General features: G+C 44.7%; 1 protein-coding gene and 1 long non-coding RNA gene across 4 annotated transcripts; one reads left to right on the forward strand and one right to left on the reverse strand.

Moving 5' to 3' along the window:
* Positions 1 to 13,854: 13,854 nt before the first annotated feature.
* LOC137535700 (uncharacterized) lies at positions 13,855 to 133,320 on the reverse strand. Of its 2 annotated transcripts, none has more exons than XR_011024452.1 (5): positions 133,285 to 133,320; positions 91,572 to 91,727; positions 85,599 to 85,712; positions 56,847 to 57,085; positions 13,855 to 14,063 (listed from the first exon to the last, which is right to left on the reverse strand). It is a non-coding gene; the product is annotated as an uncharacterized lncRNA (long non-coding RNA). The 2 variants fall into 2 exon arrangements; XR_011024453.1 differs by lacking the exon at positions 13,855 to 14,063 and adding an exon at positions 30,894 to 30,978.
* PIK3AP1 (phosphoinositide-3-kinase adaptor protein 1) lies at positions 26,249 to 195,635 on the forward strand. 2 transcript variants are annotated; one of them, XM_068257563.1, is made up of 17 exons: positions 26,250 to 26,563; positions 76,055 to 76,462; positions 91,590 to 91,705; positions 94,768 to 94,912; positions 98,184 to 98,326; positions 103,423 to 103,555; positions 118,010 to 118,206; positions 123,498 to 123,690; positions 147,791 to 147,883; positions 148,676 to 148,873; positions 166,797 to 166,862; positions 171,257 to 171,462; positions 175,195 to 175,267; positions 184,734 to 184,868; positions 189,040 to 189,110; positions 190,654 to 190,754; positions 194,433 to 195,635. In XM_068257563.1, exons 1-17 carry the CDS (start codon positions 26,545 to 26,547, stop codon positions 194,497 to 194,499), a joined length of 2,364 nt encoding a protein of 787 aa, XP_068113664.1. In that variant the 5' UTR covers positions 26,250 to 26,544; the 3' UTR covers positions 194,500 to 195,635. The 2 variants fall into 2 exon arrangements, with proteins under 2 accessions (XP_068113665.1, XP_068113664.1); XM_068257564.1 differs by lacking the exon at positions 166,797 to 166,862 and having other exon boundaries at positions 26,249 to 26,563.
* The last annotated feature ends 27,226 nt before the right edge of the window (positions 195,636 to 222,861 follow it).

A 222,861-nucleotide genomic window follows, 5' to 3' on the forward strand; every position in this document is an offset into this window, starting at 1 on the left:
CCAGTACTTAGGCCAGAACATCCCCATCTCCCCAGAGCATGTCCTATGACTGTAGTTGTAGAGATACTGTTTGACGGCTTTCTCCTGTTGTAGCAGGCGGTTGAACATCAGGAGCGTTGAATTCCACCGAGTCGGGCTATCGCAAATCAACCATCTCACCGGCAAGTTGTATCGGCAAAGCGTGCCATGGCCATGTAAGACCGCCTGAAATGCCCACGCACCTTCCTGGACTGCTTTAGGACGTCCTGTGAGCCTGGGTACTTAGATACAAATCTCTGAACTATGAGATTCAGCCCATGTGCCATGCAGGGTACATGTGTCAACTTTCCCAAATTCAAAGCCGAAATGAGATTGCCGCCGTTGTTGTCACACACCACGTTGCCGATCTCCAGTTGGTGCAGGGTCAGCCACTAATCCACCTTTTTGTTCAGAGCAGCCAGGAGAGCTGCTCCAGTGTGACTCTGCTTTGAGGCAAGACATGTTTAAGATGGCGTGACACCGTCGTACCTGGCATGCAGCATAGGCCCTGGGGAGCTGGGGCTGTGTAGTTGGAGAGGAGATTGCAGCACCAGTAGAGTTGTAGTGCCACTCAACCAAGGAGGAGGAGGTGGACGACAGCGAAGAGGATGTAGCAGGAGGAGAAGCAGAGGAGGTGGCAGGAGGCCTTCCTGCAAGCCGTGGAGGTGTCACAACTAGGTCCACTGCACAGCCACGTACTCCCTGCTTGCCAGCGGTCACCAGGTTGACCCAATGGGCTGTGTAAGTAATGTACCTGCCCTGACCGTGCTTGGCAGACTAGGCATCCATGGTCAGATGGACCCTTGACCCAATGCTGTGTGCCAGAGATGAAACCACTTGCCTTTTAACTTCAAGGTACAGTTTGGGTATCGCCTTTTTTGAGAAATAATCGCGGCCTGGTATCTTCCACTACAGTGTCCCAATGGCCACAAATTTTCGGAAGGCCTCAGAGTCCACCAGCTGGTATGGTAACAGCTGGCGAGCTAACAGTTCCGCCAAGCCAGCTGTCAGACGCCGGGCAATGGGGTGACTGGCAGACATTGGCTTCTTCCGCTCAAAGATTTCCCTCACGGACACCTGGCTGCTGCTGTGTGCAGAGGAGCAGGAACCGCTCAAGTTGAGAGGCGGAGTGGAGGAGGGTGGCTGTGATTGTGATTGTGAAGGTGCAAGGGAGAAAGCGAGGCGGAGTGGAGGAGGGTGGCTGTGATTGTGATTGTGAAGGTGCAAGGGAGAAAGCGGCTGAAGATGATGCATCTGAAGGAGTAAGAGGAAAAGGAGGGTGGCTTTGCTTTTGTGTGCTGCTTTTCCTCAGGTGGTCTTCCCATTGCAGTTTGTGACTTTTCTCCATGTGCCTTCGCAAGGCAGTTGTTCCTACGTGGGTGTTGGCCTTTCTACGGCTCAATTGTTGGCGGCAGAGAGAACAGATGGCATTGCTCTGATATGAGGCAGACACACCAAAAAATTTCCACACTGCTGAGCCCAGGGGTGTGGGCACTATGGTGGCGTCAGCAGTTGACGTTGAAGGGCATGTTGGCTGGCTGTCCATAGGTGGCGATACATGGTGCCGGACACTGCCACCAGCTGTTTCTGACGATGAGCACCCTCTGCTTCTTTCAGCAACTCGTCTCCTCCTACTCCTCTCTGACTCCCCTCCTCTGAACTGCCCCCTTGGTCATCTTGTCTATTAGGATCCCACGTGGCATCCATGGCAGTATCATTATCATCATCATCATCATCATAATCATCCTCGCCAGCTTCGCTTGCCTCAGACATCTCATAAACTGCACCAACAACAGGTACTTCATCCTCCTCCATCTCACACCTTACGTCCATAGTGTCGCCTAACTCAGACATATGAGGTGGTGTAACTTACTTAGCGCCTTCATCTTGTTGTAACAATAATGGCTGTGAATCAGTTATTTTCCCACCAAATAACTCCTGCGAAGTGTCTAATGCAGTGGATGTGGTGCTTGTAGTAGTGCTGGTGGCTGCAGAAGATGAGGTGTTCTGTGTTAAATAGTCAACCATGTCCTGACAATCTTGGGAGATAGGATCTGCCTTCTTCAGAGCACTATACTTTGGGCCCGGGCTGCACAAAATCACGTCAGCACGACCTCGAACAGACCTGCCGGGTGGCATGCCTCTGGCTCTGCCTCTGCCTGTTGTTTTGTCCATGCGTGCGGTCACACCGATACTGTGAACAATTTGCAATGACTAGTATTACAAATGTGCAGCTGTCACACACACAGGTACCGTGAACAGGTGCAGTGACTGGTATATAACACTGCTTGCGGTCATGTAGGTAGGTAGGTAGGTGCACTGAACAGGTAGGTATGCAGTGATTGGTGTTACAAATGTGCAGCTGTCACACACACAGGTACCGTGAACAGGTGCAGTGACTTGTATATAACACTGCTTGCGGTCACGTAGGTAGGTAGGTAGGTGCACTGAACAGGTAGGTATGCAGTGATTGGTATTACAAATGTGAAACTGTCACACACACAGATACTGTGAACAGGTGCAGTGACTGGTGCTATGTAACACTGCGTGCGCTCACGTACGTCGGTGCACTGAACAGGTAGGTATGCAGTGATTGGTATTACAAATGTGCAGCTGTCACACACACAGGTACCGTGAACAGGTGCAGCGACTGACTGGTATATAATATAACACTGCTTGCGGTCACGTAGGTAGGTGCACTACTGAACAGGTATGCAGGGATTGGTATTACAAATGTGCAGCTGTCACAGACACATGTACCGTGAACAGGTGCAGCGACTGACTGGTATATAACACTGTGTGCGCTCACGTACGTAGGTGCACTACTGAACAGGTATGCAGGGATTGGTATTACAAATGTGCAGCTGTCACAAACACAGGTAGTCACTGAATGTGCTGGGCCTGGCAGGGCACAGTAGGAATTACCAAGGGGCCAAGGTCCAGCAGCTGCGACTGACTGACAGGGCTGTATATGCAACACAAGTGTCTGTGGGACACACACACACACACAAAAAAAATACATCACAAGAACAACATTAGCTCTCAAAAGAGCTGTTGAGGATGAGGAGTGCTTTTTAGCAATAAGTATCAGCAAGAAGGAGCAAGCTAACAAAGACAAACACTTATATAGCGCTTTTCTCCTGGTGGACTCAAAGCACCAGAGCTGCAGCCACTAGGACGCACTCTATAGGCAGTAGCAGTGAGCAGGGAGACTTGCCTAAGGTCTCTTGCTGAATAGGTGCTGGCTTACTGAACAGGCAGAGCCGAGATTCAAACCCTGGTCTCTCGTGTCAGAGGCAGAGCCCTTAACCATTACACTTTCCAGCCAACAAGCCTAACACAAAAGCCTAACACAAAAGCCTAACACAAGAGCCTAACACAAGAGCCTAACTAAGCTTTCCCTATGTCAGCAGGTTCTCTCCCTTCTCTAATTACTGCAGTCACACGAGTGAGTGAAAAGGCAGAGGCTGCCTGCGTTTTATAAGGCAGGGGGCTCTCCAGGAGGGAGTGTAGCCTGATTGGCTACCCTGTGTCTGCTGACTGTGATGTAGAGGGTCAAACTTGACCCTAATGATGTAGTATAGGGGGCGGGTCGAACTCGCATATAGTTCGAGGTTCACCGTGAACGCGAACCACCGAAGTTTGCGCAAATCTGTTCGCACTCGAGCCGCTCGGGCCATCGCTAAATAACAGTTGCTTGGCAGTCCTGCTCAGCTCTTTAAGTTTTTTTTTGAAATAACAGATTTACACATACATTGTAGTTTCATACCCACGTAGGGGTTCCCATCACATGTTAAATGGGGAAAATGCAAGTTGTGATGTCATAGAACAGTAACATATGTTGTGTCAAACAAAAGTCTTGATGCACTGAAATACATAACTTTTAAGTAACAAATAATACAATAAAAAGCAAATAAAATAACTAAGATCACTGCCAACTCTGGAATAATTTCAGAGAAACGTAGAAAAAAAACCAAAAAAAAGATATAAACTTACTCTTATCAGTAAGATGAGTTCCATGAAGTCCTCCACAACAGGGACCAAGAGACTGCTCCTCCTATCTAAGGGACAGGAAGCACATGACAGATTAAAAAGTCACCTCCCACTTCCACCCCTCAGTGTTTACATATTACTTGGAGATAAGAAGTGGACTTACCATACCAGGGTGGGTCCTTGGCCTGTCATGGAGGACTTTGTGCAACTCATCTTACCACTTATATTTCCTCTAGTATAAGCTTATATTTCCACAAGTCCTCCACGACAGGGACCAGGAGATGTTCCATATTACTCCCCTCTCAGGGCGGGACTACAGAAGAGTGAACTTTGCATCCGAAAGCCGGATCGTGATGATTTGGAAGGCGCAACCTATAGTGTTTAAAAAGTGTGTTGTAATTGGACCAAGTGGCTGCATTACAGATCTGAGAAACAGACGCAGAGGCTCTCTCCTCCCAAGAGGAGAGTGGGATGTGCTTTAATGGTGTAGGAATGGGGTGAGGCCATAGGGGGATGTGCTTTAATGTGTAATTGTAGGGCATAAAATAAAAAATCAATTCTTTATTTTTATCTGGTAAACAAGTTATAAGGATTCTAACCAGGTAATCAAAAAGTTAAAAAAACATGATTACTTTTCTTGTATGATAAAGGATCATTCCCCAGTTTGCCTAACTCTTATTTGGTACATTGCCGTGCAAAGGAAGTTGCAGGGCATGCTGGGTTGTCTTTTTTTGCTTCTTTACTTCCCCCTCAGACTTAACTAATGCAGCCTGATTGGCTGAAGTCTCTTTCCCTCCTGTTTTCCCCTCCCACACCTCTGTTCCTCCCTGATTGGCCCATATTTCTCATGCTGAGACAATGCACTTTCTATTGATGAGCTGGTTGGGAGTGCCTGAAGACTGGTAGGAGGGCGTGCGATGCATACACAATCAGGCAGAGGAGAGTAAGGGAGGAAATTACATCAGGATTGGCTTCAAGATAGACACAGTTAAAATGGAGAATCCTAAGAAGGATTTTCTCTTTTTTTACTATAGAAAAATCACTAAAGTCAAAACGTGGACAGTGCAATACATATGTTATGTAAATAGAGCAAGTATTTATCCACTTATATATGTTTTTTTCTGAGATAGTATGGCTGACAGCTCCTCTTTGATGGTGCAGGAATATTAGATAGTTGATATGTTTTGGCTATACATAGTTTTAGCCAATCACAGAAAGTATTTTTGGAGGCATTGTAATCCTTTCTTTTTTTCTGCAGAAACAGATTATCATCCAATCTCCATTCATTTGTTTTCTCTAAATAAAGTAAATCCATCTTCCCAACGTCTAATTAACTCAATTTTTTCTCCTTGTCTCTTGTTCTTTATGGAAAGAAAACACTACTTTAGGAATAAAAGAAGGTGGTAACTTAAAGTGTACCAGAGCTGATCAAAGCTAAAAGTTTAATACATACATGGATCTTCCTCCAGCTCCATGTGCTCGGATCACTCCCACGCCGCTGTCCTCAGCCTTCTGCAGCTCCGGTAACGGGTCCCGTAATTTCAGCCAATTGCGGCCAGTCTGTGTAAGAGAAGTGCACCCTCTACGTATCTCTCCAGTGGCTGCTGGAGAGATACGTAAAGAGTGCCCTTCTTACGTCAAACTGGATATGACTGACTGAAGTTACGTGACCCGGTACCGGAGCTGCAGAAGGCTGAGGGCGGCATGGAGCGATCCATGCACATGGGGCTGGAGGAAGCGCCACGTATGTATAAAGCTTTTAGCTTTGATCAGCTCTGGTTTCCTTTAAAGGGAATATCCAGGCAGATTTAAAAAATTAAATTTACTTACTTGGAGCTTTCTCCAGCCCCTTGAAGCCAGCATGTCCTTCGCAGCAGCTCCGCTCCCTGCTGACGGCCCCTGGGCTCTCCACTGGTGCAGAGGCCGACCTTGTGCGGCCGTCCTCTACCGCACCTGTGTTTCACTCGAACGTAGTGTGGAGTGTACTGTGCAGGAGCAGTAGTTCTTTTCCTGAGCAGTACACTACACACTACGTGCGAGCGATTGACAGCAGCTCTTGCACAGGCGCAGTAGAGGACGGCGTTGCGAGGTCAGCCTCTGCACCGGCGGGGACCCCAGGTCAGCAGCTGGGAGCGGAGCTGCTGCAAAGGACATGCCGGCTGCAAAGGGCTTGAGGAAACCCCAGGTAGGTAAATGTCATTTTTTTTAACCTGCCTGGACATTCCCTTTAAAAAGGAACTGTAGCGAGAAGGGGGGGGGGAAGAATAAAACATTAAGATCAGATACATCAGTCTAATTGTTTCCAGTACAGGAAGAGTTGAGAAACTCCAGTTGTTATCTCTATGCAAAAAAGCTATTAAGCTCTCCGACTAACTTAGTCCTGGAGAGGGCTGTTATCTGACTTTTATTATCTCAACTGTAATTGAACTGTTTACTTTTTCTCTGCTAGAGGAGAGTTCATTACTTCACAGACTGCTCTGAAAGACTCATTTTGAATGCTGAGTGTTGTGTAATCTGCACATATTATAGAGTGATGCAATGTTAGAAAAAACACTATATACCTGAAAATAAAAATATGAGAATATTTTCTTTGCTGCTAATCTTCTAGTAATTATTCATAGTACACAACCAATTCATTATATCATATATTTTTTTTCGCTTCAGTGTCTCTTTAAGGTGGCCATACACTGGTCGATTTGCCATCAGATCGAACAACAGATAGATCCCTCTCTGATCGAATCTGATCAGAGAGGGATCATATGGCTGCCTTTACTTCAAACAGATTGTGAATCTATTTCAGCATGAAATTTATTCACCATCTGTGAAGCTGCGGCTGTCAAAGCCCCCCCCCCCCCCCCCGCCTCCCTGCATACATTACCTGATTCAGTCAGTCGCGAGTCCCCCGGTCTCCGCTGTCTTTTTCTCCGCGCTCGGCTCCAGCTTCACTTCACTTCCTGTTCAGGGAAGTTTAAACAGTAGAGGGCACTCTACCGTTTAAACTTCCTGTCGGGACAGGCAGAAGTGAAGCCTGACGGAACCCAGCGGAGAAGGAGCAGCGGTGACAGTGGGGTTACGCACCGGCCGGATCAGGTAATGTATTGCTGCTAGCGTCGGTCGTCGGACATTCGAACGCCGCGATCGAGCGAAATCTTCCGCACAGACAGATCGACGGGAACGTTCGATTTCGTATGGAAATCGATCGTTTGGTCGGCGTTTGCGCAACGATTTCACAGCAGATTCGATCACAGTGATCGAATCTGCTGTATATCGGCGGAAAATAGTATACGTATATGGGCCCCTGTAATAGGCTAAAAGGTGTTTTTTTTATATATATATATACATATGCACAGTTGGAGATACTGGTTGCTTAGTAGTTGGAAACAGATGTTATTTCCCACAATGCAACAAGGCTCACAGACAGTAAACTGACAGGACCTAGATGCTGACATCACACTGAGGGAGGGGTTTTACCACAATAACAGCCATACAGACCCCCATGATGGTCTAATGAAGAAAAGGAAAACATTTCTTATGGGAAATGGGGTATCAGCTACTGATTGGGATGAAGTTCAATCCTTGGTTACAGTTCCCCTTTAAAATATATCCTATCCTCCATTATCATCATGAAGAGAGATCTGACGCTAAGCGCTTGGATCTCCCCAATCCTACGTGCAATAGTTATAGCTATCAAGAATAAAGTTTTAAAGGTTAATGGAAACCAGAGGCGTCAATGTAAAAATACTTGATACTTCCTCCAGCCCCATGAGCACTGATGCGTCCCACACTGTCCTCCCAAGTGCCTCCATTCAGCCGCAATCACTTCCGGTAAACTGGCTCAGTCTCGCCAGTCAGCTCTTCTGTGCAGGCGTGGCGGGGCCGTCTGGAGCGACTGAGACAGATTCTCATATGTGCTTCGGCTCTAGTATATTTTAAGGGCTCATTTCCACTAGACATACTATGATGTGATTTCTGAAGTGCTCCTGTTTTGCTAATTACAAGGACACTTTTTATTTTAATAATTTAAATTGTGGCGCTTTGTTCCCACTAGGGCACAGGTGTGGAACTCCAGGCCTGGAGGGCCAGATCCATGCCAGTGTTTAGGATGGACCGAGAAAGAGAGGAATGTGTTCTACCTGATGGACCCCACCTTTCCTGATTCAGACCCATTAATTAATTTGAGCTGTGTCAAAAATGTGTGAGGACCTCTGCCCTCGAAGGACCGGTTTGACATCCCTGCACTAGGGCATGCGATTCTTGTGGAATTACAAATGCATTTCATGTTTCTCTTTTGGTGCAATTGCGTTTCTGTCCCATTAAATACAACTCGATGGGACTTTGTAATTGCACTAAAACTGTTTTTGTGATCCTAAAGTGGATTTAAAAAACAAACAAACTGTAGAAACAATGCTGACTAGTTCAGTGCTGCGATTCTTATTGTTCCCACTGCCTTCTTCCTTAGTGCAGAAGTATGTGCTGCCTCCTACCTCTTGTGGGGGGCCATCACAATATAAACAGCTGACAGGGATAGCATGTTTTTTTCTTTTAAAGGGATCCTGAAGTGAAGGGGATATGACCGCTGACATAGCTACATTTTAAACAATACCAATTGCCTGGCTGTCCATGCATGCAATTTTGCTAAGTGTACTCACAGCCTTTGACAAGACACAGGGCATTTATATTGCGTGCCAGAGCTGCAGCCACTAGGGCGTTCTATAAGCAGTAACAGTGTTAGGGAGTCTTGCCAAAGGTCTCCTCACGGAATAGGTGCAGCTTACAGAACAAGAACAGCTGAGTTTCGAACCCTAGTCTCCTGTGTCAGAGGTAGAGCCCTTACCAGTACACTATATTTCACTGGCAAGATAAGCTGCCTGCTTGTTTCAGGTGTGTAATTCAGATACTGCCAGAATGGTCAGCAGGACTGATATTGTTAAAAAAGGAAATCAATATAGTAGCCTCCATATACCTCTTACTTCAAAGATGTGTTTGTTGCTCTAGTTGCTGTATACTAAACAGCCACCAGATGGTAGTATACTATTAGAATTTGTCTGGTGAAGGTTTCAGGTCAACTGCCTTTTTTTTATGCAGCTCAAAAGGACATACTGTACAATACAATTCTGTACTGTGATTTTACAGTGAAACCCCTAAAGCAACCAGAAAACAATCTGGTCTTCCAGGATGCATAAATCTACTTTTACACTTCTCTATATAGTAATAAACCTCAGTTACATGATTAAAGGACTTCCGAGGCGAGAATGGTAAAAAAGTGAAATACCTGGCTGGATGCTTTATGCTCGGGGACGCCATCTGCACCCTCCGTTTCTTTCTGCCGTGTTTTTTTTTTTTTTTTATTTACAGCCTCCAGTCGGGTCCCAACTCCTTCCCTTTGGTCGTTTTCCTTTGCCCCAATTAAGTTGGCTGCCGGTCTTGCCACGCCTGAGCAGTTCGCATAGCCGTGAGTGCAGGTGCGCAGCTCTAAGTCCTCCTCTAGCCCCCTCCTTGCTCACGGCGGTCTTGTGGATGTAGAGGGCACTCTATGTCCTCTACGTCCATGTGCTCTACATCCACGAGAGCGATGACGGGGCTGGAGGAGGACTTAGTGCTGAGCAGCTGCACTCGCGGCTATGCAAATTGTGCAGGCGTGGCAAAACTGGCAGCCATCTTAATTGGGGCAAATGCAAATGACGTGAGGGATGGGGTTGGGACCCGACTGGAGGCTGTAAATAAAAGAAAAAAAAATGGAGGAAAGAAACGGAGGGTGAGGATGGCGTCCCCTGAGCATAAAGCATCCAGCCAGGTATTTCACTTTTTCTACCATTTTCGCCTCTGAAGCCCTTTATGTAAAGTCTGGCCTTTGTCTTAATTTGTTTTTAATTACTTTCATTTAACATAAATACAGAGTTTACAGTATGGGGTATAGTACTGTTTTTTTTTTTTTTATAGCTAGGCCTATTTTTAACATTGACGCTCAAGCAACTAGATACTACACTTATCTGGCATCAGCCAATTACCATTGGTACCGGATACGGGTTTTACTGCATACTGTATTTATTGTGTCATTTACATAAAGCTGGTACCTTTTTCAAGGTTTCACTAGGGAGTATTAAACCACAGGTCCCTGCCCCAAAGCAACTTATAATGTAATGCCTTTAGCGCAGTCAAACAAGCATGCACATACAGTAGGGCCAGTTTAGAGTAATATCTATAAAACCTATTGCAAAGCTTGCAATTATGGAAACAAAATCTCCTCCCTCTTTCCTCCTCTGACATCCCTCTTTTTGGCCCGGTGTACATGCCAGGGGTGTAACTATAAGGGAATGGGGGGGGGGGGGGCGCGCTGTAGAGGGCCACCTTTTACTAACCTTTCCATCCAGATCAGGTGCTTCGTGACTACACTTGTAATGGTTGTGAAGCTGTTGATGGCCACACTTGTTTTATCCAAACTTGTGGCCATCTGGGATGGGATGCCCAATCTGGCGTAGTATCATTAAGTCACCAGGGAATTGGTATAACAAATGCTGTGTGTACTCACAAAACAGGGTTGCTATGAGAAGCAACCACTCGTGAGAGCATGTGGGGAAGTACCATCCATCCCCCCCCCCCCCCCCCACGGCCTTGTTGCTGGAAGTGTGATGGTCGCAGATCCAAAAACTTTTTTCACTCTGTGAAACCTTCTTAGAGCATATTGCCCTGGGTAGGGTAAAATGGGAGAACTAGAGATAGTTGGAGGCGTCTGGAAAAAGAAAAATGTGCATACATGCGTAATCTATATATACTAAGGTAGATTGAGGTTAAGAGTCTTAAGTAGGAGAATCAAAGGCTAGGTTCACAATACCTTGTTAACGTTGCAACACGAAATTACGATGCAACGCAACCGAAAAGTCATAGCACACATTAACGCCGAGTTAACATCGCATACAGTAGATACAGTGATGCATAAAGGCAATGAAAAGTATGCATCCCTGTATCTGTTAATGTGTGTGTTTAAAGGTAATGCACTGCAACATCACATTGTGAACGTCACATAGCCTTAAAGAGACTCTGAAGTCTCATAAAATTCAACTTTTTATTTAAAAAATTTCTTTTACATCACTGCCCTAACTAAAACGCCGCTTTCCCGTGACTGAACACTTAGTAAATCCCCCCAAACTCCCCCCTAACTCTCCCCCGCAAAATCCACGACTTTCTTGGTCGTGGATTTTGCTGCTGGAGGAGGCAGAGCTTTCAGCTGCAGCTCTGCCTCCATGCGCATCAATCCGTGCGTATCTCCGCCTCTCCCCCGCCCCTCTCAGTGAAGGGAGACCGAGAGGGGCGGGCGGAGGCAAACATATGCGCTGATAGACGCGTGGAGAGGCAGAGCTGCAGCTGAAAGCTCTGCCTCTTACGGAGGCGCTCCCCGCAGTGTGCCCCAGGCAGTTTGGAAGGATTTAGTTAGTGTTCAGCCGCAGGGATGCTGCGTTTTAGTTAGGGCAATGATGTGAAATAGATTTTAAAATCAAAACCTGAATTTTATGAGACTTCAGAGTCTCTTTAACATTGCAGTGTGGTAAACAGCATTACATGACTTTGTTATGCAGGATCATAACATCCCACTGTGAACCTTGCCTTAACCTCAATCTAAAATAGTATATATACTTTTTACACGTACACACATTTTTCTTTTTGCGGGCTCCTCCAGCTAGCTCTAGTTTTCACACTTGTTTTATGACCCTTGTGAGATGGGCTTCCAGGCCTTGAAGGTCACCAAGGGGGAGTGTGAACATTGAAGGGGGGGGGGGGGGGGAGTCTATAAATATTACAGTTACACCACTGGTACACACCTGTATTTGGTAACTTCCCAGATATCAGCAGTATAAATATTCTTTGTGAATCCCCGGATATAGTTTTCCTATCATTACTGACATCGCCTTATTATTGGAGAGAGTCTTAAGCCTCATACACACGCTCAACAAAAGTCTTTTAAAAACACAATTATCAAGCAACTTTTGTTGTTGAAACAAACCAAAAAAGTTGTTTGCTATTGTTCAAACAACTGATAAGACACAGCTCAAGTCAATCCAACTGTTGGACTGACTTGAGCTGCGTTTTATCAGTTGTTTGAACAATAGCAAAAAACTTTTTGGGTTTATTTCAACAACAAAAGTTGCTTGATAATTGGGCATTTAAAAGACTTTTGTTGAAATTTGTATTCATTGAAATGTTCCCAGCATTAAACTATGACCAGCTTTGCATTTCATTAATTTCTTATATTGGGCCTGCTAAAAAATGTATACATACCTAGGGCTTCCTCCAGCCCCCTCTGGTGTTATCGATCCCTCGTTTTGCTCAGCCGCCTTCTCCTTCACCCGCAATTGGTCCAGAATAATCCTCCAGTCGGCACATGCGCAGTATGGCCAGGCGTGCTCCCCATCTTGCTCCCGTAACGTTTTGCACCTGCACACTACTACTGCGCAGGCACTGAACACTTCAGCAATTAGAATACAGCAGAAGCGTGCGTGAGGCAAGGTCCGCATGTGCAGTTGGATCTGGACTGGAGGACATTCAGGGGCCAATTGTGGAGGAACGGGGAGTCGGAAGAGGATGACGTGGAGGCATTCAGTCCGGAAGGGGCTGGAGGAAGCCGCAGGTGTGTATATTTTATTGCTGTGGCCCCATCTCACGTCACTTTAAGGTCTAATAAAATTATTTTGACTTCTGAATTTAATATTGGGAATTTGGCATATTTGAAATACATTTGTAAGGCAGTTTATGAAGCAGTCTGTCCAGGCCTGGATTTACCTCAGAGGAGCCTATAGGCACACATGTCCTGGCACCTTAGACTTTGCACTCTAGGAATCCACAAACCCCCGCCGAACCGCACCGCAAGTGTGCTGGCTGTCCCAGCTGTCACTTCTCCTTTACTTCCCTTGCCCATCATATCTACAGGTGCCCCTTAGTATTAGGTAGCCGGACGTACCCTCAACATTAAGTAGCTAGTGTTGCCCCCAGGTATTAAGTAGCTAAAGGAACCTCAATGTTAAGTAGCTAGAGGTGTCCCCAAGTATTAGATAGCTTGGAGTGTCTCTGACTGAAGGGAGATCTCGTCAGTTGAATGCCGAGGGCTAGCTCTTATTTACTATCTCATCAGGACTCTGCATAGGGAAGAGACACTTGGGGAGGGGAGTGGGCCACCTTTCCATCATCAGGCACCTGTGGGCACGTGCCTACACGTGCCTTATGGTAAATCTGGCCCTGAGTCTATCACAGGAAACTAGCTTCCCTAAGTTTCGTATACCAGCCCAGCAAAGAACAATTTTGCAGTGTTGGCACAGGTTCAGTATCTCAGTGCTAGCTGTTGGCTTCAAGGAATGTTTGAGGTTTAATAAAAGATTAACAAGTTCATGTTGTAGGCAACCTGCAGAGCTTTTTAGAAACAAGGAAGTAAAAGGTAAAATTATACTGACTTAACACATTGTTTTCCATGCAATCTTTACTTGCTGACAGTGTATCAGTATATCTGTCACTGTGGTTACTGAAGGTACTGCTGTGTAATAAATAACTAAATAAATAACTAACTTAGGGCCGGTCCACACAGCCGGCTGCAGTCGGCTTCTTTTACTGATGTCAAACACGTTTTTGCTACCGAGCAGAAAAGCGCTTGGCATCGTTTCCCATTGGTTCACCGACACATTGGCCTAAGGGTATTTCAGTTAAATAATTTAGAACAGTGAAATACCGCATTGGGTATTTTACACTTTTTTTCTGTATTCACTAAGATTTCTCACATGCGGTAAAAGTTCAGTAATTTACCAAACAAACATGCTTCAATTCACTGTGCCTTGCTTGGTAAGTCTCACTTACCGGCTGTGGAGCAGGTCAGCAGTCAGGCAGGAAGCTGTCTGTATGAGTCAGAGTTTTCTGTCCAGTGCATTCCTAGTATCCTTTTAGATGTGCTGCAGCCACCAGGGGGGAGCTCTTCTGTATAAGAGTATACAGATTTTTGCTAACCAGGGTATCAGATCGAATCAGGAGAGAAGCAGGCATGTGTGGCTCTTCCTATTGGCTGTCTGCTACATCTGTCAATATGATATCGCATGGAAAGTGTGAGTTATCAGCTGGTCATAGCTGGAGGTAAATACTGAACACTTAATTTATTGAATGCTATAATCTTTGTGAATTGCAATTTCTTGACTTTTTGTTGACGTATTTATCGCGCAAGTTGGTAATTTACCTCACTAGTTGGTAATACTGCGGTAATGCTTAGTGAATTGAGGCCATTGCATTGATTTCCGCGTTAAACAACATGCACGGATGCTGGTAGCTGTCCATTCTAACTGGCCCTTACTACACATTTTACCGCTTATCATTTCCTTCAGGGTCTCTCTTGCTCTAGTTTAGTATTCGACTGCCCGTGCAGTTAACTACTATTGGCCTGAAGCACTGATGGCCATACATGTTCGCATAGACGCAGGGCATGTGCGAGTTTCCTTCCATTGGGCATGCATGAATTTAGAACTGAACTACCATTGGGCATGCATGGTTTGGGTCTCATGCATGTACAGTGGAAGGAAGTGCTCACACCCACTGTCTGTCCATTGGGCACAAGGACTTTCTTTTACTGGGCATCCGTGGCTCAGAACTCGGGCACACCCAGTGTCTAAGCACTCATGCATGGCCATGCAGGGCCGGGCCGAGGCATAGGCTGGAGAGGCTCCAGCCTCAGGGCGCAGTGTAAGAGGGGGCGCAGAATTCATTCAGCTGTCATTCCTAATTGTGTATGAAGCAGAAAGAAATAAGAGAAGGGGATACATAGCAGTGACTGCAAGCCAGATAACTAGTTATTAAGGTGTTGAGGAGGTTGTGGGCCCTGTGGCGCCTCTTAGTCTAATAGCAATCAGTGTGTGACGGCCGGGGTGGGAGGGATGGAGGGGCGCACTTTGGTGTCTCAGCCTTGCGTGCTGGAGGACCTTGTCCCGGCTCTGTGGCCATGAATGCTTCAGGTCAATAATATTCGACTGCCCATGCAGTTGAATGCTAAAATAGAGCATTGAAGGGATCGGGAGAGATCCCAAACGCAATGAGCAAAGTTAAGAAATGTAATAACTAGTTTAACAAGCCACTGAAAGATATCTACCAACATGGAGAGAGAGCTAATGGGGTGGGGTTGAGAGAAGGGGGAGGGGGTTCTCTTTAAGTTGGAACCAATGTGTTTCTTAGTCAGGCATATATACCACTGATTCTTCTAAGTATGTATTCTTTTATTTGGATAGAAATTGGAAAATAAAATAAAACATTTATTAAAAAAAAGAAATGTAGTATGAAGTTATTTATCGTTATACATTTTAGATGTTTTTTAAATAAACATTGAGACAACTTATTCTACAATCACTCATTTAGGAGTTTTTTTTCCTTTTTGAAGAGATAGCAAATGGTGTACTTAGGCTGGGTCCATACTAGGCACGGTTGCAGTACGGAGCCTGCGGTCCGTGATGCTGGTGGTCCATGATCCTGGCAAACCTGAACACAAACGGATCCATACATCATGGAAGGATTTATGACCAAAAAGGAGCACCACAAACGTATGTAAACAAAAATAACCACAATTTTATTAAGTACATATTGCACACTATATATAAAAAACATTAAAAACACATCTGCTAGTACCTATGGGTGACGTCAGCGGATATCACGTGAGGCGCATCCTGCGCTCACGTGACCGCTCCCTCTGCACTATATAATATGGCGTTTTCCGCCTATTTGTTGCTGGATCCCCCTCTCTTGACAAAGCGGCGTAACTGCCGCGATACTGGTAGAGCAGTCAGCCGGGGCCATCCCTTCCTTTCTGCTAGTTACCTCGATCCTCTCCATCTCGGGTCACGTAAGCGCTCCCTCTCTGCACATTGCACCTTTGCAGTTCAGCATCATAATATGCAGGGCATACAGCATTCAACTCTGCTCTGTTTGCACTAGTGGCATTTGTATTTACATGTGCCCTTGTTGTATGGTTATGCACTTTATTTATTCATGTGGATATTTATGCACTTTCTTGTATTATTACACATTGTTTGCACTATTTATTTAGCTCACATGAGCACTTTCTGAACCCGGGTTCTTCCCTGTGGGAACTCTTATCTGAGCACCATAAGGTGAAAATATTTGTCTGATATATATCTATGCCATCTATTATAGGTGTCATATTGATCACATTTTTATATGAGGTTTACCAGCAGATGTGTTTTTAATGGTTTTTATATATAGTGTGCAATATGTACTTAATAAAATTGTGGTTATTTTTGTTTACATACGTTTGTGGTGCTGCTTTTTGATCATAAATCCTTCCATGACGTATGTTTATTCATGACCTAGCACACATTGATTGACACAGTTGTGCAGAAATCTTTTCCCGTTTACAAACGGATCCATGCTGCCCTTTTGCAGCATATGTTTTTGATCCGTTTGTGGGGTTTTTTTGGGGCCAAAAAAAACGGATGGAGGGGGTAGCAGGCAGGACGCCTGTGGAAGATGACCCCCGGCTAGATGGGTCACAAACGCCTCTGGGATATTTTCAGGCAATCCCCTGCCTGGCTCCTTTAGGACAGTATTGTATACGACAGTGTATCCACAGCATTCACCTCAAATAAAGCACATATTCCTTTCCATAGCGTAAAACCATATAGGATAATTTATTTATATTAAAAATGCACACTCACATTCCAGTAGGTTGTTTTTTGAGCATAGAGTTTTATAGGGCTCTACCCCTTCACGTTGGCCGCCTGGCTGGCTCTCCGTGTCTGCATAGAGGACCCTTCCTCGGTCTCCCCGCACGCCACGCCGGCTTACTTCCGCTTCTGCCATCACGCCCTACTAGTTTCGTCCTATTGGACTCATCAGGAGCATGCACAGAAGTATCCGTATTGCGTATTTGTAGCCAATCAAGGAGGTGGGCGGAACGGGGCGGGTACGCGGCTACAAATACGCAATACGGATACTTCTGCGCATGCTCCTGATGAGTCCAATAGGACGAAACTAGTAGAGCGTGACGGCAGAAGCGGAAGTAAGCCGGCGTGGCGTGCGGGGAGACCGAGGAAGGGTCCTCTATGCAGACACGGAGAGCCAGCCAGGCGGCCAACGTGAAGGGGTAGTGCCCTATAAAACTCTATGCTCAAAAAACAACCTACTGGAATGTGAGTGTGCATTTTTAATATAAATAAATTATCCTATATGGTTTTACGCTATGGAAAGGAATATGTGCTTTATTTGAGGTGAATGCTGTGGATACACTGTCGTATACAATACTGTCCTAAAGGATCCAGTATAGGCAGGGGATTGCCTGAAAATATCCCAGAAGCGTTTGTGACCCATCTAGCCCGGGGTCATCTTCTAAGGGTGAGTGCCCATTTCTGAGGGTGAGGTGGTGGTGGTCATTCCATATGCTTCTGGAAGTCAAGTCTGACACGGACGTGGATTTATGGGACATTATACTTAACAGAATTTAGGACTGTGAACGCAGCAGGAGCGCTTATGCTTTTATAAATAATTTTAAATGAATCTAATCTATCAATGTAGCAAGCAGCGAGTTAATGCAGCAAGCGGCGGCGAGCAGGGAACTTACTTCCTTGCGTCCCACCGCTGCCGCGTCACTTCCTTTAATGCCACCCTCTGTTGTTCATTGGACGGCATTACAGGAAGTGACGTGGCAGCAGTGGGATGCAAGGTAGTAAGTTCCCCGCTGCTTGCTACATTAGCTCACCGCTTGCTACATTGACAAATTAGATTCATTTTAAATTATTGAAATTATTGAAACTAGCTGGAGGGTGAGCGGGGACGGGGGACCCAGGGGAGGGAGGGGGGTCCCCACTAAGGGAGGGGGGTCCCCACTCCCCCCGTCCTGGCTGCTATCACTCTCCAGCATGGTGGCCCCCTCTCTCCCCTCCCCACAGGCTGGGACACAGAAAACTGATTCGTTTCTGTGTTCAAAACTGCCTGTGTATAGGGGGATCCATTTTCCTATTGCCTGCCACTACCCCTGCGTGTATCAGGATGCATATGCGTTGAGGGAAAATGAAGCAAATCCGGACCTTCCGCTCAGGTTTCGAAAATGGGTCCCCGCAAATGCATACCGATCTGTTTTTTGTTTGGGTGAAGACTGCTGCTATTTTTAACATTTCTATCCGTGGCTCCGGTTTTCATCAGGTTTTAAAAACGGAGCCACGTCCTTGACCTATGTTCTGTATTTCATATTTCAAGTATCCTGTACAAAATGCTGTTATATCTGTAGTACCGCTATGTATGTGTTTATGACATATTATGTTTAATCCAGAAACCTGCCCCACTAGGGGCGCTATCTCAAGGCTGTAAGATGTTTTTATTATTCTTTTCAAAATAAAAAGTTTGAAACTAAAAACGGAGCCACGGATACGTTTCTGGACCTAGTGTGAACGAGCCCTTATTCTTTTATTTGGATACAAAATTGGAAAATAAAATAAAACATTGACTGCACAAAAAGAAATGTAGTAAGAAGTGATTTATCTTAATACTTTTTGGATGTTTTTTAAATAAACTTTGAGAGAACTTATTCCACTTGTTTTCCTATTCAAGGTATAGCGCTAAACAAAAACGTTCTTTGAGATTTTGACTGAAAATTGCTCATGTAGACATAGTATTAGTATCTAAATTCAATTTCAACACACTGCGCTGACCAATATGAGAGTCCGCTTTTAAGTATATGGTGGTGCGCTCCTTAAACAAATAAAAAAAAATTTTTACACATAAAAAGGAGTTAGCGCTCCTGCTGTGTCCGCAGTCCAAAAGATCAATATGTAAAGTCCTGTATATCCAGTTCTGTGTCGAACTTTATCTCCAGAGAGCAAATGGAATGACCATCACCACCTCACCCTCAGAAGTGGGCACTCACCCTTAGACGGTGACCCTCGGATAGATGGGTCTCAAGCGCCTCTGGGATATTTTCAGGCAATCCCTTGCCTATATTGGCTCCTGGGACAGTACTTTATCCGACAGCAAGTCCACAGCATTCACCTCAAATAAAACACATATTCCTTCCCATAGCGTAAAACCATACGAAAAGTTTAATTCATATTAAAAATGCACACTCACATTCCAGTAGTATTTTGCAGAGCATGGAGTTTTATAGGGCTCTACCCCTTTACGTTGGCCACCTGGCTGGCTCTCTGTGTCCGCATGGATAACCGTACTTTGGTCTCCCCGCACACCACGCCGGCTAACTTCCGCTTCTGCAGGCCACGCCCTACTAGTTTCGTCCTATTGGACTCATCAGGAGCATGCACAGAAGTTTCCGTAACGCGTATTTATAGCCGCATACCCGCCCCGTTCCTCCCCCAAAACCTAATTGGCTTTACCGCTGCTTCCGCGTTCTAGCCACCTTGGAGCGCAGGCTGCCAATTAGATGTATTATACGTACCCTCCCACTGAGGGGACGTATGTTCAAATCCCTCCCTCCCACTAAGAATGGAAATTTGTTTTCTCAAAAAACGCATGAGACGCTTAAAAGACGCTTAAAAAGACGCATAAGACGCCTGCAAAATGCTTAAAAAAGTTTGAAGAATTAAATTATTGCTACAGCAAATCCTGGAGGCAGCCAATCTGGCCCTAATGAAATGCATCAAGGTTACAATATATTTATACAATCCACATCGTTTCCCATCTTCAGCCCACCCAGTTCTAGAAATACATACACAATCAAGATCTACCGATATCTCAAATTTACATGATCCAAAAATATTAGCAATGCCCAGTAATTCTAGTATGCAAAATTATAGTGGAAAGAGACACTCATACATCAAAACTGAATCCCCAACATTGAAAATCTCATAAACCTTAACAACTTAATAAATATTAAACCCCTCCAATTAGTGTTTATATTATGGGGTACACGACCCTTTGTATCTAAATTCGTGTTCAAACGTAAATCAAAATATATGCTCATCCACTCTATTCTGCACACCATTATCACCTGGCTAAGATGTGTTTATACGTTCCCCATCAATCATTACTAAGAAAACATATGAGGTCAATCTCTGCATTTAGCCCTTTTGGCTTTAGAGAATTCATGTGATGTATCCACCATGTTTCCCTTCTAGAGACCTCTCTAGTCATATTCCCACCCCTCCAAAATCAGTAATGTCTTTTTGTGGTTTGGAGAAGGTGAATGCACATTGGAGGGGTGGGAATATGACTAGAGAGGTCTCTAGAAGGGAAACATGGTGGATACATCACATGAATTCTCTAAAGCCAAAAGGGCTAAATGCAGAGATTGACCTCATATGTTTTCTTAGTAATGATTGATGGGGAACGTATAAACACATCTTAGCCAGGTGATAATGGTGTGCAGAATAGAGTGGATGAGCATATATTTTGATTTACGTTTGAACACGAATTTAGATACAAAGAGTCGTGTAACCCATAATATAAACACTAATTGGAGGGGTTTAATATTTATTAAGTTGTTAAGGTTTATCAGATTTTCAATGTTGGGGATTCAGTTTTGATGTATGAGTGTCTCTTTCCACTATAATTTTGCATACTAGAATTACTGGGCATTGCTAATATTTTTGGATCATGTAAATTTGAGATATCGGTAGATCTTGATTGTGTATGTATTTCTAGAAGTGGGTGGGCTGAAGATGGGAAACGATGTGGATTGTATAAATATATTGTAACCTTGATGCATTTCATTAGGGCCAGATTGGCTGGCTCCAGGATTTGCTGTAGCAATAATTTAATTCTGCAAACTTTTTTAAGTTTAAGCGTTTTGCAGGCGTCTTATGCGTCTTTTTAAGCGTCTTTTAAGCGTCTCATGCGTTTTTTGAGAAAACAAATTTCCATTCTTAGTGGGAGGGAGGGATTTGAACATACGTCCCCTCAGTGGGAGGGTACGTATAATACATCTAATTGGCAGCCTGCGCTCCAAGGTGGCTAGAACGTGGAAGCAGCAGTAAAGCCAATTAGGTTTTGGGGGAGGAACGGGGCGGGTATGCGGCTATAAATACGCATTACAGAAACTTCTGCGCATGCTCCTGATGAGTCCAATAGGACGAAACTAGTAGGGCGTGGCCTGCAGAAGCGGAAGTTAGCCGGCGTGGCGTGAGGGGAGACCAAAGTACGGTTATCCATGCGGACACAGAGAGCCAGCCAGGTGGCCAACGTAAAGGGGTAGAGCCCTATAAAACTCCATGCTCTTCAAAATACTACTGGAATGTGAGTGTGCATTTTTAATATGAATTAAACTTTTCGTATGGTTTTACGCTATGGGAAGGAATATGTGTTTTATTTGAGGTGAATGCTGTGGACTTGCTGTCGGATAAAGTACTGTCCCAGGATCCAATATAGGCAAGGGATTGCCTGAAAATATCCCAGAGGCGCTTGAGACCCATCTATCCGAGGGTCACCGTCTAAGGGTGAGTGCCCACTTCTGAGGGTGAGGTGGTGGTGGTCATTCCATTTGCTCTCTGGAGATAAAGTTTGGCACAGAACTGGATATACAGGACTTTACATATTGATCTTTTGGACTGCGGACACAGCAGGAGCGCTAACTCCTTTTTATGTGTAAAAAAATAGTATTAGTATCTGTCTATGCTGGCTGCTTGCTTACTAAAATAATTTTGCTGTTAGTTCTCCAATGAATTGAAAGTGGTACGTCTCGGCCAACTGTGTGACCACATTCTGAATGCAGGTTTTTTTTTTTTAAACCAAAAGTAAAGGTTTATTGAAAGAATTCTTCATATACAAGGTAATAGCAAAATACAGGATTCAAGCATACAGGCATTATTGCAACGACAATATATATCCATATATGTTGGCAGCTGAGATCTTCATGGATGAACCTACTACATAGATAAGCCAAGTGTTATGCAAACATTATTATCTTAACATATTCAGAAATGAACTGTGGACTCAAAGTGTTTATATTAATACAGGTGAGGAAAAGTGTACATACATAACATTTTCCCCCACTCTAAAGGTTACTGGTTTTTCCATCTGTCCCATATCAAATTAAATTTTTTTTGTACTCCCCTATGAATATATACGAATTTTTTGTATGGTAAAGCAGTGCTAATACATTTAATCCAGTTATCATAGGAGGGTGGCATGGGCGCAAGCCCTGAATGCAGTTTTTAATCAATGCCTAGTTCACAATTTAAGTACAATTTAACAGTGGATTAGACATTATGGAAAAGGGAGTAATGTTTACATGGAAAAGTGGTTGATAAAGGTTGAGGCTGGTCCAGGAGGATAATATATGACAGCGATCTGGTGGTGAGGAGAATAGACAGGGACAGCATAAACCTCAGAAGAAGAAGCCAATAATTGTACGGGTGTAAATGGTGTACAGGAGCAATGTTCTGAGAGGAGAATACCCACCCCGCCCCATGTTTGCCACCAGATCTAGGAGTGTGGCTAAATTTAATCCTTCTTATGAGAGGGCAGCTAGAGGCACTGTATCATTTGGAGTGAGCCATGTCTCAGTGAACCCCAAAAAGGTGAAGGCGTTAGTGACGAACAGATCATGGATATGGGCCAGCTTGTTAAAAGGAACATGAAGTGAAAAGTATATGGATGCTGCCATATTTATTTCCTTTTAAACACTACCCGTTGCCTGGCAGCCTTGCTGATCTATTTAACTGCAGTGGTATCTGAATAACACAGAAACAAGCATACAGCCAAATTTGTCAGATGTGACAATAATGTCAGAAACGCCTGATCTGCTGCATGCTTGTTCATATTAGATGCAGAGAATCAGCAGCACTGCCAGGGAACTGGTATTGTTTAAAAGGAAATAAATATGGCAGCCTCCATATCCCTCTTATTTCAGGTATCCTTTAACTACAGCGTGTACATTTCAGAGGGCAACAAATATTGAAGGGGAGAGCTGGGAAGACGAGGAATGTTGATCAGGTTACTCAGGTTAGTGTGTAAGGAAGATTGAAGATTAGTTAGTGCAGAGTGTAGTGTTTACCAGAGTGCAGTAAGGACTGGGAGAAGGCTCTGGATTGGGCCATATGTCCCATGCAGTAAGGAGAGGTAGTAGACAGAGATGAGAAACATGAGGATATGATTTGTTTGTGACAGACTGCTGGTTAAAGTGAACCTTAAACCTGGGGGGAAAAGAAGTTTCACTTACCTGGGGCTATCATAAGCCCCTGCAGCTGTCCTGTGCCCTCGCAGTTCCTCGAGTGTTCTCCGGTTCCCCGCTGCAGCTTATTTCGTTTTCGGCCGACTAACAGTCATCCCCCAGCAACGCGTCCTCTTCTTCACCTTCCCCGCCGTCATGCGCAGGCGCAAGCGTAATGCACCTGCGCATGACGCATTTGACGGCGGGGAAGGTGAAGAACACAAAGACGCATTGCTGGGGGGGCGACTGTCAGTTGGCCAAAAATGAAACTAAGCCACGGTGGGGGACCATAGACACTCGAGGAGCTGCAGGGCACAGGACAGCTGCAGGGGGCTTAGGGAAGTCCCAGGTAAGTGAAACTTTTTTCCCCCAGGTTAAGGTTCACTTTGAGGGAAGTGGAGGGTATGTGCGACCTGAGAAATAAAAATAATTAATGGCTAGAGAGAAGACGGTAGGACAAAGGGAGTAATGTAAATGGTATTGTTAACATTAAATGGTTAAATACCAACACAACTATTGCTGGTTAAAGCAAAACAGAAGTGTTTTTAAAATAAAAATACAGATACTTACCTAAGGAGAGGGAAGGCTCTGAGTCCTATAGAGCCTTCCTGTTCCTCTCACAGTTCCCTCGTTCTAGCGCTGTCTCCCCTGTTCAAATCTCATGCTGCACGAGGCTTCAGTAGTCTTCTGGAGCCTGAGTGCTTCTCAAGATGGGAGGTCCATACTGTGCATGCGCGAGTACGTGAGAGAGTGCTCTCATGCATGCACAGCATGGTGCTGCCCATTTTTGGGAGTACTCAGGCTTCCAAAGACTTCCGAAGCCTTCTGCAGAGGAAGAGAGCAGTCTCCAACCTATCGGTCGCTGCTAAACAGGGTGATGGTGCTGGAACTAGGGGACCAGGAGAGGAACGGGAAAGCTCTATAGGACCCAGAGACTTCCCCCTCCTTAGGTAAGTATCTGTTTGTTTTTTCATTTTAAAAACATGCAAGGTTCACTATAACCACTTTGTCCTCCTTGACATAGTTCTACGTGAGTGCTTCCGGCCACGGATCGTTAGGCCAGGAATCAATGAATCGGGCCATGGTGCCCGATCACTGATTCCTCTCCCCCGTAGAAAAAGCGACAGCTTCTCTCTTCGCTTTTTCTGACTCCTATGTCCCTCTAAGCATACATGTTACGCTTAGAGTGACGTCATGTAAACAAACTCAAGGTTGCCATCTTGTGGCCAAAAAGTAAAACTACATCTAAATGTAAAAAAAAATACAAATACACATATATTTACCCCAAATAAATACTATTTACATCCCGAAAAATCAAGGAACGCAGCGCTGGGTGTAGAAGAATAATATTAGGCTGCAGAGAGAAAACGGGCTAGTGTTCATTCACCCATCACACATCAGTTAAAAAATTAATAAAAAGAACTCTCTTGCGCCTGAGCAAATTTAATATACATTAACCAGTAAAATGACCGTAATGCATACAATGAAGGCTCATAGACAATAAAAAACCCCTTAAACATACAATGCTAATCAGACCAACATTGGAATCCCTAGTACAAATAGGCCCGTCTGAATGACCCAAAACGGCCGTCCCTAGTACCCAGTTGGTAACTTAGTTAAACACTGAAGTGAATGAGGTTCATAGCAAAAACACTAAAGTTCATCACCTGAAATGGAGAGCTCTAGAAAATATATATAAAGATGATAAAAAAATGATGAAAAATGATAAAAACTGCTACATTCCACAGTTAATAAGTTTTGCGTACAATCAATCCTCAGCAGATTCTCAATGGATATCCTTAGAATAACGTAGCCTATAGATCCGTAGAAAACTGCAAAAGCTTCTATTGCAGCATGCCAATGCAACCAAGCAAAGCTCACGACTTTAGCGTGCAGCGTCCTCAATGGATGTTAGTGCAGTTAATAGCAATATGATCTCAATAGATGGCCATCTCATGTACTCATGCTACCGTAGCGTAATCCCTCAAGTAGCCAATAAGGTAGTCCATTATGACCAGAGTGGAGAGGGAGGAGGAGGGTTTGGAGTCCAGTAACTTGCTCAATCCTGTGTAGCTGCGGCCGCTAGCTTGTCACAGGAGAGTCCGAAAGGATGGTAGATGTCGCTGCGGGGAAGTGACCCCGTGAACAGGAAGTACTGCTGAGTGACGTCACGTACAGATTCCACCAATCGGAAATACTGCTGAGTGACGTCACGTACAGATTCCACCAACTATTTACATCCCACCCTCCCAAAAATACCCACATAAAATGTTTAATAATAAAAAAAAAAAAAAACATTACAATAAAAAAACACATAAATATTTACCTAAGGGTCTAAACTTTTTAAATATCTATGTAAAGATTAATTTTTTTTTTTTTTTTTTTATAAGCTTGTAAATAGTGATGAATGCAAAACGGAAAAAATGCTCTTTTATTTCCAAATAAAATTTTGTCGCTATACATTGTGATAGGGACATCATTTAAACGGTGTTATACCCGGGACAAATGGGCAAATACAATACGTGGGTCTTAATTATGGAGGCATGTATTATTTTAAAACTATAATGGCCGAAAACTGAGAAATAATGAATTTTTTCAGTTTTTTTCTTATTCTTACTGTTAATATGCATTTACAGTAAAGTGGCTCTTAGCAAAATGTACCATCCAAATAAAGCCTAATTGGTGGCGGAAAAAACAAGATATAGATCAGTTCATTGTGATAAGTAGTGATAAAGTTATAGGCTAATGAATGGGAGGTGAACATTGCTCGGATGCATAAAGTGAAAATGACCGAGGGCTTAAGTGGTTAAGTACCAACACAACTTTTCCACTTCACTTAGCAGATAACGGATTTATTCTCTGGTCTAATTATTTTTGTCTCAGAAGATCTTTATTATTAGCTGAATTTCACTCTCTCTAAATTCCTTTTGTCTTAATGAGTGTCAGTAAGAGTTTGGAGGTGCACCTGGCCATCTGCTGCTAACATTTCCACTAATACTGGACCAGCTTGTCAAGCTTGAAGAAACCTTTCAGTTTTACACAGCTCTGGTGATGAGTGGGTTGTGCTGTAACTGTTTTGTCACTAGTGCTTTTACAGGAAGTATAAGACAGGCTGAAATCAGGAAGTGGAGCATATACAATGCTACTGTAAAACTTGAACAGAGCTCAGGCACAGGTGTCTGCCTCAACTCACATATCCCAACAACAGGTCCTCTGGAGTCGGCACTGGGTCCCTCGTAACTGGATATCATAGGATTATCGCTTCACCACAACCTGCACAACATGGGGAAACACAACTATTTGGTCTCATAAGGAATACAAGAAGAAAATGAAGAAACCTGGCCACATGACAAGGATACGGTTTTTACTTTAACACTTAAGTAGACGGAAAGCTTTTACTTGTCAAAATGGCAATGGCAGCTAAAGGTACGTATGTATTTTTATATCACATTTAAATTACATAACACATTTAGACACGTAATAAATCCAAACCTGAAGTTGTAAAGAAGGTGAAACCTTTTTGTCATTATGTTTTAAATCAAAGCATGAATGACAGCAGCTTTACAAATGTCATTCTGGATTCAAAACCTTACTTGATTAGATCTGCTGTATTGAGTATCCTGCAACCTCTCTCTATACACTGCAGGAGTTTGGTTTTTTTTTATCTATTGAGTATCCTGCAACCTCTCTCTATACATTGCAGGAGTTTTAGGGTTTTTGATCTATTGAGTATCCTGCAACCTCTCTCTATACATTGCAGGAGTTTTAGGGTTTTTGATCAATTGAGTATCCTGCAACCTCTCTCTATACACTGCAGGATTTTTTATTTTTGATGTGTTGAGTATCTTGTCACCTCTCTTTCTACACTGCAGGAGTTTTGGGGTTTCTGAAATCTGCTCGTATTACCACTGTTGTTGTTTGCTTTGGGAAGAGATTATTGTGTGTGTTTGTGTGTTTTGGGGAGAGGTGTGTGTGTGTGTGTGTGTGTACACGTGTGTGTGTGTGTGCGCGTGTGTGTGTGCACGTGTGTGCGTGCGTGTGTGTGTGCGTGCGTGTGTACGTGCGTGTGTGTGTGTGTGTACGTGTGTGTGTACTGTGTGTGTACTGTGTGTGTGTGTACGTGTGTGTGTACGTGTGTGTGTGTGTGTACATGTGTGTGTGTGTGTGTGTGTGTGTGTGTGTGTGTGTGTACGTGTGTGTGTGTGTGTGTGTGTACGTGTGTGTGTTTTGCGTGTGAGTGTGTGTGTGTGCGTGTGTGTGTGTGTGCGTGTGTGTGTACTGTGTGTGTGTGTACGTGTGTGTGTGTACGTGTGTGTGTGTACTGTGTGTGTGTGTACGTGTGTGTGTGTACTGTGTGTGTGTGTACGTGTGTGTGTACTGTGTGTGTGTACCACTATCACGAAAAAAATTAAAATTTTCTTCCAGAGTAAAATGAGTCATCAATTACTTTTCTCCTATGCTGTGACTTACAGTATTTAGTAGAGATCTGACAGGTTTTGGACTAGTCCATCTCCTCATTTGGGATTTTTAGTATTTTGTGTAATTTCTAAAAAGCGATCCCTGGAAGGTATCTATACAAATATGCCTTCTGCCCCTCCTACCGGTTTTCACACTATTCTGGCAGTTGGACTAAGCAACCGGCATTCACTAAGTGCTTTTAAAATAAAGATAACACTGAGAATCCCTAATGAATAAATGGGCTAGTCCAAAAACCTATCAGTTCTGTCAGATTTCTACTACCTATTGTAAGTGACAGTAACCTAGGAGAAAAGTAATGTACTTCTTAGTTGTATGTGTTTACATATACTGTATATACTCCAGTATAAGTCTTGAAATTTAGGTCTGATTCACTTCATAAAAGTATAGGGGTTGACTTATACAAAAGTCACGAGCAACACTGAGCACACTGAGTTATGTGTGTACTAATAGTGACATTCCCATTTACAGCAACCGATACTATGAGGAAAAGAAAAGCCAAGAAAACACAGGTCTGAAAGTCCTGACCACAACAATTAACAAAGAAAGCGGCAGGGGGAAATACTTGGCTGCATAAAAGGGAGTAAATAATTGCAGCACTTGGTGGCCTGGAGGAGGTATTGGCGGCACTTAAGAAACAGAAGGAGTTATCGCCTGCAATACTGTATGCAGTACAGTCATTAACCTCTCCTGAGCCATTAACTTTGCTGGGTAGACTTATACTTGAGTCAATAAAAAAAATCCAGCTTAAGAGGGTTGAATATTGGAGTCCACTTATACATGAGGTCGACTTGTATTGGAGTATATATAGTATTTGAAATGTTACAATTTTCGTGATAGTGGTCCTTTAAATAGACATTTCCCCATTTTGTAAGTTCCTCTTTCAGCTCCCTATTATACTGCACTTTCTGTTTCATGGCAACAATCTTTATGCAGAATAAACATTGAACAAATCTTTTTGTAAAGTCTTATTGGTGTTTATGGTAACATTACCTCACAGGAGTAGATCTGCGCTATGAATACAATAGCATGCGCTCACTGAAAGCACATATAAGAGAACAGTATCATAGTGCAAAGGATGTGGCATCAGTTTTGTTGTAATTCTCAGGTTTCCCTTTGGTGATAGTGTGAAAGTGTGCATATTTGTTGGACCTCTGTTCATTTTTTATTTTTCTGTAGAAAATGCAATTTAGGTGGATGAACCCACTGATTAACTTGGGCTGTCAGTTTTTTTTACATACAGTCAAATACCAATAATAGCAAGAAAACAGTGAATTATTTGTCAAAACATTGTTGCATCATAACAAGCACAATAAAAAAAGCGATATGCCGTTCATTGGGTATTTCTGAGGTATCGGGAATAACTAGGCTCCTAAGCCTACATAGTGCATACCAATGCATATTCAACCAAATAATCTATGCAAAACTCAAATGGTACCCAAAGTCCAAGGGCTGCAGTTCTATTGTACTCCTGTACCCAGTGTGAAGAAGGACATGCACTTGAAGGTGTCTCTCTTTTCCATCCTTAAATGCCTGGATGTATACAGGGCCGGAGCTACCATAGGAAAAAATGGGCAATTGCCCCAGGGCCCCAGAGCCTGTAGGGGCCCCCAAGGTGTCCCTCCCTATCTTAGCTGTTGCTCCCCAGGGACTCTGCAGAGTCTGTTAAGTTGGGAGTTGATTGGGGGGAGGGTCAGTAGCCAGCTCAGGGGCCCAGGAGGGAAATTTGGCTGCAACAAAGGGCCTCTAATGACTCTTTTTGGTCGGGGGTGTCTGTTTGGGGGGCCCCAGGCTAATTTTGCCCTGGGGCCCAATTGTTACTTGAACCGGCCCTGGCTGTATATGGTCATATTTAAGGCTGAACACAGATAGATGCACACAGATAGTTTCTTTAAAGGACCTCTGTTGCGAAAATCTTAAAATTTAAAATACATGTAAACACATACAAATAAGAAGTACGTTTCTTCCAGAGTAAAATGAGCCATATATTACTTTTCTCCTATATTGCTATCACTTACAGTACGTAGTAGAAATCTGACAGAAGCGACAGATTTTGGACTAGCCCATCTCCTCATGCTGGTTCTCAGGGTTTTCTTTATTTTTAAAAGCACTTAGTGAATAGCAGTTGCTCTGTCCAACTGCCAAAAAAGTGTGCAGCAAGCAGGGAGGATGGCCAGCATCTTTGTATAAATCTTTTTCAGTGAATGTCTTTATAAATAATAAAGGCCATGCTGAGAATCCCCCATGAAGAGATGGACTAAACCTGTCGGTAATGTCAGATTTCTACTACTTACTGTAAGTGACAGCAACATAGGAGAAAAGTCATTTATAGCTCATTTTACTTCTTATTTGTATGTGTTTTAAATTTTAAGATTTTTGCGACAGTTCCTCTTTAAACGTAGACATTGCATATGTGGTTCTCTGGAAGCAAATCTCGCTTTAATGGATACTGGAGCCGAAGCACATATGAGAAACGGGGGAGCAGACATTTATGGTGAGCCATCCTGATGCCCTCCCCCCTCCCTGTTCTCCTTTCTGCCCCTCTGCTGCTACTAAATGCCCTATGGCATTTCCGGGTCCCGGAGTTGGGCATCACTGTGCCTGCACTGACCCGTCCCACAGTGCGCAGCTGGGAGAACCATGCACATGCACATAATGTCATAATGACATCATATGTATTTGCAGAGCGCTCCCGGCCGCAGTCACATGCCATAGGACATGCACAGCAGGGCCAGCGCAGGCGCAGTGATGCCCAACTCCGGCGACCTGGAAGAGGGTGCCGGTGGGGATTTAAAAGCATCGGAGGGGCAGAAAGGAGTACGGGGGGAGCTGAAGCCTTGAGGACTGCCCACCATACACGCCTGCTCCCCCCGTTTCTCATAGGTGCTTTGGCTCTGGTATACTTTAAAGGTGCGTACACACGCACTACGGAAGCCAACGACGGGTCCGTCAGACCCTCCCGCTGGGCTGACTTTCAGCTGACAGTAGTACGTGTGTAGGCACTGTCGGCGGACTGATAAGGCTGTTCCTGAACGGCTCAGCGGATTGTTCAGGAACAGCCTTATCAGTCCGCCGACAGTGCGCACTACTGTCGGCTGAAAGTCCAACCAGTGGGAGGGCCTGACGGACCCGTCGTTTGCTTCCGTAGTGCGTGTGTACGCACCTTTAAGTGAATCTAAAGTAAACATGATTAGATAGACAAAAACAAGGAACACCAAGAGCCCCAATAGTGTAATATGTACTTGTAAATGGTTACTAGATAGAGTAAATATTAATACTCACAAACCAGGGTTACCATTAGGCAACCACTGTAAAAGCAGGTGGGGAGATTTTCCTTAACCCACTCAGGAATAAGAAGTTGCTCTCTGTAGATGAGAAAAAGGGGGTTCAACCCTCCACCCAGGGTGGACTATTATGCAAGAGAACAGAGGCGCCAAAAGGATAAAAGGAAGCTAAATAAGCTTAAAAAACTAAATTCTTGGTAAATAGAGGAGGCAGTGGTGGACTTACCTCCTCCAAGTAGACACACAACGACTGTAGTAAAGACAGTCAATATATTTTATTTATGAACTCCAAATATGCAACGCGTTTTGCAGGTTTGATCCCGCTTCATCAGGCAATAACAACGGAGCAATAGCATATGTGGTCAGTAGAAGAGCCAGGCACCTCTAGAGTTCATAAATAAAATATATTGACTGTCTTTACTACAGTCGTTGTGTGTCTACTTGGAGGAGGTAAGTCCACCACTACCTCCTCTATTTACCAAGAATTTGGTTTTTTAAGCTCATTTAGCTTCCTTTTATCCATTTGGCGCCTCTGTTCTCCTGCATAATGATTAGATAGACACTTTTATCAACATAACAAATCTTACAGGGTACCTTAAAGAGAATCTGTATTGTTAAAATTGCACAAAAGTAAACATACCAGTGCGTTAGGGGACATCTCCTATTACCCTCTGACACAATTTTGCCGCTCCTCGCCGCATTAAAAGTGGTTAAAAACAGTTTTAAAAAGTTTGTTTATAAACAAACAAAATGGCCACCAAAACAGGAAGTAGGTTGATGTACAGTATGTCCACACATAGAAAATACATCCATACACAAGCAGGCTGTATACAGCCTTCCTTTTGAATCTCAAGAGATAATTTGTGTGTTTCTTTTCCCCTGTTCTCATGCACTGAAGTTTCAGGCTGCTTGTTTCTTCCTGCAAACAGCTTTGCCCTTGTCTGTAATTCTTCAGTATGCGAAAGCCCAGCCAGCTCAGAGGACGATTTATCCAGCTTGTAAAAGATAAGAGAGAAGCTGCTCTAATCCTAAATAACACACAGGCAGTGTGCATAGAGGGGCCTGGAAGGGGGAGTTCATAGCAGAACCACAACACTGAAGAACTTGGCAGCCTTCCAGACACAGGCCGACAAGTCTGACAGGGGAAAGATACATTGATTTATTACAGAGACAGTGATAGTATAAAGCGCTGCAGTAAGCCAGAACACATTAGAATAGCTTTTTGAACTTGTAGGATGATAAAAAAGAGGATGCAATTTTTGTTACGGAGTCTCTTTAAGTGACATGGGGCATGATGAGATAAACATCTGTATGCACAGTTCCAAGCTTACATAGAACTAGGCTGTGCTCTTTTTGATCTTCTTACTTTAAGGGTTAAGATTCCAGGGCTGTAAATAATGATTTATCTGGTGTATAAATTGAGTCTGAGAACAGCATAACTCTCACTGATAACTCATTACAGGCCATAAAAGTTTTACATGGCAAAAAAAAAACCAGAAACACTTCTAAAGCATTAAAGAGGAACTGTAACGGCAAAACGTCCCCTGGGGGGTACTCACCTCGGGTGGGGGAAGCCTCCGGATCCTAATGAGGCTTCCCACGCCGTCCTCCGTCCCTCGGGGGTCTCGCTGCAGCCCTCCGTACAGCCGTGACGTAATATTTACCTTCCTGGCTCCTGCGCAGGCGCTCTGACGGCTGTCGGCTCCAAAGTAGGCGGAAATACCCGATCGCCGTCGGGTCCGCTGTACTGCGCAGGCGTAAGTCTCCGGCGCCTGCGCAGTAGAGTGGACCCGACGGAGATCGGGTATTTCCGTCTATTTCCGAGCCGAAAGCAGCCACAACGCCCCCGCTGGAGCCTGCAAAGGTAAATATTGAAATTACAGTCGGGCCTGTCGCCGGCTGTTCAGAGGGCTGCAGCGAGACCCCCGTGGGACAGAGGACGGCGTGGGAAGCCTCATTAGGATCCAGAGGCTTCCCCCACCCAAGGTGAGTACCCCCCAGGGGATCTTTTTGAAGTTACAGAGTCTCTTTAAAGAGACTCTGTAACAAATTGTTTATCTTTATTTCTTCTATGCTATAAGTTCCTATGCCTTTTCTAATGTGGTCTGGCTTACTGCAGCTTTTCCTAATTGCACAGTAGCTGTGTTATCTCTGTTATATGATCTAATCTTCTCTCTATAGTCGGCACAGTCAGGCTGAGGCAGTCAGACTGGAATGTGCAGGGCTGCTTGTGATTAGCTAGAAGCTGTACACACCCCCTGCAGGCTCTGTGTGACTAACACACTCTGCTTAGCTGAGCCTATTAGAAGCTGGTTAGTTTGTTTGTAAACACTGCCTAAAACTGGCAATTACAAGCCAGGTTTGCAGCAGAGAATGGCAGAAACAGCACAGAGGGGACCAGGAGCACATAATGAATAGAATGGTATGCTTTTTATTGTAAGAATTTCAGAGTACAGATTCTCTTTAAGGTCCATACACACGGCATACAAATGGGCAGCACGGTGGTGTAGTGGTTAGCTCTCTCGCCTTGCAGCGCTGGGCCCCTGGTTCGTATCCCAGTCAGGGCACTATCTGCAAAGAGTTTGTATGTTCTCTCCGTGTCTGCGTGGGTTTCCTCCGGGCACTCCGGTTTCCTCCCACATTCCAAAAACATACAGATAAGTTAATTGGCTCCCCCTAAAAAAAAAATTGGCCCTAGACTACAGTACTTACACTACATAATATAGACATATGGTAATGGTAGGGATTAGATTGTGAGCTCCTTTGAGGGACAGTTAGTGACAAGATATATATATATATATATACTGTACAGCGCTGCGTAATATGTCGGCGCTATATAAATACTAAATAATAATAATAATAATGCAGTGTGTCTGTACCCCTTAAGGTACAGACACACGGCATACAAATGTCTTAAGCTGCGAGGCAGGAGCTAAAGACAGACGATTGCAGTGTGCGGTTCTAAGCGACAATTCTCACCAGCAACAATTGTACACACGCGACAACATACTGAGTGATCTCACAACGGAAGCAGTCTGCCACAGACTTGTAAAGTGATCATCGTTGTCTGCTGGGGAGGGGAGGATGGGTGAATGCGCAGCGCACAATGGAGCACCTTCTGACTGGTGGGGTAAGAAGGGAAAGAATTGGCCATTGCAGTCACTTAACCCTCCTGGCGGTATGAAAAATTCCGCCAGGAGGTAGTGTTGGGCGTACACCTAGATGTTCGGGTTCGCCGAACATCGCCGCGATGTTCGGGTGTTCGCGCCGAACTCCGAACATAATGGAAGTCAATGGGGACCCGAACTTTCGTGCTTTGTAAAGCTTCCTTACATGCTACATACCCCAAATTAGCAGGGTATGTGCACCTTGGGAGTGGGTACAAGAGGAAAAAAAAATATTTGAAAAAGAGCTTATAGTTTTTGAGAAAATTGATTGTAAAGTTTCAAAGGAAAAACTGTCTTTTAAATGTGGAAAATGTCATGTTTCTTTGCACAGGTAACATGCTTTTTGTCGCCATGCAGTCATAAATGTAATACAGAGAAGAGGTTCCAGGAAAAGGGACCGGTAACGCTAACCCAGCACCAGCAGCAGCACACGTGATGGAACAGGAGCAGGCGCAGGAGGAGAAGGACATGCTTTTTGAGACACAACAACCCAGGCCTTGCATGAGGACAAGAAGCGTGCGGATAGCATGCTTTTTACCGCCATGCAGTCATAAATGTAATAAAGATAAGAGGTTCAATAAACAGGGACCGGGCGTCAACGCTAACCCAGCAGCAGCAGACGTGATGGAACAGGAGGAGGCGCAGGAGGAGAAGGCCACGCTTTCAGGTGCAACTCAGGCCTTGCATGAGGACAAAAAAATGTGTGCGCAAAGCAATGCAATGAGTAGTTTTCAGGACACAATGGGCTATTCGGAGGAGCTATTCCCACCCCCACAATCTTCTACCTGTGAAAGGTCAATGGAACAGCCACAAATGTTGTGCCCGGATTCACAACCTTTTTCTGTGGAAAATGCACCTCGCACTGAAATGCAAGGCGAGGCCGAGGATGAACATGACGTCAACAACTCAACATGGCGCAAAATCGGGGCGGAACAGAAAGCTGCTTTCAATGTTTTGAAGGCCTTAATTGCCTCCGGTGGCCAGTTAGATGCATCATTCATCACACCCAAATCCCAGAGCAATGTGTGCAGGAATTTGAATCGCAGGAGGTGTACCGAGATCATCTGGACAAGTGACCAAGTGACCAAGTTACAAGTGACCAAGTGAAAAGTGACAAAGTGACCAGTGACAAAGTGACAAAATGACAAAGTGACAAGTGACAAAGTGACAAGTGACAAAGTGACAAAATGACAAAGTGACAAGTGACAAAGTGACAAGTGACAAAATGACAAAGTGACCAGTGACAAAGTGACAACTGAGAGGTTGTTCTGGGGAGCTCCACTGCACTCAGTCGCATATGAGGAGAGGTCTCGTCGGGACTGCTGATCCTCCTCAGCTTGCTCAAAGCCTTGAGGGTTCCTGAAGATCCTCTGCTTGGAGTTCGCCGGGGTTCAGCTTGGTGTCGGGGTCAGCGGCGTCCTCCTCACTCCAACGTGGCAGATCTTCTGTTGAAGGAAAAAAAAAAAAACATTGTTAAAAGTCCAGTACCGCTTCTGAAGGACTCACCAAGAGATGCAGGAGCGCTTTAATCTAGCGCACCATCGCTCGCTGGGTGATGTCCCTCCCTACGCGCTGGAATTCTACGCTGCACATGCTAGCACGCTTTTGCGCAGTGCCGAGGCGCATTCCAGCAGCTAGCTACCAAGCTTCTGTGGATCTGATTGGGCCACCATGTTGGATCTCTGCCAAGTCCTCCAAAATTTGGAGCAATCCACGTTGCGTGACTGAGCAGTGACAACTCTACAGTCAGCATTACAATACCACTGCTGTGTTTACTGAAGAAATCAATGTTGAAGATGGAAACCGCTGGCATGATGCAAGTGGGGGATTCTGAAGATGAAAACGATCAGCGTGATGATACCAACATCAGGCAACCTGCCTCAGGAAACGCTGGTCCCAGCTATGACAAAGAACAGGACGAGGAACAGCTGGAGTTGGAGCAGGAATTGGATGCCCCCACTGCCGAGGGACAGAGCGGTGCACGTTGGATGCTGGTGACGAATATGGTGCATCACAACAATCACAACGCTCACAAGAACATGAAGACAGAGGAGTCTGGCAGGACTCTATGGCTCAATTCATGCTAGACTGCATTGAACGCAGCCCGCGCATTATTCACTATTCATTATTATTCATTATTCTGGAATCTGGACAACACCAATTACTGGGTTTATACCCAGTTTATACAAACACAATGTTAAAAAACTGATTGAAGAAAGTGTCAGACAGGTCAAAAATGGAACAATTCCAGCAGGCCCTTGAGGATGGAGACTTTAGAGAGGTGATTGACATCCTCCTCCTTCTCTAGCCAGTTGTACGCCGACAGACTGACTTCAGCAAACCCAGGAGGACCAGGAGGGCAGCAAAGAACACAAGCTGCTGCTAGTGCCGAAAAGGGAATGGTATTGGCAGTGTCCTTGGAGTGGGAACATTTTCTGACACCCATGCAGCAGCCCACAGAACAGCAATCGGGCAGTTCCACGTCCTCCAACACCAATCGCCTGGAGAAGATGGTCAAGGTCCAGGACTACATGTCAGATGGCGTAGCTGTGTTGAACAATCCATCTGCAGACAGACGGTGAGTGTGACAGGCAGCACAGAAGGACCATGGCAACTCACTCATAGTACCACAGTTTGATAGTGCTGCCCAAAAAATTATATGGATCCGTGGACCCGGGCACTGCGGGCAGTACTGGGAAGTGGGAACGCAGATTTTAGTACCTAAACACACGATACAACATGTTTTCCGGGGTCGGACTCTGAGGCACATACAGATGGTCCCGATCATCATCCTCATCATACAACTCTTATCCTGAGTCTGACCCACCCACCACCTCTGCCACCCCAACATCCCCAGACACAGACCCCTCATCGTCCTCAACATTAACTTGGGATGCTGGCCTGAGCCAGACCTCCTCCTCCACATCAGGCCCCATCATCTCCTCAATGGCAGCCCTCATTAATCGCTCTGGCGACGGACCGATGGACACAACGTTCTCCTCCGGGGAGGGCTGCTGCTGACCACTGGCTGCTGGGGTGGATGTTATAGCTTGCGTGGGGCGTTGGCTGTTGCTGTTGTTGGGAGTGCTGCTCACAGCGGAGGTCTCTGAGGAACTCATGGTGAGCTCATATAGTGGTTGGCGGTGAGTGGAGTATTACTGATCCCAGCAATATACACACTGACTGGCAGAGTACGCAATGCTATATAGTCTGGCTGAGCGGTGTACACAGAGTGGCAGTACACACAATGCTATATAGTCTGGCTGAGCGGTGTACACAGAGTGGCAGTAAACAATGCTATATAGTCTGGCTGAGCCGTGTACACAGAGTGGCAGTAAACAATGCTATATAGTCTGGCTTAGCGGTGTACACAGAGTGGCAGTACACACAATGCTATATAGTCTGGCTGAGCCGTGTACACAGAGTGGCAGTACACACAATGCTATATAGTCTGGCTGAGCGGTGTACACAGAGTGGCAGTACACACAATGCTATATAGTCTGGCTGAGCCGTGTACACAGAGTGGCAGTACACACAATGCTATATAGTCTGGCTGAGCGGTGTACACAGAGTGGCAGTAAACACAATGCTATATATAGCGTGGCTGAGCGAGGTACACAGTGGCAGTACACACAATGCTATATAGTCTGGCTGAGCCGTGTACACAGAGTGGCAGTAAACACAATGCTATATATAGTGTGGCTGAGCGAGGTACACAGTGGCAGTAAACAATGCTATATATAGTGTGGCTGAGCGAGCGGTGTACTACTGTTCCCAGCAGCGACACACAATGACTGGGGGGGACCCTGGCTAGCGTGGCTGAAGAGCGAACTACCCTGCCTGCCTACCCAAAGCTAAACCCACAGAGAAATGGCGTAGATATGACGTGGTTCGGGTATTTATTTACCCGAACCACGTGACCGTTCGGCCAATCAGAGCGCGTTCGGGTCCGAACCACGTGACCCGTTCGGCCAATCACAGCGCTAGCCGAACGTTCGGGGAACGTTCGGCCATGCGCTCTTAGTTCGGCCATGCGGCCGAACGGTTTGGCCGAGCACCATCAGGTGTTCGGCCGAACTCGAACATCACCCGAACAGGGTGATGTTCTGCAGAACCCGAACAGTGGCGAACACTGTTCGCCCAACACTACCAGGAGGCAGCGCGGCAGTTTTTTTTTTCTTCTTATATCATGTAGCGAGCTCAGGGCTCGCTACATGATAGCCGCTGCTCAGCGGCATCCCCCCGCCCTCTTCGATCGCCTTCGGCGATCTCCGATCACGAAATCCCGTTCAAAGAACGGGATTTCTGGAGGGCTTCCCCCGTCGCCATGGCGACGAGGTGGGATGACGTCAGCGACGTCGTGACGTCATTGGGAGTCCCGATCCACCCCTCGGTGCTGCCTGGCACTGATTGGCCAGGCAGCGCACGGGGTCTGGGGGGGGGCACGCACCGCAATGTATAGCGGCGATCGGGCGCGGGGCGGCGGCGATCAGTGTGCTGGCGCAGCTAGCAAAGTGCTAGCTGCATCCAGCAAAAAAAAAATTAAGAAAATCGGCCCAGCAGGGCCGGAGAAAACCTCCTGCGCGGCTTACCCCGAACTATGTTCGGGGTTACCGCCAGGAAGGTTAAAGGTCCAACATGCTGGATAATTAGGCAACCGCGCGGAAGACCTGTACATATGCTAGATTCTTGGCAGCCACAAATTACCACCTTGGCCAAGTTCAGTGTAGCATGTTTAGGCAGCTTAACCCATTAGCAGCTTCAAAAGAATTATGTGCTAAAATAAATTGGCCTGAAGCACTTGCAAGCCTCTAGATAGTGGAAATAGGCCATAACAAGACTTAATTTGATGAAAAAAGGATGTACAGTATATACCACCAATGTACATGCTTTTTCTGTAGTTTGAAGGTGGAATTACCCAGGCAAGGGTTAAAGCAGAAGAGAAACAATTAACTGGAAAGTGAAGGGAAATGAGATGCAATATGATATGGGAAAGGCAGACTAGTCTTTTGCAACAATGATTTTACTTGCTGAATGGGTATAGCTATTGTGATGTAAGCTGTGTTGTATTTTGGTGTTCACAGGGGAGCTGTATTCTGTGTCCTCAGACTCAGCTCTCTGTCTTCATGGTGAATAGGAAATGTGATGTGCTGGTGCTGTGGGAACTGTGGGTTGATATACACTCTATACTGCTCCTCCATCATAGCTGTAAGGTGGCTGTGAGGAAATAGAAAGGCAGAGGAGTGTTCTAATAGTGTAATAAAGTCTTATTAAAGTTCTGTTACTATTAAAAGATGCACTTACTAGAACTAAGCAAAAAATCACTTAACAATGCTCAGGCATCTGACGAAGGTGTGGAATGTGAAACCCGTAACATCATCACTGGCATACGGAGGTCTGCAGCTGGAGCCTTGTCATTAATATCTGGGACTATAAGTGCTGCTGGCCACATTGCTGCAGAAGCAATGGCGGCACTACGCTGGGACACTACTCCCCCCCTTCGGGGAACCACTCTACCCCTCTGAGTGCTCCCCCTGCTCCAGGACATACAGTTAACTGTTTCCAGGCTCTTGCAGCTTACACTTGATGTGATAGGGTCTGTGCCATGTCAGCCTGAGTCTATGTAAGCGTTAAGTAAACCACGGGTCTTATCTATTTGCTATAAATACCTCACAATCCTTACAAGATCCCTTGTAATTAATGTACCTGGAAAACACTTGTATTTGCAACAACAACAAAAATATCTCTATCTCCCTAATTGTATGATCTAACATTGTAAGTCAACAGAAATAGAATCTAAAGAAGGCTCACTAGCTGAAAGCTTATGCTCGGAATACATCATACATTTTTACCCCCGATAGATGGGTTCGATAGATAGTTCCCGACATGTCAGATATTCCTTCTGATCGTTTTTTGGCTCAATTTCTCATAGAAGTGAATGGGAAAAGATAAGAAAAACGAGCGGAAGATAAGATAATCGAGCGCAGAATCAAGCAGAAAATTGAGCGGAAAAAAACAATCGGGTAGAAAATCGAGCGGAAAAACTTATCGTGTGTACCCAGCATTACTGTTTTCCTTTAAATTAGCCAATAAATGGTATAATCCTTATTCATTGTCTCCAGCAATGCTTAGTAACTAAGATAAGGAATTACACACACAGTGTTTCTCTCCCTCCTGCCTTTCCCCCCTCCTCTTACTTGTAGAGTTGTGAGACACAGAATGGGGGCTGGAATGATTTGTCTGTGATCTGTCCACACAGGAGCAGCTTGCTAGCAAGTAAGGATTAAAGCATGCCAGCCAACTAGCCAAGTACATCTGTATTTAGCTTTTCTTCAATAACAGCACCATCATTTAGACAATCTGTTCCGCTCAAAAGCCTCCGAGTTCTGTCTGTGATGGTTAACTGCGGTTACCATCATTGCTAAACTAGATAGCCTTAATCTTGTCGCCCGAGTTAGACAAAAATATCTAAACCTCACGTTACAAACATTGATTTTGATCTACTGCCTCCCCCCCTCCCCCCCAAACCCCCGCTAATTTTAAGATGAAGCCTCCATTGTGCAGAAGTCGACTCAGTTGTTGAGCAATCGCCCTTGTTAAGAGATTTTTCCCTTACTTCTAGTAAGTGTAACTTTTAATTGTAACAGAACTACAATAAAGCTTTATTACACTATTGGAGCGCTCCTCCGTTTTTCTGTTTGCCTTTTCTTTATGTCTGTTGTGCTAGCAGTTATCCTTTTCCCATATAACAGTCTCAGTACTTCTTAGAAGCATAAGTGTAAAGCGCGGGTCGAGTAGATAGCTTGTAAATACTAAGTCCTGGTAATATTGCCATGTGCTGTCTTTGCATGGCAACATTACTATTAGTTAGTGCATCAGGTCCTTAGTGTAATATTTAATTGCTGTTTAAAAAGTACCATACAAATTCTTATTTATACATTAGAATGTCTCTGAGGGCTGGTTCAGACAAATGGTAGGTGGGACTTTTTTGGCCGATATGTACACTTATCTGCTACCACACAGAACATAATTTTCTGGTGCTGGATTTGTGTTATGTTTTAAGTCCCAAGGCAGAGGTGTCACTAGAATCGGTTTCACCCGGTATGGAAAGTCATGGTGTCACCCCTCTCTTACCCTGTGAACCTCTAACCTCACCAGGCTAAATAAAACTGATGCACCTTGCTGCGGTAATATTACCGTTAGTAACGTGCATTACCGTAGCAACGGTCACACTACTCAAGTACCACGGATCGTAAAATTAGCATAACACTGCTGGGTAATATTGTGACGATCTGTGCATGGCAATATTACTGCAGTTACGTGCATAAGCCTCATTGCTTGTAAATTACATTTATTGAGACTGGGGTTGGGATAGGGTTGGGAAAGAATGAATAGTAGAATGTTAGGGTGATCGCCATGTGCCGCTGGTGGTCTCTGAACTCTGTTATTAGCTCAGAATAGAGCAGCCAGATAGGAGAAGAGCGAAGGGAGGAGAGTACATCAGGGGCACTAGCCTGGTCTATATTTACATAGCCTACTCCACTCTCCGTTAGTTTGGAGCTTGGTGTCACCCACTCTGCTGGTGACACCTGATGCTGTCCGCACCTACTGCACCCCCTAGTGACGCCACTGCCCTTCAGGGGACATGGAACCGCATTCAATGTTGGACGTTACTTGTAGTGTCTAATGCTAGGCATACACGAGTCGACCCGGCGGCTCGATTAGCCGCTGGATCAACTCCCGCTGCGTCCCCGCTCATCCCCACAGGCGGCCGGATCGATTCCCACTCGTCCCCGCGGGCGCTCCTTATCTTCCGCTCAATTCCCCGCTATTGTCCGCCCGCGGGGATCGAGCAGGGTATCGATCCGCCGGGACATCGGACCTGTCAGAAATTATCAATCGAGCCATCAGCGGTTTGATTGATAAGGACGCATTGGCCCGTGTATGCCCAGCATAAGACAAGACAACTGGATCTACTGCAATGTTAATACGAATTACGCCAACTGCTGTCGCCACCTATAACAACATTTCCATCCTTTTGAATAGAATGGCGGTAAATTCCTTTTAAACAATGCTTTCATCCTCCAGCAGAAATGTCACGTTCACTTCCCGTGTGAACCAGCCCTCAAGTGTGTTTTACGACATTTATTTATTGGAATTTCTTCTGTCAGTGTTGCTATGCAATGATTTGGAACACTGACTTCTCTACAGCAGAACTGTATCAGAACAGAATCTGCAATAATAACAGTTCTGGTTCAGATCGTTGTGGTTATGAAGATACTACGTTCAGATATGTTGCATAGAAACCTGTTTTTGTAACCCCAGGCCTTAGTTTGTGATTCTTTCAGATGGCTTAATCTAGCATGACTACAAGCCCTGTACTGAATAGGAGGCTGCCAATGTAGGGTGGTCACAGTACAGTATAAGTATATAAAGAGAGTTATATTGTTTTAGTAAACTTGCTTGTAACCATGGCAACAGTAAATAGCTGGGTGTAAAAGATATTCAGAATTCTCCTCTCTGTGTCATTGGTTCATCAATCTGCCCGAAGCAGGAAGAATAATTTACATCTTCCCTTTGCACTACTTCTACTTTGCTGAGTCCACTGCAACACAATTATTTCACCGGGGGAGGGGTCTTACACTTGTGCAGGGATGCTGGGATTACTTCCATCTCAGGAGCAGCTGAGAGCAAACCAAGTCAGCTTTCCCTGTAGCTTCCATTCCAGCATCCTAATGGGTTTGATTCCGCCTCCAAACCCCATTGGACAGAGTAACTATAAGAGTTTTTGCCCCAGTAGTCCTCGGTAATTCTTTTTTTTTTCCTCCCTCCATTGGACTTTGCTCATATTCTGCTTTCCCTGGCTGCTTTTTTACACCCTGCTCATGTCCAGGGTTTACCCTTTCCCTGAACGTTAAATGCTTTTCTTGTGGTTATGGCGGTATCATGCGGTTAAATACCTCTATTTTGTTTGCTGTATCGCGCATGGTGGCTTCCCAGCATTAGGTACAATCTCGTAGTTGGTTTGCGTTTCTCTCTCTCTCCCTCCAGGTCTTTTCCTGCTTCTTCTTAGGGTGAGCACTGGCGATCTTAGCGTTTTTTCTACTCACGCTCAGCCATGCCTCCTTTTACTTGGTCTTGGTGTGGCCATCTTACTTGTGGGCATGTCGATGCGTGCATGCGTCGGCAATTAGCCTTCGAGGCTATTTAAGGGGTTCAGGGCTAGTGGGTGGCAGTGGTTTTTCCTTGCTCCGCAACCTTACTGCCTATTGCCTGTTTGCTGGTCTCTTGCAACTCATTCTTATCTTAAGGATTTAGGGACTCCTCCGGTGGGGGCGAGACTAAAATCTTTTGTGGGAGTCTGAGCAGAAAGGATAAAGAATAAAGGAAACTAAAGAAAGGTCACAACTAGAAATTCACGAAGACTCCTCCTGAAATGTATATTCCAACAAAGATTCCGTCTTCAAAGGAGAAAAGAGAATGCCTGATGCAGTACATAAAGAAATGAATGGTCCAACATGCAGTGGTAGAGGTTCCAGTAGCTCAAAGATTTCATGTTGTATATTCCCAAGTGTTTCTTATCTTGGAAAAAAAAGGAAGTTGGAGGCCTATTATTGACTTAAAGCGCCTGAACAAATTTATCTTATTAGAAATTTTCAAGAATGAATCGCTGAATTCAATAATACAGCTGGTACAGCCAGGAGATTTTCTCCTATCTTGGACTTTCTTTCAAAGCCTCCGTTTGTGCCTTCTGATTCAGCTACCTTGTGGAGCCTTACTCTAAAGGCAGTTTTTCTGGTAGCTATTACCTCTTTAAGCAGAGTGTCTGAATTACACGCTTTAGGATACAAAAAGCCATTCTTAGTATTCTATCAGGATAGAGTGACCCTAACCAAAAGAGTGACCCTTCCAACAGTTGTTTTGCAATATCACCCAGTGAAGGCTCTCTTCCAACCTTACCTGCGGATTCATTGTCATCATCTACTTCAGTTCACTCACTGGCTGTGGGTTCTGTCTTTAAAGCTTATTTATCGGCTACAAAGGATCTTCGCCAATCTGATCATCCCTTAATTTTCCCATCACGATACAGGAGAGGTAAGCCAGCCACAACTCGTACTATAGCTTCATGGATTTGCAAGGCTATCCAACAAACATACAGGGCTAATGGGCTGGATTCTCCTGATAAACCTACAGCGCATTCCACAAGAAGCATATCATCTTCTTGGGCAGCTTACACAGGAATGTTAGCAGCAACTATCTGTAAAGCAGCGGGATGGTTGTGGTTTCACACTGTAGGTTTGATCCCTCTTCTCTTTCTTGTGTGTAGTAGAGGAAAGCAGTAATTAACGGTGCAACTTCCTTTTATAAATAAAATTTTTTTTCGTGTGGAAGCATACCTGCCCTTGTCTACTTGAGTCCCATTAGTATGCTGGAATGGAAGCTCCAGGGAAAACAGAAAATGAACACATACCTATCGGAATTTTCATTTCCTGGTGCATCCATTTTAGCATACATTCCCTCCCATTGTGGTGGACGATAGTTACTTTAATTACTGAGGACTACTGGGGCAAAAACTCTCATAGTTACTCTGTCCAATGGGGTTTGGAGGCGGAACCAAACCCATTAGTATGCTGGAATGGATGCTCCAGGAAAAGAAAATTCCGATAGCTAAGTATTATTTTTCTGTTTTTGCAGTAAAGCATATGCAGAGCTCTGAAGTACTAATCTGGGAAAACAGCAGTGTTATGCAGCTATTTAAAATACTTACATTATTCCGAGATGATTTCAAAAGGATTGTTTTTTTCTTTGGGAAAGTTGACATACACTTTGAGCTTATATAAACTATCTGTTTGTGTGTGCCTACTGCCTAGCACACTGTATAATGCTTCATAAAAATACAAATTCCCTTATATAGCAAAAATTATGGAAATTTATTGAAAAATCCTTAAAAATACATGCTATCACTTGCAATGGTTATGCAGCGCCCACCCCTAACTGTGCTACCCCCATAAAACGGGTCCTCCTGGTGGTCTCACTACCTGATCTGGCATGCGCATAGTCAGGAAAATGAACCACTACACATTCACCCCCTGGCTTTACCTTAAAGTACACTCTTTATACAGGCCTGTTCATAGTCCTTATTGTCCTCCATATATCATGGGGAATTCCCTTATAATACCGGTACGGCCTATGGGGATTATCAGTGATCTTATTGTCCAGTTGTCAAGTTCTTCTTATCTTATTATATTAAGCTCACCCCTCGCCCTCCTGGGCGCTCACTGTAGAAATGTCCACTCACGTGCCCTTGTATCATATTAGGCTCGTCGCCTTATGTCTTCCTCCGCTCCTATTGCGGTGGGACTTGGCCGCCCATGCTGTTACGATGCGAATGCCTCTGTACCGTTTTAACAGGGACGTCTCCCTGAACACGGATTCTCTTATGTTGTGCCGCCTGCGGGGGATGGTTGCTCCTTAGCCGCCACTCTGTGTGGACCTTCCTGACTATGCGCATGCCAGATTAGGTAGTGATACCACCACAAGGACCCATTTTACGGGGGTAGAACAGTTCGGAGTGGGTGCTGCATAACCATTGCAACTGATAGCATGTATTTTTAAGGATTTTTCAATACATTTTCATAACTTTTGCTACATAAGAGAATTTGTATTTTTATTAAGCAAGACACTTTGAGCTTATCATACATTTTTTACCTGGCCTAACACTAGCCTTACCTGATTAATAGGCCCTAACAAAAGTCTAACCTAACCCCAACTCTCTCACTAAGGCTACCTGCACACTACGGATGGTCAATGAGATTCAAATAATTCTGAGTAGAATTATGCACATTTTGTATGCAAATGTATGCAGCTTGAAAATGGACTGAAGTGAATCAAATGATGCCAAGGAAGGAATCAATGGGTCTATTTTCAAGATGCGTGAATTTGCATACAAAAATGTACATAATTCAGAATTCTCCTACAATTATTTGCATCTCATTGACTATCCCTACTTCCCACAAATGCCAGCTTTATAAGTTAACCCAGTAAACTCCTTATACTGGCACTGGATATACCGAGGTTACTTTTGCTGAGATGTAAAGGCACAAAGATCATTAAAATAGGCTCTGTTCCAGCTGGGCTAAGGAAATGATACCAGACTACCACATATATGCCAGCTACTTTGACATATACCAGAGGTTTTGTGGTTTACATAATTACACTGCTTCTGTAAATCAGGATGGACTGGTAGCTATTTAGGCGCTTGATGGGGTTTAGCCACTATTTATTCGTTCCATGTTTCAGATTGTGAATACTTCCTCTATTATGTTTGCAGATTAAAGTGGTCTGGCATTTCTTCCTTGCTCTAAAACAGGGGTCCCCAAACATTTTGGATCAAGGGCCGGGTCAACATACTTCAGACTGCAGGGGGGGGCCGGAGTATACATCAAATTATGTCTTTGCGGGCCAGACAGTGAAGCATACCCAGGTGACAACCTGAAGTCCAAATGGACAGCAGTGTTACATGATGTGGAATTTGATTGGAAACCAGTAAAAATGACTGCTTTCTGGCTTCCAAGTGGATGGGTGGTGCCAGCAGAGCCGGCCTTAGAGTACACGGACACTGGGGCGAGTGTCATATGCGGGGCCTAGAGGCATAAGTGAAGGCCATGTACCGTACCACCACAGTCACGGGCTTGTCCACCTCTAAAGCAGTATGCCTTATTATTGTTTAAAAACTTGTTAAAGGCCCCTAAGCCAACCAATACAGGAACAATTACAATACGTAATGAAATCAAATTGTACCTATCCCTAGCTCCCCAGCCAGACTCTACCATTCCCTAGCTCCCCATGAAACCTAGCACCAATCCCCAGCCAGTCTAGTAGCTCCAGCCTGAGCCCCCTCTAGCTCCAGTCCATGCTTGACTGACCTAAATCCCCCTGGGGCCCTCAGGCTGAGGCTCTTGCATGTTACCTTAATCTGACATTTGGCAAGCTTCATGTCAGTGCAGAAATTCATTACAAAAATGCAAACGGCATAGTACAGTAAAGCATGCTGAAGATGAAAACCTAAGCAATAAAAGGGGGGGGGGGGGCAAAATATAAGGTGTGTAGAACAAAATAGGAAAATCTGAGTAAATGCAAATGACACACTGCTCAGAACACAAACAGCTAGACTTCTTTAGACCTTTCCTTCTCCACCACCAAAATGAGCATGGTATGGCGGGCATGACATGCGGGGCCCTCTTCATGTGCGGGGCCTCGCCCCACTTGCCACCCCCAAAGGCCGCCTCTGGGTGCCAGCACTGCTATTCTATATGTGGACCACCAATATTTGAAGATGTAGCTGACCAGGTCTATAAGTTATACATTTTGTGTGTGGAGGGCCGGTAAAAAAGCCTCAGGGGGCCTTAGTTTGAGGACCACTGCTCTAAAAGATCCCTTATGCTGGGTACACGCGATGCAATTTCCCGCCCGATTGACATGTAATTGGACGGGAAGTTGCATTGTGTGTACATGTCCAAAACGCACTCCATTGATAAAGGGTGAGTACAGGTGTCAGGAATAGGGATGATCAATGAGATGCAAATACTTCCAAAATTATGCACATTTTTATGCAAATATATGCAGTTTGAAAATGGACCAATCAATTTAAATCTGGGTTTACAAACTGCATATATTTGCATAAAAATGTTTGCATACATTTGCATAAACTTGGAAGAACTTGCATCTCTTTGATCATCTCTAGTCAGGAATGAATAGGGAGTACATAGGAGCTTTCACAACATCTGAAAATCATTTCAACTTTTCTTATATATCAACATACAGTACTGTATATTTAGCATGTACAGTAGACTGCAGAGGCGTTGTACCTCGGGAATAAATAGACTGCGTGGAACTTAATTATAGAACAAATGAAAACAGAACATTGAGGTTGAGGAAAACAGGTGCTGTATTTACTGAAATATATTGTAATCAATAATAAACTATTGTATATTAGTCTAACCACACTGATAAGCAGTATTGTCCCATATCTACGGGAGAATCACACTATAAGAATTTTTATGCTAAACAAATTGTTCTGTCATGTTCAATGCTAAATAACTGCTGGGCTTATCACTTTTATCACAGCTCAATTTGTCCTCTAATCAGTAACTTCAGAAATCAGCTTATCAGAATCTTATTATATATAGCGCCAACTTCTTCCACAGTGCTGTGCAAAGTACCAAACAGACAATAGTGGAGAGTGATCAGTGCAAACCAATGCTGGCTCTGCTGAATGACAATGTGTACACAGCAAAGGACAGAAATGGATTCAGAGATATTTGAAGCTCAGAGAAACTCAGGAAGTAGATCCTATTGTTAAAAATAGGGCAAAAAAAACCTGATCCATTCGCCACATTCCAGCAAACAGAAAGCAGAGGCCAACCTGCTCCGTTTTTCCGAGCGAGAGGATGCGTTATAGTGCGTTATAACTAGAGTTGGGCCGAACCTCCGATTTTAGGTTCGCGAACCGGGTTCGCGAACTTCCGCGGAAGGTTCGGTTCGCGTTAAAGTTCGCGAACCGCAATAGACTTCAATGGGGAGGCGAACTTTGAAAAAAAAAATTTATGCTGGCCACAAAAGTGATGGAAAAGATGTTTCAAGGGGTCTAACACCTGGAGGGGGGCATGGCGGAGTGGGATACACGCCAAAAGTCCCCGGGAAAAATCTGGATTTGACGCAAAGCAGCGTTTTAAGGGCAGAAATCACATTGAATGCTAAATGACAGGCCTAAAGTGCTTTAAAACATCTTGCATGTGTATACATCAATCAGGGAGTGTAATTAGAGTACTGCTTCACACTGACCCACCAAACTGTTCACTGAACAGAACAGGTATGCAGTGGCGGGTTCACTGAACAGAACAGGTATGCAGTGGCGGGTTCACTGAACAGAACAGGTATGTAGTGGCGGGTTCACTGAACAGAACAGGTATGCAGTGGCGGGTTCACTGAACAGTACAGGTATGCAGTGGCGGGTTCACTGAACAGAACAGGTATGCAGTGGCGGGTTCACTGAACAGAACAGGTATGCAGTGGCGGGTTCACTGAACAGTACAGGTATGCAGTGGCGGGTTCACTGAACAGAACAGGTATGCAGTGGCGGGTTCACTGAACAGTACAGGTATGCAGTGGCGGGTTCACTGAACAGAACAGGTATGCAGTGGCGGGTTCACTGAACAGTACAGGTATGCAGTGGCGGGTTCACTGAACAGAACAGGTATGCAGTGGCGGGTTCACTGAACAGAACAGGTATGCAGTGGCGGGTTCACTGAACAGAACAGGTATGCAGTGGCAGGTTCACTGAACAGTACAGGTATGCAGTGGCGGGTTCACTGAACAGAACAGGTATGCAGTGGCGGGTTCACTGAACAGAACAGGTATGCAGTGGCGGGTTCACTGAACAGTACAGGTATGCAGTGGCGGGTTCACTGAACAGAACAGGTATGCAGTGGCGGGTTCACTGAACAGTACAGGTATGCAGTGGCGGGTTCACTGAACAGTACAGGTATGCAGTGGCGGGTTCACTGAACAGAACAGGTATGCAGTGGTGGGTTCACTGAACAGAACAGGTATACAGTGGCGGGTTCACAGTACAGGTATGCAGTGGTGGGTTCACAGAACAGGTATGCAGTGGTGGGTTCACAGAACAGGTATGCAGTGGTGGGTTCACAGAACAGGTATGCAGTGGTGGGTTCACAGAACAGGTATGCAGTGGTGGGTTCACAGTACAGGTATGCAGTGGTGGGTTCACAGTACAGGTATGCAGTGGTGGGTTCACAGAACAGGTATGCAGTGGTGGGTTCACTGAACAGGTATGCAGTGGTGGGTTCACAGAACAGGTATGCAGTGGTGGGTTCACAGAACAGGTATGCAGTGGTGGGTTCACAGAACAGGTATGCAGTGGTGGGTTCACAGTACAGGTATGCAGTGGTGGGTTCACAGAACAGGTATGCAGCCAGGGACAAGCTAAGCCTAACTAATCTTTCCCTATGAGAGAGAGTGTGCAGCAGCTCGCCCTACTCTCACTAATGCAGGCACACGAGTGACCGTAATGGTCGCCGCTGCCTGCCTTTTAGTAGGGGGGAGTGGCTCCAGGGACTAGTGTAGCCTAATTGGCTACACTGGGCCTGCTGACTGTGATGTAGAGGGTCAAAGTTGACCCTCCATGGTGCATTATGGGGCGAACCGAGCTTCCACAAAGGTTCGCCTGCGGGACGCGAATGCGAACCACGGAAGTTTGCATGGAACCGTTCGCAGGCGAACCGTTCGGCCCAACTCTAGTTATAACGCTTCTGCCCCAGATGTGACAAGAAAAGGAGGGGCAGAAAGGTTATAAATTTGGCCTTGCATGCTACAGAGGGATGTGCAAATGACCTGGAAAGAGCACATTTGAAGCAAATTTGAAACAAACATAAACTTATGATGTAATGAATTGTATGGGTAGTACAGATAACAAATAGAACATTAGTAGCAAAGAAAAATGTCTCATGTTTTTTCCAGTACAGGAAGAGTTAAACACTTCAGCTGTTACCTATGCATAAGAGCTGACCTGAGCTCTTCGACCAACTTGATTAAACTCGGCCCTGTTTTCTAAATAGCTGAAACAGCCAAGAGACAGCTTGAGATAAGGTTTTACTGCAGACAAGTTCAAGTTCTGCTTTGTCTTACAGCTTGAAATACAGAGTGGGATATCTAAACTGCAAAAATGTCAGAATGATGCAATGTTATAAATAAAGCTATATAATTGAAATTTAAAATATGAGACTCTTTTCTTTGTTACTAATGTTCTGTTATTTATCTGTACTTCACATTTAATTCATTATCTCATACGTTTATTTTCGCTTCAGTGTCACTTTCAAGGCCCTACATCAGTTACAGACAATCTAATTGCAGACAGAGCATGCAGCTCATGCAGTTAATATTCAGTCAGAGGAAAGGGTCTATAAATTCCAGATTTAGCCTTTGTGTTTTGTTTAAAGGGGCAGTACAGCGAAAAACTGTAAAATTTAAAATATGTGCAAACATATACAAATAAGAAGTACATTTTTTCCAGAGTAAAATGAGCCATAAATTACTTTTCTCCTATGTTGCTGTCACTTTACAGTAGGTAGTAGAAATCTGACAGAAGTGACAGGCTTTGGACTAGTCCATCTCTTTATAGGGGATTCTCAGGCCTGGAACCCACTACAAAATGCTATCGCTAATCGCAATCACTAGCGTTTTGTATGAGCAGTTTGTAAGCGATTTCATGAGCGTTTTAGGGAGCGATTTTAGAAAGTCTAATCAATTTGCCTGCGGTTGTGTATCGATTAGCGATTAGCGGTTTAAAGTCGGATTGGTCCTTTCAATGATTTTTAATGTTGTTACAGTGTACATCCGTGCAAGTTTTGATGAGCGATTACGCCAGTGATTACCGTATTTTTCGGACTATAAGACGCACCTAAGTTTAGAGGGCAACAATCAGGGGGGAAAAAAAACTAAACTTGGTGCGTCTATGGTGCAGGGGCATCTTATGGGCCTTTCCCCCCTACCTTTCTCTAGCTAGGTTTCACTGACTGCCCAGCTACACTAACCCCTGCTGCTCCAGTAACTACCCTACATTAACTCTTGTTGCACCACCAGCTACACTAAGTACTCTACACTACTGATGCTCCACTAAGTACATCACACTAACCCATACTGCCCCCAAAACCTACACTAAGCCACTATACCCCCACTACCTACACTAAGCTACAATGCCCCCACTACCTACCCTAAGCTACAATACCCCCACTACCTACACTAAGCTACAATACCCCCACTACCTACACTAAGCTACAATGCCCCCACTACCTACCCTAAGCTACAATACTCCACTACCTACACTAAGCTACAATGCCCCCACTACCTACCCTAAGCTACAATACTCCACTACCTACACTAAGCTACAATGCCCCCACTACCTACCCTAAGCTACAATACTCCACTACCTACACTAAGCTACAATACCCCCACTACCTACACTAAGCTACAATGCCCCCACTACCTACCCTAAGCTACAATACTCCACTACCTACACTAAGCTACAATGCCCCCACTACCTACCCTAAGCTACAATACTCCACTACCTACACTAAGCTACAATGCCCCCACTACCTACCCTAAGCTACAATACTCCACTACCTACACTAAGCTCCAATGCCACTACTACCTACACTAAGCTACAATACCCCCTACTACCTACACTAAGCTACAATGCCCTCACTAGTTACACTGAGCTTACATGCATGTTTCATACTTACAGAACTGGGAGATGTGTGCTGCTGGGCTGCTGTTGGGCAACTGGTGATGGCATCCTGGGTCCCCTGCAGTCCAGTTCAGAGACTGTCAGGGTTGCGTTGGTGCTTTGCTGAGATCTGGTTTGCCTCCCAGAGCCGGTTATTTAGTCGGAACACCGGCGCTGCTGCAAGAACAGAAGTCACGTGGGCAGCTCCAGCTGATGGCCCACGTGACTCCACCGATGTCCTCCATCCTTCAGTCCGGTCCCTTGCAGTCCGATCCAGAGAGTGTCAGGGTTGCGCTGGTGCTGTACCTCCCGGAACTTGTTTGCCTCCCGGAGCCGGCGCTGCTGCAAGAACAGGAGTCACGTGGGCAGTTCCAGCTGATGGCCCACGTGACTTCACCGATGTCCTCCGCCGCTGATGCCCTCCATCTTTCCGCCGACGGTGAGAAGCAGGGCAACCGTGGTACCAGATGTCGGCCGCTGATGTCCTACACAGCCATCCATCCTCCTGCGTATGCTATTGGAAGACGCGTGTTCATGCCGCTCCTCAGCCGCGCACGCCAGAAAGCCATGCACATGGGGAGTCACGCAGTAAGCAACTCAGGAGATGGAGAACACAGCACTTCGGATGGATGGGTGAGTGCTTTTACTGCACGTTGACCTCTCCCGTTGCGGCGCAGGGACCACCAGCATAGATGAGGGGCGGGGTTGCTAGTGCGGTGAAGGCATGGGTTACGGGCAGCGGCGGGGACCACCAGCATAGACAGGGGGCCTGGGCTGCTTCTAGTGCGGGCGGGGACCACCAGCATAGACGGAGGATATGGGTTGCAAGTGCGGGAGTCCTGGGCCACAAGCAGCGGCAGGGAACACAGACCTGGATTGGCGCAGGCATTACTTGAATGGGCCCTGGTGTAACCTTCATACTATAGGACGCACCTACTTTTCCCCCCCACTTTAGAGGGAGAAAAAGTGCGTCTTATAGTCCGAAAAATACGGTATATGCTTTACATTGAAGCGCAAACACTAACCAAATGCTGCATGTCCTGCGTTTGCGATTTTGCTAATCGCAATCATTTCTGTGGAATTTGCACCATCCATTTACATTGGCAGAGCGTTTAGGGAAATCGCCAGCGATTTCTCACGCTCCCTAAACGCTCAAAAAAATCGCTCTAGTGGGTTCCAGCCCTGAGGGATATATTTATTTTCAAAAGCACTTAGTGAATGGCAGTTGCTCTGTCCAACTGCCAAAAAACTGTGTAGCGAGCAGGGAAACTGGCCAGCATCATTGTTAAAATCCTTTTTTCGGAATATCTTTATAAAGAATAAAAGCCTTGCTGAGAATTCCCTATGAAGAGATGGACTAGTCCAAAGCTTGTCACTTCTGTCAGATTTCTACTGCCTACTGTAAGTGATAGCATTATAGGAGAAAAGTAATTTATGGCTCATTTTACTCTGAAAAAAATGTACTTCTTATTTGTATATGTTTGCACATATTTTAAATTTTACAGTTTTTTCGCTGTAGTGCCCCTTTAACTATTTTCTGTTCACATGAAAACTACAAATTAGAACAAATAATTGCTGAAAATCTGGCTGTAAAACCTAGAAAATATATGGCAGAATATGGTGACAAAAATGTAAATTATGCCATTTGTCTTGGTTTTAATATAATCTAATTATGACAGAGGTGAACTTGTGCAAAATGCCTTTATTATGTTAAGCAAATCTGAACTTGAAATAGACTGATAATATAAACAATTCTATTTAGCCTCTTGCTTCTAAAAATGTTTTTTAAAAAATGTGTTTAAAAGTAAAAAAAAATAGGTTTAATTTTTTATTGCCTTAGCTGAATGACACAGTCTTTCACACAGTGTGACACAGTTGAGACATAAAATCTATGAACTATTGACCTTATTTATCTATCCCCTGCACTGAGAAGCGGTTCTCTGCCAAACAAGAGTTTTATGGATGTAATTAATGATTAGTGAGGGTTAGGCTAGAGTCCAATTAGAGAGAAACTACGATTTGCATACCTGAAAGTTTTTAAGGAAGAAATGAAAACAGCCTAGTTATATACATGAATGAAACTGTACATACACATGCTTATCTTATCATGTCACATGTCAGCTCAGGTACCCTTTAAACATTATAGTTAATAGATAGGTTAGTGTTTATTTCCAAGAATCTCTGATTGTGGGCTCTGTACTATGACTAGGGAGGGGTTAGGACCTCTCATCCCCCTCATGCAAGTTTTTGGGGCTTTGACCAACTTGAATTTCTTTGTTCTATAGCACCACTTGGTGGAACACCTTCCAGGAAACCAAGTTCAGCAGGCCACCAGCCTCTGTAGAAGTGTTCACATGTGAAGTGGCAATTAGGCCTGTATGTTTATGCCACCCACCAGCTATGTAACTTATTACTGCTGTGATTGATTTATTGCAGGGATCAGGAAACTTTTTGCCTGAGAGAGAGCCATAAATGCCACATATTTTGAACTGTAATTCCGTGAGAGCCATACAATATGTTTCAAACTTGGACAGTAGGTTTCACGTCCCTGTTGCCATAGTGATGTGTATACAGTTGATCCGCCGGGCAGCGGAAGTGTCAGACACGTCTTCAGCTTCTCTTGGGTTTCAGCAACATCAGCAATTTCCCTGAGAGACAGACAGGAGAAATACTGACTAACAGCTTGTACAATTAGCTAGCTGACTTGGGGTTTGATTCACTTTGTATGACGAGATCCCCGCACTTAAGCCCAATAGGCTTCCTGTCAAGTGACAGGCAGCCTATTGGGGCAATCAAAGTGCGGGGATCTCGTCCTACAAAGTCACTGGACCTGACAGGGTCCAGAGTGGGAGAATTGGAGCAGCCGTTCGTTTTGGGGTAGCACGAGTAAGTGAGTAGTGCATGCTACAGCAGTAGCGTGCCTACTTCGAAAATGTTACTTGTGCTGCCACACTAAGCTGCGCTGCTTGAGCAGTGTAGCTTAGTGAATCAACCCCTACTGATTTGTATGTGTTCCAGATGTAGCCATCAAAAGAGCCACATCTGGCTCCTGAGCCATAGGTTCCCTATCCCTGATTTATTGCATTGAAGATTAAAACAAAGGCTAGTGATTTTATGAGCAGTGCCTAGTCCTTTTCTCTGTTTTGCATATGGGAACCACCATTCACTTACTACAAACGTGCAAATGAACTATTGTTTCTGACAAGATTTCTGACTCACGTTCGTTTCTCACTTTCTATGATGGTCCCTGACAAATATATAAGTGCTTTTTGCTCTGCCCCTTTCCACATGAAAGAACAACTGAAGTGAGAGGACTATGGAGGCTGTCATATGTATTTCCTTTTAAACAATACCAGTTGCCTGGCAGCCCAGTTGATCTATTTGGCTGCAGTAGTGTGTGAATTACACCAGAAACAAGCATGACGCTAATCTTGTCAAATCTGACAATAATGTTAGAAACACCTGATATACCTATGCTTGTTCAGGGCCTATGGCTAAAAGTATTAGAGGCAGGGGATAAGAAGGACAGCCAGGCAACTGGTATTGCTTAAAGGGAAGGTTCAGGGAGGGAGTAAAAAAAATAAAAATCAATATCCACTTACCTGGGGCTTCCTCCAGCCCGTGGCAGACAGGAGGTGCCCTCGCCGCCGCTCCGCAGGCTTTCGGTGGTCTCCGGTGGCCGACCTGACCTGGCCAGGCCCGGCTGCCAGGTCGGGCTCTTCTGCGCTCCAACGACGGGCTCTTCTGCGTCCCACGGGAGCGCACTGACGTCATCGGACATCCTTCGGGCTGTACTGCACAGGAGCAGAACTACTGCGCCTGCGCAGTACAGCCCGGAGGACGTCCGATGACGTCAGCGCGCTCCCGTGAGGCGCAGATTGGAGTGCAGAAGAACCTGACCTGGCAGCCGGGCCTGGTCAAGTCGGGTCGGCCACCGGAAGCCTGCGGAGTGGCGGTGAGGGCACCTCCTGGCTCCTGCCTGCCACGGGCTGGAGGAAACCCCAGGTAAGTGGATACGGATTTTTAATTTTTTTTTACCCCCTCCCTGAACCTTCCCTTTAAAAAGAAACAAATATGGCAGCCTCCATTTCCCTCTCACTTCAGTTGTCCTTTAAATTGAGATATCCATTATAATGTTAACTGTCATCCTTTTCATACTTTTTTTTCTCTCTCTAAGACCAGTGAAACCTGTGCAATTCTGAAACAGTAACAAACATTTTAAAACCCATGGACGCTAGGGTACATTTATTATTACTTTTATTGGAATCACTTGAGCAGTGTTTCCCTAGCTTCTTATACGCTTTCTCATCATGTGCCCAAGGACCGACTGCACAATACAAATGACCACATGCACCAAAATCACAATGAAATAGTTACGCCAAAAGTATGGATTTTCTCTATGTTGTAATTAAAGTGAACATGTTTTTCCGCAAAAAACAAAAATCTAAATGTAATTACTGATCCTGGCTTTGTCTTACCTTGAGTAGATGACACTTCCGCCTGTAGTACTATCTCCCCTCTTTGAAAAAGCGCTAAGTTATAAGTTCTCAAGCTATAGAATATGTCGTTCATGGTTATAGCTGCATAAATCACTATATGTCCAGTCAGTGGTGGCTCCTACACAGCTGGGCCTCTCAACAGCTGAACGGTCTGTTATGGCAGTAGGTAGGCCATTGAGTTATATAGTACTACATACAAAGAATCTAATATTTCAAATCTGAAGAAAAATAAAAAAGAAAAGATACTGAGCTGTGAAAATGTACAAATAAGATTGAAAAATACAACATAGTATAAGTTAAGAACAGTCACCAACACACATTTCAAAGCAACAGCAGTCTGCAGCACATCTGGTATTTCAGAATTCTGTGAAATTTTAAGTGTCAAACATAAAATGATGTAGCATTGTCAGTATTGAAGATGGCAAAGAACCACTGTGCAGTACAAGCTTATTAGCAAAAGACAAGTCATACTGAGTGCCTCATAGTTATCAGCTGTAAAATGAATGTACTCAGGATATCTGGATTCCAGAAACTTGGTCCTAATTTTTACTTAGACTACAGTTAGACTGGCAACAACTTACTAATAATATGCTGGGGAGTTTTAATTTATCTATATCATAGGTTTTCAACGTGTGGTACGCCTACCCCAGGGGGTACTTCTGATGGTTCCAGGGGGTACTCAGGCTTGATATAATTACCCAAGAATAACACATTTAGAGTTTTAGAAAATTATAAATCTTATTTAAACAACACCAAATTAGTGTTTTAGCTAATTAAAAGCAATAGTAAATGCTTGGAAATTGTTTATAACCAATTATCATGTACTACGGTTAAATATCTATTTGTCAAGGGGTACTTGTGATAATGTTTATTATGCTAGGGGGTACTTGTTAAGTACAGGATTTTAAAAGGGGTACATCCCAATAAAATGTTGAGAAACACTGATCTATATGACCGAACTTTGATATGAGAAAAAGGGTTGTTTTTTTTAAATAAAAATATTCAGAAAAAGACACATCATATACTAACAAAAACCCACTCTAATCACCAGCCAAAGACATGTTTTGGTGTATTTACAAATGAAAATAATTGTCAGCTTCAGCAAAAGAATAGTAAATAAATAAAAATAAAAAAGAAAGTCATGTCAAAAGTACCGAACACTTAAAACAGATCTCTCTTTATTTGTTGTTAAAGAGAGGAACTGTACTGAAAGTAGCACAATTAATAAAATTGCTTATTTTTTGCAATAGTCACTTCATCTTTCCTCTCCCTGATTTACATTCTGAAATTTATCTCTGGTGGTGACATCATTAGTTCTGCCAGGTGAACTCTGCAGAATGTTGTTTTCTGAGAGTTATATGTGCAGAGGGAGATGTTGTTTGCTTGGCAGTTGGAAAAAGCTGTTATTTCCCACAATGCAACAAGGTTCACAGACAGCAAACTGTCAGGCCCATGGTCATGACATCACAATGTGGGAGGAGTTTCACCACAATATCAGCCATACAGATCCCCCTGATGATTGAAGAAGAAAGGTAAAGATTTCTCATGGGAAAGGGGGTATCCTCTACTGATTGATTTGAAGTTCAATCCTCAGTTATAGTTCTTCTTTAACTTTCGACTTGAGTGGAATATGCAGCGATTATTCAGGATACTCAGCTTTACGTTAACTATTCTGGTTTGAGCATCACAAACACTTCCTATATCTATATCTTGCTGTATATACATCACTCTCCCAGTGATGTTTAGCCAAGGCTATGATGTCCCAAAGCCCTCTCCTCCTGGGGCGCTCTGGGAGACCAGATGTTGTTTCTGCTCACTTTGGAACACAACACAAACAAACCTTCTGCAGTTATGCACCTTGCCAGCAGTAAAAAAAATCGCCATTTGTTATACATTTTAGAATGTAAATCAGGGTGAGGAAAGGTTTTTCAATGGGCAAACTGAATAAGTAATTTACAATGTAATTTGTAAAAAAAAAAAAAAAAAAAAGCCATTTTATTTACAAATTTATATTCAGTAAACTGTCTCTTTAAATCAGATTTTAAGCACTTTATCCACCACTACAGTATATCTACTCCCTCTGTGACTTAATCTAATCCATGAGGACGTAGATACAGTATACAGAACGTCTTGTAGCAGAAGCAGTGCTGTGCAGGATTGGGCTTGCTCCTGTGCACACTTCTGGCACATCTGATGCAGCTCTACTTGGTGAAAGGGAATATATGTTCCCTGAGCTAATTAGATTGATGTTTACCATTAAAAATACTATAATCAAATGACTTCACCATAAATTTTGACAGGAACATAATCTCAGTTTTGTGATAAACGGTGAGAATAGCTAAACAATATTTGTGTTTTTTATCTACAGTAGCACTTTTTATTTTTAAACTGGAATTGGTACAACTGAGAAATAATGTGTTTTTTTTAATTTTTTTCCTTTTTTCACATTAAAATGCATAGAAAACAAAATAGTTTGAGGGAAAAAATACCATACAATGAAAGCCTAGTTTGTCTTGAAAAAAATATATATTTCATTTATGTGTCATAAGTAGGAATAACGTTATTGCTGATTAAATAGGCCACACGTTTTATGAGCCCTGTAAGATGGGCCCCAGGCTGTGAGGTTCACCAAGAAGGGGCAAAGGAAGGGTTGTGAACATTAAGGGGCACCATGAAAGTTTTGCTGGGGGGCCCCGGGACTTATAGCTATGCCCCGCAAGTTGAACCCCATCTTATTTAACTGTGGGTTTAAGATTTTCTGTACATCTGGGACTCCTGCACTAACACATCAACTTCTTGTTTGTCACATTTTCAATAGATTTTAAGAAAAAAGAGGTACATCTGTAAAGCTACCTAAACAATTCAGTTTTTCTGCGACTCAACCAATCTTTCATGTTTATTTTAAATGATTGCTTGCAGAGTATGTCCTGGAGATGGTTTGCCCAGGAGGCAGAGTAGCATATAATGTCCTATGGAGAGGTGAGGAGGGAGGATGAGCACAAGGTATACTGCCCCTGCAGCGGGAACCTAGCAACTGTCCAAAATGATTTAAGGTGGCAGATTTGAAAAGACAAAAGCAGGGACACCGAGAGCCCAATATGGTGTAGTATGTAATGGTGATGATGGAAAATGTAGGGTAAGTAGAGTAATACTCACAAACCAGGGTTACTCCTTAGGCAACCTATGTAAAAGCAGGTGGGGAGAACAAGCCTGTACCTACTCAGGATTAAGAAGTCGCTCTCTGTAGGTAGGAAGAAATATGAGAATTTCCTCCCTTCCACCAAAGGTGTACTGGTGCAGTATCAGAGTAAACTGAGGCGCCAAAAGGATAAAAGGATATAACATTTTTAAAACATGGAAGTGGTGGAGGTGGACTCTTAACGACTCCAAAGGACATGACAAAAGGAACGTGTTAAAGTATAGCACAAGGTTTATTTATACACTCCACAATTTTTGCAATGCGTTTCACGGGCATGACCCCGCTTCATCAGGCAGTAAGACAGGAGTATTCAGCTAAAGCCGTCCAGGTCTATACTTCACAGAGGTGCTCAGTATAGCCCTGGACGGCTTTAGCTGAATACTCCTGTCTTACTGCCTGATGAAGCAGGGTCACGCCCATGAAACGCTTTGCAAAAACTGTGGAGTGTATAAATAAACCTTGTGTTATACTTTAACACGTTCCTTTTGTCGTGTCCTTAAGTCCACCTCCATGTTTTAAAAATGTTATATCCTTTTATCCTTTTGGCGCCTCTGTTTACTCTGATAAGGTGGCAGATTGGCTGTAGAAGAGCCTGTGTACAAAGAGCCTGTGTACAAAGTATACCATCAACCAAAATGATCATGAATGATTACAGTATTTCAATTAACAAAATTGTACCATGTTTATATAACTTGAGATGTATTTTTGGTAAGACTGTTCCGTTACTGAGCAACAAAGGAAGGAGTTTTCGCTTCAGTGCCTCAGGACTAAAGTGAACCTGCCTCACACTGTGCCTGTTGTGTTTTGTGCAACAGGACTGATAAAAATCCCCCACTGTGTGTACAAAGTAACTAAGTCCACTTACCATCCTGTCACATGGAGATGAGGACGGTGAGCTGTAGCCAAAATAGTTATACAAACTAATTTTGGAAATTATATTTTTATTTATAAACTATAAATAAGCACATCTGGTGGGGCACATACTGCTCTACCCTCTTTTAAAGAGCACCTGTGGTCTAGGAAAATAATACGCTGCAAAGGAAGTTGTTTCTTTCCATTTTCAATAACAGCAGAAGAAAGACAGGTGAATGCTTTTTTAGCAGAAAACCGCAGCACTAAGCATAAAACATAGCAGCTCACTGCAGTCCATAAATAACAGTGTGATTGAGGTTCATGTATAAAGTCTGTGGGTTTATGTCTCTCAAGTGTGCTACCCAAGCCCCTCATAACTTCCTCTTGTGAACACCTCGTTACACCCCCACTCTTCCTCCAGAAACAGATACACTCTCAACGCTGTATAGAATAATACACCCCCACTCTTCCTCTAAATAAACTTATACATCCTCACACCTCATCCTTCTACACTGATACACCCCCTCCTTGTACACTGATACACCCCCACCTTGTACACTGATACACTCCCACCTTGTACACTGATACACCCCACCTTGTACACTGATACACCCCCACCTTGTACACTGATACACCCCCTCCTTGTACACTGATACACCCCACCTTGTACACTGATACACCCCCACCTTGTACACGGATACACTCCATATACCATGATATACCCCCACTCTATTGCCATATACTATTATATACCACCACTCTATCTCCACATACAATAATACACCCCAACTCTATCTCCATATACCATGATACACCCCAACTCTATCTCCATATACCATGATACACCCCAACTCTATCTCCATATACCATGATGCACCCTCACTGTATTGCCTGATACAATGATACACCCACTCTATCTCCATATAGCATGATTCTCCCCCATTCTATCTCCATATACAATGATAGTCCACAACTCTATCTCCATATACAATGATACAGCCCCACTCTAATGCCATATACAATGATACACCCCGACTCTATCTCCATATACCATGATACACCCCCATTCTTTCTCCATATACCCTGATATACCCCCACTCTATCTTCATATATCATGAAACAACCTCAATTTATCTCCATTTACCATAACATACCCCCACTCTTCCTCCATATACAACGGTATGTCCTCACACATCTGTCATATACACTCCTACTCTATCTCCATATACACTGATACACCACAGCTCTATCACCATATACACTTATAAAGTACACTGCCACTCTATCTCCACCTACACTGACACCCCCTCCCCCCCACTCCATCTCCATATACACTGACATACCCCACACTCTATCTCCATGTACACTGATACATCCCCACTCTATCACCATATACACTTATACAGCTCCGCTCTTCCTCCATGTACACTGAAACACCCTAACCCTATCTCCGTATACACTGATACACCACCACTCTTCCTTTATACACATTGATACACCCCTGAACCTCCGCTATATAAGCTGATACACCACCACTCCGTTTCCAAATATACTGATACAATCTCACTATTCCTTCATATACACTGATATACAGTGGGGATATGCCCCATTCTATCTCCATATAGAATGACACAACCCCACTCTTCCTCTATATACACTGATATACCCCCACTCTATCTCCATATACACTGACCCCCCCCCCCCCCTCTTCCTCAATATACACTGATACCCCTCCGCTCTTCCTCCATATATAGTGATATCCTTACCCACTCACTCTTCCTCTGTATACATTGATAACCCCCCTCACCCTTCATCCATACACACTGATACACACCTCATATACGCATTGTAATGATCTGCTCAGCTGCCTGTGCAACCAGGCAGCTTTTTGACCATTGTTTAGGTTTGCATGCTGCAGGACTCTGGAAAGAAGAGCTTCTGTCAGCTTTGCAGCTTGTGCTTGCTGAGGAATTTGCATACGTTGTCATGCAAATTGCCTGGCCACATTCATTGGAGGCGTGTACTATAAGTACTATGTGTTTCCCACAATGCTTGGCTGGTCATAAGGATTCCTTCCTGTAAAACACTCCTGGAGGAGTGTCAGCCTTACTCTCTGTTTGAAGATCAGCTTAGAGTAATTTCTGAAACTGCGCTAGGCAGGTTCCCCTAGTGCAGTTAGGATTGCTTATCTGTTTTGTTTGTTCTGTTGCGATTGTCCTGTCCCAGCGGTGGTCGGCAGGAAATAGTTCTGATCTCTGTTCTTGGAGTATAGCTGGTGCAGCGGTTGCTACCAGCTATCTCTTCTGATCTGTCTCACTTGTGTCGCACTAGCATCTTGCGCTAGCGCTGTGGATCCTTCTGTTCTGTCTCCTTGGATCGCGCTAGCCACTTTCCGCTAGTGCTGTGGATCCTTCTGTTCTGCCTTCCTGGATCGCACTAGCATCCTGCGCTAGTGCTGTGGATCCTTCTGTTCTGCTACTCTGTCTGCCTGGATCGCACTCGCCTAGCGCTAGTGCTGTGGATCCTTCTGTTCTGCTACTCTGTACCTGGATCGCACTAGCATCCTGCGCTAGTACTGTGGATCCTTCTGTTCTGTCTTCCTGGATCGCGCTAGCCACTTTCGCTAGTGCTGTGGATCCTATCTCTCGCTTGTCCCTGTTTTCGCGTGTCTGTCTTGTCTGCTACGAACGCTTGCTGGAGGCTCGGTGAGGTAACCGTTAAGCAATCGCTCGCATCCTCTGTTGCATGTTTGTCTGTCGATGGTTAGTTAGGCGTGCTTGTCTCTGTTGTGCTTATCACGTGGAGACTGCGCATGAACGCGTGCACTGTTGCGAATGAGTGCGGTGTTCGCGTTCAGTTAGCGTTTGTTATTTTCCGTATCTCCTCATTGTATGATTTGCTGTGCCTTTGCTATCCTCGTATTCTGTTCTGATCTGCCTTGTGTCACTTTTGGCAATCGCCTTTCTTGCGGTTGCGTTTCTGTTTCGTATCTGCTGTTGTGTGTGCGCTGTCGCGGGGTGGCGACTAGATTGGCGCACACACATACAACCTGTCCCTTTGCTCGTTCTCATTCGCAATCGCTTCTCTTGCGATTGCGTTCTGCGCTTCGTACAATTCCTCTTCCTCCATTATAAATGATGGCTGTTGGTGCTGTCTGATTTTTTTCATGTCTGCCAGTAGTATAGATGATTCCATGCTGGCTGATTGTGGATCAAATAATATTAACAAATTACATGGCAAATATAAAACATTTCTTGATTTTTACTTGCTGCTATGGGCAGACTTTAGAACCAATGACACAAATAAAGAGGGAGGAACTCTAGGAAGTCTCTTACACTAATTTGTATTCTGCTGCCATGCCTCCCAGTGATTTTATTACAAAGTTTTAGAGGCTGAAAACCAAAGTTAAGGGAAGCCGAGGTGAAAGGATATGGAGGTTGATTTGTTTTCTTCTTTTTAAACAGTGCACATTGCCTGGCTATCCTGTTGTTCCTCTGCCTCTAATAATTTAAGCCATATACCCTGAACAAGCATGCAGATTAGATGCCCATGACAAATTTGACAAGATTAGCTGCATGGTTGTTTCAGGTGTGCGATTTAGACCCAATTGACCAGAAAGATCAGCAGGACTGCCAGGCATCTGGTATTGTTTAAAATAAAATAAGTATGGCAGCTTCCATAGCTCTCACACCTCGGGTTCCTTTTAAAAGATATTATTTGGAGGCTTTCAATAACAAAATGATGATTTTTGCTCTATAATCACACTCACATATTTCTAAAAGCAGAGTATGCTGACAGGTGTGCTTTAAAGGGGCATTATGGGGAAAAATTTGTAAAACTTAAAAACTTCCTGTGTAGCCATCACTTACCATAGTTATTGTAATCTGCAAGCTCTGAATCTCTTACTGTCAGGTTTTGGATTAGTCTCCTCATGGAGGATTCTCAAAGTTTCTTTTAATTGTTTTTCGAAAACACTCTCTGGAAAGAAGCTATACAAATATGCCAGGCAGGCTCACTACTCACGTGCACACTATTTTGGCAGTTGAACTGTACCCCTGCCAGTCAAGAAATGCCTTTGAAAATAAATTAAATCCCAAGAATCCCCTATGAGAAGATGGACTAGTCCAAAACCTGTCTGTAAGAGGTTCTGTAACAATCGGTGTAACACAGAGAGGGTCTGATTACCGGTGATCTGCAGTTATCACCGAGAATACAGATATATACCCGATTATAGATGATGTGCAGTATCACCGATAATCAGATATATCTCTAACCTCTGGACACCTGAGTAATATCTGAGTGTTTGGTGCAACAGTAGTACTTTGAGGTGAGCACCCGTACAGAGGGTGCAAGGCAGTAGGAGGTACTGCCTAAAGAACAGATTCCTTCCAATGGCCTGAGGCTCCCCAAGGGGAGGAGCCAGGCTGAGAGTGGGAAGGACCAGAGTGTGAGTGACACCAGGGGTGAAGTGTCACTGACAGGTCTGTGAACTATCTCCCAACAGGGGAAATAGTTCTCGAGGTCGGACAGGCCAGGTCGGCAATAGACAGACAGATCAGGTACAAAGACAGGAGACAGAATCGGAATCCAAGGACAAGCAGAGTTCGGCAACAGAGTATCAGATATAGCGAAGTACCAATTCAGAGATCAAGAGAGTGGTCAGGAAAGCAGGAAGTCATAACAGATAATAACAATGCCTAATCTTTAGGTGTGAGCTCCGTGATCATCAACACCCTGGAACTAGTCTGATATATAACAGAGTGGTAATACAGTTCCCTAGTCTTGGGTGTGAGTTCCTTGATCATCAACACCCTGGAACTAGTCTGAAGTATAACAGAATGATAATACAGTTCCCTAGTCTTGGGTGTGAGTTCCTTGATCATCAACACCCTGGAACTAGTCTGAAGTATAACAGAATGATAATACAGTTCCCTAGTCTTGGGTGTGAGTTCCTTGATCATCAACACCATGGAACTAGTCTGAGGTATAACAGAGAAATAACAACACAGATTCTAGCAAAAGGTCTGAGTGCTACCACATGGTGATCGCAACGGCAGACACCAGAGAAATGACCAGCACCTAGTATATATACCCTAGCGCTCTCCAGCGCCTCCCTTAAGTGCTGGACCAATAGGAAGTAGTAAAATTGTCAGCTGACCGGCTTGGTCAGCTGACACCCGTCTGGCTGTCATAAAGGCTCTGCCTCTCAACGCGCGCGCGTCCTTCTGAACCTGTGTGGACTATCAGTCCCAGCCACACCAGACCTGTTTTGCAATGTATCCGCTGTGCAGGACGCGGAGCCAGCCGCACCGCTATCCGAGCACGCGACGGTTTCTCCGCGTTCCGCCATGCGGACAGATGTAGGCCTATGCGTGCAATCCGCCGCGTCGGACGCGGAATCCGCCGCCTTGTTTACTGGGCATGCAGCGGTTTCTCCGCGCTCCGTCAGGCTAGTGGATGCAGGCCCATGTGCGCAAACTGCCATGTTGAACGCGGAATCAGCCGCCTTACCTTGAGTACTCGCGGCGGCTTTTCCGCGTTTTCTCACAGGTTCAGGATTGGTGGATCCTAAGGCCTACTGTCAGTGACAGCTACATAGGAAGTAAAAACTTAATATTGTGTTTACTCTGAAACAAATGTACATCTTATATGAAGGTGTAAATGTGAATTTTAAATTTTACAGTTTTTCACTATAGTGCCCCTTTAACTAAAACCGGCTATCTTCTGTAACCATGATAACTGTGAGGAGAGTCATGGGAATGGGTACTTGAAACATTGAGGAGGTGACAGGAAGTGGCAGGCTTTTTACCTCAGAGGGGAGTAATTCATTGATTAGTAACTTTACACAAATTACATCACTGAAGAATGCACCATCAGACACAAATGTACCCCATGGAAAAAAACACTGGTTCAACTAGTAATCCTTGGAGCTTGGTAGGTGTTTCTCGCTGAATTATGAAGCAGCTATAATCACCAGTGAGCAGCCATGTGACTTTGCAATCCTTTTTTCACTTCCCCAGAGATCAGACTTCATCAACTAGCTATGTTAATCCTTTCAGAACAATACCATTTACTGTATGTGCAGATAATACACAACTGTACCTCTTGGCCCCAGACCTTAACTCCCTACTCACACGTGTTCCTGGCTAATTGTTTGCTATATATCCTCTTTCATGACCCCTCGCTTCTTAAAACTTATCATGAGTAAAAACAGAACTAGTCATTTTTCCACCCAGTGCTGCTCATCAGGATACCGGATATCCGAATAGACTCGGATATCCGAACTTTTTAGGCCTATCCGATCGGATCCGGATTCCGGATAGCTGGACGGAAATCCGGATAGCTCTATGCGGATAGTTGGTCGCATAACCCGGATATCCGCGGATACCGATCGGATATCCGAATCCGGGTACTGTAACCATGGACATGATGTCCATGACGTCATTCAGCCAATCAGAGCGCTCCCAGCCTAAGCCCAAGCACCCAATCACAGAGGGGAACCTTGGCCAGTCCCTCCTGTATATAAGGAGGGGGGCATGTTAAGAATCTCGTCCTTGCTTTGTGACTGCCACTGAGATAGTTTGTCCAGTGTGTTTGGCTGAAGCAAGTACATTATCCCAGTGATAACCCAGCGTTTTAACACTAAAACACCTTCTGGTTTTACTGTTTTACTGTGTTGTAGTTAGCTTAGCTAGTCTGTGTAATTTGTTAGTGTCAGTCAGTCTTGTCAGTCAGTCTTTCAGCTGCAGCAGCTGCCTGTGCCTGCTACTAGGTCCTGTGTCTTTGTGTGTGCTGTGTCTGTGTGCACACACTCCAGGCTCCTTGCTGCTGGCTGGGCTGCTATTACTACTGCTACTGTGGTTTTATATTGTGTAGTTGCAGACAGTGCTAGTACTACAGATTATTGCTGCTGTGCTGCTGCTGAGTGAGCAGTGTCAGTGTGTTTAGTTGTTGTACTCCTGTCTGTCAATCTGCTGATCATTTCCAAGCCCGCCGCCAATAATAAAAGTGCACCAAGTACCCCACACACATCATCTGTGACGTCGACTCATCAGTGACAGTGAGTCTTGTACTATGTCTGGCACTGGCAGTGTGAGACGGGGGAGGGGCAAGGCCAGAAGGAGAGTGAGCAACATTGCGGCCTCTGGCAGCAGTTCTGCCGCATCAGTCATTCCGCCGCTACCCACTGGCAGTCACGCTGCAGAGACGCAGCAGCGTGTTGCGTCAATTTTCAAGCAGGGTCAGCGGCGCAGATTGGAGGAGAAGGACGCCGCGTCTGTGATGCAGCAGATGGCGCATGACGAGGAGCAAGCCAGTGACAGTGAGGCCACCACCACCAGCCCTAGCCCTAGAGAAAATATTCTCAGCAAAATTGGCTTTACAGAAGAGTCTGAGATGCTGACAGTAATTGTTGGGGGGGAGCCCGTCCATGATGTGTCAGCAGAAGAGGAGTTTGAGGCGGGCTCATCATCCCAGCAGTTTTACGAAGGGGAGTTTGATGATGAGGTGAAGGACCCGGACTACCAGCGACCGGAGGGGCATGTCAGCTCTGACTCTGAGGAGGAGGAGTCAGTGTGTATGGCACGCAGGTTGAGCATTGCAGGGATTGGCAGGAGCAGCAGTGGGCATGGAGTACGTGACCCGCAGGCTGCTGCTCCATCTGTCAGTGGCACGACTACCACCAGCCGCACCACTCAACCCCAGGCCCCAACCACCACCGGGAGAAAATCCACAGCAGCATCCCGTTCTGAGCCACGTAAGGGAAAACTCCAATCCCCAATATGGCAGTTTTTCCATCTGCCCTCACTGGATAGCAAATTTGTAACGTGCAAATTATGCCATGTGAAGCTGAGCAGAGGGTCTCACCTCTCCAGTTATGGCACCTCCAGCTTCATCAACCATCTGGGCAATAAGCACAAACCTGAGCATCAGGAATTCAAGCTGCTGAAGGAAGCTGGCGCTGGCCCTTGCAGAGGTCAGAGCACTATAACCAGCTTTGCCACTCCTGCTGACACTGAGGCCTGTTCAGGCAGCCAGTCCTCCTCAGTGGTCTCCTCTGTTCCCTCCTCAGCTTCCCGTGCAAGCCTAAAACGCCCCCACCACCAGACCCTGCTGAGTGACTCTTTTGTGGTCAGGGCTCAGCCTCCCGGCAGCCGTCGCATACGCCAGCTGAACGGCTTGCTTACACGGGCCATGTCCTCCCAGCTCCTCCCGTACTCGTTTGTGCAGGAGGGGAGCCGGATGCGTGCGCTCCTGCAGTGCGCAGCGCCGGATTGGCCAATCCCCAGCCGGCACTACTTCGCACGCAAGGCCATCCCAGCACTGCACTGCTTTGTAAAGGCCAACGTGGAGCGTGGGCTGGATCATGCGCTTGGTGCGCGCGTCCATGTGACAATGGACTCATGGAGCAGCCGGTTCGGGACAGGCCGCTATTTGTCCTTCACCGCGCACTGGGTCAGTTTGGTGGAAGGGGGTGAAGAGGAGACAGCAGCATCATCACCACGGTGGGTGGTGCCACCCCGCAGCAGGGTCAGGGGAAGTGCAGCAGCTTCCAGCTCTGATCCGGTTCCATCCGCCGCCAAACAACCCCGCCTCAGCAGCAGCGTGAAGGCCCACCACTGCCAAGCGCTGCTGCAGATGGTCACGGTGGGCAAGAACAAGCTGACGGCAGACCACGTCTTGGCCAAGCTCCGAGAGCAAGAGAGGAGTTGGCTGACCCCCAGAGGCCTCAGAGTCGGAGAGGTGGTGGCCGACAATGGTGCAAACTTGGTTGCCGCCATCCAGCGGGGAAACCTCACCCACATCCCCTGTCTGGCCCACGTCCTGAACCTAGTGGTGCAGAAATTCCTGCACACCTACCAGGGGATGGACACTCTTTTGGGAGCGGCAAGGAAAACGGTGGGTCATTTTCGCCGCTCGGGTGGTGCCACAGCGACCCTTACAGCCGTGCAGATGGAGCTGAACCTCCCACAGCACTGCCTCATTATAGACGTTCCAACACGCTGGAATTCCACCCTGGCGATGTTGGAACGTCTGGTTGAACAGAGGCGGGCTGTCAACCTGTACCTGGCCAGAGCCACCATGGATGCCAACTTGTTGGGGACCGGCACCACCCACCTCCCAGACATCATCCGCCCTGCTGAGTGGGGAAAAATGCAGCTGGTGTGCTTTGTGCTGGCACCCTTCCTGGAGGCCACCAACATGGTCAGCCGGGACCATGCGTCGCTGTGTGAGTGGTTGACCATTGTGTGCATGCTGGACAAGGCCCTCGATGCTCTGCTGGAAGTGGGAGAGGAAGCCTTGATCCAGCAGCAGGAGCAGCAGCAGCACACTTCACAGTCCACCTCTGTGCAGCAGGAGGAGGATTCGGAGGAGTTGGAGGAGGACTTGGAGGAGTTGGAGGTCCCTGACCTTGAAGAGGAGGGGGCACAGCGGAGTGCAGCTGCAGTAGTGCGGGGGTGGAGAGAGCAAGATGAGGCTCCGGAATCAGAGGAGGACGACAGCACTGTCAGCGGTGCAGAAGATGATAGGTCAGCAGAGATGGCAGCCCTCTTCCCCATGGCAGTGCACATGCTGCAGTGCCTGCGCAAAGACCCAAGGGTGAAGGAGATGAGTGCTCGGGAGGACATCTGGATCACCCTGATGCTGGACCCACGGCTGAAGGGGAAGCTGGCTCAGTTCCTGCCTGTAGGAGGAGACCCTGTGCGCCGAATCAGGGACTTGCAGCGGATTCTGGTTCGGCGCTTGGAGGAAGCCTTCCCCCGGACTCCCACCCCCCCTGCTGTCTCAGTCCAGCCAGCACAGCAGCAGGTGCCTGCATCCAGCATCAGCAGGCGCCCAACAAACCTGCTGTCTCTGACAAAGGCGCTCTATGCCACACCAGTACCGCTGCCTACTTCTCTGTAGGCAAGGTGCCTGCAGCAGCATCCGGCTCTCAAAGCCAGAACCAGCACCTGACCCAGATGGTGGCCGACTATATGGGGTCCTATAGCGGGCTTGACACCGACACCCCTGTGGACCCCTTGGAGTACTGGGTGAAGCACCTGGATATCTGGGGCGAGCTGGCGCAATACGCCCTGGAAGTGCTGTCCTGCCCGCCTTCCAGCGTTATGTCGGAAAGGTGCTTCAGTGCGGCCGGTGGCGTGGTCACTGAGAAGCGCTCTTGTCTGTCAGGCCAGTCTGTGGACAGACTGACTTTTTTAAAGATGAATGAGGCTTGGGCAATTGGTGAGTTCCTGGCCCCTGTTGTTGGCAAGAGGGGGAAATGAAGTGGCTGAGTGGTTATCACTATGCCTGCTTGCTGCTTAACCACCCTTTACCACCACAACCTCCTGACTCCATCTTCATGAAGCCAGGTTCTTATTTTTTGAACTGTGCCGTGGTACCTGCCATGGTCAACTATGTAAACACAATAGCTGTGTAATTTTTTTGGAGGTGTCTGTGCTGTGCGAGTTGTGGGGAGGCCCCAACTGCGTCAGTACGACCGCTTCCTGGAACCTCTCCTAATTTTTTACTGTGCCGTGGTACCTACAACAGTGCCATGGTCAACTATGTAAACACAATAGCTGTGTAATTTTTTTGGAGGTGTCTGTGCTGTCCGAGTTGTGGGGCCCCAACTGCGGCAGTACGACCGACCGCTTCCTGGAACCTCTCCTAATTTTTTACTGTGCCGTGGTACCTACAACAGTGCCATGGTCAACTATGTAAACACAATAGCTGTGTAATTTTTTTGGAGGTGTCTGTGCTGTCCGAGTTGTGGGGCCCCAACTGCGGCAGTACGACCGACTGCTTCCTGGAACCTCTCCTAATTTTTTACTGTGCCGTGGTACCTACAACAGTGCCATGGTCAACTATGTAAACACAATAGCTGTGTAATTTTTTTGGAGGTGTCTGTGCTGTCCGAGTTGTGGGGCCCCAACTGCGGCAGTACGACCGACCGCTTCCTGGAACCTCTCCTAATTTTTTACTGTGCCGTGGTACCTACAACAGTGCCATGGTCAACTATCTAAACACAATAGCTGTGTAATTTTTTTTGGAGGTGTCTGCTGTCCGAGTTGTGGGGAGGCCCCAACTGCGTCAGTACGACTGCTTCCTGATACCACTCTGATGTTGATTGACAGCCATTTTTTTAGGGGGGGGGGGGATTTTAAGTCCACTCCCCACATCATCAGTGTTTCCATTTTCAAAATTATGATGCTACATGCCTCATATACCCTAAAAAACCTTTTTAAAGCAATTTAAAGGCCACTTCCGGGATTAAACACGGATATCCGAATCCGATCGGATACTAGGGTCGGATATCCGAATCGGATTCGGATCGGAAAATTTTGAATTCGGATATCCGACCCGGATCGGATAGCGGGGTATCCGGATCCGAATCGGATCCGGATTTTGAAAAGGGGTATCCGAGCAGCACTATTTCCACCACCGTCTCTGTTCACCTCTCTGTCTGATATAAAAATAAATGTAATAATAATATTCCCATTAGTTCAATTCCAAAAGCTTGGTGCTTAGGGGTAATATTTGACTCCTTTCTCTCGTTTATTCCTCACATTCAGGGCCGATTCTAGTAACAATGGGGCCCCAGGGAAAATTTAGGCCCAGGGCCCACCAACAGACACCCCTCGACCAAAAAGCAGCATTAGGGGTTCTTTGTTGCATCCAAATTTTCCTCCTGGGCCCCTGAGCTGGCTGTGGACCCTCCCAATCACCTCCTAACTTAACTGGTCCCCCTTGGGGTCCCTGCTGAGTCTTTGGTAGTGTAGTGTCTCACCAGCACAGGTGAGACGCTCAGGGCCGGCCCTAGACTTTTTGCCGCCTGAGGCAAATTTTTTAAAAAAAAATCGCCACCGCCGCCCCTCCCCCCTCGGGGGGGGGGGCCGCTCTGGGGGGCCGCCGAGCTGGAGGGGTAGCTGGCAGGACGGGGGTATTGGGCCAGCGGCGGGGAGGGGGGTCGGACCCCCCCCCTCCCTCGCCTGGGTCCCCCGTCCTCCGCTCCCCTCCAGCCTAAATAGACGCAGCCGTATATGTAAGAGGCACGGGCGGGGAGACACTCACCTCTTCCCAGCATGCGCTCCACTGACATCACTTCCTGCAGCGTTGCAGGAAGTGATGTCAGTGGAGCGCACGCTGGAGCGAGGAGGAGGTGAGTGTCTCCCCGCCCGTGCCTCTTACATATACGGCTGCGTCTATTTAGGCTGGAGGGGAGCGGAGGACGGGGGACCCAGGCGAGGGAGGGGGGGGTCCGACCCCCCTCCCCGCCGCTGGCCCAATACCCCCGTCCTGCCAGCTACCCCTCCAGCTCGGCGGGCCGGCTCCCCGCACCCACGGACGGGCGGGTGCCGCCCCTGGAAATTTGCCGCCTGAGGCAAAAGTTTCACCCCGCCTCATGAGCGGGCCGGCCCTGGAGACGCTGCTCTGCCAAAGACTCTGCAGAGGCGCCGGGGAGCAACAGTTAAGGGGGGGGGGAACACTTTGGGGGCCCCTACATGCTCTGGGGCCCTGGGGCAATTGCCCCCTTTGCCTCTATGGTAGCGCCGGCCCTGCTCACATTCACTCCCTAACCAGCTCCTGTCATCTCCAACTCAAAAAAATATCTCGCATCTGATCTTTTCTCACTCAGGACACTACTAAAATGCTTATACATGTTCTTATATCTTATCTGGACTATTGTAACATACTACTTTGTGGACTACCAACTAACAGACTGGCACCACTCCAATCTGTACTGAACTCAGCTGCTCGTCTCATTCATCTTTCTTCTCGCTCTTCCTCTGCTGCTCTTCTCTGTCAGTTCTTCATTGGCTGCCAATTAACCCCAATTAACAAAAGGATCCAGTTCAAACTCTAAACCTTAACCGACAAAGCTCTTCACAATCTCTCTCTCCTGTACGTCTCATCACTAGTCTTCAGATACGAACATAACTGCAATCTCAGATCTGCACACCACCTTATTTTGTCCTCCTCGCATTTACCTATACAAGATTTCACATGTGCTTCACCCCACCTCCCGAAAAACTCACTTTTTCCGACAAGTATACACTAACTTAAAGAGGAACCTCAACCTAAACAAACATACTGTCATTAACCACTTAACGACCGCCTAACGCCGATAGGTGGCGGCAGGTCGTAAGTGGTATCACATGGAAACGGCCGCTCCGGTGTCTCCGTGAACAGCCTGTGAGCCTCTGATCGCAGTTCGCAGGCTAATTGTACACACGCGGGGAAAAAAATCGCCGCTGTTTACATCATAGCAGCGCCGTAAAGGAGATCGGCGATCCCCGGCCTCTGATTGGCTGGGGATCACCGGCATCTGATAGGCTGAAGCCTATCAGAGGCGGCGCAGGACGCATCGCCGTCCTGTGCCGCCCAGGGGAAAGAGGGGAGGGAGGGAGAGAGAGGGAGGCCCGATATCGCTGCGGAGGGGAGCTCTGAGGAGCCCCCCTGCAACACGCAGGCAGCCAGCGGCGATCAGACCCCCCCCCCCCCCCAGCAGGACATCCCCCTAGTGGGGAAAAAAGGGGGGAAGTCTGGTCGCCCTGCTGCAAATACGATCTGTGCTGTGGGCTGGAGAGCCCACCCAGCACAGATCGTTACAAAATAGCCCGGTCCTTAAGCTTACATTAGTGATGTTAATTAAAATAGATAGGTAATATAATCTCTTACCCACCCTGTTTTAAAAGAACAGACAAATGTTTGATTTCATGATGGCAGCCATCTTTTTGGTTGAAAGGAGTTGACAGGGAGCATGAGACGCAGTTTCAACTGTCCTGTGTCCTGAGCACTTCTCCCAGTTGCTAGGCAACGTTAATAACAACATAGGAAATCCCATCATGCTCTGCACAGCATCTGGGAAAATAGGTCTGGGCTTTTTTTCTTTGATGGGTGGAGCTCAGGTAAAAATGCAGCTAAAAATGATGCTTTGGTAAGAAAAACAAAGTTCTGATGCTGTGAAACTGTTAAAGAAACACCAAGCCTTTTTAGTTCTGCTGAGTAGATTTTTAGTCCAGAGGTTCACTTTAAAGAGGAACTTCAGCCTAAACAAACATACTGTCATTAAGTTACTTTAGTTATGTTAATTAAAATAGATAGGTAATATAATCTCTCACCCACCTTGTTTTAAAATAACAGGCAAATGTTTGTGATTTCATGAGGGCAGCAATCTTTTTGGTTGTAAGGAGGTGACAGGGAGCATGAGACAGTTCCAACTGTCCTGTGTGCTGATCACCACTACCAGTTGCTAGGCAACGTGAATAACAACGTAGGAAATTCCATCATGCTTTGCACAGCATCAGTGAACAAAAGCCCAGGCAGTTTTCTTTGATGGGTGGAGCTTAGCTAAAAATGCAGCTAATAACGATGCTTTGTTAAGAAAAACAAAGTTCTGATGCTGTGAAACTCTTAAAGAAACACCAAGCCTTTTCAGTTCTGCTGAGTAGATTTTTAGTCTGGAGGTTCACTTTAAGCCATTCCACCTTTGAACTCTAGCCAAGTTGTTTTCCTTACTAGATAACCTATAAACACACTGCCTCTAGATATGAATGTTGTATACTACCCCACCTCTAGTCCCCCCCCCCCCCCCCCATTCCTTTAGATTGTAAACTCGCAAGGGCAGGGCTCTCTCACCCTTTTGTGTCTTGGAATTTGTTATACATTTTATTAATCATGTTACTTTTGTCACTGTAATTACCAATCCTGTATTTTGTACCAACTCTGTATTTTGTACCCACTCTGAATTATGTATATTGGTGTACACCATTGTCTGTATTGTTTTGTACCCCATGTTTTTTTCTTACTTTGTACAGCGCCACGAATATGTTGGCGCTTTATAAATCAATAATAATAATTAGATAGTTTGATCTGGTTAAACAAACACAGAACACAGAGAAGTGAATTTCTTCAGCAACTATAGGTGATACAAAGACTTTTCATTATGTGCTGTGCAAGAGTTCAAGCCTGTTTAACAAGTGGCTGAGTTGATGATTCAGTGATTTGCTATCTCCTCTTCTTTTCCTGCGTGAACCTTATTAGAAGGGGATCAATCCATTTTTGACTTATCACTAGCCACTGACAGTGCACTGTGCTTCTGTACTTTAACTGAGATTATCACTTATGCTTCTCTACTGGTGTTTTCCAGGTCACAATGACTTACTGTTACTTTATGGTCCTGATGCAAGAGAATGGTCCCAGTATCTTCTAAGTCTCTTTGAAACACATCATCGAGCCCGAGATCTTACTATCAACACCTATGAACTCCAGGAAGATCAGCCAGTATCTCACAAAGACCTTAAAACCTTCCAGAGAAGCAAATGTATTCTCACGCTTCTCTCTGGAGATCTAGAAGCCAGCTTTGACAATCAGAATGTCTTGCAGAGCCTTAGGACAGTTTTGAGGCCAGCTCACAAGGTGATTATCTTGTTTTGTGGTGTAATGGACAAAGAGGATTTTACAAATTTATTCCAAGACTGGCCAAGGTGGAAACAATTGTCCTCTGATGATGACCCAGATCTTTACGTTACTGCTGTGAAGGAAACATTATTGTATGGTGAGTAGCTTGCTGATGGTTAAAACTATGAATCTATATAGTAATATAGTAAGTAGTAAGTGCGTGCTGCAGTTGAGTTGTTTGGCTATGCTTGTGTGTAAGTGTTGGTTTTAGTAATAAATGAACTGAATATCCTGCTAAAGTTGATTATGAAAACATGAAAGAGCCAGATGCTGCATGATATTGCTTTCTATAAATGAGACCATCATGTACATTTATCCTATGAGCAGTGTGTTAATTTCCTAGGATCCACCAGTCGAAACATGTCACTGATCATGTTGTTATCTCTTACAAAATCAGTTTCTGCTACCTAGTTTCTCCTTTATGGAAAATCAAGGAGAAGATCATGATCAATTTCATCCTGGCATCAATTTTCTTAGGGTTTGTCTGGCATGATCACATGATCAAGTGAAAGAAAGGAAAAAACACAATGGAGAGCCCCCAATAGTGTATTATTGATGATAAAGGAATGCCAAGGTAGCAGCAAACAGAAATATACTCACAAGTATAGGTTGCCGGGTTCAGGCAACCACTTAAAGCACATATGGGGATATTAGGCCTGTCCCCACTCAGGCTAAAATGTTGCTCTCTGTAGAAGGAAAGAAGGGGTGTTCAACCATCCACCAGGTGGATAACAATAGTTGCAATGGGAACAGAGGCGCCAGCAGAGTAAAAATTGATCATAGGTAAAAACAGATAAAAATTGGGGGGCAAGGGTGGACTTACCTCCCCAAAACCAAACGCAACCACTATGTATGGTTTAAACACGATCTAGGAATCTACATTACGCCATCTCTTCCCCTATTATACAAAGAAAATTATGAACCTTGGTATTCCAAATTAAAAACCCAATTAGAAGCCTTATCTAAATTCGAATTCTCCTGGCTGGGACGAACATCTGCTTTTAAAATGATGATATTGCCCCAAATGCTATATTTATTCCGTAACCTCCCAATTAAAGTACCCAAAATATTTTTTACCACATTACAGAGACTACTTAATAAATTTGTTTTGATTAACAAATCTTCAAGATTTTCGAACAAAATATTGTTGCAACATCAATCAGAGATGGGATTTGGTGTTCCAGATCTAGAACTTTATTATAAAGCAACAATACTGGAACAATCCAGAGCTATTTGGACTGGTGATAATTCAAAGCAATGGTTGGTTCTGGAACAAAATCAGACTTCATACAATACTTATAGAAACTTTTTAGAAACAAATCTGGTCTGGAACATTAGAAAACCAACAGCAAATCCAATAATAAAAAATACATTGAACATCTGGAAGGACTTTACTAAGCAGCACAAAAATCATACACTAGCTACTAATTTATCTATTCCTTTAGTAAATATCACAAATGTGGTAAGGAAAATTTCTGTTGATAAATGGATAGAGGTGGGAATTGATACATTGGATAAACTCTTTGAGGAGACGGATCTTAAATCTTTTGAAGAACTGGTTAATACATATCATTTACCTAGTTCAGAAGAATGTACATATATTAAAATAAAAAAATATCTTCAGAAACATATACCAATTCAGGTTCTATATCCACCCCAAATCAAGAAATTACTTACCCCAGAAAAAGATTATATGAAAGGGACGGCTCTCTTTTACAGATCATGGTTATCTGTTAGGGGAGAAGTCCCCAAATGGCAATTAAAGAAATGGCAAGACTTTTTCAAAATGGACATTTTACAGGAAGAATGGGAATCTGCAGTCAGATCTGTGAAGAAATCTTCACATTGTGTATCACATTTGGAAAACTTTATTAAACTGTTGTGGCGGTGGTACTTTACACCAGAAAAAAATTCAAAATTTGACCCTAAGGTTTCACCATTATGTTGGAGAGAGTGTAATCATACAGGCTCTTTGGAACATATATTTTGGACTTGCCCAAAAATCCAACCGCTTTGGAAGGAAATGGAAGATTTTTAAAAAAAACTACCTGTAAGTCTCTCTCATATACCTCCACATATGGCATTATTGCACATCCACACAGTTGAATTACCACCCAAAGAAAGAATTATTTTCAATCATTTATTTATAGCCACTAAATTACAAATTATTGAACATTGGAAGACTACACAGGTTCCAAGGTTTGAAGATGTCTTAAAAAAAGTGGAATTTAACTTCATAGCAGAAAAGTCATGGGCAGTCAAAACAGGAAATTTGCATTCATTTTTAAGGAAGACTGATTTATGGCCCAAATTATATCCTCAGTCTCAATTATCAAATATGTAGTTTTAGAACTCATACCCTCTCACAGATTGTATATAATTCCCCAGGACTCTATTTGAAAGTTAAAATAATATTCAAATGCACTCCAATATACTCTCGGCAACTATATTCACACCCTTTTTTTTTTTCTTTCTTTGCCCCTTTTATTGTTTATTAGTTTAGAGGTTAATCATTTTGATGATACATAGTAGGGGTATAAATACTCCATACATTCTAGATATAAAGACAGACTGTATATTTATTAGAATAGATCATCAAAATCTTTAAATGATGATCTAACTGTAATACAGTTTTATAAAGGCTGGATGCGACTTCCAGTAATTTTGTTGGTTGGATCTTAGTCCACCAGTTACTGGAGGATTCAGCTCCATGGAAAACAACAGACAATGAGCAGTATTATAGTGTTTATTAGCATACATCTTATATTGTATTGTTGAATAGGATTTATGACATACATTGTTCTATAATAGTTTTTATTCTGATCTGTTGAAATTGGTCTAATAGTTCATTGTTTGATGTAATAATCATATTGTTATTCATAAGTCGTTTTATGAAAATGACTGTATTTAAAAATTTGAAAAACCCCAATAAAAATTATTGAAACCTAAACACGATTTAATTCGTACTCCAAAACACATGCAACGCGTTTCGCGGGTCTCTAGCCCGCTTCTTCAAGCAATAATACAGATAGGCGTAACTCTGAGGCGCTGTACCTGGCTACACAACTTCTGAGTTACTCCTATCTGACAGGTTTTGGACATCAATACACTGAGGAGGCAGCAAATACTAAAGACACGTTTGCTACTTATACTGGGGTGCGAATAGTTCGGGGGCGCATTTTGGAATCTCTGCCTCTAGTGCTGGAGAACCTTGTCCCAGCCCTGAGATGGACTAGTCCAAAACCTGTCAGACCTGTCTGATTCTTACTGCTTACTGTAAACAAAAGCAACAGTGTTTACAGTCTTACAAATTTCACAATTTAAAGAAACTTTCTTGCGTGTAGGTGGCAAAAGTTTACAACCTTGACCTGGGTCATAGCAATTTACTACAAAGAATACTAAAAGACTAGTGATATAAGGAATTGCAGTCACATACACACATGTAGTGATTTTGGAATAATTTCAGGGTAGAAATTCCAGTCAGATTTAATTAAAGTGATAGAATCTAGCTGCTGTTGATCACAGTGACAAATGTGTGTATGGTAGCCTTAAAAAGTGGTAGTAGGAAGTCAGGTAGGTAATCTGAGCTCAAGTTGTCAATGACTTGGACATTCACAGCTTTCCATATTTCTGTACTGAGTACCTAGCAAGCTATGAAAAACAAAAGATTGCTTTCTTAACCACTTAAGGACCAGCGGTCTCTGGGCACTTAAGGACCAGAGACCGCTGGTCCAATCCCGCCAGAATCCCGACGAATCGCCACGCATACCTGCTGCAACCGCCGTCACCGCCGCTCGCCGAGCCCCCAGGACATAGACTCTGCCTGTCTCTATGACTTTCATTGGCTCCTGACCCTGTTTTTCAATGTAAGCCAATGGGAGTGGCTTATATTGAAAGACAGGGCCAGGAGCCAATGAAATCGGCTCCTGACCGGCTCACATGGCTCTGCCGTCATAGAGACAGGCAGAGCCTGTGAGATGCGGCGACAATCGTCGGGTTTGAGCGGCGCGATCGGCGGGTAGCGGCGGAGACGGCGGATGCGCGCTGCGGACAGTGATTGAAATCTACGCCCTGCCAGCCAAAAGCCCACCATAACAGGGCATAGATTTCAATCACTGCGGTCCTTAAATGGTTAAAACAGAAAGAATTTGCGATAATTTAGGTAGGCGTGAGCTCCAAGATTTCTCCCAGTGCATCACTGCTGAAATATGCAAAGTACCCATTGTTGTCCCTGTGAGCTAGCCACACCTCTAGATCCGCTGGAATGCAATAATATGTCAGCTTATTAATATTACAGAGCCACAATAATCCAACATGCAAACAGACTGTTTTAGTCTGACTAATCCCAGCGGTGGAGAACGCTGTTGGGAGACTGAAGGAGGTGCGGAACTCTGCCTACGAAGCGGAGAAGTGCGCGCAGCGCAAATGCAAGCCCCAGGACTTTACGCCGATCAGCGTAAGGCGGTCCTGGGGCTGCCATCGCAGCCACGCCCATCGGCGTGACGCGGTCAGCAAGCAGTTAAAATATAAAGAATTCAGGTTGGAGTGAGCTTCAAGTACATCAGTGCATCACTGCTGCAACACTCCTAGGAGTTCTGGTTCACCATTTAGATTTCTGTGATCTGCAGTTACTTTATTTATCACGTGAGCAAAGTGTGTGCATAGAATTATGACATTCATTTTTTATTTTAAAAAGGCACTGCAGTGACATAAAGTAGAATGTAGTAAGTTACTGAGGATACCCACTCTTATGGTAATTTTTCCTGGCTTCAGCATCAAAAACATTCCCTATATCCGTATATTGCTGTATATTGTATGTAACCCTGCCAGGGGCATTCCAGGTTACTGACAGGGAGGGGGGTGTCAAAAAGGCCTCCCACAGAGGCTATGAGCAGAAGGGGGAAGCAGATGAAGAAGGAGGGGCAGTGGGGGCTCAAAGTACTTCCGCTAATCAGGAAGCAAAGTGAGCGGCATTGAAGGCGGAGACCTGTGGCACGTAACGGTGATGCAGCGCTCCAGCACCTGAAATGCAGGGGTTAGATGAGTCATTCCCTGAACCCCCCTCCTCCCGCTGCGCTTGTCGCATATCTGGAGGGGGAGAGTGTGGAAGGAGTGGACCTAGGTGAGAGAGAGGGGGTCTGCCCCTCCCTCCCCACCACTGTCCCCACTGCCCCTCCTTCCAAGCTTCCCATACTGGGGGCAACTATACTAGCTATACTGGGGCAACTATACTACCTACACTGGGGAAACTATACTACCTACACTGAGGGCTAACTATACTGGGGCAATTATACTACCTATACTGGGGCAACTATACTAACTACCTATACTGGGGCAACTATGCTACCTATACTGAGGCAACTATACTAGCTACCTATACTGTGGGGCAACTTTATTAGATATACTGGGGGCAACTATGCTACCTATACTGGGGCAACTATATTACCTATACTGGGGGCACCTATACCTGGCATTACACGCTGTGGCGCACTTAGTATGCTGCACTCGCTACTTTCCTTTTTTGGGGGCGAGGTGGGTGTCTTTTAATACCCAGCAACGGGTGGCAAATGTCCTAGGTACGCCACTGAACCCTGCCATCCCAGTGATGTTTACACTAGGCTGATTAGCTATGTGGAATTCTACCCCCCTCACCCCAAGAGCATTCTGGGAGACCAGGTATATTTTGTGCTGGTTTTGGAACTCTCAGTAAACAAACTTTCAGCAGAGATCACCTGAAAGGACTAAATATGTTGCCACCCGTGATCAACTTCAGAATGTAAATCTGGAAGAGGAAAGATTTTACAATGGGAAAACATTGACTAAATAATTTATGAATGAATATTGTAAAAAAATTAGCAATTTTCATCATTATGTTATTTCCACCACAGTTTCTCTTTAAGGTTTCTTTGTGTTATTTTCTCTGCCCCAAATGCAGTTAAGACCAAAGTTGGTCATATAGACTTGAGTCTGTTTAACTTTACCTATGAAACCAACAATTGCAGAAATAAAAGCATACAAAAGTGGATGTAGGATGTTCTGTGGATGTTCTTAAAGTGAACCTCCAGACTAAAAATCTACTCAGCAGGACTGAAAAGGCTTGGCGTTTCTTTAACAGTCTCACAGCATCAGAACTTAGTTTTTCTTATCCAAGCCTCATTTTTAGCTGCACAGAAGCTAAGCTCCGCCCCATCTGCCTGGGGATTTCCCCCCCGGATGCTGTGCAAAGCATGATGGGGTTTCTGATGTTGTTCTCGTTGCCTAGCGCACGCAGCTGGGAGGGGTGATCAGGACACAGGACAGTTGGAACGGTGTCTCATGCTCCCTGTCGCCTCCTTTAAACCAGAAAGATGGCTGCCCCATGAAATCACAAACATTTGCCTGTTCTTTTAAAACAGGGTGGGTAACAGATTATATTACCTATCTATTTTAATTAACATAACTAATGTAACTTAATGACAGTTTGTTTGTTTAGTTCCTTTTTAAGGATCATAATAGTATTTTTTTTAGTTATGCTATACATGTGTGGCAATATGTTTCAGTCGCACAAATTTAATAGCCCATGCCAAGTATTCAGATATGTGTCCATGGTGTCATTTATTCTGATATTAATCCTTTAATTTGGCCACTAACGGTCCAATTTCTAGCGAAAAATTGTTCAAGTGATCAGATAATTCTGATCGGATGTGATCGGATTGGTTGTAAATATTCTCCTTTGATGGGCACAATTGACTATGAATGTTTATAAAAACAGTCATCCAGTTGGATTTTCGTCGAACCAAAATTTGAATTTTCTTGTTGGTTGTGGTAGAAAGTAAAGATTGGTTTGTTGATGGTGTAGGGAACGATGTAGTATGATATTTCACTTCCACAATTTTTCATTAGAAATTGGATCGTTAGTCGCCACCTTTAGTGTGCCATAATCAGACACATTTTACAGATAGATTCCCTGCTCACTGAGAAGCTAAGTGGATTCTTGCCACCATAGCTATTGTATGTGTTAAACAGAAGAACAGCAAGGCCCATTAATACAGTCTTATTGAAGACTTATTTCTAGCCGAAATTTCCAAGTAATCCTACATAACCACAACAAACACATGCAAAACCATCCCCATTGCTTTACACCCAAATGTAAAACCTTAGTGTATGTGATGTGTAGTGAAGAACCTATATAGATCAAGGACACAGGTGTCAAACTTCAGCCCTCGAGGGCCATATCCATGCCAGTGTTTAGGATGGACTGAGAAATGGAGGAATGTGTTGATAAGCCACACCTTTCCTGTTTCAGTCCCATCAATTAATTTGAGCTGTGCCAAAAAATGTGTGAGTACCTCAGCTCTTGCGGATTGGAGTTCAACATCCCTGGTTTAAACAATATTGTTAACAATGCTTTTACATAAGGGACCTGATGACTGCACTATAAAGTGGGAACCTGGGAGGGCACTAAGGAAACTGGAAAGTAAATTTTATTTTAAGGATGCTGATTTTTTCTTGTGAGTGGTTATAGAATACTGATTTAGGGTCTGATGCATGAACAAGGCCTAAAGTAATTTTGCCATGTGCAGGTAGAGCACTGCAATTTTACTGTTCCTAACACCAGAGGAGTACTGCTTATTACTCTATTAGCGCCATGCTCATTACCACAGTAGCCCGCGCATTGCTTTGGTAGGCTGCGCGTTACCAAAGCAATGTGCACATTATCCTTGTAAATTGCAGGGCGCTATTATAGGCCTTTTGTGCCCTTAGTAAGAGGCCAGTATTTATCTGGTGAAACTGGTGGGTGTATTATTTAAGGAATGCTGTGGGGCGAGAATATAATTTTGGTAACGTGGTAATGAAATTCCCAGAACATCCAAATATCTGCAGTGTCCAAAACATACATTATTTTTCGGAATATAAGACGCTCCGGACCATGAGACGCACATAGGTTTAGTGGACAAAAAGCAGGAAAAAATATACTAATCCTGGTGCATCCATGGTGCAGGGGCGTCTAATGGAGCTTTCCCCCCAAAATTATTGTCTCCATTTTACCTTTTGGATCCCCTGTGTCTCCCTCTGTCCTTCCTGTGTCCCTCTCTGCCCTTCCCGTGTCCCCTCTGTCTGTGCTGCGTCTCCCTCTGTCTATCCTATGTCTCCTTCTGTCCGTCCTGTGTTCCTCTCTGTCCATCCTCTTCAGTCCTTCCTTTACTCCCTCAGTCCATCCAGTGTCCTTCCATGTCCATCCTGTGTCCTCCTCTCTCTGTCCTGTGTGTCCTTCCCTGTCTGTCTGATGTGACGGACTGCCAGTGCCGCACTCTCACAAAGTCTAATGATGACATGGAGGGGCAGGGGAAAGTCGTGTCGCCAAGGTATGTCCCCCCACTGAGCGCCTCCAAGGAGAAGTTGATGGTGACGTGAGCGTTCTCCGCCCACAAGCGAAGGGGCATCTATAGTGTTGGGCATAGATTGGCATGGGTAACCAAGGGAATGCCTTAGCATGCTGGATTATCGGCTGGAGTGGTTGTTATCATCCAATTTTAATCTAGTGTGTGTACGGGGCTTAAGAGGTTTTGAATCAACATTTGTTGGTTTGATGCCGTTATATCTGCTCCATGACTAACATTCAATATACCTAACTTGCGCAAGCTCCTTTGGTAGCATGTTCTACAAGAGAAGAAAAAGCAGAGCTACAGGGGCCCAGTGTAAAATGATACTGGGCAGAGTTGGGACAAGGTCCTCCACCACTCAATGCCAACACTGATTGCTATTAGACTAAGAGGCGCTCCAGGGCCCCCAGCCCCCAACATCTTAATCTCTAGTTATCTGGCTTGCAGTCACTGCCATGTATCCCCTTTTCTTATTTCTCTCTGCTTCAAACACAATAGGGGAATGATAGCTGAGTGAGTTGTGCGCCCCTCCTACACTGCGCCCCAAGGCTGGAGCCTCTCCCGCCTTTGCCTCGGTCTGGCACTGATGCTGGGTAAGAAGTGGGGAATGTGTGTAAAAGGTGTGGCCCATGACTCTGTATTGCACAAACTTATCTCATAATTTATCTCACCTTATTTGTTTCTCACCTTGTTTATAGAATATCTATTCAGTAACCGTCAGGCACAAATAACTTAAAATAAGTTATGCTTCGTTATTTAAAGCTTGATATTTCCACTTATTAGATATTAAAAAGGAAAACAAAATTTTAACTTATGAAAGGATTACGTTTTTGGACTTGTATAACAAAGGTTGCAGACAGTCTTACTTACTCTGGAACTGCAGCTTCTGCGGTTTCACGGTAGTAACTGGAATTTGGCAATGGCACAACTCCTACATTCATAAGGAAGTATTACGTTCATTTTCACTTTGGATGTTAACTGTTGCTGTAAATCCATAGATAACAATCCATTTGAGAATTCAAGGTATGCTTCGTATGGTTCTAAACATTAAAGAGAGCCCAAGGTGGGCTCATAGGTTTAAAAAAAAACTGTAGGCTACCTGATCCGGGGGGCTGAGCGGATCAGGTATCCGTAAAAAACGCTGCTCCCTGCCCCTACCGTGGGCCGCACTGGCCTACTTTCACTTTTGTGACCTCTGGACGCTGAAAGGAGAGACTCTTTGTCTCTCTCGGCATGCAGGGAGGCAGGGGAGTGGCATGGAGCATGGCCAGGGAAAGAGAGCTGTCCAATGGCAGCTCTGGAAACCCTCCAGGAATGCCCCTGGTGGGGGTTTTAAACAGGGAATCCCTCTCCCCTATGTTTACCTCAAACATTGTCGCTAATCTCGTGGTGCTATAGCGAGGCGTTGCTGCCTAAACCTGATGTGGCTCCTGAGCATGGAACACAATAGTACATCCCCACCAACACAGATCTCTGCTGATTCGTGCATTGGTTAGAAGCCGTTTTCAGTGGCTCCTGACCGCCTGATCACTGAGAGCCAATAGCAGGACTGCCAGGCAACTGGTATACAGTGGATTGCAAAAGTATTCGGCCCCCTTGAAGTTTTCCACATTTTGTCATATTACTGCCACAAACATGAATCAATTTTATTTGAATTCCACATGAAAGACCAACACAAAGTGGTGTACACGTGAGAAGTGGAACGAAAATCCTACATGATTCCAAACATTTTTTACAAATAAATAACTGCAAAGTGGTGTGTGCATAATTATTCGACCCCTTTGATCTGAGTGCAGTCAGTTGCCTATAGACATTGCCTGATGAGTGCTAATGACTAAATAGAGTGCACCTGTGTGTAATCTAATGTCAGTACAAATACAGCTGCTCTGTGAGGGCCTCAGAGGTTGTCTAAGAGAATATTGGGAGCAACAACACCGTGAAGTCCAAAGAACACACAGAACAGGTCAGGGATCAAGTTATTGAGAAATTTAAAGCAGGCTTAGGCTATAAAAAGATTTCCAAAGCCTTGAACATCCCACGGAGCACTGTTCAAGCGATCATTCAGAAATGGAAGGAGTATGGTACAACTGTAAACCTACCAAGACAAGGCCATCCACCTAAACTCACAGGCCGAACAAGGAGAGCGCTGATCAGAAGTGCAGTCAAGAGGCCCATGGTGACTCTGGACGAGCTGCAGAGATCTACAGCTCAGGTGGCAGACTCTGTCCATAGAACAACTATTAGTCATGCACTGTACAAAGTTGGCCTTTATGGAAGAGTGGCAAGAAGAAAGGCATTGTTAACAGAAAGCATAAGAAGTCCCGTTTGCATTTTGCCACAAGCCATGTGGGGGACACAGCAACCATGTGGAAGAAGGTGCTCTGGTCAGATGAGACCAAAATGGAACTTTTTGGCCAAAATGCAAAACGCTATGTGTGGCGGAAAACTAACACTGCACATCACTCTGAACACACCATCCCCACTGTCAAATATGGTGGTGGCAGCATCATGCTCTGGGGGTGCTTCTCTTCAGCAGGGACAGGGAAGCTGGTCAGAGTTGATGGGAAGATGGATGGAGCCAAATACAGGGCAATCTTGGAAGAAAACCTCTTGGAGACTGCAAAAGACTTGAGACTGGGGGGAGGTTCACTTTCCAGCAAGACAATGACCCTAAACATAAAGCCAGGGCAACAATGGAATGGTTTAAAACAAAACATATCTATGTGTTAGAATGGCCCAGTCAAAGTCCAGAGCTAAATCCAATCGAGAATCTGTGGCAAGATCTGAAAACTGCTGTTCACAAACGCTGTCCATCTAATTTGACTGAGCTGGAGCTGTTTTGCAAAGAAGAATGGGCAAGGATTTCAGTCTCTAGATGTGCAAAGCTGGTAGAGACATACCCTAAAAGACTGGCAGCTGTAATTGCAGCAAAAGGTGGTTCTACAAAGTATTGACTCAGGGGGCCCACACGTACACCCCACTTTGCAGTTATTTATTTGTAACAAATGTTTGGAATGATGTATGATTTTCGATCCACTTCTCACATATACACCACTTTGTATTGGTCTTTCACGTGGAATTCCAATAAAATTGATGCATGTTTGTGGCAGTAATGTGACAAAATGTGGAAAACTTCAAGGGGGCCGAATACTTTTGCAACCCACTGTAGTTTATAAGGAAATACATTTGGAACCTTATGCTTCTTACTTCAGGTTCCTTTTAAAAGTGTACTTGCCTGACTTATGGACAGTTTCTTGAACATACAACTACATCTATGAAAGTTTTCTAATAGAAATTGTATATTTACAAAATACCAATACATCTCAGAATAATGCTTCAAAGCACAGGAAATACAAACAATGTTCTATGCAATTATTGTAAGATGGAAAAAAATTGGCAAAAATCATCAAGTAATTCCTGCTCTACAGATCTGTTATCTGGTGATGTTAGTTTGTTGCACAGACACATTACTTAGACAAACAAATGTCTGACTTGAAGCCAATGTTAAAGAGGAACTGCAATGAAAATAACATAATGAATACAATTGCTTATTTTTTTTTTTACAATATTCATTAATAGATTATGTAGTCAGTGTTTCCCCATTGTAAAATTTCTCCTCTGTCTGATTTTATATTCTGAAATGTATCTCTGGTTGTGACCCCTTTAGTTCTGCCAAATGATCTGTGCGGAATGTTCGTTACCGAGAGTAGTATGCACAGGGGGAGATATTGCTTGCTTGTCAGTTGGAAAATGGTGTTATTTCCCTCAGTGCAATGAGGTTCACAGACAGCAAACTGTCAGGACCTTGGTCATGACATCACACTGTGAGAGGGGTTTCACCACAATATCAGCCACACAGAACCCCCTGATGATCTATTTGAGAAAAGTTAAAATATTTCTCAAGGGAAAGGGGGAAGGTTCATTCTTAATAATAATATAAGGTTAAAGTTCCTCTTTAAAAAAAAAACCGTAACCAAGAATTGAACTTCATCCCAATCAGTAGCTGATACCCCCTTTCCCATGAGAGATTTTTACCTTTTCTCAAACGGATCATCAGGGGGCTATGTATGGCTGATATTGTGGTGAATTGCATTGTGGGAAATAACAGCTGTTTCCAACTGCCAAAAATGCAAGCAGCATCTCCTTCCAGTGACATAACCTGCCAGCAGTAAAAATGTCACCATGTGATAAATGTCAGAATGTAAATCAGGGAGAGGAAAGATTTTACAATGAGCAAACAATGACCAAATCATTTATACAGAATTACTTTAAGAATTAAGAACTTTTTTATTACATTATTTTCACTTGAGTTCCTCCTTAAGGCTAACCACATATATTGCAATGCGAACGTACAAGCTTCAAGCAGTCTACAAAACACTCAAATGATATGTAGGCTTTCCTGTCAAATCTGTTCAAGGTATTTTTATTTGGTTGCCACTCACTCTAAACAGGTGTCCGTAAGGCGGTAAAAACTCTATAAGAACATATTGCAAGAACAGAAAGGGCAGTGCATAGACACCATAGACACCAATGAATGCTTACTAACTCGTGCTGCTGATATACAATGTGACAACTTCTGCTGCTCAAACCATGAGTCACAACTACGCAATGTGGTGTGATGATCCAATACGTAAAAGAAAAAAACCTAAAGTTAATGTCCTACATTTGTATACTGTACCCATTTTAAGGAAGTGCAAGTTTTTCGCTATTCAGAATGAAAATATTTCACGTGATTTCAGTTTCTGGTAATGTTTCTTAATGGCTCTTTGAGAATCACATGGTCACACAGTACAGTTTCAAGATTTTGGAAAATGTTCACCCTACTGTTGTCTTACCTTGTTATATCTTCTATGCATTTTCTTTGTTTAGTAAGTTACTATAACTAATGCATTGCTTCCAGAGACGTAACTAGAAATGATTAGTCAAATTGTGATGCACTATGCAGGAAATAAGCTATATTGCATATCTCATGACTTTTATAGAAGTCTGATTGGGACTCCTTAAAGGGTCACTATGGCGAAAAATTGTAAAATTTAAAATATGTGCAAACATATACAAAGAGGAAGTACGTTTTTCCACAGTAAAATGTGTCATAAATTACTTTTCTCCTATGTTGCTGCCAATTACAGTAGGTAGTATAAATCTGACAGAAGCAACAGGTTTTAGACTAGTCCATCTCCGCATGGGGGATTCTTGGGGAATTATTTATTTTCAAAAGTACTTAGTGAATGGCAGTTGCTCTATCCAACTGCCAAAAAACTGTGTAGCGAGCAGGGAAGCTGGCCAGCATCATTGTTTAAATCCATTTTAGGGACTATCTTTATAAAGAATAAAAGCCTTGCTGAGAATCCCCTATGAAGAGATGGACTAGTCCAAAACCTGTTACATCTGTACGATTTCTACTATTTACTGTAAATGACGGCAACATAGAAGAAAAGTAATTTATGGCTCATTTTACTCTGGAAAAAACATACTTCTTATTTTCTATGTTTGCACATATTTTAAATTTTACAATTTTTCGGCATAGTGCCCCTTTAATATTCTATATAACTGGTAATGAAAAAGGGCTGTGTACAGGACAGGAACATGCGCTATGTGAAAAGGAACTACACACAGGGTTTGATTTAGTAGGGTTGGAAAACAGTGGTTAACATAAGAATGTGTAAGGCCTGGAACCCACTACAAGTCGCACATTTTTAATTAGCGTTTTGTAAGTGATTTCATGAGCGTTTTCCGGTGATTTTGTGAGCGATTTTAAAAAGTGTATGCTTTTTGCCAGCGACTGTGATAACAATTTGCGATTAGCCGTTTGCAGTAATTCAAAATCACACACAAATTGCTATGTGAGTGATTTCCCACTGCTTCAATACTTTACGTAGGAGTGCAAACACTCCCAAAATGCTGCATGTCCTGGATTTGCCTAATCGCAATCGCTCTAGTGGAATCTGTCCCATCCATTTACATTGGCAGAAAATTTAGGGAAATCGCTAGCGATTGAAAGTGCTCCCTAAATGCTCCAAAAAGCGCTCTAGTGGGTTCCAGGCCTAAGTGCTCCAGCATGGGATTTATTTTTTTTAAATATGTCTGCTATTTGGTCAGGTTCTCATTGCAACAGGTTCTCATTGCAAATACGAGGGTCATCCAGAAAGTAACAGTGATTTGCTGCCACGCAAGATTTTCTTTATGTGTAATGTGACTTGTATCTGTCAGGTAACCTCCTCTCTCCCTGAACCACTTGTCAAGTGACTTAAAGGGAAGGTTCAGGGACAGTTGGTAAAAAATAAAAATCCGAATCCACTTACCTGGGGCTTCCTCCAGCCCGTGGCAGGCAGGAGGTGCCCTCGGCGCCGCTCCGCAGGCTCCCGGTGGTCTCCGGTGGCCGACCCGACCTGGCCAGGCCGGCGGCCAGGTCGGGCCTCTTCTGCGCTCCATTGTGCGTTCCACGCCGGCGCACTGACGTCATCGGACGTCCTCCGGGCTGTACTGTGCAGGCTCAGTAGTTCTGAGCCTGCGCAGTACAGCCCGGAGGACGTCCGATGACGTCAGCGCGCCCCCGTGAGGCGCATTTTCAAACGCAGAAGAGCCCGACCTGGCAGCCGGCCTGGCCAGGTCGGGTCGGCCACCGGAGACCACCGGGAGCCTGCGGAGCGGCGCCGAGGGCACCTCCTGCCTGCCACGGGCTGGAGGAAGCCCCAGGTAAGTGGATTCGGATTTTTATTTTTTATCAACTGTCCCTGAACCTTCCCTTTAAGAATGCCGGTAACTGTTTTGTTAAAAAATCAACTTAATTGTCATTATTTATAAAATATTTGGTGCTAACATCTACATGGCTATATATCTTACCCAGTGACTTTATTGCAGATTCTGGATGTGGTACCATTTCATCCGATACAGAACCTGAGAGTGAGGAAGAAATCCATCTGCCCGTCGCCCAGGGAAACCTTTTGTCCCTCTATCCAGAGAGGATTCGCTGTGGGGTATGTGAAGTTCCTTTCTTTTCTATGTGTAAAAGCATAGTGGTGTCAGGATTGAAACTGAAGTCATTTTATTAAATATTTACCATTCAAAATACATGTATGCTATTGGTCAGAGGTTGGTGGTCATTCTCCCATCAGGTCCTCCTGGAGAGCGCTTTCATGATTGATCATTGGGTCCCTGCGGGGAGTGTTTTTGTACTATAAGTGTGTGTGTTATGTGTTATATGATCACTAGGCAACTTGACAAAGGCCTAAGAAGGCCGAAACAGCGGTCTGTTGTTGCTATCATGCTGTCACTAATAAAACTTTAAAGAGCTATAATTATGCTGTGTGGTGCCATTCCTTTGTGTGGATTAAATATTTACCCGCATCAAGCTGTATATCTCCGCCTCCTCCACCAGTCACATAACCTTTTCCGCACAGAACTGACTGGCTGTAAGATTTCATGGCTTACATTAATGATAGTAGGAATTTTCAGAAACAAACAATGGTTCTTTATTTGTAAACTGTGCAAATTTGGACAGAGGCGCCAAGCAGGTTAAAATGATCTAAAAACAACTAAAAAGGAGGAGTACAGGTGGACTTACCTCCTGAAATGATGGACAATCGAGATTGTTCAAATCACAAATAACAATTTATTTTGGCACTCCGCAACGCGTTACGCAGGTATAACCCGCTTCATTAGGCAAGGAGTGCAAGCTCAAAAAGGTCCAATAGTGGCAATGCGCCTCTGTAACTACTGTTGTTACTCAATTGTCCATCATTTCAGGAGGTAAGTCCACCTGTTCTCCTCCTTTTTAGTTGTTTTTAGATCATTTTAACCTGCCTGGCGCCTCTGTCCAAATTTGCACAGTATATAGTCCACCTTGGGTGGAGGGGACAGTCCCCTTCTTTCTATCTACAGAGAGCGACTTCTTAAAGAGAATCTGTATTGTTAAAATCGCACAAAAGTAAACATACCAGTGCGTTAGGGGACATCTCCTATTACCCTCTGACACAATTTCACCGCTCTTTGCCGCATTAAAAGTGGTTAAAAACCGTTTTAAAAAGTTTGTTTATAAACAAACAAAATGGCCACCAAAACAGGAAGTAGGTTGATGTACAGTATGTCCACACATAGAAAATACATCCATACACAAGCAGGCTGTATACAGCCTTCCTTTTGAATCTCAAGAGATCATTTGTGTGTTTCTTTCCCCCTGTTCTCATGCACTGAAGTTTCAGGCTGCTTGTTTCTTCCTGCAAACAGCTTTGCCCTTGTCTGTAATTCTTCAGTATGTGAAAGCCCAGCCAGCTCAGAGGACGATTTATCCAGCTTGTAAAAGATAAGAGAGAAGAGAGAAGCTGCTCTAATCCTAAATAATACACAGGCAGTGTGCATAGAGGGGCCTGGAAGGGGGAGTTCATAGCAGAACCACAACACTGAAGAACTTGGCAGCCTTCCAGACACAGGCCGACAAGTCTGACAGGGGAAAGATACATTGATTTATTACAGAGACAGTGATAGTATAAAGTGCTGCAGTAAGCCAGAACACATTAGAATAGCTTTTTGAACTTGTAGGATGATAAAAAACAGGATGCAATTTTTGTTACGGAGTCTCTTTAAAGAGAATCTGTATTGAAAAAATCCTATATAAATAAACACACCATCCTGTTGGGTGTCCTCTCCTAGCCCCCACTGTGACATTGGCTTCAATTCATCAAATGCTGTTCGATAACAAAACCCCAGTCATTAAAATACCGCATTCGGTATTTTACACTTCACTGTGCTAATTCATCAATATTTTACCATGTGCGGTAGAGGTTCGTTAAGTTACCGAACTGCTACGGCTTCAGTTCATCAAAAGCGGTTCCATAACAGCAGAGTGGTGCAGAGCAGCTTGGAATGTCTCTGTGTTGTTACAAGCTGCTACAAGCATTTTACAATAGAAGACATCCAGACATCCCTTTAGATGTAAACGTGTTATTTTTACTGTTTTTTATTCTGCCTCTGCTGCTCTGAATTTGTCCATCAGTCTTTCCTAACATTTTACTTAATTGCCATAACGTAGATGAACTTCCTGGAGACATTACAAATGCCATGGCTTTTTTGGTTATCCCGTGGCTTAACGGGGGTCCCTTCACCCCCAAATCCCCTCTGTGCAGCGGGGGAGCGCTTCCGCATTGGGGCAGGGCTAACCGCCGCAGCCCTGCCTCCCGCGCGTCTATCAGACGCGTACCTCTGCCTCTCCCCCGCCCCTCTCAGTCTTCCTTCACTGAGAGGGGCGGGGGAGAGGCGGCGATGCGCGTCTGATAGACGCACTGAGAGGCAGGGCTGCAGCCGTTAGCCCTGCCTGCAGGAATGAGCAAAATTTACGACCAAGTTGGTCGTTGATTTTGCAGGGGGGGGTTTGGGGGTGAAGGGACCCCCGTTTAGCGGGATAGCAGCGTTTTAGCAGGGGCACACATGCCCCTGCTAACTATGAGTTCTGAAGCGAGATTTATTCCCGCTTCAGAGTCTCTTTAAACTTGCTTGTTACGGGAATCCAAAGAGGTGATAACATGATCTTTTGTTTACATTTCTTTGTCAGTTATAATTAGTAAACATTAACAACAGTGAAACTGAGCTGCACACATAGTAGAAGCAGAGAGAAGTGATCACTAGATAGATTTTAATATATAAATACAGCAGCTATGCAATAAAATGCAGCTAAACTGTACTTTGGAATCTTGTAAATTAGTAAACAGACAATATTACTTGTGCACAAAAGCAAATAGAGTAATTGTAAGGTTAATAAAAAGTTAGTGAACGTTATGTCAGAGATTTATCCCACTTTAACAGCACTACTTTGATCTGACTCTCTAGTGTAGAAAAACTCTTGCCAGGAGAGCTTAGAGGCAGAAATATCTCGTTAGTCTCTGAAGCAGCTGTCATATATCATTTAGGTGCATAAGCTCTGCCTATAAGATAATTTCCAGAAATTACAAGGCAAGATAATGAATATGTATACTGTATTTATGTATAGTCTTTCAAGTCTTCCTTCCATGTACTGTGTTTGTCTAACTTGTATTTGTATTTTTAGGTGAAAACAGAAATATATTTAATATTTAAGTGCAAACTTGACAGTCGAATTAAAAATGAAGTTTACTTCAACCCTCTACACGGCTCTCCTGTGAGGATACCTGCTACGCTACATAATGAGTACAGCTTATCAGTGGAAGCCCCTGGTAAGAGATTTGCATTTAAAGTGTGAATCCACATTAATAAAATAAATGAGGCATGCACAAGACATTTTTTTAATAAAAAAAAAGGTAGAAAGTCAGAAATGATCATTCACTTTTACATTATGTGTACAGTTTCCACAACTTCTGCAGACTGTAATTGCTTGTCACTCGTACCTGCTTCTCCTCCCACCCACTCCTTAAAGGGAAACTACAGTGAAAATAATGTAATAAAAAAAGTGCTTCATTTTAAAAATGAATTATGTATAAATGATTTAGTCAGTGTTTGCCCATTGTAAAATCTTTTAAACCCCTGATTTACATTCTGACATTTATTACATGGTGACATTTTTCCTGTTGGCAGGTGATGTAGCTGCTGCATGCTTTTTTGGCAGTTGTAAACAGCTGTAAACAGCTATTTTCCACAATGCAACAAGGTTCACAGACAGGAAACTGCAAGGAGTACGTACTCAGAATTTCTTTGTGGGAGGGGTTTCACCACAATATCAGCCATACAGCGCCCCCTGATGGTCTGTTTGTGAAAAGGAATAGATTTCTCATGTAAAAGGGGGTATCAGCTACTGATTGGGAAAAGTTCAATTCTTGGTCGGAGTTTCTCTTTGAAGGGAAACTGTTGTGAAAATAACATGATGAATAAAATTGCTTATTTTTTTTTTTACAATATTCATTTATAGATTGTTTAGTCAGTGTTTGCCCATTGAAAATCTTTACTTTCCTTGATTTACATTCTGAAATGTATCACTGGTGGTGACTTCTTTAGTTCTGCCAGGTGATCTGTACAGAATGTTCGTTTAGGCCTTGTTCACATTAAAAATCGCCAGTGCTTTTGCAAGCGCTGATCGATTTCTTGAGCATTTTTTTAAAGCGCTTTTCCCTGCGATTTTACTTAGAAAAGCGTTTTTGTAAGCGCTATTCTAAGCACTTTTGCTCAGCGATGATTTTTTTAACTTTCTGACGCAGGTAGCACTTGGCTAGCTACATGTGTTGCCGGATTGCCGCCGCTCCCGCCCCGATCAGGCAGCGTTATACGTACCCCCCCCCCCGAAGCCCGCGCTGGAAAGCCTCTACTATCACCACCAGGTGTCGCTATGGCAAGGATCGGGATTGCGCATGACGTCATACGTCATGTCCGATCATTGCCATAGCAACAACCGAAGCTGAAATAAGTTACGGCTCTCGCGCGATACCGGAGCCGTAAATGTAGCCAGCAGCAATCGGGGGCGGGACACAGCACCGGGGCGATCGGGGGACACATGTAGCTAGCCTAGTGCTAGCTACATGATTTAAAACAAGTTTTTAAAGAAAATAGCCCTCCCGCGGACGAAAGTCCGCAATGGTTGAACGCCAGGGAGGTTAAGTATGCCACAGCTAAAATCTATGAACTATTGACCCTTTTTATTGCTTTTCTGCTCCCAGAAGCTATTTTAAGCTAGGAAAGAGTTTTATAGTTGGAATTTCTTATCAGTGAGGGTCACACTGTAGTCACTTCCTGTCTGAGTCAGGACTGAGTCAGCCACCTACATACCTGATATTTAACTCTTTCAGGCAGAGAAAGAAAAAAAGGAACACAGCCTAGTTATTTGTGTGCTAGGCACTGTACATACCCGTTTCTATCTCATCATGTCACATGTATCCTTTAATGACTAACTTGACAATGATTTTCTTGCAAGCTTTTGAAACTTGATGTTTCATTTCCAGGCATGATGCACAATTGGACCAGACGGTCCAAATTCATTTCTATATCATGCATGAAGAAGAAACTAAGTTTCTTCTTCATGCAAAACAACTATGCATAGTTAGTCATTAATCACCTCTGTCAACATTTGCTGGTTTGATAAAGGTAAATGCAATAAAAAATATAAATTACATTTTAAAATGTAAGTTTTTGCATTGTAAAATTAAGAGTACTTGTTGTGGTAGATTACACCAGAGAGGGTAAATGCAATGCAAATTATTTCCACTTGCATTCAAATTTCATCTTAAAGAGAATCTGTACTCTGAAATTCTTACAATAAAAAGCATACCATTCTATTCATTATGTGCTCCTGGTCCCCTCTGTGCTGTTTCTGCCATTCTCTGCTGCAAACCTGGCTTGTAATTGCCAGTTTTAGGCAGTGTTTACAAACAAACTAACCAGCTTCTAATAGGCTCAGCTAAGCAGAGTGTGTTAGTCACACAGAGCCTGCAGGGGGTGTGTACAGCTTCTAGCTAATCACAAGCAGCCCTGCACATTCCAGTCTGACTGCCTCAGCCTGACTGTGCCGACTATAGAGAGAAGATTAGATCATATAACAGAGATAACACAGCTACTGTGCAATTAGGAAAAGCTGCAGTAAGCCAGACCACATTAGAAAAGGCATAGGAACTTATAGCATAGAAGAAATAAAGATAAACAATTTGTTACAGAGTCTCTTTAACTGTGTGCAACTTGAATTTATACTAATCAGAATAACTTCCTTTCAGTTTTTTATTGGTCCGGTTTCATTAACTTTACATGAAATTTGAATGCAAATCAAAATGATTTGCATCTCATTGACCATCACTGCTCCTCACCACTCCTTGTTTTTTGTTTTATAAAGGTTGGGTCTTAAAGAAGAACTTTAACCAAGGATTGAACTTCATTCCAATCAGTAGCTGATACCCCCTTCCCATGAGAGATCTTTACCTTTTCTCCTATAGATAATCGGGGGGTCTGTTTGGCTGATATTGTGGAGAAACCCCTCCCACAGTGTGATGTCATGATGACCATGGTTCTTACAGTTCGCTGTTTGTGAACCTTGTTACATTGTGGGAATTAATGGCTTTCTCCAACTGCCAAGCTAGCAATATCTCCCTCTGCACAGAACTCCTAGTAACAAAAATTCTGTACAGATCACCTGGCAGACACACACACACACACATGAATGCGCACACACACACACACACACACACACACACACACATGAATGCGCACACACACACACACACACACACACACACACACACACACACACACACACACACACACACACACACATGAATGCGCACACACACACACACACACACACACACACACATGAATGCGCACACACACACACACACACACACACACACACACACATGAATGCGCACACACACACACACACACACACACACACACACACACACACACACACACACACACACACACACACACATGAATGCGCACATACACAAACACTATCTTGCTTGATTTGAACTGATTTTATCAAGTTTTGCTTTTCCTTCCATTGCACAGACCTCCCTTCTGGGCCTGTATCCCTAAAGGTTTTCTCCGGAGACTTAGTAATATGTGAAGCCCAAATCACTTATTTTACTGATATGGAAGAAATCTGCCACTTGCTTGACAGTGCAAGTAATCCTGTAGAATTCATGTGTCAGGTAAGATATAGGTGCATATTTTATCAGCAGTTTCAGACTCTCTCTATGGCTAATCCAATGAGACAGCACAAAGTACAAGGGCAATGTTTGGTAGTAAATCACAGCAAGCTACGAGAGGTCAGGTTACAAGAGTCATCAATCCCTTTACAGGTGAAATCTGACTACCTCGTTGTACAGGTCTGCACATTTACCTTTGTACTTCCTCTTTCATCCAACCTAAATGTGTTTGAGCTTTCTTAAATGGCATTAAAGCAAACCTGAAGGGAAAATAAAGCAACGAGAAAGACAATTATAACTATAACCCTAATCTGAAGTAAGACTTTCTTGGAATTCAATAAGCTAATTTTGAAGTTACATTTTTATTACACAAGGTAAAAGCAAAAACAATCACTACTATAAATATATCTTCATATGAAACAATATCACAATCATAAACAAAGATAAACATAATCATAAACAGAACAGTGTAAGAAATCAGTCGTGAAATGACTAAGCCTTAAGTATATTACCAACCAACCTGTTCTAAACAAGCATGTGACTTGTGTTTTCAAATAATGAACAATTAAATATTACCAGAGCAAAGTTTTATGGCAAAAAAAAGACAGAAACTACATAAAAGCACTGGTGAAAAACAGCAGTATATTTTAACTAACTTAGGGCTCCTAATTCCCTAGGCCTTAGTCATCAGGCCAGCAATCTTTCATGCAGTAAGTTGAAGAAGATAATTACTCTAAAAAGAGAAAGCAAGAGAGGAAGACCATGGAGATGATAATAGACTTTAGGAGAAACCTCCCAGCACCTCTCCCTAATCATAAATGGACCTGCAGAGACCTGAGTAGAGTAATTCAAATGTATTGCGTCCAAAATCAACAACGACTTAAAATGGGGAATGCCATTATCATCAAGAAAGCGCAACAGAGGACGTACCACCTACGGCAGATGAAAAAGTTTGGCCAACTACAAAAAAGAATGGTGCAGTTCTATACTGCGATCATCAAATCCATGATGACATCAACTATGACTATTTGTTTTGCGTCATGCTTCGGACGAGAAAATACTGACTGCTCTTACCCTGCTCACTCCATCCTCCAACTTTTGCCATCAGGAGTGAAATACCAGTCACTCGCAACAAAAACTTCAAGGTACAGGAACAGCTTCTTCCCTCAGGTAGTATCAGAAACACACTAGAGCTGCTAGGACTTGAAAGCATTACAGCACAGACCTAAAAATGATCACTTCTCACCCTGTTTACTACCACTCTAACTTAAATTTATACTGTCCTTGGCGTAATATATCTATACTGTCTGTCTGTATTGTCTGTGTCTGTTAAGGCAACTACCTCTGTGGATTTCCACAAAACATGCACTGTTGGTGGGCCTTGAGGACAGGGATGGGGAACACTGTGTTAAAGAGACACTGAAGCGAAAAAAAAATTATGATATTATGATTTGTATGTGTAGTACAGCTAAGAAATAAAACATTAAGATCAGATACATCAGTCTAATGGTTTCCAGTACAGGAAGAGTTGAGAAACTCCAGTTGTTATCTCTATGCAAACAAGCCATTAAGCTCTCCGACTAGTCCTGGAGAGGGCTGTTATCTGACTTTTATTATCTCAACTGTTTTCTTTTCCTCTGGCAGAGGAGAGGTCATTACTTCACAGACTGCTCTGAAAGAATCATTTTGAATGCTGAGTGTTGTGTAATCTGCACATATTATAGAATGATGCAATGTTAGAAAAAACACTATATACCTGAAAATAAAAGTATGAGAATATTTTCTTTGCTGCTAATCTTCTAGTAATTATTCATAGTACACAACCAATTCATTATATCATATATTTTTTTTCGCTTCAGTGTCTCTTTAACCCATTCAGGTTCCGTGGTTTTCACGTGAGAAATGTTCACCTCCCATTCATTAGCCTATAACTTTATCACTACTTATCACAATGAACTGATCTATATCTTGTTTTTTCCGCCACCAATTAGGCTTTCTTTGGGGGGTACATTTTGCTAAGAGCCACTTTACTGTAAACGCATTTTAACAGGAAGAATAAGAAAAAAATGGAAAAATGCATTATTTCTCAGTTTTCAGCCATTATAGTTTTAAAATAATACATGCCCCTATAATTAAAACTCACGTATTGTATTTGCCCATATGTCCCGGTTATTACACCATTAAAATTATGTCCCTATCACAATGTATGGCGACAATATTTTATTTGGAAATAAAGGTGCATTTTTTCCATTTTGCATCTATCACTATTAACAAGTTTAAAATAAAAAAATATAGAAATATTTCATCTTTACATTGATATTTAAAAAGTTTAGACCCTTAGGTAAATATTTACATGTTTTTTTTTTATTGTAATGTTGTTGTTTTTTATAGTAAACATTTTATTTGGGTAGTTTTGGGAGGGTGGGAGGTAAACAATAGATTTATAATGTAAATGTGTGTTCATTTTAATTTATTTTTATTTTCAGTTGTAGTATTACTTTTTGGCCACAAGATGGCGGCCATGAGTTTGTTTACATGACGTCACTACACGCTTAGAGTGACGCATCGGGGAGGGAACGGCCAGAAAAGGCGCAGCTTCCGAGAGAAGCTGTCGCTTTTTCAGCGGGGGAGAGGAATCAGTGATCGGGCACCATAGCCTGATACATTGATTCCCTGGCTACCAAATCCGCGGCCGGGAGTGCGCATGTACGCGCGCGATCGGCCGCGGGAGCGCGCATGGTTCCTGGACGTAGTTTCTACGTCCAGGAACCAAAATGGGTTAAGCAACTGCCAAGTCAAATTCCTTGAAAGTGCAAGCTTATTTGATCAAATAAAATTAACCACTTCGCATCCAGACCTTGTTTCCCCCTTAGGGACCAGAGAAGTTTTGACAGTTTAGCTATGTCCTTATTTAATCAGAAATAACTTTATCCCTACTTAAGACACAGAAATTAAATATATACTGTTTTTTTAAAGACAAACTAGGCTTTCATTGTATGCCATTTTTCTCCCTCGAACAATTTTGTTTTCTATGAATTTTAATGGGAAAACAAAGAAAACAAATAGAAAAAACATTTATTTCTCAGTTTTACCAATTCCAGTTTAAAAAATAAAATGTGCTACTATAGATAAAAAACACAAATTTTGTTTGGCTATTCTTACTGCTTATCACAAAACTTAGATTATGTTCCGGTCACAATTTATGGTGAAGATATTTCATTCTGAAATAATGCTACAGAGTGTATTTTTCACTATGAACTGAGAAAATAAAAGTATTTTTTAATGGTAAAAATCAATCTCATTAGCTCAGGAAACATATATTCCCATTCACCAATTAGTGCTGCATCAGATAGTGCCAGAAATGTGCACAGGAGCAAACCCAATCCTGCACAGCACTGCTTCTGCTACAAAACGTATTCTACTGACTCGTGGCTTAGATGAAGTCACAGAGGACGTATATCTACTGACTTGTGGTTAATTCTGAAAAAGAAAGAGACAACAGATTCGAAAGAAAGGGAAAAAGAAGTTGAAAAGAGTGGGTAGGAACTAAATAAAATGGAAGTTCACACATCCCATTACAATGCATTGGGGTGACACTGGACACAACCAAATGGTAGGAAAAAGGCGCCCAAGTCTGATAAAATATATTAAAAACAATAAAAAGACAAAAAAGAGGTGGCCTGCCTCAAGAGATCAAATACTGGATGAAATAGGATAACAGTTTATTTGCACCTCGGCAATACATTTCATGTAGAATTGCTCCCACTTCTTCAGGCCAATATACATTGCCAGCTGAGTGTACCTGCCGAGCTCTGAGCACTCAGGTGTAGAGTGGAATTCTTCATGAAATGCGTTTCCAGTGCTTGGCACAAGCCTCAGGAGAATAAATACAACGAAGGGCACAACAGAAACCACAGATTGCTGTATGTGCAGAACTAAGGTACAGGAACATCACACTCTATCTAGCTTTACACTTAGAGCTTCCTACACTATACCCGTTGTGTTTCACACCATGAAAGTTAGGATCGCAATGATGAAAAGTCACATTGCCTATTGCTGTGCGGTGCAATCAATGCAGCATACAGTCCATAGACATATGCTTGCATTTCAACCATCACTGCGTTGATTGGCCAATGACGCATGATGCGCATTATTCAGACAGAAATTACCGCACTGCAAATGCACCAGTGTGGAAGCCCCATTAAAATATAACTGCATCGCGTTGTGATTATATTGTTGCACCACAACACAACGGACGTAGTGCGAAAGGTCCATAAATGTTTGATTCCGGTTTGCTTTAACTTTTTGAGCGTGTAAGAAGTCCCATGAGTGTCCCGGCATAACAAGTTATCTGTAAAGAAGGACAATCAAAAATTCCTGGAAATTCAATGGAAAGGCTCTTAGCTGGATATAAAAGGTGTTTTGTACTGAGATAGGTGCCACAAGCAGCGTCACTAAATATTGCTTTACTAGGGAGGGTATCCTAACTCTGAGCGGTGACAGACATCAGAGGCTGGTCACGTAGTAGGTCATAGGCCATTATACAGATGTAATTATACGTAACTTATACTTAGCCCTACCTGGATGCATAGCTAGTCTATGTTCTGACTGCAGATCAGGGATGAGCAGAAACTACGCCAGTGCGAATTTTCGCATCGTAGTTGGCATCTACGCATCGTAGTTCGTAGGCGAAGTCTCAAAACTACGCGTACGATTTTACGCGTAGCGAAGTACCGTTACGCGTAGTTTACGCCCCTACGTGAAGTTCTCATGTGTATTGCGAAGTAAACTTCAAATGCCTTATTTGCGTCTATTTTTCCACGTATGATTGTATGCATACAAAATTACGCATTGGAAAGGGTGATGTACGCATAGAGTTACTGTTACAAGCATTTGCAGAGGAATTCATGCGTACATTTTTATGCATAATGGCATAAGCGTCCGCATGTACTACGCTAGTAGTTTGGCGAAGCCTAATTGTGTAAAACTACGCGTAGTTCCAGCGTAGCGAAGTTGGCTGACTACGACCATCCCTGCTGCAGATGTTTTGGATCTTTTGTTTAACCAAGGGATTGTATTTCATTCTATATTTTTTACAGGCATTCAAAATAACTCCTTACAACAGAGAGGCGCTTGATAAATTATTGACAGAATCATTAAAAAACAACATTCCAGCAACCGGTTTACACCTCTTTGGAATTAATCAGATTGAAGAGGAAAATTTAAGTGCAAGTAAGTTGAAATTTCTCATTCTCCTAATTCAATAATCTGTCTTATTGTGGAAATCATTTTACCAGCAATAATGTCTCTTCTTGAAATGCAGCACAGAAAACAGAATAAAAGTAGAACAGTAGAACATGATAGTTGTCTTTATTCAGTGAAACACAATTTGGCCTCAATTCACTAAGCAGTTTAGACTAGTCTACAGATGGTTTTAGTCTACTGATGGTTTGGTGTAATGTTTTAGACCTGTTTCTAGACCTGGTCTAAAGCCCCATCTACACGATACGATTCTATTTACGATTCAATTAAATCCGACATGTCCGATCCTGATTCGATTTGATTCAATCAGATTTGCCATTGTTTTGCAATGGCAAATCGAATTGAATCGAATCGAATCAGGATCGGACATGTCGGATTTAATCGAATCGTAAATAGAATCGTAATTGAATCTTAAATAGAATCGTATCGTGTAGATGGGGCTTAACATTCAGTAATTACACAATTCACAAAGGCAAACAAGCAGTAACCACGCCCACTTTTTCTGACGGAGATTAGACCAGCTGATTTCTTGTTGGTAAAGTAATTCTGTGAGGTATTTTAGATGTGAGGATGGAACCTTTTGAATTCATTATGCAGGGGTTTCATTATAAGCAGAGGAGAGCTCATCAAAGGAGAAAGATGTCAGTCATAGCTAATCGTTTGTGAATTAAACCTTTTGGTCATTTCCCCTGCTTTACCCACCTAATTACAAAATGGTTTAGACCAGGTCTAAAAACAGGTCTAAAACATTTGGCAATAGTGAATTCCCCTTCAATGCAACTGACCAAACCATCAGTAGACTAAAAACCATCAGTAGACTAGTCTAAACTGCTTAGTGAATTGAGGCCAATGGCCAGCTTTATCAAACACTTTAATCAAACGTTTGATAATGCAGTGATGAGCGAAAATGCAAATATTCTTTTCGCCGAATTTTCGCGAAAATAAGTACCATTTTCGTTTCGAAAGGCGAAAATGCGCCGAATATTTTCGCATTAATTTTCGCCTAAAGTCCGTTTTTTTCGCGTTGAATTTCTAAGCCCCCTTACAAGCTAGAATCACCAAGTTTGCAGGGTATATGAAGGAGATATGTGGGTACTAGAGGAAAAAGAAATTTTTCAAAAAGACCTTATAGTTTTTGAGAAAATCGACTTTAAAGTGTCAAAGGAAAAAAGTATACATTTAAATGCAGTAAATGACAGTTACTGTAGCAAACCTAGCAGTAGTGTAAATTTACTAATTTCAAAAGAAAGGGCCAAGTGTAAGTGCCATGGGCTAAGTGCCAAGTGCAAACTGCCAAGTGCAAAGGGCCAAGTGCCAAGGGCCAAGTGCCAAGAACAAGTGCAAAGTGCAAATGGCCAAGTGCAAGTGCAAAGGGCCAAGGGTCAAATGAAAAGGGCCAAGTGCAAAGGGCCAAGTGCAAAGAGCCCTTGGCTCTTGGCCCTTTGCCTTTGCACTTGGCCCTTTTCATTTGACACTTGGCCCTTTGCACTTGCACTTGGCCCTTTGCACTTGGCCCTTTGCCTTTGCACTTTGCCTTTGCACTTGGCCCTTTGCACTTGCAATTGGCCCTTTGCCTTTGCACTTGGCCCTTTGCACTTGGCCCTTTGCACTTGGGCCTTTGCCCTTGCACTTGGCCCTTTGCACTTGGCCCTTTGCACTTGGCCCTTTGAACTTGACCCTTGGCCCTTTGCACTTGGCCCTTTGCACTTGGCCCTTTGCACTTGGCACTTGGCCCTTTCTTTTGATATTAGTAATTTTACACTACCTCTAGGTTTGCTTAAAGGGATACTGTAGGGGGGGTCGGGGGAAAATGAGTTGAAGTTACCTGGGGCTTCTAATGGTCCCCCGCAGGCATCCTGTGCCCGCGCAGCCACTCCCCAATGCTCCGGCCCTGCCTCCGGTTCACTTCTGGAATTTCAGACTTTAAAGTCTGAAAACCACTGCGCCTGCGTTGCCGTGTCCTCACTTCCCCTGATGTCACCAGGAGCGCACGGCACAAGCACAGACCATACTGGGCCTGCGCAGTATGCTCCTGGTACCATCAGCGGGAGTGAGGACACGGCAACGCAGGCGCAGTGGTTTTCAGACTTTAAAGTCTGAAATTCCAGGAGTGAACCAGAGGCGGGGCCGGAGCATTGGGGAGTGGCTGCGTGGGCACAGGATGTCTGTGGGGGACCATTAGAACCCCCGGGTAACTTCAACTCATTTTACCCCGACCCCCTCCAACAGTATCCCTTTAAGTAACTGTCATTTACTGCATTTAAATGTATACTTTTTTCCTTTGAAACTTTAAAATCGATTTTCTCAAAAACTATAAGGTATTTTTGAAAAATTTCTTTTTCCTCTTGTACCCACATATCTCTTTAATATACCCTGCAAATTTGGTGATTCTAGCTTTTAAGGGGGCTTAGATATTCAACGCGAAAAAAACGGACTTTAGGCGAAAATTAATGCGAAAATATTAATGCGAAATTTCGCCTTTTGAAGCGAAAATAGTACTTATTTTCGCGAAAATTCGGCGAAATCGAAAATGGGATTTTCGATGCGAAAATGGCTTTGGCGAAAATTCGCAAGCAACACTGTGATAATGTACCTCATGAGTAAAATCTAATTTTGAATTCATTAACGTGTTATAGATTTATTGAACATTTTAGCGATAAAGCATTCGATAATAACACCTTACTGAATTCTAAATTATCAAACGTTCGATAAAGTGTTCGATAAAGCTTAGTGAATTGAGGCCAATATGTAAAGAGGCACTGTTTGCAATCAGCGCATGACACAAGACACAGAACATTTATATTTCTCCTGACAAACTTAACCGGTTCAGCACCGCAGTCGGAAAATCTCATGCATCCGAGCAACGTTCACCTCCCATTCATTCGCCTATAACTTTATTGCTACTTATCACAATGAATTGATCTATATCTTGTTTTTTCCGCCACTAATTAGGCTTTCTTTGGGTAGTACATTTTGCTAAGAATTATAATTATTTTTTTCTAAATCTATTTTAACAGGAAGATTAAGAAAGAAACGAAAAAAAATCATTATTTCTCAGTTTTTGGCCATTATAGTTTGAAATTAATATACACTACCGTAATTAAAACTCATGTATTTTATTTGCCCATTTGTCCCAGTTATTACACCGTTTAAACGATGTCCCTATCACAATTTATGGTGCCGATATTTAATTTAGAAATAAAGGTGCATTTTTTCAATTTGCGTCCATCACTATTTATAAGCTTATAATTTTAACCACTTTACCCCCGCGCGTACGGATTTCTCCGCCCCTTTTTCCATCCTTTCACCCCCAGGGACGGAGAAATCCGTACTTTGCGCACTCCCGCCGCTGTAAACACGCCGCCCGCCGCTAGTAAACACGCCGCCGCCCGCTCGCCCAGAGATCAACGAACGGGAAAATCCATTCCCGTTCGTTGATCTAAGCCCCGCAATGACCTGCTGCCGCTCGGCTGAGCAGCGCGATCATTGTGAAAAAATAACAAAGTCCCAGCCTCTTTCTACTTCCTGCAAGAGTCCGGAAGGACGCTTGCAGGTAGCATGAAACAAATTAGTAATGTTGCCATCTTGTGGCCAAATAGTAAAACTACACCCTAACCATTTTCTACACACAAATAAACTTGTTTTACACAAAAAATTAACTCCTTACCTCCCACACTCCCCAATTTTTTTTTTTTTGTAATTAAAAAAAAAATAAAAAATTTACAATAAAAAAAAAAACATAAATAGTTACCTTAGGGATTGAACTTTTTAAATATTTATGTCAAGAGGGTATAACACTGTTACTTTATAAACTATGGGCTTATAATTAGGGATGGACGCAAAACTGAAAAAAATGCACCTTTATTTCCAACTAAAATATTGGCGGCAAACATTGTGATAGGGACATAATTTAAACGGTTTTATAACCGGGATAAATAGGCATATACATTTAATGGGTTTTAATTACAGTAGCATGCATTATTTAAAAACTATAAAGGGCGAAAACTGAAAAATAATAATTTTTTTCCCACATTTTTTCCTATTTTCCCATTAAAACACATTTAGAATAAAATTATTCTTGGCATAATGTCCCACCTAAAGAAAGCCTAATTGGTGGCGAAAAAAACAAGATATAGTTCATTTCATTGCGATAAGTAATGATAAAATTATAGACGAATGAATGGAAGGAGCGCTGAAAGGTGAAAATTGCTCTGGTGGTCAAGGGGTAAAACCCCTCAGTTGGGAAGTGGTTAAATAATATAATAACATATTCTCTTGACATGCATATTTAAAAAGTTCAGACCCTTGGGTAACTATTTATGTTGTTTTTGTTTTTTTTTAATTGTATTTTTTATTTATTTTTTTAATTAAAAAAAAGTGTATGTGGGTAATTTTTGGTGTGGGAGGGAAAGTGCTAATATTAAATGTAAAATAATATTTTTTTTATTAAAAATGTATGTGGGTGCAGTTTACTATTTGGCCACAAGATGGCCACAGTGAAAAAAGTCCTGGATGCGAACGATGTCGCATCCAGGAACTAAAATGCTTGAGAGAAGTTTCCTGGGGGCAGAAATACCGCGCTCTCTGGAGAGAAAGCGTTGGTATTTCTGCGGGGAAGTTAGATCGGTGAATGGGAATTATATTCCCATTCACTGATCGGGGGGCTAGCAGCGGGCAGCAAGAGCGCGTGCGGGGGCGCGCCCGATCGCGCGCACCAGCCGGCGGCAGCAGCAGTGCCTATCTGGACGAGGAAGTTCGTCCAGATAGGCCGAACTGGTTAAAGCACCAGAGCTGCAGCCACCAGACGCTCTATAGGCAGTTTGGGAGTCTTACCCGAGGTCTTCTCACTGAATAGGTGCCGGCTTACTAAACAGGAAGAGCCAAAATTTGAACCCTGGTTTCCTGTGTCAGAGGCAGACCCCTTAACCAGTACACTATCCAGTCGTTGGTTAAACAGCTGTTCTATTTTAGAACTTTAATGCTTGGTCATCTTTTTTTGTTGAATATTTGGTCTTACAACCCACCCTACATTGTATTGAGTCTTTTGTATTTTACCACAAAGCAAAAGAAAATGTTTATGATACCTGTTCAGCAGATTAACTCGATGAGACACACAAAACTGCACAGCAATGTATCATACACAGTTATTGAGTCTTATATACCATATATTCCGGTGTATAAGATGGCCGGCCGTATAAGACGACCCCCGAACTTTTCCAGTTAAAATACCGTATATACTCGCAAGCAAGCCGACCCGCATATAAGCCAACCCCCCAACTTTTAACCAAAAAATTATTGACCCTCATATAAGCCGGGGTAGGAAATACTGGCCGCGTGATCCCCCCCAGTGTGTCCCAGTATAGTACCCAGTATGGGTAGGTAGTGCCTCAGTATAGCTATTATAGTGCCCAGTACTGCTAGCATAGTGCCAAGTACAGCTAGTATAGTGCTCAGTATAGCTAGTATAGTGCCCAGTATAGGTAGGTAGTGCTCAGTATAGCTAGTAAAGTGCCCAGTATAGCTAGTAAAATGCCCCAGTATAGCTAGTATCGTGCTCAGTATAGCTAGTATAGTGCTCAGTATAGCTAGTATAGTGCTCAGTATAGCACTTAGTATAGCTAGTATAGTGCTCAGTATAGCTAGTATAGTCCTCAGTATAGCTAGTAAAGTGTCCAGTATAGCTAGTAAAGTGTCCAGTATAGCTAGTATAGTGCCCAGTATAGGTAGTATAGTGCCCAGTATAGCTAGTATAGTGCCCAGTATCGCTAGTAAAGTGCCCCAGTATAGCTAGCATAGTGACCCAGTATAGCTAGTATAGTGCCCCAGTATAGGTAGATAGTGCCAAGTATAGTGCTCAGTGTAGGTAGGTAGGTAGGTAGTCCCCCCCCCCCAGCCGCCGCTGCTATGACCTTACCGACGGCTTCCAATATTCCCCTCTCCGTCTCCGTGTAGGGCATGTAAATAGTTCACAGCAGCTCGCCCCACGGCGGCAGCTGTGTGATGACGGAGGAAGTGCAGAGAGCGGCTTCCTGTAACGGCGATATGTATCGCCGTTACTATGGGAACCGCTCTCTCTAGGCTTCCTCCGTCATCACACAGCTACCGCCGTGGGGCGAGCTGCTGTGAACTATTTACATGCCCTGCACGGAGACGGAGAGGGGAATATTGGAAGCTGCCGGTAAGGTCATAGCAGCGGCAGCCAGGGGGGGCGGGGAGCCTACGTGGACATGACTCGCAAGCAAGCCGACCCCCCAACTTTTGGCCCACTTTTGGGGGATCAAAAATTCGGCTTGCTTGCGAGTATATACAGTATACATTTTGGTATATACTTGCCCTATAAGACTACCCCTCTTGATTCTTGGACATTTGTATACTGTACTGTATGTACTGGTGCTATACTGTATAAACAGGTACAAACACTGGTGTTGTACCATATGTGGTACCCAGTATACAACAACCAACCAATCGCGGCAAGCAATGTACCTTACTGGTACCGGTTTTCTTCTACCATACTTGTATAGCACCGCCCTTGATGCTTTCATACAGTCGCTTTCATACAGCGGGGATGCGGCCGCAGACGTTTTTGAGCTCCCTCCACCGTATGCGGCATCCGCAGATTCTCCAGTTCGGCTTGGAAGTCTTAGCACCCGCCCTATAAGATGACACCCAGCGTATAAGACGACCCCTGACTTTTGAGAAGATTTTTCCTTGGTTAAAACGTAGTCTTGTACGCCAGAATATACAGTACATATAAGTAGTAGTTTAGAATACTGTAAACAGTATTTTTGCAATGCTGCAGTTCATCAACTTTTGTATGGTTTGCCTTACTGAAATGCTTGGTATGAGGAATCAGTGCCAAGGGCATTTCTAGGATCCGAGAAACAAACGTAAGCACTTGGAAACGTGTAAACAAAGTATAGATAGGGAGACTCAGAAGCTAATGCACCTGTGTGAAGCAGTCCCCTTTAAGGACAATGAACACTTCATCCTAACACAGACGCAGAGCAATTATATTGCGCTTTTCTCTTGGTGGACTCAAAGTACCAGAGCTGCAGCCACTAGGGCGCGATCTATAGACAGTAGTAGTGTCTCAATAGGTGCTGTCTTACTAAACAGGAAGAGCTAAGATTCGAACCCAGGCCTCCTGTGTCAGAGGCAGATCCCTTAACCAGTAAACCATCCGGCCACGACACAGCCAACATACACTACTGTTCTACCACCCTCTCCAGCCTCAACTTATGCTAGATACACACAATACAATTGTCTGACAGTTTTACTGTCAGATCGATTATTTCCAACATCTCCAATCTGATTGTTGATAAATTTTCCAATTGATTTTCCGTTCACTTCTATGGAAAATCTATCGGAAATGAGATTGGAGCTATGGGAAATAATCTGTCAGAAAATTGCATTGTGTGTACCTAGCAGTATGGAATGCGTTTCAGTTTATCCCTTAGTGTAAGGATAAATGGTAAATATTTCAGTTTGAATATGTTTTAGATCAGTCATTTCACGCTGTCTCTAACACAATCTGGGAGAAAAACTGAATTGAACTGTAAATAAATTCAAGAGATAGTTCACTGTATGTGCTGTAGATATAGAACTGTTCTGGTGTCTTATATTATTATTTTCATTCGAAAGCCTCGTACTCACACATGATGAATCTTGGCCAAGGCAGCTGAAAACGACCAACTCTTTTGAGAATCTAGTGTGTGTATATTGACCACCGATGCCCTCCGACACCTCTGCCAGTGTTGAGCCTGGTGAATCATTTCAACTGACCGCTGTCTTAGAGTATTGTTCTCCCCACCTACTCCGGCCACTCCACCAACCCTCTGACAAACATCCCCCTCCTGCATAGCAACAAGGCACTTTGCTAGCCTGCTGGAGCTCCGTACAGCCTCGAACTTGCAATATTTTCCCAGGGATTGTGTCCCGATCCCTGTTGGGAAACATGCCTTTTACATGTGTACAAGGCTTAAGGGGTTACATTATGATTCTGAAAAAACCCTAATTCACCAGCCAGCAAAAAGAAATAAATAGCTATGGAGCTTGAAATCCCTCTTTTGCTACCAGCAGTGTGTGCACAGCCAGATGAAAGTGTTTTAATTCTGATTACTTTCCAGTAAACAATTTGACTTGCTGTGCGACTGCCTAATTTTCATAGATAACAGCTGATAAAAAAAACAAACATATCTTTGAATTTTCATCATGCACACAATCCCAAACCGAACAATCTTCAAGCAATCCTGAAAAGGGTTTTTTTTAGGCTAGTAATGCACCTGAACAGTGTCGGCCCTGCAATGTTGCTGGCCAACATTCCTTGTACGTGTGTACAAAGGCTTACAGAGAGGGAAAAAAACACAAAGACACCGGGAGCCCAATCCGGTGTAGTATGTAAATGTAAGTTCACGGAAATAATAGTTAATAAGCATGAGTTGAAGTGCTGTCCCCTCTCGGACTCTAGTAAAAATTTGGCTTGATGGAAACTTTCAACAGCAGTTGTCCCCTGCCAGAGGGATGGACAATGCAAACCAGGGATGAGAACAAAAAGTATACTCAGGTCCTACCTTCAAATAAAACGTCAAAGGTAACTTTATTATAACACTGGACAACGTGTTTCAATGCCTCTTGCAGCTTCCTCAGGTCAGTAGCAGTGTGATCAGGAAACATGTATCAATCTGGGCGCCCAAGATTAATACATGCTTCCTTATCACACTGCTACTAACCTGAGGAAGCTGCTTGTGGCGGTGAAATGCATTGTCCAGCGCTATAATAAAGTTAGCTTTGAGGTTTCAAGTGAGTCCTCCTTATTTGAAGGTAGGACCCACATATAGTTTTTGTTCTCCTGCTAATGTAAAATTTGGCGCCTCCAACCCACTGGTTTACGTGTGTACAAGCAGGGGCGTAGCAATAGGGGTTGCAGAGGTAGCGACCGCATCGGGGCCCTTGGGCCAGAGGGGCCCCATGGGGCCCTTCCTAAACCAAAGTATAAGCTGTTTATTGGTCCTGTGTTGGTAATGATCACTTCTATAGATGCTTTGAATGGTAGTAATCATTAACAAGCAGTTAATGCAGTCAATCACCTATCAATCACCCCCTGTCACTGCCACCCATCAATCACCCCCTGTCACTGCTACCCATCAATCAGCCCCTAACCTGCCCCTTGCGGGCAATCTGATCACCCACCCACACCAATAGATCGCCCGCAGATCCGACATCAGATCACCTCCCAAGTGCAGTGTTTACATCTCTTCTCTCCTCTAAACACCCACTAATTACCCATCAATCACCCCCTATCACCACCTGTCACTGTTACCTATCAGATTAGACCCTAATCTACCCCTTGCTGGCACCCAATCACCCGCCCACACGCTCAGATTGCCCTCAGACCCCCCCTTATCAATTCGCCAGTGCAATATTTACATCTGTTATTCCCTGTAATAACCCACTGATCACCTGTCAATCACCTATCAATCACCCCCTGTCACTGCCGCCCATCAATCACCCCCTGTCACTGCCACCCATCAATCAGCCCCTAACCTGCCCCTTGCGGGCAATCTGATCACCCACCCACATCAATAGATCGCCCGCAGATCCTACATCAGATCACCTCCCAAGTGCATTGTTTACATCTCTTCTCTCCTCTAAACACCCACTAATTACCCATCAATCACCCCCTATCACCACCTGTCACGGTTACCCATCAGATTAGACCCTAATCTGCCCCTTGCGGGCACCCAATCACCCACCCACACGCTCAGATTGCCCTCAGACCCCCCCTTATCAATTCGCCAGTGCAATATTTGCATCTGTTATTCCCTGTAATAACCCACTGATCACCTGTCAATCACCTATCAATCACCCCCTGTCACTGCCACCCATCAATCACCCCCTGTCACTGCCACCCATCAATCAGCCCCTAACCTGCCCCTTGCGGGCAATCTGATCACCCACCCACATCAATAGATCGCCCGCAGATCCGACATCAGATCACCTCCCAAGTGCAGTGTTTACATCTCTTCTCTCCTCTAAACACCCACTAATTACCCATCAATCACCCCCTATCACCACCTGTCACGGTTACCCATCAGATTAGACCCTAATCTGCCCCTTGCGGGCACCCAATCACCCACCCACACCTCAGAACGTCCTCAGACCCCAGCCCTGATCACCTCGCTAGTGCATTGCTTGCATCTATTTCCCCCCTCTAATCACACCTTGAGACACCCATCAATCACCTCCTGTCACCCCCTAGCACACCTACCCATCAGATCAGGCCCTAATTTGCCCTGTGTGGGCTCCTGATCACTCGGCCAAACCCTCAGATCCCCCTCAGACCCCCTTCCGATCACCTCCCCAGTGCATTGATTGCATCTATTTTCCCCTCTAACCGCCCCCTGAGACACCCATCAATCACCTCCTGTCACCCCCCTAGCACTCCTATCCATCAGATCAGGCCCAAAACATCCTGTCATCTAAGAGGCCACCCTGCTTGCCCCCTCATAGACCACCTGTCATCAAAATTTGCAGATGCTTATACCCCTGAACAGTCATTTTGAGAAATTTGGTTTCCAGACTACTCACAGTTTTGGGCCCGTAAAATGCCAGGGCAGTATAGGAACCCCACAAGTGACCCCATTTTAGAAAGAAGACACCCCAAGGTATTCTGTTAGGTGTATGATGAGTTCATAGAAGATTTTATTTTTTGTCAAAAGTTAGCGGAAATTGGATTTTTATTGTTTTTTTTCACAAAGTGTCATTTTTCACTAACTCGTGACAAAAAATAAAATCTTCTATGAACTCACCATACCCCTAACAGAATACCTTGGGGTGTTTTCTTTCTAAAATGGGGTCACTTGTGGGGTTCCTATACTGCCCTGGCATTTTAGGGGCCCTAAACCGTGAGGAGTAGTCTAGAAAACAAATGCCTCAAAATGACCTGTGAATAGGACGTTGGGCCCCTTAGCGCACCTAGGCTGCAAAAAAGTGTCACACATGTGGTATCGCCATACTCAGGAGAAGTAGTATAATGTGTTTTGTGGTGTATTTTTACACATACCCGTGCTGGGTGGGAGAAATCTCTCTGTAAATGGACAATTGTGTGTAAAAAAAATCAAACAATTGTCATTTACAGAGATATTTCTCCCACCCAGCATGGGTATGTGTAAAAATACACCCCAAAACACATTATACTACTTCTCCTGAGTACGGCGGTACCACATGTGTGACACTTTTTTGCAGCCTAACTGTGCTAAGGGGCCCAAAGTCCAATGAGTACCTTTAGGATTTCACAGGTCATTTTGAGACATTTGGGTTCAAGACTACTCCTCACGGTTTAGGGCCCCTAAAATGCCAGGGCAGTATAGGAACCCCACAAGTGACCCCATTTTAGAAAGAAGACACCCCAAGGTATTCTGTTAGGTGTATGATGAGTTCATAGAAGATTTTATTTTTTGTCACAAGTTAGCGGAAATTGTTATGTATTGTTTTTTTTTTCACAAAGTGTCATTTTCCGCTAACTTGTGACAAAAAAAATATCTTCTATGAACTCACCATACTCCTAACAGAATACCTTGGGGTGTCTTCTTTCTAAAATGGGGTCACTTGTGGGGTTCCTATACTGCCCTGGCATTTTAGGGGCCCTAAACCGTGAGCAGTAGTCTAGAATCCAAATGCCTCAAAATGACCTGTGAATAGGACGTTAGGCCCCTTAGCGCACCTAGGTTGCAAAACAGTGTCACACATGTGGTATCGTTGTACTCAGAAGAAGTAGTATATTGTGTTTTGGGGTGTATTTTTACACATACCCATGCTGGGTGGGAGAAATCTCTCTGTAAATGGACAATTGTGTGTAAAAAAAATCAAACAATTGTCATTTACAGAGATATTTCTCCCACCCAGCATGGGTATGTGTAAAAATACACCCCAAAACACATTATACTACTTCTCCTGAGTACGGCGGTACCACATGTGTGGCACTTTTTTGCACCCTAAGTGCGCTAAGAGGCCCAAAGTCCAATGAGTACCTTTAGGATTTCACAGGTCATTTTGAGACATTTGGGTTCAAGACTACTCCTCACGGTTTAGGGCCCCTAAAATGCCAGGGCAGTATAGGAACCCCACAAATGACCCCATTTTAGAAGGAAGACACCCCAAGGTATACCGTTAGGAGTATGGTGAGTTCATAGAAGATTTTATTTTTTGTCACAAGTTAGCGGAAAATGACACTTTGTGAAAAAAAAAACAATTAAAATCAATTTCCGCTAACTTGTGACAAAAAAAAAAAATCTTCTATGAACTCACCATCCTCCTAACGGAATACCTTGGGGTGTCTTCTTTCTAAAATGGGGTAATTTGTGGGGTTCCTATACTGTCCTGGCATTTTAGGGGCCCTAAACCGTGAGGAGTAGTCTTGAAACGAAATTTCTCAAAATGACCTGTGAAATCCTAAAGGTACTCATTGAACTTTGGGCCCCTTAGCGCAGTTAGGGTGCAAAAAAGTGCCACACATGTGGTATCGCCGTACTCAGGAGAAGTAGTATAATGTGTTTTGGGGTGTATTTTTCCACATACCCATGCTGGGTGGGAGAAATAGCTCTATAAATAGACAATTGTGTGTAAAAAAAATAAAACAATTGTCATTTACGGAGATATTTCTCCCACCCAGCATGGGTATGTGTAAAAATACACCCCAAAACACATTATACTACTTCTCCTGAGTACGGCAATACCACATGTGTGGCACTTTTTTGCAGCCTAACTGTGCTAAGGGGCCAAAAGTCCAATGAGCATCTTTAGGCTTTACAGGGGTGCTTACAATTAGGCACCCCCAAAATGCCAGGACAGTGAACACACCCCACAAATGACCCCATTTTGGAAAGTAGACACTTCAAGGTATTCAGAGAGGAGCATAGTGAGTCCGTGGCAGATTTCATTTTTTTTTTTGTCGCAAGTTAGAAGAAATGGAAACTTTTTTTTTTCTTTTTTTTGTCAGAAAGTGTCATTTTCCGCTAACTTGTGACAAAAAATAAAATCTTCTATGAACTCACCATGCCTCTCACTGAATACTTTGGGATGTCTTCTTTCCAAAATGGGGTCATTTGGGGGGTATTTGTACTATCCTGGAATTTTAGACCCTCATGAAACCTGACAGGTGCGCAGAAAAGTCAGAGATGCTTGAAAATGGGAAAATTCACTTTTGGCACCATAGTTTGTAAACGCTATAACTTTTACCCAATCCAATAAATATACCCTGAATGTTTTTTTTTTTTTTATCAAAGACATGTAGCAGAATAACTTTCGCGCTCAAATGTATAGGAAATTTTACTTTATTTGAAAAATGTCAGCACAGCAAGTTAAAAAAGTCATTTTTTTGCCAAAATTCATGTCTTTTTTGATGAATATAATAAAAACTAAAACTCGCAGCAGCAATCAAATAGCAGCAAAAGAAAGCTGTATTAGTGACAAGAAAAGGAGGTAAAATTCCTTTAGGTGGTAGGTTGTATGACCGAGCAATAAACCGTGAAAGCTGCAGTGGTCTGAATGGAGAAAAAGGCTCTGGTCCTTAAAGAGACTCCGTAACAAAAATTGCATCCTGTTTTTTATCATCCTACAAGTTCCAAAAGCTATTCTAATGTGTTCTAGCTTACTGCAGCACTTTGTACTATCACAGTCTCTGTAATAAATCAATGTATCTTTCCCTTGTCAGACTTGTCAGCCTGTGTCTGGAAGGCTGCCAAGTTCTTCAGTGTTGTGGTTCTGCTATGAACTCCCCCTTCCAGGCCCCTCTATGCACACTGCCTGTGTATTATTTAGATTAGAGCAGCTTCTCTCTTCTCTCTTATCTTTTACAAGCTGGATAAATCGCCCTCTGAGCTGGCTGGGCTTTCACATACTGAGGAATTACAGACAAGGGCAAAGCTGTTTGCAGGAAGAAAAGAGCAGCCTGACACTTCAGTGGAAGATAGCTGCAGGGGGAAAGAAACACACAAATGATCTCTTGAGATTCAAAAGGAATGCTGTATACAGCCTGCTTGTGTATGGATGTATTTTCTATGTGTGGACATACTGTACATCAACCTACTTCCTGTTTTGGTGGCCATTTTGTTTGTTTATAAACAAACTTTTTAAAACTGTTTTTAACCACTTTTAATGCGGCGGGGAGCGGCGAAATTGTGACAGAGGGGAATAGGAGATGTCCCCTAATGCACTGGTATGTTTACTTTTGTGCGATTTTAACAATACAGATTCTCTTTAAGGGGCGAAAAGACTGTGGTCCTTAAGTGGTTAATAAGGTTAAACTGTGACTTCTGTGTCAACCACCCATATTTATAGCAATCATAAAAATTATATTAAAAGGGACATTTCCCTTAAAGGTATATGTTTAATAAATCATAAAATGTCTTTACAATTTTGTCATAGATCAGCGAGATGAAGAATTACCGACCCTACTTCATTTTTCTGCAAAATATGGGCTGAAAAACTTGACAGCCCTTCTTCTAACCTGTCCAGGAGCTCTACAGGCTTACAGTGTGTCCAATAAGCATGGAGACTTTCCAAACTACCTCGCAGAAAAATATGGTTTTAAGGACCTGCGACAGTTTATTGATGAATATGTGGTGAGCCTATTTGTCATAGTGGAGGCTTATTCATTATGTAAATATATATATTATTGATTTATAAAGTCCCAACATATTCCAGCGCTGTGTAATATGTTGGCGCTTTATAAATACAACAAATAAATAAATAAATAAATATTCCGTGGCTCTGTACAAAGTGAGAACAAAAACATGAGACACATATTATTACAGACAATGGTGTAAACAAAATATAGGCATTGGTACAAAATACAGAATTGGTAGACATAGGAATCACAGTGATAACTGTAACATGATGAACAAAATATTCATATAGCAAATACTGCAAATTCCAAGACATAAAAGGATGGGAGAGCCCTGCACTTGTAAGTCCATATTATTACTTTCAGCCTCTACCCACTTATTGTTGTGAATATTACTATGTTTTTTTCTTTTATAAAACCTGATAATATATTACATTGGACTGTAAAATAAATACAGGTTGTGTTAAGTACAGGGACACAGTATTTAAAGTAAATAAGACCATGTTTAACCACTACTGAACCACCAGTAGTATTAAAATGTCCAGTTGGTCCCTGTTAATGGACCAATGGACGTTTTAAAACGTTCGGTGTTTCTGACGCTCGTGCACACGCATGTTTGCGCGCACCCATGGATGCACGTGGCCAAAAAGCTATCTGATTATGTATATAGGGTATAATGTTAATTGTGACAAGCAAGAGCATAACATTTGGGGTATTTGAGACCTGAAGCCAATGACATTTGAATTTTTTTTTAGCTGCAAACTGAATGAGAAGCAATACATTTTTTTCATGTACTGTGTACTAAAATAAAACACTTGTAAAAGAAAAAAAAAATTGACAGAATTGAAAAGAGAATACAAAAATTATGTGAGGGAGCAGGCTGGTGTTGTACTTTATACTGGTTGAACTCGATGGACGTATGTCTTTTTTCAACCAAAATAACTATGTAACTATGTAACTATGTAACTTTAGGACGTTTTTAAAATATGTATGCCACAAGGGTGTATTACTCTTATTTTTGCTAATAAGGGCTTGTAATCATTGGTAGTGTGCAATGAGAAATCAAGAACCACAACATAGAAAAAATATAGCTTTATTTCCAAATAATATATTGTTACCATATTTTGTACTAGATATTCAAATCTTGTGATAACCAGGACAAATAGGCAGATAAAATGTGTGGGTTTTATGTACAGTAGCATTGTTTATTTTAAACTGTAGGGGATGGAATTTGAGAAATTGCGCAATTTTAAATTTTTTTCCTTGTTTTTTTCCTTTAAAATGCATAGAAAATAAAGTAATTACTGAAAACAAATATCACCCACAAAAAGTATTGAAAAAGTTATTGGCAAATGAAAGGGAAGAGCGTTGACAGGTGAAAATTGCTCTGGTCCGTTAGGGTAAAAACTCTTGGGGGTGAAGTGGTTAATTAGTAATGAATATTCAGGTCAGAGGGGCATGGCCCATATTTAAACTTTTTCTGTCCCTAGGCCAAGTATATTGAGGCTCCCTTCCATGTGCAGCAGAGCCCCTCCCATTCCATGTGCAGCCCCCTATTCCTTGTGTAACATCTACTGTATGTACAGCAGCCCCTTTCTATCATGTACAGTTCCCTTGAGCATCAGTTTCCTTTTTCATGTTTTGCTCTCCATTTGCAGCCTCCTCTTTCATATGTAGAAACCACTATTTTATGTCCATGCGCCCCCTTGGGCAGCAGTTGACCTAGGCCTGGGCCTTTGTGGCCTTCCCAAAAATACGGCCCTGCAGAGGGGAGAAGGGAAAGAGGGTAGGTGAGTTTGAAGAAGAAAATTTAAAGAGACTCTGTAACAAAATTTTCAGCCTTATTTCTTCTATCCTAGAAGTTCCTATACCTGTTCTAATGTGGTCTGTCTTACTGCAGCCTTTCCTAGTTGCACAGTGGCTGTATTATCTCTGTTATATAATCTAATCTTCTTTTCTTTGTCAGATTTGTCAGGCTCAGGCACTCAGGCAGGAATGTGCTGCTCTGCTTGTGATAAGCAGAAGCTATACACACCCTCTCCACGCCCCCTGCAGGCTCTGTATAAGTCAAAGACTGAGCTTCTCTCAGCCTATCACATGCTGGTTAGCAGCCGTGTTTATTGTTTGTAAACACTGCCTAAAACTGGCAATTACAAGCCAGGATTGCAGAAGGGAGTGGCAGAAACAGCACAGAGGGGCCTAGGAGAATATAATGAATGGTATGTTTTTTATTGTAAGAATTTTAGAGTACAGATTCTCTTTAAGATCCTGTTTAAATGTATAAAGGTAAGGACAAGCCTAATGGATAAATGAGCAGGCTGAAAAGAGTGGGAGAACCCCTAGGGAACAATGGTGTAGCTACAGAGACATGGGCCCTAGTGCACATTTTTCTCTTCGCCCATCAGCACTGTACTGTATGTTTCATAATTGCATAATACACACCAAGTACAGGCACAGTGTGATAGAGGTGTAAGCAGAGGAAAGAGAATGGTTTGTTAATTACCACTATAGCACCAAGGTAAGAGCTAAAGCAGCGACTGAAGGAGGGCACCAAGTGGGCCCCTAATGTCCAGGTGCTGTAGTGCAGTTGCAATCTCTGCATCTCTTATTGCCATGCCACTTGTAGGGAAGTTTTAGCAGAGCATGAGGAAAGATTATGAGCAAGAAATATATCAGTAGGTCACTGGAGGAATAAAAGTGTTGTTAAAAACATGTTCAGGTATGATGTTAACCACTTCACAGCTGAAGGGTTTTACCCCTTGACCACCAGAGCAATTTTCACCTTTCAGCGCTCCTTCCATTCATTCGTCTATAACTTTATCATTACTTATCACAATGAAATGAACTATATCTTGTTTTTTATCGCCACCAATTAGGCTTTCTTTAGGTGGGACATTATGCCAAGAATGATTTTATTCTAAATGTGTTGTAATGGGAAAATAGGAAAAAATGTGGGAAAAAAATTATTATTTTTCAGTTTTTGGCCTTTATAATTTTTAAATAATGCATGCTACTGTAGTTAAAACCCATGAAATTTATTTACCCTTTTGTCCCGATTATAAAACCGTTTAAATTATGTCCCTATCACAATGTTTCACCACAGTCTATAGGCACCCTGGTGAGGGTATCCGTGTGCTAAGCTGATATGGCGCTGTAGTCCAGCAGCTCCCAAAGCATAGGTAAAAGAGATCAGCAGCACCACGTAGATGTATTCGAGCTCTTTATTACATAAAGATAAAGCCCAGGGACAGCGACAGACGCTGTTTCGGAGACAAGCTCCTTCCTCAAGCTGTATAGGCTCCCAGTGCAGGAACCCAGTCTTTAAGCACAGCAGAGCCCACAAACAGCCCAAAAAGTTGGCCTTCACCACTGTGAGTACTGCTAGTGATTTGTGGTGGTTGGTTGAGACTGCTGGTTAGTCGAGTTCCAGATAACTGGGACTCCACTGTATTACCAGCACATGATTAAAGCAAAATAAGGCATTTGTTTTGTAGTGAGCAGTGAATGAAAATATATTTACAAGGCAGGATTTATATTTTTTCTGCTCCTAGGCCAACTTTCTTTCAGCTCCCCTTCCATGTACAGCACCCCCCACTAATCATTAGGCAGCCCCTCTCCCTCATCTAAATTTAATGTATTGTAGCCCCCTTCAGTTATATACAGATCCCTTGGGCAGCAGTTCCATATTTCCATATGTTGCTCCTTATTTGCAACTTTTGTATACCATTTGCAACCTCTTCTTCTGTTTGCAACAATCCCTCTTCCATGTCCAACCCCCCCTTGGCCAGTTGCCCCCCCCCCTCCCCCCCCCCCCCCCCCGTTGTTGTGGCCTTTCCAGAAAAGCCCTGTATGTTGTCATAGAACAGAACACCATGTCAGTATCCCTTCATTGTCTTTTTTTTTGTTTCAAAAAGTTTTATTGAAACAGGCATAACATAAGACATGCATGGCATATAATTGAAATGTATAATTAGTACATACTGTTCTGCAAATTACATGACAATTTTAATAGTCATTCGGATAAATCGCATTAGGTTTAATGAATTACTAGTTTGTCTAAAAATAAGAACATGACTCAGGTTAATGTCCGCCTCAATTTTGTGTTTCAAATTTTTTTTTTACTTTTATGAATTTTTATAACAGGAAAGGAGGGTGACAATCGTATTAGGTCGCAGACCATTGTATAACAGAGGTTTGACACATTTACCAAAATAAAACGTCATTGTAAAGTCCAAATAAAGAGGACGTGTCCATGAGTCCTGCCGAAGCTTCTCATCCAAAATCATGTAGTGTGGTTGAGGCCAAACCAATAATACCAATTCTAGGCCAACGGGCCTAGGAATAGAAGGGCAGAAAAAGACGGAAAGAAAAGAAAGAGAAGGAAAGAGGGGAGAGCGGGAAAGGGAGGACGGGGGTGTGTGTGTCAAGAGTCTGAGTCACCTTTAGCTGCCATTGGATCCTACAAGTTACAGGGTTCAATACCTCGAGTGAGACCAACATGCAAGCGCCAAGGGTTCCAAATTCTGTCTAATCTGTCCACCCTATCTTCTAGCACGACCGCCATTTTTTCTTGGTGCATAAAAGCTGTGACCCTGCTTTTCATCTCAATAAAGGAGACGAACTGTGTTCTCCAGGCTCGGGCTATACTCTGTTTAGCTGCCACAAAAATAAAGTGTGCTAATGCCTGTTGGTCTCTGTTAAGGGATTCTAGTCAAAAATGTAACAGGGCTGACCAAGGGTCTATAGGGATGTCGACCTTGAAAAGCAAATAGAACAACCAGAAGATTTTAGACCAATATCTGGATAGCATGGAGCAAGACCAGAAAGTGTGGACCATGGTCCCCAAGAACCCGCACCCCCTGAAACATAGACCAGAGTTAGAGCTTGAGGGATGTCTCAACCTGGATGGAACCCAGTACAAACGTAGAAAGACTTTGTAGGCAGATTCTACAATTGAGAGATTGATTGAGAGTTTTGGAAGAGTGGACCAGGTCTCCTCCCATCCCTCCCTGTCCCTAGCCCCACCCAAGTCAGACTCCCATCTGGTCACATAAGGATACGTCCGCCTCAATTTTAAAGCTAGACTCATCAAGAAGAGTCGAACAGCAAGAGATAGAATTGATAATCTCCAAATGTATCAGCATTAATACTTGCTAGTTGCTAATTTTTAATTCCAATAGCAGGATTAACTAACAAGAACAGCAATAACAATATAACTGAGTTTGGTCAGAAAACAGACTTAATCAATTAATCCTGATACAGAATTCTTTTTTTTTTTTTTTTATAAAGGAAACTGCTGATTTGCTAAAGACACACTTTAAGGAAGAGCTAATGCAAGGAGAAGGTGGTGACCCCATGTATGTGACAATGGCAAACCTTTCCACTGACATACTTATGAAGTGTTCGCTGAACCCAGGCTCTGATGAGGACCTCTATGAGTCTATGGTGGGGTTGGTGCCTCAGCTTGAAGGAGATGAAACATGTGAGTCTAACAAGAATGTCCAAATGTCATGCAGTTACAAGCCATATGTATCTACATTTTCTGTGGTCATTTTAAAATAGCACACATGAAATCGTTTCATTACAATGCGGAGACTAAGGACCCAATTCAATTCACTTCATGTCTTCTAAGTTTTGGCCTAGGAGATAATGCTTCATGTTCTGTTTTAAATAACTTTTCAGCACTCTGAATTGAAAAAGTACCAAACGGTATGAGAAAAAGTACTGTCCAAATTATTCTGTTTTCTTGCTTGCTGGTGGCTTAAAGAGAGCCCGAGGTGGGCTCAAAATAAAAAAAAAAAAGTAGGCTACCTAATCTGCAGGGCTGAGCCTAAAGTTTTGAAATACGAATATCACTAGGAGAAATCTGTGCACTGCTTTTCCCTTCATACTTCTTGTATAGTTCTACTCATTATTTAGCATAGCAGATGTCCTTAAAAACATCAGCTGTGAGAATAGGTTTATTTATGTACAAGGCTGTCAGGTGACAAAGCAGGTAATTTGGGCGCCAGTGGTGCTTCTGTAAAATGGGATCTGCATAGACTACAGTGTTAATTGTAGCAATAGCGGCGTACAGTAATTAATATCGATTTAGGTGGTGCAGATTTCGGTGAAGAGGGTTTCTAGTGGCGAATATGGCGCTGATATCCGTGTACATTGTGGCAAGGGTGGCAGGGATCTGATAGGGATAGGCAGCGATAGAGGAAGGATTTGAAGACATAATAACAAAAGTTGTTTAGATGATAGCTTTAATGACTATCTGCACAAGATTTATTTGCAAGCTTTCAAAACTGTAGGTTTCTTCTTCAGGCATGTTTCAGAACTGGATCATGTTCTGAAACATGCCTGAAGAAAAAACTTAAAGTTTCGAAAGTTTGCATGGAAATTTTGTAGTTAGTCATCATTGAAAGTATCACCAAAACAACTTTTGTTGTTATGTCTTCGGATTCTCTCCATGACCATGTATCTCCATGTATGGAACACACGCAAATACAGGGAGTGCAGAATTATTAGGCAAGTTGTATTTTTGAGGAATAATTTTATTATTGAACAACAACCATGTTCTCAATGAACCCAAAAAACTCATTAATATCAAAGCTGAATATTTTTTAAAGTAGTTTTTAGGTTTGTTTTTAGTTTTAGCTATTTTAGGGGGATATCTGTGTGTGCAGGTGACTATTACTGTGCATAATTATTAGGCAACTTAACAAAAAACAAATATATACCCATTTCAATTATTTATTTTTACCAGTGAAACCAATATAACATCTCAACATTCACAAATATACATTTCTGACATTCAAAAACAAAACAAAAACAAATCAGTGACCAATATAGCCACCTTTCTTTGCAAGGACACTCAAAAGCCTGTCATCCATGGATTCTGTCAGTGTTTTGATCTGTTCACCATTAGCATTGCGTGCAGCAGCAACCACAGCCTCCCAGACACTGTTCAGAGAAGTGTACTGTTTTCCCTCCTTGTAAATCTCACATTTTATGATGGACAACAGGTTCTCAATGGGGTTCAGATATGGTGAGCAAGGAGGCTGTGTCATTAGTTTTTCTTCTTTTATACCCTTTCTTGCCAGCCACGCTGTGGAGTACTTGGACGCGTGTGATGGAGCATTGTCCTGCATGAAAATCATGTTTTTCTTGAAGGATGCAGACTTCTTCCTGTACCACTGCTTGAAGAAGGTGTCTTCCAGAAACTGGCAGTAGGACTGGGAGTTGAGCTTGACTCCATCCTCAACCCGAAAAGGCCCCACAAGCTCATCTTTGATGATACCAGCCCAAACCAGTACTCCGCCTCCACCTTGCTGGCGTCTGAGTCGGACTGGAGCTCTCAGCCCTTTACCAATCCAGCCACGGGCCCCTCCATCTGGCCCATCAAGACTCACTCTCATTTCATCAGTCCATAAAATCTTAGAAGAATCAGTCTTGAGATATTTATTGGCCCAGTCTTGACGTTTCAGCTTGTGTGTCTTGTTCAGTGGTGGTCGTCTTTCAGCCTTTCTTACCTTGGCCATGTCTCTGAGTATTGCACACCTTGTGCTTTTGGGCACTCCAGTGATGTTGCAGCTCTGAAATATGGCCAAACTGGTGGCAAGTGGCATCTTGGCAGCTGCACGCTTGACTTTTCTCAGTTCATGGGCAGTTATTTTGCGCCTTGGTTTTTCCACACGCTTCTTGCGACCCTGTTGACTATTTTGAATGAAACGCTTGATTGTTCGATGATCACGCTTCAGAAGCTTTGCAATTTTAAGAGTGCTGCATCCCTCTGCAAGATATCTCACTATTTTTGACTTTTTTGAGCCTGTCAAGTCCTTCTTTTGACCCATTTTGCCAAAGGAAAGGAAGTTGCCTAATAATTATGCACACCTGATATAGGGTGTTGATGTCATTAGACCACACCCCTTCTCATTACAGAGATGCACATCACCTAATATGCTTAATTGGTAGTAGGCTTTCGAGCCTATACAGCTTGGAGTAAGACAACATGCATAAAGAGGATGATGTGGTCAAAATACTCATTTGCCTAATAATTCTGCACTCCCTGTAGAGGAAGGGTTTTAAAAACAGGGTTATGTTCAGAGATAATAGCAGTAAAAATTACCAATATTTTACTATAGTAAGAAATCAGTAATTTTCTTAATATTTCCCAATATTCTACTTGCTATCCCTGCACCCAGATTTCTGCAGCACCTTTTTTTACATGTACTCCTCAGGTCAATCTGAAGGGCAATGAGGGCAATAAGTAGCTAGGTTCCCAGGTCCATATGCCAGCCAAGACAATATTGTATATCTCCAACTGGTCCCTTTTTTTGGGTGCATCGTACCTCTTTTGGTACCAAATCAACAATATAACTGAGTTTTATTGTTATCTACTAAATAATACTACCAATAAATGAAGCAGCAAAACCCCCACCCAATACCTGTACTCAAGTGTACAATGGCAGGAGCTGCAAGAGGTCATTCTTCTGAAATATGCATGAAAAATTACATAGGGCCTGGCATCTTACCCATTACAAGTTAGAACAAGATCCCATAGATAAGCTCCATTAGAACAAGATCCCATAGATAAGCCCCATCGTATGCATGTCTGGATAAATTCTGCTGTGTGGCCACGCAGTACTGCCCACCATAGAGAAATGATCTGTAATTCTGATATAAAGAAGGAAGCAACGAAACGGCTTATGGTTTCACCTCAACAAGCAAACATTCTCTGTCAACTGAAAGCCAGTTATTGGCTAAGTAATGTGTAAGCTTATTATAAATATGTAATCAAGAGTGGACCCACGACAGGCATTTTACAAAGCATGCTGGGTTTCCTGATCAGAAGGATTAGCACTGCATGTCTGTTGTTATCATAGCTAAGGTAAATGAAAGTTAAGGTGACCATACATCTAGATTCGACCAAGAGACAGATCTCTCTCTGATTGAATTCCCAATAGCTCTTCTATAGCAAGTACAGCTGCTATGCCCCTCCCCCATAACAAGCTGCAGGTATTCTCCCTCATAGTAAGTGTAACCTGCTTAAAGTGGACCTGAACAGGACAGAAAAAAAACAGAGATAAATGCACCGTATATGTATTCAGGGAGTTTAACCTGTTTCATCCCCCCCCCTCATTTGAGTCTAATCACAAGTTGTAATTTGACCTCCACCCCTGTGTCACATGACTGCCATGGCAGATAAGCTTATCTGAAAGCACAGGCTGTTAACAATATGTCTGCTTCCATCACTCAGGATTTTATTGTAGGATTTGTATTCAGCTGTAACAAAGAAATGTTTTTGTTTATAGGTTATAATGCTGTTGCGTTTCTTTAGAGCAGAGAGGATATTATGAGTTCTGGTCCACTAAAACCCCCCCTCCCCCCTTCTTTGCCATAATAAGTTTGGCCAGCACAACTCCTACCCCTTTCTCCATAACAAATGCAGACACAATAACCTCCCTTTCCATCCTGCCAAATAACAAGTGTGGTCTCTTTTTCCACCCCCATAAAATAAAGTGCTTACACCATCTGAAGCCCCCCCACCCATATGTAGAGTAATGCTGCAGCAGTTCATAATCTCTACCCTGCACACAGGAGGGCAGTCACTGGATACCAGAGGACCCGTGTATTGGAGGTAGGAGGGAAGAAGTAGGCAGTTGGAGGGGCAGTTGGAGGTAGACCCATGTATTGGAGGTAGGAGGGAAGAAGTAGGCAGTTGGAGGGGGACACATGTACTGGAGGTAGGAGGAAAGAAGTAGGCCATTGGAGGGGCATTTGGAGGGGGAGCCATGTATTAGAGGTAGAAGGGAAAAAGAAGGCAGTTGTGGAGGGGCAGATGGAGGTGGACCCATGTATTGGAGGTAGGATGGTAGAAGTGGGCAGTTGAAGGGGTAGTTGGAAGGGGACCCATGTTTTGGAGGTAGGAGGGAAGAAATAGGCGGTTGGAGGGGGATCCATGTATTGGATGTAGGAAGTAGGCAGTTGGTGTGGCAGTTGGAGGGGGACCCATGTATTGGAGGTAGGAGGGAAGAAATAGGCAGTTGGAGGGGGACCCATGTATTGGAGGTAGGAGGGAGGAAGTAGGCAGTTGGAGGGGGACCCTAGTACTGGAGGTAGGAGGGAGGAAGTAGGCAGTTGGAGTGGCAGTTGGAGGGGGACCCATGTACTGGAGGTAGGAGAGAAGAAGTAGGCAGTTGGAGGGGGACACATGTACTGTAGGGAGGGGGAAAGAAGTAGGCCATTGGAGGGGCATTTGGAGGGGGAGCCATGTATTAGAGTTAGGAGGGAAAAAGAAGGCAGTTGGAGGCGCAGATGGAGTTGGACCCATGTATTGGAGGTAGGAGGGAAGAAGTGGGCAGTTGGAGGGGGACCCTAGTACTGGAGGGAGGAGGGAGGAAGTTGGCAGTTGGAGGGGGACCCATGTACTGGAGGTAGGAGGGAAGAAGTAGGCGGTTGGAGGGGCAGTTGGAGGGGGACCCATGTACTGGAGGTAGGATGGAAGAAGTGGGCAGTTGAAGGGGTAGTAGGAGAGGGACCCATGCACTTAAGGTAGGAGGGAAGAAGTTACGCGGTTGGAGGGGGACCCATGTATTGGAAGTAGGAGGGAGGAAGTGGGCAGTTGGAGTGGCAGTTGGAGGGGGACCCATGTACTGGAGGTAGGAGGGAAGAAGTAGGCGGTTGGAGGAGCAGTTGGAGGGGGACCCATGTATTAGAGGTAGGAGGGAAGAAGAAGGAAGTTGGAGGGGGAAACCATATACTGGAGGTAGGAGGAAAGAAGTGGGCAGTTGGAGGGGTAGTTGGAGGGGGACCCATGTATTGGAGGTAGGAGGGAAGAAGTAGGCAGTTGGAGGGGCAGTTGGAGGGGGACCCATGTACTGGAGGTAGGAGGAAAGAAGAAGGCAGTGGGAGAGGGACCCATGGACTGGAGGTAGGAGGGAATAAGTAGGCAGTTGGGGAGGGACCCTAGGACTGGAGGTAGGAGGGAAGAAGTAGGCAGTTGGAGAGGGACCCATGCACTGGAGGTAGGAGGGAATAAGTAGGCAGTTGGGGAGGGACCCTAGTACTGGAGGTAGGAGGGAAGAAGTAGGTGGTTGGAGGGGGACCTATGTATTGGAGGTAGGAGGGAAGAAGTAGGCAGTTGGAGGGGGACCCTAGTACTGGAGATAGGAGGGACGAAGTAGGCAGTTGGAGTGGGAGTTGGAGGGGAAACCATGTACTGGAGGTAGGAGTGAAGAAGTAGGCAGTTGGAGAGGGACCCATGTATTGGAGGTAGGAGGGAAGAAGAAGGAAGTTGGAGGGGGAACCATGTACTGGAGGTAGGAGGAAAGAAGAAGGAAGTTGGAGGGGGAACCATGTACTGGAGGTAGGAGGGAAGAAGAAGGAAGTTGGAGGGGGAACCATGTACTGGAGGTAGGAGGAAAGAAGAAGGAAGTTGGAGGGGGAACCATGTACTGGAGGTAGGAGGGAAGAAGAAGGAAGTTGGAGGGGGAACCATGTACTGGAGGTAGGAGGGAAGAAGAAGGAAGTTGGAGGGGGAACCATGTACTGGAGGTAGGAGGGAAGAAGAAGGAAGTAGGAGGGGGAACCATGTACTGGAGGTAGGAGAGAAGAAGAAGGAAGGTGGAGGGGGAACCATGTACTGGAGGTAGGAGAGAAGAAGAAGGAAGTTGGATGGGGAACCATGTACTGGAGGTAGGAGGGAAGAAGAAGGAAGTTGGAGGGGGAACCATGTACTGGAGCTAGGAGGGAAGAAGAAGGAAGTTGGAGGGGGAACCATGTACTAGAGGTAGGAGGAAAGAAGAAGGAAGTTGGAGGGGGAACCATGTACTGGAGGTAGGAGGGAAGAAGAAGGAAGTTGGATGGGGAACCATGTACTGGAGGTAGGAGGGAAGAAGAAGGAAGTTGGAGGGGGAACCATGTACTAGAGGTAGGAGGAAAGAAGAAGGAAGTTGGATGGGGAACCATGTACTGGAGGTAGGAGGGAAGAAGAAGGAAGTTGGAGGGGGAACCATGTACTGGAGGTAGGAGGGAAGAAGAAGGAAGTTGGATGGGGAACCATGTACTGGAGGTAGGAGGGAAGAAGAAGGAAGTTGGAGGGGGAACCATGTACTAGAGGTAGGAGGAAAGAAGAAGGAAGTTGGATGGGGAACCATGTACTGGAGGTAGGAGGGAAGAAGAAGGAAGTTGGAGGGGGAACCATGTACTGGAGGTAGGAGGAAAGAAGAAGGAAGTTGGATGGGGAACCATGTACTGGAGGTAGGAGGGAAGAAGAAGGAAGTTGGAGGGGGAACCATGTACTGGAGGTAGGAGGGAAGAAGAAGGAAGTTGGAGGGGGAACCATGTACTGGAGGTAGGAGGGAAGAAGAAGGAAGTTGGATGGGGAACCATGTACTGGAGGTAGGAGGGAAGAAGAAGGAAGTTGGAGGGGGAACCATGTACTGGAGGTAGGAGAGAAGAAGAAGGAAGTTGGAGGGGGACCCATGTATTGGAGGTAGGAGGGAAGAAGTAGGCAGTTGGAGGGGCAGTTGGAGGGGGACCCATGTACTGGAGGTAGGAGGGAAGAAGAAGGCAGTGGGAGAGGGACCCATGGACTGGAGGTAGGAGGGAATAAGTAGGCAGTTGGGGAGGGACCCTAGGACTGGAGGTAGGAGGGAAGAAGTAGGCAGTTGGAGAGGGACCCATGCACTGGAGGTAGGAGGGAATAAGTAGGCAGTTGGGGAGGGACCCTAGTACTGGAGGTAGGAGGGAAGAAGTAGGTGGTTGGAGGGGGACCTATGTATTGGAGGTAGGAGGGAAGAAGTAGGCAGTTGGAGGGGGACCCTAGTACTGGAGATAGGAGGGACGAAGTAGGCAGTTGGAGTGGGAGTTGGAGGGGAAACCATGTACTGGAGGTAGGAGTGAAGAAGTAGGCAGTTGGAGAGGGACCCATGTATTGGAGGTAGGAGGGAAGAAGAAGGAAGTTGGAGGGGGAACCATGTACTGGAGGTAGGAGGAAAGAAGAAGGAAGTTGGAGGGGGAACCATGTACTGGAGGTAGGAGGGAAGAAGAAGGAAGTTGGAGGGGGAACCATGTACTGGAGGTAGGAGGAAAGAAGAAGGAAGTTGGAGGGGGAACCATGTACTGGAGGTAGGAGGGAAGAAGAAGGAAGTTGGAGGGGGAACCATGTACTGGAGGTAGGAGGGAAGAAGAAGGAAGTTGGAGGGGGAACCATGTACTGGAGGTAGGAGGGAAGAAGAAGGAAGTTGGAGGGGGAACCATGTACTGGAGGTAGGAGGAAAGAAGAAGGAAGTTGGAGGGGGAACCATGTACTGGAGGTAGGAGGGAAGAAGAAGGAAGTTGGATGGGGAACCATGTACTGGAGGTAGGAGGGAAGAAGAAGGAAGTTGGAGGGGGAACCATGTACTAGAGGTAGGAGGAAAGAAGAAGGAAGTTGGATGGGGAACCATGTACTGGAGGTAGGAGGGAAGAAGAAGGAAGTTGGAGGGGGAACCATGTACTGGAGGTAGGAGGGAAGAAGAAGGAAGTTGGATGGGGAACCATGTACTGGAGGTAGGAGGGAAGAAGGAAGTTGGAGGGGGAACCATGTACTAGAGGTAGGAGGAAAGAAGAAGGAAGTTGGATGGGGAACCATGTACTGGAGGTAGGAGGGAAGAAGAAGGAAGTTGGAGGGGGAACCATGTACTGGAGGTAGGAGGGAAGAAGAAGGAAGTTGGATGGGGAACCATGTATTGGAGGAAGGTGGGAAGAAGAAGGAAGTTGGATGGGGAACCATGTACTGGAGGTAGGAGGGAAGAAGAAGGAAGTTGGAGGGGGAACCATGTACTGGAGGTAGGAGGGAAGAAGAAGGAAGTTGGATGGGGAACCATGTACTGGAGGTAGGAGGGAAGAAGAAGGAAGTTGGAGGGGGAACCATGTACTGGAGGTAGGAGAGAAGAAGAAGGAAGTTGGATGGGGAACCATGTACTGGAGGTAGGAGGGAAGAAGAAGGAAGTTGGAGGGGGAACCATGTACTGGAGGTAGGAGGGAAGAAGAAGGAAGTTGGATGGGGAACCATGTACTGGAGGTAGGAGGAAAGAAGAAGGAAGTTGGATGGGGAACCATGTACTGGAGGTAGGAGGAAAGAAGGGTACTTATACGTTAGCCGGGCGCATCCGGCAGGTGGCGCTGTTGTAGCTAATTTCAATGTAAACGAATAAATGGTGTTTGAAGTAAACTGCAGTTAATGGAATTAACATAAAGCCGGCGGCAATGTAACAGATCAACCCGCCGGCTTAATCTGTTGTTCTTCTCCCCCTTTGCCCTCTCTCTTCTATACAATGCTGGCAGCCGGCGGGGACATGCGTGTCCCCCCAGAGTCATTCGTCGCGGCAGGGAATCCTGGTTGTTTGCTTGCGACGAACGACTGTGTAGGGACACGCGTGTCCCCCCCCAGCTGCCAGTGTTCTATAGGAGAGAAGGACAGAAAAGTGACACGGCTTCATGTTAATTCCATTAACTACGTGAAGTATGAATGAAAGTATGAATGAAATTAGCTACAACATGCGCCCGGCTAATGGATAAGTACTGAAAGAAGAAGGCAGTTGGAAGGGGACCTATGTCTTAGAGGTAGGATGGAAGAAATAGGCCCACTGAGCATCCCCCCCCCCCCCCCCTTCCCTAGAAGATGTCCTGGTCTGCTCCACAATAGCTATGTCACTGTACTTGCATTTCAGAGCTATAGCTCTGCAGCTCAGTCTGAACAGGATCATCATCATCTGTGTGTTGCCACAGCTGTAAAAAAGAGACAGATTAGCTCAGTTTACCAGCTCCTCATGACACAGTGCACACGCATGCAAACAGGTGTGAAAATAAGTCTGCAAAAAGCAGCCCCTTCTTTGTGCAAGCGGTAGATATGTCATGACAAACCTAGAGAAAGGAAGGTGTTAACCAAGACCCTTTCTGCTGGAAACTCTTTACTTATCTTACAGCATCTGTAGGAAAAAAAAACATTCAAAATATCATGTAGTGGCAGACTTGTGTTTCAGCATTCTTTCTTATTGTAAAATGAAAAATATGTGCTAGAAGCTATGAAACTTTAAGAGCTTACTAGAGTTCACCTGGGATTGTGTCAACTGTATTTAATGCTAAAATCAGTTGCTGTCAGTTACATATCAGTTGCTGTCAGTTAGAAAACGTCACCATGGTGATATTCCAACCTCACATGGTCTCGTGGTCAACCATCACCAGAAAAGAGTAAGAGGGGCTTACCAGCTGCCAACAACCCACATTATAAGGTTGTATGTCTTGCACTCAGTGGTAATCCTAACGAACCTCGAGCAGATATGGATCCAAACTTCCACCACTCCCTCACTCCGATATATGGTATGGTATCCAGGAAGGCCAACATATAAACACAACAAAAAACTCTAAGTGTAAACCGTTTATTGTAAAAACAATCGTTATAGACCGTAAAAAACAAGATAAAAACAAAGACTTACATACTGGGCCCAGGAACTGGGAACCCCTAATAAAAACTTGTGCATGTAAGCTGGTCCACAGCCAATAAGATATTAAAGGTGCCGCCTGTCTTCTTTCTTCGTTTCTTTGGAAAAACTACTAATTTTGTGGCCTTTGAATGTTGTTCATTCTCGGCAGCGATCATATGTTCTATTTCCTTGGCGCTGATAAACTGTTTGCTTGTATAACTGAAAGGACAACTGATGAGCAAGGTAATGCCCATGTTTCCCTATGACTCAAGTGGGCGATATGACAGTTCAGCAGTGTGCTGACCAGGAAGCTGTTATGGGGTAAAGGGCATGTTCAAAATGGAGGATGGAGAATTCCATTAATCACAGTGGACAAACAGGATGCGGGAGAGGAGAAAGAGATTGATGAGTAGACTCTTAATAGTAGACTTTTAATTCTCAGTTATGGTTTGTTTTAACAAAATCCCCTTTTCCTGACACTTAACCTTAATCAGTCTTTTGTACCACAGAAGAACCCTTAAGCTGGCCATACACTGGCCCGATTTGCCGCTGTTTCGACAGCAGATTCTATCACTGGGATCGAATCTGCTGCCAATTGTTCGCGCTACACGCCGAATTTCGATCCATTTCGTCCGATCTCGTCGATCGCTCCGTGCAGGAAGAAGCAAAGTATGCTGGACCTGGAGACCAGAGCGCAGGCACAGCAGCGGTGACCGGGAGGACTCGCGCCGGCGGAGCAGGTAATGTATGCGGGGGGGGGGGGGGGAGCGTCAGCAGCACCAATACCACAACAGATTGTGAACGGTTTCAGGCTGAAATCGGTTCACAATCTGTTTGCAGTAAAGGTAGCCATACGATCCCTCTTGTGGAGGAGATTACACAGATCACACCAGGAGCTATGAACAAGGGAGCAAGATTGCTCAAAGCGACTGCAGCTTGAGCTTCTGATAACCGCCACAATAAACAAGACACAATGGTTGCTCAGTGTGACCGCAGCACTGAGCATCTGATGTCCACCACACTGAGTAACACAGACAAACAACAGACAGACGGAATTCTTGCCAGATTTCCGATAACCGTTACAATAAACAAGACACAATGGTTGCTCAGTGCGACCGCAGAACTGAGCATCTGATGTCCACCACACTGAGTAACTGTAACGATCGGTGTAACACAGAGAGGGTCTGATTATTGGTGATCTGCAGTATCACCAAAAATACAGAGATATACCTGATTATTGATGATCTGCAGTATCACCGATAATCAGATATATTACTAACCTCTGGACACCTGAGTAATATGAGTGTTTGGTGCAACAGTAATACTTTGAGAACAATATCTGGAGGACAGGTACAAAGGCAGTAAGGAATACTGCACTAGGGAATGAGTACCTTTCAGCAGCCTGAGAATCTCCCGCAGGGAGGAGCCAGACTGGGAGAGGAAAGGACCAGAGCGTGAGTGACACCAATAGGAGGATGTCACTGACTGATCTGTGAACTATCTCTAAACTGAGGAGATAGTTCTCAAGGTCGGGCAAGCCAGGTCGGCAACACACGGACATACAAAGTACAAAGACAGGAGGCTGATTCGGTAATCCTAAGGCACGCAGGGTTTGGCAACAGAGTATCAGATATAGCGAAGTACCGAATCAGTGAACAGAAGAGTGGTCAGGAAAGCAGTAAGTCATAACAGATAATAAACAATGCCTAGTCTTGGATGTGAGCTCCGTGATCATCAACACCCTGGAACTAGTCTGACATATAACAGAATGGTAACACAAGTCCCTAATCTTGGGTGTGAGGTCCTTGATCATCAACACCCTGGAGCTAGTCTGAAGTATAGCAGAATGGTAACACAAGTCCCAAATCTTGGGTGTGAGGTCCTTGATCATCAACACCCTGGAACTAGTCTGAAGTATAACAGAATGGTAACACAAGTCCCTAATCTTGGGTGTGAGGTCCTTGATCATCAACACCCTGGAACTAGTCTGAAGTATAACAGAATGATAACACAAGTCCCTAATCTTGGGTGTGAGGTCCTTGATCATCAACACCCTGGAACTAGTCTGAAGTATAACAGAATGATAACACAAGTTCCTAATCTTGGGTGTGAGGTCCTTGATCATCAACACTCTGGAACTAGTTTGAAGTATAACAGAATGGTAACACAGATTCTGACAATAAGGTCTGAGTGCTTCCACGTAGTGATCGCAACGGCAGATAACCAGCGAATGACCAGCACCCGGTATATATAACACAGCGCTCTCCAGCGCCTCCCCTAAGTGCTGGACCAATAGGAACTGGTTGAATCGTCAGCTGACCGGCTTGGTCAGCTGACTCCCTTCTGGCTGTCATAAAAGTTCTGCCTCTCAGCGCGCGCGCGTCCTTCTGAACCTGTGTGGACTATCAGTCCCAGCCACACCAGACATGTGTTGCGTACCACCCGCCGCGCTGGACGCGGAACCAGCCGCACCGCTATCAGGGCATGCGGCGGTTTCTCCGCGTTCAGCCATACTGGCATATGTAGGCCTACGCGTGCAAACCGCTGCGTTGGATGCGGAATCAGCCGCCTTGTTCTGAGCACACGCGGCGGCTTTTCCGCATTTTCTCACAGTAACAAGGACAGACAACAAACAGACAGACGGAATGCTTGCCAAGCTAATCACTGCCCCAGCGATAGCAAACATCCACACTGGCACGGACAAGACAAACAAGTAGGAGCGTAACTAATAGCAACCGCAGCCTATAGTTACGTCCACAGGAACAGGACTAGCAAGAATACTACCAGTCACCAACGTGGTGAAGGCAGTCTCCAAACTATCAGGATAGGAAAAGACTTCACTGTACCCCTGCGGGTGCAGTGAACGTCCAAGCAGGCAAGGTAAGGTAATGCAATACAATTCAACTCAAACTTCACACAAGGAACCCAGAAATTAACTAAGGCGAAGCTGTACGCTATGACGGGCAAGGTGTGAGAGGAGGAGCAGGCTTTTCTATGGACATCAGCCAATGAGAGCAGACATGCAAATTCTCACACAGCTGAATGGTAATCACGCAATCCTGTGTTAGGCTGATTGAAGGCTGCAAGCTGACTGTAAATGGGAAGGACTCTCATTACAAATGCATGCCAAATTATTCAACAACATGCATGTAAGAAATCCATAGCTGTCTGGCTGCAGTTCAACTGCAGCAAGCCATAGGTGGATTCATGACAACATCCTGAGCTACTCTGAACTGCAGAGTGATTGCAGATGACAATGTGACTTATTGCAAATGCAATCGAAACTAAGCAACCAAATGCAAGCAGAGAAATCAAAACTGCTCGGTTGCAACTCCACCACAACCGACAGGACATCTACAGGGGTGAGCCTTACAAAACCTCGCTGATAAACAAATTACAGCCATAAAAGTTTTCCTGGCAGAATACAACTTCTGAAGGCAGGGAAGAGATAGGAAAAAGGTCAACAGTTCATGTATTTTCAAACAGGGACACTTAATAGGCTGCCAGTGTGCAGAGACAACAAAACATTCAATCTACTCTCCTACAGGAAAAAAGCGCTTTAAAAATGTTGTTTGTTGTTGTCAATTTTTCCTGTCTATATCCAGCAGAATCAATCACTCTGATTGAATCTGCTAAAAATGTACAGTATGCCGCAAGCAATGCCCAATTAACGATTTTCAGCTGAAATTGACCAAATCGACAGAAGATATTGGCCTCAATTGACTAAGCTTATCTCCTGTCTTTAGGCACCATTCACACTGAAAAGCGCAAAACGCCGGTGATAACCGCAGGCGTTTTACGGGAGTGATTTTTCCGTGATTTTCCGCAGAAAAATCACTGGACACTGCAGCGTTTTTTCCGCTATAGCATTTAATGCTTCTATAGCACTGAAATAGGATCACCAGGAAATCGCCTGAAAATGGTGCAGTTTGCGTTTGGCGATTTGCGTTATTCACCGGTGATTAACGCAAATCGCCCAAGTAAGAACGGGACCATAGGGTATTATAACATAGAGCTTTAAAAAGCGCTAGCGCTTGAGCGTTTTGCCGAAATTGATGGGAAGTGTGAATGGGCCCTTAATAACGTTTCTGAGCTGTTTCTAGAGTTATCACCATGGTGATAAGGCATGTAGTATTCACAAAACATTTTACTTCAGGCAAACTTAAGTTAAGGAAAGATCTCTAAAGTTAACGTTTCAATCCCTAAAATAACTACAGAATTTTAACGTTAAAGACATGGGCCCATATGCAATTCACTTTTTCTCCTAAGTTTTCATCTAGGTGATAATTTTAAACTTGTCAATAAAATGCCTTTTTGAGCCAACAGAAAGCAAGAAAATACTCAAAATACTTTTGACATTACCCTTTCACCTACTTTTTGGTACTTTTTTTTGTTTAAAAGTGCTGGAAAGTTATTTTGAATCGAAGATGAGAAATTATCTCTTAGGAGAAAACTCAGGTAAAAAAGTGAATTGTATATGGACCAGGCTGTTAATTAACTGCATTTGAAAGTAATTACAGAGGAGGTAACTTAAAGAAGTTATCAGCCTAAATTAAAAAAAATGAGCTTTGCTCACCTGGGGCTTTCTCCAGCCCCTTGCAGCCGACTGTCCCACGCCGACCGCTCCGCGCCGCCATCCCGGTCTCTGAGCACGGTGCGGAGGCCGACCCCGAGGTCGTCCTCACTGCGCCTGCGCTAACCGCCGGCGTCAATCAAGCCCACGTTGAACTACTGCGCCTGCGCAGTAAGCCACGTACAACTTGGGCTTGATTGACGGTGGCGATTAGCACAGGCGCAGTGAGGACGACCTCGAGGTCGGCCTCCGCACCGTGCTCGGATGGTGGCGCAGAGCGGAGTGGTCGGCGTGGGCCAGTCGACTGCAAGATGCTGAAGAAAATTTTGCAAAAGCATTTGCATGCGAAAATTCACGTTTGCGCACGACAACCGTGACGCGTGTGATAACGCTTTTGTGAATCAAGCCCCATGTGTGGTGATAAGTTTTCTCTTGCCTTATTATCACCAGCATGATCTTAGTGAATTGAGGCCAGCTCAATCAGTGGTGAGTTAGGAGCACAGTGGCAGCAGGGCTTGATTATGGGCCAACCGACATGCAGTGTTGGCAGCAGAGCTTACACTCACCTATCAACATGTGTCTTCTATCCATCCCCACCGTGTGCTCCTCACTGTCTCTATATCACATGACAAATGCTAGAGGCTAGTAAGGTACATGCCACAGTGCTTCTAGTGTTTGGTCTCTAGGTCTCACAGGCGCCCCAGGAGAGAAGAGGAAGGGAGGAGTGCCCGGCAGTGGAGAGAAGACATGTACCAGTGGACAGGTGTGTGTAAGCTCTGCTGCTAGGCTCTGCATGGCCTGGGAGGGGGGACATATAGGTGGGGGAGACCGGGGGGCTCAGCAGGCAATGCTCAGCCCCACAGATATTATACAGAATTCCTCTCCGATCAGATTTGATCTAAAGGGATCTATTTGATGGCTGAATCTGGTAGCCATTTATTAGTGTATGGCCACCTTAAAGTGAACCTCCAGACTAAAAGTCTACTCAGCGCACTGAAAAGGCTTGGTGTTTCTTTAACAGTTTCACAGCATCAGGACTTTGTTTTTCTTACCCAAGCCTCATTTCTAGCTGCACAGAAGAAAACTGCTCGGGCATTTTTCCCCTGATGCTGTACAAAGCATGATGGGATTTCTGATGTTGTTGTTCTCGTTCTGCTGTTTTGGCGCAGATTTTTTTATTATTTTTATTTTGCATTTGAGATTTGAAGCCTAGCGCGCAGCTGGGAAGGGTGATCAGGACAAAGGACAGTTGGAACTGGATCTCATGCTCCCTGTCACCTCCTTTCAACCAAAAAGATGGCTACTCCCATGAAAAAGATGGCTGGCCCCATGAAATCACAAACATTTGTCGGTTCTTTTAAAACAGGGTGGGTAAGGAATTATATTACCTATCTATTTTAATTAACATAACTAATGTAACTTAATGACAGTATGTTTATTTAGGCTGAAGGTCCCCTTGAACAGTCATTGGCATATAACCAATGTTATACAACAATATAACAATGTTATAATACAATTCTTTTTTCATTTTTGTAAGGAAGTAGCAGCTGTTTATTAAGTTTAACTTTAGGTAAAGTCCCATCTTCACAACAGGATAAAGTACAATTATATTTACTTTACTTCCTTGTTCTGTTTATATCAATTGCACAAATTCCTCTGCTTCTTCAGGATTAATGCATGTACTTTGGATTTCATTGACCTGGTTCCTGCTTGGCATACCGTTCACACTCTTTATCCAAGACTTAAAGGGAATGTCCAAGCAAAATAATAAAATGAGTTTCACTTACCTGGGGCTTCTCCCAGCCCCATGCAGCCATCCTGTGCCCTCGTAGTCACTCACTGCTGCTCCAGTCCCCCGCTGGCAGCTTGCCGACCTCAGAGGTCAGCGGGACGCATTGCGTACATTTTTACGCATTCCCACTAGTGCAGGAAAATTAACACATACATTTTTACACATTACTGGTTATTACGCATTGAACAGTAACGCGTAAAAATGTATGTGTTAATGTTCCTGCACTAGCGGGTATGCGTAAAAATGTACGCAATGCGGCCCGCCGACCTCCTAGGTCGGCAAGCTACCAGCGGGGGACTGGAGCAGCAGTGAGTGACTACGAGGGCACAGGATGGCTGCATGGGGCTGGGAGAAGCCCCAGGTAAGTGAAACTCATTTTTTTATTTTGCTTGAACCTTCCTTTTAAGGCAACCATAGACTGGTGGATTGCCACCAGATCGACCAACAGATCCCTCTCTGATCGAATCTGATCAGAGAGGGATCTAATGGCTGTCCATGCACTGCACACAGATTTTGAATCGATACACATTTGTGTAGCTGCCGCCTACCTCAGGTCACTCTGCTCCCCCACCAGCAGCAATACATAACTGTTCCGCCAGCGCGAGTCCCTGGGTCCATGCTGTCCCTTTCTCTGGCTGGCCTTCTTCATCTTCTCTTAACTTCCTGTCCCGTCCTGTGAGAAGGGGAAGTTCAAACAGTAGAGTGCCCTGTACTATTTGAACTTCCGCTGGTCACAGGACAGGACAGGAAGTGAGGTGAAAATGCAGAAGAAGACCAGCTGGAGAAAGGGACAGCACAGACCAGGGGACTTACGTCGGCAGAACAGGTGAGATTATTGCTGCGCCGATCGTCATCGAATGCCGGTAACGATGCGTTCCCGACCCGCCATCGATCAAGGGAAGTTTTCCGCCTAGACAGATCGATGAAATCGATCGATTTCGGATGGAAATCGGTCGATCGGTCCAACGAGTGCTGATATGTAAGGCGTGCATAGCGGCCGCTCTTCATTTTAACGAGCGCTTGCTCACATTAAGCAGTGAATCAAGGCCTTTGTGTTTATAAGTATAAAACAGATCCTCGCCTCTCTATGCAGAGAGCGGCTGAAAATGCCAATATTGACAGTTCAACATACAAGTGCATTAGTGGATAATTCACTGTTGATCTGGCCGCGGTCGTCTTGTCTTTGAGGAAGCACGTCCAGGGATCCAATATGGAAGCTGTTGAGGCCCCTTTTACACTTACCACACCTTACACGATGCGAGACGATGCACCAGAAGCATCCAAATCGCTGCATTCCTGACGCAAAGTTTGAAGCATGTTGCCGCATGATCCGTGCCTACCACAAGTATTACGTAGTAATGCAAGTCAATGGGTGACGCAGCAAGTGTGAACGGCGGGAGATCGGTGCGATGCGGCAATCCCACTGACGTACTTCCTGCCCAGTAGGGAGTACATCACTAGTCAGGGGCTGCATATGGCCTTGTCGCCGCACCGTGGCGCAGGGTCGTATGGAGGCTGATTTTTGCAGTACGATGTGGCGCTTGCACCACATCGCTACTAATAGGTATGAAACCAGCCAACAGGTCTCCAGATGAGTCCTTGGCTGAATCGGGATAATTGTAAATCACAGGTTATTTGCACCAATAGGTAAGTAACAAACATTACTTGGACAGAAAAAAAAATACATTAAATGCATGCAGGAGTACACCAATAAAGAAATCCAATTCTCCTGTAAATGATGTTCTATACATTCATTTAGTCCTCCTGGAAGGAAAGTTCATAGAATAAAATTCCAATACATTTCTCTTGACTGGATCCTATCACGTCTATTTCCACCACACTCTTCTATTATTTGCTCTGTTGCTGTTATCCTCATGAGTCTTGGATCTTAAAGGGGCACTATGGCGAAAATTTGTAAAATTTTAAATATGTGCAAACATATACAAATAACAAGTACGTTTTTTCCAGAGTAAAATGAGCCATAAATTACTTTTCTCCTATGTTGCTGTCACTTACAGTAGGTAGTAGAAATCTGACAGAAGCGACAGGTTTTGGACTAGTCCATCTATTCATGGGGGAATTCTCAGGGATTTATTTATTTTCAAAAGCACTTAGTGAATGGCAGTTGCTCTGTCCAACTGCCAAAGTACTGTGTAGCGAGCAGGGAGGCTGGCCAGCATAATTGTTTAAATCCTTTTTAGGGAATATCTTTGTAAAGAATAAAAGCCTTGCTGAGAATCCCCTATGAAGAGATGGACTCATCCAAAACTTGTCGCTTCTGTCAGATTTCTACTACCTACTGTAAGTGACAGCAACATAGGAGAAAAGTAATTTATGGCTCATTATACTCTGGAAAAAACATACTTCTTATTTATCTATGTTTGCACATATTTTAAATTTTACAATTTTTTGCCATAGTGCCACTTTAATTGTGGTAGTCTTTAAAATGTCTAGAGATACTGTGTAGATTGTATCCTTATTCGATATTTCTTCCATGCGGACCTAATCTTGCCCTCAAGCTTTGTGATGTTCTTCCTACATATTGAAGACTGCAAGGGCAGGTCAGAAGATATATTACAAATTTAGTCTCACGTTGTTTGAATTGACTCCTTGTTTGAATTTCAAAGTCTTTGTAATAAAAGATTTAAAAGTCCTCCTTCAGTCTTCCATAAACTTTTTTTGTTTTTGCATTTGTAGATTCCTTTAGGTCAGGGGTCTCCAAACGTTTTGGGTCAAGGGCCGGGTCAACGTACTCAGACTGCTGGGGGGCCGGAGTATACATAAAATGATGTAGAAGTCTTTGCAGGCCAGACAGTGAAGCATACCCAGGTGACAACCTGCAGTGGACAGCAGTGTCACCTGATGTGGAATTTGTTTGGAAACCACCAAATTACTGCTTTCTGGCTTCCATGTGGATGGGTGGTGCCAGCACTGCTATTCTATATGCAGACCACCAATATTTAAAGATGTAGCTGACCGCATCTATAAGTGATACAATTTGTGTGTCAGGGGCCGGTAAAAAAGCCTCAGGGGGCCACATTCCGCACGCGGGCCTTAGTTTGAGGACCACTGATCTACGGCCTGTTTCCCTTTTTTTTAGTCCGTTTGGTTTGAAAAACCTTTGGTTTGTGAGGGGTTTTAGCGCATGTTAAGGGGTCTGGTTTTTCTCCTATGTTGGATTTTAGGAATGGATCTGCCCTTAGTAGGTGCCAGTGTTTACCTATGTCCATTCTAATTCTATTACGATCAGTTCAGAATCTTGTGATAAAAGCTGGGATTCCCTCTTTCTCTTTATTTACTTCTGTTTCTGTTTTATCCTCCCTTGCATCTTGTATCAATTTCTCTGTGAAGTTTCGCTGTTTAAACTATGAATAAAATCTTGGCCTGCATGTTTTCAAACTTGTCAAAATACCTGTTCATTGTTTGTGCCTTATGGCATTTCAAAATAATCCTATCTTTTGTTAAAAGAAAAAAAAAGTCACTTATTACCAGCAAATTTCTGCTGTAAATTCTTTCATGTAAGGAGTGCCCAAGGACTGGCTTCAGCTTTAAATATTAACAGAGATTTCTAGCTGGCAGAAAACCCATGTAGAAAACTGTCGGGAATGAGCGATGTGTAGCAGTGGTTTATCTCTAGGCAGTGGCGTAGCAATAGGGGTTGCAGAGGTTGCAACCGCACTGGGATCCTTGGACCAGAGGGGCACTCTAGGGGCCCTCCCTCAACTGCAGTATTAGCTCTTCAATGGTTCTATCATGGTAATAAATAATCACTTCAATATATGCTTTCAATAATGGTAATCATTAACAAACCATTCCCCCTCCTCTGCTTACACCTCTCATACTGTGGATGTCCTTGGAAGGTTATACCACTGGATCTCGGAGGGTGAAGAAGATGGGGGAGCCTCATTAGGATCTAGAGGCTTCCCCCTCCCAAGCTAAATACTCAGAGGGGATGGGTTTTTTTCTTTACTGATTCTCTTTAACACTGAATCGCGATCACTAGCAAAATGGTGCAGCCATAGCAATTGGAATTCGGCCACATCGCAATTGCTTCAGTGGGCTCACCTCCATCCGCTTTCATAGACATAGCAATTTTTGGAATCACCAGCGATTCCTAGAAAGCATAAATCACTGCTAAAAGGGCTATGGTGGGTCCAAGGTCCTAGGACAGGTACAAATTAGGACACAGAAGGAGAAGAAAACACATCCTAATTGAGCTAACAATATATACACACTCTCAATTACTGTTTGTGATGAAACGCGGAAAAGCCGCTGTCTCTCAAGGCGAGGCGGCTGTTTCCGCGTCCAGCATGGCGTCACAACGCGGAAAAAACGCCGCATGCCGCTTAGGCAGAGCGGCGGAATCCGCATCGGAGGCGGCTCCCGCACTCAGTTCACTGGATACATTGCAAGACAGTACTGGTGTGGCTGGGACTGATAGTCCACCAAGATTCAGACTTACACGCGCGCGAGCACAGAGGCAGAGTTAAAATAGCAGTTAGAAGGGTGTCGGCTGACCAGCTGGGTCAGCTGACAAATTCCACTGCTCTCATTGGACCAGCAATTAGGGAGGTCCTGGAAAGGTCCTAGAGTATATATACTGCTGGTTGTTCACTTGCTCTTTGTCTGGCGTGCGATCACATATGTGGGAGCACCCAGATCCGTAGTCAGATCCGCAAGTGTGGCGGGACCAGCTGGAGCTGTAATCCTACACTTAGCTAGATTTTGTTGATAGCTTAAAGTACTAGTTTGATTGTGATTATTTGTTATGACTTTTGCCTGCCTTGACTACCCTTCTGAACTCTGATCTTGTACCTTGATATTTCTAATACCCTGTTGCCGAACCCCGGCTCGTTTCTAGACTCCGCCTCAGTCTCCTGATTCTGTACCTCGATATTTCTGATACCCCGTTACTGAACCCTGCCTGTACTTAGACTCCGCCTTTGCCTCCTGATCTTGTACTTTATCTGTCCGTGTGTGTACGACCTGGCTTGTCCGACCTCGAGAACCGACCTTACCGTTAGAGGCGGTTCCTCGCTCTGTTAGCGACCTTTCCTCCTGAGGGTCACTTCCAGACATCCTTCCTACTGTCAGTCTGACTCCTCCCGTCTTGGAGAGCTCAGGTCTGCAGAAGGAATCTGTGCAGTACTCCTTGCTGCACTGAGGCCTAGTCCTCAAAGTGTTACTGTTACACCAAACACTACACTCTACTCAGGTGAACAGAGGTTAGCTAGTATATCGGATTATCGGTGAGACTGCAGATCACTTATAATCTGGTATATATCTGTATTCCCAGTGATACTGCAGATCACCGGTAATCAGATCCTCTCTGTGCTTCACCGATCGTTACACTGTTGCCCAAAATGATCACTAATAATTGTATTGGGGACAGTTATAGGAAACCTGCTGTACAGATACACTACATAGTTGTCTGCTGTATTCCATGGAGAGGGAAGGATAAGCAGGAGCCAAGAAGTAGCCTACTTTTCCTTTAACATCAGCATAGATTGTTAGTGATCCATTAAGACAGATCACTATCTGACATTATCAATGACAATCAAGAATGACAAAAATATAAGGTGAGTACATATCTTAAAAGATTGGGGACCTTACAGTAATATATGTACAACAGGCAGATTCAGGTACCAGCTGTGCTAAACTGGCCACTGCAGAGCCTGCCCTGCACTGCATCCTACAGGAATGTCCAACTCCAGTCTTCAAGGGCTATATCATCCATAGGTTTAGAATGGACAGAAAAATGGAAGAATGTGTTTTCCTTGAGCCACGCCTTTCCTGATTCAGTCCCATCAATTAACTTGAGCTGTGCCAAAAATGTGTGAGGACCTCGGCCTTCGAGGACTGGAGTTGGACATGCCTAGGAGTATAGAAGATACAGCGTAAGGAAATGAATGATTAGCTTTGCAAACTAGTTAATAACCTGTGTGGGTGGAACATTTTTGGTTGAGTAATTAAACACTAAAAAGCAGAAAGGAACCCCAGCTCAATCCTTTTGCATTATACATCTTCCTATAAATAGAAGCTAAAAAGTCTTGTTGGATTTCCAGCATCATCGGTGTCTACTGGTTGCTCCCGCTAACTTCTCAAACCCTAAACAGAAGCTGCTAGGACAAGTCAAACGCCTTAAGCTTTGTACACATGCTTGACAGCCGTCACCCGAAACGAATAGCGGGTCAGCTGAAAATCATTTAAATAAGTCACCCAACGATAGACAGTGATTATCGTATACATAGAATTTTAGGATGAAATCTATTAAAAATCTAACTGCAGCATTGCACTATTTGATGCAGTGCAATGCTATGGGCCCTTGATCTATGTCTGCTCCCGACCTGCCGCCGATCAACATATTCCATCCAACTAATTTGATGAATTTCAGATGATCGACTGATTAGGCTGGCCGCAGCATCGACACTATGGGCCCATGTTCTATGGCTGCTCCCAATTTGCTGCGGATTAATATATTCCATCCAACAAATTTTATCAATTTTCGATTAATTAGGTAAGCCGCAGCATCGATCTTTAGCAGATTCGATCAGAGCGATCAGCCAGAAATCGATGGCAAAAAACAAAAGTGTATTGCCATATTTTAGGATGCTTGGCGGCCTTCACAGCAAACCTTACCCTGCTGCAGAATTCAGTCAAAATATGAATGAAAGGAGTATCCTAGCACAAGATATCAAAACCGTTACTGACAAATGTATTATTTTCAGTGTTGAATTTTTTTTTCAATAAACTGAAAAGTAGTCAATTTATAAACATCTCCCTGTGTGTACTCATCATAATCGCAATGCAAGGGCATTATTGCTTTATATTTGAATCAGTAGTTACATTATAGCTGCACATCAGGGGCGTAGCAATAGGGGGTGCAGAGGTTGCGACCGCATCGGGGCCCTTTGGCCACAGGGGCCCCAAGAAGCCCTCCATCAACTTCAATATTAGCTCTCTATTGGTCCTGTGCTCATAATAATCACTTCTATAGATATTTTGAATAGTGGTAATCATTAACAAACTGCTCCCCATCCCCTTCTTGCATCTCTGACCCTGTAGTTGCCATTGGTAGGTTTTCATGCACAGTATCAATTGTTATGTATAGAGTGCTTCGGGGGCCCCAATGTAAAACTTGCATAGGGGCCTACAGCTCCTTAGCTACGCCACTGCTTCACATCACTGCTGCATTTCACTTTATTACTGTTTGTTTTTATTACTCTTTTCTCTGCTTCAAGGATGCACAAGGTGACGTGACATGATGAAATACACATGTGTAAAGTGCCAAGCACACAAATAACTATGCTGTGCTCCTTTTTTTCTTTCTCTACCTGAGAGAGTTAAAATCAGGTATGCAAATGACAGTTTCTGTCCAGGTCGGGTCAGGGTCAGACTATAGTGTAACCCTCGCTGATAAGGAATTACAGCCATAAAACATTTTCCTGGCAGAAAATAGTTTCTAAGAGCAGGAAAGTGATAAAAAAAGGGTCAGTAGTTCATAGATTTTAGTTATGGCATTTTTCAATGCATGTTTCATTGAGCAGAGACAATGACATAGTAAAAACTTAAAAAGTATATTTAAAAATGAAATAAAACTGTTCAATATCTGGATATCTAAAAAAAGTCATTTTTAGGAGAAGGAGGATAGATACAATTGTTTCTCGTCAGTTTATTTTCACCTCGTGTTTCCTTTACTCTTCAAAATTACGGTTTGTTCCTTATGTGGTGCTCAGATTAACGCTTTAATCTTTCTACTCAGATATCGACATGAGTAAACCTCAAGAGACCGATTCGTCATTTCAGAATCAGGGAATGACTGCACAAGACTCGATGCTGCGCAAAATTTTGGAAGGTAATTTATTCTTTTTGGCAAAAAGGAAAATGTTGAAGTAAAAGACTCACATTTTTTCACTACTGTTTTTATTCTTGATAGCGCTATTTAGGAAGAATGCGAAGAAATGTTGGACATTTATTGTTGTCTGGTGTAAACCAACAGAAGTAAATGCACAAATATATCCAGCAATGCAGCTGAATATTACCTATCTATGACAGTACACACTGCAGACAGTTTAGCTGTGCCTCCAATTTTAGGTAGTAGTTGTAGGTAGTAGTATAGGTAGCCAGGCACAGGAGGAAGAAAGATGCTGCAAGACAGGGGCAGGCTGAAGAGTCAGGGCACTATGCCCTGTCTATCAGCCTGTGAGTGGACATGGGCAGGACTAAGGGGGTGGTGCCAGCCAAGAGCGTAGACAGCTGTGCGTTGTCAGTAGTACAACATTGGCTTATTACAGGTAGGAGAGAAATAGTCAGATACTGCAGCACTGAGCAGGGTAACATTGTACTGAGGTCTTAAGTTCATAGTATGCATTGCTCTGGGGCTGGCCATGTTGGAACTCAGGGGAGTGGATAGACTTGCGTGCGTGTGGCGGGTGCGTGCGCACGTGCAGTAACATGCGGTGGGCGGTGGCGAGAAACAGACCCTAGAGCCCGCTTTTAAACGGGCTTGGGTCTGCTAGTATATAATAAAGCTTGAGATGAAGGTAATCTCTGCGTAGTAAAGATTTTCATAAGGTTTTTATAATTGCATTTTCTAGCAATTTTTCCTACAACTAATGATTACTTTTTGTTTTAACGCTATAAATAGGAACTAACCTGGACATCTATGTTCCAAAAGGAGGTGATGGAGGAGGGGAAGAGGATCAATATGATGTTTGCAGCAATTATCCGCATTATGATGACGTCAGTGAAGCCATTCAGCCCTCATCAGTAGCGGCTAGTCGGCCTCCTGTACCTTACCCTCGACCAGAAGAACCTCCAGATACTAAACCTTACATTTCACAGGGTGCGTGTTGCAGTGTTAAGTTTTATTATTATTATTAATTTATAAAGCACCATCATACTCTGTGTTGTACAAAGTAAGAAGCAAACATGGGGTACATAATAATACAGACAATGGAATACACCAATATACAGCATAGAGAATTGGTACAAAATAGAAAATTGGTATAAAATTCAAAATCGGTAATTACAGTGACAAAAATACCAAAAGGCGCCTTCTGCTTAAACTTATTACTACTTTGGCACTGTATTTGCCCTGAGAAAGGGGGCACAGACCCACGAAACGCGTTGCCAGTTCAAATTAAAGTTTGTTGCTTATTATACGAATTTGTCTTCATTGTGGTAAGTCACCGCACACATTTTAGTTTTTATCATATCAATTTTATCATACCTTGGGTGCCTATTTTCCCCTTTGTGTTACCCACCCTCCTTCTGGAGGGGTGTTCTATTTGATCAGGAGTGTTTTCACCACCCCCATAACCATCTAGTGTTCTTTACAAAGAGAGCGACAGCATCCAGCCCTACTGGACACCCGAGTGGAGTCGGGTTTGTGCATCTCCACCTGCCTACAGTGGTCGGTTGCCCGTCTGCAACCTTCCTTTGTGAGTACCACAATTTACATCTTCACCATTTTACCACTGTTGTGCAGTGGTGCTCAGCAGAGCTCGAATATTCGAGTAGCTCGAATATTCGAGCTCTTTTTCAGCTATTCGAGCTCGGTATTTGAGCTCCGAATAGCTGGAGCTATTCGAATGGGCTATTCGAGTGAACTCGAATAGCCCATGCACTATTCGCGCTATTCGAGCTAACAGCGCTATTCGAGCTCGAATACCGAGCTCGAATAGCGTCATAGCCCAGATTGATGTCCTTAGAACCAATCAGAGGGCTCCCAGGCCCTCTGACGGCAGCCAATCACTGAGGGGGACCCTGGCCAGCCCCTACCCTATAAATAGCGGCCGCCATGTTCCGTTTCTCCGTCCTTGCCCGACTTTGCACAGAGAGAGAGATCTGCTCCTTTGTGCGTTGGCTTAGCAAGAGCTTTATTGTGGTCATTTACCTAGCGGTTTTGCTCACATACACCTCCTATATACACCTATATTGTTGTTAGTTAGATAGACATTGTATTTTAGTTAGTAGCTTTTGTGTTACATAGAGAGAGACTACATAGAGAGAGAGCCTTGCCTGTGTGGGCAGCTGTTCTCTCCTGTCCTCTGTTTATTTCTCATCTATACCAGTATTTCTGCTGTCCTTTAGTACTGATTGATTGTATTTTGTATTGTAGTTATATACTGTAACTGTACTAGGACACTCACTCAGTCACTGTTCATAGGCTACTAGCTCCTGCGTGTGCGTGCACTCACTGTCTGTGTACTGTACACACACTCTATTTCCTTCTGAATAGTTATATACTGTAACTGTACTAGGACACTTACTGACTGTCACTGTTCATAGGCTACTAGCTCCTGCGTGTGCGTGCACTCACTGTCTGTGTACTGTACACACACTCTATTTCCTTCTGAATAGTTATATACTGTAACTGTACTAGGACACTCACTCACTGACACTGTTCATAGGCTACTAGCTCCTGCGTGTGCGTGCACTCACTGTCTGTGTACTGTAGTGTACACACACTCTATTTCCTTCTGAATAGTTATATACTGTAACTGTACTAGGACACTCACTGTCACTTTTCATAGGCTACTAGCTCCTGCGTGTGCGTGCACTCACTGTCTGTGTACTGTACACACACTCTATTTCCTTCTGAATAGTTATATACTGTAACTGTACTAGGACACTCACTGTCACTGTTCATAGGCTACTAGCTCCTGCGTGTGCGTGCACTCACTGTCTGTGTACTGTACACACACTCTATTTCCTTCTGAATAGTTATATACTGTAACTGTACTAGGACACTCACTCACTGACACTGTTCATAGGCTACTAGCTCCTGCGTGTGCGCGCACTCACTGTCTGTGTACTGTAGTGTACACACACTCTATTTCCTTCTGAATAGTTATATACTGTAACTGTACTAGGACACTCACTGTCACTGTTAATAGGCTACTAGCTCCTGCGTGTGCGTGCACTCACTGTCTGTGTACTGTACACGCACTCTATTTCCTTCTGAATAGTTATATACTGTAACTGTACTAGGACACTCACTCACTGACACTGTTCATAGGCTACTAGCTCCTGCGTGTGCGTGCACTCACTGTCTGTGTACTGTACACACACTCTATTTCCTTTTGAATAGTTATATACTGTAACTGTACTAGGACACTCACTGCCACTGTTCATAGGCTACTAGCTCCTGCGTGTGCGTGCACTCACTGTCTGTGTACTGTACACACACTCTATTTTCTTCTGAATAGTTATATACTGTAACTGTACGAGGACACTCACTGTCACTGTTCATAGGCTACTAGCTCCTGCGTGTGCGTGCACTCACTGTCTGTGTACTGTACACACACTCTATTTCCTTCTGAATAGTTATATACTGTAACTGTACTAGGACTCTCACTGTCACTGTTCATAGGCTACTAGCTCCTGCGTGTGCGTGCACTCAGTGTCTGTGTACTGTACACACACTCTATTTCATTCGGAATAGTTATATACTGTAACTGTACTAGGACACTCACTGTCACTGTTCATAGGCTACTAGCTCCTGCGTGTGCGTGCACTCACTGTCTGTGTACTGTACACACACTCTATTTCCTTCTGAATAGTTATATACTGTAACTGTACTAGGACACTCACTCACTGACACTGTTCATAGGCTACTAGCTCCTGCGTGTGCGTGCACTCACTGTCTGTGTACTGTAGTGTACACACACTCTATTTCCTTCTGAATAGTTATATACTGTAACTGTACTAGGACACTCACTGTCACTGTTCATAGGCTACTAGCTCCTGCGTGTGCGTGCACTCACTGTCTGTGTACTGTACACACACTCTATTTCCTTCTGAATAGTTATATACTGTAACTGTACTAGGACACTCACTCACTGACACTGTTCATAGGCTACTAGCTCCTGCGTGTGCGTGCACTCACTGTCTGTGTACTGTACACACACTCTATTTCCTTCTGAATAGTTATATACTGTAACTGTACTAGGACACTCACTGTCACTGTTCATAGGCTACTAGTTCCTGCGTGTGCGTGCACTCACTGTCTGTGTACTGTACACACACTCTATTTCCTTCTGAATAGTTATATACTGTAACTGTACTAGGACACTCACTGTCACTGTTCATAGGCTACTAGCTCCTGCGTGTGCGTGCACTCACTGTCTGTGTACTGTACACACACTCTATTTCCTTCTGAATAGTTATATACTGTAACTGTACTAGGACACTCACTCACTGACACTGTTCATAGGCTACTAGCTCCTGCGTGTGCGTGCACTCACTGTCTGTGTACTGTAGTGTACACACACTCTATTTCCTTCTGAATAGTTATATACTGTAACTGTACTAGGACACTCACTGTCACTGTTCATAGGCTACTAGCTCCTGCGTGTGCGTGCACTCACTGTCTGTGTACTGTACACACACTCTATTTCCTTCTGATTACTGATTGATTATTGTAATTTCTGGTTGTACTTACTGTTACTACTTACTGTACTAGTAGGGACACTCAGTCACTGTTCATAGGCTAGCTCCTGCGTGTGCGTGCACTCACTCACTGTCTGTGTACACACACTCTATTTCCTTGTGATTATTACTACTGATTATTGTAACTTCTAGTTGTACTTACTGACTCTGTTACTACTTACTTACTGTACTAGACACTCACTCAGTCACCTCGCCCACCAACCCACTCCATTAAAGTACCCCACTTTTCACCCGCCCTTTTAAAAAACTTTTGTGTTTACGCCCAAAACATCGAAGATGTCTGGAAGTGGCAGCCAGCGCGGTCTGGGCAAGGGGAAGGGCAGCAAGGGAAGCAGGAGGAGAGGGGGCAGCATTGTGGCAAGCCGCGGGCGCGGCCGCGCCACCATGCACAGTTCCGCAGCAGCAGCAGCAGCGTCAGTGGCTAACATTCCTCCTATAGCCACTGGCCGTGGGCGCCTTGGGCGCCGCCCAGCAGGAGCATCTGCAACTCACGCTGCAGAGACACAGCAGCAGCGTGTAGCACCTGCTCCGATTTTCCTCCAGCCGGGTCGGAAACGTCCCATTGAGGAAAAGGATGCAGACACTGTGGTGCAACTGATGACGGAGGATGAGCAGCCCGCCATCAGCTCTGCATCCGAGGCCTCCACCCTCATCACCACCACCACCACCCCTGTTCGCAGCAGCCGCCCAGCAGGGCCTGGGGAGGAGGCCAGTTCATCGTCAGTCGCCGACCTGTCACTCAGCACTCTTTTGACCCCAGGCATGATGAGTCAATTGTCTGCTGTTGTTGGCGATTTGGAGGAGGAGATGCTGATGGGCACTTTGGGGGATGAGGGATTGGACAGCAAGACTGTGGCGACAGTCAAGCAGCCCATCCATGCATCAGGAGAGGAGTTTGGGGGGTCATCATCCCAGCAGGACATGTTTCAGGAGGGGGAGGATGATGATAACACGGTGACAGACAGAGACTGGGTGCCACCAGCTCCAGGGGATGTCGTCATCAGCAGCTCTGAGGAGGAGGAGGAGGATGCGTTTGTGGGCCTTGCAAGGAGGCGCATCATTGCAAGCATTGGCAGCAGTAGGCAGGTCCCCCAGCCTGCTGGTGTCTCAGGCTCAGCAGCAGCAGCAGCAGCATCTGCCAGTACCACCACCAGCCGCACCCAAGCCCCCCCCCCCTCCCCAACCACCACAGGGAGACAGGCAGCAGCGGTTCCATGCCGTAGGGGGTTGTTTTTGTCACCAATCTGGCGCTTTTTCACCATGCCCACAGTGTACAGCAAGTACGCCACTTGCAACCACTGTCAGCGGAAGTTGAGCAGAGGTGCAGACCCCTTAAAGTTCAGCACCAGCTCGCTCATCAACCACCTTGCTGCGAAACATTTCCACCAGCATGAGGAGTTCCAGAGGCTGAAGGCATCTGGTGCTGGCAGTGGCACCACACCCATCACTGCACAGCCTTCAGCAGCAGCAGCAGCAGCAACAGCAGCCACCCGCCCTCCTGCTCCTCCAGCAGCACCAGCAGGAGTGCGGAAACGCACTGCTCCTCCCCCCTCTGCAACTCCTGCCGCCGACACTGAGGCCTGTTCTGGCAGCCAGTCCTCAGTGGCCTCCTCTGCTGTGTCTGCTGATTCCCGTGCCAGCAAAAGGCCACGCCAGAGCCTTTTGAGCGAGTCCTTCCAGGGGGTGGTTAGGGCTCTGCCTCCCAGCAGCCGTCGCGTGCGGTAGCTGAACGGCTTGCTGGCACGGGCCATGTGCTCCCAACTCCTGCCGTACACGCTCGTGCAGGAGGGGAGCGACATTCGTGCGCTGCTTGCTTGCGCAGCCCCAGACTGGCAGCTCCCCGGCAGACACTTCTTCGCCCGCAAGGCCATTCCTGCACTGCACCGCTTTGTGATGGCCAATGTGGAGCGAGGGCTGGAGCACGCGGTTGGTGAAAGGGTCCACGTCACCATGGACTCCTGGAGCAGCCGCTTCGGGACAGGCCGCTACCTGTCCTTCACTGTCCACTGGGTCAGCTTGGTGGAAGGGGGTGAGGATGGGAGAGCAGCAGCGGGCACAGCAGCAACACAGTGGGTGGTGCCACCCCGCAGGGTCGGGGGAACTGCAGCAGGTTCCTCCGATCCTCTGCCATCCTCTGGCACACCTGGCAAAACCCCCCGTCTCAGCAGCAGCGTGAAGGCCCGCCACTGCCAAGCGCTGCTGCACTTGGTCAGCCTTGGGAAGACCAAGCTGACGGCAACCCATGTGTTGGCCAAACTCCAGGAGCAGGAGAGGATTTGGCTGACCCCCAGAGGCCTCAGAGTCGGAGAGGTGGTGGCCGACAATGGGGCCAATCTGGTTGCCGCAATAGACAGGGGAAACCTGACCCACATCCCCTGTCTTGCCCACGTGCTGAACCTGGTGGTGCAGAAGTTTTTGCGCACCTACCAGGGGATGGGCGAACTGCTGGAAACGGCAAGGAACGTTGTGCGTCACTTCCGGCGCTCGGCTGCAGCCTGTGCGAGCCTGGAAGACGTGCAAAAGGAGCTGGAGCTGCCACGCCATCGGCTGATCCTTGACGTTCCGACTCGCTGGAACTCCACCCTGGCGATGTTGGAGCGTCTGGTTGAACAGAAGCACGCTGTCAACCAGTACCTTGCCCAGGCCACTGTTTCCGCCGCTCAGAGAAGGGACAGGACCAGCAACATCCCGTCCATCGTCCCCGATGATGACTGGAGGCACATGCAGCAGGTGTGCTTAGTGCTGGCTCCCTTTCTGCAGGCCACTAACATGGTGAGCAGGGACCATGCTATGGTCTGCGAGTGGGTGCCCCTGGTTTGTCTGCTGAACAGGGCCCTCGATGCTTTGCTGGAACAGGGAGCGGCAGCCTTGGACCAGCAGGAGCGGCAAGCAGCTGCACAGTCCACCTCTGAGGGGGAGGAGGAGGAGGACTTGGTGGAGGTCCCTGACCTTGCTGCTGATGAGGGGGATCAGCACAGCGCAGCTGAGTTGGTGCGGGGGTGGAGAGAGGATGAGGCGGCAGAGGAGGAGGATGAGGAGGACAGCACTGCCGTCGATGTGCCAGCAGACGTGGCCCGCCTCTTCCCAATGGCAGCGCACATGCTGACGTGCCTGCGCAGGGACCCCAGGGTGATCCAGATGAAGCAGAGGGAGGACATCTGGATCAGCATGATGTTGGACCCGCGCCTCAAGGGGAAGTTGAGCCAGTTCCTGCCGCCTGCAGGAGGAGACCCAGCGCAACAAATAAGGAGCTTGCAGCAGGCCCTTGTTGAGCGCTTGGAGGAAGCCTTCCCCCAGCCTTCCACCCCCACTGTCCAGCCAGCACAGAGGCAGCAGCAGGTGCCTGCATCCAGCAGCAAGCGCCCCACAGACCTGCTGTCTCTCAGCCACGAGCTCTACAGGACTGTAGAGGCTCCGGCAGCAGTGACTAGAGAGGAGGTGCATGCAGCAGCATCCTCCTCCGGTCACAGCCAGCGCCTGACCCGAATGGTGGCTGACTACATGGGGTCCTACAGCGGGCTTGACAGCGATGCCCCTGTTGATCCCATGGAGTATTGGGTCAAGCGCCTGGAGATCTGGAGCGAGCTGGCGCAGTACGCCCTGGAAGTGCTGTCCTGCCCCCCTTCCAGCGTGCTGTCCGAGCGCTGCTTCAGTGCAGCTGGTGGCGTGGTCACCGAGAAACGCTCACGTCTGTCTCACAAGTCTGTGGACAGACTGACGTTTCTCAAGATGAACCAGGCGTGGGTGGAAGGCGAGTTCCTGGCCCCTGTTGTCGGCGAGAGGGGGACATGAACTGGCTGCCGGAACTTAGAACCATCGTTAATGTGCCTTACCACCCTTTACCACCTCCTGGCTCCTGCTCACTAAGCCAGCCTGGTTCACTTTGACTATTACGTCACCTGCAGCCACACATTTTACAACTACAGTGGGCTGCTGTGTACTGCCCTTCTGCTGTCTGTCTGTGTTTCCCACTGCCAGGGTACACAGATTTACATTCTGCTGCCACTCTGCCACCAGCTATTACGTCAAAAAATAGCTATATATCTGTGTAATTTGTTTTACAAACAAAACCAAAAAACCATAAAAAAAAAAAAAGGTTTAATTTTTCTGAGGTGCCCGGGTTGAAAACTGTGTTGTCCCAGTTGTGTATTGGACACGATGTGGGCTGCACGACCGCTGTCTGGGACCTCCTGTTGTGTTTATTTACAGCCCTGGTATCACCCGCTAGGTACCAGGGCTATTATGTCACGCTGCCTGCCTGCTGCCACACTCACACTACTCCTCCATTCCTCCTGCTGCTGCTGCTGTCTGTCTGTGTTTCCCACTGCCAGGGTACATAGAATTACATTCTGCTGCCACTCTGCCACCAGCTATTACGTCAAACAATAGCTGCTCACATTACTCCTCCATTGCTGCTGCTGCCGGTCTGTGTTTCCCACTGCCAGGGTACACAGAATTACATTCTGCTGCCACTCTGCCACCAGCTATTACGTCAAAAAAATAGCTATATATCTGTGTAATTTGTTTTACAAACAAAACCAAAAAACCATAAAAAAAAAAAGGTTTAATTTTTCTGAGGTGCCCGGGTTGAAAACTGTGTTGTCCCAGTTGTGTATTGGACACGATGTGGGCTGCACGACCGCTGTCTGGGACCTCCTGTTGTGTTTATTTACAGCCCTGGTATCACCCGCTAGGTACCAGGGCTATTATGTCACGCTGCCTGCCTGCTGCCACACTCACACTACTCCTCCATTCCTCCTGCTGCTGCTGCTGTCTGTCTGTGTTTCTCACTGCCAGGGTACACAGAATTACATTCTGCTGCCACTCTGCCACCAGCTATTACGTCAAAAAATAGCTATATATCTGTGTAATTTGTTTTACAAACAAAACCAAAAAACCATAAAAAAAAAAGGTTTAATTTTTCAGAGGTGCCCGGGTTGAAAACTGTGTTGTCCCAGTTGTGTATTGGACACGATGTGGGCTGTCTGTGTGTTTCCACTGCCAGGGAGCACATACAATGGCGCTTCCAACATGCGTGCGCCACCAGCTATTTGTTACGCTCAAAAATAGCTGCATTTCTTTAAAAAAAAAATTGAAAAGAGAAATAAGTGAAGAAGAAGAAGACGATATAGAAAAAGTAGGAGAAGAAGAAGAAGGAGAAGAAGAAGAAGAAGAAGAAGAAGAAGATGAAGAAGAAGAAGAAGATGAAGAAGATGAAGAAGAAGAAGATGAAGAAGATGAAGAAGAAGATGGAGAAGATGAAGAAGATGAAGAAGAAGAAGAAGAAGAAGAAGAAGAAGAAGATGAAGAAGATGATGAAGAAGAAGAAGAAGATGAAGAAGAAGAAGATCAAGAAGAAGAAGATGAAGAAGATCAAGAAGAAGAAGATGAAGAAGATGAAGAAGAAGAAGATGGAGAAGATGAAGAAGAAGAAGAAGAAGAAGATGAAGAAGATGAAGAAGAAGAAGAAGAAGATGAAGAAGATCAAGAAGAAGAAGATGAAGAAGAAGAAGATGATGAAGAAGAAGATGATGATGAAGAAGATGAAGAAGAAGAAGATGAAGAAGAAGAAGAAGAAGACAATATAGAAGAAGAAGAAGAAGATATAGAAGAAGATATAGAAGAAGAAGATATAGAAGAAGAAGAAGAAGATAAAGAAGAAGAAGAAGAAGAAGAAGTATATACAGTACTGAACAAAATTCTGGACACAACTTCTCTTTCCACCTTTTTTTTTTTAAAGGAACATCCCCACATAATCACTTGCTGTTGTTACTTGGAAAAAAAGATGTTTCTTGCATCATTCACCCTCAAAACAAGTGTTGGAAGCTATTTAAGGCCAATTCGAATAGTCAGCTCGAATAATGAGCTCGAATACCGACTCGAATAGTGAGCTCGAAGTCTGAGGTCGAATCGAATAGTAAAAGTTATTCGACTCGAATATTCGACTGACCTCGAATAATTTACTATTCGAATTCGACCAAACTCGAATTTTAAAAAGGGGTATTTGAGCACCACTGCTGTTGTGACATACTGCAGCATTTGGGCTCCTGTTGTCTCTGTGCTTTTTTTCCCTCCAGAGTGACCACCCTACACACCTGCTTATATTGGAGGTGAAACCCTAGATCACCAGGGAAGTTATATGGGGGAGGAAAGGGGAAAGCACTAGACACCAGGGAAATGTATAGGGGAGGGAAATGGGGTCCATAGACACCAGGAAACTTTACAGGGGAGGGAGGGAGCTACTACACACCAGGGAAATGTATAGGGAAGGCGGTGGGCCACGAGACACAGGGGAACTGTATAAAGGAGGGAGGGAGGCCCACTAAAAAACAGAAACACTAGGGAACTGTATCGTGGAAGGAGGGGGCATTAGACACCAGGGAACTGTATATGGGAGGGAGGAGGGCCCCTAGAAACCAGGGAACTGTATAGGGGAGGGAGGGTGCTATTAGACACCAGAGACATTTCTAGGAGGGAGGTGGCTACTAGACATTGAGGTTGGCCCACAACTTGGTCCCAGTGTTCAGTTTAGGCCCACTTTGAATTTGAGTTTGACACCTCTGCACTAGGCAAAGCAGACATAATGCTAATCTACTCCACTTTACTTACAATGCAGAATGCAGTATTGTTGGCAGGAGGACGAGTTATCAGTATTTGAGGGGGAAGTGACATTACTGTTGGGATAGTAGCAGTACTTGTGTATGAAGGAGCAGCAGTGCGACGCACTGAGGTGGCAGAACTGGGAATGGGCACAGTGGGTGAGAAGACAATGCAATATTTGCACTGGGGCATGTGGTTGTTTAACTTTGCCACTGCAGGGAAATGTGCAAGTCACTAAGCACAGTTACATGGTTAGCAACTAACACGTCTGATTTGCTAGCTGCTGCTTCTGAGTCCCAACTGCTGGAGATTTCCATATTACGAAAATTGTTAAAACGCAGCACATCCCAGTTTTAAGCTGAACTTTGCTGCCAACCCAACTTCTCTATAGTAACCTTTAGCTAACGTCAAGATAACATAGCGAAACTTTCACATGCTGCTCTAAGGTATATACCGTACATACTTCCTCATTCACAGACTCTGCTGGGGATAACTGACACGCAACCACTTTGCATAAATAAAGAGAAGCAGTGACTGCTCTGTCCGGATTCACAGCATTTATTGAGCACTTATGGCAGAAGGCAGTGCCGTTTATGGCATCCCAGGCCAGAAAACCTGTGTCGCCTGCCCCAACCTAAACCATACACACTCACTCACGCACTCACTAAGCTACAATATTATACAACCCCTGGGGTTTTATCCAGCCCTCTGTAGCCCTTAGGTACACTTTAAAGGGACCCTCAGCAGGGTATTAGAATACAAATCTGAACTTACCTGGGGCTTCCTCCAGCCCTCCGTATCCCGCAAGGCCCTTCTGGGTCCCCTCCATGGTCTCGCTGGTGGCTTCAGTGAGTGCGCAACCTTGGCCAAAGTCGTGTGCAACCATGCATGCGGGGGCTGTCTGCACATGCCCATCGCTGTAAGCATCTTATGTATGCGTAGTTAAGTCATTTGAGAACTGCACATGTGTAGGGTGGTTACGCCGATGGGAACATACTCGAGACGGGTGCATAGATGGACCATGCATGCGCAGTTGCGCACAACTTTAGCTGAGGTCGCGCACTTAAAGCATACCAGAAATGACATGATGAGATAGACATGTGCATGTACAGTGCCTAGCACACAAATAACTACCCTAGGCAGGAGGTGACTACAGTGTGACCCTCACTGATAAGAAATTACCCTTTTTATCTCTTTCTTGCTCTCAGAAGCCATTTTCTGCTAGGAAAGTGTTTTATAGATTTCTTATCAGTGAGGGTCACACTGTAGTCACTTCCTGTCTGAATCAGGACTGAGTCAGCCACTTACATACCTGATATTTAACTCTTTCAGACAGAGAAAGAAAAAAAGGAACACAGCATAGTTATTTGTGTGCTAGGCACTGTACATACATCATGTCATATGTCACTTTGGGTATCCTTTAACAAAGCTACCAGCAGGACCACAAAGGGGACCCAAAGGATGCTGAGGGACCTCATGGGCTACGGGGGGCTGGAGGGCCTGCTCAGGGTCCCTTTAAACTTCAACATTTAAATTATTTTCTTCTGAACATACTAAGATCTTTAAATGCTTTCTAGAGCAATGCACATTTTAAAAGCAGTATATGCATGGTGAACATAATGAGTTGCACAATGTACTCAAGGTACATTACATTACTTCAAAGATGGAATGGAATGGGGCCCTAGGCAAGGCCGCTCTTTGGCTCATCCTTATAGCCATTTTGGTAATTTGAGGTGGGTGAGGATTCATAGAAAATAACAGTTGGGCTCCTTGATACCCATTAGGCCCCAGGCACCTGCTGCCCAGGTTGCCTTGTGGAAGACCCTTCTCTGCATTGCTTGAGTAAGCACTGGAAAAATTGACATGTCCTGTGTATGCCCTGTGTATGCCCTGTGTATGCAACTGAAAAATCTCCTTGTGTGTTCCCAGCATAAAAGCTGATGAAATGGGGATACAAGATGAACAAAGAAAATGCAAACAGCAAAAAGTGTTTAGAAAAACTGTTATGCTAGGTACACACCATACAATTTTCTGTATGGCATTTAAAGATTTACCTGCCAGATGGATTATTTCCAACATGTCTGATCTGATTTTCGATCGATTTTTCACTTTTCCAATCGTTTTTTTAATAGTTTTTTTGCGATCGATTTTTGTTCAGTTCTATGAAAATCGATAAAAAAAGATTGAAAAAAACAACTAAAAAATCGATTGGAAAATTGAAAAATTGCTCGAAATACAGATTGGACATGTTTGGAAAAAATCGATCTGGCAGTTAAATCTAACAGAAAATTGTATGGTATGTACCTAGCATTAGAAGCACCAAGCATTATCTGATCCAACCCAGTAAACTACACATGCCAATGTGTATAGTATGCGATCTTATGCTGGGAATACACAATAAGATTTTTCAGCAGATTTAATGTCCGGTCATTTTTCCAATCGATTTACCAATCCTTTTTTTCTGATCGATTTCCATTCACTTCTATGAGAAATCGATCAGAAAAACGATCGAAAATCAGATCGGACATATCAGAAATGATCTATCAAACCATCTATCTGCCAAAAAAATCTCATGGTGTATTCCCAGCATTAATACTGGTCTCCCCTGCACTGTGCCGGTCTGGTCCCTGTTTGTAGCTCTGATTGGTGGCAGTTGAATAGAAGCTGAAAGAGAGGTGCATGCTCTGTCCACTCCATGCTGTCAGCACTGTGCACAGCAGCTGCTGCCAGGAGCATTCTGTGTCATCTCTGAAGTATGGCTAGAATGCTCCCTTCTGCTCTGCACAGCCAGCCATCAGCAGTGACCGCGTGGAGTGGACGGAGCACATGCCGCTCTTTCAGCTTCCATTCAACTGCCACCAATTAGAACCACAAACATGGGCATGGAGAGGGGCACAAGGGAGGGGAGTTCATCCACATGGAGAACTAAAAGTTTTAGGACTTTACAGTACACATATTGCCAAGGAAGGAGGTTAATGTAAAAACTGGTAAGGTGGGGGGTGCACAATTAAATCTTTAAAAAAATAAATCTGACCTTTTTTTATTGACACTATGTAAAAAAAGTAAGCTTCTAAAAGGCAGGGCTACATAGCATGCCCTGCCTGTCCAATTAGAACCACAAACATGGGCATGGAGAGGGGCACAAGGGAGGGGAGTTCATCCACATGGAGAACTAAAAGTTTTAGGACTTTACAGTACACATATTGCCAATGAAGGAGGTTAATGTAAAAACTGGTAAGGTGGGGGGTGCACAATTAAATCTTTAAAAAAAAAATCTGACCTTTTTTTATTGACACTATGTAAAAAAAGTAAGCTTCTAAAAGGCAGGGCTACATAGCATGCCCTGCCTGTCTCAATTAACCACCACCAGCATTAATCAGACCTCAATACGGCAGTCTGCAGCAGAAGCAGCTGGACAGCACCACGTGGTGCACAGTGAGTGGCACAGTGCTGTTCAGACTTCTACCTCCCCACTGACTCCCTCTTAGAAGATCCAGGAGGAGTTTCCCAGTCATGCCACCACAGCTAAGTCCGGGATGATGTTGGCTGCTGCTGCTATTGGCTGCTGCATCCTTGCGCCCCCACAATAACTAACCAATGAAATGGGAAAGGAGTTCTAGCGATTCCAAACCCATGTATGAAAGTGGAAGTGTGTCTGGAAAGTCTGTGGCCGGCTGTTGAGCGCAGATTACAGCTCACCGGAATCAATGTTGAAAATAATTGTTTCCGATCTTGTTCCAGGAACAAAGTGAGTAAAATACATAGCTGCCAACATTCACTAGCACTTCAGCTTGCCTAATTTATTGCAATGAGGCTTACTGGTAAATAATCTCAAAATAGCATCATTGGTAAATATTCTCAAAATAGCATCATTGGTAAATATTCTCAAAATAGCATCACTGGTAAATATTCTAAATATAGCATCATTGGTAAATATACTCAAAATAGCATCATTGGTAAATATTCTCAAAATAGCATCACTGGTAAATATTCTAAATATAGCATCACTGGTAAATATTCTCAAAATAGCATCACTGGTAAATATTCTCAAAATAGCATCACTGGTAAATATTCTCAAAACAGCATCACTGGTAAATATTCTCAAAATAGCATCGCTGGTAAATGTTCTAAAAATAGCATCACTGGTAAATATTATCAAAATAGCATAATTGGTAAATATTCTCAAAATAGCATCGCTGGTTGCTGATCGCCTAGTTAAATACATTATAAAAATACCACAAAGTCTCTATAAAGAAACTGGTCCATTGTTGAGAGAGATCAGTGATGGATAACGTCACTTGGAATCACTGGGATGTTGCATCTGCATTCTGCTCAAGAGAAGAGCTACCGTCTTCCAGTGTGTCTGTGTTTACCAATGTCCCTTTGTATACGGTGCTTCAAAAGGACCAATCAACTGAAAATGATCGTAATTTCCAGAAAGAAATCTTTATAATCTTTTAAAAACGTGGTTACAGTTATTTTACTTTAAGCTGGGCTGCCGTCCATTATTTTTTTTTTTATCAATCATTTTTTTTTTATTGAAATAAGAAAAGACAAATACAGTAGCGAATTATATAAAACATAGGTACTATTAGAATTGCCGTTCATTATTTGACTTTAGTTTATTATTTATTTATTGTACAGTATTAATAATCGCCAGCATATAGCAATAAGACAATACAGGAATATACAGTATGCAAACCAGATCACGCAGCACAGCATAAGTACCAGGTAATGCTTAGTCAGTCACTGGATAGAAGCATGGGGATTAGGCCAGTCCAATACACTCAAGAGTTCACTCAGATCCATTGGATGGGTGGGTAGTGTAAGTGCGTGAACAGGTAGAAGACAGAAGGATGAGGACCCTGCCGAAGGCTTACAATATAGAAGGAGAGGTAGGAACATGAAAGGTAGGGGAACAGAGTTTAGCTGCGGATTTAGAGCATCAGTGGGGGGGGGGGCATATAGAAAAGGTGAGTTTTGAGGGCCATCTTGAAGATGTCGAAGGAGGGGACAACCCTAATGGGGGGAGGTAGGGAGTTCCATAGTGTTGGAGCAGCTCTAGAGGCATGCATGGGACTGGGTGATGCGGGGGGCGGTCAGGCAAAGTTCATTGAAGAAGCGGAAATGTAGATAGGGCAGGTTTTGTGAACAGCTTGGCCACACACAGTATCTTGAATCTGATTCTGGACTGGATAGGAAGCCAGTAGAGGGGCTCACAGGAGCGATGTGAGGAGTGGATAATTCTGGCTGCCGCATTCATGATGGACTGCAGCAGGGCAATTCGGGTCAAAGGGAGACCAGACAGAAGAACATTGCAGTATTCAAGGCAGGAAATTATGAGGGCATGGATGTGGAGTTTTGTGGTGACAGAGGTCAGGAAAGGTCAGATCTTGCAGATGTTGCAGAGGTGCAAGTTGCAAAACTCTGTGAGGTTTTGGATGTGGGGGGTGAAGGAGAGTGTGGAGTCCAGGGTGACACCCAGACAGCAGGCTTGAGAGGTAGGGCGAATGGTAGTGTGGTTAACAGTAACATTCACATCTGGGAGGGTCAGGGATGGCCAGGGTGGGAAGATCATAAATTCCATTTAGTCCAGGTTTAGTTTCAGGTACCTAGCGGACATCCAGGAGGAGATGGCTGATAGGCAGAAGGAGACCTTGTCCATGGTAGTTTTGGATAGGTCAGGGATGTGGAGGTAGACCTGGGTGTCATCTGCATACAGATGATAGTTAAAACCCATGGATGAGATAATCTTGCCAATGTAGGCTGTGTATAGGGAAAACAGAAGAGGCCAAGGACCGAGCCTTGGGGGACTCCCACCGAGAGGTGGTTGGGGGTGGATGAGGACTCACTGAAGAAGGTCATGAAGGAGAGGTTGAAGAGGTAGGATGAGAGCCAGGCCAGGGCAAGGTCATGAATGCCCATGGACTGGAGGGATTGGAGGAGTAGGGGATGGTCCACTGTGTCAAAAGCTGCTGAAAGGTCAAGGAGTAGAATGGAGTATTTGCCTTTAGCTTCAGCTAACGCAAGGTCATTGACCACTTTGGTGAGAGCTGTTTCGGTTGAGTGGGCAGGCTGAAATTCAGATTGCAGTGGGTCCAGTAGAGAGTTGGCATTGAGGTACTGGTTTAGGCATTTGTGAACCAGATGCTCAAGGAGTTTTGAGGCAAAAGGGAGGAGAGAGATGGGGGATAGTTGGAGGGTAGTGAGGGGTCGAGGGAGGGTTTCTTGAGCAGGGGTAGTACCGTGGCCTGCTTGAAGTCTGAGGGGAAGGTGCCCGTGGATAGGGACAGGTTAAACAGGGCAGTGTGGACTGGGGCCAAAGCCAGGAAGTGAGGACGGAGTAAGTCAGAAGGGACAGGGTCAAGGGGGAAGGTAGTTATACTTTAATGGGTACCTGAAGTTTTATGTTTAAATAAATATAAGTATGTACAGCTCCAATCCTTCTTAGAACTAGGCTGTTGTCTTTTTTTCTTACTGTAAGGGTTAGAATTTCAGGGCTCTAAATGGCAAGCAGCAGAACCGAAGGGTAACTTTCACTTGTAAATAATTAGAGCTGTAAAATTCTGTGTGGGTAAGGAAATATACACCTAAGTACAGATAACAGAACTGTATAGAGCTGAACCCTAAAAATCTACTTTTATGTAACTCAAGCAGTTAAAACTTTAAACTTGAAGTTTTAACCTTTTAACCTCCTTGGCGGTAACCTGGTGTGTGACACGGGGTAAGCCGCCGGAGGGTGCCGCTCAGGCTCTGCTGGGCCGATTTACATAATTTTTTTTTTCAAACATGCAGCTAGCACTTTGCTAGCTGCGTGTTTGGTCTGATCGCCGCCGATGCGCCGCTACCCGCCGCGATACAGGGCCCCCCCGCATACCCCTTGCGCAGCCTGGCCAATCGCAGCCAGGCTGCGCTATGGGGTGGATCGGGATTCCCTGTGACGTCATGACTTTGGCGACGTCGATGACGTCACTCCGTTCGTCGCCATGGCGACGGGGGAAGCCCTCAAGGAAATCCCGTTCAGAACGGGATTTCCTTATGGGCAAGCGGCGCTGGCGGCGATCGGTGGGTATGGGAGGGACGCCGCAGGGAGGGGGAAGCATGTAGCTAGCACTAGGCTAGCTACATGCTAAAAAAAAATAATAATTTGAAAAAAACCCTCCCGCAGCCACGCAGCTGCACTTATCATACTGCCAGGGAGGTTAAAGCCTAACCTGAAGTGAAAGAAAACTTATGATATAATGAATTGTATGTATAGTACGGATAATGAACATTACATTAGTAGCAAAGAAAGGAGTGTCATATTTTTAATTTTAGTTATATAGCTTTTATTTTTATAACATGGCATCATTTATTTATTTTTTTAATTTTTATTTGTTATACATATTTGCAGTTTAAAAACCACACTCTGTATTTTAAGCTATAAAACAGAGCAGACCTAATGATTTTGCAGTTTAGAAACCACACTCTGTATTTTAAGCTATAAAACAGAGCAGACCTAATGACCCTTTGAACATGCCTGCAGTAAAACCTTACCTCCAGCATCTCTTAACTACTGGCTTGACTAAATAACATTTCCAAGAGCAGAAGTAAAAGGAACTCATTGTTCTGTTAGAAAAAGGGTGGGGACAGACTTTAAAATAAAAATTTTACTTTTTTATTAGGTATAGTTACATTAAACCCATACTAATGAGATTATACATTTCTTCTAGTGTTTGGAAATAAACCACCAGTAACAAGGGAAAATTTGTATGTTGATTCTTTACATTCAAGAAGGGGTAAGTGAAAATATTAACAGATCTCTAGCAGTCAGATGGCTTGTGCTCCCCCTCTAATTTAACTATACAAGAAGCATGGTACATCTCACAGATGACCCTAGAACATTCATCCTATGGCTTTCACTCTTCTGAACTTCAAAGCTAACAATACATTTTATTTTGGGTGGAGGAGTACATAAGGAAAAGAAAGCCATCAGCCTTTTCCAGTGGTGAAATTGTCTTGATTTCTGTCTTGGTGACAACTAGGTTCCTACAGTGGGTTGAACTTCTTCCTGTTAGCCCCATCTGTAGTTGATTTTCCATATATCCCTACTACAGAGCCAGTGACGTGGTCATCGGTTTCCAGAGAAGGAAAACAGGAAGCTCAGTTTACACTTATATCCCAGAAGTCAACAGGACAGGAAGCAGGAGGATACACAAATTAAACTACCCTTCCCACACCCTCCCTAATGTGTTTGTGTAAATAGAGATAAATTAAACAAAACAGCAGTGAGAAATGGCTTGGTTGATGAAAGAAAAAGTAAGAAAATTAAATACTTACCTCAGTAGTAGGAATCCTCTGGCTACTCAGAGGCTTCCCAGATCCTCCTGGTGCGGAATGATCCACAGCTGGGACCCTCTGCACATATTAGAAGAGACATTGGCCTCAATTCACTAAGCTTATCTCCTGCCTTTAATAACATTTCTGAGCTGTTTCTAGAGTTATCACTAGGGTGATAAGATAAGTAGTATTCAGGAAACATTTTACCTCAGGCAAACCTAAAGTTAACTCTTCTGTCTTTAAAGCCGCATCTACAGCCGCGATGTTCCTTATCAATCGAGCCGCTGATGCGGCTCGATTGATAAGATCCGACAAGACGGATCTTGCTTCCGCCGATTCCCTGCTCGCTCCCCGCGAGGGGACAATGGCAGGGAATCGAGCGGAAGATAAGCGGCGCCGGCGGGGATGAGCGGGGAATCGAATGCGGCACACGCGGGGGGACGAGGAAGAGGCGATTGGCGGCTAATCGAGCCGCCGGATCGCAGCCTCATCTACCCGTGTAGATGAGGCTTAAAGGCGCGTACACACGCCATACTTCCGTAAACGACGGGTTCGCCAGACCCTCCCGCTAGGCGGACGTTCTGCCGACAGTAGCACATGTGTACGTGCTGTCGGCAGACTGATAAGGCTGTTTCTAATCGTTCAGAAACAGCCTTATCAGTCTGCCGACAGCGCGTACACATGTGCTACTGTCGACAGAACGTCCGCCCAGCGGGAGGGTCTGGCAGACCCGTCGTTTACGGAAGTATGGCGTGTGTACATGCCTTTAGTTAAGGTGAGATCTCTAAAGTTAACATTTCAATTCTTAACCAGCCTGGCATTCTATTAAGATCGCAAGGCTGGCGACCGGACTTTTCTTTTAAATTAAAAAAAAACTATCGCATGCAGCCAACTAAAAGTTGGCTGCATGAAAGCCCACTAGAGGGCGCTCCTGTTGCATACTTCTGATCGCCTCTGGCGATCAGAAGTAACACGACAGGCTCGATGAGCCGTCAGCCGCCTCCGATCCAGCCCTTAGCGCTGGCCGGAACTGTTTGGTCCGGCTGCGCTGGGCTTGGGCAGCTGGGGGGACCCTCTTTCGCCGCTGCATGCGGCGGCGATCAAGTAGCACACACGGCTGGCAAAGTGCCGGCTGCGTGTGCACCTTTTTATTTGATAAAAATCGGCCCAGCAGGGCCTGAGCGGCAGCCTCCGGCGGTAATGGACGAGTTGAGCTCCTCCATACCGCCAGGCTGGTTAAAATAACTTCAGAATTCTAACGTTAAAGACAGGCTGTTGATTAACTGCATGTGAAAATAATTACAGAGGAGGTAACTTAAGACTGAAGTGATAAGATAACTCTCTCACTGTGAAATCTTATCTCTCCACCTTAATAAGGCAAGCTTCTGCAGTGAATTAACACTGAACATACCAATCGATGTGTTGTGATAAGTTTTCTCTTGCCTTATGATCACCAGCATGATTGAATATATTGTTGCGGCTGCGCTCCAGCCTGTGTACGAGCATGGCTACACTGCACAGGTGCAAGTACGGCCTGCATCTTCCCAATAGCACAGAGCCGATTGTGCAAGCTTTTTCTTCCGTGCACTAGTGGCTTCATGCTACTGCGCAGACATGGACCATACTTACACCTGCGCAGTTCCGCTGTGCTCATACATGGACAGGAGTGAATCCGCAAGCAAAAAGAGGGTCCTGGAGAGCATCGGTGAGGTGAAGGAGGATCAGGGAGGCCTCTGGATAATGAAGAGGCTTTCCTCTACTGAAGTATCTAACGTTGCTACTCTCCCTCCCCCAGGTTTGCTTTAAGTGGATAACATTATATTTGTAATTATGTGGTGTGGAGCACAGGCAACACCACAGACGGATCCTTATCTGCTTGAGGTATAGTCTGTGAAGGTGGCCTGAAAAGCAAATGACAGCATACTAGTCTTGTGGTTGTCACTGATGAATAATTAACTGCATTCTTGGATGCCGTCCCAGCGTGACAATGACACCACTGTTACAAAGGGCAACATGAGCCAAAAGATGATATAAATCATGTTTCAACTTTCAATTTTCAAAAATACTTCCTTAAAGCAAACTTGAACTAGACTTTACTCCACTGAATCCATACTCTGGTATGTTAAACATACCAAACTAACATCATGCTACTAAGGCACAATGTCAGCTTACTGTGTTGAATAGAGTGACAACATTTTTTGAATACCTCATAATTCTAGCATTTGACACTTCCATTAGATAATAAAGGGTTATCTCTGACTCTTAGATGAGTTTAGAGGCAAAGGGAGTACAGAACAGGTTCAAGAAGTTAATGAGCACTGTCAAAATGAACTCTTGATAAAAGTCAGCATTTTCTGAAAAAAGCACAACACGTGCAATCTAAAGGAATTTGTCTTTGTGAGCAGAATTTACTCACAGCCTTTATTTATATACGTTATATACGTAATATACGTATACAGGAATCCTGTCCTTAGTTTAAAGTGATCCCGAGCCAAAGCTCAGGATCAAAATCGCTTACATACCTTATAAGAGGGAAGCCTCAGCATCCTACTGAGGCTTCCCTCACTGATCAAAAGCCCCCCTCTCCACGTCGGTACCGCGCAGCTCTTCTTCCTGTTGCAGGGCCACGCAATAGCCGCGTGAGCCCGCCCATGCATGCACTGTACCACGAAGCCCGTGGCTCCAGTCTTACTGCGCATTCGCTGGCAGGCTGGATCAGCTATTGCGTGGCAATTGCTGATGCAGGAAGAGCTGCGCGGCCCTTTAGGATTAGCAATAATGCATTGTCGCTAATCTTCTGGGGAGCTGCGCTCAGCGACGGAGGACAGCACAGCAGGGAGGGAAGCCTCAATAGGATGCTAAGGCTTCCCTCTCTTTAGGTAAGAATCTGATGTTGAGTACCCGAGATTCGGCTCAGGTACTCTTTAAAATGCTCAAACTAGTAAATGAGATGTATTATGTTTTTAACCCCACATGTGAATTTGGAAGCAACCTATTGATTTCAACAGGCTTTTATTCACAGTTCAAATATGGCATGCATGGAAACAGTACAACATGAGCCACAGGAGTCTGCAAAGAGAGATTTGTTAGGGTGCTGATTGGTCAGATTAAAAAGTCAATAATAAACCCTGGAGATTCAAACATGCTTTTGCTGAGGTTCCCTTAATGTTCTTTCAATGAGGACTTAAGAGAGCCCTGGCAATAAAAGAATCATGGTGTATCTCCGCAGATTACCGGTGACCACTATGAGGCCACCTAGACATGTACCTGTGTGTGAGGTGGCTGCTGTACTTGCGGTGGGTAGTAGTAATAAATCCCTGTCAGATCAAATAGGGATCAATCTGTTTGCAGAATCTGGTGTCCACCTGCCAGTGAATGTCCACCCCTTAATGCTAGGTACACACAAACAATGCAGTCCCCCCCCCCTTCCAATTATCGATCGGGAGCAGTTTGGACATGTACATATGATGCAACTTCCTGTCAGATGACCTGTCGACTTGATGGAAAATTGCAACGTGTGTACCCAACATGGCATTGTAAATGTGCAGTGAATGCACTAGGCAATTTTCAAAAACACATAGACAAAAATTGCCTTGCTAAAAATTGTTATAAAACAAATATGAACTACTGTAGGTCTTTTTCTAAAATCTTTATAATCTCAAATGGATTGATAAGATACATTTGCAAGTACAGTATACAATATGTGAAACAAAAAGCCTTTAAGTCTTGCTATAAAAAGCTATGGGAATATGGGGATACATGCAGAAATGGTTAACCTGGGAGCAAAGCTTTTTAGGAAGTTATCCTTCCACGGATACAATCATCATTGGATACTAATGTTGTTGTTGTGTAGGAGCAAGTATCAGGGTGAGAAGGGACCGGCTTCAGTCAAGTGTCTATGACCCATTTGCTGGCATGAAGACCCCAGGCCAAAGAGAATTGATAAGGCTGCAAGAAAGCGTAAAACTAGGAATAATCACAGTGGAGGAAGCAGTTCTTCAATTTAAAGAATGGCAGTTAAATCAGAAGAGAAGATCTGAGTCATTTAGGTATCAGCAGGTGAGTAACAACACAAAATGGAGTCATTAGTACATAACATAAAATTCCCATTAATAGAGTCCTGGATTACAATGCCTCTCCTTATAGCCTTCCTTTATAATATCTCTAGTTAAGATGTCCTACATTACAGTGCCTCTGTTTAGTGCTCCCAGATCATGTCACCTTTATAATGCGTTCCCCTTTGCTCCCATTATAAATGTCTTCCCCATGAAAGGTTTTCCATTAAAGTGCTGCCCCATTAGTGCTTCTCTTATAGTGCTCCCCAATGATTGTGACCCTCATAGAGTGATTTCCCTGTTAATGGCATCTTATAATACTCCCCTATGGGTGTTCCTTCAGTAGTGCCCCACTATAGTGTTTCCCCATTACTGGCCCCCACCATCACTAACTTATAGTGCTTCGCCTATCAGTGCCTACTTCATAGTGGGCCAGCATTAGTGTGCCCCTTGTAGAGTGCTCCCCTATTAGTGACCACCTTATGCTTCCTGTTTAACAAGCCCCTCTTTAAATGACCCCCTATTAGAGTGACGCTTTTATATTGCTCCTTGATTAGTGTGCCATCTTGTAGTGGTCCCCTGTTTAAGTGCCCCTCTTTAAGTGGTCTCCCCTTAGTGTCATTCTTATAGTGGTTCTCCTCCCCTTGCTGTGATGAAGCAGGTATATTCGGTGCATGCACACGGCCGCATAGCACCTGATATGGGCACTGCTATTGCTACAAAGCTATAGTCCGTGGCCCACGCACATGTAATTTGAGTGCCGGCAATAGCTAGACCCTGAGTTGCTTTGACTCAAAACGTATGTCGCAGTGGGACATATACCATACCCCTTTGCACCCCTTTCACTGTTCTTTGTCACCATCTGTTGAATCTCCCATGCCCCCTCTGGTCCTCCTCTATCCCCCATGTGTCCTCCTGTGTACCCCATGTGTCCTGTGTCCTCCATGTGTCCTCCTGTATCCCCATGTGTCCTCCATGTCTCCCCATGTGTCCTCCAGTACCCCCCTATATGTGCTCCCGTGTCCCTCTTGTGTCCCCCATATGTCCTCCTGTATCACCACATGGCCTCCTGTGTTCACCCCATGTGTCCTCCTGTATCTCCACGTGTCCTCCTGCGTAGCCCATGTGTCCTCTTGTGTGTGTCCCATGTGTCATCCTGTGCCCGCTTCTATCTTAGGGTCTTAGGGTGTGCCCAGCTCCCCCCCCCCCCCCCGCATGTGTCTCTGCTCCCTTTCCTGCCCCCCCCCCCCCCCCCCAGGGTGTGAAGCGGCAGTAGCGGCAGCTGCTTACCTAATCTGCTATGCCCCAGGGATTGCAGACATCCTTCTCCTTCGCGCAGCCCCCTCTAGTTTTCAGCTTGTATAGATCGTGTCATCAATACAAGCCGAACACTAGAGCAAACTATGCGTAGAGGAAGGATGTCTGCAATTCCCGTGGGCATGGCGGATAGGTAAGCAGCTCCCACTTCACACTCATGGGGGGAGGCCAAGGAGAAGGGGCGGATGCACGCGGGTCAGGCACACAGGCAGGGAATCTGCGGCGGGTTGGCGGGCGTTCGTAAATCGGGGATTCCCTGCCTTTGCCGCATAAGATACAGGGACTTTTTCTCCACATTTTTTGGGGGAGAAACAGTGCGTCTTATTCGGAGGAAAATACGGTATGTTGTCCCAAATTGATTTAAAGAGCTCTTGTTCACCAATCTCTTAACAACCCATACTTTCAGGGGCGTAACTACAAATCATGGGGCCCTCCAGCAAAATGTTGATAGCCCCCCCCCATATTCACACCCCTTCCCTTGTCTGCCCCTGGTGACCCTCACAGGCTGCGGGCCCATCATGCAAGGGTCATAAAGCAAATGAGAACATCTTATCTTCACGCCCATAACAAGTGTAGCCACAAAAACACCTGACCTGAAGGATGGAGCCCTTTATCAGAGGGAGTGAAGTAGTGGATGGGGCCCCCTTACAGCTCCGGGCTCCACTGCGATCACAGGAGCTGCTCCCCTGTAGTTACGCCCCTGCATACTATGATATGCTATGGTCCCGCTGCGGAGGGCCAATCCTAAGCACTTAATGACAGACCATATATAATTATTACAGTCCATGTTGGTGTGTTTATAATATAAATTCCAGCTTTGCTCCTTTTACTTACTTTTGTTATTAGAAAAAAAAACAGCAGGCATTTTTTATTTTCAACTACTATTTCTACTTCCTCTTTAAATCAACAAATAGTTTTTCTTTCTAACATTGCTTATTAAGTATACTGCATATGAAGAGATTCTAGACAGGACAACAACTTTGTCATTTGCAAGAAAAACAATGATAGAACAGACCTTGGAGACTATTCACAAAGACTGTAGATGTTTTGCAGTTATAACAAGACTTTTTGTGCACCAACATTCATGAACAGAAATGTAAATGGCAGACCCTACTTATTAGCCACCAGTGGGCCTATTGTACCCTCCTCCCTCTCTAATCCCAGCCAGAAACATGTGGGTTCTGAGTAGATGAATTTAGCGCAAGCACTACAAAAAATGTGCAGATGCATGGGCTGTTCAGGTGTGAAACGTTGTTTTCGGCTGTGTTATTGTCATTTCTCCCCTGTTGATTGCCCAACCTGAACCGATTCTCTTGTCAAACAAAAAAGCCTAAGGCTAGGTTTACGCCTTGAAGCTAAAACAGTCCATTTCATGGAACAGACCACAATGGACGAACAGATTTTGTCCGGTGTCTGTTGTTTCCATTGCAGTAATGAAACACAAACTCACTATAAATTACAAACATGAAACAGAAGTCAGTCATGTTATAGATAGCATGCTTTCTATGACATATACGATGCAATTAACTTTCTGTGAACAGGGGTTCCATTCCGTGGACAATTATAGCACATACACCGCCATAAAACATGTTCACACGTCAGTTGTCTCGGACAAGTCATAATGGCCTCAATTCATAAAAGGCTGTGAGATAAAATATTCTGATAAAATAATGCATTCAGTATTTTAGACTTTTGTGTGCTAATTCATAAATATTTTCACAGCTGCCTTTGAAGTTCAGTAAATTACTTCAGCCCATTGAGTGGTAACAGCAGAAGTGTGGAGTTATCTCTCTTTTGTTACAAGCTGTAATTACATGTGTGGGAATTACCGTCTGAATTACCGAATGTTGAAGGCTTTATGAATTGACATTTGCTGACATTTACGGACATGTGTTGAGGTAATAACAGCAGAAGTGGGTAATTTACCTCACTGCTCTGTAATTTCAGTTTTTCATGCGGTAACAGCCTTTATGAATTGACACTTTCCTAAGTGCTTGGTAAAGTCAGCTGTTTTCTGTATTACCGAATGCGATAAGGCTTTATGAATTGAGGCCAATATCATTGTTATCATGACGTGTCTGACTTCTACCGGCCTGCCGGCCCTCCATCATGTGGTCTGGAAAAAAAACGTCCCTCCATGCCTGCGAAGTTGGACAGCACTGTTCTAATGAATCAGATTAGTGTTGATGGAGTCACAAACAATCGTTTTAGTGATCCTTTTGCAGATGAATTCCATCTGCAATGATCGAGTTAGTTATATTTTTTACCCTATTTATGGGATCCTTTCCAATAATTTCCCTCTGATTGCAACTATCAGATCAGAAGGTTGATTGTTGCATCCTTAAAAATGCATAGTTAATGTGCATCTTAAGAGTGCTTTATTATACAATCTTATGGTCTATTATCTTTTTACTTTTAGGAGAACCTTCGAAAATTACGGGACAGTATTAACAGAAGGAGAAATGAAAACAGAAAAGCAAAAAAGTCACCAGGTAGGTGGATTTTAACTTATATGGATTATGTGTCAAACATGAGGTTACATTATTACTGAAGAGGAAATATCTTTATTGATTTTCTAGTCTATTAGCTTAAAGCAGAACTGTAGGCAAATACTGCATAAACAAATGATTAACTAGTTATGTTATGTGGTTATTAAAATATAATAATTGTATTTAGGAAAGGAGTTAAAGTGGACCTGAACTCTGGCACAGGACAGAACGAAAAACATAGAGAAATACACCCTGTATGTATTTAGAGAGTTTAGCCTGTCTAATTCCCCCTCATATGTGACTAATCACAACTGTAATTTGATCTCTCAGCTGTGTCAGCTGGCTATCTCGGCAGAGCAGCTTATTAGTAAAAACAGGATGTTAACCCAGTGTCTGCGTCTATGAAAGCAGGAAGTAGACACTGCAGATTTATTGCAGATTTTGTATCAGCTGTGGCAAAAAAGTTTTTTTGCTAAAGGTTATTATGCTGTTGCTTATATTTTAGAGCAGAGAGGAACTTGTGAGTTCAGGTCCGCTTTAAAGGGTTGAGACTTCCACTAGGTTTCTTGGTGGGAAGATCCTAATTGCTGGAGTCTTATGTAGGTATACCACCTCAGCAATACTGACTGCTGTTACTAAAGGTGCTCCACTGACCTTGCAAAAAATCTATGAAAATTTTAAAGGGGTACTAAAGCAAAAAATTGTAAAATTTAAGATATGTGCAAACATAAACAAATAAGAAGTACGTTTTTTCCAGAGTAAAATGAGCCATAAATTACTTTTCTCCTATGTTGCTGTCACTTACTGCAGGTAGTAGAAATCTGACAGAAGTGACAGGTTTTGGACTAGTCCATCACTTCATAGGGGATTCTCAGGGATTTATTTATTTTTAAAAGCACGTAGTCAGGGGCGTAGCAATAGGGGTTGCAGAGGTTGCGACCGCATCGGGGCCCTTAGGCCAGAGGGGCCCCGAAGGACCCTCTCTCAACTACAGTATTAAGGCCCATACAGACGTCGGATTTTTCAGAACGACGGGTCGTTTGAACGTCCCGTCGTTCAGTCGTCCGCACGCCAAATCGGGCGTGTGTACAGACTGACGTTCGCGTGATAAGACTGAGTTTGCAAACTCAGTCTTATCACGCGAACAACAATCTGTACACATGCCCGATTTGGCGTGCGGACGACTGAACGACGGGACGTTCAAACGACCCGTCGTTCTGAAAAAGCCGACGTCTGTATGGGCCTTTAGCTTTCTATTGGTCCTGTGCTCATAATAATCACTTCTATAGATACTTTGAATAGTGGTAATCATTAACACATTGTTCCCCATCTCCTTCTTGCAACACTGACACTGTGGTTGTTCTTGGCAGGTTTTGGTGCGCCGTATCAATTGTTATGCATAGAGTGCTTGGGGAGCCCCATTTTAAAACTTGCATCAGAGGGCCCACAGCTTCTTAGCTACCCCACTGCACTGAGCAGGGAAGCTGGCCAGTATCATTGTTTAAATCCTTTTTAGGACATGTATGCGAACAACAGAAAAATTGGCTCTTGGGTGCATACAAAAAACTGTCTTTATTATATCAAAAAATTACTTAAATAAAGGACTAAATAGTGTTACAAAAGTTTCCATAAAAATACATCCTTGTGCAATTAAAAATGAAACCTCCTCTGTCAAAGAACACCCTAGGGAGGTTGCAGTCCTCCATACACGCAAAATCCTGGTATTAGAGTGCACTCAATTAGGCAAAAAAGCAGGCAAAACGTTCACTGATGCAGGTGAAGCAAAAGATGGTTTTGAAGTGAAGCATATATCAGTAAAAGCATGCATGGAAAGACAGAGCAAGCTGACTATTGCTGAGTACAGAAGCCTCCAAGTTAGTATGCAGATTGAAAGTCCTTAGCCGATGTGTACCATAATCTCAATCGCAGATTGGACATCAGGCCAGGGTAGAGGGGCCCATACACTCAGCCGATTTTCGGGCGATCGACCGATCGGAATCGGTCAATTGATCGATCGCAAATCGATTGACCAATCAATCGATTTGCGGCCGATTTCGATCAATTTCAATCGATCTGACATGTTGGAAAATGTAGGCTTATCTCTTGAGGTGACTGGACTAACTATCACATCATCACTGAAGCTAACACCCCCTTTACCTGTAGTGAATGCTAGTTGTGTAATGTAGTCCAGTTATTGGAGCTCTGCACATCCATGCAGATAAATCATTCAGGTATAAGTTTTGTTTGAAAGCGCTGCCATGTCTCCCACTGTGCAAATTGTATGTAAGTATACTAGTGGCTAGCTGCATTCCAGTGGCGTAGCTACAAACCTCTGGGCCCCGATGCGGAATCTGGATGTGCCCCCCCCCCTCCCGGCAACAACAGCCCCCCCCCCGCAACACCCGAAGCACACACATATCCGAATCCCTATAGCTGTGCATGGCATGGCTATATCAATTCAGCTTTCCAGCAGCATGGGTGCCACGTTCAATTTGCAAACATACGCAGCACCCAGAGGAAATAGAGCAATTAGTAGCAAGATGCCAGTCTGAAGGAAAATAATCGCTATGTGGGAGCATTCACCAGAAAATAATCGCTATGTGGGAGCATTCACCAGAAAATAATCGTTATGTGGGAGCATTCGCCAGAAAATAAACGTTATGTGGGGGCATTCACCAGAAAATAAAATGCTATGTGTTGGCATTCACCGGAAAATAAACGCAATGTGGGAGCATTCACCAGAAAATAAATGCTATGTGGGGAGCAGTCACCAGAAAATAATCGCTATGTGGGAGCATTCACCAGAAAATAATCGTTATGTGGGAGCATTCGCCAGAAAATAAACGCTATGTGGGGGCATTCACCAGAAAATAAAATGCTATGTTGGGGCATTCACCGGAAAATAAACGCAATGTGGGAGCATTCACCAGAAAATAAACGCTATGTGGGCAGCAGTTACCAGAAAATAAACGCTATGTGGGGAGCAGTCACCAGAAAATAAACGCTATGTGGGAGCATTCACCAGAAAATAAACGCTATGTGGGAGCATTCACCAGAAAATAAACGCTATGTGGGGAGCAGTCACCAGAAAATAATCGCTATCTGGGGAGCATTCACCAGAAAAAAAAACGTTTTGTGGGGAGCAGTCACCAGAAAATAAACGCAATGTGGGGAGCAGTCACCAGAAAATAAACGCTATGTGGGGAGCATTCACCACAAAATAAACGCTATGTGGGGAGCAGTCACCAGAAAATAATCGCTATCTGGGGAGCATTCACCAGAAAAAAAAACGTTTTGTGGGGAGCAGTCACCAGAAAATAAACGCAATGTGGGGAGCAGTCACCAGAAAATAAACGCTATGTGGGGAGCAGTCACCGGAAAATAAACGCTATGTGGGGAGCAGTCACTGGAAAATAAACGCTATAAGGGGAGCAGTCAGCAGAAAATAAACGCTATGTGGGGAGCATTCACCTGAAAATAAACGCTATGTGGGGAGCATTCACCAGAAAATAAACGCTATGTGGGGAGCAGTCACCAGAAAAAAAGGCTATGTGGGGAGCAGTCACCAGAAAAAAAACGCTATGTGGGGAGCAGTCACCAGAAAATAAACGCTATGTGGGGAGCAGTCACCAGAAAATAAACGCTATGTGGGGAACAGTCACCAAAAAATAAACGCTATGTGGGGAGCAGTCACCAGAAAATAAACGCTATGTGGGGAGCAGTCACCAGAAAATAAACGCTATGTGGGGAGCAGTCACCAGAAAAAAAACGCTATGTGGGGAGCAGTCACCAGAAAAAAAACGCTATGTGGGGAGCTGTCACCAGAAAAAAAACGCAATGTGGGGAGCAGTCACCAGAAAATAAATGCTATGTGGGGAGCAGTCACCAGAAAATAAACGCTATGTGGGGAGCAGTCACCAGAAAAAAAACATGTACAAATAAAAAAAAAATTCACTCACCTGGCCGTTCCCGACGTGCAGCCAGCCTCCCCCGTACAGCTCCTCCAGCGAAGATCCTCTCCTGCAGCCAGTTTCTCCCGCGCTGACAGGCAGAGTGCAGGGCTACGGGAAGATGGCGCCCGAAGCCCTGTACTGGAGACACAAATAGTCTCCAGTGCAGGGCTTCGGCAGCCATCTTCTCGTAGCCCTAGCTCTGCCTCCGAGACCCAGTCACTGCGGGGATTTCAACACCTGGGGGGTCCAGGCCCCCGGGCCCCTCCCTCGCCTCTTTAGGAGGCGGGCCCGGTCGCCATGGCGACCGTTGCGACCATGGGCCCTACGCCAGTGCTGCATTCACATTTTAGATTACAATTAGCACATCATTTGCATCTGTTTTGTATTCAAGGCATGTATTTAGTTCCAGAGGGGCTCTGCATTGCCTCTGTAGGCTTACATTTCAGGTGCATCCTTGAGCGCTGTCACTTTTTTGTCTGTTTGTTTTATGAAATATGTATACAATTTATTTGATAAGCAGCATTAGGATTATTATGTTTTTATCAATAGATTAGTGTTAGGTCTTCCCCGAGGGGGTACGTCACCGCAGTGGGGAAGTCTATTAGGTAATAATTTGTGCACACATTATCACTGAAGCTAACACCCCCTTCGCCTGTAGTGAGTGCTAGTTGTCTAATGTAGTCCAGTTATTGGAGCTCTGCACATGCATGCAGATAAATCATTCAGGTATAACTTTTGTTTGAAAAGCGCTGCCAAGTCTCCCACTGTGCAAATTATCTCTTGAGATGGCTTATCATTTTGCATTGGACCTAATAGAAATCCGATGGCAACAAAATGCCATCAGATCGATTTTCAATAGACTTCATACTGAAAAAAATGTTCCTAAACACATCAGATAGATCAGAAAATCTACTGATGATCTATCTGCTGCTAATCTAACGAGTGTATGGCCACCTTAAGCAAACACATAAAATGAAGCTCTTATGCATCACAAGACATGCATGCAGACAGCCATAAGTGTTGAAGCATAACAGTCTATCCTGTCCACAGGACATGTTTCGCTGCATCTCTATGTCAGCCTCTTCAGATGGAAGCGCAGCATGGGGGCTCCCTGTACACGAACGTTGGGGCTGCCATTGAAAGCACAATGTGCACAGTACAAACTTGCTCCTTATCCCCCTCCTCTAACGCTGGCTCAGCCAATCACACAGGACTAGGTCCCCATAGCCCGCCCACCGCCACGTGACAGGCAGGGAGGGGAAAGCGTCATGCATACCACGCTTGGAGCGCAAGGAAGTGCGCTCCACGCGGTATTTGGACCGGGTGGCCCGGCTAGTCTGTGCATATTGCGCGTGCAAGACACGTCCACAAAGGCGGAGCCATAGGTGAGCGAGATAGACCCCCATTGTTGCAGAAACCTGACAAACCTATGGGCATCCAAATAACAGAGAGGAGGAAAAGGAGGGAGAAAAAAAAAGATAGAGAGAAAAAAAAATCTTATTATATACTAATAAAAAGCAAAACAGAAATATTTAGGAAATATCTTTATAAAGAATAAGCCTTGCTGAGAATCCCCTTTGAAGAGATGGACTAGTCCAAAACCTGTCGCTTCTGTCAGATTTCTACTACCTACTGTAAGTGACAGCAATATAGGAGCAAAGTAATTTATGACTCATTTTACTCTGGAAATTTATGTTTGCACATATTTTAAATTTTACAATTTCTCACCATAGTGCCTCTTGAAGAAAAGCATTAATGATGCCAATTCTGTCAGTTTTGATTTAGTAATATTATGGGTGACTCAATAATTTCTTTCTTAATATTTGACAAGAAAAAAGACCAAATTGAATCAAAACTATAACATGTTTTTTTTTTAATTAAAGCAGTTAATAGAAAGTAAAATCAATGGTTGTTGAAGAGGCGCTGTAGTGACACACAGTCATTTTCCTGCAAAACTACCTCCTCTACGGGCTGGTGCACACCGTGCGGCTTCTTCAGCGTTTCTGCAGCCGCTTGCGGCTGCGGATACGCTTGGTCAATGTATCTCAATGGGGTGGTTCACACCAGAGCGGGAGGCGTTTTGCAGAAATGCATACTCCCGGGGTGATGCATTTTTTGGATTGTGGATGCGTTTCTGCCTCAATGTTAAGTATAGGAAAAACGCAAACCGCTCTGAAAAACGCCAGTTCAGAGCGGTTTTGCAGGCGTTTTTGTTACAGAAGCTGTTCAGTAACAGCTTTACTGTAACAATTTCTGAAATCTACTACACCAAAAACGCTTCACAAAACCGCAAAATGCTAGGTGAAAGGCTACAGAAAAATAACAAAAAGCGTTTCAAAATCTGCCAGCATTTTGCGGATCTGCTAGCGGGTTTTGGTGTGCACCAGGCCTAACTGTATATTTCTTTCTATTGGTATGCTTAGCCTAGGCTGTTTAGCTATGCAGAATTCTCCTCCCAAAGCATTCTGAGAGACCATGCATTATTTTCACTGACTTCGATATTCTCAGAAACAAACATTCAGCAGAGCTGCACCTGACAAGACTAACAATGTTGGCGCCTGTGATAAATTTCAGAATGTTAATCGTGGCGAGCAAAGATATTACAAAAGGCAAACACTGACTAAATAATTAACAAATGAATATTGTAAAAAAAAAAAAAATGTGTTCATTACATTATTTTCACCACAGTTCCTCAAAACGGCCATTATTACAAGTTATACAATGCAAGTTCTCTGAAATGTGGTACTTCTGATCAGGGCTGGGACTAGGTTCTCCAGCAAAAAAGGATAGACACCAAAGCCACTTTAAAAACTTGTTTTTACCTGTTATTTAGCTTAAAGAGAATCTGTATTGTTAAAATCGCACAAAAGTAAACATACCAGTGTGTTAGGGGACATCTCCTATTACCTTCTGTCACAATTTCGCCGCTCCCCGCCGCATTAAAAGTAGTCAAAAACCGTTTTAAAAAGTTTGTTTATAAACAAACAAAATGGCCACCAAAACAGGAAGTAGATTGATGTACAATATGTCCACACATAGAAAATACATCCATACACAAGCAGGCTGTATACAGCTTTCCTTTTGAATCTCAAAAGATCATTTGTGTGTTTACCTTCTGTCCCCTTCTTCTCTCATGCACTGAACATTACAGGCTTCCTGCAGACAGCTCTGAATGTGCCTGTGTTTGTAATTCCTCAGTATGTGTCAGCCAGCTACTTTCACAGCCTAACAGAGAGGAGGATTTTTATCCAGCTCTCTTCTATCACTGATAAGATAGCAGAGACGCTGCTGGCTTATGTAAATAAAACACACACTGGAGTGTGCATAGAGGAACAGACCAGCACGGAAGAGTTGGCAGCCTTCCAGACACAGGCCGACAAGTCTGACAGGGGAAAGATACATTGATTTATTACAGAGACCGTGATAGTACAAAGTGCTGCAGTGAGCCAGAACAGATTAGAATAGGTTTAGGAACTTGTAGGATGGTAGAAAAAACGTTGTAATTTTTGTTACAGAGTCACTTTAAGGAATATGGCCGCATTCCCGCGGCAGAACGAGGGTTTTATACCCCCTAAATCCTGGGGCAAAAATCCACAACTTTCAAAGTCATGGATTTTGCTGCCCGGGGAGGCAGAGCTTAGCGCTGCAGCTCTGCCTCCATTAGCATCATTCCTCCGCTGATCGCCGCCTCTCCCTGCCCCTCTCAGTGAAAGAAGACTGAGAGGGGCGGGGAGAGGCGGTGATCAGCGGGGATTGACGCAAGTAGAGGCAGAGCTACAGCGCTAAGCTCTGCCTCTGCAAGGAAGCGATCCCTGTTTTTTGCCCTGGGGATTTGGGAGTTATAAAACCCTTGTTAACACTGGCCATATTCCTTAACCAGTAGCCGACCGCGTCACGGCGATGGGCGTGGCCTCGGCGGCAGCCCCAGGACCGCCTAACGCCGATCTGCATAAAGTCCTTGGGCTCTGGTTTGCAGGAGATCGCGCGCAGGTTGCATGTGCATCTCCTACTTGGTGGGCGGACCCTTCAGTCTCTGAGCGGCTATTGCCGTTCGGGAGAGTGTTAGACGGCGAACCCGCCGTCTAATTACTGGTACAGCACTGCGATCTGCAGCAGCGCTGTACTGGAGACCTCCTCCTCCTTAGGCACAGGGGTGATCAGCTGTCATAGGCTGAAGCATATGACAGCTGATCACGTGGATTGGCTGGCGAGGGGAGGGAGGGGGAGTATATGAAAGTAAAAAAACAACACATTTTTTATTAATAAAAATGACAAATAAACAAACATAAACAAATAAACAAACATCTGGGGGGCAATCAGACCCCACCAGCAGAGAGCTCTGTTGGTGGGGAGAAAAGGACCCCCCCTGTGTTGTGCGGCCCTGCAGCTTGGCCTTAAGAGCTGCAGTGAACAATTTGTCAAAAAATGTTCTGGTCACTACGGGGGTTTAACACCATGGTCCTCAAGAGGTTAAGCTAAATGACAGGTAAAAACAAGTTTTTAAAGTGGCTTCAGTCTCTCTTTAAATGCACTACCCCCAATTATCCTCCCCCATCAGACTTTGATTGTGTGCTCAGGCCCCAAGGGCCTCCATTCCTTCTCCCCCCATCAGTCACCTGTTCAGGTTATTGTTAGTGGCTCACTGGTGTCCCTCCCTCCTTTTTAAACCAGACCCACTTGCAGATTGCTCAGTCAGGCTGACAGAGAGAGGCTCCCCTTATGATACCCTTAGTCCGTCTTTCCCTATCACACACAGGGTTACACATCTACACTCACGTTCCTTTCTTCTGACACCACCCATTGTATTACGGAGTGCAAAGGGTTGGGGCAGCACAGATGCAGCTCATTCTGCAAATTGTACTGCAGCTACTGTTGGTAGTAACAATTTGACAGATCTGACAGGATTTGGACTAGTACATCTCCTCATGGGGGACTCTTGGGTATTTCATTACTTACAAAAGCACTTCTTGAACGGCAGTTGATCAGTCTAACAGCCAAAATAGTGGGCAAATGAGCAGAAAGGCTGACAAGCATCTTTGTATAGATTCCTTTTAAGGAGTGTTTTTGTAAAGAATAAAAGTAATACAGAAAATTTTCCATGAGGCGATGAACTAGTCCAAAATTTGTCAGCTCGGTCAGCTTTTTACTACATACTCAAAGTGACTGCAACATAGGTAAATAAAAAGTAATTTCGAGTGCAATTTACTCTGGGAGAAATTCACATTTTACATGTATGTATTTTAAATTTTAACATTTTAGTGGTACTTCAAATATTTTCACAGGAACAGGTGCAACTCTTTCCTATTTTAAAGTGTTGGGTGTGTGCCAGCAAGTTCAAAGTCATCATAGTGAAACCAAAGTCAGCAAGTTCAAAGTCATCATAGTAAAACCTTAGTGCTGTTCACTGCATGGTCACAGATCAGTCTGCCAGTGTGTGGACAATATTAGGTTTCATAAAAAAAAAAAAATTAATAACAAAACATTGCTTCGAACATCTTTTTTTTTTCAAATTGTAGACTTTAACATCACTGAACCCATTCGCCGGCATCAAAATGTGGAGGCAAAGACAGAGCTTGCAGCTCCAGGCTCGACTCCAAAAAGAGACCTCAGACGAGGAAACTGGAAGACTGAAAGCACATCTAGTACAACAAGTAGGTTCTTCTTCTCTGTCTAACCTCCAAGAACAGTGGTGTAGCTAGGGCGGGGCAGCTAAATGTAGCGCAACAACAATGGGCGCGTGGTAAACGAACTGCAGCTACCAAAGTGTCCGCTATTAGTAGCCGCAGTTTGCATAGCAGGCAAACATTTTTGCTGCCCTAGGGCGGGAAGGTGAGGGTTGTTAGTTGTCGAAGTTGGGAGGGTTATTAGCTGTCCAGGGGGGTCATTAGTTGCCGGGATTATTAGTTGCCGGGGGGGGGTGTTATTAATTGTCTGGGGGGTTATTAGTTGCCGGGTGGATTATTAGTTGTCCGAGGGGGATGTTTAGTTGCTTGGGGGTTTATTAGTTGCCCACCAGGGAAGGGTTCTGTGTGAGAGAAGGGAGAGGTTAGGTCATAGTGAAATATCAGCAAATATTACCAATATTTCACTATATCATTTAAGTTGTAGAATATCTGTAAATATACCAATATTTTACTACCACTCCCTTAAGCCAATTTTTGTTTGTTTATGCCCACGCCCAAATCAGTGCACAACGTTTTGAAATGGACCCTAATGAAGAGCTACAGTGATTGAGGCGTTTTGGTAGGCCCCTTTGGTTCAAGGGCACTGGTAGGGTTGCATCCTGTTTTTTTCTTAATGTGCCCCAAACAAGATACCAGATTCCTTTCATTTGGACCTAATACTTTTATTCCTTGGCATGGTACAGTTACAGTGTACATGCAATAGTTTTCAAGTGACATTTTAACGAGGGAATTGCAGATAATGCACAGCTAGGCCCCATTCACACGGGGAATCGCAAAACCCCAACAAAATCACTAGCAAAGCGATTTTCCTGTGGTGTTTTACTGTACAGGAAAGCGATTTTGGCGTGATTGCATTTTGTGATTCTTTAACATTGAAATGCATTTGTTCAAAAATCACCCCAAAAAATACTGCATGCGCCATTTTTAAAGGGCTAGTTCACATTCACATTAGTTCACATTCAGGGCTTGATTCACTAAACAGTGATAACTCACATCATGGTTTTTGCACGCGCTTCCGCAGTTTTGCACGCAATCGCGAATTTCCATGCGCAATCGCAAATTTTTGTGCGGAAATTCGCGATTAGTGTGGCCGTGATATGAGTTAGCACGGTTTAGTGAATCAAGCCCTTACAGTGTTAACGCAAATCACAATCGCGGTACACATTTTCATGTTTCATTTTACCGCAATTTGTGCTTGTGATTCCCGTTCAATAGAACAAGAATCACAACGCGATCGTCCCCAAAGCGCTGCATGCAGCGCGTTTGCGATTGATCGCAATTACAAACGCTGCAGTGTAAATGTATCAATAGATATACATACGTTGGCTGGCAATCAGCAAAGCACTGTAAAAGAGTCCCAGTGTGAACCAGCTCTAAGATTTCAGAAAATCGCTAATCACTGGCGATCGCTACAGAATGAACATTACCATTGACTTGCCTTAGCAGTAGCGTTTTGCTGATCGCCAGCAATCTAAGTGCTGCTAAAGTGCCCAGTGTGAACCTATATAGTTCCTATGGTAATAACAGGAAACACTAAAAGAAGGAGCCCTGTCAACATTTGCTTACAAATCAGCAAGCATGACTTGCTTTCATACCACAACATGTACTAATAATATTATATTGCCAAGAAAGGGTGTGTTTTATTAATATAATGTAACCCTGGAGTTCCAATTAGGTTATTTTACCTAAACAAAAAAGCACAATGTGTGTTTCTCTCAAGGGCACTGTAGCGGAGAGATGTCGTTTGTAGTGTTTAACTAGTTGACCACTGAGGGGTTTTTCCCCTTGAGGACCAGAGCAATTTTCACCTTTCAGCGCTCCTTCAATTCATTCGCCAATAACTTTATCACTACTAATAACAACAAAATTATCTATCATATGTTTTTTTCAGCATCATTTAGGCTTTCTTTGGGTGGTACATTACGCTAAGAATTATTTTATTCTAAATGCATTTTAGTGAAAAAAAATAAGAAAAAAAATTTAAAAATTCATTCTTTCTCAGTTTTCAGCCATTATAGTTTTAAAATAATACATGCTACTGTATTTTATTTGCCCATTTGTCCCAGTTATTACACGGTTTAAATGATGTCCCTATCACAATGTATGGTGACAATATTTTATTTGGATATAAAGGTGTATTTTTTCAGTTTTGGGTCCATCACTAATTACAAGCCCTTATTTGCAAAAATAAAACCAAACAAGAACAGTAATATACACTCTTGACATACATATTAAAAAAGTTTAGTTTCCAAGTTAACTATTTATGTAATTTTTTATTTAAGTTTTTATTTTGGAAACTATGGGAAGGGATGTAAGGGCTTAATTACTGCTATAATGTCAGGATATCTCCTGTAGCATGTTCTGTCAGTTGCAGTGGAACTGCAACCGGGCAGTTCTGACTTATCTGCTTGCATTCGGTTGCGCATTTGCAATAAGTCTCATTGTCATTTGCAATCACTCTGCAGTTCAGAGCAGTTCAGGATGTTGTCAGGATTCCTCCTATTGCTTGCTGCATTTGAACTGCAGCCAGATAGCCCTAGATTTCCTACATGCATATTGTTGCATAATATTGCATGTATTTGTTATGAGAGTTCTTTTTCACAGTCGGCTGGCAGCATGTTATCAAGCTGGCTCAGGATTGAGTAATTACCATTCAGCTGTGTGGGAATTTGCATGGCTGCATCCATTGGCTGTCGACATAAAAGTCTGCCTCCCATTTCAGACCCGGCCCGACATAGCGTTCAGCTCCCTGAGTTGTTGTTGGGTCATTTATGTGAATTGTATATTGCATGGTTTAATCTGGTTTCTTGCTTGGACGTTTGCTGTATCTGCGGGGATACAATAAAGTCCTTCTGATCCTGATAGCTTAGATTCTGCCAGCACCATGGTGACTAGTAGTATTCCTTCTTGGCTTGCTCTTGAGGACGTAACTAAAGCAGCAGTTGCCATTAGTTACGCTCCTACCTGTTAGTCTTGTCTATGTCAGTGTGAATGTTGCCGTCGCTGGGGCAGTGACTAGATTGGCAAGCATTCCGTCTGTCTGTCTGTCATTTGTCTTGTTAATTGTTATTACTTGTGCTTTAGCTAGTTTCTTGATAAATATATATGCAAATCTGCGAATATATATTTATCCGTTAGTTGAGCTATTTGTTATTTTCCTGAATTAACGTGTATGACGTTAGCCTGTTACCGACTCCGATTCCGCCTAGTCCACTGTACCACTGCCATCTGATCTATCGTGTATGACCGAAGCCTGTTACCGACTACGTCTGTTGTGTATTGTATCACATAGCATCTAGCCTGATAGGCGGCCAGAATTGCAGTTGCTCTGGGCAATCTTGCTCCCTTGTTCATTACTCCTGTGTCCATCTGTGTAGCCTCTTCCATCACCCAGCTACATAGTCTGGAGCACACACGCTGACTCAGAAAGTATGCCCCCCCCAAAGCATTACATTTAATTTATGTATTTTCCTTTATTGGGACATTTTTAGGTGTAATTTTACTTTTTGGCCACTAGACACTTTGTTTTTATTATTTTCTTTTGACTGCATACACTGTTACAGTAAGTAACTCTAACTTTCATTTTTGTCAATGAACGCCGGCATCTCATTGATGCCAGTATTCATTGATGTTGAGCACTGAGATCAGAGAATAGGAACTGTGTTCTGTACACTAACAGGTGGCGATGAGAACAGTGTGCGGGGCGAATAAGAGCGGAAACAGCGGCCTAATATCTATGTCCCTGGGACTGCAGATGAAGTCCTGCAGGGCGTAGATATACCACCTGCGGTGCAACAACTATGCAGAGGCAGCAACAATAGGTATGTAAACAGGGCATGTAAGCAAGAGGAAGATAGTGACAGTAATGCAGAGCGTTACCATTCCACACTACGTTGTAACGCAAAGCACCCGCACTGTGAATGTCGCATAGCTGGTACACTGCAGTGCGGCAAGCCCCATTACAGAGTGGTCATTATGCCGCAATGCACCACTGTGAACATGTCTTTAAATGGATATCAAGAGGTTAACTGTACTGGAGTAAAGAATAAAGCTGTTAAACAATTTTACAGTTCACAGACGATTATATTATGTTAAATTTGCGAAGGTCTCAGATGTGCCCACTCCATTTGTTTTACAGGTAGCAGCAGTAGCCGATCCAGCACTCGAAGCATACTGAGTATCAGTAGTGGAATGGAAGGAGATAACGAGGTAATTATCTCTGTGTTTCAATGACCAGTTCAGCAGTTCTTGCCTTAATTTATATAAATTAATTAAAATCCTTTGCACTCACGTTTAGCTTGTTTTTAACTGGAGTGCCTCCGTCACCTGCTTCAAGTGACATGAGAGATCTCTCAGCTGCAAACACCCACCCTGCTGAGCAGTACCTCATGATGACCAGCAGGTGGAGATGAGTAAACATGAGTTTTCATTTTTGCTCCTCTCTGATCAATGTAGTTGGGTGAACTAGACATGCAGGTCTGGGCACACTCTCAGTTCCCATCACTACACCATCATCTGCAGTTTACGTAAAAAAGTTCCAAAGTCACTTACAAAGTAGCATAATCTGATGAAAATGCATTCATATTAATATCATATAAACATTTATTATGCGAGTCAATAAAATACATCCTGATTTATCAGATATCCTTTGCTTTTAATCGTAAAACAGTCCATAGTTTCTCCAACTCTGTTCCTGATCTCCTTCATTAAAGGTACCCATTAAAGGACTACTATAGCGAAAAAAGTAAGCAGTTAACATCTGGCAGAACTGACAGGCTCTGGACTAGTTTGGAACTGTTAATGCTGTGCATCAATTAAATAATGATCTTTTCATCTAAATAGTCTGAACAAAAATATGATTGTTCATTACAAATTGCACAGTTAGAGGACTACTACAGTGAAAAAGTAAGCAGTTAAAAACTGACAAACGACGGGTTTTGAACTAATGCATCTCCTCATGTGGGATTCTCGGGGTTTTCACTGTAGTGGGCCTTTAAAGGGACTCCGAGCACCTCTCATGGGAATGCCTTTAAGACAGACGACTTTCAACAAAGTCGTGCTATGACCCTTCTGGAAGAGCCTCTTGCAATAGCCATGCTTGTCACTTCCTCTTCCTGCTTCATTCAGTGATGCACTTCTCTAATAGAGAAGACAGGGGTGACCAGGAAGTTATAACATAGCCAAGATGGCAGCCGCGATTTTTAAATTGAAATCGAACGAAAACTATATGGTTCAGAACGGCGATTCAGGCATCAAATGAAAGAGGAGAGAAACAAGCTACAGAAAGGTATGCATCTTTAAGTACTTTGCAGTACTGGTTGGAGTCTAAAAGGCATGCCCATGAGAGGTGCTCGGAGTCCCTTTAAAGGACCACTATCACGGAAAAAGTAGGCAGTTAAAATCTGACAGAACCAACGGGTTTGGGGTCAGTCAATCTCCTCATGGGGGATTCTCAGGGTTTTCTTTGTTTTCAACAACATTTTCTGAACAGCAGTTTAACTGCCATTGTAGTAAGATACCAGCCAGCCTCCCTACTCACTTGCACACTATTTTGTCCGTTAGACTTTGCAACTGCTGTTCAGGAAATGCTGTTGAAAACAAAGAAAACCCTGAGAATCCCCCATGAGGAGTTGGACTGGTCCAAAACCTGTCAGTTTTGTCAGATTTTAACTAAGAGATCAGTGTTAGGAACTTTTCATGACTATATATGGATAAACCAACTGAGATGGAATTATTTCTGTTAATATTGTAGGATAGTGAAATACCAGAGCAACCTCCAAGACTTCCTCGGAGGTCCGTGCCAGAGGTTACACCTCCACCAAGGCCACCAAGGGTAGGAAGAAGCACTAGAAGGTAAACCTGCATTCTATAATCAAGACTGAAGGTTAAGTACTAATTGACTAACTCTCAAGTTTATGTAATATAAAAAGATATGAATGATTGTCTTATGCATGCTATATTCAATAGCCTACGTCATTATTTATGACAATATAAAACTGTTTAATTTGCTTACAGTTACTTAAAGCTATTCAATTTTATCTCACAGTGTTCATTTGTTTTGCAAATGCAACAGTATTGCTAAAATACAAAAAAGCACCCTTTTATTGCTCCAAATGTCAACACTTGCAGCTGGTGATGTCCGTCCCACCCTGGCAACTGCCGCCTAAACCTACTTCCATCTGGTCACCATCCCCACCAGGACCTCTAGGCACAGGAGTGCTTTCATTCCCCAAGCCGTCCTGGCCTAAACTCTGTTTAACGTCAAACGGTTAACCAGAATGATGTACATATCCCCCATGTGTTTCTGTGAGCCCATGTATGCATTGTATATGTACCTATGTTTGCGTGCTCTGGCAACGCAAGTCTACTGTATTATGTGGCAAAAGGAATTCCGTGTAAGATACACTGTACTTGGCGAATAAAATCTATTCTGATTCTGATTCCCTTTCATGGGGCTGTTTTATACTACCTGCAATTTTGCTTCATTTTCTAATTGCATGCAAACCACAAAAAGCAAGGTCATCAGCAAAATAATGAATATCACAGGAACCCTTTTATACTAGTGCGATGTAACTGCAATGCGATTTTGCCTGATTGCAAAAGCCCACCTCTGGTTCTCTTTATGTTAAAAAAAAAAGGTTTTTAACTTATCTGGGGCTTCTTGCAGACCCCTGAAGTCGTCCGGTGCCCTCAACGTCCTCCCGATTCCCTCCATCCAGTAGCGGTGAACCCCATAAAGCTGGCCAGTCACCGCCGGTTACTGCAGAAGCCACGCGCACCCAGATGGCGCTCCTGCGGCCAGGATTGTTCTCCGCATACGCAGTAACGATTTTCGTGTACTGCGCATGTAGAAATGTTTTTCTTTAAAGGTTATTATGCTGTGGCGTATCTTTCAGAGTACAGAGAAAGTACTGAGTGCAGATCTGCTTTAAGTTGTCATTTAAAGGGGAACTGAAGAGAGAGGTATATGGAGGCTGTCATGTTTATTTCCTTTTAATCAATACCAGTTGCCTGGCAGCCCTGCTGGTCTATTTCTCTGCAGTAGTATCTGATTAAAACCAGAAACAAGCATGCAGCTAGTCTTGTCAGATCAGACTTATAAGTCTGAACCACTGAAACACCTGATCTGCTGCATGCTTGTTCAGGGGCTATGGCTAATAGTATTAGAGGCAGAGGATCAGCAGGGCTGCCAGGCAACTGGTATTGTCTAAAAGGAAATAAACATGACAGCCTCCATATACCTCTCTCTTCAGTTCCCCTTTAAGATAAGCAAGGCAATAATTTTGAGAATACAGTAGAATGTAACTTCTTTTTAGTAGGTAATTTAAAGGAAACCTAAAGCAAAAAAAAAAAAAAAACCCAGTTTAAAGAGGAGCTCCAGTGGAAATAATGTAATAAAAAAAAGTGCTTCATTTTTACAATAATTATGTATAAAGGAATTAGTCAGTGTTTGCCCATTGTAAAATCCTTTAAATCCCTGAATTACATTCGGACATATATTACATGGTGACATTTTTACTGTTGGCAGGTGACGTAGCTGCTGCTTGCTGTTTTGGCAGTTGGAAACAGCTGTAAAGAGCTATTTCCCACAATGCAACAAAGTTCACAGACAGGAAACTGCCAGGAGTACCATGGTCCTCAGAGTTTCTTGTGGGAGGGGTTTCACCACAAAATCAGCCATACAGAGCCCCCTGATGGTCTATTTGTGAAAAGGAATAGATTTCTCATGTAAAAGGGGGTATCAGCTACTGATTGGGATAAAGTTCAATTCTTGGTCGGAGTTTCTCTTTAACTTACCTGTGCCTTCTACCAGCCCCCTGCAGCCGCGATCGAGGATGAGTGACCATTGACTGGCTGAGTTTCCAGAAACTAAAATGAGTTGCTGCGGGGGGACAAGAGGATTGGTTTGTCCCAGCATGGGCACAGGGCGGCTGCAGGGGGCCGGTAGAAGCCCCAGATAAGTTAAAATAGCCTTTTTTTGTTATTGCTTTAGGTTTCTTTTAATTTATTTGTACAGATGTGCACATTAGGGAAAAAAGGTAATGAGCAGGGTATAAATATTCAAGGATTGAGCAAATAACATGAGATGACCGGCACATAGAGGTAGCTGTGTCTCTAGCCCAAGGGTGCCCACACTTTTTTGACTTGCGAGCAGCTTTGAAAATTACAGAGCTCAAGAGATCCCACCAACATTTAAAATAGCCAGGTATAGGTGCACCCAATATAGGTAGCTAGACATAGGTACCCCAATATAAATAGCTAGACAAAGGAGTCCCCCATGTAGATAGCTAGGTATAGGTTCCCCCATACAGAAAGTTAGGAATAGGTGCACGCCACATAGATAGCTAGGCATTGGTATCCCCTATATATATAGCTAGGCATAGGTGCCCCCCATATAGATAGCTAGACAAAGGTGTCCCCATATAGATAGCTAGACAAAGGTACCCCAATGTAGATAGCTAGGTAGAGGTTCCCCCATACAGAAAATTAGGAATAGGTGCACGCCACTTAGATAGCTAGGCATAGGTATCCCCTATATATATAGCTAGGAATAGGTTCCCCCCATATAGATAGCAAGGCATAGGTGCACCCCATATAAATAGCTAGGAATAGGTTCCCCCCATACAGATAGCTTGGCATAGGTGCCCCCATATAAATAGCTAGACAAAGGAGTCCCCCATGTAGATAGCTAGGTATAGGTTCCCCCATACAGAAAGTTAGGAATAGGTGTACGCCACTTAGATAGCTAGGCATTGGTATCCCCTATATATATAGCTAGGCATAGGTTCCCCCCATATAGATAGCTAGGCATAGGTGCCCCCATATAAATAGCTAGACAAAGGAGTCCCCCATGTAGATAGCTAAGCATAGGTGCCCCCCATCTAGATAGCTAGGTATAGGTTCCCCCATACAGAAAGTTAGAAATAGGTGCACGCCACATAGATAGCTAGGCATTGGTATCCTCTCTCTATGTATATATAGCTAGGCATAGGTGCCCCCATATAGATAGCTAGACAAAGGTACCTCCCATGTAGATAGCTAGGTAGAGGTTCCCCCATACAGAAAGTTAGGAATAGGTGTACGCCACTTAGATAGCTAGGCATAGGTATCCCCTATATATATATAGCTAGGAATAGGTGCACCCCATATAAATAGCTAGGCACAGGTGCCCCCCTCCCTCCACTGGGCGCCGCTCTCCTCCACATTGTCACCCCTCTTGCTGACCCTGCATGCCCAGCAGCACTGAGACCTCAGATAGGCATCTGGCATACTATTTTAAAATGCCAACCGCGATCTACTCAGCAGTCCTTTGTGATCTACTGGTAGATCACAATTGACACAGTGGGCAGCCCTGCTATAGCCCAAAGCTTGGCATTGCTTTTATAATGCTGACAGTGCTAGAGAAGTGAGGATGGAGGTAATGGAGTCATTCTTTAAAATCAGAGCAATGAAGGGAAGCAAGAGATAAAGGAAAGAATAGATAATTGTAAAGTTTTTTGCTGAGTAAAAACACAATCTTTTTCATTCTAGATCCCAATCCACGTCATCTTCTAACCAATGGGATGGACCTCCAGTGCCACCTAGGGGCCGTCAATAAGTACTACGATCATTGGAACTGTGCAGCACATATTTTCCCCATTAACACAGTGAACCTGAGAGGGTTGATACTTCTAATTGGTTCGGTTTAATTTTCCAGAAAAGACTCACCTTACATTGCATAAGGAGAAGTGGAAAAATTATTTTGTATACAATTGGAAAATAAATGTTTGCGGTTGTTACTGGGCAGCCTTAACTGCTAAAGACCGTAGACTTGAGAACATATATGAAGCCCTGTATATTGGTAACATGAGTCCAATTCAAAATATTAAGTGGTAGTATTTGCTACCAAGGGTGTCCCTTCCCCTAGGCTTGGTCAGGCCTAGGTAGGCAGTGCTCAGTCCTGTGGTTCACCAATCCACACCTGTCCAGTATCAAATACATGTAAAGGAGGCACTCAATTTGCTATATAAACTTGTTTATCAAATCTCAGCAGTTACACAACATGTTTCAGGGTTACCCCCTTCATCAGATGTACATGCTTATTCTGAATCACAGTGAATATATACAAGTGTAAATGTACCACACCCAAAACTGGACAGCCCCTTCCTGGTCAGATGACCATTGTGACAGCATCAAAGGCCAAAAAGTTTATTTTGACCTGTTAGGGTAAAAAAAAAGGTGCTGGGCATTACACACGGATGCCTACCAACAAATAACCTGATCTATATACAATCGACAATTGCTGATTACACAGGTAAACACCCGGATACAATAAATGCTGCTTCTCGGACCACACTGAAAATATTCACAGCACTAATCAGGCTGAGCCTCTAATGTTCATGACTTGGGAATACTCTTGCCTGCGCTGAAATATTAGCAGCATCCAGCGTACTGATGATGTCACCAATCAACATAGACGATATAACTTCAGCCAGCAGAATCTGAACAGAAATGCTAAGGCACTGAAACCAGATGAACGACTTATCTGCTGAAGCCAAGATGTTCCTCTGTATCCATAAAATGTTATCCCGGATGCTGGTTCCTTATGTACAGATCGAATCAAGTCATAAGACAATCTCAACATATTAAATTAAGTCATAGAATGCAAATTGTCACTGTATTTTGTACATACCATTGCATTCCCCAAATGTACATTGCTAAGAAATAATATTAAACTCAATATTGCAGTAAAAAGTTATCTGTGCTTTCTCGACAAATGTAAATTATTGCGTAACAAGAGCAAATAGAGCTGCACTATAAAAGTGATCGTGTTCATTCTTCTAGGGCATACATGTCAAACTCCGGCCCGCGGGCCAAGTCAAGCCCTCAGAGCCAGTAATTTTGGCCCTCAAGTGTTTTCCCCACTTTGCATTATGTTTGGCCCCCTGTAGACCACCAGGGAAGCTATATTGGAGGTGAAACCCTAGAACACTTGGGAAACCATATGGTGGAGGGAGGGGGGAAGCACTAAACACTAGGGAACTGTATAGGGGAGGGAGGAGGGCCACCTGGGAATTTTATAAGGTAGGAAAGTGGCCAGTAGACAATTGAGGTTGGCCCGTGACTAGGTCCCAGTGTACAATTTCGGCCCACTTTGTATTAGTTTGACATCCCTGCTCTAGGGTAAAAAGCAAATCTAGTACAACAAGAAAAAGAGTACCCATTATGGAGGATAGTATATACAGTAGTAACAAAAATACTCTACAAGAACTTAAATTATTTTTGTTACTATATACTATCCTGCATAATGGATACTCTTTTCCTTTTTTTCAAAGGATGGTCTCTGAGGAAGCGGGCTATTCCACGAAACAGTTGTTAGACCAGCTTCTCTCTAGTTGCTTGTAACCTGTTGTGCAACCTGTTCATAAACACTGGAAGCAGATGTCCTGGTGCACAGCACTATTTGTTCTACTATTTCTTTATAGCAAAGCCTCTTTACCTGCTAGAAACACCACATTTTCACCGCCTAATGCCGATAGGCGTCGGCAGATCGTTAGTGGTTTCCCAGCCATTCCATGTCAGTTCACGGAGACTGTCTCCGTGAACAGTCTGCGAGCAGCCGATCGCGGCTCGCAGGCTAAATGTAAACACGCGGGGAAGAAATCCTCGCTGTTTACATCATACACCGCTGCCGCGCAGCAGCGCCGTAAAGGAGATCGGCGATCCCCGGCCTCTGATTGGCCGGGGATTGCCGGCATTTGATAGGCTGAAGCCTATCCTAAGCAGCGCAGGATGGATTTCCGTCCTGCGCAGCCCAGAGGGAGAGGGAGAGGGAGGGAGAGGAAGGGAGGGCGGAAAACGCTGCGGAGGGGGGCTTTGAGGAGCCCCCCCCGCAACACAAACAAAAAATGATGTTGGGTCCCCCCTCCCGAGCCTCTTTAACCCCCTGTCCCCCATGCAGGCTGGGATAGCCAGAATGTGGAGCCACAGCCACATGGGGCTTTGCACCCTGAGCTATACCAGCCTGCATGGTCCAATGGTATAAGGGGGCTCTGGGGGAGAGAGGCAGCCAAGCCTCCCCCTCAGCGCCTACTGTCCTCGGTAACATACCCTGCAAATTTGGTATTTGTAGCAGTTAAGGCTTTGCTATTAACTGCTAAAGTCAGCGGCCAGTGAAACATTTCCCACACTGCACAAGAACTTTAAAATCGATTTTTTTTTTTTTTTAAAAAAAAGGTCTTTCTGAATTTTGTTTTCCTCTTGTACACTTGTCTCCTCTTCCACATACTCTGCAGGTTTGCTATTAACCGCTAAACTCAGAGGCAATTCGTCTGCCATTTAAGTTTATGTAGCCTGCTGCATACAGCCGGTTCATGAACATGGCGGTAAATTCGTGTTCGCGAACTGAAAATGTTATGTTTGCTACATCACTACTAACCAGGCATGTGAGCCTACATACATGCCTCTGTACATGACAAGTTTTGTACCTTGTGGTTCACCCACCACTACTGACGTTGCTCCCCCATACAGGGGAGGCTCGCAATCTCAAGAAAGGCAGGTTTCTCTGAAAGCGTGTGATGGAATGTTCATTGAAGCATGTATGGTTGTTGCATGTTTCTATCAATTCTCTTTTTTTGGCTAAAGCCTTTCTATTTAACTAAATACTGGATTTGGTTCCTCATTTTCCTTGAGTCTATAATTTCTTCAATTTCAAATCTCTATTATTAACAAAAAGAGGAGGAGACATTTCCATTTAACTAAATACTGGATTTGGTTCCTCAATTTCCTAGTCTAAAATGTCTTAAATTTTAAATTCTTCCTCACCATCAAGAACTAGAAGAGGAGGAGCAGCGGAGGGGCAATTGGGAAACTGTTTCGATTATTTTACAGTTTGAATAGGGATACATGAAAGAGTGGGAATACAGTGGGATGCGAAAGTTTGGGCAACGTTGTTAATTGTCATGATTTTCCTGTATAAATCGTTGGTTGTTACGATAATAAATGTCAGTTAAATATATCATATAGGAGACACACACAGTGATATTTGAGAAGTGAAATTAGGTTTATAGGATTAACAGAAAGTGTACAATAATTGTTTAAACAAAATTAGGCAGGTGCATAAATTTGAACACCACAAAAAAGAAATGAAATCAATATTTAGTAGATCTTCTTTTTTGCAGAAATTACAGCCTAACGATTCCTGTAGGTTCCAATGAGAGTCTGGATTCTGGTTGAAGGTATTCTGGACCATTACTCTTTATAAAACATCTCTAGTTCATTCAGGTTTGATGGCTTCCGATTATATTTAGGTCTGGGGACTGAGATGGCCATTCCAGAACGTTGTACTTGTTCCTCTGCATGAATGCCTTAGTGGATTTTGAGCAGTGTTTAGGGTTGTTGTCTTGTTGAAAGATTCTTTGTCTTCAGGTCATTTGTGTAACGATTGTGGAATTCTCTCCGTGGTCAGCGCACAGGATGCGCGCTGACACTGCGGAAATCCTCCACAAGCGTATAATCTGAGAGAACCCAGCAAAAGGTTCAATGCACCTGTAGAGGGGAATTCCTGCTGGCAGATGGAGCCGTGGAGTGCAGAGGAACAGATCCTCTGCACAGCCACAGATGCCAGTTAGGAATTGTACGAGGGGAAGCAATGCAGGGCAAGATAGCCCTTAAAGAGAGAAAGCACAGAGACAGGGTGTATGTGGGTCCACCAATCTAGTCACCATCCAGCGACGATGAACCCACAACCGTGAAGATCAGGTGGGAAAGCAATCGCAAGGGATGGCGATTGCTAACAGCGACACAAGACTGAATAAGCACAGAGAAGGAATGTATGTATGTCCACCAATCTCGTCGCCAACCTGCGACGGTGAACACACAACAGTGGAAACCAAGTGAGAATGCAATCGCAAGGGATGCGATTGCCAATGAGAATGAGCACAGGGACAGAATGTATGTGTGTGCACCAATCTAGTCGCCAACCCGCGATAGTGAACACACAACAGCAGAAACAAAGTGAGAACGCAATCGCAAGAGATGCGATTGCCTATGAGAATGAGCACAGGGACAGAATGTATGTGTGTGCACCAATCTAGTCGCCAACCCGCGACGGTGAACACACAACAGCAGAAACAAAGTGAGAACGCAATCGCAAGAGCTGTGATTGCCAATGAGAATGAGCACAGGGACAGAATGTATGTGTGTGCACCAATCTAGTCGCCAACCCGCGATGGTGAACACACAACAGCAGAAACAAAGTAGGAACGCAATCGCGAGAGAGGCGATTGCCAGAAGTGACACAAGACTGAGCAAGACAGAGCACGAGAGTAGCAAAGGCACAGCAAACAACAATGAGGAGATAAGGAAAATAACAAACGCTATCTAAACGCGAACATCGCATTCATTCGCAACAGCGAACGCGTTTACGGCGCGGTCTCCGCACGATAAGCGCAACAGAGACAAGCACGCCACCCTAACTAACCAACGCCACACAAACACGAAACAGAGAACGCGAACGCTTGCTTAACGGTTACCCCACCGAGCCTACAGCAAGCGTTCGTATCAGACAAGACAGAGAGAAGGAGCAGCCAGCAGCAACCGCAGCTCTGGCTTACACTCCCAGACAGAGTTCAAAGGAACCACCGCTGCTACCGCTAGAGCGAGTGCGATCCAGACAGACAAACGAACAGAGACAGGAATAGGTCAGATAAGATCCACCGCTCTTCCGCCAGAGCGAGTGCGATCTAGGTTCAGGGACAGGACAGGAAGGATCCACTGCTCTTCCGCCAGAGCAAGTGTGATCCAAGTACAGAAACAGAGCTTAGCAGGATCCACTGCTCTTTCCGCCAGAGCAAGTGTGATCCAAGTACAGAAACAGAGCTTAGCAGAATCCACTGCTCTTTCCGCCAGAGCAAGTGTGATCCAGGATCTGGAACAAACGATCCACCATCGCCAACCGCTGGCGACAGTGCAATCGCAAGGACAAACAGAAGACAGAACAGGCAACACAAATAATACAACCTGACTGTACTAGAGGGATGCCTAATGCAGTCCCCAGGAATACCCTAAGATAATCTTTAGCAAACAATAGCAAGGCTGACACTCCAGGAGTGTTTCAACAGTAACAAACCATGACCAGCAAAGGATTGTGGGATCACATTGTATTTATGCTGCAAGCCTTCAAGGGAGGCGACTAGGCAATTTGCATAATCAGTATATGCAAATTCCTCAGCAGCAGAGCAGGTCTGAAGCTTGCAAAACAAAGACAGGTCTATTATCCAGAGACCTGCATCCCACATGCTTGAGGAATGGTCAAACAGCTGTCTGCCTGTGCAGCCAGCTGAGTGGATCATTACAATTTGAGAGTTGTTTTGAGACCCACATGTTGCTACTCTTCAGAGAAATTTAAAAGAGGAGGAAATTTAAAAGAGGATTCACCTGTGTATGTAGGTCAGGGGTCACTGAGCTTACCAAGCCAATTTGAGTTCCAATAATTAGTTCTAAAGGTTTTGGAATCAATAAAATGACAACAGTGCCCAAATTTATGCACCTGCCTAATTTTATTTATACAATTATTGCGCACTTTCTGTAAATGCATTAAACTTCATTTTACTTCTCAAATATCACTGTGTGTGTCTCCTATACGATATATTTAACCAACATTTTTTATCGTAACAACCAACGATTTATACAGAAAAATCATGACGATTAACAACGTTGCCCAAACTTTCGCATCCCACTGTATTCTATAAGAGCGAGGTAGGGATAGTTTATTAGTGACAGTTAGTCGCTGATAAGGAATTACAGCCATAAAAGGCAAAGAACAGCTTTTGAGTGCAGGGGTTAGATTAAAAAGGTCAATAGTTCTTACATTTTAGCTATGGAACACAGAAAGACTGCATCACTGAGCCAATAAATCATTAAATCTACTTTTTACGTTTTTAAACATAAAATAAAATGGTGGGATAGCTAAAAAAAAAGGTCATTTTTAGGACTAGAAGGATAGGCAAAATTCTTTATCTCATCAACTTAGTTTCATCTCGGGTTCACTTAAAGAACAGTAAATTAATTTTCTCAGAGCAAAGTCTGAAAAATGTGGAACGGGGGGGGGGGGGGGGGGGGATGCTACTTACAGCAGTGGCAGAAATAGACTAATAGTCCAAAATGGACGCAGTGCCCGCGCTGAAGCAAATTCATATCGCTTTGACATGCATGGCTATGTGGATTTGGATGCGTGCTGTGGATTTTTTTCTCCTGCATGCGATTCAGATGCATCCTATTGATTTCAATATTCTGCAACTCCACATCTGCAACTGTATGCGGAAAACGTTAGTGGAAATAAGCCCTTAGTGATTAGAGTTACTAAAACTTTGTACACACACTAGATGAAACTCAGTTGAGGCAGCCGATAATGATTTGCTGAGAATGTAGCGTGTATACAGCATCCCCCAATGCCTTGAGCAGTGATCAGCCAGCAAAATCAATCTACGTCAGAGAGCTTTGCTCTTCCTACTCATCCACCTGCCCACCACATGACATCACAATTGTCCCACTTTGTTGTCCCTCCGCCCCCTGCATAGCAACACAACACATCAGTAGCCTGACTTTGCTGTGTTGGCCCTGCAATGTTGCCTGAGGGATCAGGTACCGATCCCCACCGGATCCTGGTACATGTGTGCAAACCTTAAAGGGAACCTGAAGCGAGTACAATTATTTAAAATAAACACATGAAGTAGCTACAAATGAATATTACATACTAACCTCCCCATCAGTTCCTCTCAGAAGCTCACCACTTTCTTCTTACAGTGCTCCCTTCCAGTTCTGACAATATTTTGTCACAACTGAAATATATTTGCTGTCAGTTACAACTGGATGTGCAAGGTAATGTCCATGTTTCCCTATGGCTCAAGTGGGTGATATTACAGTTTAACAGTGTGCTGACCAGGAAGCTATTATGGGGTAATGGCCATTTTTAAGTTCAGGTTCTCTTTAAAAAGACTGCATACTAAATAAATTGCTCGTGTAATAGACACACACCCACCAAACTGTTCAAACTATTTTTTTTTTGTGAAGAACATTTTTTGAGTGTTTAAATGTTTCCTTGGCTCAAGTAAATGAATGTAACATGAACTCTTGTGTTATACAGATACACGTCTGCTAACTCCACAAATGTGTTGTTTGATGATAGCCCTTTTTCCATAGGGTACCCATACACTGGTTATACATATACAAAACTCCACAGTAACAGCCCCCAGAACCACAGATCTGGGGATATGCCGATGCCAGGCCTCAACCGGATTGCTCTGACTGTCCCGAAACAAAGAAAAATTAAAAGAAAGAGGCGGCACACCACTGGCTGCAAACGGATGCTTGTATTGTGGAACAGACACTACATGTTACGGACCATACAGGCCCTTCCTCAAGTGTATCAGCTATATATCGATGGCAGAAATCATTCACTGGTTGATTTCTGCCATCAACATACGGCCGATTTGACTGCTCTGATTGAATTGGCTAGAAATCGATGCAACAGGCAGCATGATTGATCGACCATTCGTTTGGTCTCTTTCGGATGGAAAATCTAGGTCGATTGGCTGCTGGTGGCAGATCGATGGCATTGCATTGGATTGAATAGTGCAGCAATGCATTTCAATGGATTTTTAATAGATTTCATTCTGAAATCTACTGGAAATCTGTTCCTAGTGTGTGGCACACATCAAATAGATTCCTGTCAGATTCGACCTGACAGGCATCTGCCAGGAATCTATTTAATGGTCGAATCTGCTGCAAATCTATCTATCTAAGGACTTGATTCACAAAACGGTGCTAACTGTTAGCACGGCTGTTAGCACGGCTTTTCGTGCGTTTTCGCGTGAAAAAATGTTTTTTGCGCGAAAAAACGGTTATCGCATGAATTTTCTTAACTCCTCCTGTACTGGAAACAATATGAGACTTTTTCCTTTGCTACTCATGTTCTATTTCTTAGCTGTACTACACATACAGTTCATTATATCATAAGTTTATTTTCACTTCAGATTCCCTTTAACATGCTGTAACTTATCTTGTTCTCAAACTTAAAGTGTACCTGAGGTAATGTTCGGGTATAAAAACTCATACCTCATGCCGCAATAGCTGTAGCCCAAATTACATATCCCCCTCCCCTAGTGCAGAGGGTAAATAGAATAACTCCACCCTGAACTTTCAGCAGGTGCAGGGTGAGTCGTCTTTCAGCTTCATCCTGCGCTGAAATTTGGCCGCTGCAGTTTTAAATGTATGCCCTGGGCATCGGCGGTGGTCTGGAGGACAACATGGGTAGCCTCTGGAAGATCCCCTCTTCTTAGGTAAGTATTTGTTTTTTTCAGGCAAGGTCAGCCTCGGTTTTCCTTTAACTCCATCCTTTTTAGCCCTGTCTAGGAATTGGTAGTTCTCCAGTAATGCTTAATTTGCTCTATGGCATTACTGCACTCATGGTAACTATGTCTTGTAGTAGAGGCTTCCTAACCATTGTACTGTACAATATTAAAATGAGAAACATGGAGGACTGAGAAATTATCATAATATGCATTATGATCACTGAAACTTCGAGAATGTATCTTACCCTCAGACAGGTTCTCTTGCCCAGTGCAAACTATAAGAATATTCTCTATCAGACAGTTACTGCTCTTCCTTTTAAAGGATACCAGAGGTGACATGTGACATGATGAGATAGGCATGTGTATGTACAGTGCCTAGCACACAAATAATTATGCTGTGTTCCTTTTTTTCTTTCTCTGTCTGAAAGAGTTAAAGAGGAGCTGTTAGGTATAAGGTCTCAGAGAAAATAAACACATATATCAGTAGCTAAAGATTGGCTGTACTTACATTACATATGCATTTCACTGTCCACGTTTGTACTTCACAGAATTTTTATATAGTATATGCAGAGATTGATGCTCCTGACAGCTCATGGCAGGTTCCATGTTTTTCTGTCAAATGTGTCGTCATGTCCTGCCTGCTTCCTGATCACAGAAAAGCTCGTACTGAATAACACAGTGTGCAGTGAATATTAATGAGCCATGTGGCTAGGAACAATAGCTGACTCCTGCAGTGTACTCGGCCCTGAGATTTATCAGTGCTACGCGCTGGACTGATTACAAGCTGCTGTAACGTCTCATTAGCAGCCGAGGGGAGGGCCCCAGAATGCTTTGCAGTATAGTATGCGGCTTGCGTCCTCTTAGGTCTAACAGCTTTTCTGATAAGCACACATCAAAGGTAACTGAGATTTTTATCTTCACTAATGGCTTTTTGGCTTCCTTCTAAACTGTTTAACACAGGAGAATAGAAGTTTAAATTAGCTTCTGCAGCCTGACAGTTACTCTTTAAATATCAGGTATGTAAGTGGCTGACTCAGCCCTGACTCAGACAGGAAGTGACTACAGTGTGACCCTCACTGATAAGAAATTCCAACTATAAAACACTTTCCTAGCAGAAAATGGCTTCTGAGAGCAGGAAACAGATAAAAAGGGGAATTTCTTATCAGGGCACATATAACCCTGACTACATATACTGGGCACATATACCCCTGGCTACATATACTGGGCACATATATCCCTGGCTACATATACTGGGCACATATATCCCTGGCTACATATACTGGGCACATATACCCCTGACTATATATACTGGGCACATATTATACCCCTGGCTACATATACTGGGCACATATAACCCTGATTACATATACTGGGCACATATACCCCTGACTACATATACTGGGCACATATACCCCTGACTATATATATACTGGGCACATATACCCCTGACTATATATACTGGGCACATATACCCCTGGCTACATATACTGGGCACATATACCCCTGACTATATATACTGGGCACATATACCCCTGGCTACATATACTGGGCGCATACACCCCTGGCTACATATACTGGGCACATATACCCCTGGCTACATATACTGAGTAGAGTTGGGCCGAACGGTTCGCCTGCGAACGGTTCCATGCGAACTTCAGTGGTTCGCGTTCGCGTCCCGCAGGCGAACCTTTGCGGAAGTTCGGTTCGCCCCATAATGCACATGGAGGGTCAACTTTGACCCTCTACATCACAGTCAGCAGGCCCAGTGTAGCCAATTAGGCTACACTAGCCCCTGGAGCCCCACCCCCCCCTTATATAAGGCAGGCAGCGGCGGCCATTACGGTCACTCGTGTGCTGCCTGCGTTAGTGAGAGTAGGGCGAGCTGCTGCAGACTGTCTCTCAGGGAAAGATTAGTTAGGCTTAACTTGTTCCTGCCTGGCTGCATACCTGTTCTGTGAACCCACCACTGCATACCTGTGCTGTGAACCCACCACTGCATACCTGTGCTGTGAACCCACCACTGCATACCTGTGCTGTGAACCCACCACTGCATACCTGTGCTGTGAACCCACCACTGCATACCTGTGCTGTGAACCCACCACTGCATACCTGTTCAGTGAACCTGCCACTGCATACCTGTTCTGTTCAGTGGACCCGCCACTGTATACCTGTTCATTGAACCCACCACTGCATACCTGTTCTGTGAACCCACCACTGCATACCTGTTCAGTGAACCCGCCACTGCATACCTGTTCTGTTCAGTGGACCCGCCACTGTATACCTGTTCAGTGAACCCGCCACTGCATACCTGTTCTGTTCAGTGGACCCGCCACTGTATACCTGTTCAGTGAACCCACCACTGCATACCTGTGCTGTGAACCCACCACTGCATACCTGTTCTGTGAACCCACCACTGCATACCTGTTCAGTGAACCCGCCACTGCATACCTGTTCTGTTCAGTGGACCCGCCACTGTATACCTGTTCAGTGAACCCGCCACTGCATACCTGTTCTGTTCAGTGGACCCGCCACTGTATACCTGTTCAGTGAACCCGCCACTGCATACCTGTTGTGTTCAGTGAACCTGCCACTGCATACCTGTTCTGTGAACCCGCCACTGTATACCTGTTCTGTTTAGTGAACCCGCCACTGTATACCTGTTCTGTTTAGAGAACCAGCCACTGCATACCTTTTCTGTTCAGTGGACCCGCCACTGTATACCTGTTCAGTGAACCCGCCACTGCATACCTGTTGTGTTCAGTGAACCTGCCACTGCATGCCTGTTCTGTGAACCCGCCACTGTATACCTGTTCTGTTTAGTGAACCCGCCACTGTATACCTGTTCTGTTTAGTGAACCCGCCACTGTATACCTGTTCTGTTTAGTGAACCCGCCACTGCATACCTGTTCTGTTCAGTGGACCCGCCACTGTATACCTGTTCAGTGAACCCGCCACTGCATACCTGTTGTGTTCAGTGAACCTGCCACTGCATACCTGTTCTGTGAACCCGCCACTGTATACCTGTTCTGTTTAGTGAACCCGCCACTGTATACCTGTTCTGTTTAGTGAACCCGCCACTGCATACCTGTTCTGTTCAATGGACCCGCCACTGTATACCTGTTCAGTGAACCCGCCACTGCATACCTGTTCTGTTTAGTGAACCCGCCACTGTATACCTGTTCTGTTTAGTGAACCCGCCACTGCATACCTGTTCTGTTCAGTGGACCCGCCACTGTATACCTGTTCAGTGAACCCGCCACTGTATACCTGTTCTGTTTAGTGAACCCGCCACTGCATACCTGTTCTGTTCAGTGGACCCGCCACTGTATACCTGTTCAGTGAACCCGCCACTGCATACCTGTTGTGTTCAGTGAACCTGCCACTGCATACCTGTTCTGTGAACCCGCCACTGTATACCTGTTCTGTTTAGTGAACCCGCCACTGTATACCTGTTCTGTTTAGTGAACCCGCCACTGCATACCTGTTCTGTTCAGTGGACCCGCCACTGTATACCTGTTCAGTGAACCCACCACTGCATACCTGTTCTGTTTAGTGAACCCGCCACTGCATACCTGTTCTGTTCAGTGGACCCGCCACTGTATACCTGTTCAGTGAACCCGCCACTGTATACCTGTTCTGTTCAGTGGACCCGCCACTGTATACCTGTTCAGTGAACCCGCCACTGCATACCTGTTCTGTTTAGTGAACCCGCCACTGCATACCTGTTCTGTTCAGTGGACCCGCCACTGTATACCTGTTCAGTGAACCCACCACTGCATACCTGTGCTGTGAACCCACCACTGCATACCTGTTCTGTGAACCCACCACTGCATACCTGTTCAGTGAACCCGCCACTGCATACCTGTTCTGTTCAGTGGACCCGCCACTGTATACCTGTTCAGTGAACCCGCCACTGCATACCTGTTCTGTTCAGTGGACCCGCCACTGTATACCTGTTCAGTGAACCCGCCACTGCATACCTGTTGTGTTCAGTGAACCTGCCACTGCATACCTGTTCTGTGAACCCGCCACTGTATACCTGTTCTGTTTAGTGAACCCGCCACTGTATACCTGTTCTGTTTAGAGAACCAGCCACTGCATACCTTTTCTGTTCAGTGGACCCGCCACTGTATACCTGTTCAGTGAACCCGCCACTGCATACCTGTTGTGTTCAGTGAACCTGCCACTGCATGCCTGTTCTGTGAACCCGCCACTGTATACCTGTTCTGTTTAGTGAACCCGCCACTGTATACCTGTTCTGTTTAGTGAACCCGCCACTGTATACCTGTTCTGTTTAGTGAACCCGCCACTGCATACCTGTTCTGTTCAGTGGACCCGCCACTGTATACCTGTTCAGTGAACCCGCCACTGCATACCTGTTGTGTTCAGTGAACCTGCCACTGCATACCTGTTCTGTGAACCCGCCACTGTATACCTGTTCTGTTTAGTGAACCCGCCACTGTATACCTGTTCTGTTTAGTGAACCCGCCACTGCATACCTGTTCTGTTCAATGGACCCGCCACTGTATACCTGTTCAGTGAACCCGCCACTGCATACCTGTTCTGTTTAGTGAACCCGCCACTGTATACCTGTTCTGTTTAGTGAACCCGCCACTGCATACCTGTTCTGTTCAGTGGACCCGCCACTGTATACCTGTTCAGTGAACCCGCCACTGTATACCTGTTCTGTTTAGTGAACCCGCCACTGCATACCTGTTCTGTTTAGTGGACCCGCCACTGTATACCTGTTCAGTGAACCCGCCACTGCATACCTGTTGTGTTTAGTGAACCCGCCACTGTATACCTGTTCTGTTTAGTGAACCCGCCACTGCATACCTGTTCTGTTCAATGGACCCGCCACTGTATACCTGTTCAGTGAACCCGCCACTGCATACCTGTTCTGTTTAGTGAACCCGCCACTGTATACCTGTTCTGTTTAGTGAACCCGCCACTGCATACCTGTTCTGTTCAGTGGACCCGCCACTGTATACCTGTTCAGTGAACCCGCCACTGTATACCTGTTCTGTTTAGTGAACCCGCCACTGCATACCTGTTCTGTTCAGTGGACCCGCCACTGTATACCTGTTCAGTGAACTCGCCACTGCATACCTGTTGTGTTCAGTGAACCTGCCACTGCATACCTGTTCTGTGAACCCGCCACTGTATACCTGTTCTGTTTAGTGAACCCGCCACTGTATACCTGTTCTGTTTAGTGAACCCGCCACTGCATACCTGTTCTGTTCAGTGGACCCGCCACTGTATACCTGTTCAGTGAACCCGCCACTGCATACCTGTTGTGTTCAGTGAACCTGCCACTGCATACCTGTTCTGTGAACCCGCCACTGTATACCTGTTCTGTTTAGTGAACCCGCCACTGTATACCTGTTCTGTTTAGTGAACCCGCCACTGCATACCTGTTCTGTTCAGTGGACCCGCCACTGTATACCTGTTCAGTGAACCCACCACTGCATACCTGTTCTGTTTAGTGAACCCGCCACTGCATACCTGTTCTGTTCAGTGGACCCGCCACTGTATACCTGTTCAGTGAACCCGCCACTGTATACCTGTTCTGTTTAGTGAACCCGCCACTGCATACCTGTTCTGTTCAGTGGACCCGCCACTGTATACCTGTTCAGTGAACCCGCCACTGCATACCTGTTGTGTTCAGTGAACCTGCCACTGCATACCTGTTCTGTGAACCCGCCACTGTATACCTGTTCTGTTTAGTGAACCCGCCACTGTATACCTGTTCTGTTTAGTGAACCCGCCACTGCATACCTGTTCTGTTCAGTGGACCCGCCACTGTATACCTGTTCAGTGAACCCGCCACTGCATAACTGTTCTGTTTAGTGAACCCGCCACTGTATACCTGTTCTGTTTAGTGAACCCGCCATTGCATACCTGTTCTGTTCAGTGGACCCGCCACTGTATACCTGTTCAGTGAACCCGCCACTGCATACCTGTTGTGTTCAGTGAGCCTGCCACTGCATACCTGTTCTGTGAACCCGCCACTGTATACCTGTTCTGTTTAGTGAACCCGCCACTGCATACCTGTTCTGTTCAGTGGACCCGCCACTGTATACCTGTTCAGTGAACCCGCCACTGCATACCTGTTCTGTTTAGTGAACCCACCACTGTATACCTGTTCTGTTTAGTGAACCCGCCACTGCATACCTGTTCTGTTCAGTGGACCCGCCACTGTATACCTGTTCAGTGAACCCGCCACTGTATACCTGTTCTGTTTAGTGAACCCGCCACTGTATACCTGTTCTGTTTAGTGAACCCGCCACTGCATACCTGTTCTGTTCAGTGGACCCGCCACTGTATACCTGTTCAGTGAACCCGCCACTGTATACCTGTTCTGTTTAGTGAACCCGCCACTGTATACCTGTTCTGTTTAGTGAACCCGCCACTGCATACCTGTTCTGTTCAGTGGACCCGACACTGTATACCTGTTCAGTGAACCCGCCACTGTATACCTGTTCTGTTTAGTGAACCCGCCACTGCATACCTGTTCTGTTCAGTGGACCCGCCACTGTATACCTGTTCAGTGAACCCGCCACTGCATACCTGTTGTGTTCAGTGAACCTGCCACTGCATACCTGTTCTGTGAACCCGCCACTGTATACCTGTTCTGTTTAGTGAACCCGCCACTGTATACCTGTTCTGTTTAGTGAACCCGCCACTGCATACCTGTTCTGTTCAGTGGACCCGCCACTGTATACCTGTTCAGTGAACCCGCCACTGCATACCTGTTCTGTTTAGTGAACCCGCCACTGTATACCTGTTCTGTTTAGTGAACCCGCCACTGCATACCTGTTCTGTTCAGTGGACCCGCCACTGTATACCTGTTCAGTGAACCCGCCACTGTATACCTGTTCTGTTTAGTGAACCCGCCACTGCATACCTGTTCTGTTCAGTGGACCCGCCACTGTATACCTGTTCAGTGAACCCGCCACTGCATACCTGTTGTGTTCAGTGAACCTGCCACTGCATACCTGTTCTGTGAACCCGCCACTGTATACCTGTTCTGTTTAGTGAACCCGCCACTGTATACCTGTTCTGTTTAGTGAACCCGCCACTGCATACCTGTTCTGTTCAGTGGACCCGCCACTGTATACCTGTTCAGTGAACCCGCCACTGCATACCTGTTCTGTTTAGTGAACCCGCCACTGTATACCTGTTCTGTTTAGTGAACCCGCCACTGCATACCTGTTCTGTTCAGTGGACCCGCCACTGTATACCTGTTCAGTGAACCCGCCACTGCATACCTGTTGTGTTCAGTGAACCTGCCACTGCATACCTGTTCTGTGAACCCGCCACTGTATACCTGTTCTGTTTAGTGAACCCGCCACTGCATACCTGTTCTGTTCAGTGGACCCGCCACTGTATACCTGTTCAGTGAACCCGCCACTGCATACCTGTTCTGTTTAGTGAACCCGCCACTGTATACCTGTTCTGTTTAGTGAACCCACCACTGCATACCTGTTCTGTTCAGTGGACCCGCCACTGTATACCTGTTCAGTGAACCCGCCACTGTATACCTGTTCTGTTTAGTGAACCCGCCACTGTATACCTGTTCTGTTTAGTGAACCCGCCACTGCATACCTGTTCTGTTCAGTGGACCCGCCACTGTATACCTGTTCAGTGAACCCGCCACTGTATACCTGTTCTGTTTAGTGAACCCGCCACTGTATACCTGTTCTGTTTAGTGAACCCGCCACTGCATACCTGTTCTGTTCAGTGGACCCGCCACTGTATACCTGTTCAGTGAACCCGCCACTGTATACCTGTTCTGTTTAGTGAACCCGCCACTGCATACCTGTTCTGTTCAGTGGACCCGCCACTGTATACCTGTTCAGTGAACCCGCCACTGCATACCTGTTGTGTTCAGTGAACCTGTCACTGCATACCTGTTCTGTGAACCCGCCACTGTATACCTGTTCTGTTTAGTGAACCCGCCACTGTATACCTGTTCAGTGAACCCGCCACTGCATACCTGTTCTGTTCAGTGGACCCGCCACTGTATACCTGTTCAGTGAACCCGCCACTGCATACCTGTTGTGTTCAGTGAACCTGCCACTGCATACCTGTTCTGTGAACCCGCCACTGTATACCTGTTCTGTTTAGTGAACCCACCGCATCAGTACGCATACCTGTGCAGTTAAGTGAACCCACCTACCTACGTGAGTGCACGCAGTGTGATATACCACTCCGTGCATACCCGATATGGACAAAACAGGTAGAGGAAGAGGTAGTGCCAGAGCCAGAGGAAGGCCACCCGGCAGGTCTGCGCGAGGTCGTGTAAATGTAATTTCGTGTGGACCTGGCCCACAGTACAGTGCTCGGAAGAAGGCACGTCCCATCACCTCCCAAGATTGTCAGGACGTGGTTGAGTATTTAGCGACACAGAACACCTCATCTTGCTCAGCCACCAGCGCTACTACTAGCACCACTTCCGCTGCATTTGACACTTCGCAAGAATTATTTAGTGTTGAAATCACTGATGCACAGCCATTGTTGTTACAGCCAGATGAATTTTCACCAGCTAATATGTCTGAGTTACGCGGCAACACTATGGATGTAACGTGTCAGGAGGATGAAGGACCTACTGATGGTGCAAGTTTGAATTTGTCTGAGGCAAGCGAAGCTGGGCAGGATGACTACGATGATGACGGTAATAGGGATCCTCTGTATGTTCTCAATAGAGGAGATGAAGAGGTGGACAGTTCAGAGGGGGAGTCAGAGAGTAGTAGGAGGAGAGAAGTTGCTGAAAGAAGCTGGGGCAGCTCTTCGTCAGAAACAGCTGGTGGCAGAGTCCGGCACCATGTATCGCCACCTATGTACAGCCAGCCAACTTGCCCTTCAGCATCAGCTGCTGAGGTCCCCATAGTGCCCACATCCCAGGGTGGCTCAGCGGTGTGGAAATTTTTTAATGTGTGTGCCTCAGATCGGACCAAAGCCATCTGTTCGCTCTGCCAACAAAAATTGAGCCGTGGAAAGGCCAACACTCACGTAGGGACAAGTGCCTTACGAAGGCACCTGGAGAAAAGGCACAAACAGCAATGGGATGGCCACCTGAGCAAAAGCAGCAGCAGCACACAAAAGCAAAGCCACCCTCCTTCTCCTCTTCCTCCTCCATCAGGTGCATTATCTGCTTCTGCCGCTTTCTCCCTTCCACCTTCACAGGCACCCTCCTCCACTCCGCCTCTGCCCTTGAGCGGTTCCTGCTCCTCTGCCCACAGCAGCAGTCAGGTGTCCGTGAAGGAAATGTTTGAGCGGAAGAAGCCAATTTCGGCCAGTCACCCCCTTGCCCGGCGTCTGACAGCTGGCGTGGCGGAACTGTTAGCTCGGCAGCTGTTACCATACCGGCTGGTGGACTCTGAGGCCTTCCGTAAATTTGTGGCCATCGGAACACCGCAGTGGAAGATGCCAGGCCGCACTTATTTTTCGAGAAAGGCCATACCCCAACTGCACCGTGAAGTTGAGAGGCAAGTGGTGTCATCTCTTGCGAAGAGCGTTGGGTCAAGGGTACACCTGACCACGGATGCCTGGTCTGCCAAGCACGGGCAGGGCCGCTACATTACCTACACAGCCCATTGGGTGAACCTGGTGGTGAACGATGGCAAGCAGGGCGCAGCGGACCAAATTGTGACACCTCCACGGCTTGCAGGCAGGCCTCCTGCCACCTCCTCTCCTCCTGCTACATGCTCTTCGCTGTCCTCCTCCTCCTTGGCTGAGTGGCAGTTCTCCTCTCCAGCTACACAGCCCCAGCTCCGCAGGGCCTATGCTGCATGCCAGGTACGACGCTGTCACGCCATCTTAGACATGTCTTGTCTCAAAGCGGAGAGTCACACTGGAGCAGCTCTCCTGGCTGCTCTTAAGAAACAGGTGGATGAGTGGCTGACCCCGCACCACCTGGAGATAGGCAACGTGGTGTGCGACAACGGCAGCAATCTGCTTGCCGCTTTGCATATGGGGAAGCTGACACACATACCCTGCATGGCACATGTCATGAATCTAGTGGTTCAAAGATTTGTGGCAAAGTACCCTGGTTTAGCGAATGTCCTGAAGCAGGCCAGGAAGTTCTGTGGGCATTTGAGGCGGTCTTACACAGCCATGGCACGCTTTGCAAAAATTCAGCGCAAAAACAACATGCCGGTGAGACGCCTCATTTGCGATAGCCCGACTCGCTGGAACTCGACCCTGCTCATGTTCTCCCGCCTGCTAGAACAGAAGAAAGCCGTGACCCACTACCTCTACAACTACAGTAGAATGAAACAGTCTGGGAAGATGGGGATGTTCTGGCCCGACAACTGGACACTGATGGAAAATGCATGCAGGCTCATGCGGCCGTTTGAGGAGGTGACCAACCTGGTGAGCCGCAGTGAGGGCACCATCAGCGACTTAATTCCCTACGCTTACTTCTTGGAGCGTGCTGTGCGTAGAGTGGCGGATGAAGCTGTGAATGAGCGTGACCAGGAACCGTTACGGCAGGAACAGGCATGGGACCAATTTTCATCAGACCCAGCTGTTTCCTCAACACCTGCGGCAGCACAGAGGGGGGAGGAGGAGGAAGAAGAGAAGTCGTGTGTAGAAGACGAGTCAGACTCAGAGGATGATGAGCAAGGTGTTTCTTTGGGGGAGGAGGAGGAGAAGGGGACAGCGGCAGGAGAACAACCTCAGCAGGCATCACAAGGGGCTTGTGCTGCTCAACCTTCCCGTGGTATTGTTCGCGGCTGGGGGGAGGAGGTTGACTTACCTGACGTCACTGAGGAAGAGCAAGAGGAGATGGAGGGTACTGGATCCGACTTTGTGCAGATGTCGTCTTTTATGCTGTCCTGCCTGTTGAGGGACCCCCGTATAAAAAACCTCAAGGGGAATGAGCTGTACTGGGTGGCCACACTACTAGACCCTCGGTACAGGCACAAAGTGGCGGACCTGTTACCAACTCACCAGAAGGTGGAAAGGATGCAGCACATGCAGAACCAGCTGTCAACTATGCTTTACAATGCCTTTAAGGGTGATGTGACGGCACAACGCCAGCAAGGTACCACTGCCACTAATCCTCCTCCCGTGTCCACGCAGTCAAAGACAGGACGCTCCAGCGATCTCATGGTGATGTCGGACATGCGGACGTTCTTTAGTCCAACGCCTCGCCGTAGCCCTTCTGGATCCACCCTCCACCAACGCCTGGAACGGCAGGTAGCCGACTACCTGGCCTTAAGTGTGGATGTAGACACTGCTGTGAACAGCGATGAGGAACCCTTGAACTACTGGGTGCGCAGGCTTGACCTGTGGCCAGAACTGTCCCAATTTGCCATCCAACTTCTCTCCTGCCCTGCCGCAAGCGTCCTGTCAGAAAGGACCTTCAGCGCAGCTGGAGGCATTGTCACAGAGAAGAGAAGTCGCCTAAGTCACAAAAGTGTTAAGTACCTCACCTTTATCAAAATGAATGAGGCATGGATCCCGGAGGGCTGCTGCCCGCCCCAAGACTAAGTCAGTCCCCGCACACACAGCATCTCTGCCTGCACGCCGTGTGACTGGCTGCCTGGCCTGCCCCAAGAAGACTAAGTCGCTCCCAGTCCCTCCACACAGCATGTCTGCCTGCAGGCCGCTTGACTACCTTCTCCGCCACCACCAACAGGGTCCGGGACTCCAGGCGGATTGCTGAATTTTTTAGGCCTACAGTAATAATTTTTCTGGTGCGTGTACATGACTGCCTAATTTTTCTGGCTGCACTGCGGGCAGCTGCAACAACAAAAGAAAAGGCATGTACATGCGCCCATTCCCCTTCGTGATCATTACCTTGCCGTGGTGAAGGGGCTTGCGTATCACAATGAAGCAATGACCGGCGCCTAGATGAGTGTCTCGGGGGGCACACCCACGATAATAAGGTCGTTGCCTCATTGTGGTCAGACCAAATTTGATCAGCTGGACAGTCACTGTTCTGTCATTCAGCTACATCAGCCAGGCGACCATATGGGCTGTAAAGCCACCAAAACCTGCACTCTCGCCATGGTGCGCACCAGTCCAGCACGGCCGTCACTACACAAACAGCTGTTTGCGCTGCGTTACACGGTGAGTTTGGTGTGTCAGTGTGAAGCAGTACCTTAATTACACTACCTGATTGATGTATACACATGCAAGATGTTTGAAAGCACTTTAGGCCTGTCATTTAGCATTCCATGTGATTTCTGCCCTTAAAACGCTGCTTTGCGTCAAATCCAGATTTTTCCCGGGGACTTTTGGCATGTATCCCACTCCGCCATGCCCCCCTCCAGGTGTTAGACCCCTTGAAACATCTTTTCCATCACTTTTGTGGCCAGCATAATTATTTTTTTTTTTTCAAAGTTCGCATCCCCATTGAAGTCTATTGCGGTTCGCGAACTTTAACGCGAACCGAACCTTCCGCGGAAGTTCGCGAACCAGGTTCGCGAACCTAAAATCGGAGGTTCGGCCCAACTCTAATACTGAGCACATATACCCCTGGCTACATATACTGAGCACATATACCCCTGGCTACATATACTGGGCACATATACCCCTGACTACATATACTGGGCACAAATACACCTGGCTACATATACTGGGCACATATACACCTGGCTACATATACTGGGCACATATACCCCTGGCTACATATACTGGGCACATATACCCCGACTACATATACTGGGGACATATACCCCCCACTACATATACTGGGCACATATACACCTGGCTACATATACTGGGCACATATACACCTGGCTACATATACTGGGCACATATACCCCTGACTATATAAACTGGGGACATATACCCCTGGCTATATATACTGAGAAAATATACACCTGCCTACATATACTGGGCATATATACCCCTGCCTACATATACTGAGCACATATACCCTTGCCTACATATACTGGGCACATATACCCCTGGCTACATATACTGGGCACATATACCTCTGGCTACATATACTGGGGACACATACCCCTGCCTACATATACTGGGCACATATACCCTTGGCTACCTGTTCTGTGGACATCTCTACCCCTGGCTACCTGTTCTGGGGACATCTATACCGCTGGCCACCTATTCTGGAGACATCTATACTGCTGGCCACCTGTTCTGGGGACACCTATATACCTAGGGCTACCTATTTTTGGGGAACCACTGCTGTCAGATTGAGTGTATTTTGCGGAACTGCTGCCAGGTGAGAGGTGTCTACCATATTAAGGGGGCATTCTGCCTATAGCGAGGGAGGGAGAGCACCCTAAGGTGAGGGAAGGGGGGGGGGGAGATGGCCCCCTTCCCTACCGCTGCTCACAGCTCTCCCTCTTCTCTGCGCTGCTCCCCTCCTGCTGGGAAGGGGGACACCTGCCTACCTACTCTGGGCACATATACCCCTGCCTAATTATACTGGGACATATACCCCTGCTTACATATACTGGGCACATATACCCCTGGCTACATATACTGGGCACATCTACCCCTGGCTACATATACTGGGACATATACCCCTGCCTATATATACTGGGCACATATACCCCTAACTACATATACTGGGCACATATACCCCTAACTACATATACTGGGCACATATACCCCTAACTACATATACTGGGCACATATACCCCTGGCTACATATACTGGGCACATATACCCCTGACTATATATACTGGGCACATATTATACCCCTGGCTACATATACTGGGCACATATAACCCTGACTACATATACTGGGCACATTTACCCCTGGCTACATATACTGGGCACATATATCCCTGGCTACATATACTGGGCACATATATCCCTGGCTATATATACTGGACACATATACCCCTGACTATATATACTGGGCACATATTATACCCCTGGCTAAATATACTGGGCACATATAACCCTGACTACATATACTGGGCACATATACCCCTGACTACATATACTGGGCACATATACCCCTGGCTACATATACTGGGCACATATACCCCTGACTATATATACTGGGCACATATACCCCTGCCTACATATACTGGGCATATATACCCCTGGCTACATATACTGGGCACATATACCCCTGGCTACATATACTGGGCACATATACACCTGACTATATATACTGGGCACATATTATACCCCTGGCTACATATACTGGGCACATATACCCCTGACTACATATACTGGGCAGATATACCCCTGGCTACATATACTGGGCACATATACCCCTGACTATATATACTGGACACATATTATACCCCTGGCTACATATACCGGGCATATATACCCCTGGCTACATATACCCGTGGCTACATATACTGGGCACATATAACCCCCTGACTACATATACTGGGCACATATACACCTGGCTACATATACTGGGCACATATACACCTGGCTACATATACTGGGCACATATACCCTTGGCTACATATACTGGGCACATATACCCCTGGCTACATATACTGGGCACATATACCCCTGGCTACATATACTGGGCACATATACCCCTGGCTACATATACTGGGCACATATACCCCTGACTACATATACTGGGGACATATACCCCCACTACATATACTGGGCACATATACCCCTGGCTACATATACTGGGCACATATACCCCGACTACATATACTGGGGACATATACCCCCCACTACATATACTGGGCACATATACACCTGGCTACATATACTGGGCACATATACCCCTGACTATATATACTGGGGACATATACCCCTGACTACATATACTGGGGACATATACCCCTGGCTATATATACTGAGAACATATACACCTGCCTACATATACTGGACATATATACCCCTGCCTACATATACTGAGCACATATACCCCTGCCTACATATACTGGGCACATATACCACTGGCTACATATACTGGGCACATATACCACTGGCTACATATACTGGGCACATATACCTCTGGCTACATATACTGGGGACACATACCCCTGCCTACATATACTGGGCACATATACCCCTGGCTACCTGTTCTATGGACATCTCTACCCCTGGCTACCTGTTCTGGGGACATCTATACCGCTGGCCACCTATTCTGGGGACATCCATACTGCTGGCCACCTATTCTGGGGAGACCTATATACCTGGGGCTACCTATTTTTGGGGAACCACTGCTGTCAGATTGAGTGTATTTTGCGGAACTGCTGCCAGGTTAGAGGTGTCTACCATATTAATCTCCCTGGCGGTAAGCCCGAGCTGAGCTCGGGCTATGCCGCACAGGGAGATATCTCAGCCCCTGGTGGGGCGATTTTCACAATGTAAAGTGCTGTGCGCGCAGCAGCTGCGCGCACAGCTTGATCGCCGCCGCTCTGCGGCGATCGCCCGCACGCAGCGGCAGAAGAGGGCCCCCGCCAGAGCCCTGCGCTGCCCGGACCAATGAGTTCCGGGCAGCGTTATGGGCTGGATCGAGTGCGCCTGACGTCAGGACGTCGGCTGACGTCCATGACGTCATGGCGACAGGAGAAGCCAAACAGGGGAACGCGTTATATACGTGTTCCCCTGTTTGCTATTGTTGCCGGTGGCGATCGGACTAGAGGGCCACATGCGCCCTCTAGTGGTGTTTCATGTAGCTACCACTCTGGTAGCTTTACATGAAACAAAACAAAAATTTAAAAAAAAGTTTTTTTCACCATTTGTAAAAAAAAAATTAACCGCCAGGGAGGTTAAGGGGGCATTCTGCCTATTTATGTGAAATGCTGTCTATTTATGTGCCTCATGACTGCTGAATTTGTCTTGTTGGGGGCCTCATGATTGCTGAACTTGTCTTGTTGGGGGCCTCACAATTTTGAGTCGGTCATGTTGGGGGCCTCATGTTTGCTCATGATTGCTGAATTTGTCTTGATGGGGGGGCTCATGATTGCTGAATTTGTCTTGGAACATGCTGGAAGGTACATACTGAGGGAGGGTGGGTGAGCGTGAGCCTGCTAACCTCCATGTACATTTGGCTTCACCCATAACCACTCCCACATGTATTTGGCCACACCCCTTTTGGCGCAGCAACCTTCACCTTAGGGGGCGCATTAATAGTTTTTGGCCCGGGCGCTGAAAACCCTAGCTACGCCTCTGACGCACCTTTAGAGACAGAGAATCAGAAGAATAGCCAGGCAACTGGAATTGCTTAAAAAGAAATAAATATGGCAACCTCCATATCCCCCTCAGTTCAAGTGTACATTAAAAGAAGGTGGGACTAAAATCTTTAAGAAACTGTAACAGCCTCCTTGTTTAGCCCCCATTCCATGATCCTCTTCTTTAGGGCTGGTTCACATGGACGTCTGCCAAGCTTTTGCTCGGCACCGCATTCAGAAGGCCAGCATTTTGGGAAGCTTTCAAGGCTAGCAGTTAGGGTCTCTACACTGGTTTGCTAGCGTTTAACGTCTCTGAAAGCAACATGTTGCTTTTGAGATGAGACCCGATGCCGGGATCTACTGCCAGGCTTCCATGAAAGCCGGCAAAAGCCAGTTCGAACATTCCTATTCACTTGAATGGGACGGCGGTCGATCCCGAAAAACGTTTCGTTAAACACCGGCAAACCTCTACAATGTCCTCAATGTACTATGAGGTTCCAGGGAACCCTGGTTGAGAAAGCCAAGTATATATACGACCAGTGCATGTTTTTCTAGCTCCATGTAAGGCATATTGATGCTAGCACTGCATGTTATATAACTTTAGCTAGCACTGTATAGAGAAGGAGTGTCAAACTCAAATACAAAGTTGGACGAAATTGTACACTGGGACCTAGTCACGGGCCAAACTCAATGTCAACTGGCTACCTTGCTCTCTTATAAAGTTATTTTGTGTCAAATGGCCCCCCTCCAACTCCTATACAGTTGCCTGGTATTTAGTGGTTCTCCCTCCCCTATACAGTTCCCTGGTGTCTAGAGGCCCTCACCCTACCCTATACAGTTCCCTAGTGTTTAGTGCTTTCACCATACCTCGCCCATATGGCTTTCCTGGTGTTCTAGGGCTTCACCTCCAGTATAGCTTTACTGGTGGTCTAGAGTGGGTCAAACATAATGCAACGTGGGGAAACCACTTGAGGGCCAAATGTAATGGCTCTAAGGGCCAGAATTGGCCCACGGGCCAGAGTTTGACGTGTATGATATAGAGTATATATGCTGGCAGTGCATGTTTAGCTACCGTAGTTCTATATAATGCGTATAGGTGCTAGCCCTGCTTGTAATATTTCGGTAATCTAGCACTGCACATTACCTAACTTTACCTAGCACTATAGAGTATATATGCTAGCAATGCATATTTAGCTACAGTACCTCTATATAAGGTGTATAGGTACTATATAAGGCATGTACTGTAAGTGCTAGCAATATTTGGGTTATCTTAACCTGCACATTATCTTACTTTCGATAGCACTAAAGAGTATATGTGCTAGCAGTGCATGTTTAACTAGTTCTATATAAGGCGTATACCAGTATGCTCTAGGCTAGCCCTGCTTGTAATATCTTGGTTGTCTAGTGCTGCAAGTTAGATAACTTTAGCTAGTACAACAAATTATATATATTAGCAGCATATGTTTAGCTAGTTCTATACAAGGCTTATAGATGGTAACACTGCTTGTAAAATTTCGGTTGTCTTGGTTATATCTACGGTGACCATACGTCCCGCTTTACCCGGGACGCGTCCCGCCTTCGGGGGGCGCTGTCCCAGGCTGCATGAGGTCCCGGGAAACGTCCCGCTTTCAGCAGCGGGACGTCCCGGCCTCGGGACTCTGGTCACCGTACATGAACTAGCCGCAGCGTCTCATAGACGCTGTGCTAGTTCATTCCCCGCAGCCCCACTCCAGCAGCCTGCATTGTCCTCCGGCAGGCACAGGCAGAGCGGGGCTACGGGAAGATGGCGTTCGGAGGCGGAGCCCTATACTGGAGACTGTGTCTCCAGTACAGGGCTCCCCCTCCGGACACCATCTTGCCGTAGCCCCGCTCTGCCTGTGAGAGGAGAGCGGGAGATTGAAGGAGGATCGTCCGGAGGAGCTGCACACACCAGAGGCCGGCTGCGTGAGGGGACCTGTCTTATGTCAGGTGAGTACATGCTTTTTTTTTTCCAGGTGAAATGTGCCCCCATTGCGTATTTGTGCTGACATGTTTGCCCCCATTGCGTATTTGTGCTGACATGTTTGCCCCCCATTGCGTTTTTGTGCTGACATGTTTGCCCCCATTGCGTATTTGTGTTGACATGTTTGCCCCCATTGCGTATTTGTGCTGACATGTTTGTCCCCATTGCGTTTAATTTGTGCTGACATATTTGCCCCCATTGCGTTTAATTTGTGCTGACATGTTTGCCCCCATTGCGTTTAATTTGTGCTGACATGTGTGCCCCCATTGCGTTTTTGTACTGACATGTTTGCCCCCATTGCGTATTTGTGCTGACATGTTTGCCCCCATTGCGTATTTGTGCTGATATGTTTGCCCCCATTGCGTTTAATTTGTGCTGACATGTTTGCCCCCATTGCGTTTAATTTGTGCTGACATGTTTGCCCCCATTGCGTTTAATTTGTGCTGGCATGTTTGCCCCCATTGCGTTTTTGTACTGACATGTTTGCCCCTATTGCGTTTTTGTACTGACATGTTTGCCCCCATTGCGTTTAATTTGTGCTGACATGTTTGCCCCCATTGCGTTTAATTTGTGCTGACATGTTTGCCCCCATTGCGTTTAATTTGTGCTGACATGTTTGCCCCCATTGCGTTTTTGTACTGACATGTTTGCCCCCATTGCGTTTTTGTACTGACATGTTTGCCCCCATTGCGTTTTTGTGCTGACATGTTTGCCCGCAATGCGTTTATTTTGTACTGACATGTTTGCCCGCAATGCGTTTATTTTGTACTGACATGTTTGCCCGCAATGCGTTTATTTTGTGCTGACATGTTTCCCCGCAATGCGTATATTTTGTGCTGACATGTTTGCCCCCATTGCGTTCATTTTGTGCTGAAATGTTGCCCGCAATGCGTTTATTTTGTGCTGATATGTTTGCCCCCATTGCGTTCATTTTGTGCTGATATATTGCCCGCAATGCGTTTATTTTGTGCTGACATGTTGCCTGCAATACGTTTATTTTGTGCTGACATGTTGCCCATTGCGTTTATTTTGTGGTGTCCGGGGTAACTGTTACTGCATTTATTATTTAATGGTCATAGTTGGCTATGTTTGCTGCTTTGGGGTTACGGTATACTATTAAATAGCATCACACAGTTTCTGCACACCCATGATGCGAACCCTCGTTTGACCACATCACGGCGTAAACACTGCTTTCTTATGCCTCGCTGTTGCATCATTAGGTTAGCTCCGCCCATATAATGTCATGGCCACGCCCATTTTTGGCGCCATTTTGGTTAGCGCAGCAGTCCCCCATTTTTGGGCCCCCCGACGCCACCCTGTCCCAGGTTGAGCCTACAAAAATCTGGTCACTCTATTATATCACTTTAACTAGCACTATATATGGTAGCAGTGCATGTTTAGCAATCTCCAAATAAAGCATATATGTGCTATAGAAGGCATATAGGTGCTAGCTTGTAATATATGTTATCTAGCACTGCACGTTATATAACTTTAGCTAACACTATAACTCAAATATTACAAGCAGGGTTAGCTCA

This window comes from Hyperolius riggenbachi, chromosome 10 (genome assembly GCF_040937935.1).
Source record: "Hyperolius riggenbachi isolate aHypRig1 chromosome 10, aHypRig1.pri, whole genome shotgun sequence".
Classification (NCBI taxonomy): domain Eukaryota; kingdom Metazoa; phylum Chordata; class Amphibia; order Anura; family Hyperoliidae; genus Hyperolius; species Hyperolius riggenbachi.

Bases quoted from the DNA above. Each gene is read 5' to 3' on its own strand.
- PIK3AP1 (XM_068257563.1), top strand. The intron at 118,207-123,497 runs GTGAGCCTATTT...TTTTTTATAAAG, and splicing joins AGTTTATTGATGAATATGTG to GAAACTGCTGATTTGCTAAA. The intron at 148,874-166,796 runs GTGCGTGTTGCA...CATTTCTTCTAG, and splicing joins TAAACCTTACATTTCACAGG to TGTTTGGAAATAAACCACCA.